The sequence below is a fragment of the Dasypus novemcinctus genome, chromosome 1, assembly GCF_030445035.2.
Source record: "Dasypus novemcinctus isolate mDasNov1 chromosome 1, mDasNov1.1.hap2, whole genome shotgun sequence".
NCBI classification, from domain to species: domain Eukaryota; kingdom Metazoa; phylum Chordata; class Mammalia; order Cingulata; family Dasypodidae; genus Dasypus; species Dasypus novemcinctus.
The window spans coordinates 48,033,720-48,317,445 of NC_080673.1; the positions used below are offsets into that span (position 1 = coordinate 48,033,720).

The 283,726-nt window shown below is 40.4% G+C and overlaps 2 protein-coding genes and 1 long non-coding RNA gene across 6 annotated transcripts; 1 reads left to right on the forward strand and 2 right to left on the reverse strand.

Annotated features, from left to right (window-relative positions):
- Nucleotides 1-7,983: 7,983 nt before the first annotated feature.
- Nucleotides 7,984-168,835, forward strand: ZNF827 (zinc finger protein 827). Of its 4 annotated transcripts, none has more exons than XM_071214479.1 (15): nt 8,012-8,632; nt 40,880-41,932; nt 50,711-50,883; nt 57,651-58,131; nt 71,955-72,188; nt 95,023-95,262; nt 97,629-97,686; nt 113,542-113,645; nt 150,960-151,097; nt 153,741-153,912; nt 155,011-155,177; nt 163,394-163,585; nt 163,954-164,131; nt 165,773-165,839; nt 167,641-168,835. In XM_071214479.1, exons 1-14 carry the CDS (start codon nt 8,590-8,592, stop codon nt 165,795-165,797), a joined length of 3,258 nt encoding a protein of 1,085 aa, XP_071070580.1. In that variant the 5' UTR covers nt 8,012-8,589; the 3' UTR covers nt 165,798-165,839; nt 167,641-168,835. The 4 variants fall into 4 exon arrangements, with proteins under 4 accessions (XP_058141299.1, XP_071070580.1, XP_071070581.1 ...); XM_071214480.1 differs by lacking the exon at nt 165,773-165,839 and adding an exon at nt 166,122-166,154; XM_058285316.2 differs by lacking the exon at nt 165,773-165,839 and having other exon boundaries at nt 7,984-8,632.
- A 16,544-nt stretch (nt 168,836-185,379) lies between these two features.
- Nucleotides 185,380-189,342, reverse strand: LOC139438841 (uncharacterized). Its single transcript, XR_011648556.1, has 2 exons — nt 189,118-189,342; nt 185,380-187,233 (listed from the first exon to the last, which is right to left on the reverse strand). It is a non-coding gene; the product is annotated as an uncharacterized lncRNA (long non-coding RNA).
- A 483-nt stretch (nt 189,343-189,825) lies between these two features.
- On the reverse strand, nt 189,826-255,301 carry C1H4orf51 (chromosome 1 C4orf51 homolog). The gene is made up of 6 exons (XM_058285373.2): nt 254,644-255,301; nt 236,709-236,770; nt 219,417-219,475; nt 202,993-203,050; nt 192,843-192,916; nt 189,826-190,193 (listed from the first exon to the last, which is right to left on the reverse strand). The coding sequence occupies exons 1-6, from the start codon at nt 254,874-254,876 to the stop codon at nt 190,044-190,046; spliced, it is 636 nt and encodes a 211-aa protein (XP_058141356.1). The 5' UTR covers nt 254,877-255,301; the 3' UTR covers nt 189,826-190,043.
- Nucleotides 255,302-283,726: the final 28,425 nt, after the last annotated feature.

The window sequence follows — 283,726 nt, forward strand, 5'->3', positions numbered from 1 at the left end:
CCCGTGCTGTGCCTCAGTTTCCCAGACATAAGTGAAGAAAGAAGTGGATTAGAGAGTTGATGTGGAGATGAATTAGATTGTCCTTGCTGATATAGTATGATCTTTTATGTTTGTTCTTCCTATGTGTAACTATGTTAACACTCAGACACATACTTCTGAACAAACCACATTTTTTTAATTCAAAAGTGACAACAAAGTTTCTCATGGACACCCTACTAAGAAGCAAACTCTCAGAAGAATCGGAATATGTAAAAAACCTTTCTCTAAAACAACAAACAACCTGGCACAAATGGAGCTCGAAACCTCCTAAAGTACAAGAGGCATGACCTTAGGAAATTAATTCCCGTGATGCTGTTGTCTGTTTTTCAGGACACTTGTGATAGGAATTAGATGGCAGCCAGTCTTTTGCTCTACATAGGAACAAGACATATGCCAAAGGTGCCTTGGTCTGTGAGGCTTTCACACAGTATTATTTTCATTGTGCCACTCCTCTATCATAGCATAACTCCACACTAACACGTTAATTTTAATCCATTCTCCAGGGCCTGTTTACTAAAAGGACACTTGCTGAACCAGTTGTACTTCAGATCGCGGGCAAGTATGTGTATTGTAGTTTACCCATTCCATTCCTTTCCGTTGTTTTGAGTATTTTGTAAGAATCATTTTTTGTCCCACTTTGGGAAATTCCTTTTCCCATTGTCCCTCAGATATGGAATTCCCAATGCAAAGTGGAAGGAGGATGAGGTTTCAGTGGATTGGTCCAAGTGCCTATCAGTTCAATGTGAAAATGACCCTGTTGACTTGCTTTGAGGGAGCTGTACTGGATGACTTTAAGGTTTGTGCTTTAAGGGTAATGGACTTGCACTGATACATTGACACAATTCCAAGGATTCCTATGAACCTCACTGAAAGACTTTGTAAGACAATTGGCTAAGGCTAAGTGTACCTCTGGCTAGCATTGAAATGGGATCTAAATCTTGGCTTCATAAGCACTCTTTCACATGAAGGTATAAACACTTTATTTTGAAATGTCTTCAAGGTTTCAGCTCAGAGGATGTAACGTTCTCCTCTGTTTTTAAAAAGAGTTTCCAGCTTTTAATTAATAATGTCTGTATTCTTAAACACAGAGCTTATCTCTATGGCTTGTGAACATTCTGAAAGCTAGCAAAACGGTATCAAACTCATGCTTAAGTTTCCATGTACAATATTTAAAAGCACTGACTTCCTTGATTTTGCATGTTGCTATTCTAAATGCTTCTAAATTCTGGTTTGCAAAATTGGTTTGTCTAAATCTATCAGAATGCACAAATATGCCTTCACATTATATTATGTTTTGTCTCTAATTTTCTAGAATAGTAGAGTTCACCAGTCAGCGTTCAGGCAGGAGAATCACCCAAAGTTTAAGTCTCTAGTTCCTCATCTGTGAAATACTAGGGCTAAACCAAGTGTTCTGCAAGGTACCTTGTAGCCTTTAAGTTGTGTGGTTCTAATTTGAAGTTCTAATTTTCCCTCCTTATTAAAAATATTAAAGTATCACATTAATGGTGAAAGAAAGGAACAAGAATAGCTAGCATCCATGTCTAAGACATTGTCTTTATCTTCATTTGAGAGGACTTTTATTCCTATTAAAAAGGGATAGCCAACCTCCTGGATATCAAGAAGACACAGATGGAGTTCAAGGTAACTTGGTCCTACCTTTCAGGAGAAACCCAACTACCTAAAATATGGCATAAAAACAGACCAAGGTAGAAGTGTAATTCCAGGAATGGAGGCAGACTGGGAGCGTCTACAGATGGCAGAGTGCAGAATCATGGAGATGAGTAAAAAGGAAATCCAAAGGAAGACCTTTTTTAAAAAAATTTATTTATTTTTCCTCTATTTTCTTTTAAATATTACATTAAAAAAATATGAGGTCCCCATATTCCCCCCACCCATGCCACCCCTCCCACATCAACAAACTCTTCCATCATTGTGGCACATCCACTGCACCCGGCAAATACATTCTCGAGAACCGCTGCAGCACATAGACAGTGGTCCACATTGTAGTCCACACTCTCCCCCAGTCCACCCAGTGGGCCACGACAGGACACACGATGTCCAGCATCCATCCCTGCAGCACCACCTAGGACAACTCCAAATCCTGAAAATGCCCCCACACCATATCTCTTCTTCCCTCTCCTGACCATCAGCAGCCACCGTGGCCACCCTCTCCACATCAGTGCTACAATTTCCTCCTTTACTAATCACAGTAGTTCCCCAGCAGAACACCAGTAAGTCCACTCTAATCCATACTCTATTCCTCCATCTTGTGGACCTGGGATGGCTATGTTCAGTCCTCCTCTACATCAAGAAGGGACTTATATTCCACATGGATGATGGATGCAATTCTCCCAAAGGAAGACTTTTGATTGGTTTCTGCTCCCATTCTGTTTGTTGATCTCCCAAAATCATGAGCCAGGATGTATAATAATTTTGTTCTTTGTTATTCGTGTAGCATGCAATGCTGTATTCTAAGGAGAACATTGCTTGACATGTGGGTTGAGTAAACAACCTTGCCAAGATGCCTGGGATGTGTGGCCCATACTGCATGCAGGGGATAGAGAGAAAAATAAAAAAAGGAAAAGATAGATGTTGGAGAGAAACAGAAATAGAGCTGATTGCAGCCAGAGCAAGGGAATCCACAATGCACAAGGGGACTCGCCAGGAGACACAGTATGATTTGAGCAGGTCAGAGGGTGACTGGGAAGGCAGGAAAGACATGCATTAAACCTTCAGACAGAACAGTTTGAAAATATGTGAAAGTGGGGAGTTGCAGCTTGGGGGAGTTTTCATCGAGACAGATTAAAAAAAATAAAGTCCAAGGAAATGAAATTGATAAAGATGCTAAGAATCCTGACAAATCTGGACTTGGAGACAAAGTTTTATTCCAAACTGGAACTTAAGTTAAGAGTGAATAAGGAAGGATTTAGTAATCCAAGAGGTGAGGGGCACACAGACCACAAGAGATCGGAATTTACCCAATCTAAATATGGTCTTATACCCTGAAATGTTCATATCGGTTGTTGAGTTGAAGATCTACTGGGAAGATGTTTAAGGGAAAGGTCCTGAGCACATGAGTTTGGAGAAAGACATCCCAAATGCCCAGAAGCACATACTTTGCCAGCTTCTCGGTCAGGTCATGTACTTGCATATACTCTTGGAAGCATAGTTTGTCCGGATTGTAACAAATCTTGCTGATTCCAGCCAGGCTCTAGCTTACAGCAAAAAGTCTCCCTGCATATGAAGGATGGCTGCTCGTGTCACCACCAGACACTGACAACACGTGAGGCCCAGACCAGGAGAGGCACGGCACACATATCTTGACTTTGGGACAGGAACTTATTATTTAAAATGTCAGAATCAGGACACATTTGGTATAAAGCATGTCCCTGTCTTAATGAACTCTTGAGGCAGATAGCTCTTGAGGCAGAACTCTTGAGGCAGGCCCTGGCAAAGAGAAAGGGATCCTTGCACACTCCTAGGGGCCCTGAGGCCAGAAGAGGCTTGGGCCCTCTACTCAGAGCAACCAGGACAACCTATTTCTACCAGACTGAATGAACACCCACTTCTTCCCACATCCAGAAAGGCATTTTATCAGAGGAGCCAGTCTTGAGGAACCCAGAGCCAACACTCAGCTCTAGGGGCAAAATGGGCTTTATTGTCCCAGGAGGTAAGTGTATTTAGGAGTGGATTCTGAGACTTCTCTCTGTCTCTTTAACTGCATCTAAATTTTTTTTTTTAAGATTTATTTTATTTATTTCTCTCCCTCCCCACCCCAATGTCTGCTCTCTGTGTCCATTTGCTGTGTGTTCTTCTGTGTCCGCTTGCAGGGCACTCCTGCATGGCATGACACTCCTTGCGTGCGGCAGCACTGTGCGTAGGCCAGCTTACCACACAGGTCGGGAGGCCCTAGGTATCGAACCCTGGACCCTCCATACGGTAGATGGATGCTCTATCAGTTGAGCCACGTGCGCTTCCCCTGTATCTAAACTAATTTCTAGGGCAATGGTTCTCAGTGTTTTTGGAATCAGAACTCTTTTATATTCTTAAAGGTTACCAAGGACACCAGAGAACTTTTGTTTATATGGATTATGTCTATTGATATTTACAGTTGATATTGATATGACTATTAAAATATTTATTATTGATTAATTTGGAAATAACAATAACAACATGAGTTAGCATAATTTTGAAAAATAATTATTTTTCAAAACAAAAAAATTTAGTGAGAAGGGTGCCATTGTTTTCCATTTCTGCAAATTTCTTTAATGCCTGGCTTAATAGAAAACCATTGGATTCTCATATCTGCTTCTGCATTCAATCTGCTGTGATATGTTGCTTTGGTTGAAGATGTACATGAAGAAAATCCAGCCTCACACAGACATGTATTTGGGGAAAGGAGGACTATTTTAATAGCCTTTTCAAATAATTATAGATATCCTTTTTTGATACTCCACCAAAAGTTGATAAGAGGTAGTTTCCTAAAGGGTACTTATAATGTGGAATATAAAACCATATCCATGAACTTTTTATATTCTTATATTAAAGTCCATTGGTCCATCTTGCACTTTGAAGGATATTTAATGTATCATGATTTTGTAGCATCATGCATTGATCATTTGGAAAATATAGATTCTGTAGATCTCCAAAAATGTTAACACAACATCAAAAAGTCACATTCATTAATATCACCAACTATCTTATCAGAAGAGTTTTTACATTTTAGTAAACTGTTAAACTCACGATGATGGGTGCAAATGATCTAAAATTCTAATTTTCTCTTGAAACTGCAAAGTTATAATTGCCCTCAAAATACTATCCCTTGGGTGCCCTGAAGTTACAAGACGACTTCATTCACTTTTTGAGAAATTTGGAAGTCTGAATAACAATGATTTATTTGTCAGTCTTTTTTTTTTAAGGGACATTGATGTTCCAGGACAAAAACTGTCTATTTCAAACAATCTCACAAGTGATTTTTCTTGAGGACAACAAATATTCTTTGGATATTGCTTTATATGTACCTACATTTTGTCCAGGGTCAAGATTTCATAAAATTAATTTTTTCTGTTTCATCAAGGGCATTCTTAAAGCACCCGCGGCCCCCTCAGCCCAGCCCCCACCATCTTCCCATGATGGCATGATGGTGCTGATCAGACCAACGACTAATACAGTCCAGGGCCACTGCCTTGATTGATGCTAAGGTGCCAGCAGTTTTACCCACAATTGTTTTTGCACCATCAGTGCAAAAGTCAACATGGAGAAAAAGGCAAATAACATCTTAGTATTATTGTGAGAATAGTTTTGACCTCGCAGACTCTTCTGTAGAACACACTCTGAAGAATGCTGTTCTGAGGGAAGTGCTCCTCTGTCTAGGTACCCGTAGCAATACTTGCACCAGGATAGAATTTACTCCTGTGGGAGTTAGCATTTTTGAAGCATCTTCTAATAACGAACAATTATGTGAAAATCTTTTTGAATTTCGCATTTGAGAGGTGATGAGATGGGGATGGAGGGAGTACTATAATTATTAAGATAAAATATGCTTTTGAAAGCTTGGTCTGTGGGGGATGAAACATATAGAATACGCCAATCCAATGACTATGGTTAACAAAATGGTTTATGGGTACGTGTATCCAGAATGCATACATTTCCAAAATTATTTATTCATTTCATTTTGAAATCCAGTGTAGTAATCTCCAGCTATTTTCCTCCTAAAATTTTAGACTGACATTAAAATTTGTGTTTCCTGAGCATACAGCAATTGAAATTAAGAGAGAAAATGCTCCTGAGGAGTGCTTTGAGGGGAGAGACACCAACCTGAGATTTAAGCAGGAATCTTTCTATATTTATTTCTATTTTCTATTGTTACATACTCCTTCAAATAATTTTTGAAAAGAGGCAGAGGTATGAATAAATTCAATTTTTAAAAATGCTTCTCATTGTTGATAGAGTACATATATAATTAAAAGTTGACAGCATTTGACTGCATGACTTCAAAAGGTCCCAGGAAATGTACTCTGCTTACAGGAAAGGCCTAAAGTGTATTTTCAATTATAGTGTACTAAGCACTGTAGAGAGTTATAGCAATTCAGGAAAATGCAGTGGTGTATCTATGAAGAATAATAATCCTCAATGTTCTAGCCAAAGGTTCTGAGGGAGCAGTGGTGGGGCATTGTGACCATCCCGTTTATATCTCATTTTAGGTTTAAAGATCCTGCCCACTCAGTGCAATGAGTTTTCTTGGAATGGAAGGCTCTGATTTATCATTCATATATTAATTTCAAGCTCATCACTACTGAGACTATTCAAAGTCATGGCAAGTTGAGTTTGATCTGAAAGATAGTTCAGTTTCAAATTATGATGCAGGGAAAACTTAATTACCAGTTTACTTAAACCAACATTCAAGGAAGAATTGCCTTAAGGAAGATGGTCCACTTTAAACTGGACAGATCTCTACTCTGGTTGTAGGTTGGATTCAAGCAGGTGTTTCAAAACCTGCTTCAGATAACATTGCTTGCCAAGAGCGCACTGGATCTTATTGGAAGTTAGCACGGAGGGGTTTATCCTGAGATTTCATTATCAATGGAAAAACTCTTTTGGGAGATACAGCTCTCTTTAAACTTCTCTCATAAAAGTGTTCGATATAAAGCCTTATTGTTATTTTCAAATGGGTGAACAGGGAATCTTAACCCCCATCGCTCTCGTTAACACCGCTTCAGTTGTGAGAATTAAGCTGGAACCTCCAAGAGGTGTTAGTTATCCATGCACGCTCATATAGTGTCATTTAGTGTTCTATGTCTTCACTGTGCCTCCACCTACTTTGATAAAAAATTCTATTTTAAAATTTGTAGGAAAATATTTAACATAATAAGATGATGAGTCAGAGTTTTCAAAAAGCTAAAAAAGAAAGATGAAGCTAAATAATGCACCTTTTTAATTTTTTAGCTACATCTGACTCATGACATATAATGTATTCTGCTAAGTTCAAAGTTTCCTCTTACAAAGAGTTTTATGAAACAACTCTTCTTCAGACCATTTTTACTTCAATTATAGTAGCAGGTTTTGGAGTTTAAATCATTAACAACCTCTGAGTGAACTTTTATCCAAATGACTGCAAGTCACAAAGAGAACAGTCCTCTTTCACCAAGTGCCTTTTGTGCTAGAGTGAGACCCGTCCTTTTCTATTTTTTCCCTTTATGTCTCTCTTTGAAGAAAGATGTGTGATTTGTAAAGTAATGAAAGTATGTATCAGTTAATGAAAACTGCTATATTGGGCTCATAATGCTCACTGGCATTGCTTCAGGGTAAGCTTCATATACCTGCATTATGGCAGGGAAAAAAGGTAAATTTCAGAAGTCAAAATTGCTGTGTGCACTGTAGGAATATCATGTGGCAGTTAAATCAACCATCAGGGGTGACCTAATCTTATTTTTCCCCCTTTGTCAAAGAGCTGTAATTTTCATTTAGGCAGCATTTTCCAGTTTTAACTCCACTGGGCACTCCAAAACCAGCATTTATTCCATCAACCTAGCTATTGATTTCACCATATGTTATCTTTTTATTTTTAAAAATTATTTTTATTGGAATGTTTTTGGAGAGCGCATAACCTCCAGAAACTTAATGTGATGGGGCAAAAGCGTAATTCTTTCAAGTGACAAAAGCCTGACGAATTTTATACAGAACAAAATGTAGTTTAATATACAAAAGAAAGTTAAGAGAAAAATATATTTACTTTCAAAAAATCAGTAAGAATAATGAACCAATAGCTGTTTAAAGAGTGGGAAAAAACTTTTTCCCCCCTTAGGTTTGGCAACTAGCGGGATAAATGCGAAGAACTCCATCCCACCCCCGCACGCGCGCCCCCCATTCTTTCCAGACAGAGCGGTTGCAAATTCGAGGCTTGAGTCCGCCCTGGGAGCCTTAGGGCACCTTCCTCTTTGCTCTGTGTGTGTGTGTGTGTGTGTGAGTGTGTGTGTGTCTAGCTCTCGCTCTTTCCCTCAGTCTGTGCCTCTGTGTGTGTGTGTGTGACAGAGAGAGAGAGAGAGCGCGAGAGGAGAGAGCGAGAAAGAGAGAGAGAGAGCAAGAGAGCGAGCTGTGAGCTGTGCTGCCGCCGCCGCCGCCGCTGCCCTTTGATCCCGACATTAGTGTTAGGGGCTCGGAGACACAGAGCGCGGCCATAGACACCGCCGCACCGGCACTCATTTATTTATACCTCCCATCACACACGCGAGCATAGGACACACTCACTCACACCTATTAGATCCATTTCCATTGAAGAATATTACGCTCGGGGACAAGCCAGGTGCACGACCAAAAATTAAAAAAAAAAAAAAAAAAGGGAAAAAGAAAGGAAAGAAAAGAAGAAAACCCCTCTTCTGGCTCCAGGAAACAAGCTTCAACCCATTGCACACACCGGAGAGAAGGGGTTTCCCCCTGCCCGCCCGCTCCCCAACTACCTCCCCGCTCCTGCCAGTGTCTGCCTCTCTGCCCCCACGGGGGTTTATTTGATCTCACATTAACCAAGGAGGAGAATGTGAGAAAAGGGGGAAAATGCCCAGGAGGAAGCAGGAGCAGCCCAAGCGCCTTCCCTCACGTAAGTCATCCCTTCTCCACCTCCTCTCGTGCCATTTTCTTGCCCTCCCTCTCCTCTTTCCCCTCCGCAGCCTCCTCCGTTGTTTTCTGCATTAGTTTAGGGTTACAGAGGTGAAACTGACAAAGACACAGCCTGGGTTACTCCTCGTTTAGGTCTATGCTGAGGCAGCCATGTTGGTGATGATCAGCCCCGTGCCCTTTCTATTCTCTCTCTCTCTTTTTCTTTCTTTCTCTACCCACCCCCCCTTTTGCCTTGAGATCGGGCTTTTTCCCCCTTTTGCTCCCCCTCCCCCTCCTCACTCTGCTGCTGGGTGGAAGGGGCAAAAGGGGGGGAGTACTGGGGATGCCGGGCTTTTTATCGCGGGGGGGGGGGTAGGTGAGGGTAAGAGAGGTTGAAATCTTAAAAAAAAAAAAAATTCCTGGTGGCTCCCCGTGCCTGAGGGTGCGGGGGTCGGGCGCGCGGAGGGCTGAGGGCCGTGACATGGCGTTTGGGGGTGTCGGGGCGAGGGCGCGCAGCCGGCCGCCGGGTACGGGATCCAGGGAGAGGTCCGTCTCCGGCTAAAGGTTGCGCCGGGGTTGGTCGGCCCCGGAGCCTCAGGCGGCGGCGGCAGGAGCGGGAGGAGGCGGAGGTGGAGGAGGCGGCGGCGGAGGAGGGGAGTCGGGGGCGGGCGAAGCGGGAGCGGCTTGGGCGGGTGTGGGGGCACCGCACACAAACACACGGGGACACACGCGCCGCCGGGCGGCTGCTCCCGCGGCGCCGGGGCTAGGGTGCGCGCCGGGGCGCGGGGCGGCCGGGCGGGGGGCGAGGCCGGGCAGCGGCGGGCGGATGTGGGGTGCGGGAGCCGCGCCGAGGCGGAGGCAGGAGGCAGGGCGGCTCGCGGCGCGCGAGGTCCCTGCAGAGTGGAGGGGAGGGAGGAGCAGGGCTCCTGGCCGCAATAAAATGCGGGGTCAGTCGGATCAGACGGAGCCGGGCGAGACTCGGGCTCCCAGACCCCCCTCTCCCGCGAGCCTGAGCAGAGTCCAGGACTAAAGTGCATCACAGCCCTCCCCGGCTGCAGCCACACACACCAACTGGAGACACACACCCGCCGGCACCGCCGGTCCCCTTCCCCTCCTCCACTCGCGCCCCCGGTCCCTCTCCGCCCTCCCTCCGGCTTTTCTTTGCGAGACTCTTAACTTTTCCCCCACTCCCTCTCCAGCTCACCCCCCACTCTCCCAATCTTTCCCCGCTTTGAGTGTTCTGAGATGCTGCTAAAGCTAAAAGTGAAGGAGAAAGAAGCAACTAAAAATATCTCCCGGGGCCGCCCGGCTCCTTGAATGCAGGCGGGAGGGGGCAGGGGAGAAGGCGTGGGGCGGGGTGACGGGGAGGAGGGGACGCCCAAGGCGTCGGAGGGAGGGGTCGGGGGAGACGAGGGTCAATTTCTCTACCACCACCCCCCCCACCCTTGCTCAGCTCGCCGGGTGGTTTGGCGCTGCTCGGAGCCCGATCCTGCAAAACCCGGGCTGGGGGCGGGAGCGGAGCCGGAGCGCCCTCCCGCCCGAGTGTCAGGCCGACGTGGTCGGTCACCTGAAGTTCACGGAGGGTGGGGGAAGGGTTAAGGTTATGGTTTCTCGGGCTCGGGTTGTATGTGAGCGTGTGCGTTTCCGCTGCAGACAGCCAGCGCGATCGATCTCCCCCTCGCGAAATAGCCGCGGCGGTGCCTGCCCGGGGGACCCGGAGGGAAGCGCAGGCGGCTCGGGCCGGGCGCCCCCGCGGCTCCGTGTCAACCGGGCCGCGCGGCCGAAGTGGCCAGCAAGGGCACTTGCAGGCGGCCCGCTCCGCAAACATTCTTCTTTCTTCCCCCTTCCCGGTACGCAGGAGCCGACGCACAAGGCTTGGGTTGTGCTTTTTTCCCCTTCCTTTAAAAGAAAAAAATGCCCCTGTGCAGTCCTTTCTTCGTCTGCCCGCTAGAGGTTCTGAGGATAATATCACATATGTAATATATATGCACATAAAATCACTCGCAGGCGGCTGCGTGTGTAAGGAAATTTTGAGCGAGGAAGGAGAAGGCGGTGGAGTCGGGGAGGGCGAGTTGGGAGGCTCCGCGCTGCGATTCACAGAAAAACTCGCAGCAGTTGGTGGAAGTGTGTGTGCGTGCACATGGCCGGCCGGCCACAGCCCCCAGTTCTTTTCGGGGGTGTGTTGGAGGGAGGGAGAGGAGGCAGGGATCCTGGGTGGGGGGAGGAGAGGTCGGGGGAGGCTTTCCCTGCTCAGACAAAGTGGGCTTCAGTGTTCTGTGAGAACTTGCCCTTAGATGGCAACTTTGGGAGCTGATGAGCTTGTGTGCGAAAAGCAGGGCGGAGAGGTTATTTGGTCATTTTCCTTTCTTCTCTTCTCCCCGTGCTTAAAAAAGAAAAAAATGTTGACTGGGTTAGCGGGAGGGTGGGAGAGGAGAAGGGATTTATCTGTTTGGGCTGTGACGGAGAAGGAACGCATTCCCTCCGGTTGTGTGTAGCGCGCTCGGGCAGCTGCAGCCTGCCCTGCTGGTGACCTTGACCCTGACCTGGTGCAGCTACCCTGTCCGTCTGAGGAAATTCAGGCTCCATTTTAGCTCTTGTGGTTGGTGGGCCTCTCCAGTACGTTGGTGTCTCGTGATTTTGTTATATTTTGAGAGTGGGCTTTCCCACCTTGTTCTCGAATTGAATACTGTTATACGCTCACTTTAAAAAATCACCTCCCTCTTGCAGTCACGTAAAGCCACTTTTACAGAAGATGCAATTACCTTTTGGAAACACCTTAAAGTCGCTGCAGTTTTTAAAGGGTAGTCTTAATTTGCGAGCTTTCCCACTTACCTTTGCTTTGAATGGATTTTTGTGGCTTGTGTGCTACCTTTTCTTCGCGGGGTTTGCACATCTTTTGTAGGCAGTTTGTATCGGACTAAGCAATTTCTGGGCAAATGGTGTCTTTTGCAATTCAGTGGCGTCAGCCCAACATTTGTTAAGTGCTGAGTGAATCTTGAAGAAACTTGCAGTGGTGCAGAGATCTAATAAATGTTGACTTTGGTAAAATGAGTGTTAATTTGTATTTAATGTAGAATATAATTGTGATCCTAAATCCCAGTTCTACAGCTAAACTATTGTTTATTTGTTCGTTAGTTTATGTAGGAGGGGGAGGATTTTTCTTTTCCTGGAGAATCGTTTTGTATCAAAGTTAAAATACCAACAAGTCTGGGGAAATTGCCATGAGAGAAGTCATTCCATAGTTTCAAGAAGTTATACAGGAGTGGATTTAAAATTGGACCCTAAAAGAATGGCGCGGCATGTATAATTTGGGGGTGGGGTTGGAATGGTTGTAGGGGAAATGAGATGGGGAAAATTGCTTTGAGCCAAAGAGCCCCTCTGAGCCCTTTGAGTAAATACAAAAGTGGTTAGCAGCCATTATTGATATATTGTTTTAAGAATCTGTAGAACCTATAAACACATTTTAAAAGTGCAAATTAGAATACAAAAAAATTGACTTATGAAAACAGTTCTGTAGAAAATTTGGAATGCTTTCCAGTTCCTCTTAGGTTCCCCTTGCCTCTGCACCCCCAATAGTATGACTAAAGAATTCTAAAGCATCAACCACTGCTACCTATAGAATGTTTCTGTTGGTTGAATCTATTTTTCTGTTATTAAATAGAAGATAAATGTTATACGAGCCAGGCACAGTCTGGATCTATAAAGTCTGCAGTCCTCCCACTCTGCAGCAGAGAACACCAGGATGCCTGGAAGTTCCACCCAGAGTGGATTAGTCCTGGAAATCCAGACTAGCACTTGGTATTATCTGATACCGAGTCTGGGGTGAGCCTCAGCCCCTGGCACAGTGTCCCAGCAATTCCCCAGGCTGGGCTGGGCCTTGGCCTGCTAAGGTTTCCTAGCTCCTTCTGTTCAGCTAGACACCCCTGGGACTGTTCAGAACCGAATTAGCTTTGGGGATGGGCGAGCCTTTAACCTGACACTACTAACCCAAGCGTTAGGTTTCTGATTTAAAATTCTACACAGTTATTTCCTCCTGGGTTTCTGAAGTTGTTTTGTTTTGCTTTTGTTATAGGAACCTAATACATATGCAGACAAAAATGGCCAAAGTTGAATGATGATCCTCCAGTCTAAAAATCAGAAGGAACTTCTGTGTTAGCTTGTGGAGGTGACCCCCAACAAAGGGTGTTAAACTTATACTGTTTTTGAGGGGTATCTTAAACCTTAACACTCAAAATGAAGTTTTTTTTTTTTCTTGGCCAAGAGCAGTGATTATCATTTAATTACATTTAAATTAAATATTATTTAAATAAGACTGCTGCTGTTGATGCTTTGTTTGTTTTTATAAAAGTTCATTCCATGAGCAAGGTCCTATACCCTGCTCAAAAAAACTGTCCTAGAGGTCCTTTGAGTACCTCTGTAAGGTACTCAAATAATAAGGTAATAGAAGGTTGTCAAAAATAAGCACATGTGGGCTTATTTTTAGCAGAATCCCAAACTATATAGTTTGGCAGTCTAAGAAAGAAAGAGAGAGAAATGTATACTATGATTTTTGCCAGGCACAGGGCTAGGCACTTTATGAACCTTATTTCATTTGGGGCCACAAGTTTGTGAGGGATCACAAAGGATAAAGAAGGGCTTTCTCCTGTGTGTGTTGCTTCTCTAAATCCTTTTACCATTGGTGCTACTGCATTCTTAGGAGTTTCTTAAATTCAAATCATTAAATTGAACTTAACCATACCAGTGTGAGTTTAGATCCTCTTGTGTTTAGCATTGGGAATTTGCCTGATGCCTGTTCCCAAAGGGGAACACAAAGAAAAGTTAATAAAAGTCATTTGTTATTCCAGTATTTTCATTGTGTACTCCGTTGTGGGTCACCACCATAACAGGTTATGAGGTTCTTCATTGACAAAACTTTAAAAAATTCTTTTTTTCTTTCTATTTCTAGTAAAATTGGGAAGCAAGTTGATGAAAAAGCAACTGAACCACTTGTTTTTATATTTTTACTGGTTTGTATATGCTAGTCTGATGAAGCAGAAAAGGTAGACAATTTAATTATTTCCCCCTATTTATTCTTACTAATTTTTGCAGTGACCAGGTGGTACCTGACTAAGCATGGCAGGAATCACATGGGAACAATTTTGAGTCTAAGGTAGCAAAATATTTCACTGTTCCTGTCAGCCAGAGCTAATGATTCTGAGGTATTAGGTATTGAGTAGCAGTCTAGGTTGATACCAGGTAATTATGCCTATCTGTTCTGCTGTATTCCTAATACTGTAAGTGGGGTTCCACTGAGCTTTCCTGATAAAATAAGGCAAATAGTTCAAAATCAATTTCCTTTTGATGCTTCAAAATATTTTATAATAAAAAATTGATTTTTAATTTAACTGGAGGCTGCTGTCTCACTCTAGGGATGACACAACTGTTGTGAGTTGAGTGTCTTTGCACAAAGTGTTAATAAATCATGCTGGAGAAGTATAAATCGGATAATATTCGGCCACACTGTTAGTGCTTGCTTCTAGGAGAGTTCCAAGGGAGGTGTGGAAAAATCTGTTTTGAGGGGCTTGTAAAATTAGATGGACTAAGGCCTTGGAAACACCCAGGGGAGCGTGTTGTGTTGGTGAACTACCGAGCAGGTTTCTCCTTGGGTCAAAAGTTGGTGTAAAATACAAGGAGTCCTGTTAATGTTGAGACTCCAATGTATGGTGCCAAGCAGCTGGGATGGTAAGTAGTTTTCTTGATAATCCCAGTAGTTAGCGTTCAGATCATGTCTAGACAAGTTGGTTTCAGAAAAGCAAAACACTTTTTTAGAATCCTTAACCCTGGTCATCTGATATGCAACTGATATCTTTGGACTCAAAGATGACAAGGGAATAAGGAAATGATGTTGGAGCCCAAAATGGCACTGTAGAAAGCTCCCCTCTTTTCTGTGACTGGTCAGTCTTGCCATCTGTGAAAGCTGAAGGCCATCATCCTCCTGAGAGTAGGTTAATAAATTCCTTGGCCTTCTTTGTTTGTACCATGTCCTCCTCTATTCTTCATTTCTAAAAAAATATTGCTGGAGTATTAGGATAGAAGGAAGGGAAAACAAACAGAGCAGGCGGGAGCCCTAATTTTTCTGTTCTGAACGATGTATTAGTAATTTTCTATAATTTAATCAGACCGGCCCCAGAACAAGATAATGAGACTGTGACCTACAAAATAGGACTTTTGGGGGCATTAAAGGATTTCTAGCATCAGGTTTTACAAGACCATGTGCTTCGTGGTGAAGGAAGAGATTTGGGGTTGTGTCCTACTGAAAAGAAATCCAGACCAGGCCTGGTTACGGTAAGGCACTTTTTCCCCTCGTAAGATTTTATTACTATTTCGGCTCAGTTAAAATGTATTCTATAATCACATTTTAGAGGTATGGATGCTGTGTCCTGTTTCTGATGTACTCTTTTCTTTCACCTACTTTGCTAGGGGTAGCTCAGTAATTTATACCATCTAGGGCTAAGTGTACAAAAGACTTTATGGTTCATGGTAGCTGAAATGCCTCTGTCATATTTTATAAAAAAATAATGTGCGAAGCACAGACCTTAGACATAGCTAAGAGTACTTGATGGGCTGAAGTTTCTAGCGTCTTTCACCCTTCTGTTTATGAGCAAGTTTTGTATTGCTATCCTCTGTCTGTAAATTACATTTTTATGGTATTAGACAATAAGGTATGACTAGGTGCTGAAGCAGGGGCCCTCTCAGATGACTCTTAGAATTGCTGTAGTTACATGGTAGTTTTCATAAATTAAAATCAGATTTGGCTTGATACTAATTTTAAGCTGTATGGGTGCACATTGCTATTTATTTTAAGTCAGCTTCATTGCATGTATACACACGTGTGCACACACACGAAGAAGCCACACGATAGCTAACTTTATAAAATGTGCAGTGACACACACCCACGGTATGAGATCAGAATGTGACCTTTAGCAACTCTGCTTTTCACTGACCCAGGGTTGTATTAAATGCAGCAGATTCCTGCTTGCTCAAAAGGATATTGTTTCCAACCATCCATTCCCCTTTTATTAAAAAAAACAGCCTCCCCCATCACCACCACTGGAAGTGTCTCTAGAACTCTTAAATGAGGAAGGACTAGGTACTCTTTGCTTCTGTTTTTACAACAATCCAAAATCACCAAAGTTTTACCTCTAGCAAGGAAGGAAAATGTATGGACCTTTTCTGAGGCTTGGGCCTGAAAAAGCAGACCCTCAAATAATCACTCTTTCTGTCTCTCTGGTAATTTCTAGATGGGGCAGAAAAGTGGTTAGTACCTGTTAGTACCGTGGCATGGAGGAGAAAGAAAGGGTTGAGAGACAAGTAGATCTCAGGGTGAATTTGTTTTGAGTGCTTTGAAGAGGCTGGCCTTTAAAAAGTTGACTGGAGAAGGCTGTGGGAAAATTATCTTTTACATGATTGATCAGCAGCACTTTATCTGAGCTTTTGAAACAAGCTACTGTACTTTTCTAAAGGTATATAGTGCTAGTATCTTGTTGTCTGGTGGGATATTTTAAAAAGCTTTTAGTGTTGGTTTGTAATAAGTGGGAGAAAATATTGTATGTGACTTTGCCCTCTTTTTGCTATGTTTTCTGTCTATGGTATGACTTAAAGTAAAAACAGGGAACTCACAGGCTTTTAAGTTCATAGTGTAGTGGTCAAATGTGCGAACTCTGACACCAGGCTATTCAGATTCCAGCTCTGCCACTAACTAGCTGTGTGACCTTAGGCAAGTTAGCTAACTTCTCTGTCCCTCAGATTCCTCACCTTGAAATAGCAACAATAGTTCCCATATTATCAGGTTATTATAAGGATTTGTTGAAAAAATGTATAAATATTACACACACAGATACAAAAGCATGCCTAATTAGTGTTTGCCACATAGCAGGAGCTTAATAAGCATTAGCCAGCAAATTTGCAGAGATAGGAAGCAGATAAGAGGTTACTGGGTACGTGGGTCGTGGGGAGGCATAATGATGGGGAGTGGGGAAAAGGGAAGTATTTGCTTGTAAAAAGAAAACAAATAAATATAAGTGTTAGTTATTATTAAGGATATGAAATATTTCCGTTTGCTTAGATTGTGATTAGACTACAGGCATTTCTGATCTGGAGCTCTTTGCGGGTTTCTGTTTTCAATTTTTTGATTTTCCACATATCTTATTAGAGTGAGGAGTAATAATATGATACAGTAAATTTCTTTTATAAAGGCAAATATTATAGAGTTTGACTAATACCTCTTTCATAGGCCAATAGTGTTATATAGACTTTTACTATATCAACGAGTTCCTCTGTTTATATGATTTGACCATAACTACATCTAAATTGTGTAATAATCATGTGAATTTATGACTGGGTTTAACTATAAAGTGAGGATAGTAAATCCTCTTTCATAGGCTTGTTGTGAGACTTAAATGAGAGAATAGGTGTTTAATAAATGCATTTTATTTATTAATTTATTCAGTAGGCTGTTCACTGATTAAAATTGCTGGGGGGAGATTTATACTGGGGTCTCCATATGTTACGTAAGTAATCAAATTTTGCACAGAAAGAAGGAAAGGCAGGGTCTGCTCTTTCTGCTCCCTGAGAACCAATCCAAGAGAGCACATTGAGGGATATGCTTACTGCCTATGGATTTTAAATGGATTGCGGGAGGTGTGTGTGACAGATCATATCAGAGGTTGCAAGCTGGCGGCCTACTGATGTGTCTGACCCACACGGTACATTTAGGAAATTGAGACAACATTTTGCAAATGGGACTTTCCACATAAAAATCCACATTTCCAACTTTTGAAAACATGGAAGAGCAGGCAGCCCTGGACCCACGTCCCCACACGGGAGCAATCTGCTGTCCTCGTTGGCAGCTGTCTCCCTTACCCCGGGCATGTGCTTTCAGTCTGCCCCCGTTCCTGCCGCTCGGCTGGCATGTCCCCATATGCATGTACGCCTGTCTGCCACCCTCATGGCGTTTTACCTCCTAGCCCCTGCAGGCATTTGGATTAGAAATTTTTCGACCTTCCCCCCTTTGACTTTTTACTTCATCAGCGAGGCTAGGGCATGGTAAACCATGTTCTATAGCAGTATCTAGAAGCAGTATAGGGTGATATTAAGGTCCCGATAGGAGACACACGCGCTTGCATCCTGGCTCCCTCACTTTCTAACTGTGATTTTGGCAAACGACTGCAGTTCTCTGCCTCAGTTTTCTTATCTGTAAAATGGGGGATCACTGTAGTTTCTATGGGAACTGAGTTCATACGTGTAGACATTTAAGACCTGTGCTGACCGTCTTAAGGCACCTGAGGTCTGAATTCATTTACAGCTAAGGATCTCAGTAGGAGTGCTTTAACTGTACTATGTAATTAATGAAACACATCTGTTGCTGCCCATCAGTATCTGATCACCATCAGCCAACCCAATGGTTTTCAGCCCTGGCTGCACATTAGAGTCAGTTGGGAGATTAAAAAAAAAATGCATCCCCTCCCAGAGATTTTAATTTAACTGACCCAGAGTGGAGTCTAGTCATGGACATTTTAAAAAAATCTCAAGTGATTCTAATATGTAGCCAGGGTTGAGGATCCCTGGACAAACCAGAACTCCCACTCTGGGGTGATGCCTTTGAGCCCCAAACAAAGACATACTGCTCAGCCTGGGCAGCTTATTGATGATCATTTGTTAGAATCCTAAAGTCCTAAAAATAGCTCATTGACCTGAGCAATTAGTTGGGAACCAGAGGCTCAGGGAAGGAACCTGCACCCAGGCAGGAGACATAGACTCTAGTCTTCTATCATCTTTTACCACCACTGTCACCAGGGTTTCTTTACTAGCTTTGTGACCTTGGACAAGTCAGTTAACCTATCATTAATCAGTCCTATCATTCATCAGTCCTCTTTATATTGTGTTTTATTGTTCACAAGGCACTTCCACTCATTTCATCTGCCTGCCAGGAAGGCAGGGAGGGTCTCCTTCTTCCACCAATTGGACAGAAGTGGAAACTGAGCTACAGAGAGGAAGAAACCAACTCGAGGTCACTAGTGTCAGGGACCACCAAGGGCTGGACCATCTGATGGTCACTTGAGGCCCATTCCAACTCTGACATCTGTGAACTCTTTATGGCATCTCCCAACTGGAAGGACGTGCTGTTGGCACCTGAAACTCCTCTTAGAGATCCTTCACTGCAGGAGGATCCTTTAGGTGCTAATGGAACACGTTGGCTCTATGAGTCATGAAAATTTGTGCTGCCAATATTTCTTTCCTCAAAGATTTAAGGTTTGGATTTTTGTTCTTAGACCAAGCAGAGGGTAAGCGAATAGAGTCACATACAATGACCATGTCTCAGGTCCAAATTATGTACTCCATATGGAGAGCACTGCCTTTGTGTATGCCTAGAATTTTGAGTTTTCTAATCTGTGTTTTTTGGGCCTATTTGTTAACCCAACAATCCTCTCTAGAGCATGAAACACAGCTGTATTTGGTAGGAAACAAAGTGTGGGAGACCCTATGTTCCAGGAAATGTTCCTGAAATGTGCTTGCATGATTTCTGCCTTCTAGGGGAAAGCCAACCTCAAATAATAACGTACTGGGTTCTAATGTGACCATAAGAAAGGGAGAAGTCAAATTACAGTGAGCTTCTTCCTGACATAAATAGGAAGAGAGAAATTTTGCAATCTAGACATAGGTTCTGGGTTGGCTAGACTACTAGATTATAGTTAAGAGAGAACTGCTGTGGACCATTGGCTTCTCAAATATCTGTTGATAGGTGAAAAAAATATATATAAAAGAAGAGAAAGGAATCAACCATTTAAAATATGACTTGGGTGTACTCCAGAAGGCAAAACCATAGAAATTACAGATATTAGCTCTTTTTCATTAATTTAGCTTTTAAAATCTGTCTTGGTTTTAAATGACAAAAGTAGTATACGCTTACTATAAATAATTCAAACCGCGTAGAGATGTTTAAAGTAAAAAGTGAAAGACCCCTTATCCCACTTCTGCTCAGCGATATCCACTCTTAAGCAACAAGCAATTTTGAAAATTCATCTTTCATTTGAAAAATGGGTGCATTTCAGCAGATTGGCTGAATTAATTTAAGTGCTGCAATCAGAAAAAGGGCAGCAATATTGCTCTTGTCTAATGGTTAGATCGCATCTGTAATATTGAATGCTAGACTGGACGCCTGATTTAGAGAGGAAAATTGATGAACTACTCACCAGAAGGGAAACAACCAGGTTGTTGTGAGCTCTTGAGATCATCATTAATGATCTCAAGGAATTAATTATTGAGGCAACTGGTAGTGCTTACTTTGAAGAAAAGAGTGGAGGTGGAAGAAAATTGTGCATGGGTGTTTCATTCAGATACATGATGCTCTCAGCTAGTTTCTGATAACTGATACTTCATTCTTTCAACAAATAGTAACTGAGTGCTTGTGGGCCAGGGATTAGGGATGTGTGGAGATGAATAGATCATGGTCCCTGCTCTCAAGGAGCTCAGACTTGGGAGGAGAAAGAGATGGGAACAGATGACTAAAATTTAGCATGAAAAGAATTTTCATAGATTTATGAACCGCTGAACAGGAAACAGACTAGAACCAATAGGGTAGAAGTTATAAGGAAGATAACTTTGATTTGATAATATAATATAAGGACCTGTTAAATAATTAAAACTGTTTAAAAATGAAACAAAAGAAAAATCTTTTGTTTCTGAAGGAGCTGCTTCAACTGCTTGTTAGAAGTCATCTTCTGAGGACTTCAGGTAAGGCAGAGTGGGTTGGGAAGAGAAAGGTTGAATTCTAACATGCTTTAATATTATGAAAAGAAATTCTATAAAAAAATGCTGCTTTGCTTGGTGTCTATTCTAAAATGGGAAACCTCCTACATTGGGACAAACATTTTTTTAAATATATTGAACTGAAACCCCTTGAGAAGAAGGGTATATGGCAGCACACATGGTGTTATGTTAACACAGAATGAGGATTCAATCACCTGTGAAATATTGACCCACTTGGAGCTCATTCATTACGGAGAAAGTTTTGAGCGTTTTCCTGTCTCCCCAAAGTGGTGTACAATGCAGTGTCTGTTGACAGTTCTTTCAAATGTTGACACAAAACAATCACAGAGGATAAGTTCAAATCAGTATGCTGACAAATACAAGCCGATACGATCTGAGTTAGATGTATGAATGTTTGAGGAAATGAGGAATAGGAGAGATGGGGAAAAGATTCTTGGAGAGGAGTGATGTTCAGTTTAAAGCATCCTAAAGGAAGTGAAGGATTTAGAGCTTAGGAACAGAGGAGAGAATATTCCAAGCAGAAGAAATGGCATTAGCCAAAAGAGGTTGAACTAAACCAAATGAGTGCAGACCGTATTGAACTGGACTGGAAGGGCCATATTGGTGATTTAAGGATAAGAGGTGGAAAAAATATGGTAGGAGCTGGCCCTGGTGGTAAAAGATGATGATTGCCAAGTGTAGTGATTTGGATGTAATGCAAAAAGCAACTGTGGAATGTGTTAGTTTCTTTTACTGTGATAAAAATGAGGATGGAGGATCATGGCCTGAAGGAAAAAAATGGCCTTTTTAGTTAGGGAGACCTGTTGAGGAGCCAAATGAAGATAATGGCAGTGGGATGGGACCTCTGAAGTTACCTGTGGGAAAAGACATGCCCACTGATGGGCTTTTCAGAGTGCTGCACGTGCTCAGTGTCCCCTTCCCTCTCCCCTTCCTCACCCCTTCCTCAGCTCTAATACAGTGCCTCTCCGACCGGTTATGAAGTATGTGCTATAGCTAAACAGTACAGCTAACGTTATTGTATATAAAATGAAGCTTAACGATAAAACGAACCTCTGTAAACCTACCGCCCAACCTAACACATTTTAAAACTGTTCAGGCTCTTCATGTACTCTCCTCTCCTTACCAGTCCTTCAGCTCTTCCGATCATCCTAGATTTTCTGTTGATTGTTTCTGTTGTTTTTTTTCATTATAGGTTTACCATATTGTTTGATTTTGCTTGTTTTATAAAAATGGCCCCATACAGCATGCATTCTGCTTCTCTGGTTTTCACTCAACGGTTATCTTTCTGAAATTTATCCATGCCTATGGTGCATTCATTTTCACTGTTCTCGTACACTGTAGAAATGTACTGCAATGGCTGTTTGCTTTATTTCCAGTTTGTGCTATTTTGAACAGTGCTGCTGTGATCGTGTGTGTACATTATCACTTTGACCTGAGTGTAAACTTCTCTAAGGTGCTGGTTCTCAAAACATTTTGGTCTTCAGGACCCATTTACACTCCTAAAAACTATTAAGGACTCCAAAGAGCTTTTGTGTATATGCATTGTGATATTAGTAGTTACCATATTAGTAATTGAAACAGAAATTAAATATTTTTTATCATTAAAATAGGATTATAACTCACTACATCAGGGGTTCTTAACCAAGGGTCCGTGGAAAGATTTCAGGGGGTGTGTGAGCTTGAAATTCAAAAAAAACATTATTCTTATGGGAACATGTTGGTACAGGTGTGATATTTTTATTAAATAATATGCAGTATAATGTGGACTTAGTATGGCTTTTATTTTGATACAGCATGTTCTGAGTGCAGTGGATAACTGCCTGCAAAAAGGTTGGTAAGGATGGCAGAGATGGTTTTATGATGCCATGGGAAAACTCGAATTTCTAAATGTTTGCCGAAAGTGACTGCCAGAAGTTGAACTGTGTTAGGTTATCAGGTATTGAAATTACAGGAAAGTTGTAAAACATAGTTTTTAATAATCCTAAAATTTAATTTAAAGATATGCTGATGTTGAATGTCATAAAACTACCTGCCACTACATTCTGGGAAGGGGCCCATGGTTTTCACCTGGCTGGAAAAGGGGTCCATGGAATAAAAAAGGTTAAGAACCCCTGCACTACATGTTAACTATAAACAGCATATTTTTAATGAGAAATATAGTCTCCAAAAGAAAATTAGTGAGAAGAGTGTATTTTTTAAATCTCTTTAATGTCTGGCTTAATAGAAGACTAGATTCTCGTTTTCTTATACATTTAGTCTATTGTGATATATTGTTTTGGATAAAGTATATCAAGAAAATTTATATATGCCATAGTCATTTCTGATAACTCTGGATATTCTTCTTTGATATTACATTAAAATTCAAGAAAGATACAACTTCTTAAAGGTTAGTTGCAGTATGGAATCTGAAAACCTTTCCGTGAACTTTTCCTATTCTGTTACTTTAAAATTCATTGGTCTTTCACTTTGAGTAGACATCATGCATTGGAAAATATTGGTTTACTAAGTTGTGTAGACCTTCCAAATGCCCACACATTTCATTATACGATATAAGAAAATCCATTTGTTACTATCACTACTGATCTTACTTAAAACTCTCTAAGTGCCATATTGGGAATCTATCAAGTTCGTAGTGTAGAATGCATGTTTTCCAAAATTTTAAATCTTGAAAGCTTGCATTTTGTCATTGGCAACAAATTATGCCAGTTTTTCCTGATGTAATCAGCCTTACTTTATTTATTTTCAAGAGAAAGTATGGCAAATACCCAAATATGAATGACCATAATTTGTCAGGTTGTGCACTTTTCAAGTAAAAAATGATGTTTCATGGAAAAAGTTGCTAGTCCAGTTCCCAATTCAAACTATCACACATGTCTTTTTCCTTGAGCCAGCCATCATGCTTTGGTAATGGCTGAAGTGCTTTGTGCATATTTCTCATTTCATTGCATATAATACTGAATGGTGTTTATTACAGTATTTAAGAAAATTAATAGTTTTTACTGCTTAATGAGAGAAGTCTTAACTGAAACTGGCAGGGTTTTTGTTTGTTTTTGTTTCTTATTTGTTTTTTTTACTGTGTGTGTGGTATCACTGCCTTGGTTAGTGTTAAGGTGCCAGCAATTTTACCCACCATTGCTTTTTCTTTATCAGTGCAAATGTCAACACAGGAAAAAGGCCAATAACATTGAAGTATTATTATGAAAACAATTTTGATCTTGAGGATCCTTGAAAAGGATCCATGGAACACACTTTGAGAACCACTGTCCTAAAGGTGTCCACATAAGAATGAAATGCTGAGTCCTGGTGTGTGTGCTTCTTCAGCTTTACCAAGTAATGCTATATAGCAGCACTTGTTGAATATTTTCAGAGCAGTAACCAAAAAACAGAGAACCTTGAAAATGGGAAGCCTTACCCCCGAGCTGAATATCTGTGAGATTTCTTTGAAGTAACCTTTGTAGTCTCTTGTCCTACCTACAGTTTTGATGCAGTATGCATCCTACTCTACAGCATGTATGTGTATGTTTTAAAATAAAAGCAATGTCTTAAATTTACCAGTTGCATTACTCTTCTTCCCCATAAAATATGTGTGTACAGTTGTTTTCTGAAGATGCTCCGTGTTTGTCTTGTGGCTTCTTGTATCCCCTGTACCCCACCTGGAGAAGGGCAACTCCAGTGGCTACCATGGTCCGGCATGACTTATCTTTGAGAGTACATGATTGCATATAAGAGATGCTGAGGCTTTCGAGCTTGGGGAATTAGGAGTATTTCTGGTCTTGTTTTCCCTTTCTGCACTGCTGTCTTCACCATCCATTAAACCATTCCCCAAGACAGAAACCAGACTTTAGTCCTAGATGCTACCCTCTCCCTTTCCACCCATAATGAAAGCATCACCAAGTCCTTTTGAGTCTCCTGTCAAAGTATCTCTTGGATTCATCGTGCCCATCTCCCTGTTACTGCTTTAATTTATGCTCCTATTTTCTCCCATAGGGAATCAGAAATTTGGCAAAATTACATCTTTTTTTTTTTAAATCTCAGCCTCATCTCCCATTCCTCCCTGACCTCTTTAATATAGTCTTATACTGATACCACAGTAGACTTTCTATATTACGCATGTGATTCTGATAATCCCTTAATTAGAGTCTTTTAGGTTTTCGCTATAAAGATAAAGCTTGGACTTCTAGACTGTGGTGTATTTAGTAACATGGAAGGTGCTTCATCATCTGACTCTCCCATTCCTTTGCCCTCTGGTACCCATGTTGAATTATTTGATCTGTAAAATACCGTGCTTATACCTCTTTGCTTTGGTATGGTCTTCATTTTCTGGAATATCTTCAACTCATCTGATTTGCTTGATTTCCTCCTACCCAACTTGCAACACTTAGTTCTCTGAGAAGCCTTTTCTTCCCCTCATTGTCCCACCTACTGGACGGAATTTGGCATCCCCTTCCCTGGGTCCCATGGCACCTGGAGCATAGCGCTATCATAATACCTCTTTATTATATATATTATAATTGCTAACTTGTTTATGTCCTTTCTGGCCATGAGCTTAAAGACATGGACTATTACTCATTTTTGTACATTCTTACACAGTACCTGGTATATAGTAGGTGATTCATAAATGTAGTTGGATAAATGAATGAAGGAAGAAGTTAAGAACAGGCCATGGAATCAAAGAGGTGGAGATGTTCCATAAACATTTGCTGAATTAAAGAATGAATAAACAAGTAAAGGATGGGTTTCAGAATCAAAGGATTTTTGAAGTGAAGGGACTTTGGAGAGCATTTCCTGTCATTTTTCTCTTCCAGAAATGGTAAAACCATTTGCCCAGGTGACATAGCTGGGCTGGGCAGGAGGTGATGGCCAGGCCAATGGACATTCACATGGATGTGGCCTAGAGATGACTGGAAACAGTTTATGGAACCTGATTTTGGAGTTCCTTTTATTTAAGGGGTACTTTTTTTTTTTTTTAAAGATTTATTATTCTCTCCCCCCTGCCGTCCCCCGGCCCTGCTGGGTTTTTTTTTTTTTTTTGCTATCTGTGTTGTCTTCTCTTCTCATTTTCTCTCCTCTGGGATTCACCGGGATTCAATCCTGGAGACCTCTGATGGGGAGACAGGTTGCCTGTCAATTGCTCCACCTCAGTTCCTGGTTTCTGCTGTGCTTTACCTTGACTCTCTCCTTGTCTCTCTTTTTTTCCATCATCATCTTGCTACATGACTCACTTGTGCGAGACACTGGCTCACTGTGCAGGCACTTGCATGGGCACTGGCTTGCCGCATGAGCATGCCTTCTCTTCTTTTTCACCAGGAGTCCCCAGGGATCAAATGCAGGTCCTCCCATATGGTAGGTGGAAGCTCTATCACTCGAGTCACATCTGCTTTCCTTAGGAGATACTTCTGATCAAACATGCCACGTGCTTCTGGAGGAGACTTGCCACAAAGAGGAGAAGGCCATGACCTATGCCACAAACGTCCAACCACAGTCTGAGTACAAGAGAGAACTTTGTGGTTGGACGTTTGTGGCACATTCCAGACTGTAGAGTCTCTCCTCAGCTATTGGCTGTTGCTCTTTTTCTGTCCACAAATTGTGCCAAGACTGTAAGATTTTCCTGATGACTGGGCAATTTCTGCATCTGGAATCCATGTTCATAACAACCAGAAGTTTCCTGTTCTCTTTGGTCGAGGTGATTATGATATAGAGCTGGGTAGCAATATCAACAGTTCTGAGGCAAGCCTTACTATTTAAAACGTAAATTTTCCCATCTGAGATTTCTTTGTGCTTGGGCGGGAGGGTAAAGGGAAACTATTGTTCACCCAGTGCCAACTCCATGCCGGGTACTTTCCTTACATAATTCTTATTTGCCTCCACAATAACCCTGTGACGTTCCAGGTACTAGTACCCTACTCTATAAACGAGAGAATAGGCCTAGAGAAGTCCAATGTCCTGCCCAGGGCCTGAAGCTACTGTGAAGCAGGGTGGAATTTGAGTGGGAGATCTGGTTCCAAAGCTGTGCCCTTTCTATATTGTCACCTTGCCTCCTACTGTATAAACAGTTTCTTGCTCTGCAAAACAAATTCTTGAAGTTCATACATTTTCTTTGCTTAAAAAGAGGAAAATGTGTAGTTTTCTAGTTTAATGCTGTCTAGCACTTTACAAATGCTGTGGCATATGCACAGGGCCGCCTTGTGTGGACAGGGAGCAGGTGTTATCGTCCAGCTTTATGCATGAGGAATGTGAGCCTGGGGACAGCCTTACACATGTTTGACTCATGCTGTATTCCCAACACCCAGTCTACAGGTTAGTGCTAAGTAGGCTCTACAGTTTTTGTTAAATAAATGTCAGGAATCATATAGCTGGTCAGTCCCAAATTCAGACCCAGGTCTCTGAGTCTCACTTAATGCTCCTTCTACCACTAAATCATCCTGCTTTCCCCAGAGCCCTAAGCAGAGCAAGTCAGAATGAACTTGCTCTCATTAGCATATGTGGCACCTGGGAACTCTCTGATTTGGTGATCAGTGCATTTCCATAGTCTAAATAAGGACAGGTGGCACCTGAGAATAAGATTTTTCTTGTTTTTGCTTCTCTTCATGTAAATACTTCAATATCACATTTTAAAACATTTCCTATCTAACTGATACTTTTCAGTAACAAGATTAGAAAAAGTAGTGATCTAGTAATGGCTTCATAGAGTATTAGCTCCAGGAAGATGCCTGAGATGATCTAATACAGTGTTTTTCAAAACTAGTATAATATATATACAACAGGGAATCTTTGTCTTTATGGAGAGCTCTGCTATAGAGAAAATATCAAAGCAAGGCTATTAGGGTAAGAGGAGGGGAGGGGTCCATAGAGCCTACCCTTCCCTGGAATCCTTTAACTATGGCTTGTAAACCACTCCTCTATTCTAACCCCTCATTTTATAGATGTAGAAACTGAGGCACAAATATGCTTAGAATCGCAGGTGACTGGATTGAAAAGGAGATGAAGCTTGTCACCACGTTTCTGAATTTTCAGTACCATTTTAAAGCATTATATTTCTGTTATAAAGAAAAAGTACCCATTCTTTAAGAGCAGGGATCAGCAAATTGTGCCCTGTTTTTGTGCAGCCCCTTGAGCTAATAATGCTTTTTTCACATTTTAAAAAGTCTTGTTAGAAAATAAACAAGAACAATAAAAGAATAAGATAGGACAGAGACTTTATATAGCCCACAAAGCCTAAAATCTTTTCCTCTCTATTTATAGAAAAAGATTGCCAACCCCTCCTTTAGAGGAATTCTACTGCTAATATTAACATAGAAATACCAAAAGAATTAGGCTTTCTCTAAGTAACTTCAAAACCTGTAGATTTTTTAGAAGTCTGATTAGTTGATCATATACACATCAAAAATCTTTTCAAATTTGTGTTCCTCAAATGAACTTTAAATTGCTCAATACATTTTTACCCTCCTTTTCAAATATCTGTTATGTGGTCATGGTTAACTAAGTTAATTAAGATCTTATAATATGGTGAAGATGTTGCAGCTAGAGAACTGCAGACAGTCCTGGAAGATGAACAAGAAATTATTTGCCTATTTGAATACAAAATTAGGGCAATTTATAGTCTCCCAAAAAGCTAAGGACAGAGGAACTGATGCACAAATAATGTAAATGGTCACACTTTTGGGGAATGTCCGTGGTCACGCTGGGGCCACACATAGGCATACCAGAGTGATTTTTTGGAGTATCTCCTTTGGATACTCCATATTCATTTAAAATAACAATAGGAACATATTCCCTAACTTCATCCTTACTGCTTGATGCATTGCATTTCTGGAAGCCTCTCTGAATGTTATTCTCCTTGAATTTTCTTAACCACACTTGCTGTTTTCTCAGAGCTTTGTTCAGTGAAATAAGGTTTACCCAGAGAATACCTTCCTTGCTCCTATGGACCCTGGGGTCCTTCAGCCAAGTCTGGTTATTGTTGGGAAATGGAATGAATGTCTTCACTTCTGTGACATTACAGATGGTGACAGACAACTAGAAAACCTGATATTTTTCAAGTGAAAGACCTAGCAAAGAGCTTTCTTAGTGAAAACTCTTTAAGTGAATGGCTCAAGAAGATAGGAAATCACAACCAGGATTCTTCAAAGGGAGTTAAGTGGATAGAACCAGTGGGCGTTGTTAAGGCATGTTAATCTAGCCGTGGGGTCTCCTTGGCTTTATCCTGGTTTGTTGGTTGATTGTAGTTCTTGCTGTTTTCTTTGTCTTCTGGCCTTCCATCATCCACTTCTTCTGTCTGTGCCCAGAGGTGGGCGGGAAAAGAAAAGGATAACGAATAAGAATACATTTGACCACTTGCTAGCAATCCTGGCACAAAGGGATGAAGGTTACTATTGTTGGCCTAAATCAAATGTTTAAAGTTAACTTTGAATTAGGGCTGACCTTGTAATGGATTGTCCTTTGGTGTCAGATTTTTGTGCATAGCCGGATGCAAATATTCCCACGTAATTGAAGAGTGACAATATCCTTTTGTGAGGATGTAGGGGTTGGAAGGATGCCTTCTCTGCAGTTCTAGTTTTGGGTATACTTAAGCACCAAATAAAAATCAATTTCATCTCTTTTCCCTTGCTAAATCCCTTCCTCCTCACACCCTTTTCTTTTTGGATATCCACATATCCATGAAGGACTTACTGCGTGACATTTCCCCTTGACAGGCAGAATGCTTATGACCATAATATGTTTCATCGCAAAGTGCATGATGTCAGTACTTGTTGTATGTGCCCACGAAGAAATGTACCATTTTCTGTGTAAACTAAGATTGGCTAAGTAGCCATTGGTCTCGCTGCAGAGTGCAGTTTCTTAAACTATAACACGTATTATTAGGTTATTAGGGTTCTTTCTTTTTAAAGTTCTTTTTTTTTTATCTATGAAGAATTTCTTGTTGATTTCAGTAGTTTGGTAATTTATCGTTCATCTTATAACAGGTATTGATATTGTTAGGATGAAAACATTTATACAAGAGGAAATAAAAGTCAAGGAAGCAGATAATCGACCAATTTATCAGCCTTCGCAGACAATTTTTCTGATAATGATGTGGTAGCCATGGTAAATTTACTTTTGATTGCTTGAGGGGATGGATTCTGCATGCTTTGTGTAACATGGAGGGGCATGAAAAGGTGAAGGAGCAAGTAATCAATCCGTGGACTAACCAGAACTGTTTTGGTCCCTACATTGGCCTTTTGGCGAGTGGATTCAAGCTATATTGTGAACTATCCCTTTCTTATTAATTTACCATAATCTATATGATGATGAATATTTTGTTGTTAGGAGATTTCTAAGTAGCTTTAGGAATAGAAGGCCTGTCCTGCTTTATGTCTTTCATGAAATCTTTCATTTGAAAGAAATTTAACTAAAGTTAAGAAATAGGCAAAAAGAATCTATTACTCTGCTTATAGTTCTTTGAACCTTGGAGGACTTAACACTGACTAACAGCTTGGTTAGTTTTGTGCAAAAACATCCCGTATTACACAAAAATATCGGTGTAACAGTTTAGAATCCAGAAGTGAAAAAAAATCCAGAAAAATATCTGTCGGCCATCATACAAAACTACTTATTTGTTCCTGGTTTGCACACCGTTTTTATCAACCTGGTGATTGCTTTCTCACCTTATGGCACACAAGAAACCACAAATTTCGAAGGAACGCTCTACTTAGGGCATAACTGTGAATAAAGGGTTCAGAAGGGTTATTAAAATAGGAATAAAAACTTAAAATACACTGTTGCTTGAGCCCATTGAATGTGGAGATAATCTGCTGAAAAGTCCCAGGTGCTCTTGAAGCATATCTATATATTACAATACAATAATAGTGTACAATATATTGTGTTTGAGTGTGGATGCATTATTATTTTTTTTTAGGTACCGGGCCAGGTATTGAACCTGGGACCCAGTATGTGGGGAGCTGGCACTCAACCACAGAGCTACATAAGGTCCCGTAATACTATTTTTTTTAGGAAGTATGAAGGATTGAACCTAGGACCTCGTACATTGGAAGCAGGCACTTAACCACTTGACCTACATCTGCTCCCCTGGATGCATTTTTAAATCCCATGAAAATAAAATTTTAAATGTTGGGTACTCGGTGGTACTTTGGTACTCTGTGAAGCCATTACGAATCTGAAATATCTTTTTTTTTTTCTTTTTTGCTGAGCTGCTTGTGTTCTATTAAATGTTCTGAAGATTTGGGTTTGGACCTGCCTGTGTTATTCAGTGTGTGTTTTGGAACTTTGGTTTCCTGGTCTGTTAAAATGAAGAGAGTATGGTCTACTGCACAAAATTATTGTGAGGATCAAATTTGCTGAATATGTCTAGTATAGTTTCAGGCCTGTTTTCAATGTTCTTCATATGAGTGTTCATCATTTAACAACTGTTTATTGGTAGCCTGTTTTGTACCAGGCTTTGTTCTAGAATTCATTCATTTACTTCATGTTTATTGAAAAGCAGCATGAGTTAGTCAAAAGCACTGGCCTTCAGATTGAGATGCCTGAGCTCAAGTCCTGCCTAGGTTTATAAATCAACTATGGGAGTGTGGGCAATAACTCTGTAGACCTCTGCCCAGAGACCAGCCATGCGGATTAGATCTCCAAGGCTTTTCCATCATGAAAATAACTCCTATAACAAAATTCAAATCCAACAAATTGTGTTAAAGTTCTTGGAATCCTACTGATTTCTTGTATAATGCTGGCAAGTTACTTTATCCTTTGCTTTAGCTTTTCTCTCTATAAGTGGGAGTAATAGGACTAGCTGTTTTCTGATTTCACACAAGTGTAATAATTATAATACTGATAGTCATCCTTTGCTGAGGCTTAGACACTTTCATATAGTCTTTCATTTATTCTTGCTTCTCCAACTAGGGTATATGTACCTCCGAAGCAGGTGGATATACAGAAAAACATGTGTGTCCTCCTGGAGAATGAATTTGGCTTGATGATTTGTGGGAAACACCCCTGTATTATTAAGAAAAGACAAGCATACTTGGTATAGAGTAGTATGTAGAATTCTCTTGAAATGATAAGCTAAAATTCAGAGAAATTTGGGGCTTTCTGAAGGGTGCTGGAGCTTCAGTCCTAAATTGCCCTACAGTGTTGTTCTCTTTCCTTGACTGTTAGGGAAACTTTGGTGGAAAAGTTTGTGAAACAGGGTCTTTTCCCTATTGCATGTTTGACTCACATGAGATAAACAGAGCTGTAAGTTCTAATTTTGAAAATAGCTCTCTTTTCCACTAATAATTGTTAAGCCCATTCTGCTTTTTCATTCATACCTTCAACAAATAATAATTGAGAGCCTGCTCTGTAGTTTGTACCATTCTAGGTGCTAAGGATACAGCAGTGAATGAAACAAAATGCCTTCTCCCATAGATCTTCTGTTTTGAGAAGGGTTGATGAACCATAAATAGTTAGAAGTTTGAGTGGAGACCTAAGGAAGAGAGTTGAGCCATGTGGCTATTTTGGAGAAAAAAGATTCTAGGTGAAGGGAACGGCAAGTGGTAAGGCTTGTTATACTAACAAGAGTGAATGGTATGATGTGAACCAATGTATATGAGGTGCAGAGGTGCCCAAAGATGTACTTACCAAATCCAATGGATGTGTCATGATGATGGGAACGAGTGTTGTTGGGGGGGGGGGGGGGAGAGGGGGGGTGGGGGGGTGGGGTTGAATGGGACCTCACATATATATTTTTAATGTAATATTATTACAAAGTCAATAAAAAATTAAAAAATTAAAAAAAAAAAAAAAAAGAGTGAATGGTAGGGGATGAGATCAGAGGGATACAGATTATGTAGGGCTTTGTAGGCCGATGTAAGCATTTTGGTTTTTATTCTGGAAAAGACGGGATTGGAAACAGGAGTGATGGTATTTGACATAGTATTTTTTAAAGCTTACTCTGGCTGCTGATTGAGAAAAGCAGAACAAGAATGGGAAGTAAGGAGACTGGTTGCCGTAGTCTAGGTAAGTGATGGCAGTGGTTTATACCAGAGTTGTTCTGGTAGAAGTGCTGAGAAATGGTCAGCTTTGAGATGCATGTTGAGGGTAGAACCAAGAGAATCCGCAATTGGATGTGAGAGAAAGGGTGGCTCTAAGGTGTTTGGTCCAGTCAACTGAAGGATGAAGGAGTTGCCAATTATGTTGAGATGGGAAGTTTGTGGGGGGAACTTCTCAGTTCCTGGAAGATCTGGCTAAGCGCTTTGTGTGAGAATATTGAAACTGGCTTAGAGACTATTTGGAACTCACTTTGAAGATAAGGAGTGACATGGTACTCTTTGTGACCTTTCTAAAAAACTCATGCGCATTAAAGATAATTATTTGAAAATATTGCTGAGTGCGAAATACTCATCTTGATGCGGGAGCCTTTTCCTCTGTCTCCATCTGAGGGCTCATCCTCTTCAGACTTCCTCTTATTTCTCCATGCCCTCACACCACCTTTTCCCCAGCTGGACTGGTGACAGGAATCTGCTTGTCCTCTCTACTCTGGCAGTTTTAAATAACTAACAGTTCTTAAATTTTCTTACTGGCCACGCTGACAGCGGTTCAGTGCCCTGGGCATTTATGTTTCAGTAGCTGTAATCTCTGTGCTTTGCCCTGTGGACCTGATGGTGTGCCCTTGCGTTTTCCTCAGATAGTGACTTAAAGCCCGAAAGAACTGAGCGGTCTTAGTTTCAGGCAGAGCCGATGTGGGCGGGTTTTCAGGCTACAAAGGACAGTTTAAAAATTGGCAGAAAAAAGTAGCCTACATCCCAATATGTTTTTTGCTTAAAATAATAACATTGGTTCGTAGTAGCCTACGTGCAAGTATAATAAATCTTTATTAAGCATTATAGAGGTCACTGCTTTTGTCTTCCTGATACCTTTTCCCTCTCCTTTCTTCAATGACCCAGATTGAGCCGGATGTAGGACCCGCCCTCTAACTTCAGTGATAGGTGCAGGGAGGGGAACATGACCTCCAACAGGCCAGCCAGAAGGGTAATGACCTTTCTCTAGCAGTCAGCCTAGTGGTAAGACTGGAAACACAGAACCGCTCGTTTTCAGCCACTGGAGAAAGGTGGTTTAAGAGGATGAAGCTAACCTCTGAGAGAAGAGACTAGAGGCAAATGAGAGCGAGTGACCTGATGGTGTTTTAGACATTATTAATGCGAACAACCTGATGCTAGCCCCATTGTGTGCCTTTCATTGTCTGGTACAGAAACTGAGAAAATGACCTTATTTGCTTCATGCAGTCCTGGTGGTTTTCTGTCACTTAAAACCACAGGAGTCCTTCCTAATATCCCTACTGTGTGCAAGGCATTGAGAAGAAATACAACAAAGACTAACTCATGGTCCTGCCTCAGGGAACTTATAATCTAATAGACGAGTGAATAAGGTAAAATAATTGGTAAAATCTACCTTTAGTAAATTAACAGATGGTGCTTTTTAAACATGTAAAAATTAAAAGTATAATTTTTGCATTGGGTTAACTTCTCTAGCATGTCACCTAAATATTAGCTTTCTCAATTGCTTGGGATATTTCCTTCGTGATAGTTGACAGAGGAGCAAGCCCACTTACAAACAAATTTCCAATGTTTTCTGTCAAAATTGTCTTCATCCTTCAAGGTCCCTTTCGAAAGCCACCTCCGGTGCTGGAATTAATCCTTCCCTCTTTTGTGCTCACCCTTGCTCTGTTCCTTTGCTATGAAGCTGTCTGTTCATTATGCTTTGTATACTGCGCAACCCTGGGTCCCCTGTTGATTATAAACTGTAGGGCCAGAGTCAGTTGCAGAGGACAGTTCCCTGAACACAGGAAATGCTCAGCAAATGTTTGTTGAATTAAATCAGTTACGAGCATTGGTTTTGATAATAACTTTGTATACAACTCCTTAAACAAAAGATTTATACAAGACTATGAGACAATTGATTTTAGGACTTGAGGTAGGTATTACAGGTATAACTGATAATCCTGAGAAAGATCTGAGGCCTTAGGTGATCGGTATAGGTAGAAACAGCTATAGAGGTATATTAAGTGAAAAGGGAAACATGGAAGATTTTGAGGAGAAAATGGAACCAGGAGATGAGTCTGGTCCTGAGGTCACAAGCAGAAGCTGTTGGGTATTGATCGTGAGTGGACTGACCGTGTCAGTCAGCCATACCCCAGGTGATTCCCACCTTGTGTCTCCCAAACATACCTGCTAGATTTATTTGGACTGCCTGGTTGGAATGATTTGTGGGTAGTTGTAGAGATGAGACTTTAGCCTTCCATCTCCACTTGCTTTAATCTTGGCCAAAAGGCATGAAAATTAAGAGGTTTCCCTTGTTTGCATTTTTTCCTCTCCCCACCCCTCATCTTTCTGAATGCATGTGTTCTGAGTTGACTATTGGCCCTATTAAATGCATCTGATTAAAACTGCCAGACCAAAAAGGAAGTGAATTGAAAAGGCATTCTCTTTTGAGAATGCAGCAAGAGTTGTGGATATCAAGTTACTGAGTTGCTGCTTGAGAACTGAATTAAAAATAAATGTGTTAGGTAGTGGATTTTGTTTTGTTCCCCCCAAAGGAGACATTCGCCACATTGAAGTGAAATTTATTCAGCCTATATTCATTCTGTAATTTCATTATTTCTATTCTTAATTCTTTGAGTTTCTGATTGAAAAACAAACAAAACCCCCAAAACAGCCTGTTGTGTAAAATTGTCAAAAATGAGTGTGAAGCTAACATTCAGAGACAAGTTGTTGCAAAATTAGCAATAGAAACCTTTTCTTTTTCTGGAGGTTAAAAATAATGCATTTACAAGGAAGTTGTTTACGTTGGCCATTTAGAGGCTTCCCGGGAAAGCGTTAGTTATGAAAACTGTGAAATCCACAGTGGTTGTGCCGTGAAGCATTTCCGGGACTGCTTCTTGTGCCCTGCTCTGTGATTACATGCCACAGTCTGTGCTGGTTGACAGACAGGAAAATGAAGGTGTCTCCCTGCCTGGGGTCTTTTCAGATTGTGAAAGGGAGTCAAAAGTCAAGCCTTGCTTGCTCTGAAGTTTGCAGTGTCAAGCAAATTAATCCTTTAGGTTGCAGGAATGCTTGGTTTTGAGCTTCCTGAGAAGAGAACCTTTTCTCATAATGTAGTGTGAAAGTGAATTTCACTGGGAAAGGGGTTGAGGGTCCTGCAAGACCCTGCTGTAAGGTGAGTTTAGCATAACTGGGCGGTTGTGTTGCAGCCTTCAAGGAGCACCTCTTTGATAAATTTAAGGAGAAAATACAGAAGAGCACGGCAGGCCAAAAATTTACATTTTGGGGAAAAAAAATCCCTGTTGCCTCTGTTGTGTGAACTGAAAGCATATTTGTTGGAGTTTCTTATGATTTCTTCCCCTAACCTCTTCTCTTCTCTACTTGCATTCATTTCTCTGAAAGCTTCCCCCACCTTTCATTTGACCTCAGGTGATACCAGAATAATTTCAGATGTTTCTTTTCTCAAGTTTCTGGTCTTGCTCTTTCTAGGCCATGCATTAAAGTTATTTGGTGGTTTATTACTTGCATAACCTCAATTTCAGGGGGAGCATCTTCGAAAAAGCTATTAATAGAGTATTATGAGTTTAAAAAATGTTCTATATGTATCGAGTTTCCTAGCAGTCCAGAGGAGAACTAATCTCAGTGGTCCTGTCTGCAGAGAGTTGAGGAATGGATGGTTGAGAAATAGCCAGGTATTTTAGGAGACATAAACAGTTCTGTTTAAGAAATGCTTTGCTTGTTTGTTTTGGCTTTGCTTTGTGGCTAGGTTGGAAAGTTGCTTTACATGTAGGTATTAGTATCGCTATCATCCAAAGATGTTCGGATCTCCTTATCACTGCTTAACGAGATTAGAGCCTAAACTGACAACCTCTCTAAGTTGTGATACATTTAACTGCTTCAGCAAGTTTGGAGGGGTGATATTTTTGCTCACTGTGGGTGTGGAGGCGATATAGGAAATTGAGCTTTGTTGCCTGGGGCTTGCTAGTAGAAGTGCAATAATTTCTTTAGGCATTTCAATCAACTTTTAACCAGACTGCAATAAAGGAGAGGTTGAAGGGAATGGGATAATGAGTCTTCACCTCCTAATAATGTATCACAAAATAAAGGATAGACACTCCCCTTATCTAAGAGAACCCCTTCATTGATTTCGAGTCAAGAGTGCGGAGGGATGGATGACGGGGCCAGGGCCAAGCCACTCAGAGCTCCCTAGAAGTAGCCATTCTGAGGGCGTCTTGGCAGTCTGAGCAGTGGGGCTAAGACAAGCACTGGGCTAGGTGTGGAGAGATTTGAGTTCTGGTGCCGGTATATTAGCTCTAGGTGGCTTTGTTTGTTTGATTCAACTGGGTAACCTTTAGAGTATTTAATATTCTCAGTAAAATGGTAGGATTACTCATCTGGCTGACTTTAAAAACTTGGATTTTATGTACCTTGTTAATTGACCCTTATCACATTGGTCTGGACCCAGCTTTTTTTTTTTTTTTAAGATTTATTTTTATTTATTTAATTCCCCTCCCCTCCCCCGGTTGTCTGTTTTCTGTGTCTTTTTGCTGCGTCTTGTTTCTTTGTCCGCTTCTGTTGTCGTCAGCGGCACGGGAAGTGTGTGTGGCGCCATTCCTCGGCAGGCTGCTCCCTCTCTTCGCGCTGGGCGGCTCTCCTTATGGGGCGCACTCCTTGCGCGTGGGGCTCCCCTACGTGGGGGACACCCCTGCGTGGCAGGGCACTCCTTGCGCGCATCAGCACTGCGCATGGCCAGCTCCACACGGGTCAAGGAGGCCCGGGGCTTGAACCGCGGACCTCCCATGTGGTAGACAGAAGCCCTAACCACTGGGCCAAAGTCCGTTTCCCTGGACCCAGCTTGACCTATCTAGAGGTATTTTAGTATGATAAAAATATAATCTAACAGTATTTAATTTTGAATCATGTAATTTCCTATGTTAGTTCGTTTAATGAATGTCAGTAAAGGATCACAGAAGTTCTTGGAGGAGATATTCAACTATTTCTTACTGTGGTGATTTTTAAATCTTTTACTTCTTTTACTATTTATAGGATAGTTTCCATGTGACTCTCCGGAATGACAAAATACTTAATTTGAAATTAAGAAAGGTGGTTTGCTAAAGTAACATAAAATTAGCCCAGTTGTTGAAATTGATGTTGACTGCTTGGTGTTTGGTAAAAAAACCATCTCTCTGAGAAGCCACTGGGGAGATGAGTAGTTCAGAGTTGCCACCGATTTCGGGAAAGATGAACAATGTTGAAATCGAGTGGGAAAGAAGGAAATGTGGCAAATCACAAGACCCAGACCTTTTTAAAAGGAGAAAATTCAATTTTATCCGCTTTTTTCGGTAAATTCTATTTGATATTTTACATTTTCTTGATAACTTAATAAAGAATCTCAGGAAAGAGGTGCAGAACTTTAGCTTAGAGAGAATTTGTCATTTGTGACATTTCTGCTCTGCTTAGCAAGGGAAGATCAGTGTATTAGCTTATACTTCATAATTTATAATTCTGGCTATTCAGAAGAGAGATATTATGTCATATGGCCAATTTCGGCACAGTGAGGACTTTTGCTCCCACCCTTGTTCCCACAGTCTGTTTTCCACACAGCAGCCAGAATGGTTCTTTGAAAATGTAAGTCAGTCATACCACTCCTCTGCCCCAAACACTGCAGTGGCTCCCTGTTTCACCAGAAGTGAAAAACCTTCGGTAGGTTACGATGTCCTACAGACCTGCACAGACTCCTGGTTCACACACACACATACACACACACACACACACGCACGCTCAGTCTTGTTACTCCTCTCACCTCCTTTGCTCCAGCTCTGACCATTACTCACTCCATTCTACCCACACTGGCATCTTTGCTTTCTTGTGGTCATGCCCTCCATGTTTCCACATCAGGACATTAGGACATTCACTGTGACTTCTGCATGCAGCTTTGTCTCCAAGAGAGCTGCACAGCCAGCCCTCTTACTTCTTTCAAGTCTCTGCTCAAATGCCACCACTTCAGTGAGGTCTGCCATGACCACCGCATTCAAGTTGCAAAACTCACCTCTTACTAGTTATCCCAAGTCCTCACCGTCTTGCTTCTCGTTTTCTCCATTGTCCTTTTCACCTTCTGGCATGTTATTCAGTCTACTAATTTATTTTTTGTTTGTTTAACACCTATCCTCTGCTGCTGGAATGTATAATTGACTCCAAGAGGACAGAAATCTTTGTTCTGTTCACTGATGTATTCCTAGCATCTAGAACAATGCCTGCCATACAACAGGTACTCTACAATTATTTGTGGAATGCGTGAACGTATAGGAGAGATTAGTTCTGATTGAGAGTTCTGGGGAGATGTGTAGATGGGATGGAGTGGAGGGTGTGGTAGTAGTGAATCGATGAACTAGTGAATAGGAAATAATTAGAGGGGATGCTTAATGGAGTGAGAGAACAAATTCCTAGTCGCTGTCTGTGATGATATGTCAGACATGTTGGCAATCAGAATCTGGGACTAGGAATTCTCGAACAAGTCAGCATGAATAACACGGGAGAGATTATCACTTGAAAAAATTAGTAATGTGAATAGTGTTTGCTTGTGAGATCTGATTTTTATATAGTAGTTAACTCCTTTCAAAACATGGTCACATGCTTATTCTGATTTAAGTTCCATAACAAATTTTTATAAAATTTTAAAATTAATGTCTTTTTAAAAAAAAATTTTACTTTTGAAATGATTTCAAAATACAGGGAAGTTGCAGAAATAATATAAAAACCATACAGGGAACTCCAATGTACTTTCTTACTCAGATACCCAGATTTACCAACCAACTTTTAACATTTTGCCACATTTACTTTATCATTCTATCATTCTATCTATTATCTATCTATCTGTCATCTGTTGTCATTATCTCATTATGTCTCTATATCTATATACCTACCTATCATCTATTGGTATTTCTCTATATATCTCTCTATCTCTGTCATCTAGCAATCATCTATATTAGCTATCTCTCTTACCTATATCTACTGTTTACCTATTATGTATCTAATCATATATCTATCTATATCTTCTACCTATATCGTATCTAGCTATATCTTCTACCTATATCACATCATATCATATCTCTTTATCTGTTTATCATCTATCTTCTAATTTGAGAGTAGATTGCATACATCATGCACCTTGAACAATTAATACTTCCAGGTGTATTTCCTAAGAACAAGGATACTCACTTTTGTAACCACATTAAGTACATTATCAAGTCCAAGAAATGTAACACTGATAAAGCATATAGCCAATATTCCAATTTTTTCACTTGCCCCAATAATGCCCTTTTGGACATTTTCTCCTCCATTATTAGATATAGTCCAAGACCATGTGTGACATTTGATTGTCATTGTCTTTTAGTCTATTTTTTAAAAATTGTGGTAATGTATATAAAACCTAAAATTCCCTACCCCAACCACTCCCAAGCATGCATTTCAGTGGCATTGATCACATTTACAGTGTTGTGCTACCATAAGCCACCATCCATAACCAAAACTTTCCATCACCCCAAACAGAAACCCTGCACCTGTCATGTGTTAACTCCCCATTCCCCCCAACCCTGGCCGCCTCCTGCCCTCCACTCTCCTTTTTGTCTCTATGAATTTGAATGTTCTAATTATTTCATATAAGTGAAGTTGTACAATTTCTGTCCTATTGTGTCTAATTTATTTCATTCAACATGAGCTCTTCAAGGTTCATCCATGTTGTAACAAGTATCAAACTTCATTCTTTTTCTATGGCTGAATAGTATTTTAAGTAAATACGTATTTTGTTTCTCCTTTCCTCTGTTGATGGACACTTGTGGGTATTTCCACCTTCTGGCTTTTGTGAATAATGCTGCTATTGCACTGGAAGAAATAGAGTCTCAGACCAGCTAAGTGACTCTCCTGAGGTCATGAAATTAGAAAGTGGGGAAGTGGGTTCCCACTGTCTTTTCTTGTGTCTCACAGCCAACGTTCTCCCACTGTACTATCTTGCCTCTCTAATTCCAACACTGCACTAAAGGTGTCATGCTGGCTTTTTAAAAGGGTGCAAGCTCTTTTCCATTTCTTCAGTCAATGAAAATAGCAGTTTCTTCATTCAATTACTTCTTACCAAATCCATTTTTCTCTTTCCTTCCTTCCCATTTCAGATAGTCTTGATGTAATAAATAATTAGAAAGATTAATCTCTGTAGTAGGTGGGTGTGTTTTTACCTTTAACTGTTCAGCGTTTTTATCTTTTTCAGGCTCATGCTCAGACCATCTTATTCAGCACCAGGCCTTCTGTTGACACTGTTGCCATCTTTCACTTGGCTCTTGGGGGGAAGGGGAGAGGTAGCATGCTAACAACTCCATTTGAATGTCTCAAGACTTGCTTATTTCTCACTTTGGGAGTAAACCTTATCTTCTTAATTCCCCCAGATGTTAGTAGGCAGGAAGAAGCAGAGGGAGAATTCAGTGAAGGAGAACATTGGTATGGAAATTCTTCAGAGACTCCATCAGAAGCATCCTATGGAGAAGTCCAGGAGAACTATAAGTTGTCCCTGGAGGACCGGATCCAGGAGCAGTCCACTTCCCCCGATACCTCCTTGGGAAGTGCGACCCCCAGCAGTCACACCTTAGAGCTGGTAGCTCTTGATGGTGAAGTCCTCAGAGACTCACTGCAGTGTCAAGATCACCTTTCCCCTGGTGTGTCTTCTCTGTGTGACGATGACCCCCCAGGCTCCAATAAGCCCCTGAGCAGCAACTTGAGGCGGCTGCTGGAGGCTGGTTCTCTCAAACTTGATACCACAGCCACAGCCAATGGCAGAGTAGAGTCCCCGGTAAACGTCGGCTCGAATCTCTCCTTTTCGCCACCATCCCACCATGCCCAACAGCTCAGTGTTCTTGCCAGGAAGTTGGCTGAGAAGCAGGAACAGAATGACCAATACACTCCAAGTAGCCGGTTTATATGGAATCAAGGTAAGTGGTTGCCCAACTCAACCACCACCTGTGGCTTATCCCCGGATTCAGCCATCCTAAAACTGAAAGCTGCAGCCAATGCTGTTCTTCAGGACAAATCTCTCACCAGGACTGAAGAGACCTTGCGATTTGAGTCATTTTCTTCCCCTTTTAGTTCCCAGTCTGCCAGTTCCACACTGGCAGCTTTATCTAAGAAAGTCAGTGAGAGAAGTTTGACGCCTGGTCAAGAACACCCCCCTCCAGCCAGCTCTTTCCTCTCCCTTGCTTCTATGACCTCCTCAGCAGCTCTTCTGAAAGAGGTAGCTGCAAGGGCTGCTGGGAGTCTTCTGGCTGAGAAATCATCACTGGTGCCTGAGGATCCCCTACCACCACCGCCTTCAGAGAAAAAGCAAGAAAAAGTAACCCCACCACCTCCACCACCACCTCCACCACCTCCGCCACCACCGCCACAATCTTTGGAATTATTGTTACTCCCAGTTCCTAAAGGAAGAGTTTCTAAACCCTCCAATTCAGGTATGGAATATTTTATTTCAACCAGCCTGTCAAGCTTTTTGCCTGCGAATTGTGATGTCGTATGCGCTGCCTTATTCAGTTGGGTTTCCCATCTGATCTGAGGCATGAATAAAAAAGCAAAAGCTCAACAAAATACTCTAAGTAAGCAGTATAATAGTCTTTCATGTATGTATTACACAAAGACTTCACAAATAGCTTCATTTTTGAAAGGTAATGAATAATCTTAGACACATATAGTACTCCTCCTTTTCATATAAACTATTTTTTTTTCTTACTGGGTTCAGGCTAGGTCCATACAAGATATATTTAATGGGGGAAGATCAAAGAATCTTTGTCAGGGAATGCTTGGCATCACTGAACATAGGGGAAAAAAACCCCATTGCTTTTGAAATAGTGGATAAGGCAGAGTCCGTCCTCCTGCTGCCTCCATCACAAATGGACTTTTATATAATCAGTAACTACTCTGCCCTAATTTATCATAGTATATACTTTTATGCTTGTATTTTTATTACTTTTTTTGTATAATGTAAGCCTTTTTCACTTATCCCATTCTTCTATAATTTCTTGCCATATAAGAACTCTAAAAAGTATTGTCAAACATAATCAAAGCGTTTTCTTCAAATGCTTTATTTTATTCAGTTTCCATCAGATTCTGAAGGAACATGCATGTGGAAAATTTGGATCATAAGTTTTTCTTGTGGGGCAGTCATTCTAAAGGAGAAGTCACTATCATACAGAGCCTTGGCTTTCAAAATTATTCACCCAAGGGAGAAATTTAGTCACTTGAGTTCTCAGAATGGAAACTTCATTTCTTGTTCTGGTTTGCTTTTAAACTGTGTGCATGATAAATTCGTGTTCCCGGGGATGTATATGTGGAGTCTCAGATGTCTTTCAAGGATATCCTGCCAGACCGGAACTGAACGGAGGCTGTGCATGTCCTCATGTAGAAACACTGCCACTGCGTGTGTCTAGCCAACTTTTTTATTATTTGTAGCAAAGCTGGTGATGAGTGCTTGGAATGGCAAATAATTGACTGAACGATCGGAGCTCATATCAATTTGAGGCATTTATGAGAAATTTCCATTTAAATTGCTAAGTGAGCTATATGCACTAATTATAATTTCTTCAAGATTTGTGTAAACAGCAGAATAGAATGAGGTCAGTGAATATCTGGAACTGTCAGGGCTCAAAGTTTCAGAAGTGTCAGTAAAATCCTGAAAAGTTTATCAGTTCTGAATTTCATTTCTCCTTATGTCTCACCTGCCATCTGGTGAAATAAGGAGAGAAACGGCTAAAATTCAGAAATACAGAGATGAGTGGATGGAGCTAGGAAATTTTGCAATGGAATGAATCACTCCCAATTTATGGAAATATTTTTAGGAGTAGCAGTAGAAGGAGAGGGGTATGGCTGTCTGTAAAATGTAATTTTATAAACAGTCTCTTTAAGAAGTTGTTGAATCAACATACAAATATGATTTACATTTTTTTGGATATTCATTACTTAGAAAAGCTTTTCCAAAATTAATAATAAACTTAGTTTGCTAAGACTTGGAAAGAAACTGACTGATAAAACTGTGCCTTGTGAAGGCCAAACTGTAGCAGCTTTGTCATTTTGAAGTTGTTTCCGGTATAATCAATAAGACTTGTGAAGTAAAATTTTTTCATTCAGGTGTCTGGACATATGTGAAGATGAGGAAAGAACTCAAGCCCTTCCAGTATAGGGCAGATTTTTTGTTTGTTCGTTTTGCTGTAGGATATATACCTGAGTGAAAAGAGGTGTTTTCCTTTTTTATTTAAATGAATTTGGACTATACATTCAGAATTTAAAATAGAAGACCTATAGGAAATCTTTTTTTTCTTTCCACTCAATTTATTCCTTTGCTGAAAGACTATGTCAATCAGTTAATGTTCAAAATATTCATATGGGAAGGGGAGAGAAAGGAACTACTTTGACTATACAGCCCCCTGCTGATTGACTTGTACCTTATGTACCTTATGCTCTACACATGCCTCTGACCACAATCCAAGACTTGGTGAAACATCTATACGGGCAGAGTAATTGTATACAAAATAATTTAGTATGTCAAATTCATGCAAGAGGAAAGATTGCTGCAAGGAAAAACATGAAGACTTTTGAAATTGCCCCTTGAAAAATGTTCCAAGTGTTCATGTCGACTCATCCTAAATTCAAGTTCTGCTTATTCCGGCTTGGTTTGGAAATAGGAGAGGGGATGCTTATTCTTTTTTAAGCTAAAGCAAGTATCATTGCTTCCCATCATCCTAGTTAGAGTTTTGGTTAAGGAGTTGATACAATGTCTAATTTTGTTATGTCTTTATATCATGGAGACATGATTTGGTGTTACTAGGATCACTGAGCTTTGAACCCAAGGAGTGGAAGGGAAGGTGGGTCTCTGCGTTCCCTCCCCTTCACTCGACCTTACTGCTGGTCTCAGGGAGATGTGGGGCAGGAGTCGGATGGAGCTCGGTGCTACCTAACGAGCATTATGGGAGTGTGGCCTGAGCTGTCACCATGTTTCTAAATAAATATTTCTCATTATTTTTTTCCTTTACTTCAGAAAGAACTCTTAGTATAATTTAAAATAGGTAGGTAAATTGGCAGCTCTCTTCAGTGAAGAAGTTTCTGTTGCCTAATGGCTTAAATAAACAGAATTTTAAAAGCCACAGAAATAAAGTATATTCCATCCTGATTTCAAGCAGGGCTTACATTTTAATGCTATTTCTCAAAATGTTGCAAAAAAAAAAAGCATATAAAGTTGATTCTAGAGTTACAAAGAGCTATGAGTTCAAAAAGCTGATCTTATAGTTAGTAATTTAGACATCAGCATTTCTTTGACCTTCTTTAGGCCAAGGGAAGTCCAAACCATGAAAAAGAAAATGTCTTTTAGGTCTGGTGTGTCTCCTCTTTTTTGAACAGGATTCAGTTGTTACCGAGTCATGGTGTATTTAAGTCCTTAAAGAGTCCACCCCTCCATAGCCTTTCTCTCCATCAAGAGAGATGTGACACTTACAGTGGAGGTTGCTTTCATATGACCCTGTGCCCTAAGCCCGTGCTACGCTGTTTCTCTAAAAGTGAACCTGATAGAGACAAGAGTATATCCGTTTGCTATGAAGGTAAATGTCACACACTGGCTCGGTTCTCTTTGAAGGTACTATTCTGTTGAAGCCAAGAATAAAATAATGGGTTTTATTTTAAAGACAAAGTTTCAGTTGCCTCGTAGAAGGCCACCAAGATTCTGAGGCTGCCAGGCTCCTACTTGAAAGAAATAAGGAGGGCTTTGGAGAGGTCTTCAAAACATCATATGTAGCTGATTAAAATTTAAATGTGCTGAGAAGCAAGCTGGTCTCAGACAGCTGAGGACTCAGAACATCTGGGTAAATGGATATGGGTTTTCTGGCCGCTGTTTTCTTTCATATCCATGTGATGTTCTTAAAATTGCAAAAGTGTTGGAAGTCCAGAAAGTTCCCTCTCCTGATAATCCCCTAGGTCCCTGATTATTCTAGTCACAATCTGGGATTGATGATAATATATGACCTTGTTTAGAAAATTCACTTTTTAATCAAGTGATTAAACTATCACTGATTTCGTTGATATTTCCCCAATGATTTAAACTTAGATTGGTCTAGATACCGGGCTTCATTTACAAGTTGTTAAAATATGCATTGATAATGTCGGGTCAATAACAGCCTTGCAGATAAACCTGTTGATATCCGTAGCTAACATAGTTTTCTGTTGCTCTGAAAGAGCATTTGAGAGACATGCCCAAGAAATTCCAATAAGCGACATTAAAATCATGTATACTATTAAAAGGGAAGACGGGTAGTTCTGTATGGATGGGCCCCGTTGTGTGCAGATGGTGATGATTTTGGGGGCCTGTGCACACCCGGGGAAGCTGGCACCTTGGATTCCTTCCATGTGTAGGGGAAGGCCTGTATGCAGAAAGTGCCCCCTTGCAAATTTACTTGGTTTTCTGCAAATTGCCACATCTAACAAGAGAAAGTTTGACTTCAAATCCTACAAAACGGTTATGTATGTTTTAAAGACACCTACTTTGAATTAAAGCAGTTAAGTTACTCAAACATTCCATGTTTTTTTTAAAACCCAACCAAGTTTTATCATTGCTTTTTAGATTTACATACACACAGTAGGGTCGGGCACCAAACTGGAAGTTCAGATGTTGACTCGCATCCTGACCCTGCCACTAACTAGCTGTGGGCCTTTATGCAGGCTGCCTCAGTTTCCTCACCTCTAACCTCAGCTGGTTGAAGATTATCTCCAAGATTCCTCCTGTTCTAACTTTTTTTTCCATTACTACATAGTCTTTAACTCTATTTGTCCCTTAACTCAAAATGAATGTTAAAAAAATAGAAATTTTATTCTATTTTAATAGAAGTAGTAGAGTTCTATTAAAATATAAATTATATTTTAAAAATAATATTTTGCTTTTTAAAATTCACTATCAGCCTCCCACAAAATTGTCTTTACTTTGGGCAGATCTTATCTATTGTAAATAGTCTGACATTGTGCTTTTAATGGCACTGTATACATTTTTATGACAAGTTTCTCCAAATTGATTTTTGGAGAGAGGTGAGATAAAAGTACATGAGCATCTATCTCTTTACACAGCTCTTCGTTCAAGACATGTGTGTTGACCTACTGTGTGACAGGCACGCACTCTTGGGCTAACACTGGTTCCATTGAGATGTAAGGCAGCCTCCTGCATCTTTTTCTTCCATTCACAGCACTTTTCTCTATTCTCTTGCCTCAGCCCTTTCTACTCAATCTCATGAGAGTCCAGCACACATTTATCAAGGTGTGCTTTGTACCCAGTCCTGCTTTGGGTGCTGGAGGCACAAGCCTCCACTTTCTTCCCTTTCCCCTAGCTGAGCTGAATCCATCCGTCATGGTTCCAGCTAAGCTGAGCCAGGCCTTACCTGAGCAGTGCCATGGATTCTTGCTCCTTCATTTCCCCTCAGTCCCGGTGACAAACTGCATGGTGGGCCAGGCCATGAGCTATATATTTATTATGCGTTGTCAGTTTAAATTTACTCTGCTCTGATGGGGAGCTTTCAGCTTTGGAGGGTATGACGAGTTTATTGTCCCTTCTATGACTGCCCCAACCACTGTTACAAATAACTTCGATTTATTATGTCCCAGGCAGTTTACACACATTTATTATCTCTTTTATTGCGATAATATTATGTCCTGTAAAAGGAACATGCTTTCTCCAAAGAAGCAAATTAGCAGCTGTCCATCCCACTGGGTCAATTAGCATTTGGTGGAATTTAGTTTTATTTGCAGGGATACTGGGCAGCTAGTGATATGTTTGGGGGAAGTTGTTTATCAGGCAGTTGCAAACTAGGTAAAATTAGGAACACTCAATCCTATTGCCTCAAGAATGTGTGGTTCATTCTGAGGAAGTGGTCATATTTCCTTAGGCTCTAAATTGGAATGAAATTTCTGCCAGTTCCCTGAAAATAGTTCGTTTGGGGTAAGGAGTAGAATACATCCTTGCTTCCTCCCTATTCTAGTTAACATCATATAAACATGGAGGGAATCCTGCTAAATTTTAAAATTTTGTTTCTTGAATAACAAAAAAGCAAACCTGGTACCTGGGAGTTTACTGGCCAAATTTCAAAACTTATCATTGAATTCTTGTTCCTTTTATCATTTGGCTTTAGCCCCCTTCCTTTCCTGCCATGATCAGTTAAAAATTTCATACAGCTATAGTTGTGCAGCTATTTGATCATATTTTTTGAAGTTAGTTTCTCTTCATTAAAAGTCTTCTGATTCTTTCTGGGTCAAGCCAAGGACACACTAATTTGTCCTCCATTCATATGTAATTTGGTAATAATTAAAGCTAAGGACACGTAGCTCCAAAATAGGTTTATGTGAAATGCTAACATAGAGGGCTTACTGTAGTGTATTCTGTAATATGTCTGAAACGCAGAATAGGAGATTGGGGTGGGGCCAGTGGTGTCCGAAAGAATGGGAAGCACATTGGTCAAACATGGGCATGGAAAAGTAGGTGAGGAAGCTGGCAATGCTAATTTTTTCAATTAATGCATTTTTATTGCCTTCTCATGATGTGCCCTGACATCTCAGGACAACGGTGGGCAGCTTTTTTCTCCTTTTCCAGACAGTTCTGTAAAATTAGGCAGGTTAGGATTTAGATACTGAAAAATATCCCCTGAAGAGGAGGATCAGTGGCAGCCTGTTTGTGTCTTTTTCTTATTACTTTGATGTTCTTACAACTCCAAATAGGCATCATTATCTTTTTTTTTCCCCTCTAGTTTATGACAATAATCCCACCTTGAGGCCTGATTTCTGTCCTTTCCCTCCAATCTGTTGTTCAGCTGTGGTCTTTGTGAGCAAGATATCAGGGTGGTAGAAATGACAGTGGACAGGAAACAGGCAAAATTAGGAAGAGGACTACAAATCAGCAGAGGTAGTCAAAAAAGACGGGCAGACAGCCTTAGTGGTTAATGAAAATGCTTGCTTATAGGACTCTACAAAGTGTGCTTTTCCTAGAGTAAAAGGAACCTTCAATCTCTACCACTCTCCCCTCCCAAATCAAAAGAAGTATTTATGATGGAAAACAGTTCAAGTAGAATTTCCAGACTCAAAGCATATATTTTTAGATGAAGTATTCTTTCTTGATTACGCTAACCAAGATTGCTTATACCTGTATAGGTAAAACTGCATTTTTGGAATGCCCTAACTTTATTCTGGAGGAACCCTTTCACTTTCCATACATTGTATGTGATTCTTTGCCTGCAAAGGCTCTATTGACTCAATTAATGAAATTATTAAAAATTATATACTTGGAATATTTCCTTTAAAATTATAGAAGTAACATGTATATTAAAAACTTCAAGTAGTACAGAAGGTTATAAAATGAAAACAAAAGTTTACCTCCCTGACTTTTCCCTTTTAACCCCCAGTCCTTTAAGTATTTTAAAGCAAATTCCAGACAGCATATCCCTTGGTTTATAGATGCTTTCATATGTCTCCAACAGGTAAGGGCTTAAGAAAATAACCAATAAAAAACAATACTACTATCACATCAAACAGGATTAACAGTTGTCCCATAATATTATGAAACACCCAGGCTATAATCAGCATTGTCTCAATTATCTCAAAAGCGTCTTTTAACAATTGCCTTGTATAATTCAGGATCTGCATCAGGTTCATACCTTGCACTGTTTCATAAGTCCCTTAAATCTCTTATTACCTGTGATCCTTCCCTTTTTAAAATACCATTTACTTACTGAAGAACGTGGGTCACTTGTCCTGTGGAATTTAACGTATTCTAGATTTGGCTGATTCCATTCCCTAGGTATGTTTCACATGCTTCTTTATCACCTGTATTTCCTGTAAAATGCTAGTTATTTAGAAGGTTGATTACATACAGATTAAATTTTTTTTTGTAAGAATAATTTCGTAGATGGCTTGTCAGAAGGCATGCAATGTCTGTCCCATTTTTAATGATGCTAAGATTGACTAGTGGTTTTAGGTGTTGTCACCTTGGTCCATCTGTCATAAAGTTCTCCATCAGCCTTTCACCCAATGGTATTAGCAGCAGTTTCCAATTTTTTGAAAAACAAAGCCAGAATCACCCAAGACATATAGTTTTATCCACTAACTCTAATATCTTAGATATATTCCTATATCAGCAGCTGTAGATCTAGCTCATTTTTCAAAGCCTTCATATATTGCATTTTATGAAGGCATTGCAATTTGTTTAACCAGTTTCGAAAATATTTCTGATTCCTTATAGTTAAGAAACCATTGGTTCCTCAACTCTACTTGTTTTTATTTCCTGTGTCCCCAAATTACAGAGGTCAGTAGCCCTGAGTAACATAAGATGATAGACCCAAAGTTCAGCACTGCAGTGTCACAACAAGTACCCATCTCTTTGGGCAGAGTGAGGAGAATGAGCTCAGCTTTACATGGGAGGAGACAGTTAATTTATTTGCTTCCCTGAAAAACTAAAGCTTTATTGGTTGCCTGGCTGTGGCTCTTCCCAAAGTGGGCAGCAAGGCTCAGTTGCAGTGCAAAGGAAAACAGCACATATCTTTTGTGGCAACCAGAGGGACACAAATAAGAGGGTAAAAAGCCCTGACCTTAAGAGCCCCTGATGGCTAAATTGGCCACAGCATCTGCTCAGTCCACAAATAAACAAGTCAAATAGTAGGAATTCTAAAACTTTTCTCCAGTGGAGTACAGTTAGTGAGGTTTATGATGGCTGTTTGGTTTTCAGTGTGGAGCAGTGCATTATTTTTCTGTCCCATTTGATTTATTTTTATTTCCCTCCCTTTTCCAAGTTCAGGAATTTAGATCTGGACTTGGGTCTGGCCATTTGCTTCCGCCATTTGCTTCATGAAACGAGGCCCCTGAATTCGGGCTTCTTTGACCTTGTACAGTGCCTTTGGGTGCTGAGCTAGGACAGACCAGGCAAAACAGCTTTTATAGATGCCCTTCTAAGTACGGGATGATCTTTGGAAGTAATAGTTTCACACAGGTAGGATGAGCAGATTTTGGAATGAGCCCAGATGGAAGTAAGTAAATGAATGTTGGTTTTTTATGTGAAGAAAAACAAGAATAAAACTTCCTCATGGGTAAAATCTTGGAATTGCCAAGAAAAGAACCAATCATTATCATGTTGTTCACGTAGCAGTGCATATGGATACGTGCTGGTGATGCCATGTGCTTTTTTTGTTTTTCCTCATTTTTTTTTTCTTTCTCTTTCTTCCAAGCCTCAGAAGAAGAAAGTGGGAAGCCTTTCCAGTGTCCAATATGTGGTTTGGTCATAAAAAGAAAGAGTTACTGGAAGCGGCACATGGTGATTCACACAGGTTTAAAAAGTCATCAGTGTCCGCTCTGTCCATTCCGGTGTGCTCGCAAGGACAATCTCAAATCCCACATGAAGGTAAGCCACCTGCAGACAGACCTCACGGAGAGGCAGACACAACAGAACTTGCACATGGACCTAGGAAGGGAGAGGACCCTGCTGGTGGAGCAGACGGTCTCCAGTGTGCAATGTAGTGAGGCAGAATTGAACACAAGTGAAGAATGTTCAAAAGGGTCTTCTGGTAGAGGTGTTGATGTCTGTCTTACAAACAAGACCTTGCAGAAAGAATGTTCAGTGTCCAAGTAATAGATGGAGTATTGAGCCACGCTGTCCTCTAGCTTCGCTTTGTTTTGTGTGGTGATGAATTTCTGAGGCACTAGAAGGAAGAGTTGGGGAAGAACAAGAAGTGGGCAAAGCCAAGTGCAGTCCAGAGTAAAGTAGGGCTAGAGAGCTCTTGGGCATGAGCACTAAAGAGAGGGCTTTGGGACCTGCTCCCTCTCCCCAGAGAGATTGTCCTCTTCTGCTGTTGCTTTGCTCTTCAACTGGCAAACATGAACACCCAAAGTTGCCTTCCTAGGAGATGAAAGGACATCAAAAAAGCACCTTGGCTTCATTTAACCTTGTGAAAGGCCTGAGGGACTTCTTGAGGCTCCCAGGGTTGAGCCTCATAATTCCCAGGATTTTACTTGCCAAGAATCCCAGGACATAATTGTCACGGTCCTGTTAAAAATGGATGAATCGGGGATGGAGGCGGGGTCCTGCCTGTAATGAACATTGTAGAGAACTGACTAGAATCTATGTTTTACTCTTACGCGAGATGAGGGAAAACTCTTAGTCACATTGAAATCTTTTTAGAAGACACCATTAATACTACGGGTTTTTCTGGAACTCAAGGAAGAAATTGATGAGACAAAAAAAGCTTTGGGGATTTTGAATTTGATAGATTTGAATTTAAATCTTGTGACTTACTAGCTAAGTGGCCTTGAGCAAGTTAACCTTTAGACTTTCAATATCCTCGTCTGTTAAATGGGAATGGTAACTGTCAGGAAGGGTTGTCATTAGTGTTTAAGAAAATAATACTGACAAAGTGCCTGATGCAGAAAATGTTTAATAGTAGTTACATGTAACTATCATTGAACAGCTTTTGTATAAATGTATTTTATTAGAGAAGTTATGGGTTTACAGCACAGTCAGGCATAAAATAGAGAATTCCTGTGTACCATCCTATTATTAACACTTTCCATTGGTGTGGTACATTTGTTACAATTGATGAGAGCACATTTTTATACTTGTACTATTTAACTATAGTTTGTGGTTTAACTTATGTATTGTACAGTTCCATGATTTAAAATTTATTCTAGTAACATATATACAACCTAAAATTTCCCCATTTGACAACATTCAGAGTTATAATTCACCACTATTAATTACAGAATATCTTAATAATAACAATAATCATTCTTTCACTGTTTTCAATTTTTTTTTTTTTTTTAAAGGTAATGGGGCTGGGGAATGAACTTAGGACCTCGTATATGGGAAGCCAGTGCTCAACCACTGAGTCACACTGGCTACCCTGAGTTGGTTTTTTAATTTTCTGTTTGTTTCTTTTTAGGAGGCACCGGGGATCAAACCGGAACCTCCTATGTAAGAAGCAAGCATTCAGCTGCTTGAGCCACATCTGCTCAATATGGTTTTGCCATCGACTTATTTAAAAGTCTTGTAGTCTAAGTCTTCAGTAATCACTGTTCAGAATTGTAGTTCTAAATACATGTGATCGGATAGAACCTCTACTGACTTTAGGAAGTAGCATAGATTTAAAAAAATTAAATCCATGGTGTAATTTGTTTTCTATCATTTGCTTTTTTCTCCTGGAATTCGCATGCCATTCATCTTCAGAATTCATTTAACTAGGAGTTCTGTTTGGTTGAATATACTTTGTCTTTACTTGAAGCTTCCTCATCCTCTATCACCTCTCCCCAAAGTAAAATCTCATAAAATCTCATATTTTAAACCTGAAAAGTGGACTAGACTTAACAAGAATGCCTCTAAAAATTTTTTGAGCTAATATGTCTTAAACTGTGTTTAGAAATCAGGTCCAATGAATTTAAAGCTTCGGTGAGCAGAAAACTTGCATCCAGGCTGACACCTTGTAAGCTTGGTTTCAGCTCAGGGTCACTTAAAACAACCTATTTATAAACCCGTGGAAAAAAAGCTAGGTTTTCAATAGTGGGAACTACTGACCCTGAAACTACAGGGAGATGGTTTTGGGTGCCTTGATGATATAGACGGTCAGCCACGACAGTGTTACAGATGAGAGCTGCAAGGGCTTTGTGGGTCGTGGGGTCTTAGAATGCTTTCAGAACAAATCAATAACCAGTACAATAAAGCAGTTGTGTGGATTTACTACTTTATTTAAACTCATGGTGTCCTAACCTGTTGAGCTATGACTCGGTCTTTTGATAAGGGACGTGTCAAAAGAGCTCATGCAAGTTTAATTTTATCATATGGTGTACTCTTTCTTTTCTCTCCTCTCCACGTTGTTAATGGGACTTTTTTAAAAATCAAAGACTTCATGATTTTATTTTTGACTAGGCATACTTTAATTTGTCTAAAGTTTGCAAATGTAGCCTACAGATAAGTATAATGGTTGTGGTCTTATGCATAGGTATTTTAGTTTGCCAAAGCCTGCCGATACAAAGTACCAGAAATGTGTTGGCTTTTATTAAAGGTTATTTATTTGGAGTAAAAGCTCACAGTTCTAAATCCGTGAAAAGTTCAACTCAAGGCACTGTAAGAGGTGCTTTCTCACCCAAGTCAGCTGTCATTTATTGAAGCAAGATGGCCGCCAATCTCTGCGGAGGTCTCTGCCTTCCCCTCTGGAATCTACTGCTTCTTGGAGTCCAGCTTTGAGCATCCGGCATAGGGCTCGTTTCTTTCCAGGCCTTCTGTATCAGTCTCATCTGTTCTGCTCTCTTCCCAAGTTCAGCTGGTGAACCATAGACATATAGCAGGGCTGGTTTTCTCTTAAGCTGCTCTGTGGGCCCAGCCTCTTGGGAGCTTCGTGCTTAAGCAATCCTTTCCCTCACAGTGCAGAATCAAATATGCCAGCTCCCTTTCTCCGTCTGTCTGTGTGAGTCCATTTATATCAGACCCAGCAAGGGGTCGGGGACTCACCCTCAGTGGAGTAGGCCAACCAAAGCCCTAAAGTGATCTTCTCAAGTAATCCAACCAAAGACTCCTGGACTGGATTTAATGCAATCAAAGGGTCACTCCCAAAGGAGTAGATTACTTTATAAACATAATATTTCTCTTTTGGGGATTCATAAAATAGTCTGAAACTGCTACACTAGGTATCCTCTGCTACATTCATTTGCCAGTAGACTACAAAATTTGAGATTTTCTAAAAAGGAGTCTAAGAACTGGCGGCAGTATAACCTATAGGTTAAGATCTCAAACTGTGCAGTCAAAAAAACGTTAGTTAGAATTTCAGTTCCACAACTTAGTAGCTCTGTGACTTTGGGACAAACCTTTTAATCTCTCCAGCCCTCTATTTCCACTTATGGAGAGAATAATCGTACCATCTATCTCATGGGGTTGTTTAGAGGATTAAATGAATTCGTGCATGTACAGCACTTGATACAATACCCAACATGGAGAAATGCTCTGTAAATGTATAATAACTAATAGAGTAAATATTATCCAAAAGCCATCAAAATATACATTAGCATTTACATTTAGAAATAAATCAATGAAATGATAGAATGGATTACTCAAATATATTTTATTACTTTTTCCTGTTTGTGATGTATCTTTAGTGCTGAGAATTCAGAAAAACTGATAAACAAAAAGACCCTTAATAAACAAACAAAAAAACTGATTTAAAAAATTGACCCTTAATCTCATCACCCAGAAATAATCTTTATCATCATTTTGATGTACAACCTTCTCTGTAAATTATATATGTATTTATTTAAGAGAAATAGAATTATACTTTATTTGTTCAACAAATACAGTATTTACTGTATTCCACTGTACACTTTTCTAAGCCTGCCTTTCTTCCTTAACATATTGTGCGGATGTTTTTATGGCCAGTTTTGGAAGAAGCTTGTAAATGCCTCCAGTTTCCTCAGACTTATCTTAGATTTCCATTAAGTCTTTTACAGTTTCACTGGATGAGTGAGCATATAGGAATTGAATGTGAAATTTGTAAGCTAAAATTAAACAGAAAAGGTGAGGTGGACGCTGAGGAAAGGAACCTTGGTGAAGTAATGGCAAGAAACTGGGCCAGGCGTTAGGACACTGAGTTCTCCTCTTAGCTCAGCCCCTCAGCCTGCCTCGCCCTATACCCGCTAAGGAGGACGGAGTAGATGCTTCCCAATGTTTCTGCGGACTCGGATATACCACTACCTAAGCATGCAGTTGAGCGCTACTGGAGATGGATGTAGACTCGGATATACCACTACCTAAGCACGCAGTTGAGCACTACTGGAGATGGATGTAGACTCAGATATACCACTACCTAAGCATGCAGTTGAGCGCTACTGGAGATGGATGTAAAAGCGCCTTCTACTTCCCACCTCTTAGGGCTGGTGAGATGCGCTGTGGGTGAGAAATGACCAGTAGGTAAGTGTGTCTCCAGACATGAGCCGGGGAGAATGAAAGGCTTGGGACAAGTTTTTCTTCACGTTATTTAGCAGACTAAGAGTTATAATAGAAAATGCTATTCTGTCAGGAGAGAAGGGGAGAAACTTCAAGTGCAGGATAGAGCTAATACATCTCTTAAAGGCCAAATGTAATATATAGTCCCTTTGGTTAGGTGTAACCCAAAATAAAATCTTAAGTGCAGAAATCAACAAAGCATGCACTGTTTTTCCTTCACATTTTCACTCATTTTTCAGTAACTAAATATAGCAAGGCCAGGGTGGGGTGGAAAAGAAGCCACATAAAATATGTACACACAAACTCTTTTTAATCTAAGGCTCCCTTTTGACTGCTCACTCTCTGTCCTTCTCCTTCTTCCAGAAGCTGCTTCCGGCGCTTCTGTTCTTAGATTAACTCCTCTCCTCTCCTGTGTCAATAGATTTAAGGACACTGCTGAAATGGAATCTGGCCCACTGCACGCTCTGAGGGACGGAAGCTTTCTGCATCATGACTTGTACCACCTGGTCCCAAAGCTCGCTTTTGGCAGCTCCTGTCATGGTCCCTTGGGGCTGTGACCAGGGGCCTCCAAAGTGTCCCTTCTGTATGAATTGGGAGAGGAGATGGCTGGGATCTTCATGATTCAGCAAGAAAGCAAATGAAATGATCAGCTCCCAGTTAGGTTCCTTTGTTGTAAAAGAGCAGAGAGGGGTGATATTAGCAGCCAGTGACAGATCCCACCCACCTGGGCAGAGAGGAAGTTATTGAATGAGCATTGCTTTGCTGCAACTGAATTTAAGTATATATGGTTATTTGTTTTGGAAACTCATCAGGGAGACCCAGAATCTCTTCTGTTGTTTTTTTCAAAAAGCCACAGTGGGGTGCTATAGTGACAGTGATAGAATCTCATGATTAACTTTTAATTTCTTTTGCTTTTGTTGGTCACTTAGCATTATGTAAAAGTATGCTTTGGCTGGTGAATAATACTTTTGGATTGCATTCAGAATGCATAAACAGCTGTAGTAAAACTTGCTCTCTTGGAAGAGAAACCTGTGCAGAGGGGCCAGGTAGTCCATGGGGTTAACAAATGAGCCTTTCACCTCTGATAGACCCGGATTCAAATCCCACATAGATCACAGCTGAAAGATGAGGTGTCAGTTTTGTTTTGGTTTTGAATTCCAACCACTCACTTGTTTGTTCAGATCACACAACTACCCACATAATTTGGCCCAAATCTACACAATTGGCAGTTTCTACTCAAGGGAGGGCCAGTGCTGAAATAACAGGTGTCTTACAGGTCAGGACTGAAGTACGTTGGCAGAGATGAATGGGGAAGTTAGGCGCTACAGAGCACCTGCCAGCTTGAAGCCTGGTTTGGGCCAATCCAATTATTTCTTCACTTTTTCAAGCACTAAATTTGGTAGTGAAAGGAAAAAAGTTTCTTGCAATCTGTACAGGTATCATGCATGAAAGACTGGAACTGGATTTAAAAGTCATCACAGACACCGGAGTCTAGAGTTTGAGATCGCCGAATTTGGAAAAAACTGGTTTCATCTTGCTCAGAATATTTGGGGGCTGTCAGACCTTGGTTTTTGTCTCACTCTGCTTTCTTCATGAGTGATTTTGCTCAAGCTTCTTACTGTAGGGTCTCAATTTCCCTGTCTGTGAAATGGGAATACCCTGGAGACTCTATTTTCCTCATTCTTAATTACCTCAGAGAAGATTCTTGAAAATTGAAATTAGGTTTGCAAAACATAACTGAGTCTCTGGGTGACAGTAATTGTGTACATGCGAAGTATTATTATTGTGAGAGGAATTACTTGATGGGTTACCTTTTTTGACCTCAGCAGTAATTATATAAGTCTGCATTGTGCTGGGTTTATAATATTTTCTCAGAAGACATCAACCAAGATGGAATGACTAGAATATTAGGAGGATTCTACTAAAAACAGCATCCATTTGTGGACAGCGTCCTCGGTGGTGAGCTTGGCTCTAATAATGGGCTTTTAACCTATGTGGAGCTGCTTTATGTTTAGGGAATGACCTCATTACCCGGAGCACAGTAATGAAATGCTCCTCTGGTTATTTTACTTTCTGGGCCAGCCGTTAGTACTTTGAGGTAACTATTGATGAATAGTATGTATGTACAACAAGGCATTTTCCATAAACACACGGTGGATAGCTCATTCTTCTTGCTTCTTCGTCAGGTTCACCAGCACCAAGACCGAGGAGAAACCTTTCAGTGCCAGCTATGCCCTTTCACTTCCTCACGCCACTTCAGCCTGAAACTCCACATGCGTTGCCATCAGCACTTCCTGAGGACAGAAGCCAAGGTGAAGGAGGAGATCCCAGACACAGATGTCAAGGGATCTCCCCACCTCAGTGACAGTGCCTGCTTGGGGCAGCAAAGGGAAGGAGGAGGGACAGAGCTAGTGGGGACCATGATGACGTCTAACACTCCAGAGAGGACTAGCCAGGGTGGGGCTGGCGTCTCGCCTTTGCTGGTGAAGGAGGAACCCAAGGAAGATAACGGCCTGCCCACCTCCTTTCCCCTGAATGCTGCCGACAGGCCCGCCAACCACACAAAGCTGAAAGACCCTTCCGAGTATGTGGCCAACAGTGCCTCAGCATTGTTCAGCCAGGACATCTCTGTTAAGATGGCGTCCGATTTTCTCATGAAGCTGTCAGGTACTTGAATAGGGTTGTATTCTCTCTCTCTCTCTCAGTTTTCTCATCTGTAAACTTGAGCTGGTAGGATTAGATGATCTCGAGGTCCTTTTAAATTCGAATAGTTTTTGCTTTCCTAATTTTTTTTCCTTGACTTTCCTTTTTTTATAAATTTTTTTTTTCTGCCACCCTTTGGAGGTAGGCATTGTTTTAGTTTGTGTCTAGAAACAATAGCGATTGTTGATTTCCTTCTTGTTTTTTCCCCCATTATGGGTTCTTGTGGGGAAGAGGTCACTTGGTGAGCCAGGTTTTTGTCAGTGGCTTTGTGTGACCTTGGGTTCTGTTTAACTTGTCTCTGTCCTGAGGTCACTAAGTCCTTGTATGGTACTTCCAGTTTTGCATTATTCAAGTTCTTTGCTGTATTAATTTGACAGATTTTAAAATGACATATATAAACAAAATACTATCAGAGATTAAAGACTTCTAGAGTTGGAGCAAAGGATACAAGATTATCTTTAAAAATTTTTAGAAAAATAAGCAATCTTTGTCAATTACCCCAATGTTATCTGGAAAGAAGGTGGAGTATAAATTGTGAAAACTTACTCTTTTTCATTGATGTCTCTTTTCGCCACCATCAGATTAAATGTGATGTTTCTTTTTGCGTTGGTCATTTTTTTTTTTTTTTCACTTTCTGTGATTGAGTTGTGATGTTGAGTTAGGAGTAGGGAGAAGCTAAGGGGGCACTGTGTTCTTCTGACTCTCTTTTGGGATGACCAGACATGTTGAAGAACTGTGCTGCTACCCATTATGTTTTTTAAAGTATGATTTTAAATGTTTGAGGAGATGTGGGGGGTGGGGAAAGGTCGGTTGAGAATTGGTTCTGTCTTTCAGTGAAGATGGCAGTCCCCCAGATGACTTCCAAATGCCATTTCAGCTCTTTGGAGATTGACAATACCCTTTTAAATGGAGAATAATTGGTCACCGCCTTCCTTTAAATGGACTGTGAGTCGCATTTCACTAAATGTCATTGCCAGGTGAATTCGAGGTTCAGCTTCACTCTGAAGTTCCGTCTTTTGGAATGTCCTCATCACCCCAGATTTTGCCTCTTGGGAGCAGGAGACACTGGTCTGGAAGAAATGAGGAAAGGTAGGGGATAGAAAATGAGGTTTCACAGAAAGGAGCTGAGAAGGATGACTAGAGCGGGAGCAGGACGAAGCATAGCCAGCCTGGAATGGTGGTGAGGAAATCATTAACTCACAGGAATTAACATGCATTTGACTGGGCCATTAAAAAGCAAGGCTGCTTCCCCCACCCCCTTCCATCCCAGTCCAGAGGAAAATTTAGAGAATTTAAGTTTTATATTTAAAAAATTGTGAAAAATGTGGGAAGAATGCATGTTTCCAGATTTCTTTTGCCTGCCCCGAGGCTTTAGGATTTCACCTCCGTGGGAACTCTGGTTCTTCTTGGTTGGTCTCCCCTGCCAATATAATAGCAAAAGGGGTGTCCTTTCTAAGTTCCTGTGGTGTAATCCCAAGGGAATGACTGCAGATGGCATATTCATTTGGCATAGTTTAGAAAGGCGGGGAGTACTTCTTGACAGACTGTTAAGGGACAACTAAATGAGGGTGAATAACTCTTAGTAAAGGATGACTCCTTTTACTTTATGACTCTAGGAATTTTTTAATCTGAGGCAGGCCCCGTGAGGGGAGGGTAAAAGCAGGTTTACTCCTTGGATAAAACACCGGTATGTGATACAGTACTTCTGCTGGGCTTGGCTCCGAGTGCCCCACTCAGGCCCTAATTAGCTCCAGACCAATCTCAGCGGCAGATAAGACTGGTGCTGCCGAGAGCCAGCATTGCAAATAGGAGCACACGAGGAGAGAAACCAGTTTGTAGGGTGGGGGGAAAGACTGTGCACCCAAGCCTTATATTGTGATTTTTTCCCCTTTTTTGCGGTTAGCTATTGATGGGGAGTTGTTTATGGTTTGGCAGTCAGAATATTTACTGAGTGATCAATTGTCATAAGAAAACAGATAACAAATGCACACTATTTATGCAAAAGGCCCATGCAGCTATTTTATGGTGGCTTACAAGAGGTCCTGAAACCTGACTTGTATGCACTGTTACCTAGCAACCTGTTATAAAGTCACCCGGGAGTGAGATGCATCAGTAATTTTTTTTATGTGTGCATATTTGGATGTAAATGTAAACTTGGTGACTGTGGCAGTGCAGCCCATGGGAGGAGAAGAGATGTTAAAAGGAAAGGAATACATTTTCTGGAGAGGTTTTTTTTCTTTATTCCACTAACTATGATTGGTCAGATCCTACAACTGATGATGCACCGTGGTGCTCTACCTGGCTATTTCTGTGAATGTGATTCATGGACAAGAAGGCCAAATCCCAGGGAGCCGTGGCTGAGCTTTTAGTTATTCCCATCATCAGATGTAGTGAAGTAGTTGTCAGCGTCGGGCCGTGTCCGTTGGCACCATAACAGTGTCATTGTTCTTGAGCCGAATTTTTAGCTGGGCTCTGTCCGTGCACCTGCTGGTACTATAGGGTGCAGCTGTTTGTGGGCACTGAGTCTGAGTGTCTGTGCCAGCCAGATCAGTGTCTCAAAGACCAGAGCACAGTGGCAAATTCAAGCGTGTAGATACCTACTTGTTTCCAAAAGAGAGAGAGAAAACACTTGATTCATTCTTGCTTGGTTATCAAGGGGAGTCTTTCTTGCTCCTTGGACTAAAACTAAGCATAAAGATGACTTCATGGAACTCAGTGGGGTTAAAATCACTGGATGGACTGCTGGTCTAAAATTCACCCTAAATCTCCCTCACCCTACTAGTACTGTCCCCGTTTGGAGGTTTCTTGGCATATGTGATTATGAGATAAAACCCCTTTTCTGAACTATCAGCTATGGCTCTCACTGAAACCACACTTAACAGTCCTTGGTCCTTCAAGATTAATTTTATTCTCTGGAACCAAAGCTTCCCAGACTCAGTGCCATAACTGATTTAGGGAAGAATGTGGGGCAGCCTCTACTGCTGGCTTTCCAGGCTTACAGAAGAAACAAAAGAGTTTTGTAGCTTTCCTTCAGGATTTGGACCTAGAAGGCATCCTTTGCTTCAGCCTTATTTGCTTCTCTAGATATTTCTTAGAAGCTGGAAGATGGATGCAAATCATTGCCTGTCAGGGCGAATGGTCCAGTCAGTGGTCCTGTGACTGGGAGTGTTAAGAGGAGAGTTCCCACTGATTCTGTGCCTTGTCTTCTTTGCCAGCAGTAGTTCTTAACCTTGGCTGCACATTAGACTTACCTGGGGAGCTTATAAAAAAATGCCCCGCCAGCTTACTCCTAGAAATTATGATTTAATTGGTCTGGGATATGGCCTAAACATTTGTATTTTCTTTAAAATCCTCAAATGGTTCTAATGTGCAGTCAGGACTGATGACCACTGATGCAGAATAATATTTGGTACCAGGTACAGCCATGTTTGTTTTTTTTTCCCCATTAGCATCTCTTCCCTTGCTTTTTTTTTTTTTTTTTAGGAGGTACCAGGGATTGAACCCAGGACTTCGTACATGGGAAGTAGGTGCTCAACAACTTGAGCTATGTCTGTTCCCCTCTTCCCTTGCTTTTTAACTCAGACCACGAAGAGGGACATGGCCACATGAGGTGGGTCAGAGGCATTTCACCATAGGCCAGAGTTGTCATGAACGGAAGGGCTGGGTGAGTCATATTCATGGAACCCCATGTTCTTCCTGGGGATCCTTGTGACAGGAGAATTTTTTTAAAAAAAAGAATGCATCTGAATGTTCTCCACTTAAAAGTCTCAAGGCTCATCCGAAGCATCAAGGAGCTGGGTTATCATTAGAAGCTGGAATAAAAGTTGTCTGTGATGGCTTTACATCATTTTTCTTTCTGAAAGCTATACTTTTTGACATATAAAATTTTTTTCTAACTCTCCAAATTATAACCAAGCAGTTGACAGAAGCTTAGCACCTCAGCTGTTGGCTGGAAATATCTTTTTGTCCCTGGTTTTCCAAAGTAAAAGATCTAAGTCATTTCAAATATTTTAAATTTAGAAACTAGCAAAAAAAATTTTATACTGTCTTCCACATTAATTTCACAAAATTGAGACCAAAATAATTTTAACTAGGAGAGATGGGCTTTTTAAAGCAGCAACTTACTTTTAGTCTCACAGAGACATTTTAGGAACACATGGGGATAGGCTGAAGAGTTTCTGATTTATTAGTAGCTCACTTAGAACAGCAAAGGATTTCACTTCTAAATGAAGGGAGGAGGGTTAGCTCATGTGTTTGTGTCATATAGGAATTTTGCAGCTTCCCATAGACCTTTGATCTGCAATGTCAATCTGTTAATACAATGCAGTGTATCTAGACATGACAGCTCCTCTGTCCTTTTTTACCTTTGTGCTGCTGGAGAAGGAGCAGGATGGGAGATTGAACCAAGTCGCCTATTGAAGCTAACCGTCCTCATTGCCTGGTGACTCTGTAAATCATCTTAGTAAATGAGCCTTCTTCCAAGTAAATGCTATCCTTGTGCGATTAGTGCCTGAGACTTCAGTGCCAATAGCCGAGGGCCCTAGCATTACCCACGCCGGTCATACTTCCCCCAGTCCCTTTATTTCTGGCAGTTTCCCTTTGTATCTTCAGTTTGGCCCTTCTTTTTAACCCTGCCTTGCTTTTCTCCTGATGGGCACTCACGGATCATGTGACTAAAATTCCTTGTCCGAAGAGCTGCATTTAGGGGCCTTACGCAGGCGGTCTGAATGCCCTTTTGAAATCCAGGATCGTGTTAAACTTATTGAGCTTGGTGATTCATATGCAAGGGAGCGTGTGACTCTCCCATGTTTCACCGACTTGGTGCTCTGTGAGATGAGGACTGATCTGAGTCAGAGAAGGGGTCAGGTGGGATTAAAAGAAAGTGTAACCTGGTGTTAAAAACACTGGCGTCAAAACATGTGTGGATGGGGAGACTTTGCAACATTTACTCGTTTTTTACAGAATCACTTCCCTAGTGCTTACTCTGTGCCCTTCAGCCCATTTGACTCTCATATCTACCCTGTATGGAGGTAGTGGTAGTGCTCCCTTAGCAAACTGAGAGCCTTGCCCAAGTTCTCACAGCTACAAAGTGGTGGAGCTGAGATGCAAATCCAGGCAGCTGGCAGCATTTCCTCCCTAGGCTGCCTCTTCCCCAAATCTCAGAGCAAAGAAGATAGCTAACAGGACTGGGGCTTTGTTCTCAGCCTTCTCGTTTGTTGTCAAGTTAGCCGTGGGGCATGGGCGCCAAGGTCTGAATGCCTGTGCCAGACACCTTTGGAAGTTGTAGTAATACTTTCAGGAATTATTTAGTGCTAATAGATGACTCCCAGCAAGGCCAGCTTATATTCTGTAGAGCTCTAGAGCCTGCACTGCTGTAGCACCTGGTCTTGAGCATCTCGATGGAGAAACCAAGGCTGAGCGTAAATAGCTCTCAGAGGATCAGGACTGGAAGCCAGATTTGTCTTTCCTCCCTGTGTTGGATACAGTTTACCTAGTTCTAGAATTGCCATCAGAACATTTTTTTTTTTAAAATCTTGACAGACCCTTGGGGAAACCTATCAGATTCTCTGTTTTTGTAAAACCAAATCCAGGCCATTCTCTTCCTTAGCTTAGAAGTACCCTTTCTTTTACTTACTGTGGTTACTATTGTTACTACTTCTACAATTCTTATTCTAAAAGTTTTATCAACCAAATGGTTTGCAGTGAGTGAGGCCGGCAGGGTGCCCACAACTTCATGTAATTCCTCATTTAACCCCTTAGCACACCCCATGGGATCAATAATAGTCAACCTATTCTATAGATGAGAAAGCTGAGGCTTGAAAGATTTCAGCTAGGAGGAGACAGCAAAGATTCAGCTCTGCCTAACTGCAAGCCCTTGGCTCATGACACTTAATTAGCTATTAGCTAATTTTTTTCTCAGTTGAGTGAACTGTCTTTTGACCTCCGTCTGCTTCACTGTTTATTTTCCTTGGCTTGAAACCACGGCATCATTTCAAATACATGCTCTTTCAGTCACTTGTCTGGTTACATTTTGGAGGTCTTCAAAATCCATCCCTTCATCTGCAGCCTTTCCAGGCAGTCCCTTCACACCTAAGCAGCTTGCCCGCCAGCTCCTTCCCTGAGACCTGCTCCTTTCCAAGCCGCTCCCTCCCCAACACAATTCCAACAGAGCCTTTTCTTTCCTGGACCTTGTGTATCAGGTTATGCCCCTGCCTGGCTCCTTTTTACTGAATACCCACATTCCCACTCTTCTCCAGAAAAATGTTGACTGTCTTCACCGGCTTGTAAACGCACTGGTCTCATTTCCATTTCCCTATCTTCTTTATGTTGTTCCCTTAGTCTTTCCAGAGGTCTGGTAATTTGAACTTTGGAGTTCATATTTTAATTACTGTTAGGTAATATTGGGGGAGAAAAAGAAACTTTTTCTAAAAAGAATAGTGACGTTAATAAAACTAAAATAATGATTTCAATGCATCCCCACCCCTGGCCCCCACGTCCTCTCCCCCCCCTCTACCCCCCAGTGCTCTGGATCTTTGTGGTGAATCTAGCAAGGTCATGCCCCATTCCTAGGATTCCTTCCCCCTGCTGTCTGGCCTGTGCAAATGCTGGCCATCCTTCAAGGAAGGCTTCAGTTCCCCCTTCTTCAGCAAAACCTTCTCCTGTTTTTCTGGTCTTCACGGTTGGCCCCTTCTGTGAATGCACGTGGCACTCACAGCCTTTGCCACTCGGCTGGTGCTTGTTTTGGGTTGTGGCACAGTGCAGTCTGTTGCCTGTGTGTTAGTCTGGCCTCTTTAGCTATGTCACGTGTTGCTAGAAGGGACAGATAATGTTTCTTTTATAACATTTTTGTACCCTCCACAATGCACTCCTTGATGGCTTATAAAAAGATATTGCATTAGCTATATTCTGGAAGTTGGGTTTTTAGAGGTTGTGCTGTTACATCACTTAAAATGATTCGCAGAATAGAGTTGTGTTCTGGAGGCTGGCTGCTCAGATGCAGCCTCAGAGGGTGTAGGTCCAAGTCTAGGAACTGAGGTCTGTCCCACAGTTAGCTGGGCCACAAACCATTCACCAGTGGAGCGGCTCAAAACAGCAACCATTTATGTATCTTAGATTTTGTGGACTGGCATTTGGCCCTGGCTCCACAAGGTCTCCTGCCAATCTCCTCTGAGCTCCCGTCCCTCTGCACTCCGCCGCCAGTTCACGTGGGAAATGGCTGGTCCAGGGTGGCCTCAGCTGGGATGGCTTGTCCCAGCTGTGCGTGGACGGTCATCAGGCTACCCTGGGCTTGTTCACACGGCAGCTGGACACGGTTCCAGAAGAGGGAGCAGAAGTGCACAAGGCCTGTCAAGGCCCAGGCTCAGAACTGGCACAGCATCGCTTCTGCCACACTTTATTGACGAAACCCAGAACGCCAGCACACACTCTCAAAGAGTGAGAAAGCAGACTCCAGCTCTCAATGGGAGAAGCTTCAGAGTCATTCTGCAGAGGAGCAGGCATCAGGGCTGGGACTCATGGTGGCCATTTTACAGTCTGCCACAGCCCAGAGGTCTCAGACTCTCTGTGATCCTCAGTGCCAAGAACCATAAATTGGATCTGTAAGTCAGAATGCCAGCGTAATAATTTAAAGTGACAAGTATACCAGTCAAAAGGAGATACCGTTTGAAGCCGGTGGCCACCAACTTCCCTGAAAAATGCTGGAAATACACTGCCTAATCTTTAGGCTTCTTTTAGTCTCCATGCATAATACCCCACTACCGTTCATACATTTCATTCTTTGGATGTGTTCATAGTATATGGAGTTCAAAACACAGCTTGCTTTCACATTTACTCAAGACTTGGTCGTTTCTCTAGGACCTGTCCTTCCAGCTTTCAATGAGGGGACATAGCCTGTCTTTTCAGCTGATCACTGCAGATAGCTAGTTTTGTTCATCATGTGTTGGTTTTAGTAGTTTAATTTTCAAAGAAAAACCTTATTTATGTATTTTAAAGTTCTGGAGGCACAGTTCACTGTAGTTGCCCTTGACCTTTCTCTGGAGATTGTTTTGTTTTCTCTTTGGTGCGATGTCAGTAATCCCAGTAGCCATCAGGGGGGATCTGTGCAGTCTTGGTTTAGGTACATAAATCCTAAAGTGTGGCCAAAAATTAGCTCAGGTGGGGATTAATGAGAAAAATGGGATAGTTAAAACAGAACTAAACACTAATTATAAAACTGTTTAAGGCAAATTAGAGAGCTACATTTAAAAATATTTAGCTACTATTTTAAACATTCTTTTTGACTATAATATGCTTAATATCTAAAAGTAATACCCACTTGCTATTAATTATTATTTAATTAAATCTTGGTTTTTCTTATGATTTCAGAAGGCAATTCATTTTTTTTTCTCACCCTAAGTACATCAAATTGTGGAAAAATCCCAGGTCTTGCTTGTTCATCTGTACTCACATACCAGTGACAAGAGAGCTTGGGTGGTTAGAACAGCCACTGGCTTGGTAATCTGGAGAGTGGAACTCCGAATCTGCTTCTGTCACTAATGAGCTGTGTGATTTCCTGGGTCTTTGAGACTATTTCCTTATTGTAAAATGAGGGAGAGAAAAACATTAATAGTTTTCATTTTGCTTGCTTTTTAAACAGGGAATCAATTTTTTCAAACAAAATCTCAAGAGCAAACGGAATATATAAAACATTTAGGAGATGTACTTTTTAGAATAGCTTCATATTTTAAGTTCATATTTATAACATTTATGTTTTAAAAAGTCAGTTGGAAAAAAAATTCCTATTTGATAGGCACAAAATGTGAAATTAAGTGTTGTGAGGGAATGCAGTCTTATAACAGTATTAGCATCCATCATATTTCTAAATTTATTTTGAGATTGCATTTTCATGAAATACTGTTTCACACAGAGAAGCAGTGGCAAATGGGAACATATTTTTATAAACTTGCCTTGTAATCTTAGGACTCCTTCAATTAAATTTATTCAGAAGCATGGAAGAAATGTACTGTAATATAAAGTTTTTACTTTAAAGTTGACAACATTTAGTGATTGCCCTTGTTCTTTATCATAATAAATGGCAGACAAGAAACATTTCTTGGCACTAAAAGAAAGAAACCTTTATTTTGAACTAAAGCCATCTATAATTCTATATTAACGCTACTTGGTTATTAGTTAATTGTTATTTGGGAAATTTACTTAATCTCTTTAGGTCTCAGCTTCCTCATCTGTAAAGTGGGGATAATATCAGTACTTACCTCAAAGAGTCATTGTAAGGGTTGAGTAAAATAATCCAGGTAAGCACTTCAACACACTCTTTGGCCTATGTTAAATGCGCAAGAAATTATAGACCCTGATCTATCTATATCTGTCTGTCTATCTGTTTGCTTGTCTGTCTGTCAGCTATTGAGTGGAGGCTGCTCCAAGCAATTACGTTTGAACCTTCCCTGGCAGCGATTCTCAATTAGGGCAATTTGACCCTCTCCTTTCCAGGAGATTGGGAAGTGCTACTGGCATCTGGTGGGGCCAAGGATGCTGCTAAACATACTACAATGCACAAAGAATTATTTGGGCTAAGAATGTCAGTGGTGTTGAGGTCGAAAAACCCTGATTTAAAACATATGTGCTCTGATAGCATGGTAATTAAACAGCCTTACATAAGCACACATGCATGGCCCTGAATGCTTTTGTTTTATTTTTGTTTTTTGTTTTTTAATTAATGAAGGCACGAACAAGCCATATATTAAATGATGCCACCAAACATATGGAAGTTCTTGACTTTTTAAAGATATATGCATCTAAGCATGGTGGCAGGGCTCTTTACCTAGTAAATACTGAAGTTTTAGATTTTTTTTTTTATTTGTACTGTAAAGGCCTGAGTTTTTTGAAACATTAGTGCAAAGATAGCCACTTCCTTATCAGTGACATATTACTAGATCCAACACTTCTCTGATGGCAGGAAAAATTATTCTGAAGGCTTCACGAAACTGAATTAACTGTTACACCCCACCCTTTCCTTTCTCTTTAATGCATAGTCCTCTTGAAATCACTTATTTTCCAAAGCCCATGGCCCAAGTGCTTAGACTAGTGTCCTTCTTAAAAGTGCTTTGCCTATCTTGGAGAGAAAGGAAAGAGCTTGGGTTTTGCAGCCAGGAGCCCTGGGTGTAGGTCTTTGGGTATTGGCTCTGTGATTTGGGGGTCAGTCTGTTAACCTTGAGGGAACTTAGTTCCTCACCTGTAAAATGAAGCTGGTAATAAGAATCAACTCCTGTTGTTGATGAAGGGATCAATCTCTGGTGTTCACTATTCAAATGCTGGTTTTATGCATTATTAAAACAAACAACAGTCTTTAAGGACCTCATACAGAATTTTCCTAAGGGGGTGCTGGGAAGAAATCCAGATAGGGACTGACACCTTGCTCTAAAGAGGGGTTTCTTTACAACTCACTAATGCCTGCCTATTAGAAGTGGAAAATGAAGTAATTTTATCCCAGTGGCTTTCCCCTTCCTTTCCACGTTAGCCTTTAACTTATATCCTTTGTAAATCCTCAAAAAAAAAGCGGATTTGTTTCCTTTAAATGTCATTACAACTTTATCAAGTGTGTGAAATTATAGATGAACATAATTTATAGTCAGAGTGGCTTGGGTTCTGAAAATGTTTGGAAGAATAAGTGAGAAAAATGACCTCCTGGTGAGTGGGACTTCCTCACTGCATTAGAAGTACAGTGTCTGGACACTTTAAGGTACATAAAAGGATGTGAAGGCAGGTGGTGTGAAAGTTCTTTGCAAGTTGACTTGCATATGTATACAGATATTTTTGTGTAAGTAGAAAAAATGAAATAGATGATACAATTAGTCATAAATTATTGCTTTGTCTTAGCAATTTCCCAAAAGAAAAAAAAATCTCTTGATTACATATTTCTCTGCATATGTGTTTTTTAAGTAGGATAATAAAAAAGATGGCAGTTATTCAGTCAGATTAATTCTAAATCATAGATTTTATGTGCTATGATCAATGTAAATATTTCTGGTAATTGAGAGGAAACAGTAGGCTTCATATTTGTATTTTTACCTTTTCTGTTTAGGCTTAAATGTTTGCAAAATTGAAACTTGGGCAAATGAGTATTTCCCACATAGTTTTTGGTATGTCATTAGCTACATTTACATATCCCAAGCATGGTACTAGTTTTTTGCTGCTTTTGGCAATGTCAGAATGAAAACCAGATTGCCTTCGAGATTGATAATCTAGCATCATAGAGCATGCCTTTTTTTTTTTTTTTAAGTGTGTTATTGAAATGGACAACCTATCAAATCCAGGTTGCATCTAACAATACTGAATCCCTTTCCTGCCCTCCCCCCTTTAAATTTTATTTGTTCTGAGTAATGCTCCTAAAAATACTTAGATACACAGATAGCATCTCTTAGTGGGGTTTGCTTCTAGGGCATTAGTAGTTTCTTATCTCTTTCCTAGCCTCATATTAGAAGTTTCAAATGTTTTGCTATAAAGGATACAACATTGGGGCATTTAAAAATATTTAACCATTCACTTTATATTATTCCTTCTCAAAGAATTGAAGTCACAGACTTCAATAAACCCCCACTATTTAATTACCCTGTCATGGCTAACTAGGATGATTTTGGGAAAGGGTTTATGAAGGGTTCTGGAGGAAAGGCTTATTAGCAAGAGAGCAAACTTTACAAGTAGCCCGCAAAGCCCCAGGAAGTGGTGGGAAGGTACAAAGAGGGGATGTGTGCCAAGTGCTCCTTTGAAGAGCAGCTTCTGGTGGATGTTGGAAATGCATATTGAGGATCACTCTAGAGACTGTCCTTGTTCCCTTTGGTTCAGATTCCATTGACATTGCCCCCAAAGTGCTAGATTTTAAGCACTTTGCTTAAAATTTTCTGATACTGCCTCCTTTAGTAGTACCAGAGACCAAATACTTTTTCCAAGATGCGGGTCATATTGGAACATCATCAGGGGCCACTATTTTGTGTGCCAACGTATTTTATTCTTCCAACAAATATATAGACCATCTACTGTGTGCCAGGCCCTGTTCTAGGCACTTAAAAGACATAAGTGTTAAAACGAAGAGCGTAGCTTTCATGAAGCCTACCTTCAGGCTGGAGAAACAGACCATGAATAGGGAACATAATAAATAAGAAAATTATATGCTATGTTATTAGGTAGTAAGTATTTTGGAAAAAGAAAAATTAGAGTGGGGTAAGGGAGAGTGGGACTACTGTGGGGATGGGGAGAGCAGTTTTGAACAGGATGATCAGGGTAGACCTCATTGAGAAGGTGGTGTTTGAGCAAAGGCTTGAAGGTCAAGGTGCATTCAAGTTTGTTATGACACAGGGACAGGAGGTGGAGGAGCAATGTGGCAGAGGCAGGTAAGGGGCGCAGGGCTCTTACACCTACGTTCTAGCCTGGCTCTCAATCTTTCTGGTGGTAAAACTTCCACAGGTTATTTTAGCCCTGTGGAGTCCAGTTTCCAAACATGCTGGTCTGTGTGAACTTGTGATTCCAGAACGTGCATTCTTAGTGGATATATGGTGGGAAGAAAGGACTCTGTGCTTGTGGACTGGCCTGAGGTTAGAAGGTGGGTGAAGAGTGTAGGTGTCTACTTCCAGGATTTATTTGCATCCTTTTGTTTGCTAAGCTGCAGTGGGTTTAAGACTCGTTTTAATAAGCCTTACTAAGAACATTATATTAGGATGAGCTCTTCTTTCTGAAAAGATACACACATCCAATACAGCCAACTTAAAGTTTCTAATACATGGACCTGTGAAGGTGAAACAAGATACTTATGAAAATGGGAAGTGATAAGAAGAAGATGTTGGTCTCTTCCTTTTTGGTCTTTCCCAAGTGGTGTGTGGCTCAGATGGGGAAGGCTTGGTATGGTACTGCTGAGCCACAGATTCTATATCCCATAATGCGCCAGTTAGCTCTGCCCTGATCACAAGTCTACACCAACCAACCAGGCTAAAAATGGAAAAAAGGACATTAGTGAAAAAACTGGTGAAATCTGAATAAGATCTGGAGTTTAGTTCATAGTAATGTAAATTTCTTAGTTTTGACAAATGTGCTGTGGCTTTGTAAGATGTGTCAGCATTAGTGCACGGTAGGTGAAGAGTTTATGGGAACTCTTTGAGCCATCTTTGCTTTCATGTGTATCTAAAATCATTCTAAAATAAAAACTTAACTTTAAAAAGCCATGTGCATTTTGGACCTGGAGGTGACTTGGGCTAGAGGAGACCCCTTCCCATCACCAGCGAAACATTGCAAAGTGCATGCCCCACCATTTGTGGGTCAGTAGTGTTAGCTTATTGCATTGGCAAGGGTGGTGTATCTCTAATCGGAGCTTTTCTCTTTGAAATTCACCATCCTCACCTTCCCACCCCACTATACTCCACCCCAGTTTTTTTTGCTTTGGCTGTTGTCTCTGTTCATATTCAAAATTTTGTGACAGAATGATTGCCTGAAGGCATTATTCTCAAATAAGATTAGGTGGGGAGAGTGATAATAGGTCAGGGAGGCAGACACATATCCAGGAAAGAAGACATTTAGGGAAACCCAAAATGCCCAAACCCTTTGTAGAGGCAGCACTTCTGCACTCCTGGAGTGATTTGTATTTCTGTGCCCGTGCCAGCCTGTTTTGGTTAGGTTCTGGTCCCTTCCTGCTGTTAAAGCACAATGCGATCGTGCATTACATACTTCATTAAGTACGGGCAGCTAAGAGGGGGAGTGGCCTTTTATATATATATATATATATAATCCCTTTGCTCTTTTGACAGCTGCAAATCAAAAGGAGCCCATGAATCTTAATTTTCAAGTGAAAGAGGAGCCTAAGGAAGAGGAAGCCGGCAGTGTGACCTTGCCTCGGTCCAGCTATGTGTTCAGCCCAGAATCGGAAGTGTCAGCCCCCAGCATCCCTGAGGACACACTTAAGGCCCAGGAAGGGAAGGGGAATGTGCTAAGGAGGGATATGTCAGTCAAAGCAGCATCTGAACTTCTTATGAAACTCTCAGGTACTTGATTTTTTCTAAAATATTTACATTCTGATACTTGCCTTCGCAAGCCAACTGGGCTGCTTCCTGCACATGCTATAATTAACTCAATGGTGGCAATACAACACTATTGCTGTAAATTCAGCAACGATCAGACTGCTTGGCTTAAATTCTTGTGTTGTGTATACGTGTGTGTTTGCATGTGTTAGCTGTGTTTAATTTAGCCTTCTTTTCCTAGCTATTAACTGCAAATTGTTAGAAAACACAACTGCTTTCTAAGATGATGTAGGTCACAGTTTTAAATGGATTCTAATGACATTCAGAGCACTTCTGTTAATTGATCAAAATATCTTTTTTTCCTGCTGGAGGGCCTTCCATTTTTATGTATTTATACTATATTCTTTAAGGGTCATTAAAAATATTTCTCTTAATTTAATGAGCAATGAAGATGACACTTGAAGTAATTACCAAGCGTAGCAATAAGACAGTTTATGAATAGAAATTTCATAATGGAATATTATAATAATTAATCTGTGTTCTTAAGATGAATGAGTAATTCTTTACTAGTATCTAAATGCTATCCCAGCCATGCTATCAAATATAGGAAAAATGGCCCATAATGTGAAATTCACATAGATTGGATTCTTTTCTGCCCACCCGCCTTGGGAAGAGGGAAAAATATGGTGTCTTTTTAATTCAGTGGCATGACTTTCAGAACAGGGATTGAAAGGTTATATCAATAATAATACTTGTCAAGTCATTTCACATCAGTAGTTCACTGCTGCTTAAAGTTAATTTTTAGAGACTGTTTAAAATGCTAATATGAATCAAAAGCTGTTTTTAGTTTGTAACATGCTGTGCTTGGAGGTTGAGAGCAAACAATGCATTAGGGTGACTCCTTCCCTGTGATCTGTAATTTCATCAGCAATTCCGTGTTTCCGGTTGACCAGTAGGTTGGAAAGTAAGAAATTAATAGTAATTTACTTAGTCATTATATCAGGACAGTTGAAATTCCTATATTTGCCAGTTGGTGGGGTTAAGCATTCTTTTCTTTGATTTTAATTCAAAACATACTAGACCTGCAGGAGAACATGATTTGTTTTAGTTAAAACATAATACAATTATTAAGTCCTTATTGCAACTCCATTTTTCTAAACTTTTCAGTGATAGTACAGCTTTTCTTATGTGGGTGGGAGGTCTGGTGAGATTATACTGATTGCTGAAAGCTGAACAATGGAAAAAAAAAATGTCCAGTGTGTTTGAATCCTTCCTCCCATGACAAAAAGACTCAGTGGCCAGAGTAGCCCAAAGAGGTGGCACAGTGTCCCCTGTTCTTCAGCCCTAGCCGAGGCTTTCACGTGGCAGCTTGAACTCTTTTCTAGCAACGACCTCTGTCCTCTCCTGAAGGTAAGATTCTAGTGCTAATGTTTCTAATTCCGAGTTTTCTGTGCACCCAGTATTGTGAGGGGTGGCGTGTGTCGTGGCCCTAAAAGACAATACATGAAAAGCAAGGTGACAGGAAAGATGCTCTCTAAGGAAAACAATTTACTTCAACCTTTTTGGATGGTGTGACTTATGACACTTAAGTATGAAGTGATCTCCTAGATAATAATGACATCCCTCAAATAAAATAAGACTGTGCAGCAGTGCATATTTAATAATATTTGTGAACAGCCGTGGCCCTTCTAAACATTTTCTGTTGACTTTTATGGGCATTCAACAAAAGTTGAAAGGATGATGTGGTCATTTTGAAAGGGAAACTGTGTCTGGTTCATGACATGGAAATGAAAACTGGTGTGAAGACATCTATTCTTTTTTTTTTTTCCCCCCCCAAAAAGATTCCCCAGCATTTTATGTGCAAGAAACTTAAGTAGTGTAAAGAATTATGCATATCAGACTTTGCCCTTTAGATGCTCATGGTGTGGGCAGAAATAATCCAGGGCAAAGGAATCCATTCGATCATGGATTTGCACTTGGAATTTAGTACTAGCACATTCTAGCTCACTGCAGTCAGGTAAGCTGTGAGGAGCTGCTAAGTTTCTAAATTAGTCCTAAGGAGAGGCATGTGACTTAAAATCAAATGTCTTTTCATCCCTAAGACACAGTGTGATGAGGACTAACTCTTTTAGATTTAAAGTGGATATTAATGTTTCCAATCATTGTTAGATCAGTGTTCTTGCAAGAAAGGAGGTGTTAAGCAGAAAAAAACCTATGCTCTCTTTTCTCAGGTTGTGCTATTCCCAGGTTCAATGTTGATGCCCTGGGAGACATCCAACAAAAGGACTTGTCGTTGTATTCTGACCCTCTTTTCCATGATCTTCCCTGTCCCTCCATGCACAAGAGTGGTAATCATTTCCCAGAGCGTTTGCGCAGATTAGTCAGGGTGTCTTCGTGTTCACCACGGAACCCCTCTAAGCTGCTGCAGGCATCCCTGTACACGCAAGTCCCGGTTGCCTCCTGCCTTGGTAATTTTCATCTACTCAGCTTGGAAAAATCCTTTTGGTTGGAAAGAGTTGGGTAAGAAAATATGTCTCATGCATTATAATACGTTTTTCCTTCTTTCATTTTTACCTAAAGAATAGCTAATATGGGGAATAAAAGAATTTTTCTTCTCTGTTACTTATTTCCTTGAGATTAAAAACTGTAATCAGTAGTTTAGGCCCTTTCAATATTTTCACTGAATTAAAAGAGGAAACTAGTCAACAATTTTGGCTGCTTCCTTTTCAGTTTTAAATAATTTATGTTATTTCCTTATGGATGGATGGTTAGAACCTGACCCAGTCCAATATCATGTGAGACTTTTCCATGCAGAGAAATCTCTGTCGTGTTACTGTTTTCCAAATCGACATTTATGTTTTATGGGAAAAAAAAGATGAATTAGAGAGTAGGCTAGATTTTTTTTCATTGAATATTTATTTGGGAAAATATGAGTTTTCTTCCTTCCTGTGGCTTAAGTTCTATTTCCAGTTCTCAACTGGGAAGTCGAGTGCCTGACAGGAAGGCCAAATAAATTGATTGCAATAAAAAAAGCAACCCACTATAAGGCAACTTACTGGATGTCTGTGACTACCTATTGTTATGTGACACAAGGCAGCCAAAATTACCAGACTTTTCTACTAAGCATATCCTTGCCCAAGATAATTCTCAAAGTATTGATTTAAAGAGGTCAAAATCCTGAAGCTTAAGATAGAGGTTGTATATTAGATAAGGTAAGATAATCATGGCACTTATAACACAAAATTCTGGTTTTGCAATACCTAGTCACCTCCCAAACTTTTGGGTTAGATGTTTTATCACAAGATGTGATGATGCTGAAAGTGACATAAAATTGTACCTGTTTTGTCCATGGTGTACTTTAAGAGAAGTAGTTAGAAGCAAAGAGATAAAGATATGCCTTCTTCTCCCTTTGGGAGCCACGTGTTTATGTGAGAAAGCATACCTACAATGTACCCACATATGGTTGAACAAACGAAGAAGTAGCAGATAAGAATGCTGTTTTAAAAATATTAATTCCACAGAAATAAGTAGCTGGGAAGCTAGAGTTACTCAGAAAAATTAATGAAAAATTCAACATTTAAATTTATCTAACATGGTAAAATGTATCTAATAAAACATATTAGGTCTGAGTTTGAAACAATTCTATTGACTTTTTTTTTTACTTCTATGCTTGAAGAAATAAACCCAGTGGATTTATATTCCTCTCTGCCTGGTGTAGGAGATACATAGAAATTATATTTGGCTCTTGGAGAAGAATTCAAGCAGCCCTGGATTTGAAATACACAATGATTGTAGAGTTCAGGGTATCACCTAAATAAGGAAAGATTTCAGCAATGAAATATTTACAAGCAGGTAGATTGGGTAAGATGAAGTTTTGAAGTGATAATCTCTTAGGTGAACTGGAGTGGAGAGGAAAGGGGCTCAAAGATTGACTTTATTAACAGTTTTGATTAGGGCCTCTTTGGTTGTAAATAACAGAAACACTTTTCAGCTAGTTTTGGCAAGACAGGGAATTTAATAAAGAATGCAGGTTTCTGGTTGACTTTTGTACGGAACCCTGGGGCAGAGATGCAGCTGGGCTTGGGAAGCCCTCCCTCTCCGCCTCATCCCTGCTTCTCGCTGGTCGGGTGCTTCGTTAGTCTGTCTCGGTATACAGATGGACTTTTTCTATTGCCCAGTCGACAAAGTGGAAAATGGCAATTATCAACAGCTTCTGAGTTTACCTCTTGTTCAAAAGAACAGCCAAACAGAAATTTCTTTGTTCCGATTCCAAATTCCCGGTAATTGCCTCAGCTCGGACTGGGAGCCACCAGTGGGAACATCAGCTGGATGAGGGATAAAGGCACGCCTAGGGGCGTGTTGGACAGACATGGTTGCTGTAAGTGTAGCCAAGGAGGGGCTCTGGGGAGGAGAAGAATCCCAAGAAATGCATCTTGGCAGGTGGGAGGGGTGGTGGTACGAGACTGGTAGGATATAGTGAAAGGTATGAACCGTAATAGTTGGAGAAACAAATTATGGTCATTTTCGTTATTTCAATATTGAGTGCAATGAGTGTGTTTTGACCTTTGGATGATGTCTGCCTTGCCTTTTTGCAAAAGTATCTTAGAAGACCTGCCCAGCTAAGACTTTACGTAGCCAGCCCCAAGCCTCTGTGCTAAGGCAGTGCTCCTTAAGCACAGACCAGCACATTCATCTGGGAGAGGAGGAAAGTGTTAGAAATGCAAATTCTTGGGGTCTTCTCCAGACCTCTTTGGAACCCTGAGGGTGGGCCCCAGTTATCAGTGTTTTAACATGCCTTCCAAGTGATTCAACAGCTAAGGAAGTGGTAAGGAGCACTGTGCTGGGGAAAATGGTTAATTGAAGAAATAAGTTTTGTCCATCTGAAAAGAATGCCTTAGGTTGCAGCTGACAGAGAACAAAGCTTATTAAATGTACATTTTTTTTTTTTTTTTACTTTTTAAAAAGAACCATCTCTTTTTGGTGAAAGTTCTTTTTAATTTATTATGAAATAATGGTCCCTGGGAACCTTTTTTAGAAGGGCAAATGTACCTGATATATCACAATAGTGTTGGTTGTGAACCTCAGATAATACTGCTTTTTTTCAGTGTTCTTTGGCTATGTTGTTAAATTTCATAATTATTCCTGTGCAAGTTTGCCATTCTTATAAGAGAAAAAGATAGGTTTTTCGTCCCTAACAAATGAAAAACCGGTTATGTTGGAGTCCTATTACTCTGGCGAATTTCTTGGAATATGAGAGTTTTTAGCTAAATAATTTTACAGGGCAAAAACGATTTGCTGTCCTATTAGATATTTCTCCTTTGGAAAATTATAGTCTGTCAAACTTTGTAAGCTGTGTGACTTCAGTAATAATCTATAAAGATGGAGAATATATTTAGTTTTATATCGATGTCACCTCATGTATGCCTCGTTGAAACGTGAAGGTTATCTAGGTGAGCGAGGGAAGGAAGGCATCAGGCCTCCTTGTACCTGCTCCCTGGTAATTTCTGTTTGCTCCCGTACAACAGCAAGCAGAACTCATGCTAGCAAAGTGATGTAGATGAATCTATTTATCATGTCGTCAAACACATGGTATTGAAGAATTTCACATCAGGGGCATAGACTAATCAGTCTGAAATTTAAAAAAAAAACAACTTTTCTTCATTTCTATTTTTTTTTGAACACCTAGGGAAATTTATTGAATCCAGTACTCAGTTTTTCTAAGAGTTTTTATATTTCAGAATATGGATTGGAAGGAACTTCTAGACTGTTTTTTTAAAAAACATCTTTATGGAGATATAATCTCAGTACTGTAAAATTTACCCATAGAAAGTGCACAATTCAGTGATTTTTAGTATATTTCACCCAGCTATGCAACCATCACCACAATCTAATTCCAGAACCCCAAAAAGAGACTCTGCCCCCAAAATAGATTTTGGACCCATTAGCTGTCTCTCCCCCACCCATTCCGCCTCCTAAGCAACCACTAGTCTACATTCTATCTGTAGGTTTTCCTATTCTGGACATTTCATAACATATGTGGTCTTTTGTGACTAGCTTCTTTCACTTAGCATAATGTTTTCAAGGTTCATCTGTGTTGTTACATGTGTCAATCAGTACTTCATTCCTTTTTATTGTCAAATAATATTCCATTGTATGAATAATATTAATAGAATAATGCATGGGTATACTGCATTTTGTTTATCTGTCCATCAGTTGATGAACATTTGGGATGTTTCCCAATTTTGCTGCTATGAACATTTGTATACAAGTTTTTTTTGTTTATTTGTTTTTTGTGTGTGGTTTTTCTTTTGTCTTTTCGTTTGTTTTTTAAGATACTTAGATTACATAAATATTACAGAGAATATATAGGGGATTCCCATATGCCCTGCTCCCCACACCTCCCACATTTTCCCATATTAGCAACATCTTTCATTAGTGGTACATTCATTGCAATTGATAAACACATTTTGGAGCATTGCCACTAAGCATGGATTATAGTTTGTATTGTAGTTTACACTCTCTCCCACTCAATTCTATAGGTTATGGCAAGATATATAATGGTCTGTATCTGTTGTTATAATGTCATTCAGGATGATTCCCAAGTCCCAAGCCCCTATATTACACCTGTTTTGCCTGCTCTGTACCCTCAGAAACTCCAGTGGCCACGGCCTCCACATCAATTATATTTCTTCCATTGCTAGAATCACAGTAAGTCTATAGTATAATACCAGTAAGTCTACTCTAGTCCATAGTTCATCCACCAGTTCTGAAGATTCTGGGATGGTGATGCCCACTCCCCCTTGAATTGATGGGAGGCTTCGATCCCTTACAGCCGATGGCTGGGACTCTCTTGCTTGCAGTTGTAGATACTTTCGGTTCCTTGGTATGTTCGTTATCCATCATCTCCTCTTTGTTGGTTGTCCTGGGTGAGTCCAATGAACTGGAGAGTAGGTGTTGAAACTCTGTTGATATTCAGGGCCCAGCTGGCACATGGACAGCCCAAAGATTTAAGTCTCTTGGATGTACACCTACCAACTTTAGTACTAATTGTAAGTTCAAATAGAAGGACAGAAGAGCTGTGTGTAGGGAATCACAACTGAGTCCAACTCTGTCACACTGGGGAACATAAATTCCAAAAAAGGGCCCACTGGCAAGGCACCAGACTCCTGAGCTATCTGCCCTGACTGTAGTACCTGGATATTTCAGGAGCCCCACTATTTGGGGTAGTATCTACTTTGGCTGTCAGTGAGATCCTGCTGAGACGTGCAAAAGTGCTACTTCTGGAATGACCTCCTGACTCACTTGGAAGTCTCCGTACACAAGTTTTTGAGTGTACTTATGTTTTTAGTTCCCTTGGTATATACCTAGGATTGAAATTGCTGGGTCAAATGGTAACTCTATATTTGGCCTTTTGAGGAACTGCCTGCCGACACTTGTTATTGTCTGTTTTTCATTGTGGTCATCCTACTGGTTTTGCATTTCCCTAATGATTAATAATGTTTAAGCATCTCTTCATGTGTTTATTGACCATTTGCATATCTTCTTTGGAGAAATACCTATTCCAACCATTTGCCTTCTTTTTGGGGAGTTATTTGTCTTTTTATTATTGAGTTGTAAATGTTCTTTATATATTCTGGATACAAGTCCCTTTTCAGATACATGATTTGCACATTTTGTGGGTTGTCTTTGCACTTCTTTAGAAGATGCCATTTGCAGCACCAAAGTTGTTATTTTGATATAGTCCAAATTTTTTCTTTTATGTTGTTTGTGAGCAACATCACACTTTCCATAATTCCAAAAGTTAAGTAAAAAGACAGACTTGTTTAATATTAAAACTAGAACTGAAGTCTATCTTTACCTGTATTAGCACTGTGTCATTTAATTTTCAGAGATATATGGCCTGGAAAACTAACTCATTGGGAAATGCTGCCAGAGTGGAGCTGAACCCTTGGATTTCTGTATTTGTTACAGCATTTTGTACTCCAGCTGATGGCAAAGTGTATTTTTATGTCAACCTTTTAAATGACTCATAATGAATGTAACCAGCAGTGAACTTAAAACTAACCGGCCGGATCACTTTCTTCACCACCATGTATATCCTGATCAATTCTTCTACATATATGTACAGAAAACCTGTGACTGGGTGAATTAGTCTAAAGAAGGAATAAGCTTTTTTTTTTTTTAAGCACTTGAGAACTCAGTGAAAATTAGGAATATTTGGAGCACCAACACTATATCTTATTCAAAATATGTCAGTTTAATAAAGTAAAAATCTGGTGTGTTTATATATTCAGAGAAGCCTTTTCTTGAAGGTCTAGATCTTGTTAAACTAAGACGGATATTATTGGCCTGATTAAGCAAGACAAAGTAAGAAATAGCCAGATGTGCCATGGAAGGGCTGTTGCTTTCCCAGCCAGAAGAGGAAACGTGCTTATGCTTTACTCCCCTACTGTAACTCGTGTTGCACGCGCTCTTTGGATAGGAAGTGCCTTCTGTTTATTTCATCCTTCCACACACAGTGTACAGAGCCTTGCACCAAGTACCTGAGTGGCCTGTTACTGCCCCATCACCTCTGGTGGGCTCTAGTCCAGCCGCACCCCGGGTCAGCATCTTTGTGCGTCTGGTTCCCTCATCCCTCACCCCTCGGGGCCACCCTTTTTTGCTTTGTTGACCCGGCCTTCTCCGCCTCCCACACCGAGGCCTGGGACTCAGAAAGGCAGGCACTCAAAAGGGCTCTTGTTTTATTATCATCTCCCTGTTGCATAGCTGCATATGTTAATATAGCCACGAAAATTTGTGTTGGCTCGTGTTGCCGAGACCAGGCAAGAACTCTGCGAGGAATTTAATATGCTCCACCTTCCTTATAGATTCCTTTTCTGTTTGGCTGCTCAGGCCTGGGGGACTGAAGGCTTTGGGCCTGGCAGGGATGAGGGGTAGCAGGGGGAGGGCTGGGAGACTTGGAAGGGTTGCAGAGTCCCCTTTAGAATAATGGGCAGAAGAGCGAAGGAGCACCTAGGAAATGCATTTGCAACAGGGGGGATGCTGGGCCCTCTGCCTGCCTTCCTGTGTTGCTGCCTGTTTCAGGGTGTAAATGACAAGAGATGTTACCTTATCAACAACACAAACCATGGCACAGAGAGGCCATTAGTTAATACTATCGGATGATGACAACTCTACCAGTCCATATTCCCCAAGGGAGTCAGCTGCAGTGGGGACGTAAATAGTTGAGTAAGCAGTTAAACATTCATCCAGTTTTTACTCCAGGGACAAATTTGCCTGTCAAGTAGAAGCTCCTAACCTTCTCTCTGCATCAGAATTTCATACAGTGGTCTAGTTTTTTTATGGCTCTTCCCACCCACCCCCAGCCTCTTTGGTTATGTGTTACCACAGTCTTGGTTTGTGAGGGAGAGCAATACCATTCTTCCCCTCAGCAGGATATCTAAAACAATTCCTTTTGCAGTGGTTTTTCTTCTCATTGCTGGATTAACTTTTCAGCTTTGACATATTCCTGTCAAAGAAGGGAACCTTAGTGTGTATAATTAAACCCCGTGGATGCTGTTCCCACTGGGTACGTGGAGTGGCCCGTCCACTGCCAAGTGGCCGTGTTGCCCACTGGGTGGGACTTCAACTAGGGGGTGGGACAGGGGCTGATCAGCCCACCTGAGTCCTGGAGATCCCCGTGGTCAGTCCAGGTGGGACGATACCCATTTCCTTGGGGCAGGGCAATGTTCGGCTCAAGCACAAGAATAGAAAACGTTCCTGAAGAGAAGTAGTTCCCTCCTAGGCCAGGTTTCTAATATTCTCATAGAAAGACAAATGTTTTCTTCTTTTTCAAGTGTGTGGACCTATGTTATTTTTCTAAAGGCATCTTTGTCTTCACTCCTAACAATTTTTCTATTTGCTCCATCCATGTATATGTTTTCCCACCTTTAAACCACCCAGAATAGTGTTATGAGTTGATGTACTTCCTTTTTTCTAAATACAGGATAGCAGCTGGATTCGAGCACATTTCCTGGTTCCCCGTGGCTTGCCATATGCTCTGTATCATTTCTCTCTGCAGCTGGAGAAATGGGGAGAGGTGATAGAATATATGTGTGACCCACCGCATCTTATCGGATATCCAAAATCAGGTGGCTAGAGTCACAGTTTAAAGAATAAATCACCGCTGGTTTCCTTACTTCCTAACTACCATCCTTATCCCCATGCCCTAAACATAGACACACACTTCCCACTGTTGCTACCAAAAATTCTCCCCAGTGTTTTTGGGCAACCCTATCATGGCTTTCTGTGGACCTCTTACGTGCTGCTGAAGGTACACTTAGTAGCCCATCTAGTAGGGAGGAAAAGAAGGCCTCGACTGAGCCAAGGGATTAATTAGAACAAAAGGTGAAATTGCAGTGATTTGTGGGACTTATTTGGAGCCCTGGATCATCCTGCCGCACTCTACGTTCAAATGTTGGTAAGGGCTTTCCCTTGGACTTCATCGGTGCTTATTTACCCAACTTATGAGATGATATGTAGGGAATACTTATTTTTTCTGCACATTTTTTTTAAAGAGCTGTAGGGAGTAAAAAAGAAAACAGGAGACAAGAAGGGTAATTTAATCAGGACAAATGGTACTCTCCTTTCAGTTATTTGTGGTAATCCCACTAACTTTTGTTCCATCCTAACATTGTTTTAAGTATTTTCTGCTGCAACACTGTTCATATTAGAAAGCTCTTCCTCCCTGGCTCTTCCTCAGGTATCATGGAGACATCTGGAGCTAATATATCAAGCTTGTGTGTACCCATGAATTTTCAGTGATTTAGGGAGTTCCTCCTCCTCTTTCCCACTGCAGGCCTGCCGGCTGTTTCATTGCTCCTTAGCACCTGCACAGGAGAGGACGCAGGAAGAGAGAGAGGAAGTGAAATGAAAATGAGTCACTTATGCTACTTGTCAGTAGCTTTAAGTAAAAAAAAAAGAAAAGGAAGAAGAAAATGGTTTTGGAAAATAAGGTTGAAACACAGCCAAGAATGAAAGTCCAGAGGGACCATTATCCAGCATCGAAGGCCCCACCCCATGGTCCAAGCTGTCTCTCAGGCATGGTCATAGGGATGATGCCCTATCAAAAACAAGAGTGCAGTCCTTACTGGTTCTTAGGGCTTTGATTTTTTTGCAAAAGTTTGTAAAGATTTTTTTGGTTTAAAGGAACCCCGTACTTAAGCTGTCTTCAATTTCTTATCCCATTTTCCCTTTTCTTCCATATCATCTTCCTTCTTTATTCTTTTATTTCCCTTATTCATTGTGCTTCTACTCTTTTCCAAAGCCGTTTTGGGTACTAGGGATACATAGGTGAACAAGAAGATGATGGCGCCTGTAAGAAAGCGCTCCTTTCTCTTCCCACCTGATCAACTGATCCCCATCTCTCCCCCTTGTTAGTGCCTGGGTTCTGCCATGTTCTTCTCTGCACCATGCTTACCAGCCCTTCCCTGCCTCGTGGAAACGTTGGTCAATAACTAATCAGGCTTCCACAGTGATGTCCTTGTGCCCGATACAGGAATATTTAGCATCATGTAGGAAAAGCATGCTAAACGTGGCAAATACTAAACCTCTTTTAACACCTGGCAGTGGAAAATACTTAAAAGTTTGGTGAAACTCTCAGGTTTTAAATAAAACTCTTTGTTGTGCTCCTTCTTCTCTTTGGGCATTAAGGCATCTCTCTGTCTTCCTAACTCTTTGTAAAGCAGTGGCCAACCCCTCACCTGACAAAGATGGCCCCTTGCTTTTTGATAATTTTTTATGTCAGCAGGAATTGTACTGAATCTTTCAGGAATTCTGTTCAAAACCTACACAGTCATATTCACACATATACCAGCATGCAGGTTCATGGAAGGATATATAAGCACCTATTAATCACAGCAAATGTGGGTGGACAGGGCTTAGATTTATTAGATGGCAATGGATTATACTGTTGAATAGCTTTAAAGTTAGATCAGATACTTTAATTGACCCTTTACCTCTTTTTTACCCCTTTTCAATGTGGACAAGGAAAATATATGCTGGACATTAGGTTGAAAAATAGGTTAATTTTTTAAAAAATGAGATCATTTGGAACAGTACCAAATGGCATGCATATAGTTTAAATGTACCTTTTTAACTAATTTCTAGTGAAATCATTAAATGAAATGAAAAGAAAACAAGGTGTTTGGGAGAGGTTTCACATTAACACCAGGACAGTCCAAGCTCTACAGGTAACGGCTGAGCCACCCACGTCATGTGCTGGGTTGGAGAACCTGTTCTCACTGCAATCCAGGGACTGCACGATTTGTTATAGGTGAGGAACTTACTTGATTTGTGTTCATTCTCACAGGACGCTGCTCTAGGTGCCCTTCTTTTATGCCATGTGAGACTCCTGCCTTGCAGTTTAACACTAGTAGTAGTAGACCAAGTATCTACTTGAAAACTAGTTGAAAACTTGTACTGCAACTTTGGACCCAGTTTTGTGGCCAGCCTGAAAATATTAGCAAATATGCCATTGCGTTATCTCAGGCAAGGACCTGTTGTATTGATTGCTAGTGTAGGGACACAAAGACTAAATGATGATTCTTGCACACCTGGAAGAGAACATGCAGGTCACACAAACTTTTCAAGTTTGAATTAAGCTTTTTTTTTTTTTAGCATCTATTTATTCTTTGCAAGTCCAGAACAATTAGTAAAATGGAACACCTGGTTCTCCTCCTTGTGGTGGTGTTTTTAAAAACTTATTGTAGTAACATATGTACAATTCAAAATTTCCCATTTTAATCACTTTCAAGTGTACAAGTCAGTGGTATTAATTACAGCCACAATACGGTGCTACCATTGCCAACATATATTTCCCAAATTTTTTCATCACCCCAAACAGAAACTGTGTTCCCATTAAGCAATAACTCCCCATGGCCCCTGGTAACCTGTATTCTACTGTCTGTTTCTATGTTTGCTGATTTGTTCTTTCTAGGTATTTCAGCTAAGCCAGATCATACAGTATTTGTCTTTTTGTATCTGGCTTATTTCACTCAACATGATGCTTGTTTGTTTTTAATTGATTATAACTTGATCCCCTGCTTACCTTTTTCTATCTAAATGTGAAATATGTATAAAGCTCATCCTTCAGGCATGTGTTAATTCTCCTTCCCAAGTTGTCAGATAATGTACTGATATAGAGGGAAGACACTAGTGACTTCATGAATTTGATACTCAAATTCTAAAAAGGTTAATTCTCATAAATTATTTTTGAAATTATTTTAGGAATCAAAAATGCAATGTGTGTGTGTGCAAAAGAGGGAAAGGAGAGTGTTAAAAAAAAAAATAGGGGAGCTGGTGTAGCTGAGTGGTGTGAGTACCTGCTTCCCATGTACAAGGTCCTGGGTCCAATCCCCAGTACCTCCTAAAAAAAATTAGACTCATTTTAGGAACAAAATTTTCCTTAGTTTCAGATTACTGTGAAGATTGGTTTCACCACCTAGAAAAGATTACCTGAGTTGGTGTTAAATGAGTAATTACTTAATTTGCTGGCCTTTCTCACAGACATGGGTCTCGTGGCTTGCTCAGTTACTCCTCTGCCATTCTGGGTACCATATATGGGAATTGTGTCGGTGTACTGGAGGTCATCGTAAGGTGCTTCTGTTGGAAAATACTGTTTTTGAAGGTTCTTGTGTGTTAGGAGAATTAGAGAAAAATCTGCTACACCACTCTTTCCTTTCATGGCGATAGTTTCCTCTCTTTTTCTCCAGGAACGATTTACCAGCGGTCCAGCAGAGAAGGTAGAAAGTGGATCTGGGCTTGTATTGCCTCCTGCTGGAATGTGGTAACACCCATGCACACCCCCTGGCCTCAGCTTTCATTTTTTGGAGCAGGATGGGGAGCTTTTCCCCCTTGGGAGCCTCTGTCCTCTGGGTATTGTAGGAATAAATCGAGGGCCCACCTGAAGGGAAATGATAGAGAAAAATGAAAGTTAATATGTAATTTCCATGTAGAAGAAGCATACAATAGTCCAATCCTTAAAGGGACATAAAACTTTTCACTAGGTGTGTGTCCTTCAGTTCCGTATTATAGCTCCTTAAGGGGGAGAGGTGGGGTAGGGTGAAGAAGGGCAAAGAGGAAATAACATTCAGCCTTTAAGCCTCAGGTCCTTTACCTCATAACCAGAGTGGAGATGTGCAATACTCCATTTTGCTGATGAGGGGCTACCTGTGTGCCTAACTCAAGGTGTAGGGTGAGGGAATGGCTGCAGGGCCCAAGGCTGCTTCGCTCTCACATTGCTTCTCCATAAGAAGGAAAAGTCAGACGCACTGTCTCAGCCTTCTATGGAATATTTCCATTTCTGCCTCCATTCTCGGCCTCTGCTTGACTAGGTTTGCGCCTTGAGCCTTGCTCCCTGTGAGACCAAAGAAACCCAGCCCAACTCCTCCTGCCATTTTTGTTTTGTTAAAAGCAGTAAGAGAAGGCAAAGGGCAAGGGCAGCTTCCCTTCATCGAATGCCAGCTGGTGCCAGGCACTGCCAGTAGAGACATTACCATGTAATCTCATTTCTGATTCCTGGTCGTTTGTTTCATATCAATCTGTCCTCTTGGCCTGCACTGTTGTTCAGAAAGTATTCAATAATAACCAAGCCTGACCCCTGCCAGGAATCAAGTTTCATACCTAGAAGGTGTTTTTATACCCAACCAAGAACTTGGTATCTTTGGGGCTGGCAAGTTGGAGATGAAAGGTTTTTTTTTTTTACATGGCTTATGTCCATCATTGCACAATCTTGTGGCACACTTCCATTGCCCCCCCCCCCCAGTTACCCTCTCTCCCATCTATTCTGTTCCTCTCTCCCCTCCCCTCAGGGCCCACAGTGACAACCAGGCTTCACTGCTTGAAGGACAAGATTCATAGATACTTCGAACAATGCTGAGGGCTTGACACACTAGACTGTCCTCCCCCATTGGGAGCTACCCATGTTCTCAAGAGATGCCCTCTCATCTGGTGGAGAATATCACGCTCCCCAGGATGGGGGTACAACACTTTCCCGCTCATTGTATGTGTCTCCACCCACTGATGTAACACACTATGACAAGATGAGCACTCACACACTCCCTAGAAGCCTGCCCCAGGTGCACCCTGTGTCAGATGCCCTGTCAAACACCTTAACCAAGTAACCCTTCCTTATTATATTTTCTGAAGAGTTTTCTCAGCATTACAGTTTCCACCGTGTTCCTGACAATCTCCCATGTTCACCTGCTCCCCCCAAGCCCTCCTCCCAATTCCATGGACTATCTGACCCATCCTCCCAAGCATAGCCCCCCTCAAGCCTGCAAAGCCCCACCCAATAATAACCCTAGATTTTTAATTCATCTGATAGAAAGGCATATCATGTGAGCTAGTGGATTGTTTCAGCACAGCATGGTTGGTATTGCTTCTGGAGGCTTTTTTAAGGTTCTGGTTATTCTAAAATTGTCCTTCAGGATCGTGGTAGCATGCAGGCTAGAGAGGCAGTGGTCAATTCTGATTGTTCATTTGAGGGTGATTGCCAATGTTTCTCCTTCCTTACTTAGTTTTACTTTAAGTCCATAGCATTTATGGACACCTGTGGGCCAACTTAGGAGTCAGAGAAGGAAGGAGAGCCTTACACACCTACTACGCGCTATGCTTCCGGTGATGCTTATGTCATGCATATACAACAAGCATAAACCAATACTGAAAGTGCCAGGCTGGGTGCTGATAAGCCTTGGGAATGAAAGATGAATAAGAACCCAACACTAGGGAAACGGACTTTGGCCCAGTGGTTAGGGTGTCCGTCTACCATATGGAAGGTCCGCGGTTCAAACCCCGGGCCTCCTTGACCCGTGTGGAGCTGGCCATGCGCAGTGCTGATGCGCACAAGGAGTGCCGTGCCACGCAAGGGTGTCCCCCGCATGGGGGAGCCCCACGCGCAAGGAGTGCGCCCGTGAGGAAAGCCGCCCAGCGCGAAAAGAAAGAGCAGCCTGCCCAGGAATGGCGCCGCCCACACTTCCCGTGCCGCTGACGACAACAGAAGCGGACAAAGAAACAAGACGCAGCAAATAGACACCAAGAACAGACAACCAGGGGAGGGGGGGAAATTAAATAAATAAATAAATCTTTAAAAAAAAAAAAAAAAAAAAAGAACCCAACACTGCCTTGAGTGTATGTGTAGCTAGAGGGGAAACAAATTAGTAAGAAATAATTGCAGTATACTACAGTATTTGCAAGGTGTGTACAATCTAGAGATAGAACAGAGGAGGAAGAGCCTGAGATGCTAGGATGATACAGGAAGGCTGCTCACAGAGTTTTGAAACCTGAAGAGGATTTTATCAGGGTCTTTAAGAAGGGAAGAGCACATAAAAGAAATAAGGTGAGGAATAGCCTGGCATGTTCTGGCAATTAGGATATTTCAGTCTTGCTGGAGCATGAGGATAAATGAAGAAGTGGTGAGAGAGGGTAGAGGGGAGGGTGGGTATAGGGCTTTATATTCAACAGACACTAAATATAGAAGAAGACCATCATAAGGTGCTGGAAACCAAGGGCAGGTATACAGCAGCCTCCACTCCATCGTGTCTCTCTAGCTTCTCTTGGTTTCCAAGGCACAGGACCATGATGGATCTTTCTTCCCTCTCTGGCCACCTCTTCTCTGCCTCTTTCCCTTCTTTTTTTTCTCCTCTTCTCTAAAAGTAGATAGTAACAGTCCCTCCCCCATCTACTTCTCTCCATTGCTCTCTCTTGCTTATCTCATCCCATCTCATGAATACAGATGACTTCCAGTCTGCACATCACTACCTCATCTTCTCCTACTGCCCATTAAACATCACACACTCGACTTCCTGCAGGAATCATAAATACTTACGCAAAGAACTGAAAATCTTCTCCCAACCCACCTTCTCCATTTCCCCTAACTCCTATTAATAGTATTTTCCAAATCTTATAAGTAGTAGAATTTTTGTTTTTAAATCTCATCTCATCCAAGTCATGTACAGGGCTTCTCCACCATTTCTCTCCTTCTTCATTATTAATCCAGGCTCCTATTTGGTCACCACCGATTTCTGTCCATTCAATGACTCTGGAATATTTTGTGAGTCTTTTCTATCTTCATGGCCTTTGCTTCAGTTCAGACCCTCATGATCTCTTGCTTAGAGTTTTACAACAGATCCCTATGAACTTTCCCTATTTCCATGTCTTCGTGGCCCTTCTTGGTGCCATTGACAGATTGATCTTCAGAAATGCAGTTTTGACCATATTATTCAAAACCTTCCACAGCTGGCTCCTTGACTCCCAGTCAGGACAGGCACATCTGAGCCCAGCCGTCAGGACTTCATATACTGCCCCTGACTTCCTCTCTAGCTTTATTTCTCTGAAAACTAACCTATCACTTTGTCGAACAGTATAATAAATGGAAGGCTTGGCTTAGGTACCAAGGTTACATAGCATGAAGAATTCAAAACTAAAAAAACAAAACAAACATGAAAGTCTTGGAACCCTCAGCCAGACTGAGAATATAAAAGTGAGAATTACTGAAGACTGGGGAGAGAGGGGCTTTGAAGATTTTTTTTTTTTTTTTTTTTTAAGGGAGCTATGCCTTGATTCTGTCTTACCAGGTTAGTGGAGATTGGGGGAGGTGAATCAGCCTTTTACCCCAGGTCAAGAGAGCGGGAAAGTCTGAGCAGAGTGGATGGGTATCTGACTTCCTTCAGAGACATCTAGGCTGTTTGGGCTGGCAAGCTGCTTTGGAGACTGAGTGAAAGAGAACTGCTACTGTGTTGAGTTTGGCCTGAACCAGGCTTCTTTATCTGATCAGATTAAAGAGGTGTTTTCCTCATAGGCCAGATATAGACCAAATTCCCATAAGAGGGTTGGCATGAGTGTCATCATAAATGCTCCCCAGTGGGACTGACTTGAGAGATGATTTCCCCTTACACAAAGGAAGCTGGGAACCAACCCCTAGATTCTCAGAGGTGGCAGTGAAGGAAGTGAGCCCAGGCTGGAGTGAGTTCACCCAGGTAAAGGGAACCGCAGGACGGAGATCACCCCAAAGTTAGAGGTCTCTGAAGACGCCATGGGTGATTCCCATGAGAGCAACATTGACTGTCCTGGGGAATACAAAACAGTGAGGTAAGACCTTTTGCACCCCCTAAATTCATCTGTCCTCTAGGGGCAGTTGAAAGGGCAGGTAGAGTATAGAGAAGGCAGCTAGGAAAGGAGAGGGAACCGACCACACCCTGTTAAGATGCAGCCGGCACCCAGGAGGCTCTGCCAGGGAGGGATGAGGGCTCACCTTCCAAGAAAGGCTGACCTGCAGATTCGCACGTAGGATTGGACATTTTGGTTTCGGAATCAAGACTGCTTTTTGCCATGAAGCTTTGTATTATCTGAGAATTCTCAGAAAGTTATAGGCCCTCCTGAGCGTTCATCAGGGATGGGAAGAACTACTCCTGCCAGGCAAGTTTAAAGGACAATGGAAGACAAACTTAGAGTTGCTTTTCCGTTTACACCTTGTGAAGCCTGTGTATTCAGGGTACTTGTTCTGTTTCTCCTCCAGCCAAATGAGACCAAGGTGATATTCCCTGAACACTCCAGGAAGAATGCAGTTGCACCTTTGTGCTTTGGCTGGTAATCTTCCTAATGCCTTCCATGCTATGTTTTAATTTTGCCTCGCATATGAGAGGGATATTTATGCTTGTCTCCTCATTCATTTAGATTTTAAACTCCTTGAGGGTAAGAACTACATCTTATTTATCTTGTGTCCCACATATCCTCTGTCATACTACCTAGTACCTATTAGACATTGAGAAAAGATGGTAGAATGACCACTTGACTGATGAATGAAATGATAAACTTTTGATAGCTAATTTGGATTGTGTTTATGAAGGTAGCAAAGACAGAATTTATTGCACTCTCCTTGCTTTTTCCCCCTTTCTTTTCCCAAGCATACTTTGAATAGGTCTTATCTGATGCACAGACCCACTCTTTCAAACTCCGAAACTTCCAAGGAGGAAATACACCATTCCACACCACTGTCACAAATTGGACTCTGTCATCTTTTTGTGAGCATATATGATTGTTTTTTTAAATCTCAGACAATTGCAAAAATATCCATATTTATCATAGAAAAATTAGGAACTAAGAATAAGTATTGCAATAAGCCTTCACCCACAGCCCACCCACCCCCAGGCATAGCCTATTGTTAATATTTTGTCCCTCATCTTCCTCCAGGTGCCAGTTTCTTTCTTGAAATAGCAATATAGAACATTTGTCCTAGTATTTTAGGAAGAGATTCTAAAAGGATTCAAATAGTGTGTGTGTAGGCAGAAGACAATGGGAATCAGTAAAATCCTGGATGTGTAGACGCATCCCTGGGTGGGAATCAAAGCTAAGAGTGAGTGGAAATGATTCATTCAACCATAGTTATGTTAGAGTGAACATAAAAAGGAGAGAACTGGCCTGGGGACCCAGTGGGATTCGTAGCAGGAACCTTCAAGGCCAGCCTCACCTCGGAGTGCAGCCCTGGCTGGCTGCTGGTAGATCTTGGGGAGCGAGGCTGGCACGTGGGAGGATCCTGTTCTCTCCCTGAGCCTTGGCTCCTTTTTTGGGTGAAAATTAGAGTGTTGCAAAGACTTGAAAGCAGTGGTTCTCAGCTGGCAGTTGCTTCTACGTGCCAGAGGACATGTGGCAATGTCCGGAGTCATAGCTGATGACCACAGCTAAGGGTTACTACGGGCATTTACTGAACAGAGGCCAGGGATGCCGTGAAACATCCTACAACACAGACAGCCATCCCCATCCCACCCCATCCGCCCCCCGGAGAAAATATTATCTGACCCAAAATGCCCATAGTGCTTAGAAACCCTAAAAAAATGGAAAGAAAACTCTGGGCAGTAGGGCTATTGTATGGAAAGGGAACCAATAGAGACAATATTTATTGTATAATGTCTCATTTGCCCATTGAGATGTCAGTTTGAAAACTCTTATCTCTAAGTCTGGAATCTATTGGGTAGATTAAGAATGGGAAAGGTTTTTTTTTTTTATTAGTGTTTTGTGCATTTTTTAAAGGTCAGGAGCTGGCATAAGAAAGGGCAGAAAGTACTTCATGTAAATCATCCCTGAAAGTATTCCAAGTAGCTTTTTAAGATTAATTTCATTAGATTCAGTGGTATAATTAGCCAGATGGTTTTTAATCCAGGGGCAAAGCTGAGGAAATGGGGGGGGAGGGCGGCAGTAAGGATAAATAATGGAGCTTCAAGCTTTGTTCTTTATGTTGGTAGGAATTTTTTTTTTAACTAAATGAATCTCTTTCTGGTATTCCTTTGTGTCTGTCCTCAGGCTTTAGAATGATTTGCCAGTGCAGCATTCAGACTTAACATTATGTACCTTGTAACGTTGATCCCGTTGTTTATTTTCCAAATATTCAGTACTTTGGGGGAACATGAAGAGGGAAAATGTGTGACTGTACCTGTGGGTGACCTAACTGGAGGCCAGGATGATTGGCAGGTCACCAGTTCCTAAGCGGGGAGATGGCACTCAAAGAATCAGAAGGACTAGAAATAAAGGCAGAGAAGCTGAGCATGTATCTTGGAAAGCTTTGTATTATTTTGTGTGGTTTTTTTTCTCTTCTTACCATGACTGAATCAATGAACTTCATTTTTATGAGTTGCTTCAGAGACATGCAGAGAAAAGAAACAGCTTGGCAGGAGGATAGGAGAGAGGATCTAAATTAAATGTAACCGTTGCCTGCAGTTTAGTTGCTGACAACAAAAACAAGCATTTTTCCCCAAGAAGCATGTGTAATGTGTCAGGAAGAAAAAAAGAACAATTAGCATGTTTCTTATATAAGATCTTATTTACAGTGTTGTATTAAGTTTAATCATTTAATTAAAAATGCTCTTCTGTCTTCTTTACTGCCTGTCAATGAACTATACAAGAATTTGGCTCTTACCTGCCTTATAATTGGCAAGGAAAAGTGCAGTTTTCTTTGACCACCCAGCTTACAGCAATGAGGTTTTCTCTTTCAGAACTCCTGACCATCCCACAGATCAGCACCTGCATTTTAACAGTTTTTTAAAAATTTGTCTTTTTTTTTTTTTTAATGTTATATTAAAAAAATATGAGGTCCCCATATACACCCCACCTCACTCCACTCCTCCCATATCAGAAACCTCTTTCATCATCATGGGACATTCATTGCATTTGGTGAATACATTTGGAGCACTGCTGTACCACATGGATAATGGTTTACATTATAGTTTACACTTTCCCCCAGTCCACCCAGTGAGCCATGGCAGGACATACAATGTCCAGCAAGTGTTCCTGCAGTACCAACCAGGACAACTTCAAGTCCTGAAAATGCCCCACATCATATCCTTCTTCCCTCTTCCTACCCTTAGCAGCTGCCATGGCCATGGCCACTTTCTTCACATCAATGTTACATTTTCTTCCATTACTAATCACAGTAGTTCCAGAATGGAATATCAGTAAGTCCACTCTAATTGTTACATCGCTTTAGCTGTATTAGTTTCTCTTGTCTGTTAAAACAAATCACCACAAACTTGCTGGCATAAATCAACAGATTCTCACGGTTCTGGGTGCACAAGTCCGAAATCAGGGTGTCGCCCCTTCCTTCCGAAACTTGAGGTCAGATCCTTCCTGGCCTCTTAAGCTGTGGTGGCCCCAGGCATTCTTTGGCTTGTGGCACTGCTGTCTTGGCATGGCCTTCTCCCGTGTCTGTGTCTTCTCCTTTTCTGTCTTTTATGAGGATACTTGTCATTGGAATCAGGGCCCATTCGGATAACGCTGGATGATCTTGTCTCATGACCCTTAACTTAATCACACCTACCAAGATCTTTTTCCCCAAATGAGGTCACATTCACAGTTTCTGAGGCTGAGAACATGGATGTATCTTTGCAGGTCGGGGTGGGGGAACGGGCACAGGTACCATTCAACCCACTATACTGTCTATCTAGAAGAGTCTTCATTTTTTCCTAGCATGCTGAGTACACAGTATTTACTAATAAATGCTTGTTGATTAAAAGTGTGGCTTTATTTTAAAGTGATCCAAATTAATGACTGGGCTAATTGTTCTACCTTGTTTCAAAAACACTCTATCATCACATCTAAGAGATGCATGGACATGAAAACACGCCAGCCTTGTATAGAAAATCTACAGTTCAGACTAAAGACCATACATCTAAAGTCACACCTAAAGGAAGAACGGTCAGGAAATTGAACTTTATTATAACCTGCAGGATAGCTGTTTTTCTAGGTGTTAACAATTATCTTCTCTAGTTAGTAGACCTGAGGATGACTAGCTCCCAGCAGGCTGTAAATGTCTCCAATGAATTGACCCCATTTACCCTTTATTAATTTAGGTGCCCTAGAAGATAGGGGGGAAAAATCACAGCTTTAAGAGAAGGAAACAAGAATCTGCTTGCTCCTACCTGATTCACGGAAATGTTACAAGCTGTAAAACAAGGACAGGCATTTGCTGTGGTCTCTGTTCTGCAAGCAGGTGGTGGTGAGGAAGGCACAGAGGCAAGAGGTCGGGAGCCCCTGGTCCAGCTGCATCTGGATGGAGAGCCAGGCTCACCCCAGGCCTAGTTCTTTGTGATTCTAGTGCCTTCGAGCAAGTTGCTTAATTTCTCTGGACTTGTTTCTTACCTTTTCAGGAAATTGAATGGGTCCGATCTGTAGCTTTTCCAACCGTGATCAGTGGCTCGGGTGGGCCAAGGTGCTGTTTTCTAAGCTCTCCCTTGACACGGTCCTCTTGGTTCTCTCTGTGATTAGAAACTGGGTTTGTTTCAGGATTAAGGACCTGTGGTGTTTTTGTTTCTCTTAATTCACCTGTTCGCAGCGGAAAGCTACAAGGAAACACAGATGGTAAAGATTAAAGAAGAACCCATGGAGGTTGACATCCAGGACTCCCACGTCGCAATATCCCCCAGCCGGAATGTTGGCTACAGCACTTTAATCGGGCGAGAGAAAACCGAGCCTTTACAGAAGATGCCGGAGGGCAGAGTGCCCCCAGAGAGAAACCTCTTCAGTCAGGATATATCTGTGAAGATGGCTTCTGAGCTTCTCTTTCAACTGTCAGGTAAGTTTATGTGCAGAAAAATCCCAGGATTTGAGAATCGTTGGAAAGAAAGCCATTCTAACAAAGCAAAAACAAAAAACAAAACATATACACATACACAAGACACAAAAAACCACATTATAGGCTTTTTAGGCAGAAATCACTTCTGTTACTTTAACATCCATACTGTCATCCACACTAACAGCTAATAAAGCACTGCCAAGTAGAATTCCTGCCAAACTTTCTTTAATAAATAGTTAAGAATCATTTGAAATTAGAACTCCATTCAATTCTGTGCAAATGATCACGGTTGAATGGGCTAAACATCTCACCTCTAATTTTATTTAGGCAGTTGATCTGATTAACAACCTTTTTTTCCCTTAATGTGCCAAAGATAAACTTCAATTTACTTCACCAGTGACTGAATTACCATGAATTCCAAATTAGTGTGGTCTGAATTAATGAGATTTTATTATATCTTGCCAAAAAAGGGGGTAGGGGGAAGCAAAAGACAAAAGTATGAGCAATATTTCCAGCTGTTTCCTAGTAGAAGATATTCTACGAACCAACATTTTCTTTCTTGAATACTTGAAATTCAGAAGTGCAATAATTACCAGCTCAGCTAAGTGTCTTGATAGAAAAGTTGAGGGTTGATGTATCTAAGCTATTTCTTTTGTTAACTCTTCCAGGTCACACACCATTCATGTCTTAACAAATTTAATATGCTGTTATTCTTTCAATATGATTGAGGTTGATGCTATTCACACACACAAGATTCAAATTTAGATTAAAGTATCTATATTTTATCCATAGTCAAGCATTGACCTACATATTGAATTTCATGCATCAGTAAAGTTTACTATTAATATTTGATAAACTTTTGTTATGGGTAATAAATATAAAACACCCATTAAATGCCTCATTGTTTAAAATGTTCACTTGCTTCCTCCCCTAAGAGAAAAATACCAGGAAAGAGAAAAGTAGCTGGAGTCTGTGTGAAACTAGAATCATTATAGTTCACCTTCTCATTGGCCTGGCAGTACACTCCACAGCTGTGTAAACTATCAGATGGTCCTGAAAATGGTAACCTTAATGTTTTCAAACAAGGACCGTACCTGTGCAGATCACTGCAGTGATAGAAATAGTTAATTTAGTAAATATAATTGGACACATAGATTTTGCAAGCTCCAAAACTGCAAGATACTTTTGTTCTTGTTACAGGCTGAACGCATATCTAAAAACAATATAACTTTTAAAATGATATAACAGTTAAGATTTGTGGTTCATTTCAGTCTGTCTCTTAACATTCTGTTAATCACAGACTCCTGTCAGCTAAAAACTTTGTGTCTGAGAGTTCTCACCCTGGTGTTGTCACTGACTGGTTGACCTCAGGCTAGTCATATAGCCTTGATTTCCTGCTCTCTGAAAGGGTCCTGGCTGTGAATCCAAATTCAGCCACATTGTCATTGTGGAGTGGACAGAAAAGCATATATGCACAATGTGACAAAATGTGGGACAGATGCTGTAAACCTTTTGTTTAAAATTTTCCCCAGATCTGCAAAATTAGGAGCTTTTGCTTGCCCTGTAGTTGAAACCTGAGGCCCTCAGAGAACTGACCAGGTTTTCTAGAGATACTTAAAACAAGTCATTGAGAGTCATGACAGTCAGGGCAGAATCCTAGCATTTGAACTGGATTGGGAAGGCCAGACAGAGTTCAGCTTATGTGTTCTTGAAAGCTAATTAAATAATTTCTGACAGCTGGTAGATACAGACCTCAAGACAGAGTAAGAAAGGGTTACCTCTTCTTGTCTAATGACTTTTTTTTTGATCCCTCGTGACATTTATCAGAATAAGCACTCAGTGACTGCAGCAGTAAGAGGTCTGATGGCTGTTTTTATGTCCCCTCTCACAAAGGGGCCTAACAGTACAGAAGACTTAAAGGTTGTCATCAAAGTCAGAAGTGGAACAGTTGCAACAACTGCAGTTTTCATGCTGAATCAGAGGAAAGCAGAAATTTTCAGCTGGAGAAAGACACAGTAGAAATAGCTCCTCGTGCAAATATAGCTCTGTGTGTGTGTGCGCGCATGCATGAGCACACTACTGCTTAATAAGGCCTACTTAAAATCAGACACCTTCCTGGAAACTTGTAAATAACTGTTGCCCTTAGATTGCTTTTTAATAAAATGTTTTTGTAGATGCTTTTGGAAAGTGTCTTTACCACTCAGACAGAGAGGATTTGAATACTTAAAAAAGAAACCAGAAGTTGGCTTTCCCGAGCCCATAAGAGGAAAAGAGGAATGTTGGAGGGTGATTCTGACGAAGCCTAGATGACAATAGTTGAGTGAGAACCACCTAAAAGGTGCATGTTTCCTTCTTTCTTCCTACAGAAAAAGTGAGCAAAGAGCACAATCACATAAAAGAAAACACCATCAGGACGACCACCAGGTAGGCCGCCTTGTATGGGGTTCCCTCAGATCACCCCCTGGGGGCAGGTTCCCCAAACCGTTTTCTGACGCTGGGTTCAAAGGAGCCATGCCCTTCACCCACCCCCGTAAGGTACCAGAGCATCAGTTGGTAGAAGCAAAACCTACCAAGGGGGAAGACAGTAATATTTATTGAACATGTGATAGGTGCTGCATGGCTGGGGAGTTTTCCATACGTTAATGCTTTTTATTCCATCTGATAATTTTGTGAAGTAAATATTATTATTACTATCATCCTCTTGCAGAAGTTTCTTGATTCGAGAGTTTAAATAGGTGACACAGCCTTGATGGGAACTGGGTCTGTTTCTGAGGACAGCCTCCCAGTCGGTCAACCTGGGCATGGCAGCTACGCTCCTAACTAGTTCTGAGGCTGTGAGTTGGTTATTTGGCCCCGAGGATAGCCTTGCTTTTTTAACCCCCCAGCCTTGTTAGGAGGACAAAATTAAAATTAAAAGAAAAAAAAAAATAGAAGAACAATGGTGCTTTAAAAATTGCAATAAAATCAGTATCACTAACAAATGTGGGCAAGGAGCTTTCTTTCTATTTGCCAAAGGTAGTTTGAGGAAATGAGCCAGTGTGGGTTGCCCCTTATTGTGAAAGGACAACCTGTCAGTGTTGTCACCCATACTGAGCCTTAAGGCCAAACAGACTTCAACTGTTGTAGACAGGAGCCAGCAAGCAAAAACCCCAGCACTGCAGGAAAGGTGCTCAGGGGGAGATGGGACAGCCTCCTTGGAAAGGACCATCTTCTGCCCTCCTGCCACCCTTCAGCTTCTGAGCTAGCACAAGATTCATGTTACAAGCTGAAAAATTAGGAACTGGAGGAGCTAACTATGAGCTGCCAAAGAGTCTTTGGGTCAAGGAGCTTTGCTTTCCTGCGCAAATATAGATAGATTCTTCCTGATGGGAACAGTTGATTGGTTTTGTGTTTTCAACTCTTGCAACAAAAGATAAATGATGGTTTTTTCCTTTTTGAGGTTGTATGAACTGAATTTGCAGCAACCCCTGGCAGTGAATGTTATTCATTTGAACCTTAACCTGGGGTTGCTGTGGGTTTTTAAATTCTATTCATTGGAATTTAGGAATATCAAATGTTGAAGTGTTCTTAAAACAGAGCCAGCTTGACTCACATAGGGTTTACATTATATTAGGGAAGGAGCCTTGCTCTAAGAGAACAGACACCTGGTCTCAGCCTTGTCTCCATGTGTAAGTACAAACATGGAAAATGAGTCTTGGGAAGATGGTCAGTGGTTTGTACTGGAAAATGGGGCTTGGGAGTGGAAAGCCTATTTTGGGGATTAAGTTGGATGCCCAGGTAGAAGATGTTGGCTACCATAGAGTCCCACTCACTTCCATCTGCATATAATGTTAAGACCGTTTAGAATATATGCTATGTCCATAGGTCTAAACACTGATGAAATTGGCCAGATTGGTAGACGTTTAAATACAGCACACTAAAAATAATGTGTTCATTTTCATTTGTTTCCATAGGATTCTTGAAATGTTGTAGGTCATGGGCTCTGGAAGCAGAACCTGAGACAGGGATTCTTGTGGAAGTGTTTCATTGGGGGGTTGGGGGTGCACTCAGGAACCTGCAGAGCAGTGATGGAGAGGGAAGGGGAAGGAGCTGGGCAGGGATGTGGCTCTAGCTGCATTCCAGCTTCAGCCTGATCCTTACCGGAGCTCTGAAGCACAGATTGCACTGCAGAGTGAATCCTGACTTAAGACAAGGGGCCCAGCTTTTTGTACCCCATTATCAGTCACTGGCTTCCAGACATCTCTAGCAAGGGGTGTGTGACCTCCCAGGTAGGGAGGCTCCAGCTGATGAGGGCAGCTCTTACTGGTAGCAACCAACTCAGGAGTGGACACACTTGTGCGGTAAAGGGGATCCAAGCAGGGTCTTTAATATTCTGTAATATTTATATAACAAAAAGATCTGCTGAAAGGCAATGTTATTTTATGGGTATCTTTGGGGAAAAGGTAAGAGGAGGTTTGAACCAGCCCCAAAGAAGTGCAGTGTACCTTGCAGTATAAGTTGCCTTGGCTGGAAGATAATTGCAGGATGGAAAGGGAAATTTTCAACAATTTGGCAAAAGTGAAGCAATCCTTAAACTCTCTTCATGCTGGGAGATTATTAAGAGAAAGAAGACATCCATATCATATCTTTTGCCCAAAGCAAAGAAAGAGGTGCTTCCTGTAAGCCCCTGGCATAATGCAGGGTTTAGAGATCAGTGTTACAGAATTCTTGGTTTACAGTTCTTCCACAAAATCCCTGATGTGTTTTTATTTTTCCAACTTGCTCAATCAGCCTGTCCACAAACATCTCTTTTTTACCTTCTCAGCTCATTGCTTCAGGTGAAATAGAATCAAAGCTGGTTTTTAACCTGAGTTAATGATATCAGGGAAGGAAAAAAAATCGCCACCTCTCTCTCCTTTGCTTCCTGCTTCCTGCTTTAGAAGTCCTTCTTATTTTGTATGTACAAGGAGCTTATAGATATATTTTAAGGCTTGATTTGTCATACTTTTCAAAAGAATTTACATCATGCCTCAGAATTTTCATATTTCTTGATTTGTGGTTAGTTCCCAGATGTCATGTATTTGATTTCCTAGAAGAAGTTGACTGTTCAGAATGGTGGCCCATGATTGGACTTCGGTTCAGTTTTCCTCATTTGAGATTTGCTGGGTCCATTTAAGGAGGTTTAATTATGAAGGGTAGTCTTGGGATGCTGGCCTGAGAACATGGGGAAAGCCTTCCCAAATGCTGACTCCTGAGCTTCTCCACTCCTTGAGCTTTCCTGCTCTCATTCCAACCACAGACTAAGGAACAGTGTAACAACCTCAATAACACACGTGCCTTGGCATTCCATTATGAGCTTGCCCCTGAGACGTGGGAGAGCTGATTTCCATGCTTGGCACATGCGGCCCATGGATGCACACAGTGAGCTCTCCATCCTATAAGGGCTGATGATTGTGCCTCCCTCTTCAGCTAATCCTCCTTCGTTACCTCTCTCCATTGGCAGTGGTGCTGTTTGTTAACATCGCAGTTATAAGATGGGCAGATAGGGAAAGAGAAAATGATGTCGGACAGCATTCCTTGTTAGCAGTTTTTTTCAGAGAGGTTTAGGTGAAGCTAAAGGTCAAAATTAATGACTAGCAAGTTTCTGGATCATTGACTCTCTACCTCATTAAAAAAAAAAGTCTTATAATGGAAAATTTTCAAACGTACACAGAAGTAGAGAGAATGTACCCATCACCCAGTTTAAACAATGATCAATTCATGACCAATGTTGCTTCATCGGTTCTCCTCCCCCCATCTGCCTCCCTCTAGATTATTTTTAAACCAATCCCACAAATCCCACACATCATTTTAAGAAGCGGTTTGAGAACTCCCATGTTGTTTGTTGTTGTTTTGTTTTTCATCCGAAGAACTTAGACTCAGTTGCTTAAATTAGGATCATCTTGCCAAAACTAAAGGAGAAAAACAATCCTGTGAAGTGCATCATGTCGCCAGGCAGAAAAATCAATCTACTTAGCAGCTGGAATGATTGGAGCATGTGGTCCTGCTCACCAACGCCTTGCCCTTGCCCTTTCTGCCCTTGTTTGTGCCCTCAGAGGGGCACCTCCATCGACTCAGTCTTTCACTTGGAACTTTCTGTAAAGGCTAAAATAGCAGTTCTTTTGCCCGTTTAACCTTAGGGTCTAGAAAATTCAATCTAAGTGTGAAGAAGGCTGTCCATTTCCTTCGAGATAGCGTGTGGACTGAGTGTTCTTGATGCCACTCTATCGGATAGATGAGATGGGGAGCAATTCCTGGCCGAACCTATGAGAATGGAAAGATGGAACACCTGGGAAGAATAAAATCCTGATTTTTCTGTTTCCATTACCAACACAAGCCAAAGTTCTGCAAGGAGCAGATAACCAGCTGATATGATCACTGGTGGTTGAAAATATATGAGGCATGATAGCCTAACAAGATCCCAGAGTTTAATGGAATAAAAAGAAGATCTACATCTTTTGACATGGACCATCACCCAGCCAGATGCTGGATAAGATCAAAATAGGAAAATGGAACCCTAGAGTAAGAATCAGATAGCTCCTGGCAGGTGAATTGGGCATGCTCAATGTTGTGTAACACCATGAACTTCGAACAGTGGCTGCCAAGAACCCTCTCTTGGTTATATGTTTTCTCTTCTACCCATTAATAATTCAGTGTCCATGGGGGTATACGATTGCAGGCCTATAAGAAGAACTTCTCACACCTAACTTGCTTTATTCCAAAGCAAGAAAGTGTTTGCCGTAGTTGTCCTTTTCTCTGTTACGAGACAAACAGCAGAAGTGGGAAACTCAGAGAAAGGTAGACTCATAGTAAGTCATACTGTGCAAACCAACATTTAATTTGCCCAATTTTCAGAATTCAAAATGCAGCCTGTCTTTCTGTGATTTAAACAGAGGCGCTTACAGTGTTTACTGAAAGACGTATTCACTCAGATGTGTCCATTGTAGAATTTTCCTGTGTGATGGTTTAGATAGATGTCCTTAAATATTTATGATTTAGTAATAGAAATTGCACAAATTTGTAAAAGCATCATGTGCTGCCTCAACTCATGCTATTTCTCTTTCTCATTTCTTTGGAGGGCATAGAGAATAATCTCTATTACTTTAAAAAGTAAGAGATTACTTCTAAAGAACATTGGATTAGACAGTAATTAAGAAATAAAACAGGAAACAGAACATATGATTTAGTGATATTTGAGCAGCTCTTCATACATTCTCTTTACCCTTTATATTTGAATGGCTTTAGAATTAAATGCATTGAAAATGCTATTTCTAAAGAATGGAAGCTCCTAATTTCAACGAGTCTCTTCAGTTAGGACATTCGATTCTTTCTGGTAAGATCAAGGTTGTTGGTGTGCCGTATGATATTCTTGCAAATTTTTTAAAAAGTGCCTTTCCTCAAGACACTGCCATTTGCTGAATCCTGTCATAATAAATATATAAATCTTGGATGCCTGTGATATAAATTCTGCGCCCTTAGATATAGTGTCTTTGTGTTGTGCACAACCTACACAACTGTCTGTAGCTGCCCTGATGCAAGTGTTGATTTGAGATCCTTTACATTGGAAATACATCTTTTTACACTTTAAGTTTTCATTTTTTTGAAGAGATTGAAACATCCTTGAAAACAGTGGATCATTTTTTATACATATAGCCTGAAAGTACTTTACACATTGTTGCCATTTATTTTCCCCTTCTCATGTTACAAAGCCTTACTCAGTAAGTTTAGCTCTTCTTATAAATTCATTGTCCTATAGATATTATTCTGTCATTTTTCTCCCATTTGAGGCATTTGTACTGACCCATTATGGTAGAAAAGTATGCTTCCAGAACTGTTTAGTGTCATGTTACTCTGGAGAGGCAGATTTAAATCTCCTTTACAGAACCTAAAGAGAATCTGCCTTTCTTTTCTTTTTACATGAGCACTCCTCCTTTAATTTCTGCTGGTTGCAACAGTATTCCATGTCGTTTTTCTAAGAGTCATAAATTTGTACATAAATTTGTAAATCTCTATGAGTAGAAACCCAGAACCTGTATTCTCCCCTGCCCATATATCAAAAGGTATATGTGATTCAGATGCTGGCTTTAATCCTGTCCTTATCTGGGATTTTCTCGCAAGGGAATGTCCACAGTTGTTAGGAGGCATATACCAAATATGTAAACATTGACCTCTTTTAGGGGTGAAAGAGCCTCCGTCTGTGTGATGCAGCATTAGCTACACCTTCCACATGATAGAGTCTTCCTCACTGCAGGCATGATGGGGTTATCCGTTCCCGTCTCACCTCAGCAGAAAACCCATTGTCCTTGGTTACGTTAGAAAGTCAGATTTCTGCGGGAGATCCAGCTCCCTCCACAAGCTGACATTTCATGTATCCGGACGTGCAGAACTCACTTCCTTGGTCTGTGGCTGGCTGCGGCTCCCCCTGCCTGGCCTCTCTAGTGCAGCAGCCCTGCACAAGGCCTGGCATTGTGCTCCTGGTCCCGAGAAGTTTCCTGGCTCCACAATGGATGAATGCTAGGGCTGCGGCAACAGGAACTTGTTCCTTGAAAACTTGGTGTTAGGTTGTACGCCGTGGCTGCCTTTAAGGCAACCTCAAATATACGGCGTTCGTGCTTTTCAAAGAAGAAAATGAAAATCAGTAGCAGTGTATATTTTCTTCCTAAAAGACTCAATTTTTTTCTTCTACGGTATTTGAAACATCCCCTTCCTGCCATAGCTTTCTGCCTGCTGACGCTGAAGCTGATACTGATTTAGATAGTTGTTCCTGCCTCGTATTTACAGCTGCCTTAAGTTATATAGTCCCTCAGAGCTTACTCTTTAAGAGGCTGAGCGACTCCTCAAGAATAAAGGATCCTAAATAATAAAACTTAATGTATTTTTTTAAGTTTTAAAGATAACTTTTTATTTCCAGACAATATAGGAGAGCATAAAGGAGAAAAAAGTAATCACAATCCTACTACCCAGAGAGAACCACTGCTAAGGTGGTGGTATATATTTTTGCTGATTTTTTTCTATTTATATGTGTATACTTTGTAATAAAAACTAGATCCTCTTATATATATAGTTTTGTAATCTTTTCTTTTCACCTAACAACATATTAAGAATATCTTTCCATGTCAGTAAACATGACTCAGGATTATTCTCTTAATGTTTGCATAGTATTCAACATTTGCATGTGTCCTAATTTATGTAATCAGTTCCCAATTATTGGATGTCAGGGGATTTTTTCCAGGTTGTTGCCATAATAAACAATATTGGAATAATAGTTTCTGTATGCATCTTTGCACTTGTCTGATTTTTCCTATAGAATAAATTCTATAAGGAACCTGATGACTCAAAAAAGTATTCACATTTTACAGGATTTTGCTATGAATTGTCAAGTTTCCAAAAAGGTTGAATCTACAATTCTACCAGAAGCTGAAATGAGAGAGAGAAAAAGTATATTTCTAAGGTCTCATCAATGCTATGCCATCTCATAAGAAAACAGGTTTACCTATTAGGGCTTAAAAATCCTATCTTATAGTTAAAACTTTTATTGATCCCTGGAGATACTAAGCATTTTGTTTATGGGGAGGCATCAGTGTTTATTCTTTTGTGTAGTTTCTATTATTTTCGTTATTGTTCTGTTTGGTAGCTTGTCTGAGTTGAATGATTGATTTGATTGCTGCTGCTGATTTTTTTAAAATTTCAAAACAATTTAGAAAATCTAATAAAATAAATAGCCTTGTGTTCATCACCCGAATTGAACAATGATCAGCATTTTGCCAGTTGCTTCACCAGTCTTTTTCTCCCCCTATATTTTAAGGCACATGCTAGACATCATGACATTCACCTCCAGATTCTTTGGTAGACATCTCTAAAAAATAGGGTTATTTTCCACGATATCATCTCACGCCTTCCAAAATTAGCAGCATGCCTGGTTGGTTTTTAATGGCTGAGACGTTTCTGTTTGATCGGCACCAAACTCATAGTCACACCAGTGGAATAGGAGAAGAGGGAAACACCGCTTCGCTCTATCGCCCCTTTTTTTCCAGTCACCTCCAGAAATTAAAGAAGAGAATCTGGTGCCCGTGTGGGGAGTGGAATGATGGCGTGACCTTGGCTCCTCCTCTGCCCACAAGCCTCATTTAGAAACCCACTGAACCTGCCAGGCCAGCCTCAAGTTTTAGATAAATACCCCAGCTGAGGTGTGCCAGTTTTCGAGATTAATTGAAGTTTTATTCACTACAGTTCCTCTTTCTTTGAAAAATTGTGAGCCCAGCCTAACCAGCGACTGGGTTTCCTAGCCCACTGGGGAAACGCAGTTTCGGATGGCCGAGGTTATCTTCAGAACGGGCATTGACGGTTGTTTGTAATCTTGAACCCCGTACTCCCAACATGTCACCCAGGACTGTTTTCACATTAAGTCAGACATAAACATCACTCAAGACCGGGTCTTCATTTCTGTGGTATTGAAGAGGGAATAGCGGTGTTTGTAACTTATGCCATGTAGCTTTTATAACTGACTACCAGAATGTTACGAGAGTGTTAATCAGGAAACTGGCACTGATTTTCATGCGCTTAATGTCCGTATCTGGGCCCATTTCAGAAGCAGCTACAGTCTCTCATGCACGATGAAATTGAGGGCCTTAGCTGGAAGGTAGGAGGACCGGTCCGGGCAGAGGTCACAGTGATGACAATCCCACAGCAGAGTGGCCTTGCCAGGATTTTCTTCTTTATTTCATGTAATATTTCATGCACATTTATCAAGTCCAGTATTTTATTTTTAAAAGTGCTCAAAATTCTTTTACAAAACTCTGTGAAAGTTTGTATTCAAAATATATCAAATACAGTCATTTATAAATATTACAAATCCAATGGATTATGTAAATAGATAAAAATAAAGATAATCCAATGGATTTTGTAAATATATAAAAACATTAAATATTATAAATTATTAGCAAATTTATGCCAATCAAGTAAGGTAATATTTGGGAAAAAAAAACAAAGTAAGTGTTACATAAAAATGAAGAAAATTGCGTTCATCATGAAAACTGAAAATGAAATAATATTGCTTGATCTTTTTAAAAAGTAGAATCTTTAAAAATAGTATATGGCAAAGTTTTTGTTGAATTGTAAGCATATTTTTGTACAAGCCTCTGAAAAAGTTTTTTTCTGACATTAAAGCGTTTGGGGAAATGTTAAGATAGTTATAACTAATTCATATATTTTTCCCATCCCTTATTTTTAAGTATTCCCATATTTCTTATTTGGTAGGTATGAGGTGCTTAAAAAAAAATCATTTTGTGCTTTGGCAAGGACTGTAATCTGATATTGTTAGCAAGCTTTAGCTTTTGTTCAAAGGAAACATTTCCGTTTTTTTCTCATTTCCTGTCGTTTCATTATGTGTACATGGAGCTCCCATATGGAAGTTACCTCTATCCGTTTCAATTCTTTCATGTCCCATATATTCAAAAAGTCTGAATGAGCACAAGGTTTATTCTTGGAGTCACTTTGCTCTCTCGACTTTCTCTTGAGGATTTTGGAGGCATAGAGCTGTGTCTGAGCTAATGACTCCTGTCCAATTTAAAATGTTAATGCAGTGTGTAACTCTGGAGGTATGTCTCTAGGTCTAAAAGGTTCAGGTTCAGATTTTTAAAAATACCATATGATGGTTTTAGACAAATAAAAAGTATATCAGCTCTTAAAAAATGGCATGGTATACTGAAATACTGAAATCCAGGACTGCTGCGGCTTCAGTTGAGGGCTAAGTGGAGGTGAGGAAGGCCCTTTTAACAGGAGATGCAGACAGGTTGCCCAGGGGTTCATGTCCACTGGGGAGCCTGTTGCCCCCAGGAGGGAGAACCCTGGCACCCACAGAAAATTGCCACCCAAGACTAGATCTTCCATCTCTCCTTTTGCAATTTATGGCTTCCCGGGCATCATCATGTCAGATAATTTTGTTGTTGAAATTTCCTTAAAATAAAACAAAATAATAATTAACCCAGGTGCTTTTGAACACTGTTACCTAGTTCTTGGAAAAAATCTGGGAGCCCTATTATGTTGTATGAATACATAGCTGGATAGATAATCAAATATTTTCACTGGAAAATACATCTTTTTTTTTTCATTCACAAAAGAAAAATTTGTCTTTGTGGGGATTGAAATCAGAATATCCCTTCTGGATGATTTGCCTGAAACACTTAACATTTAATAGAATTTCATTCCACTCTGATCTATGCAGATCCTTGTAAATCCTGAGTGAAAACTCATTACAAAACGGCGTTTTCCCCTTTGTTTAGTTTTAAATCTTTCTTTTGTATTTGCCATTCCCAAATTCAGTACTGTGGATTATTATTATTGTCTTTTAGAAGGCAAAAATTATATATATTTTTTTCTGTTGCTCCTTTGAAGCTATTGTGCCATTACTAACCATAAAGTTTTTACTTAACTTTCTCTTATATTTTTTCTTCATATTTGTTTTTTTTTCTCCTGTTTTTGCTGTCAAAAGAAGAATTCTCATAACTTTTTGGCTATGGTGGTGGTACTCGGGGAGGTTATTTTTTAAAATAGATGCACTTTCTGGTCCGTGTGAAGCAGAGCTCTCTCTTGGCGCTTGGTGTTGAAGCTGGAAATATTTGTGCCACAACTGACCTTTAGCAAAATGTGTCACTATTTAGAGCCATGATCTTTTGTGGACTGTTTTATTATTTATTGTAAATCTTTCCTTTTCACAGCACTGTGCTGCTGACCCCACAGTCAGTGCCACCTAATGACTGAAATTGTCCAATCACAGTGACAGCTTCGCCCCTTCATATTTTAGCCCTTAGAAAAATGAAAATACAGCATCCCATGTCCGTTCTCTTTTTATCTGGTAAAGGAACTCGAATAAAGGTTTTATAAGATTGTTCTAAGTAGAAAAATGTGGCAAAAATAACAGGGGAGTTGGGGCAGTTCTCAGTCCATCCTGACTGCTTCCAGACGCTGCTACAGAATATTTCTTGAATATTTATAGAATTAACTCAGTCATATGGGTAGCCTGGCTTTGTCCAGAGCCAAGGGGAACACGTTTTGGGGAATGATGGTTTTGTTAAGTAAGTAATGATTCCCTCTCTCGTTAGTTATTAGTTTTAATCTCCTCCTCTACCAGCTTTTTTTACCAAAAATATTAACCAGTAATAAATAATTTTTTGGCAATTTTTTTTTTTTGCCTTTTTTCACTTCCTTTGCTCCAATTCTGATTGAAGGGACTTTTCATAGTAAAATGACAGATGTTTAGACAGCTGTAGAGTCAGGGAACAAGGGCTCTAGGGTATTCACTGACGAGCTCCTTCTCTGGAATAATTGATAACCGACCAAGGTACCAGCTGAAGGACGGTACAGACGTGCTTCCAAGAAGCATACGTTGTGAAGTTTGAGTTCATCTATTCTTTTTCTCCCTGGGAAGATGCAGACCCAGCTCATCCTGTTGTGAGGCACTTCCTGGGACTTCCCTCTCCCAACAGTGGCCGTAACTGCAGAGTGGAGCAGGTGCCAGCCTCTCCTCTGCTTACCGGTGCCTTGTCTCCAGCCGAGCGGGGGAATGTGCCTCTGCACTTCACAACCACTGCGAGGCGTGGGAGGAGGAAAACCAACTTCCACACTACTATCCCACATCCTAAAGCTTACACTGCTCCCCCTGGCCTCCGAGTCACAAGTTCAGTGTCTTCTGCGCTCTCAGAACGTGGGCAGAGAGATAAAATGACCAGCGGCCACTGGCGATCTAATCCCGTCAAGCAAGCTCATATTATATGGGGAATGCTCCCAGGCTGCTGCTCCCCCTTCCTCTCTGTCTGAAACGTGGATGGTAATCTGGGTATCCAAGAAATTAATATACAGACGTCTGTGTAGCCACAGTGCCACGATGAGCTTTGGAACTGTGCTGAAATCCAGGTTTAGGGACCCCTAATGACCCATTAGCCTTCCCTCTTTGGGTGTAATAACAAGAACGGGCCTGCCCTCCAAAGCGGTGGCTGTGGGCAGTGGAGAGTGTGCAGACTGGCCAGGCCTGTGGATTGCAGAAGGTTTAGAAAACTGGGATATACCTTAATGTCTACATGAAGTAGAGAAGGCAGCCATTCCCTTCGCTGTATTTTGCAATTGAAAAAGCCTTCCCTCAGCGACCTGGGGTCCTCTATACTGAGAGGGCTGCTCCCCACCCACCTCTGTCCCGCCCTCCTCTCTCTCTTCCTTTTGCTCCATAGCCATTCCAAGAAGAATTCACAAGTCTTATATTGTCTTTGAGTTCCCTCAGCCTTAGAGCGCCTTCGAGAGGCTGTGTAGCCCGCCCGGCCGAGTACTGATTGTGCCTCTAACCAGCCTGGGTTCAAATTCTGCCTCAGCTCTCTGGCCATGGGCAAATCCACTAACTTCTCTTAAGTCTTCTGGTAAAATAGGGGGATAATTACCATGGTAGCTACCCTGTAGGGTTGTTCTGTTGATTAAGTGCAGGTACCTAATAAGTAATAAATGGGTATCTTTTAAACTGAGTGTGTACTTGTATTAAGAACTTCAATATGAAATGGTTTATTAACTCTTACAGCACCCCATAAGGATGGTATTTTTAAACTTCTTTTCCAATGATGTAATTGAAGCCAGTGGGGTTAATCACTTGACAAAGGTCACTTAGCTATTAAGTGGCCAATATGGAATTCGACTCAGAGGCCTCTGATTCCCAACAGTACTAACCACAGCACCCCTTTCTCCACCTGAGGGGTCTGAAGGCAGAGGACTGCAGCCCGTGTTTGGCCTGGGGCTGGTGCTATTGGCCTAATGTCCAGTTTATAGATAAGACCTGACCCAGGGCCATCTCCATTGATTCTTTGCCTCATAAAAACATTGCTGGTCCTTTTGGTGTTTTTAGTATTCAGCATGACTCTCTTCTAATTCTCTGTTCCCTCAAAAGAAGTCTTTTCTTTTCTATATAGGACAAAGCTGGCATCCAGGGTAGAAAATTATTTGGAATGTTGTCTCCCTCAGTGATTGTCTCTCTTTCAACTCAATTTATCCTGAGCGGCTTGGGATAATAGGGCGTCACTCCTCACATCAGCAGAAATCTTTGCTGTTGAGAAGTGAAGATGCAGAGCTAGCCTGTTTCCACTACTTGGTAAAACCTAGGAGGCTATTCCAGGTGTGCAGCGCAGCAGCCTCTGCCTGGTTCACTTAGAAACCCTGGGGTTGGTGTTAAATGTATCTATGCTCTTCACCTGCCCTACATTTTCCACTATCCTTCAACCTGTGTTTGCCTGTGCTGGCTTGCAGCAATTGCACCAGCATCACCTCATCCCGTCTGGACTGCTGCTCTGGCCGCCTGCCTTGTCTTTGGCAAGCCCTTCCAGGACTTGCTGCTCAGGGCAGCCAGACAGAGCTTCCTGAAACCGAAATCCTGCTCTGTCACCCCTTACTTCAAACACCGCAGTGCTACTCACTGCTGTTGGGACACAGCCAGGGGTGACTCGACCTGCCAGGCCAGCCTCATTTCCTCTGTTAGCTCCGGGCAGAGGGAGCCTCTGCCAGCCCTTGAGACTGGCTGTGTTCTCTCGCTGCGCTGGGACCACCTACCCCAGCACCCTGGAACCCTCATAGCCTCGGCTGTCCTGTTGGGTCTCAGCTCAGTGGTTACTCGGGCAGGAAAGCGGCTCCTGTGGGAACACCACACACCTCTCCTCCACAGCACCTGTCGTTGTTGCCCGTTCCCTTACGTGTGTGGTTGTTGGGTTCATCCACACCTCCCACACAGGTCTTGCGGGTTCCCTGAGATTAGGAACCACAGCCAGTTTTGTGACCATTATATTCCCAGTGCTTGGTGCATCATAGGCACCCAATAATTATTTACTGCAGGAGTGACAGAATAAGGGCAGTGCATATGTTTCCTTGTGGCAAGGAGGGTGGTATTTCTGGTAACCCTTTCCCGGTCCCATTTCAGCCGTCTTGGTGCCCCTGAAGGAAGTCTCCACGTTATAGGTTAAAGCATGGGTTCCCTGAACTCTCGGAGTCTGGGGTAATTTCTATAGCCAGAGTGACTGTAGCGTGAAGGCCCGTTGCCTGACCTTTACCCTGCACCCACCAGCCAACCGTGGTGTTTCCCAGGTGAACTGTCCCCTTGTGTGGAAGGCCAACGCTAGTGATAGGGGATAGAGCGTCTTGTACTCTGGGTTGACCAGAACTCCTTCCAGGCACCTACCTCCTTGAAAGTTCTTTGACTCTCATTTTCTTTATGGAAGAGTTGGAAATTAGCCTCAACACCTCAGCAGTCACTCAACCCTTCAAAATCAGAGTGACTCTTTCTTCATTTTGTGATGGATTTTATACAAGGAATCTATGCTTTTTGTCAAATTGTGAGGAAAAGTTGATTGATTTTTGCTCCCCGTTAAGCTAGATGGAGATACAAATACAATAATAGAAATAACTCACATTTACTGAGCACTTGCCATGTGGCAGGCCCTGTGCAAAGCACATCCCAGGGAATATCTTATTCAATTCTTACAGCTCCTCTGGTGATGTGTAGAAACTGTATCATCAAGTTGTGTAGACAAAAAGCAGAAGGCTCAGAGAAGTTAAAGAACTTGTGTGAGGTCACACAGCTGCTAACTGGTGGCACTGGGATTTGAACCCAGAGTTGCCTATTCTCAGACATATGCTCTTTGCTATGCTGCTGCACTCCCTTATCCTTTAAAGTGTTTGTATCACATGCAGGTTATGAGAGTTTGGCATAAAAAAGGATATGTCTCTCCTCTTGCTTCTCCCCTTCCTACCACTTACTAGCCTATAGCCAGTTCACATTTTAAGCCTATTTCAATTGTTTTGTTTTTAACATACATGCCATGCAAAGTTGCACTGAATCTAACCTGTCATGTAAATCTAATTTTATCAATATGCATTTTACTTTTGAAAAAATCATAAATGTATCTTCCGTCTTCACCTTAATACTTCCTTTTTTAATATTTGGTAATAGTAGCCATAGCCTTATAGCATGTTCAGAAAAGTAACACCAAGTGAGAGTTCTAGGCTTTGTGCCCGCAGATCAGTTCCTTCCCCTGATCCGCTCTTTTTGCCGGGGGCTGACCCCTTGCTGGTTCCTAGGAAGGTTTGGCCAGTGGAGGGCCCTGGTGGGTGTTGAGGGTGGGGTTGAAGGAAGAGCCCGGGAATTTCAGCCCCTTGCTGTCTCCTGCAGCAGCTGTGTCTGTTCCACGGCTGCAGCTCCCCTGGGCAGGCCCACCTTCCCAGGGTGGCCCCAGCTCCCAGGACCCGATGACCCCCTTCCAGCCACAGGGTGTGGTGGCTTCCTGCTCGACCACCCTCTGGACTGTGCCACTGTCCCCTGTGGACCTTGCACCACCTGTGTCCATTCCCCAGATCAAATCCCTCTGTTGTACAGAAATGGGGCTTTCCATTCTCCAAATCGACTGTGATGGACACTGCGCTCACAGTAGTTATTTAGAGTTTACTTTTGGGGCACAGAAGATGAAGCTGTGACTGGGTTCAATTACTCTAATTAAGAGCATCCTAACCCTTTGTGTGGTCTGCGGCTGTGGGATTAGGGAACCCCAGGCTGGTGTTCTTGGTTCTAATTCTAGCTGGTCCTCAGGGGAACTCAGAGTCATTATGGTAGGGTCTCTATTTCAAGTAAAATAATAGTGCCTGGGGCGTTCTAGCTTTAACTCTTTCACACTGAGGGGCTTTGAGAAACAGTTTCCGCTTCTGTGGAGGCCAGTGCAGTGTTTCCTTTGGTTTAAAGGCCCCTGATTCCAGCCAGCTGTCCTGATGCGTCTGTCCGTCCCTCTGGTCAGGTGGCAGAATGTGGGCGGGTCAAATCCGGCCCCAGCACCGCCCTGGGGAAAACCAGGCTGGGTGGGCCTTTGTGATTCGACCCGGGGCTGTTGGTCTTCATTTGGAAACCACGTACTCACAGAAAGTAGGGAGAAAAGACTAAAATGTACTGCCCAGCTCTCCTCCTCTTTGGATTTAACAATGCTTGGAAGATGGTGTTACATTTATTCACCCTAAATATAAAACCAATAGACAGAATGTACAGATGGTCCTTGTCTGATGTAATATATTTTCTCTTTCTCCATTTTAAGCATAATCTGCTTATACTTTCTGAACACTATTTACTTAAACTACCTTATCCAGCATTTGTGTGTGTGTCTTTGGGTGGGGAGGGTAGGAGGAGAAGCAGATACTCTGGGTAACTAAAGTAACCTTAATTTACTAAACCTCGCTCTCCCCTCCTCCCCCACCCAGCCCTTTCTTTTCAGAAGATACATTTAGACAATCACCATTCACCTCCAATTCAAAAGATCTACTGCCCAGTGAATCTCTGCTTCACGGAAGAATATCAGCTCCAGGTAAGGAAAAAATGTTGGCTTTGCTTCTACTTTTGGTTGCTTAAAAATTACTTCTCTGAAAGGTGCGAATTTTGAGACTTTCAGCCTGTGTGTTGCAGTTATTCATATTAAAACTAGGTTTTTAAAAAGGAGGGAGAAACTCAATTTAAACAGCCACAAAAGTTTATTAAAATAAACTATATTAATAGGTAAGTAATAAACGTCTTCATCTTTGCTCAGGAACTTATTGTTCCTTCCCTGCTTAGTATTTTATCTGTAGAGTGAATTGCTTTTTCTTTAAAACAGCAAAGTATAACCTAAAAATAATTTGCTGTACACCTTGTCAGTATTTCAGTCTGGCAGCCGGGAAGATATGGGAGGGATATGGCCAGAGCACCAGTGTCCAGCCGGGAGGGTCCCGCGCCGGGTGACTGTGGGCTGCCCCAAAGCCCACCTCGAGTTCCATGGAAGCCGCGCCGCTTGTTAGGACAACTCACCACCCAGATTCTGCCTCTCAGTCACGGCACCTGCTTGTACCCGTCTAACATTCTTTTCTGCCATCTCAGCCATCAATGCGTAATTTCTTTTCCTTTTTCATTCCTCATTTCCAGAGTCATAGGACAGATGTGCTTTCTCTCCCCTTCTCCACAGCGTGGCCCCCCCCAGTACTTATGTGTGTCTCCTCAGAGGTACCTGTGGAATAGGAGCATTTGAGAGCCACTGCACTGCCTCCACTCTCTGCCCTTGCCTGCACCCCCACACAGCATACGTTGATAGGATTTCGGCACTCAGTGGCCTCCATACACCTTCCTTTGTGAGAGACCAAGGCTCTGTGTGTACCACAGGGTGGTTGGCCCAGTAGCCCAAGAGTCCTCAATAGGCCCACAGAGCCCTTTATCGCAGAAGACTGAGATCTGATTATTTTGCAGTTAAGAAAGAGTCAAGTAGCACTTGCTGAAATACTGGCTTGGGCTATCAGCCGACATTGGAGGTGGTTTGTGGAGAACAGTGGAGAAAAGGCCACTCTTAGTCACTCTTTAGTCTTGTGATGGCAGAGCCATGCCTTCTCATCCTCTCACTTCTGGCCACACTCCAAGTACCTGCACACTTTTTAGCTTTGCTGGGATCTTCTATTCAAGCGCCAGAAATAACATGCTTACCCAGAAACACATTACATAATAGCTGGTTACATAGAAGTGGAAAGAAATTCTGCTTACTTTATGTCTTCATTCTCCAGCGAGGGCTGTTTGAACTACTGTTTATTTCCACAGTGTCATTTTGAATAGCCATTACCCTAGTCCCCCAAATTATTGCCCTGCTGTTAACTTGATGGATTGTGACTTTCTAATGTCAAAATAACGGCGTAGGAATTGCTTGTCTAGTGCTGCGACCCATCCGGCCAGCCTCCCATGATATATCTACAAGCCTGCATTGCTGGCTTAATGTTTGGTTCAGCTGTATTTAAGGAAGGGTTGATTGGTCAAGTTAAAACCAATCCTCAAAGAATGATAGCAGCATGCCTCCTGTGCACAGGTGTGTTCTCTGTGATTTGCTTGATAGACATACTACAAATCAGATAAACTCGCATTTTAAAGTTTGACCCTTAGTTTTTAGAGGGGTTGGCATAACTGGGTTTTTGAAATACAAATCTACCATGCTGAAGGATAATCAATCTACTGTTCATCAAGAGGTCCTTCTTTAGGGAGAGGATAGGCAAATTGATTATATTTACATTTTGCTAAAGTAAACAGCTAAGAAGAGACTTGAAAGAAAAATAAGCAAGGCAAATGCTTTGGAAATGGAATTTAAAAAATTAAAGAACTGAACGTGACAGGGACAACCTTGTTGATCATGAAGTTCCCATAATCTGAAGAGATGTTTCGTAAAGAAAGCCTCAATAAATTGGACCAATCTGGACTAGCAAACGTTCCCAGTTTGAAGGCTTTTAAAGAAAACTTATTTCTTTTAAGAATAGAGTAGTGATGAATGTCTGTTGTATATACCTTCTTACTACAGGTCCTTGATACTTTAACCACAATTCTGAAATCCAAAAAACTCGAACTATTAAACATTTAAAATTATTTGGCAACAAAACCTAATGGGAGTCTATTTATAGCCTTTATTTATTACCCGAAGTTGAAATCCATACATTTTTTGAATGAATGTGCTTGATTATGAAGTGCTGCTCTAAGCCTGTTGAGGATGCTTCATAAAATACATCTTATGTACTGTATTATCTTCCTAAAGTCAGAAAAATTTTGAATCCCAAAATATAGCTAGCCTCAAGGGTCAGGATGGATCTTGTAGACCTGCACTGATTCTAGTGCTCTGCTAATCACTGTGGTAGGAACAAAGAAATTCAAACTACAGTTGAGGATCTTTAAAGTTCTGGAGTCGAAGAGTCATGGATTCTTCTAGAAAGTTCCTAAAGACCAATTGAGCAACAGATTGCTCAATCACTGGAAAGGACAGAGGCAAGGAAAAGGAGCCCAGCAGGGACCCTCTAGTTCTAAGGTAGCATTAATAATGAAGACCTGGCTAGTGAGAAAAGTAGGAGGGGACAAAGAAAAGCAGACAAAGGGCGAATTGGCTAGCTTTGCTATAAGCAGGCTGAATCAGGGAATGATAGTGCCTCTGTGGAAATGGGGACACCAGAAAGCTGACGGCTAACTTTAGTGACCAGGTAGAAAATAATTTGTACTTACTGTGATGGTCGTTAGTCTGTAAGTGAAAAACCTCAAGAGCCCTTAAAAATCTCCTCTTGGGCAGTATAAACATTACCTCTAAAATAGTATCCATACTATTTATTTACTTAGCAAACCCTTTCCTTCCACAGATAACTCAAAGATAAATGTCAGCCCAAAGAATTACCTCAGGTTCCCAATTAGTAGAAACTAAAATGAATGGTAGTTCCAGTCTAAGAAATCTCTTGCAAATGCTGAAAACCCATAGCATTATTTCAGACAGATGAATGTATGTATATGTATTTGTGTATCTATGGATATAAAAATGACTATATATGAATACATGTATATTTAAATTTATATACCTATGTACTTTAGACATTTGGAAAGAAGTTCTCTTCCAAACACCTTCAGATTTAGGCCATGGGGCAGAGGAAGTGCCAAATGAGACTGTCATTTAAGGCCTTAATAGCTCCTAGGCCACGGGAGATTCAATGTGGCGTGATTGGGTTTCGGGCCTTTTGGAGAATGTAGGAAGCAGCAAGGGGCTAGTAAAGTGGGGAGAGGCTGGTAGAAATGTGGACTGTGAGGAGATCTAGAATAGCATAGTTAAGTAGGCATTTGCCTTTCAGCAGATGGTATCTGAGACACACAGCTGCCATCCTCCCAGAGAAACAGAATAAACACAGAGCTTCATGGTCGCCTGGCCTCAGTTGTCACCAGTATTTCTAGACTGGCTTTCCTGAGAACCAAAGAATGCTCCTGAGCAGAGACCTAACATTTTTACCTGTTGCTCACGCCTTCGCAAGAGAAATCACATCAGGAATCTGTAATCAAATGATGCATTAAAAGCTGCTGTCACCTTTGGGTGAAGGGCCGTGGAGACCAAGTATTCTTAAGCCATGAATAGATTAGTGAGTACCCGCGGGTAGTTGTATTGCTGGTGAGTGATTTTACAAAAGAAATAAAAGAGCTCTCCTATTATGGGGGAGATAGAAACTCTAGACTTTGTAGAATTTAATGTGCTTTGTTTAATTTATAGTTGTCTCACTTCGTAAAAGGTTTACATTAATAGAAAGATTCTGGGGCCGGGTGTTTTTCAGGGCACACGGTGATTCTGTATTAAGAGCAGACCCATTACCGTTGTACCTGCAGCTATTTATGTTTTCCAGTTGTTTTTCTGTAGCAAAAGCTATTAAGAGAAGAATTTATATCTCAGCACTGCTTTTAAACAATGTGGAGCTTCAATTCTGTTTTTTTATGAATTTTGAAGTCACAGTATGTTTGCTGTGTATTAAGCCAAAAAACAAAAACACAACCCGAGCGGGTGTGAAGGGAAATATGGGTCTCCATGGTTTTCTTTCATCGTGTTTGGAGTCCCCAGTGCTTCTGTTCTGTTAATTCAGATTGAGCTTGGAGTTAGAGGGTATAAAACATATCAGTGATTATATTGTTATCCCCTATCCCTATTATTTTCTAACTTGCCTTTTTTTAAAAATCTTTTTTTTTTTTTTTTTTTTTTTTACATACAAACAAACAAAAAAAAACATCTGCATCTCTCACAAAGACAAGAATCTTTTGGCTGGCCCAGAAAAAAATTAGTTCCTTTCAGGACTTGGTATGCCAGTCAGGATTTGATTTAAATAAAAAGGCTGGTTTGGAATTGTCTGCCTTGTCCCCAGGCCAGTTCTTGATCCATTTCCCTTGTTTGGTTCTGCTCGTCTATCTAATATAAGTGGTACCATGTCATATACATCTCTGACATCTCAATAAATTACACACCTGCATTAGAGTGCCACCTGCCACGAACTCTGCGCCTGCCATGCTATTGGCTAGATATGAATGACCTCTTAAGACCTTTAGCTTAAAAGGTGCATCATAATGTGTGCATGTCACCTTCATTTATGTTCAGGCTTCCCAGCTCATAAAAGAGAAAGCGCCATACAGAGCTGTCCTGGATCACAGGGAAGTATTTTTCTTCAGTCCTATCTCGAGCTCAGCAGATTCTTTCTAAATTCAAACTAAGTCATAGATAAACAATAGAGCATTGGATATTGGTGTGTATCATTTTGTAAATTAAGTTCCTTTTGATGAAACACATTCACCTGGGTCAGAAAAGAAAGCTCACAGTTGTCAAGGAGCCACTAAATTATCAGGCACAAGACATATGTCATCTCCTTTTATTGAGACCTCATCAAGACATAAGAATTAGCCACAACTTAGAGATGACTAAATGCAAGTTCAAAGTCACAGAGCTGTTGAGTGGCAGCACAGGAATTCAAACCCAGGACTGCATAGTACTTATGCTGTTTCTGCTCTTTTGTTCCCTGCTAAGTCAGATGATGTGTTTCTAGACAATGAATAAAAGGAGCTACCTCTCCAGTGTTCACCCACATGGATCCCTGCCATGTGGGATGGATTGCCTTGTATTAGTTCGGTATAAAAAGTAGCCCTGTAAGTAAGATATTTCAAATAATTTATCAAATAAACCTTTACTGTTTGTTAATGTAATTCTACTTTTGTTCTTTTTCTTTCTGTTTCCACCTTTTCTCTCTTCCTTTAGTACTTTGATATCTGGTACCCAAAACTACTTGGAATGTTTCTTTCAGCTGGGGCTTCAGTAATCTTTAATGGATTGTCTGGTTCATAGAAATATGTAGCTGTGTAAAACCCTTGTGGTTAAGTAAAACAGGTGATGCTGAAGTTAGTGGTCAGTAGTGCAGGAAGGGAAGTTCTAGATGGGGAAGGAGGAGAACCTGGGTTTAGCCCTGGCCCAGTTTCCAGTAGAAGGAGGTTACATGATCGCTGAGGTCCTTCCACACCTCCTATTTCAAAACTTCTGTCTTCGGTAATGGGCCTCTACCTCTAGCCCAGGTTTCTTTATTTTCTTCTTAGGGACTAAACTATATGCTGGCAAGGAACAAATTCGTATAGTCTAGAGGCTTTACCCTGAAAATTCTGCCAGCTCGCTGAGTCAGGGAAGGGGCAAACCACCAAAAGTAGTTCTTGAAAGCCACAGCACTGTGGGTGAGTAGTGGCCGGGAGGGGACCCGAGAGGGCCTTCCAGGAAGCTGGGGTGTTTTATTTCTTCATCTGGGTGCTGATTATTACATGTGTATGCAACTTTGAAAATTCATAGAGCTGTATACTTATGACAATATTTCTGCATCTGTTAGGCCTCATTGGCTTATTCACAAATAAGTGGGTCGAACCATCACGTTGTCGCCTTCAGTACGAGCACATCTTCACTTCAGACATGGACAGGGATGATGGTGACGGTGGCCTTTCAGTTATATACAACTCTCAGTTTGCAGAAACATTTCTGTTTGTAGCCCAAACCCTTTTGCCTTGAACTAAATGGAATGCAGGTGGTCTGTCTTCCTCCTGTTGTGTTTTAAATTTGAAGACGATTCCTCACTGCTTATGGCATTTCCTTGATGTACTTGTAGTAGATAAACTATAGTCTGCCTAGCTGATTACAAAAGGGGGGAAGTGTCATCTTTATAGATTTTCCTGATCCAGATAATGTTGTTTGAGGCTTAAAATTTTGGACTCACAGCTAGCCCACTCTGCCCCTTACCTGCCCAGTTTGGCCTTAGAGTGCAGGTGTTTTTTAAAGTGAAGCTCTTTATTAATAACGTTTCATAGGCAGCAGACTTGGCCCAGTGGTTAGGGTGTCTGCCTACTACACGGGAGGTCCGCGTTTCAAACCCTGGACCTCCTTGACCCGTGTGCAGCTGACCCATGCACAGTGCTGATGCGCGTGAGGAGTGCCCTGCCATGCAAGGGTGTCCCCGCATAGGGGAGCCCCACACGCAAGGAGTGCACCCCATAAGGAGAGCCGCCCAGCACAAAAGAAAGTGCAGCCTGCCTAAGAATGGCATTGCACTAACGGAGAGCTGACACAACAAGATGATGCAGCAAAAAAAGAAACATAGATTCCCGTGCCGCTGACAACAACAGAAGCAGACGAAGACGCAGCAAATAGACACAGAGAACAGACAACCGGGGGGAGGCGGGAAAGGGGAGAGAAATAAATAAATCTTAAAAAAAAAAAAAAAAACGCTTCATAGAGAAAGTTCCTGCCTTAGGCACTGTCAGCTTTATGGCTGAGTCAGCCCTTCTCAAACATATAACTAAATAGGTCTCTACAGAACAACAGTTGTTGGGTTCACACACTAAATCATCGTAGATTAAGTCCTGCCATACTTTTTTTAAGGGTGATATGTCTTCCAGAGGAGAAATTTATATCTGGTTTAGATGCTTCACCTGAGGTATCTACAGAAAACTACAAGGACAAAGAAAAAACAGTTGTTTGGCCAAGCTCTTAGCTCTGTCCCATATGGCACAAGGGTCAAGTCACTTGGGATTGAAAAATAATCATTAGCTCGTTCATGTTTGAACTTTGTGGGAAATGGCACAACCCAAAAGCCCTTTTAAAAGCCGAGTTCAAGGACCCCGTGTCTCATGCAGTGGGACAGTGACCACTTCCCTTGTCCCTGACCAGGTATCAGATGTGTGTATGTTCACCTAAAGCATTTTGAACACCATGTGTAAGATCTCAGCAGTGCCTGTGGTTGTGTTTTTACTTTTACGAAGACTATTTAGATGTGTTGAGAATGAACGGAGCTATGAAAGGCCAAATTCTTGAGGATGTGTAATGGATGATGGAGAGTATGTATTTGAAAATTGCAATGTAGTGACCCTGGCTTCAGTTTGGGACTGGCTAATTCAATCTACAAGGCCTTTTCTCTTTATACAATATGTTCTTCCATTCCTTTGCTATCAAAAATACATATTCTCATTTCGTGTAATTTCTTTTGTGTTTATTCCTTTCCAGGGCAGCAACTGCCCTCCGGTAACCAGGGTAGAAAAAAGAAGTCATTCCTCTCGCAAAGTAGACCGTCTATTTTCATTCAAATAAATCCATTCTGTATTCCCGTATGTAGGCCGAACGAGTACCTCTCCATGTTAAGAAAGGCACTATAGCAACTTTTTTTACGTAGTTATTGGAATGATAGTCAGGGACTTCAATTTTCTGCCGTTTTCCTCATTCAGTGTGTTTCCTTTAGCAAGACACGTAGCTTTTCTGTTCTCAATTTATCTCATCTAGAAAAGAAAGATGTTAACTAGAAACACAAAAGTAAGGTCAGTCTTTGCATTTGCTTAATGATATTAGGTTCACTGAGGCATAAAGGTGTTCTATTGAGACATAGTTTTCTCCAGTCCTTTAAAGTCAACAGGTCCCAAATTGAATTCACCATTTCCTCCTCCTCCCACTTTGCCTATTACTCACCTTCCAAAAAAAAAAAAACAAAACAAAAAATAAATTAAAACCCACCTCGCTGTCCTGTTTTTATTTTCCCTTAAATGGATAGTGTCATCATAATCATCCCACCATGACACACATCATAATTTCAAACCATTTGTTTGGGTTCCCACAGAAGCAACCCCTGAAATCAAGATTTGAGTGCAATTAGGCATTTGGGGAGAGGTGAGACCAGGAAATATTAGCAGGGGATGGGAAAGTGAGGTACGGAAAGGAAAGCAGCCAATACAGTGTGTGTTACCAAGCAAGTTAGTCCTCGGTAACCTGTAGATGACTTTCCCTGGGGTACTCTGGGAAGCAAGATGGGACCCGCACCTTAGAGCTCTCTTACCTGAGGGCTGAGAGAGCTGGGATAATTTGGGGCAGTCAGTCAAGGGTTAAAGCCACTCTCAGGAGAGTTCAGTCCCCAGCATGCTGGCTCACTGCATGGGTAGGCAAAGCAGGCTTCAGTGGCCGGAGAAAGCCCTTGGCAAGTGTCTGCAGATGCAGGCAGTGGGAAGTGGGGCATCAAAGTAGTAAGGGGAGGTGAGGATGGGGGTGGAGGGCTCCAGAGGCAGGGAACGACAGTATCTGCTCCATCTTTGGTCATTACTTCTTCATCCTCTACTTCCAGTCCAATACCATATCTTTCTGCATGATTCTCCCTCCTAGGTTCCCCCTAAATGTCTTCTTTTCTTTCAGTTCCATCTGCCCTTTTCTTCAAGTCCTCATCATCAGTCCTCTGGATTACAGCAACAGCCTGTGCTTGGTCTGTCTGTTTCCGGGGGTCTCCCCTTCCCATCTCTATCGGAAAGACAAATCTGATCCCATTGCTGCCCGGCCCTGGTGGCTTCCCCTTGCCCTCAAGACAAAGTCTAAACTTGGACTACATCACTTTCTCCACATAGGCCTACTTTTTTTTTTTAATAGTCTCCACTTTTTTTATGGAAGCCTTCCCTGCCACTTCAAAACTGGGTGAGGAGCTGCTTGCTTTGATGTCCCTGGATATTTATGATTTCCCATTTGCTCATCAGCCTTCCTGCCTAGCTGTGAGCTCTTATGAGCACGGACTGTCTTGTTGATCACTGTGTCAGCAAAAGCTAGCACATAGTATAGCCGCTCAGTAGATCTTGGAGGAAAGTATATTATTGAGATAACTATTGTGTATGCAATTAGTCTGATAAGATTTTGATTATAACACAAATCTGTTTTTTACAACACAGGTTAAAATGGATCCTTTTAAAAATGTAAGGTGTGCGCGGTAAAGCCCTTTACAGATATAGTTGTCCTCTCTATCTAATGCGAGTGCTGACACTGCCATGTGGTAACTCTCCTTTTAAAATAGAATGTTTTACCTTAACAGGAGAAAGAAGGCAAGCCCCTTGTCGTCTTAAGGCAGGTGCTTGTTTTGCTCACTTTAGGGTATCTCTAACCTCCAACCTCCAAAGAAGCCCTAGGGCATTTGTGGAGGCAGAGAGTGTGAGGTGGAGGTACAGGAAGAACTTAGATTATTTGATGGGAGAGTCCAATACTTAAATTGATGTGAAAACCCAAAACTGATTTTCATGTGTGGTGTAGCTCCACTGTCACAAAATTCCTTGTGACATTAGTCTCATACTGAAAACTTGAAGTTATTTTAAATTGATTCTTTTTTCTGTCTCTGAGCTAGCAACTGTTTTAAAGGATACTTTCATCAAATGAGCTTCCTTTTTTTTTTTTCATGTAAATTATTTTACCCAGGGACAGTTTTTAAAATTTTTTTTCCAAATAGGGCAAAAGTTCACAGAGGAATTTCTCCTCAGTACTTATTGGAAACTTGAGGTAAGGGCAGATTTGAATGCAGGCCTGAATCCCTTGGAATTTGTACAGCCCATGGAATGGAAATTTTTTTTTGTTTTAAATCATTAGGAAATTGTTCATGTTTTTTTGTCCTTGCTTGGGAAATACATTCCACAGATCTTCTGACACATGCCCAATAGCGGCTTATACATGAAGAGAGACACTTCCACAGCCATCAGGCTACATGCCTCCACAGGCCTTTCTCTTCACCTTTTCAAGACACGAAGAGATAGAGAAGGGTCCTATTGGCACTGCAGATCAGCACATACGCAGCCATTACTGCTCTTTCGCCTTCTAGCCCATGCCCATTTTTCTTTCCCTTTTTCTACTGTGAGCCATTGTGGTCTTACATGAACAAGACTAACATTAAATGCTCTATAAAACCATAAATGGGAAGTGAGTTCCCTAAGTCACAGGGAAATGCATTGCTCCATATTATTTCATGAGTTTGGACCCTGATGTCCTGTTCTAGGAATTACACATGCAAATAGACTTGGACAAGTGCCCTAAGGTGTATGTTCAAGGATATTCTTTGTATCAAAAAGACCTAAAAACAAATTAATTATCCATAGATCGGAAAGTGGTGCAGTAAACCATGGGACATTCAATGGAAAACTCCACAGCCATTAAGAAAGAATGAAGGAGGTCTGTAGGAATTTATTTGGAAAGATATCCAAGACATATGGTTACGTTGAAAAAAATGGTGGCCAAACAGCTTGTGTGACATGACTTTGTGTTTAAAAAGAGAGGCCACATTTTTTGTGTACACTAACATGCTTGTATATGCATAGGTAATTTCTTGACATTAATGTAAGAAACTCTTAACAATGATCATCATTGAAAAGTGGAAAGGACTGGGTTAGGAGGGTAGTGTGTGAGAAGGCATACTTTTATTTTTCAGTTTATATTCTTTATTATTGTTTTATCATTGATTTACTTTGCTTTTATAATTTTAAAGGTTAACTTATTTAAAAAAAGTGAAACAGGAGACCTATGTGTTCAAATCCTTCTTTTTTTCTGTGAGCATCTGGCATTTACTCACATGATGTCTTCAAGCCTTATAAGAAGTTCTCTCTAGATTAAGCAAATTATTAAAAATACAGAGAAAGCAATGACTGTTAGCCATTTTCCTTCAGTGAGCTTCCCTGGCTAGAAGCCAGAGTCAAATGAGTTTGCATACAGTTTGTAAGAGTATAAAGCAGGTTACAAATCCACATGAATGGTATGATCCCATGATTTGTAAAAAATATATGCACATAGGAAAAAAATCCTATACATATAGAAATGTTAATAACTTATCTCAGTGAAGTTGTGATTTCAAGTCATTTTTACTTATATTTTATGGACTTCCATTTATAAATAAATATTATTTTTATAATCAGAAAACATCAACAAGCTCTTTCATTTTGAACAAATATACCTTGTATATTCTGGGGCTGAATGCTTGACCCCAGATCTCTCTGGAAGTTTCTATCATGAGGATAAGCCTGACGCTTTGGACAATGACCACATTTAAGTGTGACCCCAGTAAAATGGTGGACCCGAAAGCAACAAAAATTAATGGAGGTATTTCCAGATGAAGAAATAAAATTGGGGACAGAAGAGGCAGACAACTTATAAGGAGTATCTGAAAGTAGAACCCACCTTAAAGATGTGTCTTAAAAGATATCAAAAGAATTTCAGACTACGGAATACTGCTTTAATGTCCTGTGTTTTTTGGCACCTATTACCTTTGTGATTTCCCTATTCTATGTTCCATGCATCCCGGGGTACCTTTTGCCCACTGGAGGCTTTCCAGTCAAAATGACTCATCCATCTGCACAATTGCGTTTCCCACCATAAGTTATCCAGAAATGAGTCACTCAGATCACTTGCTTTTCTTTTAACTTTAATGGAATTAGGCTTAGCGGCATTCATTTGAAAGGTTCATGTGCCATGGGTAGGTCCCAGGAAAAGGGATGGTGAGGGTATCAGGGAAATCAGTTGAATTATAGGAAAGGGAAAAAAGCAGGGAAACAGAATAAGTAGGGAGTAGGCTAACACTGAGACAGAATGATTTACAAAATGATTAAGTCAAAACTCTGCCTGTCAGTCTTTGCTGGCGTATGGAGGCAGGAGTTAATTGGTTATGTGGATTTTAGGTAACCATTTGGTCTTAAAGGCAAGATTACTCATACAAAATGATTTTTTTTTTCTCTCTAATTTTGTATGTACTGTGTAGGTACTTGCCAAAAGAAAAGCAAGGGAAAATTTTACTTAGGAAAAAAAATGCATACACTTGCAAATGCGTTTAATATGTAGGCATGCTTTCAGTATCTAAAAGTTATTTTTGACACTATCTTTGGCCAAATTGTTTTTCATTTTTATGAAAAGTGTTAATTTTTAAAGCACTCTGGTCTATCTCCCAACTGTTACTTTTCACTCGAAAATGTGGTATTTTAAAAATATCACTGGTTTCATACTAATACTTGCCTTAGATTGCATGTCTTTCATAGTAATTAATGTTTTAAAAAGACAGTTGGGACAAGAAAAAAGAATAAAATGAAAGTTCTTCAAAATGGTCACAGCAGCTGGCCTTGGGGTAATGGGAACTCCAGCTGCGGGTCATCCCACCACCCCCCTCCAATTATCCTTGCCCAGGTTTTCTATAATGGGCATGACATCGTTTTGTAAAGAAGAATTAAATTTATTACAGGTAGTAAGAAGATGTTAAAGGACAAAGATAAGCTTCATGATATATTTATAGGCTATAAATGTAATAATTATTGTGGCTACTGTACCAGATAGGTCTTTGTTAGAGGCTCCTAAACGTCTTGTGTAAGGATTAACAAACGTTGTCAGAAAGTTTTCAAAAATTTTAAGGTTACTCATCCTATAAGTTATTAATGAAGAACTGTGAAATCCTCATATGAAATACAGAGATGACTAATTTACTCATTTAAATACTTATTTCGATTTGCCTACTTATTACACTCACTCAAGGAATGATTGAAATTTGAGGGTGGCTACGTATTTTTAACCTTACAAAGGAGATTAATAATTAAATTTATCTTAGAATTTATTCAGCTGTTATAGAGCTGCATACCATCTTACTTAACTTGGTTGTTGAAAATAGAGGCTTAATGGAACAGTCTGTTGTACTGTTGTGTTGTACTATTGGTCCCTTAAGTATCATTCACTTAGGTATAATTAATAAAATATAGCTGTTCATGGAAGGTATTTTCAGTAGTTATGTCAAGAAATATGAGTATTCAGATTTCTTTTGCATCCATTTAATTTCCTGACGGAAGAGGCCAATTAGAAAAACAATCTCAGTGGCTATGGACAGGTTCATGGACTTTCCCCTTAGATTTTTTTCACATTCTTCTCCATCAATGTCAGGAGATATTGAAGCTATGAAATGAGGATTAAATATAAAAGGATCTGAGTATCAGTATTTAGTGAGCAGTGTGAGAAGCTGTTGTGAGATGTATGAACAATTGGAATACTAAGAAAGTTCATTCGTTCATTCAACAAATACTTATTGAGCTGCTATTATATGCCAGCTAGGTTTTAGGACCCGGGGAACAGTAGTGAACAAAACAAAACCCCTGACCTCATGGGGTTTACACCCTAGAGGAGTTGGAAGACAGTAAACAAACATATATATGTATATATGTATAAAATAACATTATGAAAAGTTAATAAACAAGGTAGGTAAGTAAAGGAGTTGAGAAGGGTCCATTTAAGGTAGTGTAGTCAGGGCAAGTCTCCATAAATAGGTGCAAGTCGACTAGACACCTGAAACAAGTACAGGAGGAGACCATGTGATTGCCTGTGTGGGGAAAGGGTTCCAGGTAATCAGGGAGTAACTGCCCCACCCTGAGTGGGGATGACCTTGGCTGGGAGAAGTGGCAGCAGAAAGAGAGGTGAGGCTGGAGGGCAGGGAGGGAGAAGAGTAAACGAATGTCAGGGTGGGAGCAGATAGGGCCCTGTAGTGAACAGCAAGACTTTGGGTTTTATTGCGAGTCTACCAGGAACCATTAAAATGTCTTGAGCAGAGAAGTGCCGTGATCTCAACTCCATTTTAAAAAATTAATCAGCCTCTTTCTTGTTTAATCTGTAAAGCCTTAATAGAGCCCCCTGAAAGGCTTAATGAAAACAGGGAGGCCCTGCATAAAGATAAGACAGTCACAGAAAGTTAATTTAATTTAATTTGCTGAGTATTCTTTTTATAATGGATGGAATCTGTGCATATCTCTTTAATAATTTCATTAATTATTGATGACTACTTATGTCCAATATTTATCTCATTTAATTTTTCTTACTATTACATTATAAAGGAGGGATTATATTTTGTTTTAGTATGTTAGGCTGAAGCTTTTGGGGGAGAGTGTTTCTTAATCAGTTAATTTTTAACTGATTTTAACAGATATTTAACTGAATACGTATAAAGAAATTCTACAAAGCTCATTCTAATAATAAAAAAATTCTCTGAAATCTATAGAATATGAAATCAGAGTTAAGAAAAATCCATTACTTAGAATTTCTTAGAGAAAAGAGAATGCCTTCATAAGAAAGGTAAATTTCGTTTCACACAAGATTGCTCCAGCATTATTTATAAAGAGCTATGTCAGGGAACTATGAATTCACCAATAAAACTGCAAACTACTCTAACAGATGCTTACAGAACATGCCCAGAGGCTCTAGTGTGTGTGTGTTGAAAGTGTTACCACAGAACAGGTGATTTACAGTCCTAAAACCACTAATGATGGCATTTTACAAATGTTCCCCCAAATTAAATTGTGTTATTTACAACAGAATTCTTAAATATTTGTTATGCACATGCACTATTGACAATCAAAAGAGGTCATGTTTGCTAGTTCATATTATGCATCTTTTTTTTCTCTTTAGGAGGTACCGGGGATTGAACCCCAGAACCTCATACATGAGAAGCAGGTGCTCAACCACCAAGCTATGTCTGCTTCCCAATTAGAGTCCGTTTTTTCATGTTTGTTTGTTTATTTTGTTTTCAGGAGGTACTGGGGATTGAACCCAGGACCTCATACATAGGAAGCAAGCGTTCACCTACTTGAGCTACATCTACTCCCCTACTATGCATCTTTTGGAATGGGGAATTTACCTTTTCCCCATTCATGGAAATAGAACTTAACAAGGAATTTCTCTGACTTCTGTTACTTAGAAACAACGACCAAGTGCAAAACCATCAAAGACTTACTTACCGAGTAAAATAACCACAAACACCAATGGCTCAGGTTCAGAAAGACCTTTTGGCAAAATGTACTACTTTGTACTTATCTCAAGAAATCCCCAGACATCACACCACTCTTTAAGAAATATTTTACTCACAATCCATAATTTCTAAGGAAATTCATGTTCTTTATAGAGTTTTCAAGACTTGCTTACATAAATGCATTGTTCACTTGGATTTTTTTATTTAGCTTTGTTTGTTTTTTCCACCAGAATAGAGAAAATGTTTATCTCGTCTAGACCTGTTACTGTACTGTTCTTCAGCCAAGTGGTTCAAGCTTTCGGAGGCAGTTTGCTGAGACAGGGAGTGAGATAACATGTTTCAGTGATAAAACAGGCGGTCCACTCCTTGCTGGCAAGCCGTGGAGTTGACTGCCTAACGTGGAGCTAGAGAGCGGGTCTGAAGTGCAGTTTCCTCCAGGATGATGTAAGCCTCAGGTCAAGCCTTCTTTAGGGTATGGAGTAGGGGGTGGAAAGAGGAGAAACCTTTACCAGTGGCCCAGTTATGTACATTTTCACTACTGTGTGTGCGTATGAGTTCATTTCCTTTTGGCATCTGAGAGCAAATTGGTCAAAATCTCTAAAAGGGCTTTGCTGTTTTAGATAGAAATTTCCAAGTTAGAGATATAACAGTCTTTTAAAAATGAAAATTCTTGCTTGATTGAAATGAACAGATCATTCCGTAGCAATACTGGCCCCTCCTCAGGGTTGTACAAGCACGTATCAGAGCAAGTTAGCACAGAGAAATGAATTTAAGTAAACCCGCATATCATTTTGAGAATGTGAATTTTCGTAGGCATAAATAACCCACCCAGGACGTTCCTGTGTACTTAGTCTACTGTGAATGCATTTAAGTCATTTTCTTTTTATTGGATAACTGGGACAAAGCTGCAGTTAGACCTCTGGGAAATCACTGCCATCCCAACCTAAAGGGTATTGCTGGTTCTTCTATTAAGTTTGTGTGGTCAGGGGAGTCATACACCCTGATTCATCATGAGTCTTTTGAATAATTGGAAATACTCCTCTCTGCTCCAAATAAAGGCGGAGAAGACATCACATATTCCATGGTTAAAGTACTCAGAATGATGATATTTAGCTGGTTCTCTCTCAGACCATGTCCCTGGCACTTTCCAAATCCTTTTACAAACACCTGGATTCCGATGTGCTTGCCTTTTACTTGTGCAATCAAGGAACTAGAAGTGACCCTGATATACAGTTTACTAACAAAGAAGTGATTTTCTTACCTATGGATGGCGGTAACCAGCTTGTGCCTCTTTTTTTTTTTTCAAATTACTGAGTTTGATGGGGTTACAGAAATTTCTACAGGAAGGAACTAGGAAAAGGATATCTGTTTTGGTTTTGTTTTGTTTTTAATACACGTGGACTCTAAAAATTCCTTATCATTACAAGTTAGGTGGAATGGTGTACTAAGTTGGTGGGTTTCAAGCTTTTTAGAAAACACCCAGAGCAAATTTCAAATGTGTGTATGTATTTGCATGTATTAAATCATGATATAAAATACTTACAGAGAGATAAGTCGGTAGTTAGGAGATAAATAATGAGAGAGAGAGAATGATTAGGTAGGTAGGTAGTTTCACAAAACATTCATCCCCAGACATGGGCTATGTCTGCTATTTTCTAATCTATTCTGTTTTGCTTCCCCTTTTTTTAAATGCTGTTTGAGACCCACTAAGTTCATGTCATGACCTGCCGGTGGATCACAACCAAAATTTGAACATTACTGGACTAAGGAATGAGACAGGAAGTCTGGAGTTTCCATCTTTGGATCTTCTTCAGGCAAATCAGAGAACTTCCTTGCGCATCCTAACTCTACCCACTGCTTTGGTTTTGACTGAGCAGGCTTGTTTGTGCCAAACACCTTGAGAATTCAAACTCCCTTCCTCTTTGAGATGATTGTATAACTCCAAACCCTTTAAAGTTGTGCCCAACTGTACTAAAAACAAACAAATCAACAGGAACCAAACTCCTTTCCAGTGTGGCCTGAATAATATTCTGCTTTGTATCCCCAAAAAGAGAAAGTAATGATGTTTTACATTTGAATGAATCTCCTTGAAGAACAAATGTCTCTGAATTGCCATTCAAAATCTTAAATGTACTAGTAAAGTGAACTTAATGTGAGGAAAAAGAAGAGGACTTCTTTTTTCCTCAGTTAATGGCACTTAGCACTTAGCCATTAACTGGATTCATAGTCCTTAGTATCTGAAGCTGTGATAAAGTCCTTCGTACATGAAGCTGACTTTTGGTTATGCCCCTTCTTGGATATAGGTAACTATGACAATGCCCAGTTTTCATCCTTATTCAATGTAGTAGAGAAGGGACAAGATGATACCCCATCCCACCCTCAGTACTTTGCCTTTGATTTCCATTTTTTTAAAAAAGATCTCAGGAAGCAGGCGTGGCTCAACTGATAGAGCGTCTGCCTACCATATGGGAGGTCCACAGTTCAAACCCAGGGCCTATTGACCCATGTGGAGCTGGCCCACGTGCAGTGCTGCCACATGCAAGGGGTGCCATGCCACACAGGGGAGTCCCCCACGTACAGGAGCCCCACGCGCAAGGAGCACGCCCAGCATTGAACTGCCCACAGGAAAAAAGCACAGCCCGCCCACGAGTGGCGCCGCACACGTGGAGAGCTGACGCAGCAAGATAACACAACAAAAAAGTGACACAGATTCCTGGTTCCATCGAGAATGCAAGCAGACACAGAAGAACACACAGCAAATGGACGCAGAGGGCAGACAAGGGGGCGGGGGCGGAGAGAAAGAAGTAAAATAAATCTTAAAAAAAAAATCTCTACCTATGAAGACCCAATTGCCCTTCTTCCTCCTCATAATCCCCCTCTGCTGCCCCCATACAGAATGAATGGCAGAGTGCTCAGATCCAAATAATGGAGGTTTTTGGTCCTTGGAAATGATGGATAGCAGCAATCAGCTAAGATATTTTAAATATATGTATTGAAAGGGAAAAGATCTGTCTTTGATTCTACCCACTCCAGAAATCAGAAAAGAGAGAATTCTCTCAATTAAAATATAATGCAATTTCTAGCCCACCCTTGGGGCATATTTCTACTATGATGATAAAAATGAACATCAGAGTGATTTGGCTTCCCACACCATGACAATCATTAATTATGGCAAAGGTGCTAGGGACCATCCCAATAAGTATAGTAATCTGAAATAAATTCAAGTTGACAGCTTCCTTATCTCACCCCCAGAGTCCCATCTCAGGGCAGGTTGTCAGGCCTGATGTGTCTTTTTACAGTACACTTCTTTTCTGAAGGTATTATTTGCCTTGAAATAGCTGATCCCACGAAATGTAGGAAGGTTTCCATTCACCAAAATGGAGTCAATGCTAAGTATTACGGGGGAATCTCAAGATAGAAGAACTTGACTTGTGGGGCTAAAAAAGCTTATATATTTAAAAAATACTGCAAAAAAAATTCCCACTGACATATACATATGTAATGTCTGAATGTCTGAAAATACAGTACTAGCAACATACAAACACTGAGGGAATTGGAAGTTTAATAGGGGAATGGTCTCAATTCTGGAAGGTTCAAATTATCTACTGTCTTAGAGTTTCTATAAAAGAATCCCAGGGGAACAGATGTGGCTTAAGTGGTTGAGCTCCCACCTCCCACATGGGAGGTTCTAGGTTCAGTTCCCAGTGTGTACTGGAAAAAACAAACAAAAAGAACAGTAAGCAAAACAAATGAAAAAACTAACTTAGGGAAGCCAATGTGGTTCAGTGGTTGAGCACCAGCTTCCCACATACGAGGTCCCAGTTTTGGTTCCTGGTACCTCAAAAAAAAGAATCCTATTCCTACATAGTGGATTTTTTTTTTTCACTTCACATAAGCAATTATTTCCATCTTAACCTTGGATAAAGAAAGTTGGACTAATAGTTGAATGTGCTTGAAATCATGCCTATGACTTTTTTTTACTACCTTGTGAGTTTTTCATTGTAAGCTCAGTGAACTACTTAATTAACTAAATAATAGTCAGTTCATGCTCCTTGCCCCTGGTAACCCAGGGGTACCACTATCATCGAAAGTACGTTAAGGACCCACCTGCCTGTATCCTCGTTAGACCTTAAATAGTCACACCCTCTGCTTTCTCGAAATCTGCGACCTAGGATACATTAGATATGTGGTTTGTGGCTAGGGGCACTTTGTTCTCCAGGGATATTTGGCAATGTCTGGAGACATTTTGGGTTGTCATGACTGGGGGATGGGTACGCCTGGCATATACTAAGTAGATACCAGGAACGCTGTTAAACTTCCTGCAGTGCATAGCACAGCTCCCACAACGAGGAATGATCAGATGCAAAGCGTCACTCATCCCAAGATCGAGAAACCCAGCATAAGAGATTGGCAAATGCACGAGAAGGGCACATTAAAAACTAAAACTCACAGACCAGATATATAAATTAAATGATATTGCTTTAACTGTGTACAAATATATACTTCTGGAAACATTTCAAATTTCTGTGCTGTATTTTGGTTATTGAATAGCTGTATCATCACTTGTACTTATTTCACATTTACAGTTGGATTGTTGTGCACTGCTTCAGTGTCACACGGGCCTGAAATTGCAAGCCGCAACGTGGCGAAATCGTGCTGGTGAATTACCATTAAAATGAAGACAGGGAATATGTATTATTACTTTGTAGTGGGTATCCTACTCCTGATAAACTGATGCTGAGCATACTTTAAAAGTGAAAAAAAAAACAAAAGTATTATTATGTATTAGGATAAAGCTTCAACTGCTGGAAAAAGGCCAAAATAGAAGAGACTTAAATAAGATAGAAATGTATTTCTCGCTTACGTTGCAGCCAGGGCACAGACAGTCCAGGGCTTCAGGATGTAGGGAACCCAGGCTACTTCTTTTTCTGCCATCTCTGGCATCTGGCTGCCATTTCATGGTCTAATCCGTCTTTCCACCTCCCACCATCACGTCCACATTCCAATCAGGAGGAAGGCAAGGAGGAAGTCGGGGGCCTAGCCCTCCTTTTAAGGGCTTTGACCTAGGGGTGGGACGCATCGTGTCTGCCTATTATCTAGAATTCGGTCCTACACCTAGCTGTGTGGAAGACCGACAAGCAGTGTTTGTTGGGTGGCCATGTACCCAGCAAAATTCAGGGATTCCTTTATTAGAGGAAGAAGAAAAGGCAGCTAGCAGACTCTGCTTCAAATATATTGGCTTGAGTTAATCCCAGGTCAAGAACCCAACAACTGCTTAATAATTCCAAATGGTCCTCGGTCAGGAGAGAGTTCATAGGCTGTGACAGTGTCCACAAAGGCCTGTTATTTCGCTCTATTACGTTAATCCTGAATCACAGAAAGCAGTGCTAACTTGGGAGCTAAACAGACAAGGTTCAAATATTAGCTCTATTGAGATTTTATAAGTTGCTCCAACTCTCTATGCCTGGATTTCCTCATCTATCAATTCCTGATGATAATAATGTCTGCCCCCTAGGGTTGTGGTAAAGATTAATTAAGTAACATGTGGAACACTCAGTACCACGCCTACCACATAGGGAGCACTCACTAAGAGCTACAAATACTATTATTGTTAGGAATGCCTGAGCTTAACGGACTGGTATCAGCAATTGGAGCCTTAACTTATTAAGCACATAAATGTCCGCTAATTGGATTTTGGTTTAAAAATGTTTATAAATGTTCATTGGTTTGATCTCATTTTGAGTTGTAGACCCTGCCCCGCCAGGACCACCCCTCCCCTCGTGTTTCAAAAACGTGGTTTTGATTTTTAATGATACCGATGGGCTTGAGCTAACTCACAAGGCGGTGAATCGTCAGCTTCTTAACATCAGAGCCACATCTGCAGACGAGCTAGAAATTCAGGGCAGACAGCTGATGTACCAGCTACTTTGTTAACTCTGGATACATCGCCTCACACTGGTCTCTTTCTCAGCGGTTATCAGATATTTCTGGTTGATCCAATAAAGTTCATTAAGCTTGTGCTAATTCTCTCTTTACTCATCAGTAAACATATTTAAGAACTCATAGTGGGAAAACCTCACAGTTTGGTAGATCTACGAATGGCAGTAGTAGTCTTACCTCTTATAAATATTTCAGATTTCAACATTTCGTAGTAGATATCCTTCCCTAACATTCTACCTCATCCATCCTAATAAGCAATGTGACTAAAAATAAAGTTAGAACATCTTTAAACCTGCCATTATATATACACACATTCTGTGTGTGTGTGTGTGTGTGTGTAGTAGTAGAGAAAATGTAGTTGATGATAGTTAATTTGTCTGCTAGAACACAAGTCCATGGTTAGGTGATTTCATGCTTTTTACCAGTGTAAATTTTGAAAGCTGGTAATTATTTTACTGGTATATGAGGTGCTAGAAATGCAAACCGTGCGTATTGCTTAAAGGAAGATAAGGTGTGCTTTCTGTTGGTTACAACAGACTGTGATGTGAGCATGGGGTCAGTGGGGCGACCTCACTGCAGAGCACAAACCTTCATCCTGAGTTCCTTCTCAAAAAGCTGCTCAGACTCCTCACTGCATAATGCTTAGGAGGGAGAGTCTGTATCTGTTTTATCTTAAAGTCAGTGAGAGAGAATAATTGTAACTTATTACAGCAGTTCTTATTATTTTATCAACAGAAAATTATAAAGATAAAATTGTGTAGACTCATACAGAAATGATAAATCATTTAGGCCCACTTGTGTCAAAACATTTACTTGTCTGTCTAAAATGTTAAGGACTCAGAGGGAGTGTAGTTTTAACAACAATACAAGGAAAATTTCCAGAATAATTCCTTTTCCATTTCTACCACAGAAGGTTTAGTTTTTTTAAAATTCAATATATTACAGTGGAATGCTTAAAAATTATTCAAGAACTTTCAGAAATGAGCCTTAGCATATTAGTTCCTCCAAACAGAAAAAAGATGAATTCCAATCTTTTTCTTTTCTTTTTTTTTTTTTTCAAATAAATGAGTATAGAAACCAGAAAGGCATAGAAGGAACAGATGGGAATGTGGGCTGATATCCTTATATTGGTGAGCAAGCTCCAAAGACAGAGGGGATGAAGTCTTTCTCCTCCAAGGCAGGATTCTTGAGAAGGGGGACTATGAATAATCTCTTAAAGTTCAGGGACTATTAAAAAAAAAATGCACAAACCTCTCCTGCCCAAGTTGATGGGAGCCTAAGATTCATGTGCGTGACCAGGTGGCTGTTGTAACTTGATAGGAAGATAATCCTCTGCTATTATTATATGAGCGCAATAGAGTCTCTAAAGGTCACCATGAAGCTTTCTAAAATAATTTTACCTAAATGCAAAGAGTTTATCTTTAAGAGCAAGATCTCTGCCTCATTCTTTCTACGTACTCTAGAGAGTCTCTTTTATCCCACACAGAGATCTCAGACTCTGCTTGAGCCAGATACGATTTGTTCCTGGGAAACTCTTTGAGGCGTCTCGTTTTTGTTTTGAGATATTAGATTATGCTAGACTCCATTGGTCATATTGCGGTCATGGGAACTTGTTGATGAATAATGCTTGCATATATAGCTCCAGAATTTTGTAGCTCATGGTCACTGGCCCTAAGAGACCAACTTTTTTGTAAAACATAGCACAGTGCCTCTGACTTTGCCTCTGGCATGATACAGCCCTCTGGAGGCCATCCACCGTGTGTGAGGCTCAGTTTTCAGGGTCTGTGAAGTGGGGCTAGTACTTACCTGATAGGCTGTTGGAGGAGGTGTTCAACAGTGCCTGGCACATAGTTAGTGCTCAGTAGAGTTTGTTTTTGTTGCTGTTTCTGTATTTGCTGTCTAGATGCTAAGAGGATAAATAAAGAGGGATGATTCCAAAGTTTCAGAGGTGGTGAGGAATTCGATTTGCCATCGACCAAATAAAGTTTCCCTTCCACCCATCTCTCCCATCACCCAGTTCCCTGCACCCATCAGTCATCCCTTGCCCCCACACCGCACAACCAGTATTGCCAGTTTCATGTGTATCCTTCTAGAGATGTTTTATGCAGATTCATGTAGAAAACATGTGTTCATGTCAATTCATTTTAGAAAGCTTTATTCTTGAGAAGCTCTTTATTTGAAACCATTTCAACCTGATCATTGAAATGGAACAATGAAGTAAGAGTCTCTCCTTCCAAGGTTCCAATTAGCAAGGTTTTATCCTGTGGAATCAAATGGTTGCATCCCTCCACATTTAACAGGCTCTAGAAGACCTTAGCCATCTTTTGATGGAGTAGACAAAGGACTTGCTCATTGCAGTCACATTGGAGCTGATTGCTGTATTCCATAGGCCATATTATTTCACTAGAGAGACATAACCATTTAACTACTTGGGCCAAATATATAGGTGCCCAGCAACAACAACCAATTTTCTTTTACCTATTTTTTATATGCAACTTATGATTTATTAGCTGACTGTCTCCCAGTTAAATTCAGAGAGAGTTAGAAGTCATATTTGAGTAACCAACAGTTAGACACCTTACTCTAGCTGAGCAGGTATGTCAAAGAATTTAAAGTTACAACTGCATCCACTTCCCTCCTTTGAACTTCCCCTTTATTCCACACATGTGAACCTAACCAAATCGTAGTTTAGCTCTTCCACATTCTGTCACTTGAGGCAAAAAAATACTGGGCTAAAGGGCATATTTATCATGGTGCCTAAGTAATGTGGTAATGCCTTTTATAAATAAAGGCAGTGAGGGGAAAGTGGACACTCCATAGACCACTGTGATTCTGACATTGTATGTCAGGCACAGGTGGATAATTGACTTAGTCTAGGTATCTTAGCTGCCATTTTTTTTAAACCTTCGCTTTGGAAGAGAACAATTTCCAGTCCCTTTGAAAATTGTCTATGAAAACTCACTTTTCACTCGTGGTTACATGGTTACCTGCCACATCAGTATTTGGGATTTAGCCCTATTCTGCTTTTGATGTTACTGGTTTCCTTAACATACTAGAAACAGCTCTGTGAATTGGGTCTCAACAGTTGGTTTTTCCATTGGCCTTTACAGGTGCTGGGTAGGTGTGTGCTTTTTAAACGAAAATAAAGTAGATATTTCTAGGAGCCTTACTTGACATTATCTCCTATAAGATTAGAGTGTGACCACATTTTCAGCTCAAAAGACATCAACAGGACCTTGAGGCAAATTTATACGCCGAAAAAGTAGCCACTCGTGGTTGAATTCAGCCTGTAGCAGCATTGAAGGAGTGCTTGGGAGTTCCCGCATTAATAGTAAATGCAAAAATCTTTGTTCATGCAACAGTAAGGTTACAAATGTGCACATACCAAAATGGGGAAATAGTAGAAAATGAGATTCTCATGGTGACATCTGTTCTTCACTCTAGTGCATGTTCTGTAATACAGTGTACAGTTTGAAGACAGATGAGTTATGCAAAACCCTCGGTCTGTAGCATGATTAAGAATCTGGACTTCAGCATGTGGGGAGGCAAGGGGATGAGGCAAAGAGGGTGCTGGGCTAAGAACATTTCACTCCAGGTCTGGATCACTGTATGATCTTGTGAGCAATTAGTGTATCCACACCTCAAGGCCTCTATAAATTAGAAGCACTACTGCTGCCTTCTCCCTAGTTCACAGAAGATGAGGCAGAGATTTAGCTGAGGTGAAATCGCCAAAGAATGTTGCACCTTCATCATCAGAGTTAGAGGTGTAGTGGCTTTCTGCTATGGGGTGGGAAGTGGTGCAACACGGAGAGTCTAGTACTGCTCAGCCTTGCCTACATGTATGTTCTTTCCAGTAATTTGCATATATCATGCATTAATGCTGTTTTGTCTCCTTGGCTTATTAAAATTAAATTGTAATCAAGTCAACAAATCCTTATTATTATATTTAAGATCTAAAGAGAGGTTGGTAAGAGATGCTTTCAAAGATGGGCAAATCAGAGTGTCTAAGAAAAATGCATATGTGCAACCTACAGTAATACCAAGTGCGGAGCTAAAATATTTTGCATTTCCACTATGGCGTAAGGCAGCCCCTCCATATTTCCAAATTTAGTATTTTATTATCTATAGTTTGTTTTGAAACCAAAATATTACATAATGTTTTTGTATTTGATTTGATTTCCTTTTCTGTTTGAAATGGAAAAAGGTACCTCTTATTTTAGATTTCTTCCCCTTTTGCTCAACTACTATGGAATTGTATCATGAAGTATTGTCTGTCACTGAAAATATTCTTGTGGCTTATTTACTTACATTTCTGGTTTGTGAGCTGAAAATCCATTCCTTATCCTTTCAGTCATGAAATGATTTAGATAGGCATGGCTTAGATTTTTCATTCATTTTTATTGAGAGATAACTGGTAAAGTCTTAACTTTCACATGCAAGTTCGGTTCTTCTCTCTCCTTGTCAATAGGATATATGTCTGGAGTAGGATTAAATTTACATCAAATCTTCCATTTACTAACTTCATTCCATTCTTCAACAGGACCATTTGTGTTCAAGGCAGCTGATAAGGTTGTATTTTGATCTGAGGCCATGATATGCAGTGGCATTTGCCACCTATGGAAATGAAAGATGAAACACACATGACCTTGGCCTCCTTAGAACCAGGCTCAAGCCAAGACCACCATCCTGTAAAAATCTCAAGGCCAGCAGCTATCAGACTGTTTCTGTTGGACACAGAGATTAAATTAGAGGGGGTGACACAGAGGGAGTGACAAGCCCCATAGATACATCCAGAGTTACGCACAGTTTAAGGGATGCTGTAGAGTGCATACTTTACCTAGTCAGGCGTCCTGGGCTTAAATCTTGACTCTAATTCTTACCATCTGTGTAACAACAGGCAAATTCTTTAAACATTCTGAGCTTTCATTTCACTCATCTATAAAATGGAACCAATCTTACTGGGTTCTTGTGAGGATTAAATGAGATATGTCTATAAAGGAGTTAGGTTTAGCACACCGTCTGGAACAGAGTAAGTGCTACATAAATTGTAGCTATTTGTGTAATTCCTCTTTCATCTACTTTGAAATCCACTGCTTCCTTCCCCATTAAGGAAATGGATAAACATATGGATACTGAAATTATTGAGGATGATATTATCATAGAGGTGACCTATTTTATTTATTCGAAAATAAAATATTTGCCAACTGTGGTATTTACTATTACTGGTAACAGATTACCAGTGCTGCATACCCTTTGAGTGATTATGGCACGTTTTCTTAGGAATATGCTAACAGTCCCTTCCCTCTTCTCCTAGATAAAGGTACTGCCCAATCCTATACCTGCAGCCCCACCTGGAGAAAAATAATTAAATAACTCAACAAACAGAAATCCCCACCTACAAATATATATTAACTCTGCTTAGTCAAATAGACAGTATTTCTAGGTGGAGAAAAATATTTATGATCGATGTTACCTTAAAATGTTAAAACTGCCATCAACTGACATAAATTTTATAATGTTCTAAAACCCAAGGTCAGGGGAAAGGCAAATTTTTGTATTAAAACAGAATTCAGTAGGTTAGGAAGGGAGAGAGAAGACTGAAAATTTGAAATTGGATGTAGTCACACACACAAGAAGATTACAGTGTCTGAGAGCTGATAAGGGCTTTAAGGAAATTTAGAAATCTTAAAGGAATGGTTGATATGATCAAGCCTTGTCCATAAGAAAAGTGGACTAGAATAATTGCAAATACCAGTGGATTCCAATCTTAGTGAAAAGCACTGCAGAATCCCTAGGGGCTTACCTGAATAATATTTAAAAATGACTGTGACTTGAATTTTAAAAGAAACATTAAATATTTTTAAAAGAATCTATAATTGTGAGGTGTAGCACATCATATAATGCTAGGAGTAAATGAACATTTTAGAATATGAAGATTTTCATACTTTAGAGTATTTTAGAAAGGTTTACTTCTTTAATGCTGGCAGTCTGCTATTATCTTTCAGTTTATTCATTTCCTCACTTATTCAGTAAATATACTTTGAGGATCTAGCTCAAAAATTAGCCAGAGGAGATTGATGTAACTGTTCTAATTGCCCAAACAATTATGGTATTTTTCCTCAAGATGTTCACCTATGTACCCATACTTAAAATAATTTGTAGAAGAAAATTCTTTTAGACCTAAAGATTTTCCATCACCTGATAAAGTCTTGGCGTAGCTCCTTACTAGAATGCCTGTTATTTTTCTTTACTGGGAAAAGAACAGTCTTATTCTAGGGCAAGTGAAAGCTGACCTAAAAAGAGTTTTATAATTGAATTTACGTAATTGGTGCTCAGATATTCTATATGCAGCAGCCCACCAGAAGGACAGGCGTAGGAAGAGGCCAGAGAGGACTCAGGTAACAAAGATGAGGCAGAGTCTCTGAGTTCTGCCATTTATCTCTCCTTGTGGGTCCTGGAGGCAACACTTGGGTTGCCCCAATAAAGTCCCATTTAAATTCATGTAATCATAGATATTTCATAGATGGTGAATACAGGAAAGTTGAAAATGCAACAAAACAAGAATGCAACCAAAGAAAGGTTTGTCTTTGGTGATATAAATAGAAACTTCTGATTTTCTTCTTTTATCTAGCAGTATTTAATGTAATGAGTGGCTAAGGGTATGGGTTTTGAAGTCAAGCAGACTTGGTTTTGGGATTGGCTGTCACTTACCAGCTGGGTGACCTTGAATTCATTGTTTAACCTCCCTGAGCCTGATTTTCTTTTTTTGTTAAATGGAACTGGTAGTAATAATAGTAAAAGTAATGCATAACATGAATAGTGCAGTGCCTAGCACAATGGTAAGCCCTGCATAAACTAAGCTATTGTCTTAATTTGGCTTTGTCTCCTTAATATACTTTTAAGAAACTCTGATATTGTTTTGTGTGATGGAGATGAACTCAAAACAGGGTGCAACCAGTTATACACTTTTAAGTTTTTATCTGTTAGACTGATGTTCGGCTTAACTACAGTGGCTTAGCCAAATGGGGATTTGTTTTTCTCAAATCATAAGGAATTCAGAAGTAGGCAGAAGAGAGCTGGTACAGCTGTCTGAGGAAGACATCGAGGACCCAGACTCCTGATTTTTCTGCTCCACCACCCTTATCAGATGGCTTTCATCTTCCTGGTTAAAAGAGGGCTGCTTGACCTCCAAACATCCAAGGAGGAAGAGCCCAGGATGATAGGCAAAAGCCTGTTTACAAGACTCTGTCTTTTTTTGTGTGGGATGGTGAGTCAGAGAATCCCTCCCCTGAACTTCCACCCATTTCTCATTACCCAGAACTATGTCTCCTGGCCACTCCCCCCTTTGCAGTGGATGCTGAGAAGAAAGTTGCATGTTTTAATTGGGCACATTGCCACCCTAAAAAAAAATTGGTGTTCTGTTGGATATTGAGTAAGCAATCAACATTGTCTGCCACAAAGCCACAACAAGGACACCACTCCCAGACCTGATGGTTTTCCCCCAAAGATTAATAAATGTCCTTGACCTTAGGACATGCTGAGGGCATTTGCTAAGATGATAAATCCTGCCATCATCATTAAGAAATAAGACAGTTGCTGTTCTATGTAACTGGAAAGATAATAATGAAGAAAGTCCTTGGACCTGACTCCTGAATCAATATCGTCAGTTTTCTTCCATATTGCAGTGCAAAATTAGGTTGCTATTTAGTACAATAATCATGATCTTGGCAATGTGACTGTCTCACTCATTTATTCAATAAGCAGTTGTTGAAGATCCGCTGATTTTGGAAATACAAGTAGAGGATATAGGAGCAACATCCAAATTTTCATGCCTGATTTTTAAAGGTTATGTTTTATAGAGGTGACAGATCAGTTAGTCTAGATTCTAGCATTTTCTTTTTGTCTGGATGCTTAGAGAAGTTTCCTAAGGTGCCCAAGTTCCATATAATCAACTTCACTGGAGTTACGGGTGCCATGTCCCAGCCATTGTCTATTACTAGTGGAGTCAAAGTCCAGTTTTCTTCTCTTGATTTTAAATGGCCTTCATAAAGGGCCAGAGGTAGAAAGCACTTTGGATTCCAAAGGACACTTTCCCAGCTCAGTAGGTTACAAGTCATTCAGTAGGTATATAATAAGACCAATTATTGCCCAGCACTAGGCACAAATGTCACCTCATTTTCCTGGAACCATCCTTTAGAAACAGCTATTTACTGAGAACCAATTCCACAAACCCTTCCAAAAGTGATATGCAAACTAAACTTGGTTAAGCATTAAAGTTTGAAATGAACATGAAGAAGATCAAAGCTGTGAACTCTTTTATACATAAGAATCTCTAACCTGGTGTTTTTAATTGGGCATGGATGGGCAAAAACTTGAAAAATCCTGCTCTCTTAGTAGTTCATTGGATTGACATCTTGAGTAGCAGAAAACATTATCCTTTGGGAGAATGTTTGAAGTGATCCTTAAAAGGGAATTTGTTTACACCAAGATCCACAGAGAGGTGGTCAAAGGGAAACTAATAGGTCTATTAGGACCTGCCATGAGCAACACCTCTGTCATCTTGTGCAGGGTCCCTAGTGATAAACAAAATGGTGGCACAGGTCACCAGTGCCAGTCATCTGTGTGGCCACAGGCCTAATTGCCCCAATACTGGTTGCAAGATAGATCCCCTGAGCTGCAGCTGCTAAAAAGGTGGATGTTGGCCAAGTACCCTAAGTTGAAGTAATCCTTAAAAGGAAAAAAAGAATATAGAAGAATGGCAAGCACTAGAGCAAAGATATTAATCCCTAAAGAGTCATAAACCATAGCTGACTCCTTAACTTCACAAGCAGCCCTCAGATGGTGATAGCTTGTTCTAAGTGGAGGCACTGCAGAATCTATGAAATCAAAAGATAACCAGGAGGGAGAGGGTCTATCCAGAAAATCCCATGCCCTGCCTGGAATGGGCTGAAAGTGACTTATTGGGTTTTAATCAGTCCAGAAGTACAGACTCCAAAAGCAGAGGATTTCAGAATTTCAGTTGAATTATGCTTTGAAGTTTTCCAGGATTGATGATAAAGAAGTGATCAAAATACCATATGCCATAGCATAAAATCCACGCAGCTCAAACGCCTCTTCTTTACTGACCAACTGACAATAATTTAATAGATCTTGGACAGTTATTTATACATTGAGGCCACATTTTGGCCAATATTTTGCTTACAGTTTGACCAAGTAAAGCCTTCTCTCACAGTATTTATCTTGCCAAAGTTAGGTTGAGGGATGGTTCTTTGCGAAGATTGTTTTGGCAGGGAATGCAGAGATCCTCTCACAGTGCAAAAATTCACCAAATCCAAGCTGAGCCTAGTTAGTCAGAGGGCTACATGGTGTTAAAATGAAAAGGAAACAAGCTAAAGTCCTTTCCTTCATCCCCCTTGCTCTTTGAGGTTTTGACCCAAATAGCCATGAAAGGCCCAAGGGTACTTTTTTCAGTAATAACCAGTTTGTCTCACAGGGAACTGGCTTTTGGGACTTTCCCATTTGGTCTTCCTCTTATTCCTCCTTTATTTTAGTTTTTGACATATTGCAGTTTCTAACTTTTTTGTGACTGGAAATATTCTAGCCTGACACCTTCAAGAAGAGAAATGGAAAGCAATCTCAGTGTCTATGAACTGTTGCTAAATCTGTACATGTCCACTTATAACCAAGAATGTTAAACTCAGAGCCACAGAACAGGAGGAAAAGAAAAATCGTGTTGTAGACTTTGACATTGATTTTGTATGGCTGAAAAGGACTTCATCCTGATCATGGGTCTAGTCTCTGCTCTCCCAGGGTCACTAGCCTGGGGCCATCACTTAAGTTCGTTCTTTTTCTTTTTCTCTCTTTATTTTTTTTTTAATGTTAGATTCAAAAAATATAAGAGGCCCCCATGTACCCCCCACCCCCCTCACCCCACTCCTCCCACCTCAACAACCACTTTCATCATCGTGGGACATTTATTGCATTTGCTTTGAGCCTCAGTTTTCTTGTAGACAAGGAGAGAACATTGAAGCAGATGACCATTAAGGTTTTTCCCTGAACTAGGTTTGGGGGGAGGATGAAGTCTTAGTTTACTGCGGGAATCTTGATTCTGTTCCTCAACCCTGTGTAAGCTGTGGGTTGCACTGGGGTGGGAGAGAGCCTAGAATTTTATGCCGCACTGTTTATCCTCATGAAAACTAAGGAGCCGGATTGGAAGAAGTCTGAGGTCTGTACCTAATCTAATGTTGTGTCAAGCAGAATTGGCTAGAGCCCCACCCCAAATTCTATTTATTTCATGGAAATTTTTGGAGAAATGGCTGTTGCATTTTATCTTCCCAAGACCTGCACATGAAATGTGACTTGGCCCCTTGGATCACTAGGTCATAAGAGGCAGATTTGTCATACTGATTCTTGGCCACTTTGGCCTCATCATTATGATTGAAGTGCCTTAGGGCACCGTAAACAGAGCCTTGGACTGGGACTGCCAAGCTGGGATAATTCTCTTTACACCCTGGTCCCGTTTTCTCAACTGTACTATAGGGACAAAAGAGCTTGCCTCATTCACTTTATTAAACAAACACATTTTTAAGGAAGGGAAAAGTCCTAAATGGCATTTAAGGCAAAGACCGTATGTGGCAGTTTGATATTGTTTATGAATTCCAAAAATAGATATTGGATTGTGTTTATGAATTCATCCATTCCTCTGGGCATATTAGATTATATTAAATTCAGAGGTTTCACTTTTACTTGATTAAGTAATGATTAAGGCTTTGATTGGGTCACATCAGTAGGACATTGAGTCCCCATCCCCTTGGTGGACAGGGACTCACAGAGAAAACTACATGGCAGAGGAGTTTGTTGGAGCCCTGGGAAGTAAATGCACAGAGAGGCAGATACGTGAGGAAAGAGAGAAGGCTCCATTAGACATGGCAAAGGTCCCAGGAAGAGAGATGAGCCAATAACCTGAGAGTTTACAGTTGGCTTTGTGGAGAGAGCAGAGCAGCTGAGCCCAGAGAGAAACAAGCCACAGAAGAGAGATGAGGCTTATCCCAGTCTACAGCTGATACTGGAAGAAGCTGGGACTGTGGAGCCTTAAGAGGAAGAGGAAGTCCAAACCCTTGCAATCTCGGCAGGCATCTTGCTCCAACACATGGCAACAGACTTTGGTGAGGGAAGTAACTTACGCTTTATGGCCTTGTGACTATAAGATTCTACCCCAAACAAACACCCTTTATAAAAGCCAATGGATTTCTAGTATTTTGCATCAGCACCCCTTTGGCTGACTAATACACCATAGTTGGAAAAGTAGAGAGAAAAACATCTGATCACATAGTACTGAGTAGCCAGGAATGTGTAGAAGTAATTTATGGACATCTGAGGGATTAAAGTGTAAAAGTATGAAGAAAAATGAAATGCTTTGTAGGAGACAAAATCCTATGAGACTATATAAAAGAGAGATATCATTAAACAAAATTTTTATGCTGAATGAAGTAAAGAAAATCTTAAATATAAACTCACAGCTACTTAAAATAATGAAACAAATACTAAGGGACATGAGAATACATATGAAAATTTTAAAACAATACCTCTATTCTAGGTTGTTCTATGGCTTTGCGACAGGTTTAAAAGCAGTTACCGATATGTGCGTTTTTCTGTTATATATAATATGCCTCAATAAAATGTCTTAAAAAGTAAATTCCTTAATATCTAAAAGAAGCTTTTAAGGTTTTTAAGAATTTTTAAAAGATAATTAAGAGGGCTTAATGTGTTCAGCTGGTTATATATTTATTGCTGTTCATAATGGACATAGAGAGATCTTCACAGGGTACTGGAGTTTTGGAGTAAAGCTCATTAAAAGCCAAAACTAAAGATCCAATGTCCTGAGACCAAGAGTAAAATGGGAGTGGGTAACAGTTAAAATTTTTTCTAGCCATAAATAACAAAATCCAACTAGCAGTGGCTGAAACAAATGGGGTTATTTTCCTCACAAAACACATCCAGAAGGAGGTGGTTGCTGGTGTTTATTTAGCAACTAAAAGGTAATATCAAAGACATTTTCCATCTTTTCGTTCCTCCATCCTTAGCAGGTTGGCATTCATCCTCATGACTCAGATTCACAAAATAGCTGCCACAATCCTAAGCATTCCCTCTACATCATGACAGGAAAGAGGGAAGAGGACCAGCACCTGCTGGATCTTTACTTTTATCAGGAAAGCAAAGCCTTTTCTCATTGGCCAGAACTTTATCACCTGGTCACCCCAGCTGCCTCCAGAGTGGAACTGGGCAGGTGAGAAGAAAAGTTGAGAATGACTCTTGGATTAACCGATGAACAATATATACCAGAGGACTTGCCTTGAAGAGAATCATCTTGTGGCTTAGTGGTACTGAGAAGAAGTAATGATAATGAACCCTGGGGGATATGATGGCTCAGTACTGCAAGCATTTCCACTAATAGAAACATTAAAGCAAAGTTTTGGGGTTGAGTTAAAAACACCTACACTGTGGTGACCAAAGTCATTGGGTAGCTGATATCACCCTAGGAGAACAGGAAGAGTGAAGAGAGGACATTAAAATCTGGTGTTTAAATGGTCTGGGAAGAAGAGGCAGTAGGACCTAGAAAGTATGATCGGAGGAGAACCAGGAGAGGCGTCCTTCAGATCCAAAGAAGGAGGCATGGCCCAAAGCATCAAGTGGTGCAGAGCAGTCAAGTATATTTAAAATTGAAAATAGGCCTTTGGATGTGGCAGTTAACTGAGAATTCACTGGTGACTTCAGGGAAAGCCATTTTAGTTTGAATTGAGTTTAGATTTTAATGAGTTGAATGAATATGGCTTTAGAAAGGGAAAACTGTGTGTCATAAACTGATGCAAAGATTCAGTTTTTATCTCCATCACTTCTTTTGTCTACCTGTCACTCATTAAGCTAAACTACATGGACTTTACAGGACGTTAAGCTGTTTAACGTTAGAGTAGATTATGTAAAGGTAGTGTAGGAGAGGATTGTGGTGGTAGTATAAGATAGGGAAAAAAAAAAATACCTATATAGAAGACAGGTATTTTTTTACCCTGAATCAGCCGCAGACCTTAGCTAATGCTATTTCAAGCCTCCAGCATTCCCATCATCAAATAAGAATAATGTTTATCCCCTACTTTACTTGGATGCCTTCATTCAATCATTCATGTATTCAACAAATACACAGTATTGCATACCAAGCACTGTGCTAATGCTGAGGATGAGGATGCACAAATAAATAATGTAGAATCCCTTCTCCCAGTGGCTCAAATTCTAATAGGGAAGGGAGGGCAGAGTACATATTTATTGAGCACTGCTGCATATTAGATACTGGATGCTTTTTGTAACATGTAAGATGTGGAAATTAATATAATAGTTAATGTGGTATAATGGAAGTATTCATAAAGATGCTTGGGGACAGAGAAGAGGAAATGATACATTCTACCTGGGGAATTGGGAAAGGCTTTTTACCAAGGAGCTAAAATCTCAGATGGGGCCTGAAGATGAGTTGGAGTTTGCTGTGCAAAAAGAAGTGCCATGGTGGGGAGCAGCTTCTAAAAGGACAGTAGTTGATTTGAAAGCACTGAAGGCTTACAGGGAATAGCTCACTTTGCATAGCATTTGAGGGGTGGAAGATGGAACTGGCCAGGTGGTTGGAGCCAGATTGTGAAGAACTTCAGAAGCTATGTGAAGCATTTTGGCCTTGGGATGCTGTTGGAACTCAGAGCGAGACATAAGCAGATTTGTGCTTCAGAAAGATCACTCTGGTACTTGTGGAGAAGGGATATTAGGATTGAGAGAGGCTGATGGCTGAAAGGTTGCTTAGGAGGCTTTGACAGCAATCTGTGAGGGATAATGACTTGTTTAAGGCAGTGGGATTGGTGGTGGGATTCCAGAAGATGTTTGAGGTAAGATCCACAGTCTTTGGTGACTGACTGGATGTCCTGGAAGACAGAGACGGGGGACAGAACCAATTAAGATGCCAGGGGTTTCTGTCCTGATATTTGGGTGGCCCCATTAACAAATAAGAAGTGCAGTAGAAGAAACAAGTTGTGGCAGAAAACAGTGTGGTGTCTGCTGAGCTTCATTTCAGCTCTGTGAAAAGAGGAGTAAGCCTTTTTCTTCAGTACTCCTTTCGTCAAGGTTAAGACTCCTCTTCCAACTTCCCCTTTACCCAGCTGTGATTTCAAGGTCATTTTCTGGGATAAGGCTCAAAATGATTGTGGCTGCCTTCTTCCTGTAGGTGAAATGAAAACAGATGGTCATGGTGAAGGCAAATATTGAGGGGGTGAGGAGCCAATCCCTGGACAAGGTTGGGGTGGCTTCTAGAGCAGCAGTGTGGCCGACCAGTCATGGCATCATTGGGACCGGCTCGTGCCTGCCTTGCCACAGCTGTTGGGTGTGTTTTCCTACTTAACTGTAGCACAATCAGAATAGTTTTAGTAGTTTTCTAAGGCCAGTGAAAGGAACTGGACTTTTCCTGATGCTTCAAATTCTCAACTAATACTTGAAAGAATCATTAAAAGACTTTCCTTTTAACTGTATCTACTTGTTTGGTAAGTGACCTGAGTAATTCATTCTTGTTGCAAATATATTGGAAGACCCTATGCCCTCTTTGACTTCTCCTTTTAAGTATTACTCTCACCCTCCTTTGAAACACTGTTTTCATTAGATACTTAAAAGAACCACTAAAATACCCTTTCATCACTGCATGGCTGAAATGCCCACTGCTTGGACTTCAGGACAGTCATCAGATGTCTTGTTCTGAAGATAACAAGTAGTTCTTATCTTCAGTTCAACTTCCCTGTACCACCAGTTTTACCTTCCCTTCCCCTGCAGTTCTACCCCTTTCCTGTTAAGACTTTTGGTCACACTTTCCTACTTGAAAGGACAGTTGCTGTACCCTGAGGCCCAAAGAACTATATGTTAACAAATAACAGTAAATCAGTAAATGCACTTTATCAGCATTGAGATTGCTGGCAGGTGACTCCAGCAAACATTATTGCACTTTCACCATTGCTTTCCTAACCCCCATTCCCCAAATAAACATTTGTATTTGTCACACTGCCTGGCAAGACTTCTTTCAAATGAAAATTGATCCTGTTGGCTTACCCAAATACAGGTGGAAGCCTAATCTCGCAGTTTTAACCAAATTGTGTGAAATAAAGTACTTCTTCTAATGTTGTCTCTGACCGGGAGTCTAGCATTATCTTGGATCTTATGAGAAGTTCTTTCCACCAAAAATTTACTTACCTCCACATGGTTTTCATGGCTATAATGCCATACTGTGCTTTAAGAAGATTCACAATCATTTACTGAGGTAAAGAACAAGATATTAACTCAATGAATCATTTGTTTTGTTCTTCACATTCTAACCTAAAGGCCGATTAGTGACCTAGACAAGTGTCCTCGTGGAAATATTCCCTTTTCTCTTTTTGGACTCTCTCTATTGCCTATCTGCTTACATTAACTGTGGAAGAAAGGTTTGTATAATCCATTTACAATTCAATGAGAAGAAATATAGCTGAGAAAATTCAAGGTAATCCTTTTGATGATATTGGGAAAATAAGAACTTTTTAAGATAGTAAGAAAATATATTAACTTCCATTTATTTCATTTGTGGCAGTGATGTATGTGTGGATAACTTGTGGCACTCACAGTTCTCCTGAATATGATGGGACCTTTGGAAAAATTCTGATTGTACAAAATTCTGGTTGTACATTCATGGTTTCATGTGGTACACTGGGCAACTGTCATCACTGAGTCTGTTAACATAAGTTCCTCATTCAGGTTTGTGCATGACCCCAGAACATGGGGCAGAGCTCTTCTTCACAAAGGGCAGTGAAAGCATATTTTCTTTTGAGGGCTTGAACCATTTATTTTCACATCAGAATCTGAGATTCAGCATTATTCATTTACTGTCTTGTGGCAAGAGTTTGAAATTCTAGAATTTCAACTTGCAACTCAACCATTCACTTACTCAACAAGTATTTATTGAGTTCCTGCTGTTTACTGGACACAGTACTAAACCATGCTATCAACCTACTGGAGGGTTGGGTCTGCTGATTTTTAGTGATGAAAGAGGAAAAACTGGAGACTTGGTGAGAAGTGGAATACATTTTCCACCACAACTTTCAAGAATAGCCTTCTTATAGATGGGAAATGGGCATGAAGACCAGATGTTACACCCATCAGTAGTACTAGATCCTAGTCACATTCTTCCTAAGGTAGCCTCTGCTACAGCCCTGAATTTTTCCTAAAATGAAATTTGTTTGTGTTGCCTTGTTTATTCCTCATGATGCTTTGTTCTTTTGTGCCAGAAACAGAAAAAATAGTCTTAGAGGCAGGAAACGGATTGCCATCGTGGAAGTTCAACGACCAGCTCTTTCCCTGTGACGTGTGTGGGAAAGTGTTTGGCCGACAGCAGACATTGTCCCGACATCTCTCATTGCACACAGGTGAGTCGGCTCCTCTGCTGCTGTACCTCCCCCACTCTGGGTTGCCTCTTTATCTATTATCAAGAAGCTGAATTTCTCTAAGAGAATTATAACAGGATGCAGTAGGAAAGTTTTTAACCTGACCTTTTCCAGTCATTTACCTGACATGTTCAAATAAGGCCCTGGAAAAGCTTTCTTATTTGTACTGAAAGGACTCACAAGGTTCCAAGTATGAGTGATAAGGAAAGATACAATTTCAGGCCCATCACGTAAAATTCCTGAGCTCTAAGGAAATTATTGATCTCATCTTGAGGGCTACAGGGAATGGAGCGGTACATGATCTTATTCATTCTGTTATTATGGTAGGTGGAAGCAGTGGGGAAATAGAGCACTTAGGTGGAGAAACAGTAACTAACTTAACTCACATATGATAGTGGAGAAATAGGTTTGGTTCCAAGTGTTGGGAAAAGGAAGGCAAACAAAATGATAAAGGAATGTTCAAAATGAAGGTCTTGTGTATCACACAAAATAAAAAAAGAAAACAAGACAGGTAGTATTAATATGACAAGGTAGAATTTAAGAGTAGGAACATTAAAGCAAGATGAAGAAGAATATTATGTATTGATAGAAGGCATATACAAAGAAGATATGGCAGTGCTATATGCAGCATATAACATGGCAAATAAAGAATGCAGGGAGAATTTTATAATTTTAACACACTTCTCTCTCGCTTCTTTCATTAAACATAAAATAATTAAGGAGCAGATGAATTTGATACAGTCAACAAACTGAATCTAATAGTGTTTGTAAATCTCCATGATCATATCAAAATGCATATTATCTACTTGTAAGATATAAAAGGTCCTATGGAGACCGTGCACTTTTGTATAACTATGGTAATTTTTAAAGTTTAGTCATATATTTAGTCTCAAAGAAAACTTTAACATTTTTTTTTTAAAGTGGAGATTTTACAGGCCACATTCTCTGAGCACATTTGAATGAAAGTTAAAATAGCCAAGGATCAAAAAACAGCCTACTTGGATTAAAAGAAAGAAAGAAAGAAAGAAAGAAAAATCAAATCTCAACTTACAGATGTCTAGAATGGAATGAAAAAAAGAACACTTTATATCTAAACCTGGAGCAAATCACTATAGCTCTAGTCGGAAGGAAATATATAGACTTAAACGTTTTCATGAGAAGACAAGAAAGACAAAAACAAAGAAATTAGTAAAGAGAAAATTATTAAGGATTTGGTAAAAAAAAAAATCAAAAGAAAGAAGGAAAGCTACAAAATAGATAAACCCCTTTAAACCTGATTAAGAATAGAAAAGGAAGCCAAAATATTCAAAATTAGAAATGAGAAAGGGAACTTAATCTTCAATACAGATTGTATTAAAGAGTAGTTGGAGAATAAGGACAACTCTATGGCAAAAAAAAATCTGAAAATTTTGATGACAAAGATAACAAGCAAAATTACCAAACTACCACACAAGGAGAGGAAAAAATCTTGAATAAATCAGTTACTAAAGGGAAAATTGGAAATACGACGAAGGAAACCCTATCAGATCTAGAACCTTTCCTGAGTGAATTCTTTCTAACCTTTTAAGAACAGGTAATTCCAATGTAAAATTTTTCTAAATGACGGAAAAAGATGGAAAGCTCAGCAATTCACTTTATGAAGGAAACCTAACCTTACACCAAAACTTAACAATCTCACTTAATACAAATGCAAAACTTCCAAATAAAGTCCTATATTTTAACTGCTCCTTAAAAGGGCCCCACCCTAGCCCTGCAGATTCCCAGGCTGCCAGCACTTTGATGGTAGGCACCACCTATAAATAATGATGCCTTACATTTTATTTTATTATAGAGAAACCTTTTTTCTAGTACTTCCCTGTGAAGAAGAGGAGAGAGGTATTTTCTTTAACCCAAGCCCAATAATACAAAATGAGAATTCTTCTGGAACTGTTACCATTTATCTGTACATTGAAAGCAAAGCCTGCTCCTTTTACTTTGCCTGATTTACTTGATTAATCTAATGAATTCAGAACACCGCTCTGGAAATGGTCCTGAAACATTCATCAGTTTTATGAGAGGGTTTCCATTAAGAAATTAATTGAAATTTTAATTTTATTTACTTAAAATGAAAAATTCCAATTAAAATTTTTTCACATGAGCCAACTTTTTTTTTTCTCTCTCTTTAATTTCATTACATTTGTATTTCTTGGCTGACCTGGGCCTGGAGCTTAGGGAAATGATAGTCCCTCTCTTCTATCCCTGGCCGTGATTGCTGTGTTCCCTGCCCCTTCCTGTGCCCTGCACCCTGACTCACAGACATGCAGGGGTATGTGCGCACTAAGCGCACACGCACACACTCACCAGCTCTTCTTTTATGGGACTCACCTTATCAGGAAGAGGGGACTGTGGGTGTCCAAGCAAAAGCAGATGGTCCAGTCTTAATACAGACTTTTTAATGTATTAATGTGAGAGTGACCTGTTAGGTAAAGACTTTGAGACACTTACAGTTCCCAGGCATTACGTGTTTCCCCATTGGAAATGAGACGTAAACCGTTCTCCATTGAGACCTTCCCCTGATCCGTTACAAGGTGTTGGGATTTCATTGTTGAGAGTGGTTTGGGTTTTTCCCTGCTCTTGCTCCCCCAGAGGAAAGAAAATACAAATGCCATTTGTGCCCCTATGCTGCTAAGTGCCGTGCAAACCTGAACCAGCACTTGACTGTCCATTCTGTGAAGCTGGTGAGTACAGACACTGAGGACATTGTCAGCGCCGTCACCTCTGAAGGCAGTGACGGGAAGAAACACCCTTATTATTACAGGTGAGTTCTGGATGGAATGTGCTAGTCCAGATTTCTCAAATTGCTTGCTTGCAAATGCTCTGCCTGTCTGCCAGGGACATATGATAATAATGCCCCTTTTCTCAGTCATAATGCTGACCTTCATTTTAAATATTTTCTGTGCTTAAATTGAACTCTGCAGTTACACCGACTCCTCTCTCAGCTTAGGTGGCCCTAGTAGAATTAATTGATAGAGAAATGGTCTTGGAGGTACTCTCTGGGGTGCAGGGCTCTGGAGATTATTAGCTTTTAGGTCTGTTCAGCTGGGGAGCTCTCAGTTCTGTAACTCAGAACTAGCTGCTTGCTCAGACTTGTTGGAGGAAAAATTTAGGCAAAATAAGAACTCCGAGAAACTAGCCCAGAAAGCATTACATAGTTTCCCCTGGTTGTGTTGTCCTTTAATACCTGGATTTTATGTTTTTCTTCCACATTCAACCACGAATCAGTATTCAGTTTGGTTGTTATAAAATCCCAAGGTTCAGGCTCTCTCACACATCCTTCCCTAGAGATACGCCATGAAGATTGGTGGGAACTTGATTTTGCACAAAATTTTTCCATGGAAGGGGGAATCCCATCAGGAATTGTCACAGATGTGGCGGCTCTTGCTCTGAGTGCCACAGAACGACCTGAGTGTGCTTTCGTTTCTACATGGGAAGATTTCCAGAACCTTGGGGGGGTGGGGGGCAGCGCAATGAGGTGTGCTTGCTCCAGGCTTATCAGGGCACCAGCACCACTAAGCATCTTGGCACAGCCGCCCTGCATCTCTTTGCCCAAAGGAACCAGTTAGGTGATGTGCAGCATCTGGAATCTGTAGTTTTTAATTAACTTTATGATTATTTAGCATCATTATAGCATGTATGGGATTGTTACATTATGTTGGCACTTAATCCATTTGGCATGGTGACCACTTCAGAGGCATACCAGTGAGCAGGAGAATTTTCTCATCCAAAGCCTTTTGGTGGGGAGAAAAATGTTTATAAAATTCCATTTTTTTTAGTTTACTGCTTATAAATGGGTAACCCATCTTTAGGGGCATTTGTTACTGTTCTCTCTTCCCCGCTTCTCTGTCCTCTCGTTTAGTTGTCATGTGTGTGGATTTGAGACTGAGCTCAACGTCCAGTTCGTCAGCCACATGTCCCTGCACGTAGACAAGGAGCAGTGGATGTTTTCGATCTGCTGCACTGCCTGCGACTTCGTCACCATGGAAGAGGCAGAGATAAAGGCTCACATTGGCACCAAGCACACAGGTGACCATTCCTAGCCACTCTCGTGGGCCCAGCCCTCCCTGGTCTCCTTCAGCCTCTGCAGCACCTGTCGAGTGCCCGGGAAAAGCCTCCTCATCTCCAGGTGACACGGACATGTCCTACCTAGGAGGACTTTCCCAGGATAGCTGCACCACATTTCCTTTTAACCATAAGCCGTGGCCAGGCCCGGCTTGTGCCTCGCTGATCTGCAAGTCTCACAGGCATGGATGCAATTGAGAGGCGCTGCGCTGTTTGTTTTGCATCCGGGACCTCGCCCTTGTGGCTGTAGGTGATGCTCCGGAAGCTCTTTCTATGTCCCAGGCGTGTGCCTTTATGTGCTGTGTCTCACATAAGCCTCGCAGCAGCTCTTTGCGGTGGAGAGTGCTATTGTCCCAATATGCAGGTGGGGAAGCTGAGGCATAGCAGAAGTGAGGCCATTTTCCCAAGGTCTCACAAGTAGGATGTACCTACAGAAACTTAGAACAGAACAGCTCTCGTTCTAGAGTCTCCTTCTCTGTATCATTGCTGTTCTGATAGCCCCACATGCTGGCCTTTTGGCAGAGGTCTGAACCTTTCCCTTTTGCTCTGCTAGGGCTCTGCACTCTTAGTTCTTCTCCTGTGAAGCTGCAACCCTGACCTTCTCGACAATGACATATAGTTTTATCTGTTCCAGGGCAGAGAAAACCAGGATGTCCCAAAACAATTGGATCACTCTCTAGGCCGTTGCCAGGGCTTTGCCAGTGCCCTCCTCTCACTTGAGCTTCTTCCCCTTCTAGTTAACTCCTTCCATCTAACAATGTTAACGTTTTGACTTCACGATGCAATTATACTCTCGCCAGTGGTGGCTACAAATGACACCAGCGTGGGGTCATTAAGCTGGAACGAGGCAAGCACCCCCTGCCTGTGCCATGCTTCCACAGTAAGAGCTGATGCTGCTCGCTGCCCTCGCTCGGTGTTGGGTCAGCCCCTCACGTCCTCAGCACTGGAAGGATTCTGGGAGGGGAATCTCCCTGACACTTGGGCTGACGACGTGCAGAGCCGAGAAGGCTGGGCGAGCTCCCCTGGCCACTTTGGCTCCATGGTGCCAACAGCAATAAGAGCTGGTTTTTGCCGGTCAACTGAACAGATATGACTGGGAGGTCTGCAGAGAGCCATTATGCTGAGTGGGAGGGTGCTGTTTTTACGGTCGGTTATCTGACTGTAACCACATTAATACTGTGGGCACCAGGTGAGCTGAGAAAACACACGTGGAAGACAAATTAAATTCTGCATTCCTTGGGGTGGCTAATGGAGAGAAAGGGCAGTTCTCTTCCATTTGCACACACTTGCAGGCATTCTTTTTTTTCTCTTTTCTGTTATACCCTTGTTCTTCTAACCCTCTCTATCCCAAAGGATACCTGAACCCAGCAGGAAACCTTTCTCGGTCTCTTCTGGCTCCATAGCCCTTTCCACCGCCCCTCCCCCACTTCAAGGAAACCATAGAAACCATAATAACTTGCAAGAAGATGGATTTATAATCACTTAATTGTCATCTGTGGAAACGCCACATTCACAATTAACCAAAACAAACACACTCACCTCCTGGTTGCCACAGCGAGCACAGGAAAGATCTTGTTCCCTCTGAGGTGACTCGGCTCCCTGCCTAGCTGAAAAGAACGTTCTAGTCGGTTAGTATAAAGATCCTAGAGTCAAATGCATTTAAGAAGTTTCTTTTTCAGTACAGTAGAAGCCTTTAATGCTGCTATTAGGGAATGAGGTTATAACCTATTTTATAAACCAGAGGTTGGGAAACTTTTTTTTAAGTGCCAGATAGTAGATATTTTTAGGCTTCCTGACCATGTGGTCTCTGCACAACTCCTGAACTTCACATTGTAACATGAAAATAGCCAGAGACAACACCTGCATAACTAGGTACGGCAGTGTTCCAGTGAAACTTTATTTACAAAAACAGGAAGCCCAATTTGGCCCAAGGACTATAGGTTGCCAACCCCTGTTATAAGCTTATGGTCTCACAGCAAGGGTTTCCTGTATTTAGTTGATGTTAATGTTTGAATTTGACCCAAAATATATCGATATAAATTGATAATTATTTAGATGAATTATTGCAGAGTTATGAAATATAAAGCAATTATGCTTTGTAGTATATATAACAATATATATTCCTGAGAACAGGGAGCTTGGCTGAGTCGCTACTATATCTCCAGAACCTAAAACAGTACGGTATGGGGCGAGCAGGGAGGAAATATTTGTTCAGTGAATGAACTTCTGTGTGCAAGCTCATCTGCACATTTTGGTATACTGGGTAAGAAAATTACTCAGACATGACCCTGGCCTTGAAGCTTAGAATCTATCAAAGCAGGTATAACCCACTCTCACACTTAGTTACATAATCTATGTGGAAGGCATTACTTGGTATGAAGGAAAAAAGGCACTGGATTCTAGACCCGAGTTCTAGACCCAGAGATGACCTAATGTGAATGTAGGAACTCATCCAACTCCTCTCATCCTCCAATCCTCATTTTCTTTTCCTTGACTGCCTCAGGAAATCTGTGAGGCTTTCTCGTTACCTAAGGGAAGTTGTGATCTGCAGTGAGTTCTTCAGTTGACACAGCACATTTTATTTAGTGCCCTACATAACCCACGTTTCCTCATGCTGGCTTACAGGTTGCTCTTACCCAAGGCATGCTTGTGAGTGGTGCTCAGGTGTCTGGAGAACTTTGCTCTGTTGAGGTATTTTTTCAGAGTAACCCCTCTTTACCCACTTTCTCTCAGTCCTTGTCTCTGCAGAGAAAATCATCAAGGGAAGTATAGTCCCTCTGATGTTTGTAAATTCTTCAATGCAAATTTTGACACATTTTTCAAAATGTTGTGATAGTTGGCATTGAGGAATCTGAACAGCTATTTGGAAAAGTACAATCATTAATATCCCACCTCACACTAACACCAAAATAAGTTCCAGATGAATTACAGAATCCCTGTTAAATAAGCCCTAGAAAAAGCTAGAAGAAAATAGAATAGTGTTTATCAACCTTACAGAGTGAAGGTTAGTAAAATCTTAAGTGATGCAAGAAATCATAAAGGAAAAAAAGATTGAGAGATTTGACACATAAACTTCTGCAAAAGAAAAAAAAAGAAAAGGAAACAGTCTTAAAAAATGTTTGTAAAAATGATAAAGGTTACTGTGTTTACCACATTGAAAATTTATGCAGGCAGATAAAAATTTTAGATCTCTAATTGAAGAATTTGCAAAGGATATGAAGCAGTCAACTCACAATAATCATAAAACATAAGGAAAAGTGTTCAACCTCACAAGCCATCAAATTAAAACTCAAGAGTGGCGTATGTTCCACTGATTAAATTAGGAAAACTTTTTATTGTATTTATATTCACTGTTGCTGGTATAGTGCCGATACTCATGTGGCTGTACCTCTGCAGAAGATAGAAATGGTTTGGAAACTAATTAGGTAGTACGTATCAAAAGGCTTCAAAGTACAATATTTTTTAACCCAGTAATCCCACTTCCGAGAATTTATCCATAGGAAAAAAACATTCAACCAGTGGAATATTAATTTTAACTTAAAATTTAATTTTAAGGAAATATTTTGGGAAAGTATGATAATTCCATTTCATGGAAATAAAACTGTCATTTCAAATGGTTAATTCACAAATATTTTTAAGAGTCAACCATGTGCTAGGCATGTAGTATATAAAACAGCATGAAAATACAGAATGGTGGTAACAAGAGTAATAATATATTCTTCTATAATGCTTGCTGTGACAGACATTATTCTTTTATATTACATATAAAAACTCCTTAATCCTCACAACCATGTAAGGCTGGTGCTGATATTATACCCATTTTATAGAGGAGGTAATTGAGGCATAGAGTCATGTACCTTGTCCAAGGTTATAAAGCTATTAAGTGGCCCAGGTGGAATTCAACCCTTGGTATTCTGCAGCTAAAGTCCTCATTCTTAACCTCTGTGCAATTAATGGGAAAAATTTAAAAATAGATACTTCCTTTTTAAGAAATGAAAAAAAGTGTGCTGAAAATGTAATGGTGTTTGTTCTGAGGCAGTATGATTGGTGATTTTTTACAGTTTCAATTGGAAGTTGTTACCAATTATGAAATATCTAACTTTTAAAACAAGTGCTCCTCAGCTGGCTCTCCTAATGCATGAGGATGCATTTACCACCTGTGCACAGGTATCCTCAACCAGGAATCTCAGTGCCCTGGATTTTGTCGGTGGGCACCTGGCTCACTCCCTTCAGACAGAACAGAAAATAAGGAAGGGGAAAGTATGGAAGACTTTCTGAGCTAGGGATTACAAATTGAGCAAGTAGGCTATTTTCCCTTGCTATCTTCGAGAGTAGCTTGTATGGCACCTTGTGCATCTATAAATTTACTAATTTCTGTTGCGCTGCCAGTGCCTTAATTGAGGGCACTTTTGAATCTGTTTTTAAAAACAGTGATTAAAATTAATATGTTTTAATTCTAAAAACTCATTTAAAATATAAAATAATCACTTATAATATCCTGTTGGTAAGACCAGTCTTAGAAGATGGATCAGGGGAATTGATATCAGAGATTGAGGCCCCCAGCTAAAAATGTTCCACTTTCTACGAATCGTGACTAAACCAGTTAAATATTTAGACAAAGTACTGAAAATAATGGTACTAACTTTAACATAGTTTCCTTGGATTAAGATGTAACTGTCTATTTCCTTCCTCCTCATGTGTCAGTGAGTGAGGCAACCTGCTCTCTGCCCAGAAACCTAGTTTGATTCTGAAAAGAAAAAGATTTAAAAAATTGCAAACTGAAGTAAGAGTCGTCTACCCTGGACATAAGTGTAGTACTGGCAGGAACAGGGTTTGAAATATTATAAGCAGTACGTATTGTTTTCCTTTCTCTTTTTGAAAGCTTTTATAAAATGTACACGTAATACTTGGCCACTCTAGAAAAATTTGAAAGTCAAATAAAAGAAGACAAACAAGTGTAATGCTGAAAATTCCACACTGTAGGTATAACCCACTATGACAGCTTTGCTTGCTTCCAGACTTTTTCTGCTATTTATAATATATGATTTACTTTTTAATCTCCGAAAAATGTTAGTTTCTAGAGTTTACAATTACCAGGTTGCCTGAGTTATTTGAACAGAACTGAAAGAACAGTCTCCCTATATCTTCTACCTTAACCTAGTGCACAGGGTCATACTTAACTCTTCTTCCCTAACCTAGGACACAGGGGTTCTCACTGAAGCTCAGTTTGAGGAGAACTGGCATAACAACATCGAGGCTTCTGACCCATATCATGGTAGAGCTCTCCAGTTGTTTATAATGTACAGCTTTTTGTGTAATATACATCACTGTGGCTTCAAGTGATACTGTACCACTTTGCATGTAATATAAGAGCCTTACCATGGGATACTTCCGTTTCTCCCCTCCCGACTTTTGTGCTATTGTTGTCATACATTTTACTTACATATATCTGTTATAAACTTTATAATACATTTTTTTCATATATGCAAAATTATTTTTGTTATCTTTTAAAGGCATTTAAGTAATAACGAAAAAAAATCATGTTTTACCCCTGTATTACCACTTCAGCTGCTGTTCATTTTTTGGTGTAGATTCATATTGATATCTGGCATCGTTTTCTATTTGCTTAAGGACTTCTTTTAAAATTTCTTTTGTTGGATTTCTGCTGGTGATGAATTCTTTCAGTTGTCTTATGTCAGCTTTATAAATTTTGCTTTCATTTTTTAAAGCCATTTTCCCTGGATACAGAATTTGTTTGTTTGTTTGTTTCTTTCAGTGCTTTAAAGATGTTGCTCCACTGTCTTCTCATTTGCATTGTTCCTAATAAAATATCTGCTGTCTCCTATATTTTTCACCTATCTTTTTTCTCTGGCTACTTTTAAGATTTCTCTTTATTACTTATTTTGAACAATTTGATTATAATGTCTCTTGGTGTTATTTTCTTCATGTTTCTTGTGCTTGGGGTTCATTGAGATTCTCAAGTATATGAGTATATGGTTTTCGTCAAATTTGGAAAATGTTGACCATTTCAAATATTATTTCTATCCTCCCACTCCCACCCCATCAATTACTCCAATTAAATTTATATTAAGCTGACTAAGGATGTCCTACAATGCACTAATGCTCTTTTCATTTTGTGGTATTCTTTTTTCCTCTCTGTTTCATTTTGGATGGTTCCAGTTGCTATTATCTTCAAGTTCACTAATGTTTTCTTCTGCTATGTCTAATCCGCTAGTAATCTCACCCAGCGTATTTTTCATCTTAGACATTGTAGGTTTCATCTATAGATATCTGTTTTGGGTCTCTTTTAACGTATCTTCCATGTGTCTACCTAACTTTTTGCACATTTAGAGTACAGTTATAATTGTGTTAATGTCATTGTATGCAAATTCCAACACCCATATCAATTTGGGGACAGTTTCGATTACTCGGGTATTTTCCACATTTTGGAATGTGTTTTCTTGCTTCTTTGCATGCCTGATAATCTTTGTTTGGGTGCCAGACATTATCATTTTACCTCATTGGTTGCAGGATATTTTTGATTCCTATAAATATTCTTTTTTTTTTTTTAAGATTTATTTATTTATTTATTTATTTCTCTTCCCTTCCCTGCCCCGGTTGTCTGTTCTCTGTGTCTATTTGCTGCATCTTCTTTTTCTGCTTCTGTTGTCAGCGGAACGGGAATCTGTGTTTCTTTTTGCTGCGTCATCTTGTGTCAGCTCTCCGTGTGTGCAGCGCCATTCCTGGGCAGGCTGCTCTTTCTTTTGCGCTGGGCGGCTCTCCTTACGGGGCGCACTCCTCACACATGGGGCTCCCCTACGCAGGGGACACCCCTTGCGCGCATCAGCCCTGTGCATGGGCCAGCTCCACACGGATCAAGGAGGCCCGGGGTTTGAACCGCGGACCTCCCATGTGGTAGATGGACGCCCTAACCACTGGGCCAAGTCCGCCGCCCCTATAAATATTCTTGATCTTTGTTCTAGGATGCAGTTAAGCTATTTGGGTACTTTGATCCTTTCATGATACTTTTGAGGTTTTGATACTTTTATGATTTGTTAGGCAGGGCCAGAGGAGTGCTCCATCTAGAGCTAATTATTATCCACTTCTAAAAGACCTTCCTGAGTCTTCTATCCCATGTCCTGTGAATTATGAGTTTTTCCAATCTGGCTAGTGGAAACAGGCACTGTTTCCAGCCCCGTGTAAGTGCCAGGGACTGTTCTCTAAGCCTTTAAAATGGATTTTTTCCCCAGATTTAGGCAACTTTTACATATGCTTCCTCTGATCCATATTCTGATGAATACTTGAGGGGAACCCTCTACAGGTCTCCTGAGTTCTTTCTCTCTGCTGCTGTCTCCTCACTGGTATTTTGTCCAGCAAAAGTCTATCTGTGTTGTTTTCCCTAGGCCTGCAACTCTATCTCCTCAACTCAGGGAGTTCTCTGGGCACCACTTGAGTTCCTACTCCCTGCACAGCCGGCTGGAAGGTCTCGAGGCAGGAAGCTAAGCATTTTACAAGGCTCCGCTCTTTTGCTCCTTGTCTCTCAGGGATGACCCTTCGTTATTGCCTAATGTTGGTGTTGTGAAAACCATTGCTTGGTATATTTTTTCTGGTTCTTTTCGTTTCGGTAGGAAGGGTAAATCTAATCCCTGATATTCCATTTTGGACAGAAGCAGAAGTCTCCTCACACTAGATTTTAATGGCCTGTTGACTTGCTTACTCCAGGCTTTGACTGTAGAAAGAAGTAGTTCAGCGCACTGATAGAAATCAACTCTCTGCTCCCCCTCTTCATAGCCATGTAACATAGACCAGGTTAACCTCTCTGCATATACAGTAAGGGTGATAATAGTTGTGTTTTCTGATTTTTGAGAGGATACAAAGAAATAATGCATTTAAAGCATCACATGCTCAGTTCATTTTAGCCCTTAGTTATATTATTATTATTATTATTATTATTATTATTATTATAAGATCTCAGTTAACATTTGTCAAATGAATCCCTGCTTGCTCTTGGCGCAAGGTACCACAAGTGTCATTCCCAAGGGTGCCCCAAGATGTGGGATCCCCATGGGTACACGGGGGCTGGAGCCTCAACCTGTGCTCCCTGAAGAACCCCCCACCCCCATCCATTCTGTGGGCTTCATCTCCTGAGTAAGCAGACCTGGGTTATTTTTGTTCTTTAGGGGAAGACAGGAAGACCCCCAGCGAATCCAATAGCCCCTCTTCATCCTCCCTCTCGGCTCTGAGCGATTCAGCCAACAGCAAAGACGATTCAGACAGCTCCCAGAAAAACAAGGGTGGGAACAACCTGCTGGTCATCTCAGTCGTGCCTGGGAGTCAGTCCTCACTAAATAGTGAGGAAAAGCCAGAGAAAGGTAAGGGAGGAGGTGGGTATGGCCTGCTCAATCTTCCCCAGTCTAGGGTGAGCCAGTCTTAAGAATAAGCCCCAAGAGAGGGTGGTATTATGAAGAAGATATTAGGCCCAGGGTAAAGTGCATTTGGTACCACCTAAAATTTGCATTTCCTTTTGACTTGGTTTACATCCAAATATGGGTTGGAAGGGTGAGAAGGGTGACACTGACCCTGAAGCTCTACGTTTACCTCCTTTCAGCCTGGAGATGCAGGAAGCAGTGGCTGGAGGGTCTAAGTGGGTAGGCTGGGAGGGAGGGTGCCAGAGTGGATAGGAGTGAACAGGAGAGTCCTCTGCCCCAGCCACCTCTATACCCAGCTTCGGTCCTTTCAGGGTTCGAATGCGTTTTTTGCAACTTTGTCTGCAAGACGAAGAACATGTTTGAGCGCCATCTGCAGATACACCTCATCACCCGGATGTTTGAGTGTGACGTGTGCCACAAGTTCATGAAGACCCCCGAACAGCTACTGGAGCATAAGAAATGCCACACTGTCCCCACCGGTGGGCTCAAGTAAGGAAAGCAAGTACAGAACCTTTTACTGCGTTGTTATTAAACACCCTTTCCCTGTCCCTGCCCCCGTCCCATCCCCGGAAGGGTTTGGGGACTTGGAGAGGGGAGCTTGGTCCCAGGGGAGTCAGTCAGGCACCTCTGCTGCCTTAGTTGGATATGGATTAGACCTGCTCCCCAGGGCATCAATGGAAGTTCTCAGCAGGAGAACCCATTTCACAGACAACCCAGGATTCCGGGCAAGGAAAAAGTCTTGTTGGGTCAGCTCAGCCTGCAAGGGTAGAATCATCCTACTACACAGCGTGAGTTTTGCTCAGATTTGATTTTAATGGACCCAGGGGTTAATGTCCCCAAACGTAAATCCTTACACGGCCTCTGCAATTCACCATCTCTGTCCTTTAGCTGATTTGTCATATATTTTTAAATAAGCATTGTAGCCAGGGACCCCCATCCTCACCCCACCCCCAAAATTGGAGCCTGGGCAGTTGGAACAGGCAGGAGGCAGCGTTTTCTTGCAAAGATCACGTGCCTCATGTCTCCCTGCAAACCCTGGAATTGGGATCTCCTTGGTTTAGCCTTCATGAGATCTGACACTTCCAGTCACGTATTATTCCCCGGTCCCCAAAGACCTCGACAACACACATCATCATTAACCAATATTTGCAAGTCGCCAGCTGGTCCCCAGTGAGACCAATCAGTTATTATCAAACTTTATGTGTGCCTGGCTTGATAATAGGTGCTAAAGGGCAAACAAGGAATGAAACATAATTTCTACCCTCAGGAAATTTATGTCCTAGCACGCTCAGAAATTAATCTTCTCAATGATTCTGAAATCAGAATCTCTGCTCACAAGACACTGAGGGTCTAGTAAAGAGAAAGAAGGATATGTAGGCAGGCACAGAAAGACTCACAATGCTACCTTCAAGGCATAATTCTTCATTTTTAGCTAAAATGATAATGTAATTAAAAGAATAGAAAATTGCATTTCATTCCATTCTGGGGGAGGGGTTTTGTTTTAAAATACATCCATATTTGAAACTCACAACCAGCCAGAGAGGTGGCATAACCGTCCCAAATGGGCAACAGATGGAGAGAGCCTGAAGGACCACTGAGCCAAGTGCTGGGGGCAGCACAGCATCAGCTCCCCAGGCTCCCGCCCTGTCTGGGGCGGCCTCAGCAAAAACTTGTCAAGCAGAAGCACATCTTGCTGAATTCCATTTTTTTTTCATCCTTGGGTGTGCTTAGGTGGGAGAAGTAGGTATCTGAAAGGAGTGGGGGTGGGGGCAGTTAAACAATTCAAGAAAACCAGAAAAGGGGAAATGCCTAGCCAGAGCTTATTTGGGAATGTGATTTGGTTTGTTCCCCCTGTCCCTTCTAAATATTTGTGTATTCTTAAAAAAAAAAAGAAAGAAAGAAAGGAAATTTTTCCTGCAGTTAGACCAGTGCTCATTGCCTTCCCAGTAGCCCAGTCACACCCATTCACTTTTTGGCACCTGCCAGTTGTGGCTCTGCCAGTTAGCCTTTCCTCAGGGACCAAAGAAATCCCGAGCCTCTGAACCTATTGGGGAGAATGCACAATGAACTCTGATGCTTTCGCTGGTACAGACACTTCCCTTGTGGTGCTAACGGTCCCCTGTGTAATAGTTTATGTTCTAGGATGACCAAGTAGAAGAATACTTTGAAAAAAATGATAATGCCTTCTGGCTATACAGTGAGTCTTTGTTTTGTTTTGTTTTGTTTTTCCTTTGCCATTTCAGAGAATTAATTTGCCTGAGAGAGTGTCTTTACGATAAATAATGGGGGCACGGAAAACCCTTAGCACTTTGCCTGAGCAGTGAAAGAAAGATTGAGCTGTGGGTCACAGAAATGTCCTTAAAGTGAAACAGACTGCAGATGTCTAAATTGCTTTTCTGTGATGGAACTGCTTGTACTCTATATCCTGTTCATAATGCAGATCAAATAAGATTATACTATTATTTTTCTTTTGCCGTAGCTCAGGACAGTGGTGAGTTTCAGACTCCTCTAGGTAAGGCCCAGCTTGGCGTAGGGGTTGTGTGTGCACCTGACCTGGGAATGGGCTTTATATTTCTCTCGTGTGCACTCTTCTGTGAGCTGAGGTTCAAAGGCTGACGGCGAGCTTGGCGCTGAGGAGGCAGTGCGCGGTGCACTGGGGTGTGTTGGGCTCTGCTGAACACCTCTCCAAGCCCTCAGAGGACAGTCCACTCTTGGTCCCTGCCCTGCAGGTGCCAAAGACGAGTCGGGGCAGCCACCTTTGCCATTCGCATTCTTTTTGTAAAGAGAGCAAACACTGGACAGTATTCATATAAACCACTGACTCGAGCACGGCAGCTTCCCTGGGAGAAGCTCAGGAGATTTTGTCAACATGCCCTTTGCCACTCCTCCCAGCGCCTCTGGGCAGCTGGGAGGGTTCGTGGTAGTGTATTCTCACTGCAGAGGGAGAAACCGAGGCACAGAGAGGCCCGGGCTCTCTCCCAGGGTATCCAGCTAGAGCCCAAGAAAGTGATGGAGCTGGGACTAAAATCTTCCCTTCCACAATTTACCTAAATTACGTGTAGAGACCGAAACAGTTTCTCACTATTTCCTGAATGCCTGCCATGTGCTGAGTTCTCTCCTAAGCACTATAGAGAATCCAGAAGTGTTTAAGAGATGCTCCTGCCTCAGAATCCAGTTGGAGGATCATTACCTCTATGAAGTCATAATGCAATGAGGTCTTCAGTCTCCATATAGCAGTTGTCGCCCTTCCTCCTGGCCCCTGGGGTAGTAGAGGGCTGGGGGGTGGGCTCCCTTCTCCTCCCGTGCCCCTGACATAGCTCTTGCCTTTCTTTCCTGAGGGAGAACAAGTGCTTTAGCCAACAGGCTTTACGAGTGCATGTACACACACAGTCACACACGCGCACACAGAGAGAGACACACAGAGACCTGCTCATCCTAACAACCCTTTAATAAGCACGATTCTGACCCCTATGACTTTCTGTTTGCTGGAGGTAGCCCTCCCCCTATAAGCTGTTCTTTAAAACCTCTAGCCTTTCTGCGTGTGCTTGGTGTGGTGCATGAAAAGTCGATTCTTTGTGTTGCTCCCGTTTCGAGGGGAGGTCATGAGGTTTAGACCTCTGCCCTGTCTGGTTGGGAGTGGGGAGGGCTCTGAGGGCGTGGGGGTGGAGGGGATGGAGGGGAGCGACAGCTTATTTACTCCTCGGACTTTCTCTGCTCCCCCTCACGAGGGCTGGTGTTTGCTCTTCCAGCCAGGAGACCCAGAATAGGCTAAGCGTACCTGGTCGGAGCTCCTCCTTAGCCGGGACTGCTCTATCAGCAGTGACAAGGCAAAGAGGGCCATCTTAGCCCCTGTGAGGCAGCAGGGCCGGGCTGGGCAGGGGCAGGCCAGGCCTCGGAGTTCAGAGGGTGGGGTGGGGGAAGGCCGGCAGGGAGGGTAGGAGCCCGCGGGCAGCAGAGCCTCTCCGGCTGAACCTCCCTTCCGTTGCTTCCCCCGGCAGGTGCCCATTCTGCATTTATTCCACCAACCGCCCCGCCGCCATGGAGTGCCACCTCAAGACCCACTACAAGATGGAGTACAAGTGCCGGATCTGCCAGACGGTGAAGGCCAACCAGCTGGAGCTGGAGACGCACACCCGGGAGCATCGCCTCGGCAACCACTACAAGTGCGACCAGTGCGGCTACCTGTCCAAGACGGCCAACAAGCTCATCGAACACGTGCGCGTCCACACCGGGGAGCGGCCCTTCCACTGTGACCAGTGCAGCTACAGCTGCAAGCGCAAGGACAATCTCAACCTGCACAAGAAGCTGAAGCACGCCCCACGCCAGACCTTCAGCTGCGAAGAGTGCCTGTTCAAGACCACACACCCTTTCGTCTTCAGCCGCCACGTCAAGAAGCATCAGAGTGGAGACTGCCCTGAAGAGGACAAGAAGGGCCTGTGTCCGACCCCCAAGGACCCAGCCGGCCCTGGGGCCCCTCTCCTGGTCGTGGGGGGCTCCCGGAATCTCTTGTCTCCCCTGTCCGTCATGTCGGCCTCCCAGGCTCTGCAGACCGTGGCCCTGTCGGCCGCCCACGGCAGTGGCTCAGAGCCGAACCTGGCACTCAAGGCTTTGGCCTTCAACGGCACCCCTTTGCGCTTTGACAAGTATCGGAACTCGGATTTTGCCCATCTCATTCCCTTGACAATGTTGTACCCCAAGAACCACTTGGATCTCACATTCCACCCTCCGCGACCTCAGACTGCACCTCCCAGTATCCCCTCACCCAAACGCTCCTTCCTCGCCTATCTCGGACTAAGAGAAAGAGCAGAGACTGTCTGAGGACAGCCGTGTTCTGTACCAAAAACAGAGACAAAAGACACACACACACACAAACCCACAAAACTTAAACACAACCCCAGCAGGTATATGTTGCTGCAAAACCTACAGATCCCCAGGGGTCTGAACCACGTGTACTGTATATCTTTAGTAAGGACTCGAGGATTGGCTCTGTGTGTATACCTATTGCATTGACATGAAAGCTGCTTTATTCAATCTTCAGAGAGGTGACCCCACTGCATACTTCTACCTTCAGAGGCATGCCTCCCCAGGCCCCACTCCCACTCTCACCCCTTCTCCGTACTTTTATCTTAAAGGAATTTTGTCTTGTTTAACCCTAAAGAGAGTGTCCTTAATAGCAATCAGCACTTGTAAGATTATATACTGGTGCATTTTGTTTTCTGTTGGGTGATTGGGGTGCGTGGGCGTTTGTGGATCCCAAAAGGGAAAGCCGCGTGTCGTGTGCCATGTCCTGTCTCTCGCACAGTCTTCGTGCCGGCTTACTCAACTGCGATGAACATTCTTCTCCCCTCCTGGGTTGTTCACCCACTACAGTCTCTCCTGAGCTCCTTCAACACCTTTCCCTCTCGATTTGATGGCTGACAGAGTGGTTAGGGCCCGGTGCTTAGTTGGAGGAATGGTAGACCTCGACAGCGCTGCTTGAGATTTCCGACACAGTGCTGGCGGCCTCACGCTCTTTGGTTCTTTTTGGTTATGAAGATGTGCAGAAGCCAGCAGCCAATCTGGAAGAAATATCTCGCAGCGCTGCGGATAACATCACAAAACGTGGCGTGTGTCCATGTGTAGACGATGTGCATGGTACACACATACACATTTTTTAAGGGCAAAGTACTTACACATATATATAAATATATATATGTGATGTATCAATTCAGTGGTTACCATTTGTTTACAGGGGAAAAAAAATTTGTATGAGTGAAAAATTTTATGGTTGTTAAATCCAGCCAAGGAGATTAAGAGAGGGTTTGGATACACTCTGGGTATAAATGCTCAGACTAAAAAAAAAAAAAAGAAAAAAAAAGAACGGCAGTTTTTTGCACAGTGCTTTGGTCTTGCACTAGTTTTTGTTTCTCATCTACAGAAAAAAAAGTAAAATAGAAGGAGGAAAATGTACCTTTTGTATGGAATGAGTAGACTGTATGTTTGAAAATTTAGTCACAACCTCTGACGTATAACAACCCAGCAAAAAGGTGCTGTTTAGTCCTGCGGTTCGGTTCCGTTTATGCCCTGAGAAGTTCCCACTGTGTTTGCAGATCTCTGGCTATAGTGGTAGCCTCCATGTGATTAGTAACGCTGTATTCCATTTTGTTAACGCCTGGTAGATGTAACCTGCTAGGAGGCTAACTTTATACTTATTTAAAGCTCTTATTTTGTGGTCATTAAAATGGCAACTTACGTGCAGCACTTTATAGCAGCAGGAAGCAGATGTGGATTGGTTGTGGGGCCCTTTGCTAATCTTAAAAGGCAATGGCTGATTTAAAAAGGTAAAAAAAAGGAAAAAATCTTTGGGGGAATGTTAATTGCTTTGTATTTTTAAGACAATAGAATTTCCAGTATGAAACAGGCTGAAAAGAGCAGAAAGAAATGTGCTTTGTATAATAAAGGGAAATTTGGAATAGAAAAGTTTATATATATCTATTGAAGACCTGTTGTACAGGAAGAATGCTTTCTTACTGTGTAGCTGTTTTCCATTATGTGTTATCCTAGAACTGGGATTCATTTTTCCACCAGTTTCATCAGGGGAAAATAAAAGCGTCCCCAGTTTTCTTCCTCCAGTCAGTTTGCTTCACTGAAAGCCCCCTCTAAATTTGTACAGTTCTGCAGGAAGCCAGAAGACTGTCCTGTCTGTCCACATCATCGTCTCCCCTTCTCGCCTCATACCCATCCCACCCCCCACACCTAGCAGGGGGACTGCCCTTCCCCTCACCAGCCATCCAGCCATCAATGGGGAGCCTGCTGGGTGCCCTGGCAAACCTGTTTACACTAAGGAGATGTCCACAGGGGCAGGGAGACTGAGCCAGCTAGGGCAGGAAGCCTCCGCTCCCTCAGCCATTCTCCAGCAGAGACGATTGTCCTTGGCTACGTTCGAAACGTTCAACCTCGCAACGTCCATGTCTCAGTACAAGACACTATAGACAGTTACGGACGATACACTCCAAGAATACTGGGCTTATAGGGTTGGTTGTTTTTTTTTTTAAAGTGATGTCTTTATTCCCATAAAATGGAGAATGTGCCACTTGGCTAAGAATGTGCTTTCCCAATGACAAGTTCAGTGATGACAGCAAAGAGGGCCACAGTGATCCCACAGAGGCTGGCAGAAAAGGCAAATCACGCAGAAGGTTAAAAACCTGAAAGGGTGGCCCTGACAATTAGGACTATGGGTTTTATAGCATACCCCTTGTGCAATATGAGGTCCTAGGGATGAAACTTTTTAAGAGCGAGAGAGGTGATGGACGGAGACATTTAATGCTCAAATGCCATGCATTTCACTGCTTGCCACTGAACTTGTATTTGAATGACTTAGTAATGCTTAATGTAATTGGGCAACTTTTTTAGCACTTTGGAAAGAGTCATCAATCTTTCTGGTAAATTATAAAAGTTTTCTGAGTGAGAAAAAAGTGTGTTTGGAGTTTGTTTGACTTTTTATATTATTATTATTGTTATTAATAAAGAAAAAAATATACAGCATTTTTCAGACTCCACCTAGATGATATGTATCCCTGAATTTGGTTTGCAGCTTGATACTCAGGGAAGGATGTATTCCATAGATATCCTTTCCGTGTAAAACACTAACATCTTTGGGAAATTCACCTTTCAACTAACTTCAATTCTGTGTTCACTATGCATTCTTTGATGAAGGCTAGCTTATTTTTCCATATAGTAATGCAGTTAGAGTTCTCAGCACTTTCTTCTATCCTTTTTTAACACCTCATATTATGTTCAGATGATCATACTGTCAAGGTTTGTGTACATTACTGAAAATTTGTATTGTATAAAGCTTTTTGCATTACGAGGCTGTACAGGGTCATTTTGACAGTAACTGGTATATTCCTTTGCATCTTATGTTGCATTGCCAATTTCTAGTGTATCCAGTTTGGAAGTATAATATACTCTAATTAAAAAAAAAGGTTGGCTATCCTCTTGTTTCTTTTTCTTTCTTGGTTGCCATCCTTGAGTACTTGTTAGTCTCAGAGTTTGATTTGCCTTGCTTTGTTGTTTTTAAACTTTTCAGGGTATTTTAATCAGGTTTAGGCAATGTCCACTACTAGTTATGACCATTATAAAATGCAAGTTTCAGGCAGCTGTGGTTATCAGGCAAATTGTTACGTAAGTCATTATTAGCTATTAGGGTTGTACGCCAAGTACAATGAAGGCCAACTCCTCCCTGAGATTACTTAGTGATATGTAAAACTGTTCACCAGCCTTACCCACCCATTTGGCATCATTTTATTGACCCCATAGCCAAAGGGGGAAAGAAACATTTGAATAAACTCCATTTATCTTAATGAAGTTGGGCAACTATAAGATTTTAATGAGGGGAAAAATGGTTTGCTTTGCCAACTAAGTAACAATCTAGCCAAATGCAAGTAATAGTTCACCATGTAAGGGGAGGTACCAGAGAAAGAAAAGGAGGCCAAAAAGGGAAGTGAAAAGCACACCAAGTTAAAATGATATTCTTTTAGAAATCCATTATTTAAAACTATCCATTTGCGTTCTTCCGCATGAATCTGGTAGTTGATAAAAATATATAAAGCGGCAGAACAGAATGTTTTGCCTAGTTCACAACTTGCATGCTTATAAATATAATATCCTTTATTTTAAGAAACTGTGAACCACTATAATGTTAAAAGAGATGAAACTTTTTTCAAGATGAGATAATGTAGGAAAGCCCACTTTGAAAATGATCAGTTTCTTCTTAGACACTATCGTTCCCCTTTATTTTTTCATCTGATGGCTACTATGGATGACTGAATCAAGTTTGTTCACAACTCAAATACCAGAAATGTAAAGAAAATAGTCATCAGTTTGGGAATTGTTTTCCCTGAAATGGGATTCCAGTGCCTTTGAGGGGCGGCCTGGGGTAGAGGCCGTTCCTGACAGACCACGTCCTCCTCCGTGCTCGCCTGCCTCAACAATGCTGCCTGGAACCCTGGGCGTCCGCTAGCCGGGACGTGGCCCTTGTGGGACTCTTAGCCAAGGTCATACATCCTTCTCCTTGTGTCGTGTTACATAAATATATTTTAAGCTAAGACTCAAGCAAGGGCAAGGCTTCTTTCGTGTCTGCAGCTCCTTGGCGCCAGTTGGGACATTTCACAGAGCAGCCGCACTGGCCACAAGGGGGACAAGGAGAAACAGCAGGGCTTGGCGAGCACGTGAATCTCCTTGCCCACGGGAGCATCGTGTCAGAACACCTGCCTGCCGGAGCTCATGTGGGGCTTGTCCGCAGGTTGAAGGGGAAGACGGCATGTCTCGTTCATTGCCAAGCACAGAAATCAAGTCACCTTGATTTCAGCCCACAGAGAGGAAGGAGAACCAAGACGTGAGAATAGAGAGGGAAGGAAGGAAACAGCGACCCAGTGATTTCATACAAGCTTCCAGAAGATGGAGAATGTAAAGCTGGAATCCTTTCCAATAGTGGCTTAGAAACTGGGCAAAACCATGTGATAAAGAGTGCCCTGGGGCATCCAGACTCCATGCCAAGGAACCCTCAGCCACAAATTTGCAAGGTTCCCCGCCAATGTTCTTACTTACGTGGATACTTCATGTGTTGAGTCCCACACAAAGTGGGGTTTATTTTGTGAGTGACCTACAGTGAACTAAGCAAGCCAATGTTCATAAAGCAGGCCCTGGGGTAAACCAAGTGCAGCAACTCTGCGGGGATGGAGGAGCCCCTTTCCCCCACCCAAGGCCTGCCTGGTCTCAGGTTATTAATTACCATCTCTTCTTTTTTTTTAGCAAAATTTTATTATTGTCTTTTTTTTTTAAGATACATAGATCACACAAAATGTTACATTAAAAAATATAAGAGGGTCCCATATACCCCGCTCCCCACCCCCTAACACCCCTGCCATGTGTGGGATCCACTACCTCTTTCATGAGGCAGTAGATCTCCAGTCTCTTGGGAGCTGGATCTGTAAAAGAGGAAATGTGAATCCCGCTGACATTGGTAGGAGCTGCAAAAGGGAGAGGGAAAGCCAATTGCTGTATCCTTTTAGAATTCCCTTTATGATACGGTTAAAGTAGATATTACTTAACTTCTGGTTTCCAATAGAATTAGAGACTTGGAGTAGACAATCTACCTCACTTCACACTTCAAAATTAGTTCCCACAAAACCACCTCTGTAGGTAGCTTCATACTCTGTTTAGTGAGAATATCAGTAACTGGGTTACATATGTTTTCCAACCACGAGGGAATTCCCATGGAGTCAGACTACCTAGGTTTGAAGTCTGGCTCAGACACAAATTAAGGGCGCATTTCTGACACATCATTGGGCATCTTATACAAACACAAGTTGAACTGGATGATCTTACCCTAATACAAGTGGATTCTATGACTCTAGCCAAGAAAAAGTCAGCATTTTGTAGCAGAAGTGACTGCAAGGTAGAATAATTGCCAAGTGGTTATGGCAAAATGGAACCTCAAATTTTGCAGACCACGACAGGCTCAGAGGAGAAAACAATGACTGAACATATCTATCAGCCCATTTCCAAGTTTGGGAATTCTCAAAATGTTTCTCTTCTCCTTAAAAGCTAAAACAGTATGCTTGGATTGCCTACAATCACCTTGAGAGTAGCTTACGCGTATTTTGCCAAACCGTGGGTACTTAATCTGGTTAAATGAATTAGGAATTAGCAATGGGGGGGTGGAGAAGCATTCTCTAGCTCTGTGCCCCTCCTTTTCCAACCACCTGCCTGCTTCCAACCTCCCACAGGTAATTAGCGCTAGCAAAGGCCTGAGCTCTCTGCCTTTCAAATGTTACATTTTCTGTAGAAGACTGAACTGAAAGATTCCTTTCAACAAGTATAATGAAAGACAGTTTAGTTCTAAAACTAAAAGCGTAATGAAAGAATACACAAAATATTTTTATCCTGCCATTTGTTTAGAAAAATTTTTACCCACGGACTCTAGGCACGTTGTGCAAGTTAGCTCCCAGGCATTTCCACTGGATGGAAAGGCTCAACCTGTTTACAGAGACACAGGGATGTATCGAATTTGTTCCATTACCAAGCTAGTAAAGTAGAGAGAATACAGAACAAGTTGGGACCAGGGAACGTTCTCTGACATGAACATAGAGCTCCACCTAATCGTCCAGGAAAGGTGATTTTCCTTCAGATCTTCAAGATTCCTAGATGAAGTGCCACCATCACGTGGCTTCCAAGTTCTAACTCTTCTTCTTGTTTTAATTACTATTCTTAGTCAGAGGTCCACAGACTTTTCCATGTGTATTATAAAGGACACTGTCCCCTTCACATACTCCACACTTCAAAACAGCATGTCTCTTAGAACATGTTTTTGATCAACATTTGTAGAGAGCAAATCTATCATTTTCTCTACCTATCCTCCCTCTCTCTCTCTTTCTCTCTCTCTCTCACACACACACACACAAATCTATCAATTTTCTCGGTTCCCCCCAAAAGCAGAACACTGACAAAAGGGTTTACGTGCAATCATTTATTTTGGAAAGCGGTTCCAGGAACAAATGTGGGAAACTGGAAAGAGTAAAACAGGTAAGAAGGGAAAACCAAGTTAGCAAGCCAGTCATTGTCGTGGACAACGAGGATACAATTCCTCTGCAGACCCTCATAAAGAGCTGTGTAAAATGTACGGTAGAATGGATAGACCAAGGAGAGAAGAGGCTAAGGCAGCCCAGAGGGAGCTAACTCCCTTGCATTTCTAGGTTTGCTCACAACTTAGAATGGCTAAGTAGATTCCCCCAGGCAGCCACAGAGGTGGCAAAAAAATGTGCAGGGGCAGAACCACAACTTGGTGAAGATGAGGCGAATTGCTGTCATTTAACCTGACCACAACTGCTTGCTACAGCAAAGGCTGGAGTAAGAGTAGAGCTATGAGTTTGCAAAATGGGGAAACAATAGGTGTCAGATAAAATTATTATATTTGACATGAAGGTCACCACCACTTTAGCCTTAAAATCAACGTTGGTCCTATAGCCAATCTATTTAGTTAGCTCAAAGCTCTTTGCTCCCCACTCTGAAGGAGGATGGATGGGCAGAGCCAAGGACAGTGTTGGGTCATGATGCTAAGGAATCAGTTGGCACATGGGAAGCAAGTAAAGACTCTCTTGTCTATATGGCAGGGTCACTTTCTCAAAGACAGAATCTTTTTGATTTCTCTCATGGGATAGAGCTCGCCTAAGACTCCATTAAGAAGGAACCATTCAACACTGCAGAGAGCCTCCTTGACCGGACAAAGCCACATAAGAGCCAAGGGAGAGAGAAGCCTTTGCTCAAGCCTGTGAGGAAAGTCCAAGCCCAAGCAAAATGGTCCGGCTCATGCAGGTGTCAGTGTGCCAGGACCGAGCGTCCAACAAAGGGATCAGGGGCCAGAGCCCCAGCTAGGAATAAAAAGATGATATTTGCCAGGAATTTTCTCTGTGCATGTAGCTCCCTTAGGAACCTGGGGCTGGAACCTGGTAGCTGCCTTATAGGAAGCGGCTGATTAAAAATTGATATATTCAGGATCTGGATATAGGTCATCTCTGTTTTTTGCCACCTTCTCCTTTTACTAAAGGAAGATTGGGCAAAGTATGGACTGATGGATGGATAGTTACATAGATACATAGAATGTGTACAGAGTACACATATAGTGAAGATATTAATGTATTAAATACGTACGTGTGTGCATCGAGGGAAGGTCATGAGTTTTATTATGCTGGGATCCACAATTTCATTTTTCCTTTATGCTGCTGAAAATAAACACAGTTGATGAAACAGACTCACAAATGAAAAGAATAATAAAGGGTTAAAGAAATCTCATTAATCAGAATACCCTCCTTGCCCATCTTATCTACAATGAAATAAATGGGAATAGCAATGGATCATCTCCATGCTATCAGTCAAGGTCCCAAGTCTCTATGGAATCAGACAATAAATGTGGCAGCAGCAATGACTAAATAGTCAGGGGTTCTGTTTACATGAAGAGTCCATGTATCTTTTCAAATGGGCAGAATAATAATTTCCTGCTGATAAAGAATTTCACAATTTGGCTTGCCTGTCAATAGAAAAGAGGCTGAATTGTGTGCTTGCATGAATTTGTGTTACAGAATCCTGTCCTTAATTATGAGTCCCTCACATTTCCCACAATCCAAAATTCTCATGATTATCCACACCTATTTTTCACAACTGCAAGTTTCCATTCCAGTTGTTCATCTTCAGAAGCAAGTCCAAGCCTACTCCTACCAACCACTTCTCTGTCTGATTTCCCCCACCTTCCACTCTAACCTTGACCAATTTCTCCCTCTCTTCTTTTCCTTCATTACTTAATGAGTGGCAAATGGGTGTTAAGTCATGTGCTAGAATCTGGTAAGAAAAAAGAAATAAATAAGAAACATTTCTTATCTTTATGGAGTTTACTAACCAATTGAAGAAACGCACACTGAAGCAAATGTATTATAACACAGTGGAAGATGTAGAAGTTGTTAATGGAAGTATTGAATAAAGAGCTACTGATTCTAATGGGGATGGGAGGAGGCTTTGTGAAGGATGTTACATGAAAAACGCAATCTAAAAAATGAAGATTTTCAGAGGTAGGAAAAGCAAGGAAGGCATTCCAGGCTGCGAGAACAGCTTGAGAACAGACGAGGTGAGACTGAGAAATTGCACAGTGGATTCTGTTATGCCAGAAGATTTCACTGAAACCAAATAAAAGCACCCTGTGTAGAGCTTCAATTTCTTCATTAAGGAGACTGAACATCTAAGCCTCTCTGTAGTTAATAAGAGTCAATAAAAAATCTTGAGGAGGAGTGGCATAATCTGATCTGTGTTTTAGGATGACAATTCAGCAGTGCTGAGAGGAGGCCTTGAAAGGCAAGAGACCAAAAGCAGAAAGACATACGTTCATAATGCCCTAAACAAAGTGATCATCCCTGAAATCTGCCCTTTACTATATATTTCTTAACTCCAATAAGGGCATACCCATCCTCCAAGTTAGCCAAGCTACAGAACTTGGGGTCAACTTTGATCCATTCTTTCTTCCCTCCTTTCACTTCCTCACTCTCTTTTGACAGTTAATCCTGCACAGTGTCCTGTTTCTTTTACCTGCCAAATATTTTAGGATCTAGCCTGTATTTTCCATTCTTAACAGCCTAGTGCAGGTCCTTAGTATCTTTGTGATAATGTGGTGTATCACAATAGTATTCGGCCTGAATAGGACATTAATGTGTTGAAAAGATGTGAAAATTTCATTCTATGGCTCGAAAGAAAGTTCATGACCAGACTTGTATTCACAAAGACAATATCTGAAGCCAGCACAGAGGATGATAACAACCATGGTAACAAAAGCAATAACAACAACAACAAAAACACTAAAGATAGAACTTTGGTAGATGCCAACTCTAATGGAGGAGGCTGCGGCAACAAAGGCAACTGAGAAGAAACTGTCAGAGAAGTCATAGATAAGCAGAACTTTTTGGAGAAGCCAAGGAAAGAAACTTCTATGTGAAATTCCACAAAATAATGAGTAAGGTGAGGTTGAATTTCATAGGCTTTACCAATTAGGTGGCCCTTGGTGGTTTTTGAGAATGGAGTTTCAGTGATTTGGCGGGGGGCGTTGACCCAGATTCCAAGAGGTTAAATGATGAGTCAGTAATGAGGCACTGGTGATAAGTTTGGTAGCAAAGGGGTTAAAAATTATGAGCTCTTGCCGAAAGATCTCAACTCTTTCCTTCTCTCTCAGGAAATTTAACCTTTTCCCATACCTTCACTTTCCTTCAAAGAAGAGAAGCACAAGCTGCTGATATTTCAATCTCCAACCACTCTCCATACCAATTACCCATATCCCTTTTGGTGTAGCCCATCCTTTGAAGTCCATGCAGTCCACCTTGCCACACTCTTCATACAATCACTGCATTTGCTCTCTGCTGGGAACAGTTTATGCTAGCCAAAGCCATTGTAGGAAAGAAGAGCAACACAGATAAAATTTAGTACCACTTCTCCTAAATACAAAAGTTGAGAGAAATGCAAACAAAATGGTCAAGGGTTGGAAAGTTCCTTTACTGTGGTAAGAAATTGTTAAATAAGGATTCCAGTCTGTAAAGATGAACTCTTAGGAGAGAAAATGACAAGCCTTTCCAATAAAGGAAAGAGGACCCCTATCTCACACCCTATACAAAAATTAACTCAAGGGAAGCGGCTGTGGCTCAATCAGTTGGGCTCCCATCTACCATATGGGAGGTTCTGGGTTTGTGTCCCAGGGCCTCCTTGTGAAGGCAGGCTCACCTGCACACTGCGGAGAGCTGTCCAGCCTGCAAGCACCTCAGAGAGCTGACTCAGCAAGGTGACGCAACAAAAAAAGGGAGACAAGCAAAAACACAGAAGAGCGTGCAGCAAATGGACACAGAGAGCAGATGGCATGCAAAAAGCCATAAGGGAGAGGGGATTTTAAAAAATTAACTCAAGATGGAAATGCCACAACCTTAAAACTTCTAAAAGAAAATGTAGGGAAATATCTTCAAGATCTTGTGGTAGGCGGTAGTTTCTTAAACCTTACACTGAAAGGAAAAAATACATATATAAATGCGACAGCCTCAAAATTAAACACTTTTATTCTTTAAAACACTTTGTCAAGAAAGTAAAGACAGATTGCTCAATGGAAGAAAATATTTGGAAACCACATGTCTGACAAGGGTTTGATATCCATGTTATATAAAGAGATCACACAACTCAACAATAAAAAGACAAGCAACCCAATTTAAAAATGGGCAAAAGACTTGAATAGACACTTCTCCAAAGAAAAAATACAAATGGTCAAAACCACTTGAAAAAAATGTTCAACATCACTAGCTTTTCAAGACAGATCAAAACTACAACGAGATACCATTCACACCTTATAGAATGGCCATCAACAAAAAAGCAGAAAACTAAATGTGCTGGAGAGGATGTGGAGAAACAGGAATACACCTTCGCTGTTGGTGGGAATGTAGAACGGCGCAGCCTCTGTGGAAGTCAGTTTGGCAGGACCTCAAAAAGCTGAATATAGAACTGCCATATGATCAGCAATCCCATTACTAGGAACACATTCAGAAAAACTGAAGCAAGACTCAAACTGACATTTGCACACCAATGCTCATAGCAGCATTATTCACAATTTCTAAAATATGGAACCAGTCCAAATGTCCTTCAACTGATGAATGGCTAAACAAAATGTAGTATATTCAAGCTGTAAGAAGAAATGAAATTGGGATGCATATTACAACATGAATGATCCTTGAGGATATTACGTTGAGTGAGATAAACCAGATACAAAAGGACAAATGGTATGATCTCTTTAATATTAATTAGATATAATAAACAAGCCCATGGAGGTAAACTCTGGAGTATAAGCTACTAGGAAAAAGAATGTGGGTTGAGAATGGGAGCTGATGCTCAATATATATAGAATATTTAATAAGGTTTATTGTAAAAGAGTGGAAATGAATAGAGTTGATAGTAACACAGTGAGGATAACTAACAATGCTCCTTTATAAATGAGCTCATTTATAAATTAGATTGTGGCTGAAAGGGGCAATCTGTAGATGTAAATGTCAATTGAAAGGAAACAAGAGAATAATCTAGGATATATGTAACAGTGATTTCAGTGGTAGATAAAGATTGTGGTTAATAGTATAAATATGAGAATGTTCTTCCTCTACAAAGTCTTAAGAATATGGTGATACATGGGAAAATTACAACTATTGTAACTTGTGGATAATAGTTAACAATAATATTGTAATATTTTTGCAGCAATGGAAAAGAAGATGTTATATCAATTCTAAGAGACAATTATAGGGAGGTATAAGGGGGTATGGGATCTTTCTTTTGGACAAATAAAAACGTTCTAAAGTTGACTGAGGTGATGACAGCACAACTCTGTGATGGAAATAAGAGCCATTGAGTGTACACTTTAAATGGACTGTACAAAACATGGGGCTGTATGAACAGAAAATCCAGTGATGGAAGATCGACTGTGGTTAATAGGACAAATATAAGAACATTATTTCATGAACTATAACAAATGTATAATACTAATGCAGGGTATCAATAATCAGGTGGACTGGGGAAAAATACACCAAATGCCAAGATATGGGCACTAGTTAGTAGTAATATTTTGATGATACGATTTCATAGATTGTAACAAATGTTTTATAACAATGCAAGGTATTGGCGGTGGGGAGATGTATGGAGCCCTTTATGATGACATGCATGTTTGTTTTGTAAGTTCACAATGTTTACACTACACTTATTATTTATGCAAGCTCATGTATGAATGATATACTTCAATAAAATTTTATTTTTAAAAAATCATAATGGAGCACAGACACGGTCACCAAATTCCAGAATATTAGACCTAATAAGTAGGCCCTGAAGCTTAAAAGAGAATGTTTATATTGGGGCCCTGGTCTCATGTTACACTGACTAAACCGTTCCTTTCTGATGTATTCCACACTCGGTCTTTGCAGAGAGCAGTGGATCCCAAATCCTTCTAGGCTGCACACCAGGTTCAGCTGCAGAGAAAGAGCAACAGATAAATTATCCTTTGCATCCTTGCTGCCACTTCACCAAAAGGATAAAAAAGAACCCTCATCAGAAATAACCGAAAGAAAAGTACTAGGCTTTATGAGAGAGAAACGAAATAATCTGTTTTTAATAAATATCATGAGAAAACAATTAATTCATGACCAAAACATAAATATAAACATTATCATATTGAAAGCATTTATTCTGAAGGAGACCATCTGGCAGAGCCTCACAGACTATACTTTGAGAAGCAGAGTGTAATGTGTCACCATGGCAGGCTCGTCCATTAAAGCAGCAAATCCCAAGAAAGTGAAAATTTAAGGTTTTTGAGGGAAGTATTCTGCAGTAACGACATCTGCTAGACACTTGTCACTTTCTGTTGAGTAGGTCTGCTTTGAGAAATGCTATTACATGAAAACTTAAAATTTCAAAACAGAGGGTGTTTTTTATTTCAGAATCCCTCTCTTTAAAATGGATTCTTCCTCTGCCAAATTCCAGAAGGGTATTTATGAAGAAATGTATAGGTCATTAAGTGCTTAACATAAAGGCTGGAGGAAAGATGAAGGGGGAAAATAAGAAATCTAATGAGTTAGGAGCCATACTCAATTACAGATTAAGCACAAAACAATGAACACACAGCGTCTTGAATGTAAACGCATTGCTGGTTTTATTTTGTTTTGTTTTGTACAACGCAATTTGTAATACTCACACTGTGGTTTTGTTTGTTTGTTTTGTTTTCCGGAAAGACAGAGACATCTATAATTCGGAAAGTGTGTCTCCTTCTCTAGAGATGGAGAAAACACTGGTTATGTCCAAAGTAGAGGAAATCTTGCATTTCAGAAAGAAAAAAAAAAAAGAAATGCTTATAGCAACTTAAAGAAATGGCCCAACTTCCTTCAGGAATCAAAGGAACTGTTTTCACCTGGTTGCCTTACATTTTCAGTGGACTCCTAAAACTTTCCCCCAACAAACCTTAATAGGTGTCTTAGTTTACCAGCTGTTAAGCACCAAACAATCAGCTGGCTTAAGCTATGGGGATTTATTGGCTCACAGTTTTGAGGCTAGAAGAAGCCCAAAATTGAGGTGTCAGCAAGGTGATGATGCTTTCTCCAGGAAGACAGCAGCATTTGGGGCTGGCTGCCAGCGATCCCTTGGTCCTTGGCTTTTCTCTCACATGGTGATGCACATGGCACTGTCTTCTTTTTCCTCCAAGGTCCCTTGACTTCCGACTCCTCCCTGGGGCAGTCTCCCTGAGTTTCACTCTGTTTATAAAGGACTTCAGTAACCTGGGTTAAAGCCCAACCTGATGCAGTAGAGCCACACAATGGGTCCACGCTCACCAGAATGCAGACAAAGATCAAGAGCATGTCCAAAGTGGGGTACACAATTCACTCTACCTTAATAGGACTCTCAGTACCTTGGAGTTTGTTCTCATCTTGGTCCTACTCAAGACCATCAGGAACTCACCTGCCAAAATTCAATCACTATTTATATGTGTGTATATATATATATAGTAGGAAATATATATATATATATAGTAGGAAAAAGACCACATTAAACATCAAATTAGCACCTGCTTCCCACATGAGAGGTCCTGGTGTCTCCTAAAAACAAACAACAAGCAAATAATGAAAAAACCAACTCAGGGGAGCCGATGTGGCCAATGTGGCCTATGTGGCTCAGTGACTGAGTAATGGCTTCCCATATACGAGGTTCCAGGTTCAATCCCAGGCCCAGTACCTCAAAAACAAACAAACAACAACAACAAAAACCACATCAACTTACTTAGCAGCGTATACTGCATTTCTACTTACTCAGGAAGAGGCTAGCATTTCTCAAATTCTAGTGAGAAAGCAGCATTGAATACTAAGTTCTCAGTATTTGTTAGGCTGTTGGGGCTGCAGCTACTCAATCTCTAATTATCTTTAGTTAGGAGAGTAATTCAGATTATGCAGGCTACATATGTGTTCTGTTTCATCATATCAGACACTTTACCATATGTATTAGATGGAAAGAAAACTCTCATGCAACCCAAATTCCTAAGAGAATCTGAACCCTCATGATTACTATTTTCCTTAAAATTTTTAACTTAGTAACTATTTTAGCTCTTTTTAAAAGGTAATATATGCCAAATTATGAAACAAATGATTCAATTTATTCAGTGATTCAATGGTTACTTTCCAAGAAAGGAGTGAAAAAGAAGCATAACAATTTTGTTTACATCTTATGTCTTCATTCACTCAGAAATGTAATTGGTAGTCAAATTTTAGTTTCATGATTGAGTATATCCCAAAACTCGCTCCTCTATGCCAGATATGTGATACGGAGGGAGAGCAAAAGAAATCCTACCACAGGATCCACTCCAGTAAGAAGAAAAATGGACCCAAAAGGTAATCGTGGGCCACTAGATGGACCTAGAGAATCCATGGAACAAAATTCTCAGTCTAGAGCACTAACCTGAGGAAGTTAACAGAGTTTCACATGCCAGACATTAAGCCAAGAGTCTTGACTTGCTATAAGCTTGGTCACTGCTCTGGTATTCTCTGTCCAAATCTATAATCTATTCACAACTCATACGGTGACAAATTAGATTACAGAATTGCAAGAACAAACAATTTATTTGTCTATATTTCTTATAAGTTATTAATCATGAAAGTGAATATTTAGGTAGGTAGATGAAAGGTGAGTAAGAGAGACTGGGAATTATAGAGGTATTGTAGAACTTTACACGATCTAATTTTATGTCCTTATTTTATAAAAGAAGTGGGTGGAGGAGGTAAGACTAGAGAGAGTGAAAGAAAGCTATTTCCTTAAACATTAAAAATAATTGTTTATATAATTTATATTTGCCCAAGGCAGTTTTGTATTTCAGTCTCAGCATCAAATTGCAGAAATAGTAGTCCAGCAGAAAAATACAATTAACAGCAATTCAAGTCTTTACTTAGTTTCTCCATAAAACACCAAAGAGGGAAGTATATTCTTAATGCACGTCAAAAGTTCTTAGTCCCTTTCCTCTCTGCCTCAGCACTTTATTATAGAAATTAATTTAACCTGTCTAGTTTGTCTCCCCATCTCACATAACTAGAGCTAAAGAAAGACCTGAGCCCTCAGAATAAGTCTGTCAGTTCCAAGGAGGATAAATGCCACAAATAAAGACACAAAGACATCATAATAAAACTACAGAACATCAAGGTGAAAAAGAAAATCCTAAAAGGCAAAATAGGATACAGATAGATGACGTACAAAGGAGTGAAATTCAGACCAACAGGAGACTATCAACCACAGTGATTTTAGGAAAATAGTGGAACAAGAACTTCAAAATGTTCAGGAAAAGTGAATTTGAACTTTGAGTTCTGTAACAAGCCAAACCAACACTCAAGAGAGAGCTCAAAATAAATTTTCAGACACACAGGCCTCAGAAAAATTTATTACTCACATATGCTCTCTGGTGGGATATGGAGGGAGAGCAGAAGAAAACCTACCACAGGATGTACTCCAGTAAGAGGAAAAATGGATCCTAAAGGTAATCGTGGACTACAAACAGCAAGGAGAATGTATTCAAGCTTTTTTTCGTAATTAAAAAGTAATCTTGGGAAGCAGTTTTGGCTCAATGGATAGAGCGTCCACCTACCACATGGGAAGTCCAGGGTTCAAAGCGAGGTCCTCCTGACCCATGTGATGAGCTGGCCGACGCACAGTGCTGATGCACGCAAGGGATGCCGTGCCACGCCGGGGTATCCCCCCGTGTAAGGGAGCCCAACATGCAAGGAGTGTGCCCTGTAAGGAGAACTGCCCAGCAGAAAAAAAGTGCAGTCTGCCCAGGAGTGGTGCCACACACACAAAGAGCTGACACAGCAAGATGATGCAACAAAAAGAGATACAGATTCCCAGTACCACTGACAAGAATGCAAACAGACACAGAAGAACACACAGCGAATGGACACAGAGAGCAGACAACTGGGGCGGGGGGAGGGGAGCAAGCAGGGAAGATAAGATAACTTAAAAAAAAAGTTATCTTTTGGGTGCAGATGTGGCTAAGTGGTTGAGTGCCTCCTCCTATGTGTCCATGTGTGAGGTCCCAGGTTCAATCCCTAGTACCTCCTAAAAAATTTTTTTTAAGTAATCTTTTTTGTTGTTAAAAGTTGGGGAGAAATGAAGGTTGAAAACACTCAAAATTTAATTCTTTATTTCCATTCCATCATACCTTTATATAATACATTACAGTTTACAAAATGCTTTTACATAAATCATCAGTAGCCAGAATCACAGGACCTACGAAAGTATGTTTTAAGAGCAGCCATGCTGGAACAAATAATAATTCCCATAAAATTGAGAAATGCAATCTCTGAGTCTAGTAGTACACTTGTTGCCATAAAAGCTGGCTGCCTGGCACCAATAACCATGATGACAATGTCAGTGGGTCTGAGGAGGGTTGATGAACATAGCATTTAGAGGACTGATCCATTTCTTTTTTTTTTTTTTAACTTTGCCTACCAGACTGAACTAGATTAAATGGATTGATAGACAAGGAAGTGAACAGAGGTAAAAAACTTTATATTTCAGGAGCTGACACACTGAAAAGGAGCTCCTTAGCTGTCCAAGCTATGAGATCTGTGGACAAGAGGCCTCTTGCTACCAGGATGTGGCAGGTGGGCCACAGCCTTGCTAAGGAGGCATTCTAACAAAAGATTTTAGACTCCATGAAGGCTCCCATGGAAAGATTCATGATGCTATCATCTGTGTCATATGACATGAATTTAGGGATTGGAATCTCTCACTTGAACTTCTTTACCCCATTCCTGGTGTGTGCCAAGAAAAGAGCACAGCTGCCAAAAAGCAGACATTTTCCTGTCTCTAAAAATAAAATACTGGCAAAGCTTTGGGCCCTTCTGCCAAGACCTGGCTCTTCCTAGGGTAAACAATAGGTGGTCAAGCTGATCAGTGGCAAATATGGAGCCCTGAGGTAGATCTAAATGCAGCCTGAAGGGCTTAGGTCAGGGCATGTGCAGCTGTAAAGCCAGAAAGCCAGAGCTGGCCTGCTCCCCTCCACAGCTGCTGCCCCCTTACTCTATCACACATAGAGCCAGGTATGGCTGAGAGAGGAAAATCTCAGGTGACACCAGAGATCTTGACCAAGAGGGAGTCACAGGATGCTCACCAGCTCCTACCCCCAAAGCCCTGGGGTGCTCAGTGACAGAACAGAGGGCCTCTGAAGTCCTGTCCAGAGAAAGCTCCCTGGAAAGGAAAGCGCTAAGTATCCCTCTGCATCCATCACTCAAGGCTGTGCCCATCACCTGTCAAAACCCCTCATGGCCAGCTGAGAGCTTCACCTGCTAGACGCAGGCCCAACAAAACTGTCGTAGTCTACGAAAGCGATGGTTAACAGTCATCATTCCCACTCTAATTGCCTCCCAATTCGTCAAATGCGTCTACAGCACTTGTTGGAGTCCCTCTGCCTTGTCATTTGGGTTCAAATCTCCCCTAGACCGTCAGCTTGGCTTTTAGCTGGTTTGGAGAGTTAAGAGGGCTAAGAGAGGGTTAGGGGAGGAGAGGAACTAAATATAGAAAATATTTGCAGGCATAATCACTCCATAAACATGCTTCAGTGGAACAGAGCATAGGACCAACCCAGGTGACGGGTGTCACTCACCTGAAATGTCACATAATAAATAAAACTGAAGGAGCCCACTTCCCCCGCAGACCTAGAGTGACGCCTGTCCACACTATAAATATTTATGAAGTCATCGTCCTTAAAAGACTTTATTTTTCCAGGTATGTAGACCTTCATGAAAAAGTTAAGCAGAGCTTTTCCTGCAATTACGGTAGTCACAGTAGTCTTCAGACGGCCAGTCCATGAAAAGGGAAAGCAAAAAAGAAAGAAGGAAGAATGAGCCCGTGTGCCACGAGGCTGCAGCCTGGAGATCTCATTTATGCCAGTCAAGGTTCATTCTCATTCGAAAGTGTCAGCCGTCTTGCCGTGGCGCAAACCACAAGGAGCAGCATCAGTCCCATTCAAACCGGGCCTGTGTAATGAAGGGAGCACAAACAGATCCTTGTCACCCAAGCGCAGGCTCCTCCCACCACCTCTGCGAGGAGGACTCTCCTGAGCCGTTGCAGTTCTCTCAACCTGTCTCTTGGTAACAGAAAAAATGTCCACCTCACCCCATCACTGCTCATTTGAAAAGAATTCTCAGAATGTGAAGATGTGTGCCTGGGTGTCTCTCGGTGTTTACGCGAAGTCCACCACTCCTGCTTTTAGCTACTCCTCCTGATCTCATTAGGAAAGGCACCCGAGAAGCCCCCGCCAAAATCTGACCAACTGCCTCTGGTCTTCCTGTACCCTGCTGCAAACAGCGCACCTCTCCAGCTCCCAGCAATACCCTTACTTTCCCCTCCTCCAAGGCGCTGTAGTTACATGCTAACGTTCATGTCAGCTTGCAGCTTGTTATTCATCTCCTAAATGCATCAAAACCCTTGCTCAAGTTCATCAAGCCTGCTTCTTTCCCAGCGATGGCCTTTTGCCCAGTCTCTCTTCCCCTCCAAACCTCAGGGTGGCCCCTGGTAATGTCAGACTGAACTGGCCCAGCTGGGAAAAGCTGCTCGTTGGGTTCTGGCCTCTGGGAGGTCTTGTTCCACAAGGAACAAGAGTCTCTGGTTTTGTGAAATGAGTCACAGGCTGCCTTGACCATGGCCTATCTGGGGAGGCCACGGCTGCCATGTATGGTCTGTGCTCTGTGCCACCCACCTCTCCGTGTAAGTCAGATTTCTTTGCCAGGACAGCCTGAGTCATAAAACTCAGCACATTCCTTAGGCATTGGATAGTCTTTCCTTGTTATTACTTTGCTTTTGTTTTATGCAGCACCTGGTTTCATTTTAAAAATCCAAATAAAATCTCACGGTTGGGGAGTGTGAGAAGGAAAGCAGAAGGAAAGGAAAGAGGGGAGCAAAATCTGGGATAGGGAAAGGAAGAAAAGGCTTTGACTCTCCAAAGAGGAAACACCTAGAGCAGGACAGAAATGGAGTCGTGGAGTATAAAGTGAGTTTGATCAAGATCCTTTCAGCAGTACTAGATAAAGCACTTAATCCAGGTCTCCCCACCTTCCCATACCTGCGGCAGGCTGCAGTACTTAAGAGTTAGTACTTTACTCAGAAGGCACATGACCTTCCCAAAGTCCCTCCAGTTTTTGGAGTCTCCTCAGTAAATTGGCAGATTTGTTTTAGATGAACTCTGAGAAAGATTCCGGCTATAACATTTATGTCTATGAACAATCAACGGGCAGTCTATGAACCTGTCCATTGATTCCCCTTTCTTGGACTACAAAAGAAAACCCATGCACGAGGGAATATTTGCCCGCATTGTAATGTTTGGATTTTGCCTTTTGAAGGTAGGGAAATGGGGGACAGGCAAGGGAGAAGGTGTAGCCCCAACCATATTGCTGCTAGAAAAATGGAGTTTTTTGTGGCCAGGTTATTTTGTAAAACCATCTGCAAAGCTGTTAACACTAATTTTTTGGAAGTAGAACATAAGTCTAAAAAGCCATGCCTTGCCTGCGGTTAAAAAAAAATACTGAATGAATGAATGATAATCATTAACATGGAAAACCGCCTTTTCTCGAAATAGTAAATACAGACCGATCGCTAGGTACTGGACTCAGACCTTTACCTGCCTCCGTCCGAGATTCTCTTAACAAGACTAGGCAGGGCAAAATTCCTGGAGGTTCCTGAGTGGCTCCAGGGCTGCATTTTCAATGCACGGTTTTGGCGAACTTAATGAAAACCATACGAAGGGAGCCGGGTAATCAGACCAGATGGCTCACCGGGAATGAGTTTAGTACAACACGGGTTAAAGAACAAAAATAACTACGGGGGGAGGGGGTGCAAGAGAGTAGGGGGTGGATTTTAATTACCTTTTCTATGCAACAGGGATTACTTCTTAAAAGGTAATTAAGAGAAAGACGGTCTCGGTAAACAGGTCTAGAAGGGGGCAGGGGCGGGTGGTGGGAAGGAGGAGGGGCAGGAGGCAGCTACTTTCGTGAACGCGGATCCGCCTCCCCTCGCAGGACAGGGGCTCCCGGGGCCTGTGCCGCCGCCTCGGACCACGGCGGGCTCTCGGCGCCGCCGCCGCCCGGCAGGTCCCTCCCTCCCGCGCGCGCGGCCGGCGCGGGGGCGGGCCCAGGCCTCGGGGCCGCGGGGCCCAGCGCGGCGGGCGGCGGGCGGCGGGCGGCGGGCGGCGGGCGGCGCAGGAGGGGGCGGGCGGCGGGCGGCGCAGGAGGGGGCGGGCGGCGGCGCCGGGGAGGCGGGGGCGGGCCGGAGGCGGGGCTCCGGGCCGCCGGCCGCTCCCGGGACCGCCCGGGCGTGAAAGGCCCCGACTGCCCCGCCCCCCGAGCGCCGCCGCGGCTCGGGGCGCCGCCGCCCTCCTGAAGGTCGCGGCCAATTTGCTTCTCGGCGCCGCCTTGTGCAGAGGAAAACCTGGCGCTGGAAGGCTCGCGCTCTGCTGGATGATGGACCTGGGTACAAAAGCGCCTTTCTCACGCCCCCGCTCCCTGGGACCCGGGACTCCCAGCTGGAAGGGGCTGGCGCTGTGACGCCGGAGCCCAACGGCCAGTCGGGCCGCAACACCCTGTCTGTGGTTCTCGCTGAGAAAGGTGGTTCCAGGTATTCATTTCAAAGGAAAATTTAATGATGGTTATCACAATCACTTCTGTCCCCTCTCCCAATTCCAAAGAAGAAAAATTGAAGAACGAAGGTGTTTGAAACTCAGGGGATTGTCCCAGAGAGCCAACCTCCAAGATCCAGATAATCCCAGGGCCCTCTCATACCTCAAAGTCGTTTATTAAGCAAAGTCAGGGCTTCCAGCTTTGTGATTTTGTCTTCCAGCTCCGCTAAAGGACAATAATAGTCCTACGCGCGCACTTGCGGAATACTGATCGACTTCGGAGTCTGTTGAGCCAGACTTGCTGTCAGAATCATAGTGTTCCTGAAGCTGGGGAAGAATGAAATGGTCTGGTGATCAATACTTGCCCAACCACGGTGGTTAAGTTTTGCGCAGAATTGTGAATTAACTTGTCTCTTTCAACAAGACGTCGTTCATGAGCAGGAGATGGGATTGTCCCTGCATTTTCTTCCATCTCTTTTAACCTTGCTATTTCACATGTTGTGTCTCTCTCTGGTCTTGGAAGGGCACATCAGTAAGCAGAAGAGGAAACAAAGGGAAAAGTTCTTGGAATCACTAACCAAACCACCCATTGCTTCTCCTGTGGCCCTTAATCCATCTTTCGTCCTAAAATGGTTTTTCTCTGTCTTTCCCTATCTTTAGTCCTGCCATTCTTGGGTGTGAATGTCTCCACTCTCAAATGTTAACATCCTGAATTTCTTGAAGATAAGGCTCAGAAATAGAAATATTTGGATGATGATTACCAAAGATATCAGAAATCAAACAACTACTTTAAAATAAGAATACTGTTAATGAATGGTGGTTGAAAATTTCATTCAATCCCTTCTTGTTGCTAATGCAGGAATTCGCACTTTTTTTTTTTTTTTTTACATCTCCGTGCTTGTTCTCCTCTGACAAAAATAGCATCTACCAAGAAAAAAATGAAGATTTTGCCTTATCTAATAAAGTATTTCAGCTCTAATAAAGTATTTCGGCCTGCTTTATTTTTTGGTCAGGACTCTAGGTCCAGGGTTTCACAAACAAGAACCCATCTTAATCCTGTGTGTGTATACTTTTAGTCTGCCATTGCATCATAGAAACAAGAGTAGGGTGTAATGTAATTAAATCGTTGGGAATGGCCAACTTAAAAGAGGCTGCTATGAGTACAGAAAACTCACTTAGGGGAGGGAGTAGGGAGAGCACCTCAAAGAAAAAGGCAACTGTTCCCCCAGAACAGCTGCAGACAGTGATTGGCAATGGAATTGCTTGGCACCAGTACAACTCCATGTAGCAAAAGAGATTTATTTATTTAGCAATAGTTAGTTATTCTCCCAAGCAACTCCCAGGAGGTGAGCGAGCAGTAAATATACTTTTAGGAAATCCTCTACCCTTCCTAGAAGCATGCATCTACTCCACAGTGCAGGGAGATCCTTGGCTGCCCACACAATATACTTTCAGTGGACTACACAGCTCCAAAAGCCAAATAGCTCCCTCCGCAGCCTGCCACAGCACTGCTTTCCCGAGCTTGAAATGCTCCTGGTAAAGTCATCAGGTCTTAAAGCAGAAGCTTTTTAAAAAATGCACCACTTCTGGAAGGCCACCATTAAAATAGACTACTTACCTGGGAACTGAGCTGTCCCATTTTAACTAAACTGACAACATCATCTAGTTGGTACCCACAGACTAGCATTTTCCAAAGTCATTTGTATTATATGTGATAGTCTTCGGTGGTACTTGAATAATATTTTTTATTTTAATGGTAAGGGTTTTTTCCTAATACACATCACTGGCATACCAAACCCATGATAACGCAAATACAATGGCTTAGGGTAAGGTTGAATATTTTTTTAAAGTCAATTTACAGAAAAATCTTAATTTTAAAAAGTAATAGTATAGCAAAAATAGTTGTAATTTTATATTAAATGAGTTGAAGCCAGTAGGGTGCATACAGAAACCAATTCTTGTTCATTTTTAATTCACTGTCTGGGAAGTCTCTGCCAGAATTCTAAGACATAAAAAGAATCCTATTTCATATCCTGTTGAAAATTATTGGAGGGAAATGGATTTGGCTCAACTGATAGAGCATCCGCCTACCACGTAGAAGGTCCAGGGTTCAAACCCTGGGCTTCGTGGCCCGTGTGACGAGCTGACCCACACGCAGCGCTAATGCGCGCAAGGGGTGCCGTGTCACGCAGGGGTGTCCCCTGCATAGGAGAGCCCCACACACAAGGAGTGTGCCCCTCAAGGAGAGCCGCCAGTACGAAAAAAGCTCAGCCTGCCCAGGAGTCGTGCCGCACAAAATGAAGAGCTGACGCAGCAAGATGACGCACAAAAAGAGACACAGATTCCCAGTGCTGCTGACAAGAATGGAAGCAGACACAGAAGAACGCACAGCGAATGGACACAGCAGACAATGGGGCAGTGGGGGGGGGGGGGGATGGGGGAAGGGGAGAAATAAAAAATAAATCTTTTAAAAAAAATTATTGGAATTTGAGAAAGTCTGATCAGGCAGGGCAGATCCTCTGATCTGGAAGGCCCTGTCAGGGGGAGCAGGACAGGGGATGCTAGATAGCAGGACAGGACAGGAGTGGGACTATGCAAAGAGGGCGGTCTCAGGACCCTGGGCAGCCAGGCAGTATAGGACAGTATAGGACAATCTGAGGACTGACTGCCTTTTTCACAGGAGGCAGAACCCTACAAACGACTGATGTCACTGATATAAATTTTGACAGTACAACCAAAATTCCATTTCTCTAAGCTTCTTTGAGGGTTATTTCCAAAATAACTGGAAAGATGTACACAAGAAGCTGTTCATGCTGCTTTTGGGAAGACTGCTTGTCAGAATAGCTTTCACCCAGTTATAAATCAGGGAGTCCCTTTATACCGACTCTTAACCCACACGTGCCCCCACCACTGCTGCACATTTACTGATGCTACCTGGAGACCCCGGGACTCGATGACGAGAGTAAGGATTCTTACCTTCCTCAGGAAGTTATTTCTTTGTAGATTATGCTTCATCAGGCTTTTAGGAGATGGCTTTTTAAATCTCATATCTAGGGTGTAGAGAGAGATGGCCAATGTGTAAGTTTTTGTGGGTAAGAGAGTCTGTGGTAGCCTGAGTAAGTGAAATTTACAGATTCACTCAAGCCTTGTTTTGTTGTTGTTAGAGAAGTAGGTTTAAAGAAATATCATGTAGAAAATACATAAAATATAGAATTCCCATATATCACACTGCTATTAACACCTTCTGTTAGTGTGGTATATTTTTTTAAATTCATGAAAGAACATTTTGATAATTGTACTGTAACGCATCCTATACAATAGAGTCCACTGTGTTGGTACAATCCTATGTTTTTTCTTATAGTTTTTATTTTAGTAACATATTTACAACCTAATATTTTCCTTTTTAGTCACATTCACATATAAAATTCAGTGTGGTTAATTAAATTCACAGTGTTGGACTACCATCACTATCATCCATTACCAAAACTTTACATTCAACCCAGTTAGAATTACAATATAATTTAAGCATTAATTCCCCATTACCTACCACCAACCCAAACCCTGCTAAAGTATAGTCTAGATTCTAATTCTATGATTTTACTTATTCTAATTATTTCTTATCAGTGAGAATACAATATTTTGTGTCTGTCTTATTCACTCAGCATAATGTCTTCAAGATTCAACCATGTTGTCTTATGAATCAGAACTTCAATCACTTTTTAAAATTTTATTATCTCTACATCACTTATATTTTTGTTTTGTTTGTTTATCTATCCTCCCCCTTCCCCGTGGCTCCTTTGTCTACTTGCTGTTTCCTCTCATTGTCTGCTCACTATGTCTACTCATTGTGTTTTTGCTTATTATGTCAACTCATTGCATCTGCTCATCTTCTTTAGGAGGCACTGGGAACCGAACCCAGGACCTCCCATGTGGGAAGCAGATGTCCTACCACTTGAGCCACATCTGCTCCCTGCTCGTTGTATCTGCTTGTGTCATCTCATTACCCTGCTTGTTGTATCTGCTTGTGTCATCTCATTACTTCTGCTTATTGCGTGTACTCATCTTCTTTAGGAGGCACTGGGAACCGAATGCAGGACCCCCCATCTGGAAGGTGGAAGCCCAACTTCTTGAGCCATATCCGCTTCATTCATTCATTTTTTATGCTGAATAATATTCGATTGTATGTATATACCACATTTTATTTATCCACTCATCTGTTGATGGACACTTGCATTGCTTCCATCTTTTGGCAACTATAAATAATGCTATTATGAACATCAGTGTGCAAGTATCTGTTTGAACCCTGCTTCCTAATCTTTTGGGCATATACCTAGTAGTTGGATTGCCAGGACATGATAATTCTATACTTAGCCCTCTGAGATCTCCCAAAAACGTCTTCCACAGTTTCTGCACCCTTTTACCTTCCCACCAGCAATGAATAAGTGTACCTATTTCTTTATATCCACTTCAACATTTGTAGTTTTGTTTTTGGAATACTAGTCTAGTGGGTGTGAAATGATGTCTTGTGTTTTTTATTTACTTTTCCCTAATAGCTAGTGATGTTGCGCATATTTTCATGTGCTTTTTAGCTATTTGTATATCCACTTTGGAAAAACATCTGTTCAAGTCTTTTGTCCATTTTTTAATTGGGTTGTTTGTTTTTTTATTGTTGAATTATAGGATTTCTTTGTATATTCTGGATATTAAACAGATAAGTGGTTTCCAAATATGTTCTCCCATTGAATAGGTTGTCTTTTCAGTTTCATGATTAAGTCTGCTAAGGCACAAAAGTTTTAATTTATCTATTTTTTCTTTCATAGCTTGTACTTTGAGTGTAAAGTCTAAGAAACCATTGCCTGACACAATGTCCTGAAGATGCCTCATTGCATTTTCTTCTAGGAGTTATATACTCTTGGTTCTTACACCTATGTCTTTGGCCCATTTCAAGATAATTTTTGTGTGTATGCCCCATACCATTTGTTGAAGAGACTATTTTCCAATTGAGTGGAGTTAGCAGCCTTGTCAAACACCAATTGGTGAAAGATGTGAGGGTCTATTTCTGAAACGTCAGTTCAATTTCATTGGTTTATATAACTATCTTTATGCCAGTATCATGCTGTTTTGACCACTGTAGCTTTGTAATAAGTTTTAAAGTAAGGAAATGTGAGTCCTCCAATTTCATTCTTCATTTTCAGGATGGTTTTGGCTATTTGGGGCTTCTTACCCTTCCAGATAAATCTGATGACTGGCTTTTCCATTTATGCATATAGCCTGTTGGATTTTGATTGGGATTGCATTGAATCTGTAAATCATTTTGGGTAGAACAGGAATCTTAACAATACTTAAGTGTTCCAACCCATGAGCGTGGAATGCCCTCTATTTATTTGGGTCTACTTTGATTTCTATTAGAAAAATTGTGTTTTCCATGTATAATCCTTTAAAATTTTGGTTAATTTATTCCTAGATATTTCTTTTAGTTGATATTGTCAATGGAATTTTTTCATTCCTTTCCTCCTTGATTGCTCTTTACTAGTGTATAGAAACGTGGCTGATTTTTGTGTGTTGATCTTATACCCTGCCACTTTGCTGAATTCATTTATTAGCTCTATTAGATTTGCTGTAGATTTTTCAGAACCTTCTATGTCATTGGCAAACAATGAAAGTTTTACTTTTTCCTTCCCAATCTGGATGTGTTTTATTTCTTTTTCTTGCCCAACTGCTCTAGAACTTCGAGTACAGTGCTGAATAACAATGGTGACAGTTGGAATCCTTGTTATCTACCAGATCTTAGAGGGATAACTTTAAGTCTTTCACCAATAAGTACAATGTTAGCAGTGGGGTTTTCATACATGCACTCTATCATTTTGAGGAAGTTTCCTTCTATTTCTATTTTTATAAGTGTTTTTATCAAGAAAGGATTCTGGATTTTGTCAAATGCCTTTTATGCATCAATTGAGATGATTGTGTGTGTGTTTTTTCCTTCATTTTGTTAATGTGGAGTTATTATAGTAATTGATTTTTTTATGTTGAACCACCCTTGTTTATCTGTTTTGTTTTGTTTTTGAGATACCGGGGACTGGGGATTGAACCTGGGACTTCATATGTGGGAAGCTGGCACTTAAACACTGAGCCACATCAGCTTGCCTGACTTGGTTTTATTGTTTGTTTTGCTTGTTGTTTGTTTTTGTTTTTTTCAGGAAGCACTAGGAGCTGAATCCAGGACTTCCCATGTAGGAGGTGGGTGCTCAACTGCTTAAGCCACATCTGTTCCCTGCACACCTGTTTTTGTTTTTGTTTTTTAAGGTTTATTTATTTATTTCTCCTTCCCCCCAGTTGTCTGCTCTCCGTTCCTATTCACTGTGTGTTCTTCTGTGTCTGCTTGCATTCTTGTCATGTGGCACTGGGAACTGTGTCGGTTTTTTGTTGCATCATCATGCTGCATCAGCTCTCCGTGTGTGCAGCACCACTTCTGGGTGGGCTGTGCTTTTTTCACATGGGCAGCTCTCCTTGAGGGGTGCACTCCTTGCATGTGGTGCACCCCTACGTGGGAGATACCCCTGTGTGGCACTGCACTCCTTGTGCACAGCAGCACTGCACATGGGCCAGCTCCACCACACAGGTCAGGAGGCCCTGGGTATAACCCTGGACCCTCCGTATGATAGGCAGACGTTCTGTCAGTTGAGCCACAACTGCTTCCCCTGCACACCTGATTTAAAACCCCACTTGATCATAGTGTATTATTATTTTAATGTGCTGTTGTATTCAATTTGCATATATTTTATTCCTTTTTATTTTATCTGTATTCATAAGAGAAATTGTTCTGTAATTTTCTTTTCTTGTAGTATCTTTATCTGGCTTTGGTATTAAGGTGATCTGGACTCATAGAATTAGTTAGATAATGTTCCCCTCTGTTCAATTTTTTTTATCCCCCCCTTTGTGGCTTTTTGTGTGCTGTCTGTTCTCTGTATCCATTCACTGTACATTCTTCTGTGTCTGTATTTATTTATTTTATTTCCCCTCCCCCCTTGTAGCTTGCTTGCTGTCTGCTGTCTGTGTCCATTTGCTGTGGGCTCTTCTGTGTTCTCACTTGTCTCCCTTCTTTTTGTTGCATCACCTTGCTGAGTTGGCGTGGCATGGTGTTTGCGAGCCAGGCAGTGTGCTCTGCAGCATGCAGGCAAGCCTATCTTCACAAGGAGGCCCCAGGACGCAAAGCAAGGGCCTCCCATATGGCAGATGGGAGCTCATCTGATTGAGCCACAGCCACATCCCCCTCCTGTTCAATTTTTTGGAAGAGTTTGATTATGATTGGTATTCATTCTTCTAGGAATGATTGGTAGAATTTACCTGTGAAGCCATCTGGTCCTGGGTTTTTCTTTGTTGTGAGTTTTTAAATGACTGATTCTATCTCTTTACTTATATTTGTGATTCTATTTATTCTAGAGGCAATGTAAGTTGTTCATGCATTTCTAGGAATGTGTCCATTTCATCTAGGTTGTTTTAGTTGTATGCATACAGTTCATAGTATCCTCTTATGATCCTTTTTATTTCTATTGGGTTAGTGGTAATATTCCCCCTCTCGTTTCTGATTTTAGTAGTTGCATCTTCTCTCTTTTTTGTTAGTCTAGCTAAGGATTTGTCAATTTTATCTTTTCAAAGAACAAACTTTTGGTTTTGTTAATGTGCTCTATTGATTGTTTTAATCTTAAATTCATTTCTATTCTAATCTTTTTTATTTCTTTGTTTCTGCTTGCTGTGGATTTAATTTGCTGTTCTTTTTCTAGTTCCTCCAGGTGTACAGTTAGGTCTTTGGTTGTGCTCTTTCTTCTTTCTTAATGTAAGCATTTGGGACTTTAAATTTCTCTCTCAGCACTGCTTTAACTGCACCCCATAAGTTGGATATGTTGTGTTATTGTTTTCTTTTGTCTTAAAATATTTATTGATTTCCCTTGCAATTAGTTCTTTGTCCCACTGATTGTTTAAGAGTATGTTATTTAACTTCCATATATTTGTGAATTTTCCAGTTATCTGCATATTATTGATTTCCCAGTTCATTCCATTATGATCAGAAAAGATGCTTTGTATTATTTCAGTCTCTTAAAATCTAGTGAGAATTGTTTTGTGACCAACATATGGTCTATCCTAGACAATGATCGATGTTACTTGAAAAGATGTACATCCTGCTATTCTGTGGGTGCAAGGTTTTGTAAATGACTGTTATGTCCAGTTCCATTATCATATTATTCAAGTTCTCTGTTTCCTTATTGATCTTCTATCTAGATGTTCTGTCTATTGATGAGCATGATGTATTGAGGTTTCCAGCTATTTTTGTAGAGATGTCTATTTCTCCCTTCATTTTTTTTCCCCCAGGATTTGGTTTTTGGTTTTTTTTAGAGGTACCAAGAATTGAACCCAGGACCTCGTACATGGTACATGGGAAGCAGGTGCTCAACCACTGTGCTATATCTCCTCCCATCTCCCTTCAGTTTTGCCAATGTTTCCCTCATGTATTTGGGGCACTGTGGATAAGACATAAATATTTATTATTGTTTTTTCTTCTTGGTTAATTGCCCCTTTTATTAATATATAGTGTCCCTCTTTGTTATAACAGTTTTTGACTTAAAGTCAATTTTGTCTGGTATTAGTATAGCTACCCCAGTTCTTTTTTGGTTACTAGTATTAGTCAGCCAAAGGGGTGCTGATGCAAAATACCAGAAATCTGCTGGCTTTTATAAAGGGTATTTACTTGGGGTAGAAGCTTACAGTTACCAGGCTATAAAGCATAAGTTACTTTCCTCACCAAAGTCTATTGCCATGTGTTGGGGCAAGATGGCTGCCGACATCTGCCAAGAGTTCAGGCTTCTTGGGTTCCTCTCTTCAGGGGCTCCGTTTCTCTCCAGGCTCAGCTGCTGTGCTCTCTCCACTATGGCAGCTGTAGACTATCAGGGGAATGGCTCTGTCTCTCTCCCTGGGTCTTCTGCCATGTCTAAGGAGCCATCTCTACTCCTCTGTGTTCTTATCCTGTATGTTCACTTCCCAGACTCCAGCTCAAAACTCCAACCTCCCTTCTCTGACATGGCCCAATGAAAGCCTTAATCGTTATTTAATCAAGTAAAAGTAAAACCTCTGAATCCAATACACTCTAATATACCCAGAGGAAAAGACCAGTTTACAAACATAATCCAAAATTTCTTTTTGGAATTCATCAATAATATCAAACTGCTACACATGGGATATCTTTTTCCATCCTTAACCTTTCAACCTAATTGTGTCTTTTTGTCTAAGATGAGTCTCTTGTAAACAACATATAGTTGGATCATGGTTTTTTTTATCCGTTCTGCCAATCTGTGTCTATTGGTTGGGGAGTTTACTCCATTAACTGTTAATGTTATTTCTGTAAAGATAGTTCTTACTGAGCTATTTTGTCCTTTGGTTTTTTACATGTCAAATCTTTTTTTTTTTTTTTTTTTTTGGTCTTTTTTTCTTTTATTGCAAACTTCTTTTCTGTATAGTTGATCTTTTGTGATATGTCTGACTGATTCCTTTCTCATTTCTGTTTCTGTGTATTTTTAAAATACTTTGTGCAACTTGCAACTATAACTTACTGACTTGAAAAGATACCAACTGTGGTAGTTTGAAGCTGAATGGACCCTAGAGTATTATGTTCATAAAGCTAATCCAGTTCTATGGATATAAACCTATTTTAAGTACAGTCTTTTTATTAGGTTACTTCAATTAAGGCATTGCTCAGAGTGGATCTTAATCCTCTTTCTAGGTTCCTTTATAAAAGGGATGAATATGGAGAGAGGAAGAGAGAAAGCCACAGAAGCCAGAAGAGAAGGGAAAGACTAACAGATACCACCATGTGCCTTGCCATGTGACAGATCTTTGGGGAGAAAGCATTGCCTGATAATACCTTGATTTGGCCACTTTTGTGGCCTCAGAACTGTAAACTTGTAAGTTAATAAATCCCCATTGTAAAAGTCAACCCATTTCTGATATATTGTTTTTGACAGCCCAGCAGAGTAAAACATCAACTCAGCTTCAATAGCATATGTGTTCTCTGCTCCCATTTCCCTCTCTTTCCCCTCTTTATGTTTTTTTTATTTTATCCCCCTTTACCTCTTTATATTTTGTATGTTCATTGTCAGGAAATATGTCTTTTTCTTGTTCAATTGTATTCTGACACATAGGAATTGAACACTAGAGTTATCTATTGAAGATACAGTACTATTTCATTTTGCATTTACCCTTTCAGTTATCCTTACTGAAGATCTTCATTTCTTTACACTACTCCAAACCATTCCTGTCTTTTCCTTTCAACCTGCATAAATCCCTTTACTAATTCTAGTAGGCTAGGTCATTTGTTGACAAACTGTCTCAGGTTCTGTTTGACTGTGAATACATTAAACTCTCCCTCATTTTCAAAGGACAGGTTTGCCAAATAAAGAATTTTTGACTGGTAGTGTTTCTCTTTCAGTACCTTAAATAAAGCATACTACTGCCTTCTTGCTGCAATGACTTCTGAAGGGAAATTAGCAGTTAATCTTATTGAGGATCCCTTGTATGTGATGAATTGCTTTTATCTTGCTGCTTTCAGAATTCTCTCTTTACCTTTGGCATTTGACATTCTGGTTAGTATGTGTCTGAGAGTAGGTCTATTAGGATTTATTCTGCTTGGAGTACATTGCACTTCTTGGACATATATTAATATATGTATGTCTTTCATAAGAGTTGAGAAATTTGGGGCCATTATTTCCTCAAATATTCTTTCTGCCCCTTTTTCCTTCTTTTGTCCTTCTGGGAAACCTGTAATGCATATGTTTGTGTACCTCATGCTGTCACTCAAATCCCTGAGACACTGCTCAAAGTTTTCTATTTCTTTCTCTATTTGCATTCTTCTGATTGTATGATTTCGATGATCCTGTCTTTTACTTCACTGATTCTTTCTTCCACTTGTTCAAATCTGCTTTTGCATGCCTCTGGTGTATTTTTAATCTCTACTATTGTGCCTTTGATCCCTATAATTTATGTTTCTTTTTATACTGTCAAATTCTTCTTTCTGCTCACACATTGTCTTCTTAATATCCTTTATCTCTTTGTGTTATTTTCCTTCCTCTCCTTGAATTGATTTAGGAGATTTATTTGAATTTTGATTAGTTGTTCCAAATTCTGTATCTCTTCTGAAGTTTTAATTTGTTCCCTTGACTGAGCCATATCTTCTTGTTTCTAAATATGGTTTGTATTTATTCTGGCTTGCTGATGCCTGGGCATTTGATTATTTTGATGTATTAACTCTAAAGGCCAGATCCTCCCTCTTTCCTTGGGTTTTATTTTCAATTGGCATTGTGTTAAGGCTCTTCTTTGATGCTTGGTATGCCATTCTGGGCCTTTAGAGTATCTCCTGTATAACTCTTCAGCTTTTCTGCACCTGATTCTTGCCCTGGATACACTGTATAATTTTTTAAGATTGCTCTTTTGTGTGAAATTGTTTAACCTCTGAGAAAGCTTCCTTTCCTCTTTTCCTTCTCCAGGAATCTTGATCTGTTCTGGTGTGTGTGTGCAGAACTTTCTTTTTAGCTCCTACGATTTGTTTAAATTCTCTTTCTCAATGTCCCATTTTCCTTAGGCTTTTCAGTATTTATTCCCCCTCCCTCCCTTTTATTTCTGTGATGCTTTTCTGCCTCCACTTTCTTCCTGTTAAGAGTATTCCACCCCAGGGAGACAGATGTGGTCAATCCATAAAGGTCCATTTCTGTGTTTAGGTTGTCCAGCAAACAGAGAAGGATTGAGTGTGTGCACCTCTTGTCAACAGGTCTGCTGTGGTCTCTTCTGCACTGGGAGCACTTTTATACATGCACTCCTTAGCTGCTTATGCTCTGCCCTTGGTCTCTGAGAACTTGGGTCCCTGTGCCTGGATGTACGGAGGGCTCTAATGTGCTGCTGTGAATGGCTCTATGGTCTGCATCCTTGGTAGGAGGGACTCAGGCTGTGCTGCCTCTGTGTGACTCTGAAGCTGCAGAGGACTGAGTGAGGGGGAGGGGTCCAGAGGGGCAGTCCTGGACATAAATCTCCTACCTGATTTTGGTGTTTTCTTTTTCTTTGATTCAGCATTTGTGGAGTTTCTGTTGTACTCCAGAGTTCCAAGCAAGTGGGATTTGTCCTTTTATTGGTTGATTCTGAGGGGAGACTTCTCCAAAGGATGTCTTATGTCACCATGTTGATGACATCGTTTCCTAAAACCTTTTTTAAAATTGACTGTTCCAAACACTCGCATCCTCCACCACTACCTTTGCCATGATCACAACCTTCTCATGTTTGCACTCTTTTTAAGAGCTGCTGAAGAGTGGCAAATGTGTCTGTTTAATGTCTCCCTTCTTTTATGTCCCCTTCCTGCCTTTCTTATTGCTAGGGAAGGTACAATGAAGTAATAAGATGGGTCACAGAATGAAACAGGAGGAAATGCAAAAGGCCTCAAATGGCCTCAGACTCTGGAAAGTATGAAAATATCAGCCGAGGGAAGCAGATGTGGCTCAAGCACCTCAGCTCCCATCTACCATATAGGAGGTCCAGAGTTCAATACCCAGGGGCTCCTGGTGAGGGCAAGCTGGCCTGCATGGCAAGCTGGCCCCCGTGGAGTGCCAGCCCATGCAGGGTGCCACCCTGCACAGGAGTGCTGGCCAATGCAGAGAGCTGGCACAGAAAGATGATGCAACAAAAAGAGACACAGAGGAGAGACAATAAGAAGCACGGTAGATCAGGGAGCTGAGGTGGTGCAAGAGAATGATCGCCTCTCTCCCACTCCAGAAGGTCCCAGGATTGGTTCCTGGAGCCGCCTAATGAGAATACAAACAGATAAAGAAGAACACACAGCAAATGGACACAGAGAGCAGACAATGGGGGGGGGCAGAGAAATACATAAATCTTAAAAAAAAAGAAAGAAAATATCAGCTTAGGATCTTCATTAAAATAAAGACAGAGGGGAGTGGATAGGGCTCGTGCAGTTGTGCACCTGCCTCCCACATGGGAGGTCCTGGGTTCAGTTCCCAATGCCTTCTAAAGAAAAAAAAAACTTAAAAAAATAGAGGCAGAAAAGGGATATAGAGTGGTAGTTTATGACAGGACTTACATAATTTTTCACGATTTGGTGGTGCACGGGAAAACTCACCACACAGAATTTGGTGAGCCTGCAAAAGAAAGAGAAAAATAAATCACCCATCACTCCATAATGATAGAAAGCTAATAGAATTCCTTTTCCATTGTGTTTCTGTTTCCCACCCCATCCCAACCATAAGGCTCTTTGATGCTGCTATTTTAGGATCATAAAATTCTAATCTAGGGGTTCAGATTCACAGAAGAAATTAAATGCTATTTAATTTCTATTTAAAATACTATTTAAAATACTATTTTTGGATTATGTCAGTCTCAGATAGTCACTTTCCTCAGAAGACAATTCTGATGGTGAGCAAAATACAGTCAACTTTCACTAATCTGACTCAAACTTCCTGGTACTTTTACCGCACCAGTTACCTAGAAGCTCATAGGTGACCATAGATAAGCTGATGAGTTAACGTAATAGAGGACTACAACTGGTAGGAGAATTGACAATTGGGAATGTACTTTCCAAATTTGAATATAAAAAAATTTTTTTTTACTTATTTTGGTAATTCAAAGTTTTTCCTTTAATGCAGAAATATAAATATATCTATTTTTTACTCCATTCATTTGGGCTTTAGGATAAATCTGCCAGTAGATGAACAGACATTTATGTTTGTATTATAAATGAATAAGTGGTATCCTAAGTAAATTATATCTATAATATTTTTAAAGATTATAGGGAGAAAAGTTAAAAGCACACAGAAAGAAAATATGCCTTCCTATTTACTCACCCAATAATTGACATGTCAGTTATCAACAACTTTTTTGCACTCTTTATAATAGTTCCTCCAAGAACTCCTACCTGCCAGCACTGTGTAAGCCTGTGATTACTGTGACTGATATCATGTGTGGATGCTGAGGGCAAAGAGAATAAAGGGAGTAAACAGATGGAACCCAATTAGTCCCAACCATTGGCCTACCATTCTGCCTTCCACAGTCTAGGAATTCATTTTTTTCAACAAATATTTATTAAGTGCCATGACAAACAGCATTGTATTGCAGCTAACAGAAGAGGTAAAATATATCCTGATTGCATGAGCTTACATTCTGCAAGTTCCAAGTAACTTTGCATAACTTAGGCATGTTACTGGTCAGTTTGGGTTAGATAGAGAGTCAACAACCTTGAAAGAGTGCTTTCTGGCTAGATAATGTGGGAAGATACAATGGAACTAGTAAAACTAAATTAGCAGGGAATTCTGCTCCCAGCCATGATGTAGCAACTGGTACCAGACTTACCTTCCCACAATAAATAACTAAAAAACTGAAAAAAAAAAAGATTAAAAAATTATTTAGATATTAGAAACAGGCAGCACAGTACTGACATCTATGAAAAAAGGAAAATAAATAAGACAGAGATTAGAATGTTGAGAGACCTCTGGAATTCCGGGTGTAGAATATAGAAAGGAAGGACCTACACAAGAAAAGAACCCAGATATCTAAGTAAGAGTCCTTCTGAGTTTTGGCTATATCACTCCTTGTGATGGTTTGAAGCTGTATGAACCCCAGAAAATTGTGTTCTTAAAGTTAATACATTCCTGTGTGTGCAAGCCTATTGTAAGTGTAGCCTTTTGTGTAGGTCATTTCAATGAAGATATGGTTCAGAGTGGGTCTTAATCCTCTTACTGGAGTCCTTTACAAGAGATTAAATTAAGACAAACAGAGAGAAAGCCTTGGAAGCAAGAAGCTCGAGTCAATGAAACCCAGAAGAAGAGAGCGCTCGGCAGACACAGCCATGTGCCTTGCCATGTGACAGATGAGTCCAGGGACACTGGCAACCAGTCTTTGGGAAGAAAGCCTAGCCTGATGATGCCTTGATTTGGACATTTTTCTTGGCCTGAAAACTGTAAGCTTGTAAGTTAATAAATCCCCATTGTTAAAAGCTAACCCATTTCACAGTACCTGCATTTCACGTAGCCTAGCAAACTAAAACACTCCTGTCCCCACAAGAAGAAAAAGAAGTTGAAAACTGAAAACCAATAACACTTCTTAGATCTATCAGAGAATTGAGATCGCAAGGCAGATCACTGCCCCCAAAACTAGAGAGACAGGCAAACACACAGAACTACAACTTACCTAGACCAGAAGCTGTGAGAACCAGTAAATAGTAAGAACTCTCAAATGGTAATTGATGAATTACTGGAAGCTTGAGTGTGACCAACTAGAGAGTTAAAACTCCTGGGGGACCACACTTGGGAGTGGGGTGGAGAGAATATTTTCATGAGTTTTACTTCCAAATGACCCACAGGGGTCTTATGATGAAAATTGGGGGGAAATCCCTGCTTGTTTTGTCTAGGAGAAGGTAAATGGAACCATTTTGAAATATTCTCAGGGAAGCTGATGTGGCTCAAGTGATTGGGCTCCTGTCTACCATATGGGAGGTCCCAGTTGTGGTTCCTGGGGCCTCCTGGTGAAGGTGAGCTGGCCCGCATGGAGAGCTGATGCAACAAGAAGATGCAACAAAAAAAGAGACACAGAGGAAAAGACAATGAGAGACCCAACAAACCAGGGAACTGAGGTGGCTCAAGCAATTGAGTGCCTCTCTCCCACATTGGAAGTTCCCAGATCAGTTCCCAGTGTCAAAGACGAGAAGAAAAGCAAACACAGAAGAATGTGCAGCAAATGGACACAGAGAGCAGACAGTGAGGACAAGCAGCAATGGGGGAGGGGGGAGGGGGAATGGGAATAAATAAATAAAAATAAATCTTAAAAAAATATATATACTCAGAGCAGTCTGTTCTCCATAACAAAGTCTTGCTCTCAAGGGAAACTACTTTACCAGAGACTTATCTGACATGGGGGAAGGACAATCAGCCAACTCCAGTCCATTCAAGGCTTTTTCTCATAGAAAAGGAAGAAAAAAAGTTTAAGAAACTCTTCTGAAGATCGCAGTTCAGTGATTCTGGCCCATAGTTTTAAAATGATATTTAATCATAAAATTATAGAATACTTCTCTTCTTCAAAACCTTATCACAACACCCACAGGTTTCCATTCTAATGACATTGAATCACAACTGAGAAAGCTGCAAGACACAGACACTATTTAAGAAAGAGTTTCTAGGGATTTCCCCCAGACAACAGGGGAGAAAAAAAAACAAGATCAGTTGAGGTAACTGATGTTTCTGACATTTACAGCTGCAGCAACATTAAACACACCTTAATTCTAGCGAGAAAAACATAAAATCTTACACTAACCGCCTATTTACCTCAGTTCCTATTATCCAATGCTTCATGTCTGACTTTCAATAAAAAACTACAAGGCATGCTAAAAGGCAGAGAAAAAAAAAATAACAAAACAGTCTGAAGAGACAAAGCAAGCATCAGAACCAGACACAAATATGGCTGAAATTTTGGAATTATGAGTCAGGGAATTGAAAAAAAATGGAATCTCTAGATCTGAAAAATATAATTTATAAGATTAAAATGTTACTAGGTGTGTGTACGATCAGTTTAGACACTGCAGAACAAAAGACACCACTCTAACTATCCAAATAGAAATAACGTGGAAGAATAGACCAAAATAAAAAGGAAACAGAGTCTCAATGATCCTTGGGGTGATATCAAGTGGTCTAACATACATGTAACTGGAATCCCAGAAAAATGAGATGTAAGGGAGGGAAGGCTGAAGAAATCAGGGTCAAAATTTTTCCAGAATTGATCAAATTTATAATTCATAGATGGAAAATTCTCAGCAGATTCCAAATATAATAAACAGAGAAAACCAAAAAAGCACAATATAATCAAATTGTGGAAAACTGATTTTAAAAAAGAGCAAATCTAAAAACTGAACCAAAAAAAATGCACATTACACATGGGTGAAAAAGTTAAGATTAAATGCTGATTTCTCACCAGGAACAATGTAAGCCAAAAAATTATGCAAAGCCTTTTTTCAAAAAATTTGGTGGTTTTAAAATATTTCCACAAATTCTTTGGTACTCTTCAAGTGGTACAGAATAATTCCCCTCCTCTTGTGTGGGCTGTATTTGGTGACTTGCTTCAAACTAATAGAATATGACAGAAGGATGCTATGTGACTTATAAGATTAGAACATAAAATGCATTGTGGCTTCTTTGCCCCATCTCTCTTGGATCACTCACTCCAGAGGTAGCCATCTGACATGTCATGAGGACAGCCCTATGTAGAGTCCTACACGGGATGAAAATGAAGCCTCCTGACACTAGCCAGACTGGAAGTGAGGAGTCCTAACAAAAGTCATGTGAATAAACTACTTGGGAAGTGGACCCAATTGAGCCTTTTGATGGCTGCAGCCCTGCCCAACATCTTGACTGCAGCCCCATGAGAGACCCTGAACCCCCCAACTCAGTTGCTCCCAAATTCCTGGCCCATAGAAACTGTGAGATAATAAGTGTTTGTTGTTTTAGATTGCTAAATTTGGGGGTTATTTGTTACACTGCAATAAAAAAACCAATGCACCTACTCTTGTGGAGCTTACGGCATAGTTTATTCCTTTACAAAGCTATGACCACTCCATATTTACACTCTTGTATCTTGTGGTACAATATTTTTAGTGTGTTGGAAACCTGTCAATTCTATATATAGCAAAATATCCTTTAAAATCAAGGTGAAATAAAAACTTTTTAAGACCAAAAAAGATTAGAGTTTATTGCCAGCAGGTCTGTACTATAAGAAATATTGAAGGGATTTCTTTAGGTTAAAGGAAAATGATAATAGATGGAAATTTGAACCTATAAAAAAGTGATGGAAATGATATATTTTGACTCCACACAAAACGAGAGATTTGTGTTGAAGCAACTGTTTAAGTAAAAGTGAAACTACTATCTCCTTAACCCGTCAACATCCCACAATGATCAGCCAACCCTTCTCCCTGTTTTTAGGGAGGATTTCTGTGAATCTATGAGGATGGAGCTGTTTCTCACACATGTGGGCATGGCTTAGGAGATAGAATTAAGAATGGGTAAAGGGATACTTCTCTAACTGGAGAAAGAGCAACTGTAAGATTCTCCATCAGCCTCAATAGACTAGTCAGAGAGTTTCACACCCCGTCAGGCATCAGGCACCGCCCCTAACCAGCAGGAAGCAGCTGCAGAAGAATGACCATCGCCCTTCAGCTCCCCCGTGAGAATAGGGTGTAAACTTTCTGAGGGGGAAGTTGAGGCAGGTTAGTATAGGAAACAGGGAAGGCCACTGGTTTGAACATAGCCACGAGACCTGGCCTGGAAACCCCCTGAGGGAAGGAAGCTGATTGAGAAAAAGCTATAACCATTATAGCCGAAAAGCCTGCTAAGATCATGGTACGAAGTTCCGTTTGAAACTCCTGGGCTTAAAAGGAGTCCTGGGGAGAGTGGAGGTAGCTCAGTGGTTGAGCACCTGCTTCCCATGTATGAGGTCCTGGGTTCAATCCCCAGTACCTCCTAAAAATAAAAAATAAATAAAAATTTAAAAATTAAAAAAAATAAAAAGTCCCAGATAACTCCACACAGAAAGGTCTTCCCATTGGTTCCCTGAAAGCTAACACGAGAAGGTAAAAAGGCAACCAACAAGGATAGCAGACAGCTGAGATCCCTCCTTAATATGGCAAAGGGAGAGAAGGAAAGGCTTAAAAAGACCTATTCCAGGCCCCACATGCACATCTCACCCTGTAGCACGGTCTGCACCCATGTCTTGAATGTGTACTTTTCCTTTTTCTCATTTCTTAATAAACTCTTGTTACTGACCATAAGGGGGAAAAAAGATTCTCCAGAGTCTGATGTTGGAAATGGTTAATTGAACGTTTTGATAAATGATCTGGAAGGAGTGAGTGATGGCCTCTCTCCTTGCAGATGACACTAGGCTGAGCCAAGGAATGAAATGCTTAGCCATAGGTATAAAACGTAGAAGATCTTGCGTAATTTTGGGAAAACGTTGAAATGTAACAGATGATCTTTAGTGTGGCAGATCCAAAGCAAAGCAGTGAAATAAAATAATCACACTTGTAGACACCACATTAATCAAATAATCAAAGTTAGCCTCACTGACATCATTCACTTCCTGATATGATTCCCTGAGAAGGACACAACATCACTTAAGTGGTATTCCTGCCAGAAACACATAACCTGAATCTATTCACAAGGGAACATCAGACAATTCCAAATTGAATGTCATGCTATAAAATAACTGGTCTGAACTCTTAAAATATGTCAAGTTCTAGGAATACAAAGTAAGGTTGAAGGACTGTCCCAGATTAAGGGAGACTAAAGAAACATGAAAACTAAATGTGATGTGTGATCCTGGACCAGGAAAAATAGCTAAAAGGCATTATTGGGACAGTTGACCAAATTGAATATGCACTGTGGAGGAATAATCTTGCACCAATGTTAAATTTCCTGATTTTGATAACTGTTCTGCAGATAAATAAGAGAATGCCCTTGACCTTAGGAAATGCACACTGAAATGTTTAATGGTCAAGGGGTATGAGTCCACAACTAAATTTTCAATGGTTCAGAAAAAATAGGCACACACAAATATCAGTATGTGTGTAATTGTGTGTGTATATATGTGTGGGGTGGGGGAGAGAGATGTGGAGATTTGCAAAGTTTCCATAAGTTTAAAATTATATCAAAATAAAAATTGCTCTCCCAAAAATTTAGTGAGCAGGAATTCAGTAAACTGGAGACTTCAATTAGCCTTTTGTGCTTGTGGGTATTCTAATTCTAGGAAAAAGTGACTCGTCAAAAACTCTAATTCACATTAGGCATTTAATTTATGCTGGAAAAACGTCCACTGTTTATCCTGGACTTGGTACACATTCAGTCCTACCTGCTAAGCCAAGAGTCCTCTATAATTGGCCTTTGCTTATGTGTCAACTAGATAGTAAGGCTTTCCCAGACCAGACCGTTCTCTATTAAATAACAACACACCCCCAACTACCACCAATCTGCACTCCATTTTTAATGATCTTTGTAGCACTTATCACCATATGAACTAATTACTTGTTCATTTGTTTAGTCTGCCCCCTCTACACACACGAAAATGTAAACTCCATCCAGGCAGGAACTGACTGTTTAGTGTTGTATCCCTGACATTTAGAACAATGGCTTATACATATTGATTGAATGAATGAATGAGTAAATGAGCGAATTACTATTATTCAAAGCCATTGCCCAGGACTTAGACTTAATAGGCCAGGAAAGCGGGCTCATACATTTTACAAAACTTTTTAATATGAAAGTTTCAAACAAAATGTGTTTCTACTAAATTTTTGTTCAATACAATTTACTGAAGCCTTCTTTCCCCAAATATTTCCCATAATCAATTTTCTTCTATAAATAGAGTTACTGTCTTCAAGTAATTTGCAACTAATTGGTTTTTTTAAAAAGATTTATTTATTTATTTATTTCTCTCCCCTTACCCCCCCACCCTGGTTGTCTGTTCTCTGTGTCTATTTGCTGCATCTTTTTTGTCCGCTTCTGTTGTTGTCAGGGGCAAGAGAATCTGTCTCTTTTTGTTGCGTCATCTTGCTGTGTCACTTCTCCGTGTGTGCGGTGCCATTCCTGGGCAGGCTGCATTTTCTTTCACGCTGGGCGGCTCTCCTTACCGGGCACACTCCTTGCATGTGGGGCTCCCCTACGCGGGGGACACCCCTGCGTGGCACGGCACTCCTTGCGCGCATCAGCACTGCGCATGGGCCAGCTCCACGCGGGTCAAGGAGGCCCGGGGTTTGAACATGTGGTAGACGGACGCCCTAACCACTGGGCCAAGTCTGCCACCGCAGCTAATTGTTGATGTAGATAGAGATTTATAAACAAAACCATGGGAAAATGCTGTTTTTCATTAACCCTGATACATATTTATGTGTAAGCAAGTACCTAGTAATCTTAAAGGAACTTAATCCTTTTATCTACAAAATATAGGCCATGACCTCCACCCCTTATTTATCTCTGAATGGCAGAAAAATGGGGAAAAGTATGAAGAAAACAGATATTAAACATAAAACCTTTTCTATGGCTGACAAAGCACATGAACAGATATAGTCCTTTCACAAAGCAAAGAGGGGAAAGAAACATGGGATAATAAGAGTGAAGCTTGGGAGATTGCCTGGCCTAGAGCTGGGCCTCATGTAGGGTCTGAAACATAGCAGACACTTGCAGATTTAATGTTTAGTTTCCATTCATCACAAGTGACCACACAGGTCCAAAGCACATATAGCAATGTCATTTTGCGTGAGTTATGAATTTGCATCATGTGATGGAAGGAGTGAGTTATGTGATTGGTATAGGAGCCTGCCCCTGCCCAGGTCCAGCATCTCACCTTGGATTTGTTACTGCATACTCCTTCTTGAGCACTCATTTTATGAGGAAAATGAGGTAATGTTGTTCATGAGTTTGCAAATTCAACCAGTCGACAAATTGTTACTAATTGGGGGAATAATAGAGATAACAGTAATATTCAAGCCAGATGGGTTCCTGCTCAAGCACATTTAGTTGGGAGAGGATATAGGAAATAAGCAAACAAATAAATGAGTTAATTTCAGGTGGCAAAAAATTGCTATGAAGAAAATACAAATAGGTAATGGATTAGATACAATGGGGGGGGAGTGGACAGTCTTAGATTGGTTGATCAGTAAAAGTCTTTCTAAGCAGGTGACAAATGAGTTAAGAATGGAGACAAGTCAGCCAGGTCAGACCTTGGGAACAGCTTGCACCAAGGCCTGAAAGCAGGAACAATCTTGGTATGTTCAAGAAGACAACAAACACAAAGGATAGTGTGGCTGTAGCACAGTGAACAAGTGCCATGAGAAAGAGTTGGACAAGATGAGGTAGAGGATGAGGTAGAAGGGATAGGCAGGGCCAGACCTCAGGAGGTGGAGGTGTCAGACATACCATCTTCCTTGTCTGCCAATATTCTGCTACATCTTAAACTCAGAAGGTGTTATGGGTGAGCTCTTGGGCTTTGAATGTTGTCATACCTCCTTCAAATCTACCTCCCTCCGTGACTCACAATCAGGTACTTAAATCATCTAACTCTTACTTTCTTCATCTGTAAAATAAAGATAATATCATCACAAGGTTCTTGTGACGCTTGAATAAGATGGTGTATGTGAAGAAAGCACATATATCTTCTAATTTGTTTTTGCTGCCCTAGCCTTCCAAACTCAATCCAACAATATAAAAGAACAGCTCCACAGAAGGAAAAAAAAAAAAAGAACACTATTCTTTCAGGAACTCAAAGGCAAAAGCGGCCAGAAGTTGAACAAAGTTTTTGTGTAACTCCAGTTCGCACATAATAATTTCTATTATGATTATTACACCCCAGCTCGCAGATCTTTCCCAGGTCCCTCAGTGCCTGCCATTAGCCGCTATTCCATCTTTGATTTTCTTATTTCCATTTGAAACATCTATACTTGTCTACACTCATGGTTGTGTAGTTCACTTTGATCCATCATGACAATTTCATAAGTTTTTGCTATTTTTAAACTTGTTCTCCAGAATGCTTGTATATTAGTACCCTTCTCTGCATGAAACTTGGGTGAGTAGACTACTCAGTTTTCCATGTCTCTGAAATGCAAGCCTACTTTGGTGAGACTCATATTTGTCCAATAAAATCTGTTCCTCTTCTTCATGGGCAATAACTACATGATATCCCTCAGCCTCCCTGTAATTAGTTAAGGCCATGTGACTGAGTTTTGATCAACAAAATGTGAGATGAAGTGATATGCATCACTTCCAGGCCTAGTCCATTAGTCCTCCCATGGGCAATCCTTTATTCTCTTTCCCATCAGCTGCTGAAGCAAAGGACACAAAGGCCCTAGGGAATGGCAGAGCCACAAGATGGAAGGAGTGGTTTCCTGCATCACCAGGTGAAGGCTGAAAGTACACAGAATCACACAAGCAAAACACAAAGCCTCAAGATGGCAAGCAACTGGAGATTGGGAGTTTATCTGTTATAGTTAATAATATCCTAATATATGGCTCACAATTTGGTTTTATCTAGCTGGACATTCTTTTTACACACAGAATTTCATCAACCAGAAATATGATGAGTAACATATTGTCTTGGTTTCCCAGCTGCTAAGACAAATACCGTACAAGGGCTAAGGGTAAATGGGAAACTATTGGAACACAGTTTTGAGGCTAGGAGATGTCCAGAATCAAAGCATCAGGAAGGCAATGCTTTTTCTCCAAATGCCATGGTATTCTGAGCCTGGCTGCCCATGAGCCTTGGGCCCTTGGCTTTTCTGTCACATGGCAATGCACATGGTGATATCTTCTCCTCTCTTTTCTGCATTCTGTTGACTTCCAGCTTTCTTCCTCGATGGGGCTTTCTCTTTATAAAGCCACCAGTTATAATATTAAGGTCCAGTTTGATGCAGTTGGCCACACCTTAACTAAAAATAACACCTTCAAAAGTGTTGAAGACATGGGAATGGATTAAGGTTAAGAACAAGCTTTCTTTTTCTGAGGTATATAATTCAACCTGCCACTCATATAGAGGCATATCAAATGTCTTATTGTGATATTATATGGTACTTTCTATTCACAAAACTTATTTCCCCTCCATTTTGATTGATAAACTCACATTCATCCCTTTATTTGTCACCTCATTTTCTTGTCCAGAAGAAGACTTCCTGACCATTTTGCCAGATTTGTTCATGAAATCAATCCACCAAAAGTGACATTAGCAAATCTCTTTTTATTTTTTTCAAAATACTTTCAAAAGCACATAAGGGGAATGGGTATAGCTCAGTGGTTGAGCACCTGCTTTGAATATTTAAGGTCCCAGATTCAATCCCCAGTACCTCCTAAAAAACGTACATAAGAACCTTCCAGATTTTGCCTTTTTATTATTTTTAATCCTATTTCCCATCTCTTCCTACAGTGGTCCTTAGGTTTTCAAGCCAAGGCCAAGATCCTTAGAGGCAGTGCTATTTTCACAGAGTGAGTGCACATGATTTCCTTTCATTCCTTCTCTCAAGACCATCTTTTAAGGGGCATTTCCCTGGGAAACTACTGCAACTCTCCTCTGCTAACTGACAATCATCAATCCATTCTTACTACAAAAACTTCTTCCAAGCTACACCAGAAATTCAAGATTTTCATTACTGAAGATATTTTAGTTCCTGAAATTACTTCTCCTTAAAATCTTTCCTGGCTAATTAGAAGAGTCAGGGTTATAGAGCTAGAAGGAGATGAGATGATGCTTCCTAGTTTAAAGAGAAATCCACAGGACTGCACCTAATTTTTGAATTCTTTACCATGTACATATTATGATCTAGTCCAGGGGTTCTTAATCTTTTTTGTTCAATGCACTCCTTTGCCAGTCAGGTTAAAACCACGGACCCCTTCTCATAATGTAGCAGCAGATAGTTTTATGACACTCAACTAGTTGGGTCTAAGGACTATGATAATTTCCAAGTATGGGTGAGCATAAGTAATTTTTTGAGATATGCAACAACTGTAATGTGATTTGAAATGAGTACTACTGTAATTTATTGCATGCATTCATAAGTGAAGGAAATAATAGATTTTAGTTAGTTATCAGAGAAAATAAAGATAATAAGTTGATTTTTTTCAATTCAAGTTCATGGACCCCCAGAAATCTTTCCATGAACCACTTGGGGTTAGTTAACAACCCCGATCTATAGTCTATTCTGAATAGTAAATAATTTATATTATTGTCTTTGCGTGTATGCCTAAGTCTTCAATTATAACCACAAAAGGGCAGGGAGGTGACTGTCTAATTTGCTTTATGTGGTACCTTACCCCTGATTTCATAAGAAAAGAGGCTAACCATAGTAAGTGATCTTGAAAATAATGATAAGCCAGAAGAAATGTCATTTTAAAAGATTCAGTCAGTGTAGAAAAAATAATGAGAGAATGTGGTTGTATGGACTCTTAACTTCCAGGAGCTATAAAGTCCACTGTAACCAATAATAGACACTACTAGTAAAATGGAAGACAAAATTGCAGAAAACATTTATAAAATAGGCTAAGCTAAAGCATACTGCCCTAATATGCAAAGAGTTTCTACACATAATTTTAAAAAGCTAAATACCCTAGTAGAAAAATGGGCCAAGGAAATAAATAATTCAGTAAATAACTGTAAATACGAACCAGATGAAACAAACAACAAAAAAAGAAAAAACAAAACAAACAATGAAAAAAGAATTGTAAATAACTAACAAACACTAGAACATATGCTCAACTTCATTAAAAATCAAAGATGTGAAAATAAAAATAAAATCAAAATACCTGCACATCTCACACTGGAAAATATTAAAATGATTTTTAAAAGGCAGTGTTAGAGAGGATATAGGAAAACAGGCATTCACATGTACTGTTGGGACAAGAGACCAATTGATATATGGCCATATATCAAAATTTAAAATAAGCATAGCTTGTAACCCAAGAATTCTACTTTTGTGAATGTGCCTTGAGGAGATGATTATAGAATTGCAAGAATGTATATTCAAATTTATTCATTACATCATTATTTATAAAAACTATAAATTTGAAAAGCCTAAATGCTTAGCAGTCTGGGATATTTTTAAATTGTGCTATGTCTAGTCAATGGAATACTAGAAATTCATTAAAAATGAAGACAAAGAATTATGTTTACTAACACTGAAACATGTCCACAAAAATATTGAGTGATCAAAAAAGACTACAGAAGGTTCAGATTTTATCTATGTTCTCTGTTTATGTATCTTTATAGATACATAAATATAGACAGACATTTTTAAGGAAGTTCACCAAAATGTTAATGATGATTATCCCGAGGGGAAGAGGAATTTCAGATGAGTTTTACTTTTCTATTCCTCTGCATTATTTGGAAACTTACAATTATTTGGAAACTAACAATCAAAGAAAAGTCACTATTGTTTTTTTTTTTAATATAATAAACTTTATTTTTAAAGAGGTTTTAGATTCCAGAAAATTACATTGAAAGTACGAGGGAGTCTCATGTACCCCCCTCCCTCTCCCACATCATCCCGTTTTTTTTTTTTAATGTAGCAGTACTATTTATTATGATGTATCTGTAAAAGCCACTGACTTAAAAAATGCCTCACTAACCTACCTACAGTAATAATCTAAAAACAAAACCAGTATTGTGACATTTATCAGTACTTCACACATCTAACAAATACTGAATGAGGCAACCATTGTTACAACTTCTTTAAAGCCAAAAACTTAGGCACAATTCAGAATTAAGAGAAACTTCAGAATATTCACATTTGCATGAATTTTTGGCTGAACTTACAAAAATTCCATATATACAAAACCAAAACTTTGAATGAAAATGAATATTAAAAACCTTTAAGCCTTGTGACAAACTTACTCTATAGAAGCAAGGAAAATGGTGAATAGTAACAGCAGTATATTTCTAGAAGAGAAAGTAATTACTTATTTCCTTTATCATAAAACAAAAGTTAGTAAGTCAACAATTTAATAACACTGGCCAAGTTATTTGCTACTCAAAAATTTGCTTTTTCAAATTTTTGTGTCTTTAAAATGAAACCATCCATATATTTGGATTAAACTAAATTTATACATCAAAAACATTTTGCTCAGAATTCTAATCTTAAGTATATACCATAGCTTATAAAAGCATAATCCAAACACTATACAATAATGCTACCATTTAGGTTTATATGCTTCATCTGAAAAAGTTAGCTTACAAACAAGAGTTTGCCCTCTTTCTCCAGAATAAATGTCCCTATGTCTAAAACTTTAAATAACAATGAAAGAAGACAGGTTCAAAGAAATTTGTATTATGCATTTTCCTTCATTGGGCTTTGATAAAAACAGAGCCATCTGGCGTCGAAGCACCATCTTCCTTCTCAGTTACAGTCTCTACAGCCCCAGAAGCAGACACAATAGCCACTGTCTTATTTGTTGAAGCTGTCTTCTGTTTCTCAGCCAGAGCTCAGCAAGAGCAACAATCTCATCACTTTCAAAGTCATAGTCAGGAATTGACTTTGGTGAGAAATCTGTTACTTCTGCTGATAATTCATTCTTTTTACTCCTCTGTGCCACTTTCTTCTGCTCCTGGAATGTTCTCTCATATTTCAGGGTTCACTGGATAGATGTGAAGGGCTACTTGAAAATTTTGAATTCTTCATCTATTTTGTCCTTTGGCTCTCTATTGTCATATCGTTCTATTTTCCATCTTCTTATCTTTTAGTTTACCCCTCCTAATAATCTTCATTTCTAAACTGTCCTACAAATCTTTATCCTTGTTTTTTTTCCTTTCAGGTTACAGCATCCCCTTTAATATCTCTTGTAAACATGGTGTTTTGGTAATACAGTCTATCAGTTTTTGTTTATCTGTAAAGACTCTGAACTCACCCTCATTCTTGAAAGACAGCTTTGCCAGACATAGAATTCTTGGATGGCAGTTTTTCTCTTTCAGTACCTTAAATATATCATACCACTTTGTCCTCTCCTCCATGGTTTCTGATGACAAATCAGCACTTAATCTTATCAAGTTTCCCTTGTGTATGATGCTTTGCTTTTCTCTTGCTATTTTAGAATCCTCTCTTTATCTGTGATATTTATCATTCTGATAATAGGTGTCTCTGGATAGGTCTATTTGGATTTATTCTGTTTGAGATGCATTGTCCTTTTTGGATATTGATATTTATGTCCTTCATAAGGGTTGGGAAGTTTGTGGTAATTATTTCCTCAAATATTCTTTCTGCTCCCTTTCCATTCTCTTCTCCTTCTGGGACATCAATGATGTGAATGTTTGTGCATTTTGCATTGTCAATTCCCTGAGATTTCATTCCATTTTTTTCATTCTCTTCTCGTTCTGTTCTCCTGTCTTTTCCAGTTCAGATTGTCTATCTTTGACATCACTAATTCTGTCTTCAAGCAATTCAAATCTGTCTTATGTGCCTCTAATGTATTTTTTAAAAATATTTATTTCATTTATTTATTTCTCCCCATCTCCTCATTGTTTGCACTAGCTGTGTCTGTTCATCTTCCGTGTTTGTTTAGGAGGCACTGAGAACCAATCCTGGGACCGCTGAGGTGGGAGGGAGACAATTGCTTGAGCCACATCTATTCCTTGCTTTGTTGTGTCTCCCATTATATTTTTCTTCTTGTGTCTCTTGTTGAGTCAGCTTGCTGCACCTGCACATCACATCAGCTCACTGTCTTGCTCATCTTCATTAGGAGGTACCAGGAACCTCTGCTCCCTGCTTTGTTGTGTCTCTCATTATGTTTTTCTTCTTGTGTCTCTTGTTGCATCATCTTGTTCCAAGAGCTTGTGGTACCTGCCCATTATGCCAGATCGCTATCTTCTTTAGGAGGCACCAGGAACCAAACTAGGGACTGCCCATATGGTAGGTGGGAGCTCAATCGCTTGAGCCACATCTGCTTTCCTCTAACATATATTTTTAAAAAGATTTATTTATTTTACTTATTTCTAGCCCCCACCCCCATTGTCTGCTCTCTGTGCCCATTCACTGTGCATTCTTCTGTGTCTGCTTGCCTTCTCTTTAGGCATTACCAGGAACCAATCCAGAGTGGGAAAGAGGTGCTCAATTTCTTGTGCCACCTCAACTCCCTGATCTGCTGCTTCTTTTATTGTCTCTCCTCTGTGTCTTTTTTTGTTGCATCATTTTGCTGTGCCAGCTCTCCTCTTAGGCCAGCTTGCTGAGTGGGCCAGCACTCTTGTGTAGGGAGGAAGATGTCTGTTTCCCTCTCAGCTACAGTGAGCCAGGGGTTTTACCCCAGCATAATATCTTGGCGGTGAAACCCTTTCTGACAACCACAGGGGCTTTTGTTTGTCATTTTGGCTTCTTTGTCTCTCTGTCCCTCACCCTCTTGGGAGTTGTGTAGCACTGTCCTGGGTTTGCTGACCCCCAGAGCAGTTCCCTTAGACAACTTTTGGCTCTTTCTCCACTGTTTTTGTGAGAGCATTCAGCTCTGCCTTTTAGTCCATTGCCATCTTCTTTTCCCATTGTCCTCACCACTATTGTTTTTACTTGTCAAAATGTTATATATAATTATTGTCATTCATGGAAAAAAGGAAAAGTTGAAAGAAAAGTTGGTGACTGTGTTAAAAGTACAGCATCATCAGTTCACAACTTAGAACCTTGGTTGTTTATCTTTGTATCCTTATCACCTAATAGAAAGCCACACACACAACAAGCACTCAGAAATGAACATTTGATAAATATTATTAAATATATTACCACCGCCATTTAATTAGCTTTTTTTTTCCCTATAAAGTTGTGTCATCATCTTTTTTGGTTTGTTACTTTGCTGCGCCAGGGCCTGTGCCTTACTGCACAGGTCTGGGATGCTTTTTTTCTTTTTTTTAACCAGGAGGTCTCAATCTTTACTAATCAAACCTGGGTTCTCCATATGGTAAGCAGGAGCTCAATTCCTTGTGCCACACCTGCTTCCCTTAATTAGAAAATGTTGGACTTACCACAACATGCTTGATATCATGTGAACTTCCAAAGGAGCTGTTTATATGGGGGAATAATCCTGTGTGACAAATAAAGAGAGAAAACCAGGATTAAACCTAGGAAAATTCTTACACTCTCAATTAGGGACTATCACCCACAAGTTATACACATATCACTTGTTTCCCTTTAGAATCTGACCAAAAAAAGAGTGTCAGTCAGGTAAGACCAAACTGATTAAAAGCTAACTTTGTAGTGAAACCTCTGGAGCAGTAATTTTTTTTTCATAATTTTTCAAAGCACATGTTTATTAATTATAATTTTAATTATAATCCATCAGCTACAATAAAGTTCAGTGTGTTGTACAATTCTTTAATTTAAAAAGAAATTTTATCTTGTAACATATACACAACCTGAAATTTTTGCTTTTAACCATATTTAAATATATAAATCACTGCTGTTAATTACATTCACAATGTTGTGCAACCATCACTATCATCTGTACCTAAACTTTACAATCAATCCTAATAGAAACTCTGTAAAATTTAAGCATTAACTCCCCATTCCCTATCCCCACTCCATCTGATGGCAACCTATATTCTAGATTTTGACTCTATGAGTGTGCTTATTCTAATTATTTCTTAGCAGTGAGATCATACAATAGTTGTCCTTTAGTGTCTAGCTTATTTCACTCAGCATAATGTCTTCAAGGTTCCTCCATGTTTTCTCATGAATCAGAAGTTCATTTTTAATGCTGAATAATATTCCATTATATATACATATATCTCATTTTATTTTTCTGCTTATTGGCTGACGGACAATTGATTGCTTCCACCTTTTGGCAATTGTGAATAATGCTGCCATGAATATTGGTGTGAAAATATTTGTTTGAGTCCTTGCTTTCAAATCTTTGGGGTATAGATATGGAAGTGGGATTGTGGGGTCATATGGTAATTCTATAAATAACTATCTGAGAAATGGAGCAGTAAATATTTTTACATCTAGATCATGTTACTCTGATACACATCTTTCACTTTCAGAATCAGAGGGAACCAAGGCTATGTTGAAAGTCCAAGTCAATAAAATTTTCTCAAGATGCTCTAGCATAGTTTTTAAACAAATTTACTGAGGTAAAATTTACATACCATAAATTCACTCATTTTAAGTGCACTGTTCAATAATTTTTAGTTAATATCCTGAGATATGCAGCCATCACCATAATCCAATATTAGAACATTTCCATCACCTCCGTAAGATCCCGTGTGCCCATTTACAACTAGCCCTCTGTCCTTCCCCCAAACTCAGAAATCCACTAACCTACTTTCTGTCTCTACAGATTTTCTTTTGCTGGATGTTTCAGATAAATGGAACTACACACTACCTTGTCTTTATGTCTGTTTCTTTAACATAATATTCTTGAGGTTCATTCACATTGAATCATGTATTAGTATTTTTTCCTTTTATTGATGAAGAGTATTCCATTGTATGAATAAGCCAGATTTTTAACCAATTTACCTGTTGGTAGTTATTAGACTTGTTTCCAGTTTCACCCATTATGGATAATGCTGCTGGAAACATTCATGTGCAAGTCTATATGTAGACACATATTTTCATTTCTTTGGGTAAATACCTTGGAATGGAATTGCTGGATTCCATGATAAATTTATGTTTGACTTTTGAAGAAACTTCCAAAATGTTTTACAAAATAGCAGCACCACTTTACATTCTTATCAGCAGTGAATGAGCGATCCAGTTTCTTCACATCCTTATCAACATTGCTATTGTCTGTCTTTGCAATTATAGCCATTCTAGTAGATGTGAATTGCTATCTTATTGTTCTTAATTTGTTTCTTCCTAATAACTAATCATGTTGAGTTCTCTGGTATATTTTTATAAAAGAAGAAAAAAGTGCTGAAAAGGAGTCTAGGTTGGCATAATATTGTAACTGACAGTTAAGAATTAACAAATGATTATGATTACTGAATCAATATATAGATGACTTTTTATTTCTAACATATTTTAGAATAGCCAGAAGTAAATACCTGAAGTTACTGAAACTCGCTAAACTAGAACCCAGATGCCTCATCTTTGATAATGACTGTAAAACTATATAACCTTGATCTTGTGAATGCAAAAATTTTGCGACTGGCCCCCATTTGTACCCTCACTCCTACCCTGTGTTACAACTTTGAAGTTGTATGATCACAAGCCAGCCCTCTAATTTGTATTACCGAAGGAACTTGAAACCCAGAACGAATCGGCCACCATTTCTACACTATCTTACTGGACAAAGCTAGATCTAACCAAAACTCGTCCACTTGCCAAGCTCATTAGCTTCATGTGCTCAGTCTGGGCTTGCTCAATAATTGGATCATCTCTAACTTCTTCATAAACCTGCCTGTCTTTGGATACTTTAAATCTATCAGAATTACTACAGTTTGGAGAGACAGATTTTAGGCTCATAGGCCATCTGATGTTGCTTTGCCACTCAGCAATAAACTCTTTCTCCTTTTGAACCCCAGAGTCTCAGGAATGGGTCACTGAAGTGCACAGGGCAGAGAACCCCCCACTTTTACTCAGTAACAATATCATGGGGTCTGGTCATTAGACATGATCAAGGGAGGGGAATAGCCTTTGGCAAATATATATTTGTACAATTTATTGCTGGCAAACTTTTTGAAAACAGGGTATCTTAAGCTAAAGCCAAATAAAGAGCTTAAAAATTAGAAGTATTCAGTTTATCATGTCTCACTTCATTGACATTCACAGATACTGTGTTTACAAATTGAAGGTTTGTGGCAACTCTGAATCAGTGCCATTTTTCCAGCAGCATGTACTCACTTCATGTCTCTCTGTCACATTTTGAATAAATCTCCCAATATTTCAGACTTTTTCATTATTATTTTATCTGTTATGGTGATCTGTGATGTTACTTTTATAATTGTTTTGGGGCACCACAAACTGCTCCCTTGTAAGACAGCAGACTTAATAAATGTGGCCTATTGTTCAGATATCGCTCTTCCTCTCCTTAGGCCTCCCTGTTCCCAGAGACACAACAATATTGAAATTAGGCCAATTTATCATCCAACGAAAGCCTCTAAGTGTTTAAGGGAAAGGAAGAATTGCAAGTCCCTAACTTTAAATTAAAAGCTCAAAATGATTAAGCTTGGTGAGGAAGGCACGCAGGAAGCCAAGACAGGCCGAAAGTTAGGTCAATACAGTCAAGTTGTAAAGGCAAAAGAAAAGTTCTTGAAGGAAATTAACAGTGCTATTCCAGTAAGCACATGAATGATAAAGCAAAATAGCTTTATTGCTGACATGAAGAAAGTTAGTAGTCTGGGTAGAAGATCAACCCGATTACAACATTCCCTTAAGCCAAAACCTAATCCAGAGTGAGGCCCCAACTCTTCAATCTCTGAAGGCTGCGAGAGGTGAGGAAGCTATAGGAGAAAAAAACTTTGGAGCTAGCAGAGGTTGTTTCATGAGGTTTAAGGAAAGAAGCTGTGTCAAAACATGAAAAAGTGTGATGTAAAGCAGCAACTGATATAGAAGCTGCAGAATATGATGCAGAAGATCTAACTAAGACAGCTGATAAAGGTGGCTATACTAACCAACAGATTTTCACTGCAGATGAAGCAACTTTCTAATGGAAGAATATGACATCTAGGACTTTCATAGCTAGAGAGGAAAAGCCAATGTCTGGCTTCAATGCCTCAAAGGACAGGCTGACTCTTGTTAGGGGCTAATGCAGCTGGTGACTTGAAGTTGAAGCCAGTGCTTATCTACCATTCTGAAAATCCTCAGGCCATAAGAATTATGCTGTATCTACACTGCCTGTGCTCTGTAAATGGAATCACAGCCTGGATGACAGCACATCTATTTGCAACATGGTTTACTGAATATTTTAAGTCTATTGTTGAGACCAACTGCTCAGGAAAAAAGACTCCTTTCAAATATGACGCTCATTGACAATGTACCTGGTCATCCAAGAGCACTGATGGGTATGCACAATGAGACTAATGTTGTTTTCCTGTCTGCTAACACAACATCATTCTGTAGCCCATGGATCAAAGAGTAATTTTGACTTTTAAGTCTTACTATTTAAGAAATAAATATCATTACACAATAGCTGCCACCAGAGGAATAGTGATTCCTCTGATGGATCTGGGAAAAGTCAATTGAAAACCTTCTAGCTCTCTCTTCAGAGGAGCCTGCACCAAATCTCACAAAGACTTAGAGAAATCCAACACTTCCCTGTCTTCATTTGGCGAGCCAGCCAGAAACAGAAAGATCATATGCAGAGGGATAGTGAACATGTTAAAAGTCCCGGTAGGGAAGCAGATGTGATTGAGCTCAAGTGATTGAGCTCACCTACCACATGGGAGGTCTCAGGTTCGATGTCCAGTGCTTCCTAAAGAAGAAAAGCAAGACAGAGAACTGATGCAATGGGCAGGTGTGGTGAGTTGACCCACTAAGATGACGCAACAAGAGACACAAGGAAAACACAATGATGGACACAACAAAGCAGGGAATGGAGGTGGCTCAGGCCATTTGTTGCCTCCCTCCTCCATGGGAGGTCCTGGATTTAGTTCCTGGTGCCTCCTGAAAAGACCAGCACACAACAAGCAGACACAACAAATGTAAACAATGAGGGGGTGGGGAGAAATAAATAAATAAAATAAATCTTAAAAAAAAAAAAGAACACCTTCTGGAAAAAATTCACTATTCTAGATGCCATGAAGGACAATCATGATTCATGGGAGAATGTCAAAATATCAACAGTAACAGAAATTTGGAAGAAGTGGCTTCTGACCCTCGTGGATGACTTTGAGAGTGTTCAAAACTTCAGTAGAGGAAGGAACTATAGATGTCTCTAATTCTAGACAAAGATTTATTTTATTTATTTATTTATTTCCTCGCCTCCCCCCCATTGTTTGTGCTCACTGTCTGCTCTCTGTGTCCATTCATTGTCTGCTCTTCTCTTTAGGAGGCACTGGGAACTGAACCCAGGACCTCCCATGTGGGAGACAGGTGCTCAATCACTGGAGCCACCTCTACTCCTTGCTTTGTTGTGTCTCTCATTGTGTTTCCTCTTTTTGTCTCCTTGTTGCATCACCTTGTTGCATCAGCCTGCCATGCCAGCCTGTCAGATAAGCTCACTGTCTTGCTTGTCTTTTCTAAGAGGTACTGGGAACCAAACCTGGGACCTCCCATGTGGTAGGTCGGTGCCCAAATACTTAAGGCACATCCGCTTTCCAGAAAGTGGTTTCTTGAAATGGAATCTACTTCTGATTAAGATGCTGTGAATGTTGTTGAAACGCAAACAAAGGATTTATACTATTACATAAACTTAGTTGATAAAGCAGCAGCAGGGACTGAGCAGATTGACTTGAATTTTGAAAGAAGTTCCACTGTGGGTAAAATACTATCAAACAACATCACATGTTACAGAGAAATCTTTCACGGAAGGAGAGTCAATTGATGTAGCAAACTTCATTGTTGTCTTATTTTTAGAAATTGCCACAGTCACCCCAGCCTTCAGCAACTACCACTCTGAGCAATCAGCAGTCATCCACATGGAGGCAGGAATCTCCACCAGCAAAAAGATTACAACTCACTGAAGGCTCAGATGATGGTTACCTTGTTTTTTTCACCAATAAGTATTTTTTAGTTAAGGAATATACTTAAGACTTTTTTAAAATTTATTTTTTATTTTATTTATTCCCCATCCCCCTGACATTTGCTTGCTGTCTGCTCTGTGTCCATTCACTGCATGTTCTTCCGTGTCTGCTTGTCTCCCTTTGTTGCGTCATCTTGCTACACCAGTGAGTGCAGGCCGTCAGCTCTCTGCAGGCATGGACCAGCCTGCCTTCACAAGGAGGCCCTGGGACGCGAACCCAGGGCCTCCCATATGGTAGGTGGGAACTCAATCAGTTGAGCCACATCCACTTCACAAAGGTATATACTTTTTAAAAGGATATATGCTATTGCATATGCAATAGATCACAATATAATGTCAACATAACTTTTATGTGCACTGGGAAACCAAAAAATTAATGAACTTGCTGTACTGTGATATTTGCTTTATTGCAGTGGACTGGAATGGTACTCCAAGGTATATCTATACCTAGGTAAATTCAAGAAAACCCACTTTTTCATAACTCGGTAAAAGCGGGTGAGTAATTTTGTGCTGCACAATGAGCTCTTATTGTTTAATTGGCTGTGAATTCTTAGCCTTTCTAAGCTCTCTAAGTTTAGAAATCCCATAGTCCTGCCAGAAGCTTTAATTAGCTTTTGGCTACTCTTCTTTTGGGAAATTTTACTAGATAATCATTAATTAATAAATAATATGATTCTATAATATTAAAGTTTTCTGGAGAGTAATTTTTTTTTTAAGATTTATTTTTTATTTATTTCTCTTCCCTTCCCTGCCCCTCCCCTCGCCCCCTCCAGTTGTCTGCTCTCTGTGTCCATCCGCTTGTATTCTTGTAAACGGCACTGGGAATCTGTGTCTCTTTTTGTTACATCATCTTGCTGCATCAGCTCTCCCTGCATGCAGTGCCACTCCTGGGTAGGCTGCACATTTTTCGCACTAGGCAGCTCTCCTTATGGGGTGCACTCCTTGCGCATGGGGCTCCCCTACACGGAGGATACCCCTGTATGGCACGGCACTCCTTGCATGCATCAGCATTACCTGTAGGCCAGCTCCACACGGCTCAGGAGGCACTGGGTTTGAACTCTGGACCTCCCATGTGGTAACTGGACGCTCTGTCCGTTGAGCCAAATTCACTTCCCTGGAAATTAATTTTGAAGCATTTGATGGATTTTGGAAAATAATAAAGGTATTAGATTTATGCTAGACCATAGCATAAAGCATTTCCCCATTTGTGTCAATCCTTTAGCCAAATTTGGGAATTTTTCTAACTGAGCTAGAAAAGTGTCCTTTTCTTTAGAGTCTTTTTGGAGAGGAACACACAAATATTGGAATGTTAGCTGATGATTTTTCTTTGCAAGTTTACAGTTGGCAAAATAAGAGTTCACAGTGCAATTTGACCTTGGCAATTTCTGTTCTGGCTTTTAATTAAGGACAGTAAATGTTACCCTGCTTTGCTAGCATATATCCATCTCCCTGCTTCCACTTCTCAGTCTTAGATCCATACTGAGATCTGACAATTTTTTTGATGAAACTGACAATGTTAGTAACTGCCAACAATTTCTACCCTTAGATATTAGGTCCTTAAATGTGCCAACCCTGATAATTTATTTTTTAAAAATGAATTATTGGGAAGTAGATGTAGCCTGTTTCCCTTTTATGAGGTCCCAGGTTTGATTTCTAGTAGCTCCTAAAAACAAACAAACAAATGAACAACCCAATTCGCATTGGGGAGCGGATGTAGCTCAGTGGTTGAGTACCTGCTTCCCATGTGCAACATCCTGGCTTCAATCCCTGATACCTCCTGAAAAAAAATTATCAAGAAAACCAATGTGGGCTTATGAGCATTGGCTCTTGCAGAATCAGAGAAGCTCAAGTTTGAAAGTATTCTTCTAAATCTTCTAGGTCGCTTAATTCACCTATTGGGTTTCTGTCATAGTATAACTCTCAGCCTTTTCTGTGACTCAATTTCTCTTTAATAGATTGGGAATAATATAGTTTCCCACCTACCCATTGCTGAATTCCTTGAAATGAAGCCTCAAGAACCCAAAACCTAATATTGAAAGGTGAAGATGAACTGTTCTCCATCTTTTCTGAGTATGCTGGTCTTAAATTGTATATACATAAAGAATTTATATCAATCATTAACAAAACACTTACCCTGGGGTCCATGAACACCCAGGAGGGATCCGCCATAGATGCATTGTTTTCATGTTTAGGTGCCTTTATGGATATTTTTCTGAAGATAAGGCCCAGAGTTTTATTAGATTTTTCAAAGTGCCCCTCAAATATGAGGCATCTTGTCTTTAAGACAGAATTTTTAACCACTGGAATAGGTTACAGAGCAAATCACTTTCCTGGCAGATTTGTAAGAATAAGGCATTCAAGGGCCTGTATATTAAATTAAAACTATTCTATCAGTTGAATTTCTTGAATGTGGTAATAACATTGTGATTATGTAAGAGAATATTCTTGTATTTACATGATACATAAGGAAGTATGTAAGGACATACTGTTATTATACAATAGCTCAGTAAAGAAGTATATAACAGTCATCAAAATTTAGAGACCACAATAAAGTAAAATGTTAACAATTGTGGCAAAATATTAACAACTGGTGATTTTGGGGGAAGAGTGTGTTGATATTGATTGCACAGTTCTTTCAACTCTTCTATGGATTTAAGTTTTTTTTAAAAAATTGTGAGTAAAAGAATAAGGCATTGACTTATCTTCCTTAATTCCTCAAATATAGTGTGTATGAGACTATTTACTATTTAACTTTTATAGAAATCAGGTAAAGGAGGCATATTTTATAGATGGCTAAAACCAGACACAAAAAGACAGCAGCAGCCCAAGAATATTTGAGCTACAATCCAGGACAGACCTAGAAAGAATGCTTGGCTTTCTTCCCATCCTCTCCCCACAGAACCCCAGATCTTCCTTAGGCAGATGTGTGGTTTGTTCACACAAGCCCACCAAAATCACTGTACTGCCCGCTACAGTGCTAGCTCTTGAGTTCACAGGCAAGATCAATTGCAGCTACCTCCTAGTTAATGTTATGCTTGAACAGTAAAGTGCACGCAGTAACAGATGGCATCTTGTGACCTTCTTAATAACAGGCTTGGCTGCCAGAGTTCCCTTGTGTCCAATCTCTGCAGGGAATTTGGAAACTGTTGCCTTATGCTTGAATGTTTTCGGGTAAACACAGTTAACCATTTATTAGACTGTTTCCTAATGTAAGAGACAGAGAGAGAAAAATAATTCCCGCACTTAGAAGGGACAATGGCATTTCCTGAGTCCGGGGGCCCATCCTGGGATTCTCTGGGATCTGCTGGGATTCTCTGGGATCTGCTGGCGATCATCCAGCCTCTCTGCACTTGTTAGTGTGGTGAGCACCTCAGGCTCAGGCAAAGTGTTTATCGCTCCATGGAGATTAACGGGTGGCCAATGTAATCTTTTTCTTTCTGTAGTTTAAAAGAAATCTGTACCCACAGCAAGGCATACAAATTGTCCAGAAAACAATATAAATCCCAATATAAGGAGGTCCCTCGGCTGTGACAGCCGACACAAGTACATGCAAGTCTGGTGAGTAAGGCTTGTCCCAAGGCACCTCGTTCACTTCAGTCAAGTCCTACAGTGAGAGGCTGGACGGTGAGGGAGTGGCCTAGGGGACTGACCTCACTGCCCTTCAAATATCCCATGAGGCCACTTTTCTTTGTTAAATGGAAGGCAACCAGGGTGGCCTCATGAAAAAAGCAATGAAGGCTTTCTTGGTCAAGCCTTTTGGAATCCTCTTTCTCCCCTCAACAGAAAGGACAAGAAAGGGCTTGTGCCAGCAGGAAGTAGTAAAAGCAGTCCCCACAGGCAGCAGGTGCAGGGGAGACGGGTGGAGGAAGGGCAAGGAGAGCATTCCCAGGGCACACGGTGAGAGTGAGAAGGGTGGGATGTTGGGGCAGAAACAACTCAGGACTGTGTGGACTTGCACAAAGAAAGAGAGGTATCAAGACCTTTTGGGGGGCTGGATTTCATTTAAGAGCCGAGGGGGAGATGGGAGTCTTTCTTGTCAGCTCCCCTTACGGACTTTAGAAGAAAGTTGCCTTGGAGAGGGGAATTTCCTCCCCATACCTCTGCCTGGGAAAGCTGGCCTGGGTGTGAGGGAGACATAACTGGAGAACTGCGATTCTCTCCCAGGAACTCTGGGGGGTTGCCTGGTTTGGTTCCATTCACACCTTCACGATCCCGTCCCACATCTGCCTACAGCCGCTTTCTCAGGTGGACTAGGAAGCCTGTGGGAAAAGCCCCTTCTATTCAGGCATGCCCTAACCCATCTGTTCTTACCTGTACTCTGGTGCCCCAATCTCAAAGAGCAATACACTTTGGAAATAATCCAAAAACAGCACAAGGAGGCATATCTCTGAGACAGTCTTGTCCCAAAACCAACAAAGCTCAACCCTAAATAAATGGAAGGACATTCCGTGCTCATGGATTAGAAGACTAAATATCATTAAGATGTGAATTCTACCCAAACTGATTTACAGATTCCATGCAATCCCAATATAAATTCCAACAGCCTTCCTTTTTTTTTTCCAGAATTGGAAAAGCCAATTATCAAATTTATCTAGAAAGGTAATATCTTCGAAAAGAAGAACAAAGCTGGAGGACTTTTAATTTCCCACTTTTCCAGCATGTTACTTAGTTACAGTGATTTAAAACAGCATGATACTGGCATAAAAATAGACAAGATTGACCAATGGAATCAAATCGAGAGTTCAGAAATAGATGCACACATCTATGGTCAACTGCCTTTTTTTAAAAATTTCTCTCCCCCTCTCATCTCCCCCCTCCCCCCAGGTTGTCTGCTCCCTGTGTCCATTCGCTGTGTGTTCCTCTGTGTCCACTTCTATTCTTGTCAGTGGCCCGGGAATCTGTGTCTCCTTTTGTTGCATCATCTTGCTGTGTCAGCTCTCCGTGTTTGTGCGGTGCCACTCCTGGGCAGGCTGCATTTTTTTCACGTGGGGCGGCTCTCCATGTGGGGCGTTCTCCTTGTGCATGGGGCTCCCCTATGCGGGAACACCCCTGCGTGGCAGGGCACTTCTTGCGTGCATCAGCACTGCGTGTGGACTAGCTCCACATGGGTCAAGGAGGTCCTGGGTTTGAACCGCGGACCTCCCATGTGGTAGGCGGACGCTCTATCCATTAAGTCAAGTCCACTTCAAGGCTGTCAACCCACCCAGCTAGGTCAGAACAGTCTATTCGGCAAATGGTGCTAGGAGAAGTGGATATACATATCCAAAAGAAGGAAAGGGGACTCCTATCTCATACCGTATACAAAACTTAACTCAAAATGGATCAAGGACCTAAATAGAAAAGGTAGAGCATAAAACTCCTAGAAAAAAATTGTAGGGAAACATCTTCAAGATCTTGTGGTAGATGGTGGTTTCTTAAACCTTACACCCAAAGCATGAGCAATGAAAGAAAAAAATAAGTAAATGGGACTGCCTCAAAATTAAACACTTTTGTGCTTCAAATGCCTTTGTTAAGAAGGTGAAAAAGCAGTCACTCAATGGGAGAAAATTTTCAGAAAAGACAATATCTGATAAGGGTTTGATTTCCGTGTTATATAGGGATCACACAACTCAACAATAAAAAGACAAGCAACGCAATTTTAAAAATGGGCAAAAGGCTCAAACATTTTTCCAAAGAGGAAATATAAATGGCCAAAAAGCTCATGAAAAGATGCTTGACATCACTAGCTGTTAGAGAAACGCATATCAAAATGACAATGAGCTATCATTCCATGCCTTACAGAATGGCCATTATCTAAAAACAACAAGAACAACAACAGAAAATGACAAGTGCTGGAGAGGATGCAGAGAAATAAGAACACTCCTTCACTTTGGTGGGAATGTGTAGAATGGTGCGGCTTCTGTAGAAGACAGTTTGGTGGTTCCTCAGGAAGCTGAATATAGAACTACCATATGATCTGGCAATCCTGCTACTAGGAAGATATTCAGAAGAGCTGAAAGCAAGGATGCAAACAGATATTTACACACCAATGTTCATAGCAGTATTATTTAAAATTGCTAAAAGATGGAAACAACGTAAGTGCCTGTCAACTGATGGATAAACAAATTGTGGTACATATATACATGATGGAATACTATTCAGCTATAAGAAGAAATGAACTTGGGATGCATATGGCAATATGTATGAACCTTGTGGCTATTCTGTTAAGTGAAATAAGTCAGACACATAGGAACAGATATTGTATGGTTTCACTGAGCTAAATATGATGAGTAAACATGGAGTTAAACAATAGAGTATAGATTATTAAGAGACAGAATGTGTGTTTGAGAAGGGGGAGACGATGCTGAATGTATGTAGTATGTTTAATAAGGTTGATTGTAAATATATGGAAATGGATAGGGTTGATGGCAACATATTATAATGAGTATAACTAACACTGCTGATTTATGAATGTGATTGTGGCTGAAAGGGATAGGCTAGAGAGGTTAATGTTAATTTAAAGACAGCTCAAGTGTAATCTAAGGACTGGATAACATGGTGATTTGGTGGTAGATGGTTAATAATACAAATACAAGAATGTTCCTTTATTACACGGTGTTAAGAATATGGTGATACATGGGAAAATAAAACTAATGTAATTTATAGTCTATAGTTAACAGTAATATTGTAATATATTTGTAGCAAAGGCAAAGAAGATACTATATAAAGCTAAAGGTAAAAAAAATCACTTGGGATTTCGTTTTATGAAATATGAATATGACCAAGCACTTTTTTCATATTCATCATTAAAAAGGAGACCTTAGTGTGTCATTTAACCAACCTGTGCTCATTCATTCATCTTTCTGAACACTGGAGAAACAATCGAGTTTTGGGATTAAATAAGATAAATGTGCCTAGATGGGATTTTTTAAAGTAATGCTTCCATAATTTGTTAAGCTGACTTTTGTTGGCTATTTTATTTTTTGAAGCTGAAATAAAGTTTAATAAACTTGAAGAAAAAAAAACAACAACAAAGCTTGGAAGCTTCTGTTACTAAGAAGTGGAAGCTACTTTCCCGTCTTAGGCTCCAACTCCTCTTACAAGCACCAGTTATTCTCTTCTCTTTCCTCTCCCTCTGACCTCAATTTATGCCTGCAATCACTTGTTTATATTTTCCAATGGGAATGCTTCAGATTTGGGGGCGGCCTAATTGTACTGGGTAGGGATGGAGGAGCAGGTGCAACTAAAATCATGTACATGTGCAGCAGGGCCATGTCCTAGTTGCTCAATCCAAACTGTAAAGTACTGTAATTATATTGGGTACTACATAAGATTCTAAAGGCTGTCCTTTGGAAACACCAAGTTTTCGAAGTTTGCTTCTATTAAAAAACGTACATTCTAATTTTTAAAAGTGATTTACAAATGAACTTTTAAAAGACAAATTATAAATAAGGACCTGCCTCTTTAAAGGAGCATGTTGTGGGAAAGAAAAAGCCAACAATGGGTGATCCATAAAAACCATTGTTCAGCAAATAATCATAAGGCATCTGCTTTGTGCTGAACTCTGTGCCAGGTGCTGGGGATACAAAGATGAACAAAACAGACAAGTTCTTGACCTCATGAAGCTTATGTTCAAGAAGGTAAAGAGACGGTAAAGAGGAAGCTGACTTGGCCCAAAGGATAGAGCATCCGTCTACCACATGGGAGGTCCACGGTTCAAACCCTGGGCCTCCTTGACCCGTGTGGAGCTGGCCCATGCGCAGTGCTGATGCTCAAGGAGTGTCCTGCCACACAAGGGTGTCCCCCGTGTAGGGGAGCCCCATGAGCAAGGAGTGCGCCCCGAAAGGAGAGCCGCCCAGCGCGAAAGAAAGTGCAGCCTGCCCAGGAATGGTGCCGCACACACAGAGAGCTAATACAAGATGACGCAACAAAAAGAAATACAGATTCCTGGTGCCATTGATAAGGATAGAAGCCGTCACAGAAGAATACACAGCAAATGGACACAGAGAGCAGACAACTGGGGAAATACATAAAAAAATAAGAGACGGTAAAGAAGTAAAGGAATGTAATAAATTCATAGAAAGCAAATGAGGCACCAGGATAGAAATTAAGGGGAATGAATGTGTAGCATATTTAAACCATGGTGGTCAGGGAAGGCCTCTTGGAAGAGGCAACATTTAAATCGATTCCTGAAGGACCAGAAGACACAGCTCAGCAGAAGTGGGGGGAATGGCATTCCAGCAAAGAAAATAACCTATGTAAAGGTCCTGAGGTGGGAAATGGTTTGGTGTTTTCAAGTTATTAAAAGAAGCCAATGCAACTGGACCAGGGTGAGCACAGTGACAAGAGCCCTAAAATGAGACTGGACAGGTAGGCAGGTCACATTCATGCAAGGCCTTGCAGGTCTTGGTAAGGAGTTAGGATTTTACTTTAAGTGCAACTGGAAACAGAGAAATGATATTATCTCATTCATGCTTTGATCTTCCTGGCTGCTGTGTGAAGGATGGATCGGGTTGGAAAGACCTGACTTATGGGTTGGTTCCTGCTGCTTTTTAGAAGTCTTCAGAGGTTTGGAGAAAGCTTCAAGGAAGAATAAAAGTGAGAGTAGGAGAAAAAGAAGCATGTTAAAAACGGATAGGCACAAGAATCCTTGAGATTACATTACAAACCGTATGCATGCTACCCTCCCCTCTCTTCTCAGAATATTATCTGGTTCTCGTCAATATCTCCTAAACTTTGTCATCCTTGTAAAATGCTGTGTACAATAACAGCAATCCAGGCAGCTGCTTCCAGGGCATGGAATTTGTTAGGAAATAGTCCAAAAGACTGTATCCCTGCCATCACATCAGGGCTTTGAAGGGGGCATCCATTGAAAACCGTCTCCTGTAACGCATTATGTCTCCTGGAATAGCAAGAATAAGAGAGGCCAATGCTTCCATCTGAAAGGATGGGCTCATCCTAGAGGGGGACAGGTGTGAGATACTGGTACGCATCTGGGAACAAGAGGAAGGGGAGGCGTGTACTGATCTAGTTGTGTCACAGTCTGCACGCCACCAAGTTCTTCATAAAGTCTCTCCTGCTAGGGAGAGGCATTTAATTGAACAAAATTTGCTAAAATCTGACTTTGCAGAGCTTGAAATGGAGATAAGCTGAATTTTGTTTAATGAGGCAGTTGTAAAACAGGTCTCAAGAACTCTTTTCTACGATAATTGTGGTCATACTTAAGCACGGCCCATCTGATTTGCCAATCTGTGAAGGGATACGTTTCTGCAAAGTCACATCAACACACCAATGTGCAGTAAGGTGAACAAATTAATAGGGATGGCTTGCATTGACAATATTTGTTTGGCTGCATGCTTAAACTCCCTTCATTAGGGGCTCCTAGCACAACTAAACAATAATAATAATAATCCAAATATTAGACACGAAAATTGAAAAGAAGAAGAAAGAGTTGCATTTGCCCAAACTAAATAATTCTGCCTTCATGTTAGGTCACCTCTTAATGAAGACAGTAGCCATCAGTTAAATTAAAATGACCATTTGAGGAGAATAAAAAAGGCAACAAGGGCAAAATCTATTAGTTAGTCATTATGAACATATATACTTACATCGTTTCTACCTTTCCTCCTACCGATATTATGCTATAAAAACAGAAAAGGAGATGAAAAAAAAAAACACAACAAAGTACTATATCGTATAGTGGTAAATTATGGCTTTTGCTGCTCATTTCACCATCCCTCAAGTACTCCCACCCACCCAACTGCTGGACTGCTCAGCTATCAGCTCTAGCAGGTCAGAGGTGATTTGCGAGGTTAATCAGAATTCTGAAGGGCACAAATAGCAATATAAATGTAATAGGATTGTCCTTTGTGCTACTCAGATCAGATGCACTGTCACCTTAACTTACTATGAATGATGTGATCAGGCTATTTAATTTCCTATACACTAGCTCAAACTTGTCTCCAAGCTATGTCGTGTGTTTCAATTTTATGTTCATTACTGGAAAGGGGGAGAGAAAAGGCTTCCAGATTTTAACAATAGCACTAAGGGTTAGCTGTGCTGTCCTGTTGCCTTAGCAAACCATAGGAGAACATATAAACCCCCCCTCAAATGTCCTATTCCCATAAAGTCAAATACTATTAGGAAAGCTAGCAGAATAGTTATCTTCCAAGGCAACTATTAAGAAATGACAGCTCCTTTATTTAGGAAAACTCCATGAGGCTGCAAGATAACTCTTCTTATCTTTCATTCCCCTTATTAAACCTTTAAATACTACAGCAAATGGGCAAACATTATCAGGGTATTTTGTAAACTGCTAAAAATCCTAACTATAATCACTAGTCTTACTAAACTTTCAGAGATTCAGCCATATGAAAGATAGAAATGATATGGGAAAAAGATATTGTGTCTCCTCCCCAAAATCAGTGTTTGCCAGAGATGGCCATTATCCACCATCTGAGCTTCCCTTCCATAGTATCTACTTGTTGCTAGGAAGTGGCTGCTCCATTTCTGAGCCCTCTGGCATCTGGGTGGGACCTTAATGTGAGCATGGGTGATGTATGTGACTTCCAGGCTGATGTGATTATAAAGCATGTGTGCCATCCCTACCCTACATCCTTTGCCTGCCAGGTGGAGACAAAGCCTGCAGGTGGTAGAACCTCAAGATGAAGGAAGCCTGTGTCCCTAAATCACCATATGGAAGGCTGCCCATAAGACAGTCACAGGGATCTTTATATGGAGAAAGAAATCATCTTTTCTTGTGTAAAGCCCCCTAAATTTGGGTGTTTATCTATTAGTCTAGCAAAAGTTAACCTAATTTAACTAAAACAACATGGAAAGTGAAATACTGAAAGGTGGATGTAGATTAGTAAATGTAGTTTGCCAGTTCATCATTTGTAGCTTTGGTTTCTCCTCTTCGTTCTTTGGTATATCTGGTAAAATTCAGATTACATTATCTAGAGCTCAAAGCTCTGATGGAAGTTACATTCTGGGACTAATAGAAGAGGAAACATTTTGCCCAGGAGTAACTGTCATTTTTAAGAACAACAGATCCAGAATGGAACATGCTCATTTCTTGCTAAAGACACCATTGCCTTTAGGAAATAAATGGAAACCATTATGTACTACAATCAAGAATATAAAAGTTCAAAACAGGGAAGTGGACTTGGCCCAATGGATAGGGTGTCCGCCTACCACATGGGAGGTCCACGGTTCAAACCCCGGGCCTCCTTGACCTGTGTGGAGCTGGCCCATATGCAGTGCTGATGCACGCAAGGAGTGCCCTGCCACGCAGGAGTACCCCCCACGTAGGGGAACCCCATGCGCAAGGAGTGTACCCTGTAAGGAGAGCCGCCCAGCGCGAAAGAAAGTGCAGCCTGCCCAGGAATGGCACCACACACACGGAGAGCTGATGCAGCAAGATGACGCAACAAGAAGAAACACAGATTCCCGGTGCCGCTGATAAGGATAGAAGCGGTCACAGAAGAACACACAGTGAATGGAAACAGAGAGCAGACAACGGGGGTTTGGGTGGGGAAGGGGAGAGAAATGAAAAAAAAAAAAGAAATCTTAAAAATAAATTAATAAATAAATAAAAGTTAAAAACACAAAAACATGGCAAAAGGGAGATGCTGAGAACTCATCATGTTGTATTTACCTTTAGCATCAGCAGTCCCAAGGTGTGTAGGGTTACAGGCATAGCTCTTTGGCCTTGACATTCTGGAAAAAAACAAGTAGAAGAACAAAATTAAAAGCTTATGGGTTGGGGAGTGAAGGTAGCTCAGTGGCTGAGCACCTGCTTCCCACATATGAGGTCCTGGGTTCAATCCCTGGTGCCTCCTTAAAAAAAAAAAAAGGTTATGGGTTTATAAATCATACTGAGCCTATGGACTTGGAGGAATTTTCACTCTTCATTTCATTCCTTGAGCTTTTTTAGTTTATTTTATTGTTTTTAATTAGAGAAGGTATAGGTTTATAGAAGAATCATGCACAAAATAGAGGTCCATATACCTCACACAGATAGTTTTCTCTGTTATTAACACTTTGCATTACTGTGGTAGTTTGGTTATAATTAATGAAACAATATTGTTATAATCATAATATTGACTACACTCTATAGTTTACTCTGGGTTCACTGTGTTGTATAGACATTTTGTTTTTTTAAAATTTATTCTAGTAACATATATATAACCTTAAATTTCCCTTTTAATCACATTCAAATATATAATTCAGTGGTGTTAGTTGCATTTACAAGTTGTGTTACCATCGCCACATGTAACCAAAACATTTCCATCTCCACAACCAGAAACTCTACTGATTGATTAAGAATTAACTCCCCATTCCCTACCACTCCAACACCTAGTAACTGTATTCTAGTTTTTGATTGTATTAATTTTCTTAAAGTAATTATTTTGTATCCATTTAGAAAATACTGTATTTGTCCTTTTGTATCTGGTTTATTTCACTCAGCCTGACGTCTTCAAGGTTCATCCACATTGTCACATGTATTAAAACTTCATTCCTTTTTTTGGCTGAATAATACTCCATTGTATTTTGTTTACCCATTCATCTGTTATTGGACACTTGGGTTGCTTCCATCTTTTGGCAGTTGTGAGTAATCCTGCTATGAACATTGGTGTGAAAATAGTCTGTTGGAGTCCCTGCTCCCCATTCTTTTAGGTATATACCTAGAAGTGGATTTGCTGGTCTTATGGTAATTCTCTACTTAACTTTCTGAGGAACCACCAAACTGTTTTCCATAGTGGCTGCACCACTTTACATTCCCACTGATAATCTACAAGGATTCTTATTACTCCAAATCCTTCCCAACATGTATTTTCCATTTTTAAAATAGTAGTCATTCTAGTGGGTGTGAAGGGTTTCTCACTGTTGTTTTGATTTACATTTCCATAATGGTTAATGATGTTGAGCATCTTTTCACGGGTACTCTGGCCATTTGTACATCTTTTTTGCATGAATGTTTATTCACATCTTTTGCCCATTTTTAAATGGGGTGTCTTTTGTTGTTCAGTTGTAAGATGTCTTTATACATGCTGGATATTAAACGTTTATCAGATAGGTGGTTTCTAAACATTTTTTCCCATTCTGTATGTTATCTTTTGATTTTCATGATAAAGTCCTATGAAGCACAAAAGTTTTAAATTTTTATGAAGTCTCATTTATTGATTTTTTCTTTTTTTTTGCTTGTGCTTTCAGTGTAATCTGTAAAAATCATTGCCTAACACAAATTCCTGTACACACTTCCCTATAATTTATTCTAGGAGTTTTATAGTGTTGGTTCTTATATTGAGGTCTTTGGTCCATTTTGAGTTAAATTTCTTATGTGGTATGAGGTAGAGGTCCACCTTCACTTTATTGTATATGGGTGTCGAGTTCTCCCAGAACTATTTGTTGAAGAAACTATTCTTTCCCAACTGAATATACATGGCTCCCTGGTCAAAAATCAATTGGCCAGAGAGGTAAAGGTCTATTTCTTAACTGTCAATTGGATTCCACTGCTGTGTGTGTATATTTATATCTGTCATTATGCCAGTACCATTCTGTTTTTGTTTTTTTTTTAATTTCTCTCCCCTCCGCTCCCCTCCCCTCCCCTCCCCTCCCCTTCCCCCATTGTCTGCTCTCTGTGTTCATTTGCTGTGTGTTCTTCTGTGTCTGCTTGTATTCTTGTCAGTGGCATCAGGAATCTATGTCTCTTTTTGTTGTGTCATCTTGTTGTGTCAGCTCTCCGTGTGTGCGGTGCCATTCCTAGGCAGGCTGCACTTTTTCACATAGGGCGGCTCTCCTTATGGGGCGCACTCCTTGCACGTGGGGCTTCCCTACTCAGGGGACACCCCTGCGTGGCAGGGCACTCTTTGCTTGCATCAGCACTGCACGTGGGCCAGCTCCACACAGGTCAGGAGGCCCTGGGTATGAACCTTGTACCTTCTATGTGGGAGGCGGACGCCCTATCCATTTGGGCCAAATCCACTTCCCACACCATACATTTTAATATTTTAAAATATTAACTCTGGGATTTAGTAACTGAGCTGTCATTTCTTGAGTTTGTATCTAGCTCATGCTATGATAGAGATTCTCTTGAGTGCCAGGAGCTAACAAAACCAAACAAACCAATATTTTAAAAAAACAGATTTTCACAGTCTTTGCATATTGGCTTTGCATTAGGCAGTGTTCTCCTTTAGAGTACAGGCTTCCTATAAAAAATACCAGCCCAAGGCAAATACAAAGTGCAGGGTCCTCCTTGTCTTTTCTGAACCTATTCTTAGTTTGTGCTTGGTCTTAGGTCTTCCCCTATTTTCAGGAATTTCCCCCCTTTACTACCTATAAATTAGACTTGCACCCTTTCCTTGGATACTCTATTGTAGGAATTAAGGCTCTCCTAAACTAATTTTGCCTGGAGGGCAAATTCTCAGGATGGGGGCGGGGGTGGGGGACAAGCTCTACAGGAATTTCTTGGGTCAGACTTTCCCAGCTGGAAAAGGCCAGGGACCCACACTGGGAACACAGGCTAACTACACCACACTGGGGAGGGAGTGGAGGTGTCCACAAGCATACCAGGAGCTTCTCCTATGTCTTATGAAGTTGTGTTTTCTTGATTCAGCACTTGCCCAGTTAATGCAGCCTTATTATAAGTCTTTTCTTTAGTTTTGAGGAAGGGAATTGTCTTAAGACTCCTCTAACACTTTTGTCTGAGCTGAGCTGGAAAAATGGCAGGACCGAGAGCCAGGCCTCAGCAATCAGAAATGCTGATCGAAGGCAGTGACCAGTGCCCTGACTACACACCTGCAGATCTTGGGAAAGTAGATCTTTATATCCCACCCTGGCACCAGCAAGCTGCACCAGGAGCCAGCGCTGTGGGCCTCACTTCTGCCTGCCATAAGGCTGGGAGATGGCAGATAGTAGCCATGGACCGGAATGTGAAATTCACAAGTATTTACTGCAATTTACCAGCCTCTTCCTCCTACTCTTACCTGAATGTTCACAGTGTTCATTACATTCTGGAGTTTCAAAATAGTTGATTCAGACAGTTCTTTCCAGCTCAATAATCGCTTTGATGTAGGGACTGATTCCTGGTGCTTTCTACTCTGCCATATTCTCACAGTCCTCTCCCTTTTCATACTGTTTATTTATTTACCCCACCCCTTGCTGCTTACACTCTCTGTCTGCTCTCTGTATCCATTCACTGTGTGTTCTGTGTTTGCTTGTCTTCTCATCTCCTCTACAGGAGGCACTGGGAACCAATCCTGGGAACTTCCAGCATGGGAGAGAGGCACTCAATTGCTTGAGCCACCTCAGCTCCCTGGTTTGTTGTCTCTCATTGTCTTTTTCTCTGTATGTCTTTTTGTTGCATCATCTTGTTGCATCAGTTTGCTGCATGGGCCAGCTCACTTTCACCTGGAGGTCCTGGGAACCGAAACTGGGACCTCCTATATGGTAGGTAGGAGCCCAATCACTTGAGCCACATCTGCTTCCCCTTTCTGAATCTTAATGGTGTGTTTTGTTGAACAGAACTACTTATTTTTAAAGTAGGCCATTTTATCTTTTTCTTTGTGGTTAGTTTTTCTGTGTATATTCTGTAAGAAATCTTTGTCAACCCCATGATCATTAAGCTGTTCTCTACACTGTCACCAGTGGTTTAATTTTTTGCCTTTCATACTTAGTTGTTCAATTCATCTGGAATTAATCTACTTGGCATTGAAAAGATTCCCCACTACTCTGTAACTTTTTTCATAAGTGAGGTTGATGATTTTGTTTCTGGGTTCTCTATTCTCTTTCATTCATCTATTTGTCTATCCCTGTGTCATAATACTATGTTGCCATAATTACTGAAGCTTTAAAGTAAGTCTGTTTATCTGGTGAACAAGCCCTCCCCCCTTGTTCTTTTTTGAAGGTGTCCTCGTTGTTTTCTGGCCCTTTGATTTGCCATATAAATTTTAGAATCATCTTGTCAAGTTCCACAAAATCACATATTGGAACTTTGAATAGGATTGCATTGAATCTATAAATCAATTTGCAGAGAACTAAGATTTTTACAACATTCAGCCTTTCAATCCATGAACATGGTTTATCTCTCATTTGTATAGATCTTTATTTTCTCACTGATTTATATATAGTATTCTTGATGGAGAACTTGCACATTTTAATTACATTTATTCCTACAGGCCTGACATGTTTTAATGATATTGTAAGTGGCATTTTAAAAAGATTTTCATCTTTTAATGTTATTGGTAAGTACTAATTGTCTTTTATACTATCTGTTTTAACTTAAACACTTTTATGTTCATTTTGTGTCAAGCTATATTTATGCATTCCTTTATTATAAAAATGTTTCTGCTCTCTATTCCACCTGTATAATTTTTCTGTTGTGCTGTAACAAACTAGCATTCCCTACTTATCCTCTCACTTTAGTAATCCCTAGCAGAAGGCTGTTTCATTGGAGTAGCATGGTCCTACATGCTGCTTCTTTTTTTCATTTAGAGATTTGTTTCTATAAGTATCAAGAAAGAAAAATAATTATTTTCCAAACAGTTTGGGACTGTTCTGAAAGGCCCAGCCATAGTTATCACAACTTTTCATCTTTTCTGGGTTTGCTTTTCCCCTGAATGATAATAAGACCGATTGGGCTAGTCCAAGGTTGAGAAGGAAAAACAGGCCTTGTCCTAGGATGCAAAGGAGAGCAGAGAACAAAACTACCAAAACATCCAGTGCCTCCTGAGTGATTGCTCAGAAGCCCCTGAAGTAAACTAAGTTTGTTATTAGGTGGCTATGCTACTAGATCAGATTTTTTCACACTCTTCCAAAGCAGTATTCCCTTTGTTTTCCAATCATAAGAATTATCTGGAGTGCTTCTTTATATAGAGAGATTCACTGGTGCCTCATAATCAGAATTTCTGAGAAGCTTTAGCAATTTTATTTTAAGAACTGAAAATTTTTTATTATCAAGAAGTGTAGGAACCAGTGCTCTTTAGGACTATCACATCTGGCTCCTTCAAGTCTCACCTCCCAATGTATCTGTCATTGCCAGAAGTCCATGCCTCCCAAGCATCCATTATCTCCACGGTCATCCTCACCTTGCTCAGTCCAACTCTGTATCTGACCCAATCCCCCACACCTCTCCTTCCTTCCGATATCTTCTGCTGTTCTAGTTGGAATTTTTAAAGTCTTTTCTGAAAACATCTCTACATCACCATTCCTTTCCCTTCCCACTTCTCCATCCCCTCCCTCCCTGTCCAAAAACTCATCTTTCGTTCTTACACTAAAAGAACCTAGCCATCCCTTGAGAACACAGCCTCCCCTCAAATTCTCTCAACAAAAAACTTTTTTTTTTCCTCTTACAGCCAGCATAGTATAGGACTGGGGGGTTCCCCATTTTCTTTCCTTCAGCAAAATCCACTGCTCATTTGAAGCATATGCTACCCAGATATACCACTTACCACACAGTAGGTGTTCAATAAATATATACAAGCCAGTGAAGATTGTCATATACCAACTGTTTCGTCATTTCCCTCATTCTAACTCCATTATTTCCTATCATGCGGTCCCTCTCATTTTCCCTTCCCATCTTGACAATCATTGTAATCACTCCCTTGCAAATTCCTTCAGTTTTCTTGCCCTTTGCTCCTTACTTTACACTAGCCTATAAAAACCCAAACCTGGTTAACCCTAATCATCTCTAATCATCTCTTTTCTTTGTGCTTTCCTCCACGCAGATGAATATTGCTGGTGAAAAATTACACCCTAGGTTGTCAAGAACTGATTGTAAATCTCAAATGAGCCCTCAATATTGTCATGTAATCCTAGTAATAGCCCAGATAACATTGTTTCTCACTTTCTACCATTTCACACCTTCTTCTCTCTCTTTAAGCATTCGGCACCACTTCTCCACCTTCACCTCTCTCAAAAGGTAATTTATCCTCATTTTTCTTTGAGGAAAGAGAAACCACAACTCAGGAAATCACTCATCCTTTTGTTAGCAAATCAACAAACCTTCCTACATCGACACTCCTTCTGTTAGAACACTGTAGCATTAACAATTTTTCTCTTTGCAGCATCATTCCCATCAACGGTGTTCTAATAGATACCATCTTACAAACAAAGCAAAACAACAGCAGCAACAATCAAAAACAAAACTCCATTGGTCTCATATTCCTCTCTTCTCGTCAGCTACCACTGCTCCATTTCTTGGCTCCCCACTGACAATATGTCTCACAAAGTTGTCACAGCCCTTCCATTCTTGTGCATCTGCTGTTCACAACCCAGTGCACTCCCATCAAGGTTTTGCCTCCATCAGCCACCCAAACTGCTGTTTTCAAGGTCACCAATGATTTCATGCTTCATGTCTATTGGATATAATTCTGTCCTCATTTCCTTATCCTCTCAATAGCTCTCAACCTAGTTGACCATGTTTTCCTTCTTGAAACGCACTGCTTTCTTGTTGGTATTTTCTGGGATTATCCCTATATCACTGACCACTCCATTTTCTTTGACTTTTCCTTTATCCAGTCTCTAACTGCTGGAATTTCTTGGAGTCTGCTAGGTCTTTCTTTTCTAATTTTCACTCTCTTTCTAGGTGATTTCATCTAGTTCTATAACCCTCTCTATGCTAACAATCCCCAGAATGTATCTTAGACCAGACAACTCCTGTGAAGCTCCAGATTTACTGAGTTGCTTGCTTTATGAACTTCAGATAGTATGCATGCTGACTTTCTGGGGGGAATTCTACAATGGAAGTTTTATAGAGGTTAATTTACAGATCCCAAACTTCTAAATGTACTTCCTGCTAAAATTGTTTTACCTGAGAATTCTTGGCTTTCAATAGCCTTTCTCCTATTTTTGTGAAGATCAAAACAAAACAAAAACAAAAACCTTGCTCACCCCAAATCTTACTGATGCATTACCCCAGGCTGTAAAAACTTCCAGGTTATGGAAACAAAAAAAAAAGGCTGCTTATAATGATTAATCAAGGTACCATAAGGCCTTGGGCCTTGGGTATTTCTCCATCTTTTGAAGAGTTAGAAAATTAGTTGTTTTGGCCCATACAGAGTTGTTTCAAATTTAGAAACATGATAGTGAGGTAATGGGACTAACGAAAAAATTTTAAGGATTTTGCCTTTTTAATATCACAATTATTGCCAATGAATGCATGGATCTAGAGAGTCTTGTGAGAGAAACAGAGAGAACATAAAAAGTAAGGCATATAGATTGCTAAAAATGGCTTTTTCATACACGTATACACATACATATTTCTTTTTAGTTCAGCTTAGTAATCATCCCTAATGTGTGTCATTTGCTGGAAAGAAAAATACCTTTGAATATTGAAGTAAATTAAGTTAATGGTGCTTATTTTTAAATGTAATTGGAATATTTACCAGGGTATCTAAATTTTTACAGATATATTGGATTAAAACCAAGGTTTATTTCAAATGCAGTGTGTGTCAAATAAGGTACTTTAAATCTACTTTACTAAATCAACAAAAATTTTATTCTAATTTTAATCAATTCTCATCTTATTTTATCTTAACAATGTTTAATTTTTTTCCTTTTAAAAACAAAAAGTAACATACTAGATACCAGAATGATTAGCTCTTAGCATTATACACCTTTCTTTTTCATTAAATACATGAGGAAAAGCCCAATCATGATTCATCTCATTTAGAGATACATTTCCATTAAAGTTTTACTTTTTCTCTTTAATTATTTCTCCAAACTTGTAAAAACATTTATTTGTTTTAATCAATCTTTTACTATTAATAATTTTAGTGATAACTTAGTATGGAGAAAATTTTTAGCTCCCCAAACCATAGAGACATAGAGAATTTTAAATAAATTAAAATTTAAATATTTTTTTAAAATTTAGATTTAACTATTTATTTTTATGATAGAAAATTATAAAACAGTGATCCATGAATGAATTAAAAATAAAAATACTTTGCAATAGTAAACAGTTGGTAGAGGAAGTAAACAACAATCATTGACGGCTGCTAAAACTATTAACTGGAAAGTTCACAGTGAACTCTGCAATAGGTCACCTGATAACACCAGAATCCACGATTAATTTTAACCTCACTAATTGTGGGACAGCTGGACATTATGTTCCCCCAAGTGTGATGCAATAGGAAGGGTGCACTACTTCTTATAAAATATTTTTGCCAAAATAATAGACTAAATCTAATCAAACTTCTAGATCTAACTACCATTTTACAGGAAATATAGAGGCTTTTGGAAAAAGAAAACAACAACGTGTGGATACAATCAGCCAAATCCAGAATGTGGGAAATTCTACAGAATCAATGGTCCAGTTTCTTCAACAAAAATGGCATAAAAGAGAGAGGTAAGTGTTACAGATTAAAATAGTATGCAGAGACAAATCAGCTAAATGGTGTCAGCTATAAGAAAGCATTGTCTAACTCAAGGTAATGAAACTTTACTCCTATGTTTTCTAAGACTTTTATGTTACATATGAATTTAATGTAAGAAAGGGGTCCAACTTCATTCTTCACATGGATATCTAGTTGTCCTATAGCAACATTATGTTGGAAAAAACTATTCTTTCACCATTGAATTGTCTTGGCACCTTGTGGAAAATCAATTGGTCATACTTGTAAAGGTCTATTTCTAGACTCTTAATTCTATTCTAATGGACCCACATGCCTATCCTTATGCCACTACTGCACTCACACATTTCTACTTGTGTCCTGATTACTGTGGCTTTGCAGGAAGTTTTGATATTGGGAAGTATAAGTTTTCCAACTTCGTTCTTCTTTTTCACGAAGTGCCAAGGCTATACGGGATGCCGTGAATTCCCATATGAATTTAGGGACCAGTTTGGCAATTTCTGTTAAAAAAAAAAAAAAAGCAGCTGAGGTTTTGGTAGGGATTACATCACTCTTCAGAATCAATTTGAAGTGTAGTGCCATCTTATCAATATTAAGTCTTCTGATCCATGAATACTGGAGGTTTTTCCATTTATTTAAATATTCTTTAATTTCTTTCATTGTTGTTTTATAGTTTTCTGAGAACAAGTCTTGCATTTCTTTTGTTTAATTTATTCCTAAGTATTGTATTTTTTATGTTATTGCAAATAGAATTGTTTTAACTGTTCATTGGTACTGTATAGAAATACAATTGATTTTTGTATATGGATCTTGTATCCTGCAATCTTGTTAACCAGTTTCTTAGTTTTAATAGTCTTTCATGGGTTCCTTATGATTTTGTATACTCAGGATCATATCATCTGTAAATGAAGATAATTTAACTTCTACCTTCCCAATTCTTGTCTAACTGTCTTGGTTAGAACCTAGAGTACAATTGAACAGGAATGCTAAGCCTGGACACATTGTCTTGTTCTTATCTTAGGGGGAAAGTGTTCAGTCTTTCACCTAATTCGGAAGTTATCTATGAATATTTGAAGATGACTTTATCAGGTTGAGGAAGTTCTCTTCAATACCTAGGTTGTTGAGTGTTTTTATCATGAAAAAGTTATAGGATTTAGTCACATGATTTCTCTATGTCTTTTCAGATATGATTGTGTGATTTTTGCATGTTATTATTATAATGTATTGCATTAATTGATTTTCAGGTATTAAAACAACCTTGCATTCCTGGGATAAATCCCACTTGGCCATGATATACAATCTTTTTCATATGTTGTTGAATTTTTGTTGAAGATTTTTATGTCTATGTTCATAAGAGATATTGATCTGCAGTTTTCTTTTTTGTGGTATCTTAGTGTACCTTTTTTTTTTTAAAGATTTATTTATTTAATTATTTCTCTCCCCTTCCCCCCCACCCACCCCGGTTGTCTGTTCTCTGTGTCTATTTGCTGCGTCTTCTTTGTCTGCTTCTGTTGTTGTCAGCGGCATGGGAATCTGTGTTTCTTTTTGTTCCCCACTGGTCAAGGAGGCCCCAGGTTTGAACCGCAGACCTCCCATGTGGTAGACGGACACTCTAACCACTGGGCCAAGTCCGCCGCCTTAGTGTGCTTTTAGTATCAGGGTATTCTGGTCTCAGAATTATTTCAGAAATGTTCCCTCCCCTTCTAATTTTTGAAAGAATTTATGAAGGATTAGGGTTAATTCTTCCTTAAATGTTTGGTAGTATTCATCAGTGAAGCTTTAAAATTTTAATTTAAAATTGGGGAATTTTAACTTATTAATTCAATCTCTTTGTCATAATCGTCTATTCAGATTTTTAATTTCTTTTTGGGTAATTCCAATGGTTTTTATCTTTTGAGGAATTCACCCATTTTTATCTAAGTTTTCTAATTTGTTGGCATAGAGTTGTTCTTAATATTCCCTTTTAATTATTTTTTATGTAAAGTTGGTAGTTGTTTTAATGATTTTAGTTCCTAATTTTAGTAATTTGAGTATTCTTTCTTTTTTTTCTTGGTCAATCTTGTTAAAAAGGTTTGTCATTTGAAAAACATATTTTCGAAATACCAACTTTTAGTTTCATTTATTTTATCTATTATTTTTCTATTTCTACTTCATTTATTTCTGCTCTAATCTATTATTTCCTTGCTTCTGTTTGCTTTAGGTTTGGTTTGTTCTTCATTTTCTTTCCCAGGTGGAAGTTTGGGTTCTTGATTTGAGATCTTTTGCTTTTTTAATATAGGCTTTACAGCTATATATTTCCATTTAAGCACTGCTTTAACTACTATACCCTTTAAGTTTTGATTTGTTGTGTTTCATTTTTATTCATATAAAAATAATTCCCCTCATGACTTCTTCTTTGACCTATTAATTATTTACAAGTATGTTGTTTAATTTCCACATATTTGTAAATTTCCTAAGTTTGCTTCTATTACTGACCAGAGAACACACTTTGTATGTTTCAGTTCTTTAAAATTTATTGAGGCTTGGTTTAATATCTAGCATATGGTCTATCTTGGATCATGTTCCATATACACTTGAGAAGAAATGTGTGTTCTTCTGCTGTTGAGTGGAGTGTTCTATAGATGTCTGTTAAGTATATTTGCTTTAAAATGTTGTTCAGTTCTTTTATTACCTTGTTGATCTTCTGCCTAGTTGTTTAATCCATTATTGAAAGTAGGGTATTGAAGTCTCCAACTATTATTTTTGATTAGTCTATGTCTTCTTTCTATTATCTTACTTTTTACTTCATATATTTTGGGGTTCTGTAATAAAGTACATGTATGTTTATAGTTATTATATCACCCTTATGGATTAACCTTTTTTCATTATAAAATGCCTCTCTGTTTCTAGTAACAATTCTCAATTTCTTTTGTGTCTGGACTGTTTGTATGGCATCTTTTCATCCTTTTCCATTCAAGCTATTTCTATATTTGAATCTAATATATATCTCTGTAGATGGTATATATTTGGATGATTTTAAAAATCTATTTAACAGTTTCTTCCTTTTAATTGGAGTGTTAAATACACTTACATTTAAGGTAATTACTAATAAGGCAGCAAATACATCTGTAATTTTGTTGTTTTCCATGTCTGTTTCTCCATTACTGCCTTCTTTTGTGTATGTCAAATTGATATTTTGTAGTGTATTATTTTAATTCTCTTGTTTCTCTTGCTATAATTTTGTTTTGTTTGTTTTTTACCTATTTTATAAATGGTTGCCTTGGGGATTACAATTAGCATCTTAAAATCACCTAGTTCATATTAATACCAATTTAATTTTAAAAACATACAAAAAATTTGCTGCAATATAGCTCTGTTCCCTCCTACTCTTTTGTGCTATTATTGCCATACAAATTACATCTTCATACATTAAAAATCCATTAACACAGTTTTATAATTAGTTTTATGCAGATGTCTTTTAAATCAGATCAGAGAATGAGTTATAAAAATGTGTTTATAGTGTCTTTCATATTTACTTATGTAGTTGTATTTACCAGTCCTCTTTATTTTTTCAAGTGTACCATGAAAAAAATTCTTCTTTTGTGTTTTTGTTTTTTTAAGGGTGGGAGCGCATCAAGTTACAATGCCACAGAACCTGCAGTTCTTACTGAGATTCTGTAGCTTTTCTTGAATATGCACTCCTCAAATTGTTGCATGCTTTTGCTTCATTTCCAGATATTTTTTTAAAAATTTGATTTTGACAATTTTTGTCAGTGTCTTTGAGCTTGTATGGAGGTGTGGGTATATAGAGGTTGTCACTCTTCATCTGGATGTCCTGCCTTTCACAAATTTTTATATGTCTTATTTTATTTATAATTCAGTTAAAACATTGTCTAATTTTTTATTTTGTTTTAACCCATGGATTACACAGAAGTATATTGCTTAATTTATAAATATGTGGGCATTTTCTAGTTCTCTTTGTCATAAATTTCTAGCTCAGTAACACATGCCAGAGAACATACTCTGCATGATTTCAATCCTTTGAAATTTGATGATGCTTTTTAAATGACTGACCCAACATATGGTCAGTTTCTACAAATATGCCATGTGTTCTTGAAAGAAAATGTGTATTCTGAAGTTGGTGGATTTGGTACACTAGATATGTCAGTTGAGATAAATGTCTTAATTGCCTTGTTCAAATTTGCTATGTCCTTAATGATTATGTGCTTGTTCCACCAGTTACTGAGAGCGATATTTTTAAATTTTCAATTATGATCATGAATTTGCCTACTTCTCTTTTTACTTTTGTCAATTTTAACTAATAAATTTGGAGACTATGTTATTAGGTACAGGCAAATTTATGATTGTTTTGTCTTCCTCTTTGGCTGACCCTTCTATCATTATAAAACATCTGTCTTTAACTCTAATAATATTTCTTCCCTACTGACCATCCTATCTAAAATAGCCATCCTCCCTTACCTCCCAATCTTTTGCTTTTATAACTAAGCTTTTCATTGTAGAAGTTTTAGATTACAGAATTATTGTGAAGATAGTATAGAGAGTTCCGGTATACCCTACACCCAATTTCCCCTATTATTAGCATCTTATATTAGTATAGTATATTGGTAACAATTAGTGAGCCAATACTGGCACATTATTAACTAAAGTCTGTATTTTATTCAGACTTCCTCCATTTTTCCTTAAAGTCCATTTTTTGTTCCAGGTTCCCATCCAAGATGCCACATGATCTTTAATAGTCTTGTTTCCTCAAGGTTTTCTTGATAGTGCCAGTGTCTCAGATTTTCCTTGTTTTTGATTACCTAGACAATTTTGAGGATTACTGGTCAGATATTTTGTAAAATGTCCCCAATTGGGACTTATCTGATTTTTCTCATGATTATCTGGGGTTAATGTATTTTTGGGAGGAAGACCACAGAGGTACAATGTCATACTGAATCAAATCAAAGGTACAAACTATCATTGTGACTTATGTTTCTAATTTTGATCAACTGGCTTGAGGTAGTTCTTTTTTTTCTCCCTTTCTATACTCTTTGGAAGAAAGTTATAAAGTGCAGCTCACACTTAAGGAGTGGAATGTTATGCTTCACCCCTTGAGGGTGAAATAACTTTATAAATTATTTGGAATTCATCTGCACAGGAGATTTCTCTCTCTCCCTGCTTTTCATGCAGTTATTAAGTTACTTATCCATATCAGTGTGGACCTGTGGATATTTATTTTATACATTGGGTTATAATCCAATACAACTTTTATCTTTTTGCTCTAATTGCTCCAGGTTTGGTTAGGGAAACTCTTTCAGTTGGCCCCTGTATCTCTTTGACAAACCCCATCATTGTTTTGTTGTTGTTTATTTGTCTATTTGGGGCACTTTCTTACTTTCTGGCACTACACAATGCTCCAGGTTCATCTTGTACATTTGCTGCCACAGTCCTAGAATCAGCGACTTCTCCATGGCACCTCGGTCCCTTTTACTAGAGAATCTATTAAAAATCAAGATCTGGATACAAAATGTGTTTGCTGCTAGCTGGGTGTGTTGCTTCTAGGCCCTGTCAGCTGAGGCTCTAACTGCTGATATGGGCTGTGCATAGTTACTTTCTTCCAAAGAGAAAGGAAATATATTTCTTTATACTAGCCCATGTATATACACATATCTTTAAATATTTCTACATGTAACTGTTCTCTCTAGATTAAGCTATACATCAATTCACGCTGATATCATCAACTCTAATCTGTGGCAAGGATCTTTCTAGCCTCTTCCCCTTGCTTACCTTAACCTCCAACTCCAACACTGAGAAAACTGGCCCCCACCATCCACCATCCACCACCCACCATCCATGTACTTAATCATTCATTCTAGTATACATGTGTAATGGTTTTAGAATTGCTAACCTGTACTCCCATGAGAAACACTTTATCAACTAGAACACAGTGCTTACGTACAATTCCTTTTGTCTTTAGCTTTACAGAATTCATTCATTTTCAAAGTTACTTAGGTCAATACTTTCTTCCCACATCTTCAGTGAGATTCCTTCATATATTTGCAATATATTTAGATGCTTTGTCACATTTGTATCCCATCCTGGGATCTCCCAATCTTCTAAATTTATAGTTTAAATATGCATATATTAAAGTTTACTTAGAGTTGTAAATTGTTATGTGTTTCAACAAATGTTTAATGTCTTTTATTCAGTATTGCAATATCATACAGAATAGTTTCACTGCCCTAAAAAATTCCCTGCATTTCACTTATTCATACCTCCCTCATTCGCTGGCAACCCTGATCTCTTTACTGTCCCTTAGCTTTGCTTTTCTAGAATGTCATATATTTGGAATCAAACTGTGTATAGCTTTTTCAGACTGGCTTATTTCATTTTGGAATATGGATCATCCATGTCTCTTCATGGCTTATTACCACATTTCTTTCTATCATTGAATAATATTCCACTGTATGAATGTATCACAGTTTATTCATGAACTTTTGAAGAACATCTTGGTTGCTTCCAGTTTTGAGGGAATATGAATAAAGCTGTTATAAACATTTGTATGCAGATTTTTGTGTAGACTTAAGATCTCATATCAGTTGTGCAAATACCTAAGAGTGCGATTGCTGGATCATATGACAAACTATGCTTAGTGTATAAGAAACTTCCATCCCCCTTTGCTTTTAACAAAGCTCTGCCTATGCTTCCTTCAAAGCACAAATGGTTTATTGTTTCCTGGTGATTTTTATCTCACTAGACTATGGGTAAGGGCCATATATGTTTTGATCACTGATGTAACATCAGCATCTGGCCTAAAATCTTGTACACAGTTTGCACTTAATATTTGATTAATGAATTAATAAATGAATAATTTAATAAACAAAGCATCAACACTTTAAAAATTATACTTGAACCCTATCTCTGTCTTCAGAATTGCAAGATACAACTCTTCCCTTATTTTAATCTTGGTAGACAATCCGGATTGACACTGATATTCCATAATAACTTAAATTATGTACCACACTAATTTCCATTTTCCCAATGCGAGATTCCTTCTTTTTGCATGCTTATAAATTTCTGTTGAAATTCATTCAGAATTAAATAATCAAGAGTTCTACTAATTTCTTTTGTCTCACACAATATAGGTATTCTATGCATGTTAAATAATGTGAATGCAAATTATTGTTTTGTATACTTTAATAGTATCCTCACTAAACATATTTTAAATGATCAGTCATTTCACATTATATCCCAATCATCCCCATCAGAACATTTTGATTTTATAAGTGTAAAAATGTCTCTTTATAGTCTTACAAAATTTTGATCAAACAGATTCTGCTCAAAACTTAAAAAGACATTTGTCCTTGAGGCTAAAATTAACCAAGAAAAGATGAAAAACAAAAGCAAATGTAGAATATAATTGGTACCTTCAAAATGAGCTGAATCTGCCCTTCATATTCATTTATAACACTTGTTTCTTCTTATGCTATTAGAATAAGCAGTAGTTACACAAAGAACACATTTTCATTTCTGAGGTTTTAAAAAACAGATAACCCTCACAAGCTTGTGCTCTTTTGTGGTTTGCAGTGTCACAGGGCAGCTTGGCTGGAATGACTCACACAATGATCAAACGCTAAATAGGAAACAAAGTCAAAGTTCTGAACATTTTCACCAGATGTCATATATCTGCATTTTTTCAGAGTTATTACCTCTCTGTTTGGATATCAGTTTTCAAAATATTTATTTTCAAGATGACCTCAGCAGTGCTTGAAGATTCTTATCTGCCTTAAATTCACAGAATTAGCAAGGGACTTCCAAAGCTAATTGATGTGAACACATACTAGAGAGTTATTAAAAATTGAAATGTCAAAATCATAGTTTGTTGGACTAAATCAAACAGGCTTCTGGAAAGTACTTCTGAAACATTTTAATTTGAGCACTTTGTTTTGATGATTTGGAAAGACCCAGAAAGCAATATAACTAATATTTAGTATGCTATTACAGGCATACCTCATTTCATTGCACTTTGCTTTATTGTGTTTCACAGATATTGTGTTTCTTACAAATTGAAGGTAGAGGGAAGGCAACCCTCCCTCTAGTAAATCTATGGGTGCCATTTTTCCAACAGCGTGTGCTCACTTCATGTCTCTATGTCACATTTTAATTAAGGTATGCACATTTTTTAGACATAATGCTACTGCACACTTAGTAATCTACAATATAGTGTAAACATAACTTTCATATTCACTGGGAAACAAAAAATTCATGTGACTCTCTTGATTGCGATATTAGCTATATGGTGGAGATTGTAACTGAAACTAAGATCTCTGAGGTATGCCTGTGCTTGAGTTACTCCTCATATTTGAAGGCAGAGTTGGTAATCCAACCAATTTTCAAATTGCATCCAGAATCTGGGTGAGAAATTTTCCAACTAATGTTCAGAGAGAGATATTTCATAATGAGGTCTCATATTTTTCCACATTTCCACTTATGCCTTATCCTTCAAACTCATCCAGCCACTTGTAGTTCCCTGAGAGTGCTTGGGATTAAGTGCTTTGACTTTTTGCAAGCTCTTTCCTCCATGCAATATGCTTTTCTATTCCCTACATCATCTGCCTTCCAAACCAGCACTGAGGAAACCTGCTTTACTGAGATCTTCCCGGAAATATACTAACTTCCCACACCATAAAATCTCCCTCCTTTGTACTGATTAAATACCTCTGTAGTTGTAATTACCATATTAAATGGAAATTAAATTTTTTTCTGTGGTTCTATCAGACAGCCTGGCTTATAGCAAACACTCAAAAAAATGTCTGTTGGGCTTTCCACACTTGCATACATTGACAGACATCACAAGGTGAATTAGACGATTTTGTCTACTTCTAGTTCTGCCTAGAGCGAAATTTTCAACTGTCGAAAGTAGAAAAACTAGACAAGAAACAAAGTGAAATTCTCAGAAGCGCTTCTTTGCTGTACAGAGAACACAAAAAATATTCACAATTTAGTCACATATGCGTATTCTTATCCTTTCAGGAGTAAGTAGCTATACATAAGTTTATTAGTGCTAAACAGAGAATACATTTAAAATTTCAGCTGGTCAATGGCATTGAGCTCTTCTTCCTACTGACATTTACACAGGAAAATACGCAGGATTAAAAATGCTGTAAGGTTTCTCGGGATCTACAATGCCCCTTTTCTTCTAAAAGCATCCCTGTCTATTTATAGTGACACATCTATGTGCAAATTACAAAGAAATCTTACTGTTTACACTCCAGTTCACACGGTCCTTCTTTGAAAGAAAATCGGCTGCATGTCAACTCATCCAGTTGTTTTTTCCGGTAACTCCCCATGTATGTTGTTATAGAAGAATCTGACCATTGTGTTTCGTTCTGCCAAGATGCTCCAGCTCTATATCTGATCAGATCAAACTCTTGAGAAGTAAGAGGGCTAAAGGGTAGAAGCACTTGTGGAGCCAAGTAGAAGTAGTGTGACATAGCTATGGATGGCCTACTCTGAATGACGGTTTTAAGCCCTCTGCATAATTAAGACAATTTCCTTCTAGTAGCAAGGAATAGGTGACTGGGCCCGCCGAACTTTGTAACCCAGATGGCACACAGAGTCCAAAAGTGTAACCGTCTTATAGTTGCCAAGTAATGGACCACAAAATTTCAGTAATATTATCTTCTTTCCCCCAATTTTAACTAGTAAATTGGTAAGTTATATAGCTTTCTGGCCTTTGCTCTAAGCAATATACTGCTTAGAAAGCAAGTGGTAAAATTATTTATAATAGTTTAATATTAGTTGTAATGTTAATTGTAATATCAGTGCTATCATAAATAAAGCAGTGAATCTAAATGATGGTGGCTTAAGTGGCATTGAGAGCTAAAAAGACACTGCCAAGCATTCATTGCCCCTAAAGATCTGCCTCCAAAAGTCTGAAAGTAAACATGAACTTCTTGTGATGTCAACAATAGTAAGTGACTCAAACATGTTCTTAAATGTCACAGAACAATGGTGCTCACGTGGCTGCACATTAGTGGCATCCCACAAGCTGTTAAACCATGCAGAAGCCCAGGCCCCAACCCTAGACATGCTGTTTTCATTGTTCTGGAGCAGGGCTTAGGCACTGTTATCTTTTAAAAGCTTAATCCAAGGGTACTCTTAAAAGCAGCCAGAGTTAAGGATTTTTGTCACTGAAGTGCAACTGTGAACCTTTTTTAGTTTGAGAAGTCATTGCATTCAATCTTCTATTTATTCACATGAGTCCCTCCAGCCAGCACTAATCATCTTTCTGTGGGGTCAGTTGTAACTTCCCTTCTTTCATTTCTGATTGTTTTATTTGCATCTTCTCTCTCCTTTTCTTTGTTATTCTAGCTACAGGTTTGTCAATTTTATCAATCTTCTCAAAGAACCAGCTTTTAGTTTTGTTGATTTTCCCTATTGTTTTTTGTCCTCGATTTCACCTATTTCTGTTCTAGTCTTTATTATTTCTTTCTTTCTGCTTGCTTTGTGATTGGTTTGCTGTTCTTTTTCTAGTTTCGCTAGTTGTTCATTTAAATCTTTGAGTCTCTTTCTTCTTTTGTAATATAGGCATTTAGGGCTATAATTTTTCCCTCAAGACTCCCTTCACTGTATCCCATAAGTTTTCATAAGCTGTGTTTTCATTTGTCTCAATATATTTGCTGATTTAACTTGGAATTTTTTCTTTGACCCACTGATTATTTAGGACTGTACTTTTCAGCCGCCACACATTTGCAAATTTACTTTTTTCCTGTCTATTGTTGATTTCCAGTTTCATTCCATTATGATCTGAGGTCTTTGTATAATTTCAATCTTTCTATATTTATTGAGAACTGCATTGTGCCCTAACATGTGGTCTATCCTGGAGAAAGATCCATGGGCACTTCAGAAGAATGTGTAACCTGCTACTTTGGAGCAGTGTTCTGTATATGTCTGTCAGGTCTAACTCGTTTATCGTATTTTTCAAATTCTTTGTTTCCTTGTTGATCTTCTATTTATTCTATCTAATGATGTGAGTGGAGTGTTGGAGTCTCCAACGATTATTGTAGAGATGTCTATTTCTCCCTTTAGTTTTCCCAGAGTTTGACTCGTGTATTTTGGGGCACCCTGGTTAAGTTCACAGATATTTATGACTATTATATCTTCCTGGTGGATTGTCTCTTTTATTAATATATAATGGCCTTCTGTATCTGTTATAACTTTTTTGCATTTAAAGTCTGTTTTGTGTGATATTAGTATAGGTACCCCTGCTTTTTTTTTTTTGGTTACTATTTGCATGGAATATCTTTTTCCAATGTTTAACTTTTAGCCAGTTTGTATACCTGGGTCTAAGGTGAGTTTCTTATAAGCAGCATATGGATGGCTCGTTTTTTCCATTCTGTCAGTTTGTATCTTTTGACTAGGAAGTTTAATCCATTCACATTCAATGATATTACTATACATGCACTATTTACTTCCACCATTTTATTCTTTAGTTCTCATATGTAATATCATATTTTTGTCTGTTTTTTCACTCTTTTGGTTATCCTTTCTCTATTCTTTCTTCCATATTCTCCTCCAGGCCTCTCTCTCCTGTCTTTTTATTTCAGAATCTAAGGCTTCCTTTAATATTTCCTGGAAAGGTGGATTCATTTTTGCAAACTATTTTAGTTTCTGCTTGTTTGTGAATATTTTATGCTCACCTTCATATTTGAAGGACAATTTTGCTGGATAAAGAATTCTCAGCTGGCAGTTTTCCTCTTTCAGTATCCTAATTCTAACATACCACTGTCTTCTTACCTCCATGTTTTCTGAAATCTGTGCTAAGCCTTACTGGGTGTCCCATATATGTGATGGTTTGCTTCTTTCTCTCTTGCTGCTCTGAGAATTTTCTCTTTATCTCTAGACATTTAACAATCTGAGTAGTATGTGTCCTGGAGTAGGTCTATTTTGATTTATCCTGATTTGGGTACAGTGCACTTCTTGGACATGTAAGTTCATTTCTTCTGTGAGAGTTGGGAAATTTTCAGCTATTATTTCCTCAAATACTCTTTTTGCCACCTTTCCCTCCTTTCCCTTCTCTTCTCCTTTTGGAACTCCAGTGACACATATGTTGTTGCTTTTCATGTTATCATTCAACTCTCTCAGAATGAAATTATTTGTAAATAATTGTTAGTTTTGTAAATTAGGGGGTTATTTCCTTAAAACTTTGAAATTTGGAAATAAGCACCTTTGCCCCAGGAAAAGGATTAGGCAGTTTGTTTGTAAACCTAACTGTTTTTCCCCATGTAGTTGAAGGCTCCTTGGAGAAACCCAGAAGAGATAAGGAGAATGGAGATAGAGAGTGAAGGAAAGGAAAGAAAACTGGGTTGCCTACCTCTTTTCAACCCACCCAGCATTAGGTAGTTGCTGCTTCTTTACTTTAGCTTTTATCATTCTGTCCAAATGGTATATTTACTTAAAGAAAACTCTGTTAGCAGTATGTTGCTGTTTTGAAACAGGAAAATAAATAGAATCATCTTTGAAAGATTTAAATAAAATATTTTAAAATTTTCTTCTTGAATTGTGTGAAAGCAAGGTTTTTAAAAAATAAATTACATATGGTATACATAACTATTCTTTAAAATTTTGAAGTAAAAAAAGGGAAAAATTTACAGTATGTGTACTTTACCACTTTCTTGTCCCCTGTATTGTTTTGTAGTTCTTTTCGTCTTTCAGAATTAGTTATGACAGCATTTTTAAAACAATAATTTCAAGGACCAAGAGAAAGGAAACAACAATTTAAATGAAAATTTCTAAAATAGGGTGTAGATAGAATTATGGTTTATCAATCTCAATGTTGAGCAAGTCTTTTAAAAATAAGTTGGACTTCAAATTAGAGAATAAACAGAGGAGACTAATTAGATTATCATAACTGTCTAATATTTAATACACCAGACTCTAAAGGACCTCCTATTTATTCTTTGGTTCTCACATTTTATTGGATACTTCACTTCTTTGGAAGCAAGTAGTCAATGCTGACTTACCTGGTTCAACTTCCATGTTGAAGAGTCTGCATTAAAAAGTTCATTTTGGGGAAGCGGATGTGTCTTAAGTGATAAGGCCTCTGCCTACCATATGGGAGAACCTGGGTTCAATCCCTGGGGTCTCCTGATGAAAAAGAAGAAGAGAAAGCATGCTTGAAAATGAGCCAGTGCCTGCACAACAAGCCAGTGCCTGCATGGTGAGCTGAGTGCCCATGCGGCAAGCCAAGTGCCCACGTGGTGAGCCAGTGCCTATGCAAGTGAGTCACACAGCAAGATGATGATGCAACAAAAAGAAACGAAGGGGAGAGTCAAGGTGAAGTGCAGTAAAAACCAGGAACTGAGGTGGCACAGTAACAGGAATCTCTCCAAATCAGAGGTTCCCAGGATTGAATCCTGATGAATCCTAGAGGAGAAAAAATGGGAAGACCAAAAGAGAAATAGATACAGATGATTACACAATGAATGGATACCCACAGCAAAAACAGCAGGGTGGGGGGAAGGGGAGGGAAAGGGGAGAAAATAAATAAATAAATCTTGGGGGAAAAAAGTTCATTTTGTAATTGAGTTATGGCAAAGCTGCATTGTACAGGCCCTGATAGATTGAATGTGGAAAACCTAATCAAGCTCAGTGTGACAGTAAATCTAGATTGTGAGTGCAATTCAGTGAAAATGGAAGCTTACTAAGTCATCTCATGCCCCAAAAAACCAGCAGGTGGTGAACATATCGCCTGATGGGTGGGGACCTTTGATGTGCAGGCCTTGATCAGGCTTCTGCTAAACATAAGCTAGTGATCCTAATGGATGTTAATATGTATTAACTAGAAGAGTTTCATTGTAAGGTAAGTTTAAGGCAAGTTAGGATAAACATGTTTATTTTCTGAAAGACTTCTCAGAACCTTCAATTTTTCAATGTGTCTTATAAAAGATAGATTGCATAGTATTTACTTAATTTATTTAACCACAAAACTCCTTTTGTGTGGAGCATATCTGGAGATTGCTGTTCTGTGGAACAGTCCAGGAACTGGAAAGGTCTCCATAGTGAAGACAATGGCTAGTGTGTGGTCCTTGGAATTGACTAGATCTTGAATAAATAAATCTCTAGTCTAAACCACTGACAGACTGCAAGAGGATGGATCAAACAATTTATTTTTTTCCACTGAGATATAACATCAAGCAGTCAAGTACACATCATGTATCACTAGATGAATTTTTACATATACACATACGATATAACTGTTACTCACATCTGGCATGCTAGAAGGCGCCTTCTTGTCTCTTTCCAGTCAAAACAAAACACACACAGAGGTAACCACTACTTTGACATCTATCACTATGGACTAGTTATGTTAGGCTATATTCTGTGAAGGCAGAAACTCAATGATGTCTTTTTAAGATGAACTCAGGAAGAAATCAGTAATATAAAGGTCAGAAAAGGTAGAATTCTTGAGAGATGAGACCCCATATGAACCTGCAGCTTCCATCTCAGCATATCTCCTTCTCATAAGGCACCAAAGTCTAATATTTGGATGAGTGTGGCTAACCTCTAAATGAACATATATAATGTGTCAGAGTTAATAACTGTCAGTTACAATAACATTAACTCTCATTCTTGATCTTAGAATAATTTGTTTATGCTTACCAACTGTGTTTTGGAAATTTTGGTAGCTTATCAAAAACTGTGTTGTCAATGGTCTAAGGACTTAGGAAAGAAGGAACTGGTTGTAACAGGACTAGATGGAAATAAAAGAAGGTAAACATCACAGAAATAGGAAAAGAAATTGATACAATTAGTGAGAGGTCTAAAAGAATCTTTTCTTTCCTGAAATTTTTTTTTTATTGACTTTGTAATAATATTACATTAAAAATATATATGTGAGGTCCCATTCAACCCCACCCCCCCACCCCCCCTCTCCCCCCCAACAACACTCGTTCCCATCATCATGACACATCCATTGGATTTCGTAAGTACATCTTTGGGCACCTCTGCACCTCATAGACAATGGTCCACATCATGGCCCATACTCTCCTCCATTCCATCCAGTGGGCCCTGTGAGGATCCACGATGTCCGGTGATCACCCCCGAGGCGCCATCCAGGGCAGCTCCACGTCCCAAATACGCCCCCACCTCTCATCTCTTCCTGCCCTTCCCCATACCTATCGTCCACCATGTCCACTTTTCCCAATCCAATGCCACCTCTTCTATGTGGACATTGGATTGGTTGTGTCCATTGCACCTCTATGTCAAGAGGAGGCTCAGATTCCACATGGATGCTGGCTGCCATCCTCCCATTTTCAGTTGTAATCGCTCTAGGCTCCATGGTGTGGTGATTGTCCTTCTTCAACTCCATCTTAGCTGAGTGTGGTAAGACCAATAAATCAGATTGTAGGTGCTGGAGTCTGTTGAGGCTCAGGACCTGGCTATCACATTATCAGTCCAGAGATTCAAATCCCCTAACTATATCTTAAACCCCAATGTTAACTGCACCTCCAGCAGATTAGTATGAAAGTCTTATGAAGGGAGATCCCAATAAACACCATTTCCAGAGAGGGGCCATCTGCCCTGGTAGTAAACCCCATCGGCCATGACCATAACTCTCATGGGTCTCTTTAGCCTTCCTAGGAACCAATATCTGGGGGTTGTATCTGCTTTATCTGTCTCTCTGACTCTGCTCAGTTGTGCATGAGGGCAATCCTTCTGCCAGCCTCCAGACTCTTTTTTAGAAACTCGTAGCCATATAAACTCATTTCTCCTTTCCATTTCCCCCTTACTTTAGGTCAAACAGCATTTTAAAGTCATGTTATTTTATGTAGACATGGATATTCTGCTGATCCGCATTGAACCTTCCATATAAGGTCCTTTTCCAGTTGCATCATCAGTTGGTATTTGATAGTGGTCCCTCGTTGCCAGGGAGGCTCATCCCCGGGTGTCATGTCCCACGCTGGAGGGAAGGCATTGCATTTACATGCTGAGTTTGGCTTCGAGACTGGCCACATTTGAGTAACATGAAGGCTGACAGGAGGAAATTCCCAGGCACAATGTTGCTCTAGGCCTTGTTCTTATTTTAGGTTTATCAGCTCACAAGCATAGTCATTAGCATCAGGGGCTCACTGTTGAACCCTCACTCCCTCCCGGTCCCCGCCGCTGTACCTGGGAGACTATCGCTGCTCCCCTAGGGACCACGACAGAGCACCACTGGCCAGGAACCCAGTACCCCCCCTGCTGGGTTTTTAATTGTTGCCACTATGAGTATATCCAATCATTACCATGCACCCTGGACATATGTTCTGTACAGCTCCCTGTCAGCCATATATCACCTGTCATTGGTATCCCATACCAGTATCCCTCCATTGCCATTGTTGAAACACTCTGTGATCCAGAACTCCCCAAAATTTGAAGCCCAATATAATGTCATGGTCCCTTACTAGGGAATGGCATATAGCGATGGGTTTAAAGGATAGATAAAGAACTTGGATAAAGTTAGATAAAGAACTTAGATAAAGAATGTTGACTTGAAAAAATTCCACATCCTATCCTTTTTTTTCCCCCCACCCCCCCTAATTATTCAGCATTTCTTCGTAGGAGTCCTAGACCACAGCAATGCATATATATATAATATACAGCACTCCCACACATCCACCACAACACCTTTTTCCTTCCACAGCGATACTCTTACACCCTATTCACATCATATTTACTTAAGGTGATGTACAGAGTCTGAGATATTAGCTTTCTAACATGGTAATATCTGTGCTTACATTATGGTGCATACTTTAGGATACACAGTTCTTTACATTTTTAGTTCTCCTATGTTTTACATTATGGTTTACATTATCAGTCTGTCGTCTCCTATATGTTATGGTGTAATATTACATGTTTTATATCCATCCTTGTGTACTCTCAAGAAACTCCTCCCTTGCCCCCCATTTACTTTGGTTCCACACATTTAACGTCCATTTTCCCTTCCACCTTGGTGCCCACATTGACAGCCAACCTCCGTTTCCTGAGGAGCCACTTCCAGAGATAGATGGAATAGTGTTTAGGGCCTAACTTGCTCATCTGCCCCAATGCCCTGGGAGCCACCCTTTCTCTCGAGGGATAGAGTTCCCTCTATTTGGTGGCATTAGTCCTCCCCAGGATGTGGGTCCACCCCCACTCTCACTACTTGGGATTCTACCCCATGGTGTCACCCACTCTGGCAGAATGAGCATTTAGACATTCCCCAGGAGCCCGTCCTGCATCAGACCCTCCCCTCCGAGCATTCTAAACAGGTAACCCTCTTTATTATATTTTGATATTATTTTCTCGGCATTTTACTCTCCACCACCTCCTAACCCTCTCCTGTGGAAATTTATTTTTGATTATGTATGCTATTGGAAAACTGAAACTGATTACAAAAGTGTGTACATTGTGATTTCAATTTCATTTAATAGAAAGTGTATGTACATATATGTATTTATAAGGAAAGACCTAAAAGGCTATATATAAAAATGATAATTCTTCTCATTGTCGAGTGGGAGGATTATATGTGATTTTTATATTCTCCATTCTTTTCCTTTATTTTCTAAACTTTTTACAATGGATATATGTAATTTGTAATCAAAGTAAAAACGTGATTTTACAAAAATTAAAATAAATGGAATGTATGCACATATAATTGTTGTCTCAAATCTTGCAGGGAATCTCTTTGGGGTTTACATTTGCTTTTCTCCTCCATTTCCATCTAGAGTGTAGATTTCTTTTTTTTTTTAAGATTTATTTTTATTTACCGTCTCCCTACCACTCCCCACCCCCATATTCCCCATTGTCTGTTCTCTGTGTCCATTCATTGTGTTCTTCTGTGTCTGCTTGTATTCTCATTAGGTGGCTACAGGAAATTATCCTAGGACCTTCTGTAATGGGAGAGAGGTGAGTACTCTCTTGTACCACCTCATCTCCCTGTTCTGCTATGTCTTCTTATTTTCTCTCCTCTGTCTCTTGTTGTATCATCTTGTCATTCCAGTTCTCTGCATCAACTGGCCCTCCTGCACAGGGCAGCTTTCCTGTGCGGGGCGGCATTCTCATGCAGGGCAGCACTCCTGCTCAGGGCCACATTCCCGCATGGGCTGACACTCTGTGCAGGCCAGCTTGCCATGTGGGCCAGCTTGTCCTCACCAGGAGGCCCTGGGCATGAAAGCCTGGACATCCTATTGTTGAGAAATAAAAAGCATAACCTTGCAGAAAAATATCTAATGAGCCACTCCTGCCCCCTGCTTCTGTAAATCAGCCCATAAAAACATGGCCTTGCAGGAGACTATCAAATGAACCACTCCTGCTGTCCTGCTTCTGTAATCTAATGAACCACTCCTGACCCCTGCTTCTGTAAATCAGCCCACAAAAGCATGACCTTGCACCTGCCTTATGCTTCTGTAACCCTGCTTACAAAATTTCACCTAGCAACGCATTAGCCAATGAGCGAGGGCCATGTTAATCCCACATAAAATCCTATATAAACCTATGAAAACTGAAAAATGGGCTCAGAATTTGGAGATTGACTCTCCTCTGGGCCCGCGCATAATAAATCTGCCTCTCCAAGTGCTGTTTGGGTTTTTCTGCCACTCAGAACTCCTGGCTTTGCTGCAACATTTGTTTCCCTGACCAGGAAACCCAACCAAGCAGGCCCTTTGAGCCTCCAGTTTGAGATTGCAGGAGTGGCTGGCAGAGATCTCCACACACAAATGAGATGGCACCACCTGTCCCCTTGGCGGGGCCTCCTTTGGAAAAAGGATCCTTGTGGGGCCGTGTCCTCTGGCCCAGCCTGACTCAGTGGAGAGGTGGATTGAACAACATAAGAAGATGCTGGAAAGGTAAGTCCCTGGGGTTCTGAGTCCTAGTTAGGCCTGTCTCCAGATGGAAGGTGAGACTGATCACCTCCCCAAATCTCAAGATTTGAGATTCCAGGATAGGGTAGTCCCTTGGATGGGACTGTGTAACCCCTGAATGATTGAGTGAATGATTGGGGCCTGCCGAGGCTTGCCTCTGCTGATTCAGTTTGTGGCTCCATGGCCTGTGCTATGGAGTCTGAGTGGGCCCCACCCTGTACTCCATGGCTATGTCATATGGCATAATGGCTAATTTGGGCTCTACATGGATGCCTTAGATAAGACGGGCCTAAGTTCTCATGAGAGAAGCAGACAGGCAGGCATCTGAGTGGCCTGGTGAGAGGCTTCCTCTTTGTTTGCCCTGTGACACCAGTTCAGGGATGGAATCATCACAATCCAAACTCACAGTCTTAGATTGTATGTTGTAAAACTTCAGGAAGGGTTTTTCCTGGAATTATGGCATCCGTACGTTCCCCAGAACTCTCCAGACTCTGTGAGAATTGGAGTAGCCTAAGTTTGGTGCTGACTAGCTCTCAGAGGGAACCCTAGAGGTGGCCAAGGTTCATGCATTTTGGTGGGCAGTCACTGGGACTCCTGGCCGCCCTGATCAGTCTCCCTACATCGATTCCTTAGAAATCACCCAAACCCAGCCCCCTTGGGTTCGATTCTGTGTTGAAAGGAAAGGTCAGAGTAGGGTCTAGTAACTCAAATGGCTGGGCCCTGAAAACCTATTCTACAAAAACCTCCAGAGGAAGACCCTTTACCCCGCCGTATGTTCCAGCTGTCCCAGGGCATCTCCCTACCCTGGATTCTCCACAGGCAAATATCCCAAAAAAATCCTCCACCTTCAGTCTCCCTGGGCCCATCAGTCCCCCTGAGGGGGATCCTGAGACCCCTGTGGCGAGGAGACTTCAGTCTGTGCAGCCTGCGCTTCAGATGCCCCTCCGTGAAACAGAGCCCAGCCCAGATCGGTGCAGATGGGACGGTCCAACCCGGGAGGCCAATTCTGTTTTATCAGCCTTTCACAACTACAGATCTCTTAAACTGGAAGCACCACACTCCTTCATATTCAGAAAAGCCTCAGGCTCTTAGCAACCTCATGGAGTACATATTCCAAACCCATCACCCCATTTGGGATGATTGCTGCCAATTCCTCCTAACCCTGTTCAATATGGAGGAGAGACACCAGATCCTCATGGAAGCCAGAAAGTGGTTGCAAGAACAGGTCCCCGCAGGTGTCTTGGAGCCAGAGGAATGAACCCGAGAGGCAGCACTGGAAGCTCAGCTGGCCTGGGGCTTTAACACAGATCAGGGACAGGCTACCCTTCAGGGGTATTGAGAAGCCCTCCTCAGAGGGGTATGGGAAGGAATGAGGTGGCCCACAAATATGTCCAAAATGCCCTCCATCACTCAAAACCATCACTGAAGAACCTCTGGGAGATTTCTATGAGTGACTCTGCAAGGCCTTCAAGATCTACACCCCCTTGAACCCAGAGGTCCCAGAAAGCCAGAGGATGGTCAAGGCAGCTTTCATTGACCAGGCAGCGCCAGACATCAGATGGAAACTTCAGAGCTAGATGGGTTCGCAGGGATAAATATCTCCTAGCTCCTGAAGTCACAAATAGAGTATTCGTCAATTGGGATGAAACTGCTGAAAGGGAAGTGAAAAGTGAATGAAACAGCAGGTCTCCCCATTAGCAGCAGTTTTAGGGAATCCAGACCTGACCAACTGAGGAGGACTACCACAAAATGGGGGAATACCTACAAGAGAGTGCCCCTGGCAAGAAATCAATGTGCCCGCTGTAAAGAAACTGGACACTGGAAGAACAAATGTCCATAAAAAGGCCGGACTAAGAAGGCAAATGCTCCCAGAGGACAATACTAGCCCAAATCCCAAGACCACCTGATTGGACTAGTGGGACGTGACTCTGAATAGGGGTGACCAACTCACTAAAACTCGGCCCCCATGAGCTCAAAAAGTAAACATCGGGGGCCAACCAATTATTTTCATGGTAGATACTGGAGCCGAATATTCAGTAGTAACCACACTAATTGCCTCTTTATGAGTCAGCCAAAGGGGGCTGATGCAAAATACGAGAAATTGGTTGGTTTTATAAAGGATATTTATTTGGGGTAGGAGCTTACAGATACCAGGCCATAAAGCATAAGTTACTTCGCTCACCAAAGTCTATTTGGACTCATTCATAACCATATCAAACTGCTACACTCCACCCACTAAATTCCAAAAAGACATTATAATATTCAAAAAAACCTTAAATCAGTAACAATTCAAGTATTAAATCATATCACAAACAATTTAAAGAAGTACAGTTTGTCTTGGGGCAAAGTCCTGCCTGCTATAGACCTCTGAAACTTACAAAACAATTTCTCTGTTTTCAGTACAAAAAGTGGTTACACAAATAGGATAAACATTTTCATTACAATAAGGAGAAATTGGGAGGGAAACATGAGTTGCTGGTCCTCTACAGTTCAGTAAACCTGCAGGGCATCCTTCATTTGATTTCAAAGTATGAGAGTCATTCTTTAGAAGATGGTTTCTTCTCCTTAGGGCCATATGGGGACCCACCCTTTCCATTGGCTTGCCTAACAGCCATTTTCTAGGCTCACTCTCATCAAGCATCTAGGTGTCAACCAAGTTCCAGACTGTTCCCTCCAAGAGTGTTGGGGTGATTGCCGCACCTTACCCAATATTTGGGCTGGAGTCTTAACCCCCCTAGTACAGTGATGTGAAGAAAACATTCCCCCTAACCTTTGGCATACAGGTTCAACCCTCCCTGAGCAATGAGTGACCACCTGGCCTTCCCCAACCTTTGGGGGGACAGGTCCACTCCTCTCAGACCTGTGGGGTGCTGACTTTAACTGTCCTAATCCTCAGGGAAAGTTCTCCACCCTCTCTGTACCCTGGGGCAGCAAAACTCTCCCAGAACATCGGATGGGAATATCCGCCCTCTTCAACTGCTGGGGCAAACTCACCCTCTCTGTACACATTGGTGGAGTTCCTCTCTTGGTCCGAAGTGAAGTCTTAATTCCAGATCTCAGCTTTCATGGTTTTCCTCTTTTTTTTTTTTATTTAATTTATTTCTCTCCCCTCCCCCCATCCCAGTTGTCTGTTCTCTGTGTCTATTTGTTGCATGTTCTTCTTTGTCCGCTTCTGTTGTTGTCAGCAGCACGGGTATCTGTGGGTTTTTTTGTTGTTGTGTCATCTTTTTGTGTCAGCTCTCCATGTGTGCGGCACCATTCCTGGGCAGGCTGTACTTTCTTTCATGCTGGGCGGCTCTCCTTACGGGGTGCACTCCTTGTGCATGGGGCTCCCCTACGTGGGGGGCACCCCTGCGTGGCAGGGCACTCTGCGTACATCAGCTCTGCACATGGGCCAGCTCCACACAGATCAAGGAGGCCCAGGGTTTGAACCGCAGACTCCCGTGTGGTAGACGGATGCCCTAACCACTGGGCCAAGTCCGCTTCCCCCATGGTTTTCCTCTTAAAGCTGTTTCTCCTTCAATCTCTCCTTTCCATGTCCTTTTTATTCCAGTCTGACAGTGGTTTTGTTCATTTAGCTCTATCAAAAAGTCTGTTGGTTTAGCATGCAGGAAGCAGGGGTCCAAGCCAATAGAGAGTAAGACTTTCCACAAGTCTTTCTGACATACTGCATTTTCCGTCCTGATTTACATGTTCCAAGTTTAGTTAAATCCTCCAAAGGGGCACTTTCATCTTGGAGCCTGATTTCCAGAGGCTTGGAATTTCCAGAATCAGTTTTTGTTTTCTTTGTGCCCAACAATTCAATTCTCAGCTTATCTTGCTCATTTAGCATTTTGCTATAAGCTGCAAGGAGAAGCCAAGCTGTATTCTCCAAGTTTACTTTGGAAAGTTCTCCAGCTAAATGCCCAGGCTTGCCATTTTCAAATTCTGCCTTCCATAAAACACCAGGAGTTAATCTTGCTAAGTTCTCTGCAACTTTAAAATACAGATTACCTTTCTTCCAGTTTCCAATAATAGTTTCATCATTTACTTCTAAGGCATCATAAAAAGTCTCTTTAGCATCCATATTGCTATAATAGCCTCCTCAAAGCAATCTAGGCCTTTTCCATCAAGCATCTCACAATTCCTCCAAAAAATACCCCCTACCCATTTATAAAACCATTCCAGCATTTTGGTAATTGCAAAAGCACTTCCCCACTCCTTGGTACCATATTTTTATTAGTCAGCCAAAGGACTGCTGATGCAAAATGCCAGAAATTGGTTGGCTTTTATAAAGGGTATTTATTTGGGTAGGAGTTTACAGATACCAGGCCATAAAGCATAAGTTACTTCCCTCACCAAAGTCTACCTGGAGCAAGATGGCTGCCAACATCTGTGAGGGTTCAGGCTTCCTGGGTTCCTACATTCTTGAGGCTTGCTTTTCTCTGGGTTCAAGATTCCTTTCTTCCTGGGGTTGGCTTCTCTTTCCTCTAGGAGCTTACTTCCTGGGGCTCCAGCTTAAGGCTTCAGCATCAAACTTCAACATCAAAACTCCAACATCAGAATCCCTCAACTCTGTTCTTTGCTATGCCTTTTATCTGTGAGTTCCCACCCATCCAGGAGTGGGGCCTCAACACCCTAATCATAATTCAACTATGCCCAGGTACAGATCAGATTACAAGAATAATCCAATATCTATTTTTTTTAAATTCATAACCATATCAAACTGCTACACCCCCTTTAGCAGAAAGATGGCTAACATCATAGGGGCAACTAGAAATTAGTCCAGCCAGCAGCCTTTCTGCCAGTCCAGAACCTGCCAGTTGGGTGGCCATGAAGTAACCCATGAATTTCTATATCTACCTGAATGTCCAGTTTCCCTGCTAGGCAGGGACCTTCTAACTAAACTGGGAGCCCAGGTTCACTTATAGAGTTTAAAACCTATGACTGGCCTCACCTTTCTTGTCACTGTTCCCCAGAGCAAGGAATGGAGACTGCAAGTTCAAGTCAAAATCTAGAGGTTATTAGAACTGTACCCTGAGGTCCGGGCTGAAAGAAATTCACCAGGACTGGCCCAGAACCTACCCCTCTCATCATAAATGTAAAACCTGGGGCCATCCCGGTCTGACAAAGGCAGTACCTGATCCCCCATGAGGCACAACTGGGCATGGTTGAACACATAAACCACCTAAGAGAAGAAAGGACCTTAATTGAATGCCAGTCACCCTGGAACACTCCACTGCTGCCAGCAAAAAAAAAATCTAATGGCATGAGATATCAACCCATCCAAGACTTGCAGTTTGTCAACAATGCTACAATCACCCTACACCCAGTAGTTCCTAACCCATACATCTTAATGGGGCAATTACCACCTGGGGCTGCCTGGTTTACCTGTCTGGATTTAAAGGATACTTTTTTCTGCCTGTCAGTAGCTCCCCAAAGCCAGTCTCTATTTGCTTTTGAATGGGAGAATCCCAGGACTCAACAAAAGACTCAATTAACTTGGACTCAACTCCCACAGGGCTTCAAAAACGCCCCCATCCTTTTTGGAGTAGCCCTGGTGGCTGATCTGGCTTCCTACCCATGAGAAGACTTAAAATTGTACTCTCCTACAATATATAAATATAACCTCTTGCTGGCTAGTGAAACAGAAGAAAATTGCTGGAAAAAAACATGGGCCCTTCTACAACTTCTAACGCAAACAGGCTATAAAGTGTCCTGGAAAAAGGCTCAGATTTGCCAGCAACAAGTTAAATACCTAAAGTTTGCCATCTCAAAAGAGCACCAGACCCCAAAGAAAAACTGGCTCCTCCCAGATAGCTGAGTCTTCATCCCAAAGGGGGCTGCCTACACCCTTGTTCAACAATACCACCAGCTCGCCCACCTGGGAAAGACTGCTTTAGGAGCCCTGCTCAGAAAATATTACTACATTGCCCAGATGGCCCTGTTCTGCACTACCATTAGCAGCTGATCCCAAATCTGCACTAAAAACAACCCCTCCCAAGGTCCCCAGGCCCCAGCCAGCATTCAACACACAGGAACTGTCCCTTTTAAAGACTTAACAATGGACTTTACAGAAATAAAGTGAAGTCAAGGGTACAGGTACTTTTAGTAATAACATGCACCTTCTCGGGCTGGGTCAAAGCCTTTCCCACCCACACTGAAAAAGCAAGAGAAGTAACTATAGCTTTGCTCCAATAATTCCCTGGCATGAAGTACCTTATCTATAAGCAGCAACAATGGCTAGGCTTTTGTAGCAGCCATCATCCAAGAGCCAGCAAAGTTGTTGAAAATTAAGTGGAAACTCCACACAACATATAGGCCCCAGAGCTCAGGGAAAGTAAAACACATAAATCAAACCCTCAAAACCACCCTAGCCAAGTTCTGTAAAAAACTGACCTCCCATGAATAAATCTGCTCCTGTTGGCCCTCCTTAGAGTCAAATGCACCCTCGGACCTTCAGGCTACTCACTTTTAAAAATTCTATTTAAACAACCAAAACCAATTATTCAAACCTTCAAGGGAAATCTCAGACTTCTAGGAAAAACTGGCCCAATCCCACCTTCCAACAGTTGAAAAACCTTGGCCCAAATACACAAAACTGTCCTGTCTGGGAGCCCCATCCCATTAAGCCACCCAGTACACCCACATTTACCCAGAAACCTAGCTTGGGTCAAAAAAACTGGAAAAAGAAAGCCTCTCCAGCCCACCTGGACAGGCCCACATACTGTTATCCTTGTAATCCCCACTGCTCTCAAAGTTTCAGGTATCACCCCTTGGATTCATCTTACTAAAGTTAAAAGGCCACACTCCAATGAAAAACAAGACAACTCAACAACTCACCCTGTACCTGACTGTCCCTTGAAAATCCAAATTGCCCTGAGCACTGAGAATCACCATCACCTGACTAGATAGACTCCTGTTCCCTGTGGTTCCTGCTCTTCTTCAAATTGCCCAGTTTACTGTTTAAAACTGAACTAACAACTACAAGGGAAGTGGATTTGGCCTAATGGATAGGGCGTCCGCCTACCACATGGGAGGTCCAAGGTTCAAACCCAGGACCTCCTTGACCCATGTGATGAGTTGGTCCACACACAGTGCTGATGTGCACAAGGAGTGCTGTGCCATGCAGGGGTGTTCCCTGCATAGAGGAGCCCACGCACAAGGAGTGTGCCCCATAAGGAGTGCCGCCCAGCGCAAAAAGTACAGCCTGCCAAGGAATGGTGCCGCACACATGGAGAGTTGATGCAGCAAGATGATGCAACAAAAAGAGACATGGATTCTAGGTGCTGCTAACAAGAATACAGGCAGACACAGAAGAACACGCAGTGAATGGACACAAAGAGCAGACAACTGGGGGGTGGGGCAGGGAAGGGGAGAGAAATAAATAAAAAAATAAATCTTAAAAAAGAAAAAAAAAATTGAACTAACAATTACAGCTCCCAGAGACTGGAATGTAGTTTAAAAAACACTAATCTTAATAACATACTTGTGTCTTGTAAAATGCTTTACTACCTTTAATCGTTTTCCGCTTAGCTCAAGTGATACCCTGTAAAAATTATAAGGGCATCAAAGGGGGGAATTGTTGAGAAATAAAAAGCATAACCTTGCAGAGAAATATCTAACAAGTCACTCCTGCCCCCCACTTCTGTAAATCAGCCTATAAAAGCATGGCTTTGCAGGAGACTATCAAAAAAACCATTCCTGTCCCCCACTTCTGTAAATCAGCCCACAAATGCATGACCTTGCACCTGCCTTCTGCTTCTGTAACCCCGCTTACAAAATTTTGCCTAGCAATGCATTAGCCAATGAGTGACAGCCATGCTAGTCCCACATAAAGTCCTATATAAACATATGAAAACTGAAAAACGGGGCTCAGAATTTGGAGATTGACTCTCCTCTGGGCCCGCACATAATAAATCTGTTCCTCTATCTCTCTGAGTGCTGTCTGGGTTTTTCTGCTGCTCCAAACTCCTGGCTTTGCTGCAACACTATATGGTAGACAGGAGCCTATCTAGTTGAGCCACATCCATTTTCGTAGAGTGTAGACTTTAAAAAAAAAAAATTAGGGCCAAGAGATTGAAGTCAATTCAATCAAATACGATGCTTCTTAAACTTTCTCTCATTCTAGTTGGGGGCCCAATAATCAGTGGAAGGGAAAAGATCAGGCATAAGATATACAGCTCTTGTGTGTGTGTGTGTGTGTGTGTGTGTGTATGTGTGTGTGGTTGGTTGGTTGGTAGAGAACAGGGGATAGGGAAAAAGGATGGGACAATATGGCAGATTACTGAGGATGGAATCCAGCATATATACGAACCCCAAAGTGAGGGCCCTTGAATGAATGGTTGCTGTTTTCCAAGGAAACCCTATTTATTCTTAGGTACCCATGATGAGGTAGTCTATAAATTATATCCCACCCCCTCTAACAAACAAAAGGCTCATAATAACTGAAACTAAAAAATGACTCACTATAATGTTCAAGGCTTCCTGGATTTCAGTGATACCTCCTGTTTATAGTGAGCATATAGTGATAGCTTATTCTTCAATACACACCAGGAGATTGTGGGGGAAATAGACTCACAAGTAGAGTTGGCTCATCTTTCCTATTCTATAAAATTAAGCCATCATTGTACAACTCTGCTTAGACAACAATCTCAGTCTTACACAAAACACATTATTAGAAGAATCAAAAATCATTTCAAAGTTATTTTCCTACTTAAGCAACACCCAGCATCTCAGAAGAGTCTAATGTATTTAACAATGATAATTGATCATGATATTCATGTGTTGTAGGTACTTTTATAAGTCCTTTACATACATTAATTCATTTAATCCTGACAACATCATTATGAGGAAGGTACTATTATGATCACCATTTTATAGAGGAAGAAACTGATCCACAGAAGGATTGCTCAAGGCCACACTGCTAGGAAGTAGTAAACCTAGAATTTAAACTCAAGCAGTGAGCCTCCAGAGTCTGGACTCCTTAGATTACTTAACACTACAGCTTTACCCTGCTATCTCCTTATCTGTTGTCTTCCACCTATCTCAACCCAATGTCCCCCTTCTCTGCTTCTGTTGGTCCCATACCTGCTAGCTACCTCCCTCCTCAATCCAAAAGTATCCCAACAACCTGATTTTAATTGACTTTCATATTTATAGAAGCTGACAATCACAATCTAATAAACATGCCCTGTAGAGAGAGACCAAAGCATTATGGTTTTTACATTTCAAAAAAAATGCACAACACTTTAAGTTTCTAAGCCGAGGGCCATAGATCTGCTTATAAGGAAAGATGTATATGACCTCCTGTTACCTGCATCATTTAAAAACTCTAAAGATTCTGACACCAAGTATAAAAATCAGACATCAAGTAATTATCAATTAAGTATTAACATGCGAAATCCTCACAACCCCAGAAACTGTCCGCTAAGGGGAGGGGTTCTAGGAAGCTATTACTTACAGCGTGTTTCCCAACTGGAGTTCTGAAAAATTCTCTGTTAAAAAGAAAGTAATCCTAGGACAAATACTGTATAATTATTCTTATATGAAATACTAGAATAAGCAAATTAATAGACAGAAAGCAGAACAGTGGTTACAAAGGCTGGTAGGAGTGGAGTAATAGGGTGCTATTGCTAAATGCATTTTGGTTTAGGATGATGAAAATAGTATGGAAATAGATAGTGGTGAAAGTAGCACAGTATTGTCAAAGTACTTGATGTCAAATAATTGCCCACTTAAAATGGTTAAAAATGATTTTTATGTATGTTTTATCCTCACTAAAAATAAATATTTTTAAAAGTCTGCTGGGTAAGAGTTTGGTCAATAATGTAAAATTCTGCAAATATGACCCATGTTTTGTAAAATAACTTTCTTTACCTAGAAGGTCAGTGTGGGGATGGAAAAAAGGCATGAAATAAAGCTGCTAAAAAGAATTAGTTAAAGCAGGTGTGTTGGTGAACAGAGACCAGAGGATAAATCCTTTTAGGATCAAATAAAAGGCATGATTGATCAAGGGGAGTCTGACAATGTTGTTGACTTTGTCAAACACATACCCAATGTCCTCTCCCTTTTCTCTATTGCCAAACATCACCATGTGTAGATTTGGGGCCCATACATTTAGGGATACACAAAAAGTAGTAATCATAAAACCTGGGAACAGACTACCCCAGAACGATCAAAGTAATACTCTGCCCCAGTTCTTCTGATCACTTACCCATATGGCTGCAGATTTTTAAAATGATGTGTACAGATAGTTACATACCTGTTTCTACATTTCCAGTGTTACACTGGGAGACACTTTGAGTTGAGAAACACACAGCTGTGTTTTTGTCCTATAGAAATGTGGATGTTCGAACAAATGCAAGTTTAAAGTACTCAAGAAAACTGGATTAACTTGATACATTCCTGCCATTCTTTGTAGGGACTCTTCAACATGTAGCTTTGCCTCTTAGTCTGTTTATTAGCTTTGCTCAGATTTTGTTCATTCATCCATTCATTCAATATTTACTGTGCATTTACTCCAGTCCACTGAACAGCATCATTTATTATTTCCTGCCATATTGGTCTACTCCCTACAAATACATTAGAATGACGTGCTATACCATTGGCATTTCATCCTGCCACCTTGTTTAGGATTAGCTCACTAGTTAAGATCTGTTTAAATAGGGAACTGCATAAAAAAGTCACCATAAATAGCAAGCAAATTTAACTAGGAATACTTTCTGAATGTTGGAAAGCAGGCAAACCAAGTACAGAAGTGATTTTTGTTGTTGTGAGATACAAATATCTAGGACATTTTTAAAGAAATTACTGGCTAAAAGCTCAAATTGGCATAATACCATATGATAGAACTTGATGCTAGAGAAGCTTAATACACATTATAAACAGCTGAAGAGAATTGGAATGAATTTTCTGAGGGCAGAATCCCGCTCTATGGTGGATATCAAACATTACCTCCTAAGGCAGAATAGCTTTGCGTCGCCATAGATTTCATAATGGCTTCTCTGTTGCTCAAGTCTAATTGCTTTAGAATGTATCTGTAATTTCCCAAATCCCTCTTACAGGACCCCCAACTCACAGACTTAAAAAATTTAGGATACTCAAAACCTAATGCTGAGTTCAATGCCAAAATATGGTATAAACTGTGGAATATCAAAGAAAGCAAGTCCCCTTAGCAAGAGAAATATCAGGGATCACTTGTGTTCCTTTTGTTTTACAGGTTTTCAAGGTATTAAAGGCAGGAAGAATTGGGAATAAAGGAATATATTCTTATTTGGGGGATTATAAAATCTTTGTAGAAGTTTCTTACTTTGAGTCATGCTCGGACAGGAGACTGACAATGACAGACAATGACAATGGATACTATGTGGGCCATAAAATGTTCAGAGACTCATTGAGTAAAATGATCTCTGTGTCCTCTATTATTCCAGTAGCTCCAGGTGACTGGAACTAGTGAGTAGAAAGGTTTTGGAACCAGCAACACCAATGAGATGGTATGATTTCCTGAATTCTTAATCCTAAATAAAGATGTATTGTAGCAGATCTCTAATAAACAATGACATTTCTAGAATTAAATTGACTGATAACTTTATAAGGGAAGAGCAGGAATAATTGAAATGATTATGCTCAAAAGGCAGTATATGACAGTAGCGCAACATTGTGAATGTAATTAAAAGCACTGAAATATGTGTCTGAGTGTGATTAAAAAGGGAACTCTTAGACTGCAAAAGAGAATAAATTTAAAAAAACAAACATGAACTACACTACACAGTGAACTCTTAAGTTAAACCATGGACTAAAGTTAATAGAATAATTATGAAAATGTACTTTCATCATTAGAACAAACGTCCCACACCAATACAAGGTGTTAATAGGTGGTATATGAGAATCCTGTATTTTATGCATAATTGTTCTGAAAAAATCATAACTTCTCTAATAAGGGAAAAAGGGCAATACATTTTTCTTCACAGCTTGTTTCTAATCCATGTACTAGAGAGATCCCTGAGTAAGGAGTTCGTAAAAATAGGTTTGAGTCTGTCATGATAGCTGGTTAAGAAAATCACTTTACCCCTCTAAAACTCATTTATCTACCTCATAATTTACTCTGGGGTGAAGTATAGATCACTGCCTGCTCCACCCACAAACCCCAACAGGAAATGCCATACAAACTGTTCTCGCTGAATAAGCAGGAATAATATTTATACCTTATTATTCCATGCAACCCCGAACTGCAACTGGCTGCACTGAGATAGGCACTGATTCAGGACAACACATCCATCCATGGACTCTCCCCCTCAGTGACTCTGTTGTCTTCAAGAAATGAACAAGCCAATAGGACTTCTGTATTAGTTAGCCAAAGGGGTGTTGATGCAAAATACCAGAAATTGGTTGGTTTTTATAAAGGGTATTTATTTGGGGTGGGAGCTTACAGATATTGGCCATAAAGCACAAGTTACTTCCTTCACCAAAGTCTATTTTCATGTGTTGGAGCAAGATGGCTGCTGATGTCTGTGAGGGTTCAGGTTTCCCGGGTTCCTCTCTTCCAGGGTCTTGCTTCTCTCTGGGTTCAGGGTTCCTCTCTTCCCAAGGCTTGCTTCTTTCTGGGCTTAGGTGTCCTCTCTTCCTGGGGCTTGCTTCTCTTTCCTCTGTGAGCTTACTTCCCAGGGCTCCAGCTTAAGACTTCAGCATCAAACTCCAACATCAAAACCCCTCCAACTCTATCCTTTGCCATGCTTTTTATCTGTGAGTCCCCACCCTTGATGGGTGGGGACTCAACACCCTAATGACATGGCCCAATTAAAGCCCTAATCATAACTTAATCATGCCCAGGTACAGAGCAGATTACAAACATAATCCAATACCTATTTTTGGAATTCATAGCCATATCAAACCGCTACAACTTCTATGAGGAATTGAAATTGGGAACCAAGAAACTATGAAGGGTTAAAGTGGGAACTCAAGCTGTAAGGTAATGAGATGAAACTGGATCTACATCGGCCCTTGATTGTCCATGTGGAAAACAGTTATGAAAGCATGCAGTCTAGAAAGGTGCAGAAGAGAGAAGCAGAAGTGTCATAACTGAGATCTTCTGGTTTATGAGAGAGAGGTGCTTCCATTTTTGTCTTTGGTTTTCTGTAGTTTGAATATGATATGAATATGTATGGGCTTTGTTTGGTTAGGGGGAAGGGACATGTAATTATCCTTCTTAATGTTCTCTGTACTTCCAGGAACTGTGGTTTGATGTCTGTCGTTAACTTTTGCTAGTTCTCAGCTGTTATTACTTCAAATATTTCTTCTGTTCATTTCTCTCTTCTCCTTCTGGTATTTCAATTACTTGTATGTTACATCTTTTAAAATTATCCCAGTTTTTGGATGTTCTGGAGGGGTTTTTTTTCTCTTTTTTTTAAGATTTATTTTTTATTTATTTCTCTCCCCTTTCCCTCTCCCCTGCTCTCTGTGTCCATTCGCTGTGTGCACTTCTGTGACCGCTTCTATCCTTATCAGCGGCACCGGGAAATTGTTTCTTTTTGTTGCATCATCTTGTCAGCTCTCCGTGTGTGCAGCACCATTCTTGGGCAGGCTGCACTTTCTTTCGTGCTGGGCGGCTCTCCTTATGGGGTGCACTTCTTGTGCGTGGGGCTCCCCTATGCGGGGGACACCCCTGCGTGGCAGGGCACTCTTTGTGCGCGCCAGCACTGCATATGGGCCAGCTCCACACGGGTAAAGGAGGCCCAGGGTTTGAACCGTGGATCTCCCATATGGTAGGCGGATGCCCTATTCATTGGGCCAAGTCTGCTTCCCTTTTTTCTTTTTTTATTCGCATTTTAGTTTGTGAAGTTTCTAATGACCTATTTTCAACCTCACTGATTTTTTTTCTCCCTGGTGGTGTAGTCTACCTATGAGCTCATCAAAGGCATTCTTCATTTCTGTTAGTTTCTGATCTCTAACATTTCCATTTAAATCTCATGTAGTTTCTACCTCTCTGCTTACATTATCCATGTTTTTGCATGTTGCCTATTTTTTTCCAATAGAGTCCTTAACACATTAATCAGTTATTTTAAATTCTTTGTCTGATAATTACTTGTATCATATCTGAGCCTGGCTCTGATGACTGCTTTGTCTCTTCAGACTTTTTTTTCTTTACCTTTCGGAATGCTTTGTAAATTTTTTTTTGTTGAAATCTGAACATTTTCTATTACGTAACTTAAACTGAGTTAAATAGGACTTTAGTGTCAGGATTTCTATTTATCTGGCTAAGAGTTGGGCTATACTTAATGGATGCTGTAGCTCTAGGTGTCAGGGACTTCAAATTCCTCTATGTGGAGTGGATGTAGCTCAGTGGTTGAGTGCCTGCTTCCCATGTATGAGGTCCTGGGTTCAATTCCCAGTACTTCTTTTAAAAACAAAACAAAACAAAAGAAAAAAAAAATTTCTTCAAGTATCCTTGCTTTTGTCCCCCTTTTGACTTTGGACTTCTCTAAGTACTTCTCAGAGAGTCTGTTGCCTTGCAACTCTTTCAGCTGTAATTCACTGTTGTTATACTGGATTCCTGTTGGTAAGGTGACACTATCAGGGAGGTGGCATTTGTATAACCTCATGATTAAATCTCTTTTAGTTGGCCTGTCTCCTTGGACTGTGATCTTCAAAAGTGTTTCCCCCACTCTTACTCCCTACTCTGTTCAGTGGCTACAGCATTCCTAATCTATTTCCTGATAATTCTCAACCTTGTCGACTATGCCCCACACCCCTCAGAAAACTAGAGGGTACTAGAATAGGAAGTAGAAGGAATTCCCTTCCAATAATTGGGATGAGGCAGTCTTTTCCCCGGAGTGTTTGCCTTTTTGAGAAGGTTCTGGGCCTCAAAATTATACAATGATTACCCTTCCTATTCCCCTGCCAAGCCAAAAGGGGATCTTTCTTGGATCTTTAGTGTGAGAACCTGGCAGGGATCCTGGAGGTAAAGTCCATGAAAGTATGGGAGCACCACTAAGACTGTGACCCCCAGGATTTTCTCAGTCACAGTAGTCTACACGTAGCCTCCAGCAATTCTTCAAAATAACCATTTGTGTTCCTCCCAGTTTATGGCTCCAGTGCTTTCTGCTCCAGGTAAGGAGATCTTGGTTGACTCTCTAGATCAGGGTTCTTTTTCGTTCCATAGACCCCTTTGCCGGTCAGGTGAAAACTCTTACTAAGTCCACAATATACTGTGTATTATTTTAAAAACTTATCACATCCGCACCAACATATCCCCACAAGTACAATGTTGTTTTTTTTTTTTTTAATTTTCAATTCAAGCCCATGGACCCCCTGAAATCTTTCCAAAACCCCTGCTCAAGATGTATGTGTGTCTCCAGATTTCTGGGTGGTGGTTTGCCCTGAAAATATAATCTCTATAGGTCCAAGAAAAGTCATTACTATTTAGTTTGTTCAGCTTTTTCTTATGGTAAGAATAGGAGTGATGACTTCCAAGTCCTTTATATATCAGAGCTTAAAGCTGAAGTCCTCACCACCTCCATCCTTGAAGGCTAAACTTTGATTCTTATATTCAGTCCTCATGAGAATTCACCTCCTCTTGAATTGGCTTGAACAGGTCAACAATAAAAGCAAAGACCTCTGACCAAAATGTACAGCCTTCTTTGAGTCACAGCTTATTCAGTTCCATAAAGGGGATGGCTAGGCTCAAAGAAGTCTAAAATCTCCCATTCATCAGACTACCCACAAAAGCAACATATCTTCATGATAATAGGCTTTTTAAACTCTTCCTCTTCAGGCTAATGATCATTGCTTGTTTTCAGATGCATCCCCACTATAAGCAAGTGTATTAATCTGCCAAAGGACTGCCAATGCAAAGTACCAGAAATCTGTTGGCTTTTATAAAAGGTATTTATTTGTGGTAAAAGCTTATTACAAGGCTGTAAAAAGTCCAACTCAGGGTTGCTTTCTCACCAGTCAGTTGCCACATGTTGAAGCATGATGGTTGCCGATCTCTGCCTTCCCCTCTGGGCTTCCTCTTCCTCTTGAGGCTCGGTGGGCCCAGCCTCTTCCTGAATTCAGCTGCAGGCTGGCATAGTGCTTCCTATATCAGCCTTGGCTGTTCTTCTCAATCTCAGCTGTAAACTGTCATGCAAAATGTCTCATCTCTCCCTGGAGTTTTAGCTGTTTGAGCCTTCTTTCTGTCACATAGCCAGATCAAAAATGACTGAGCTCTTTCTCTTCTACTGTGTCTTCTTGAAAGAGTGTCCATTTATATCAGACAGAAGGGGGCAGAAACTCAACCTGAGTCACACCCACTGACATAGTCAAATCAAAAAAGCCCTACCTCAATCTTAACAGGTAATCTAATCAAATACACCTCAACTGAGAATTTAATGCAATCAAAGGGTATAACACCCAGAGGAATAGATTATTAGTCTACAAACATAACCTTTCCTTTTTTGGGATTCATAAAATTACCTCAAACTGCCACAGCAAGGGAAAATAATAATCTAATAGAGATAAAAAGATAAAATACTCTTATTAGTAAAACTGGGTCCAGAAATAAAAGTGCTCTAGCATGTAGGTTTGAATACAAATGACAGTTAACCAAATGAAACACTGTGTGCCATTTGACAATAATTAGGTAATGAAGCTTTTTGATTGCATTTTTAAATATAGCACACCAATAACATTTATTTTATCTCACATTTTCCCAAAATGGGTTCAAGTATCTCTGGTAGACCTTTTTTTAAAGTTTTGGCCTGGCATACTTTCTTCTGTAACTAGTAGCCCACTTATTCTGGGTAGCTGTCTTTCCCCAAGTCCAAGTAGCTCAAATGAAGGGAGTCAATCATAGTAACTCACAGCTCTTGGTCATGCAGGTGGACATGTAACTTGTTAGGCTGTCCGGTCACAGCAATTCCCCAAGACTTTCAGAATTAGATCTACAGAGATAGGGGAAGTCTGTCCTCTGGACCTGAGGGTTGCTGGTTGCTCACCTCCAACTATTTAGAGGAATCTGGGAGAATGAAGTCAACCCACAAAGAGGAAGAGAAAAAACCTGGATAACTGCAGCATCATTTGTGTAGCTAAAGCCTGCTGCTGCTCCCTGTACGATTAGATGAGCCAATAAATGCCCCTTTTTACCAAAGGTTTCTGTCATTTCTAGCTAAGAGTCTTGGCTATTAAGTTATTTTGTTTTGTTTTTTAATGTCTAAAAGATTATCTTCAAATATAAGCAGAAAAGTCTACCAGGAAAAATACCTTGAGGTATCTTTCTCCAGATGATGATAAGATATATTATAAAGATCTTACAACTTTAATGAGGTATAATCCCCTTATCTACTCTATACCACAGGAGAATCTATAAATGAAGATAATACTTATCACAATAGGATGTTTATATGTACTATTTTATCATCTGCCACTGAACAATTATTCTGGGGGAAAAAAGCATTCAATATTTTATAACTGCTTTTGTGCCATTCTAGTATTTTGTTATCCATATCACTAAGGACAAAAAATAAAGAATAAAGGCAAATTTATATAAGTTCCATGGGGCAGGAATTATCACAAAATATTCGTTACAAGTGGGAAGCAAATGTAAAGCCCATGAATTTAATAACAAACTAACCAAAATACTACAGTGGCAAGAACAAAAAATAGTTAAAATCTCTTTCCAAGTGTTCTTTTTCAAGAATTTTGACTGGTTCATCATTTTCTTAGGCTTATCTGAATAACAATGCTAACAATGAGTATTGGTGCCAGCTGTCATTCTAATGAAGCACAGTGGTACCCCAAGACACATGCACCCACTGAGGCTATGAGAATTCGACTTCATGTGAAGTTCCATATATTCTGGCTTAGGAAGCATCTGAGTTTATGAAGGCCCACAGGGATCACCACTTCAGCCAAGCTCCACAGATGTAGAGACCATATGAATTACTTCTCAGAGTTAGAGTTTACTAGTTTACTAGTTTTTAGCAATAGCATCATGACTTCTGTGTGGGGAATCTACTGGGTGAGTGTAATATTTGAATATTTTCATGGAATTTTCTTGTTTTTTTATTTTTGCATTTATGGTTGAACTACATAAATACTGAGTATCATAGGCATGTTCTGTTCGTTAGCTGTTGTCTTCGGTGTTCACTGGACAAAAGAGACAACAGTTTAAAGGAAACGCAGGTAAGCAGTCAAATTATAAAGTAATTACCGAAGAGAAAATGCCTTTTCAGGTTGTATTTTGATAGCTAAACTTAACTATTGAAGGAATTGTAGTCATTTTAATAAGTTTTAAAAAATTGTTTCAGCACTAAGGTGTGTCAATGTTGGAGTTTAGGAACACAATGCATTTTTTCCTACCTACAGAAATAGGAATTATATTTTGCACAAACAAAAGTTCACCTGAGGGTTTTTTTCTGGAAAGAACTATTCCTTTAAAACGGAAGGAAAGTGTAAGTCATTTAACCCTTACAACAACCTTAAGAGGTAGGTAGTAGTTATTATTAAACAAATACTTACTTAGTACTACAATATGGTAGGAAGGCACCATAAATATATTAACTAAAATAATCCTTTCAACAATCCTGGGTGGATACTATCATCTCCAATTTACAGTGAGGAAACTGAGGCAGAGGGAAATTAAGGAATTTGGCCAATCTGAAATTAACGATGCTAGTGTGTTCTGAAGAACAAAGAATGATGGTCCAAGTGTAATATTTATAATAACACCTATCAACTACTAAGTGCTGCGTACTCAACATACAGTTTTCATTTAATTCTTTCAACAACCGTGTAAGATAGCAATTATTACCCTACCTTTACAGCTAAGGAAACTGTTGCATATAGAGAAGTAATAATTTACCCAAAACCTAGTAAAAGAGCTGGGACTTGACCCTAATGTGTGTCTAACCCAAAACCTATGCTTTGAACCAGTTGAGGGGTCTGGCACAGTAAAATTTCAGATGGGGTGAAGGGGGTGGCATTTTTGAGTTTAACAAAATGGAACATGGATTTCAAAACAAAAGGCAAAAAGTATTTTCACTATATCATACTGCCTCCTGTACAGCAAATAACAATACTGAAAACTATCTTAGGAACTGATCTATAAATCATAGCCAATGATGGTAATAACAACATAAGGAGGACAAAGGGTTTTCTAGTATTTTTTTATGACTCTATTTATGACATTTAAAAGTAGCTTCAAACGGAGAAGATATGCAGCTAAATTTAGGGCTAACGAAAGCCTCCCATTCTCTACCTTCTTTTTAATGCAGAATGTGTACTCATGTGAGTGTGTATGAGTGTGTGTGTATGTGTGTATGTCTGCACATGTGCAGGCTCTACTGGTACTTTAGCTTGTACCACAAATGATAGGAAGTTTATTATTCCTTGTGTAATAGCTCGCTTTGGGAAATTACAAAATTCTTTCTCTGGAATTTTTTGAAAACTCATCTTCTATTTAATAGGGTGGTTTAATGGTGGTTCTTTCTGAAGTTAGGACA

Coding starts and splice junctions, on each gene's coding strand:
- ZNF827 (XM_058285266.2), top strand. CDS start 40,798: ATGCTAACAACTCCATTTGAATGTCTCAAGACTTGCTTATTTCTCACT. Junction 95,263..97,628: donor GCTTCTCTTTCAACTGTCAG/GTAAGTTTATGT, acceptor TTCTTCCTACAG/AAAAAGTGAGCAAAGAGCAC. Junction 113,646..150,959: donor CGGAAGAATATCAGCTCCAG/GTAAGGAAAAAA, acceptor CTTTTGTGCCAG/AAACAGAAAAAATAGTCTTA.
- C1H4orf51 (XM_058285373.2), bottom strand. CDS start 254,876: ATGTCACACTACTTCTACTTGGCTCCACAAGTGCTTCTACCCTTTAGC. Junction 192,917..202,992: donor ACCAAATCGTGAAAAATTAT/GTAAGTCCTGTC, acceptor TCTACACCCTAG/ATATGAGATTTAAAAAGCCA. Junction 190,194..192,842: donor GAAATAACTTCCTGAGGAAG/GTAAGAATCCTT, acceptor ATTCTTCCCCAG/CTTCAGGAACACTATGATTC.